General features: G+C 42.8%; 2 protein-coding genes and 1 long non-coding RNA gene across 6 annotated transcripts; 2 read left to right on the top strand and 1 right to left on the bottom strand.

The window, feature by feature from the left end:
• Positions 1-27,774: 27,774 nt before the first annotated feature.
• HSDL2 (hydroxysteroid dehydrogenase like 2) lies at positions 27,775-55,867 on the bottom strand. Of its 2 annotated transcripts, none has more exons than XM_037902141.2 (11): positions 55,506-55,867; positions 52,036-52,199; positions 49,969-50,067; positions 49,662-49,776; positions 45,475-45,578; positions 44,313-44,411; positions 34,142-34,336; positions 33,549-33,620; positions 30,517-30,726; positions 30,055-30,183; positions 27,775-28,771 (listed from the first exon to the last, which is right to left on the bottom strand). In XM_037902141.2, exons 1-11 carry the CDS (start codon positions 55,520-55,522, stop codon positions 28,659-28,661), a joined length of 1,317 nt encoding a protein of 438 aa, XP_037758069.1. In that variant the 5' UTR covers positions 55,523-55,867; the 3' UTR covers positions 27,775-28,658. The 2 variants fall into 2 exon arrangements, with proteins under 2 accessions (XP_037758069.1, XP_037758068.1); XM_037902140.2 differs by having other exon boundaries at positions 30,517-30,747; positions 55,506-55,723.
• A 20,794-nt stretch (positions 55,868-76,661) lies between these two features.
• On the top strand, positions 76,662-78,278 carry LOC122466058. The gene is made up of 2 exons (XR_006291274.1): positions 76,662-76,815; positions 77,692-78,278. It is a non-coding gene; the product is annotated as an uncharacterized LOC122466058 (long non-coding RNA).
• Positions 78,279-121,748: 43,470 nt separating this feature from the next.
• On the top strand, positions 121,749-247,214 carry PTBP3 (polypyrimidine tract binding protein 3). 3 transcript variants are annotated; one of them, XM_037902137.2, is made up of 15 exons: positions 121,749-121,997; positions 129,659-129,692; positions 180,481-180,556; positions 193,544-193,713; positions 195,116-195,262; positions 204,067-204,231; positions 207,570-207,680; positions 216,960-217,134; positions 228,753-228,830; positions 229,980-230,119; positions 236,911-236,944; positions 237,952-238,044; positions 238,963-239,179; positions 240,413-240,490; positions 241,326-247,214. In XM_037902137.2, the coding sequence occupies exons 1-15, from the start codon at positions 121,834-121,836 to the stop codon at positions 241,456-241,458; spliced, it is 1,815 nt and encodes a 604-aa protein (XP_037758065.2). In that variant the 5' UTR covers positions 121,749-121,833; the 3' UTR covers positions 241,459-247,214. The 3 variants fall into 3 exon arrangements, with proteins under 3 accessions (XP_037758065.2, XP_037758066.1, XP_037758067.1); XM_037902138.2 differs by lacking the exon at positions 129,659-129,692 and having other exon boundaries at positions 121,794-121,997; XM_037902139.2 differs by lacking the exons at positions 121,749-121,997; positions 129,659-129,692; positions 180,481-180,556 and adding an exon at positions 191,130-191,148.
• Positions 247,215-248,695: the final 1,481 nt, after the last annotated feature.

Raw genomic sequence — 248,695 nt, 5'->3', positions numbered from 1 at the left:
GGAACTTAAAGTGCTACTTAAAATGGGCTCCAAACAGCTAATTCCACCCCTCACCCAGGAAAACAACCCCCCCAACCCCCTCGGATGTATTATTTGTAGACTGGGAGGAGGGACAAAGTTACAGAGATGAAAGCAGCTCGCATTTGGCGCTGGCTGTGATTGCTTTGTGCAGAAACTCCCCCTCCCCTGTGCCAGCCAGAGGGCTGTGGTGGTTAATATCTCATCCAGGAGGGAGAAAGATGGAGGAGCTGGAGGGAGAGGGAGGGAGCCTGTTATTCAATGGCGAGGCAATAAACAGCACTTTAAACACAATGTCAAGCAAATACCCGCCTTAGGACAGCTGTGAAACCTCTTCCCTTCCTCTGGGTCCAAGGAGAAGCAGCTGGGAACGCACGCGGGAGACACATCTGTGCCTCGCTCTTATTAAATTAAAGCAGCTCTGGCCATATTCTTTGCGGTTTTTATTTTGGGAGATTGGAGCGGCTGGGGGGGGGGGGGGGTTTAAACAGGGATTAATTAAAGTGCTGGGCTAGTTCTCTCTCCCCAGTTGTGTTTGATGAGGCGGTGCTGCTGCTTGGTGGAGCTGCTGGAAATTGCACAGGAATCCTATCCTGTACTTTCCTGGCTTTGGCCATGGGAGGGTAAACGCTGTTGTTAAACCAAAGGAAAGAGTGAAGAAGAAAAAAATGGAGAGGGGTGTGTGTGTGTAATCCTTTAAAAAAACAACAGTAGTTTTGACACGTGTTAGCTTCCAAGGGCTAACCTTAACATTTACCTTGACCAAATAGCATATGTTAAAACTAAAGTTGCCTTGGCTACTCTAACCTGTTAAAAATACACCTTTTTCCTAGTGAAGACCAGGCCCCTGTGTGTGTGTAAGAGAAGCAGCATTTACTATAGCAGCCAAAGATGCAAACATGTATTTAACCAACATTTCTCAGCCTTCTTTGAATCCCTCTGCTAGATGACTGTACTCTGACCTCAGACATAGCAAGGCAGGCCTGGTCCTAACTTGGGTGTGCACATGCTTAACTTCAAGCAAGTGAGTAGAGCCACTGAAGTCATTTGGACTACTCATGTGCTTAAAGTTAAGCGTGTGCTTAAGTGCTATGCTGAATCAGAACCAGGATGACGGAGGAAACTGTAAGTGGATACTGAAGGGAATTCTAAACCCTGCTCTGGAAAACCAACACAGGGTAGCATATGGCCCTGTCCAGTTCTATATTTGAAAATCATGTACAGCTACAAGGAGTATCATTCAAACATAGGGCTTTAATACAACCACATAAGTATAGTTTTTTTAAAAAAAGAAAATATAAAAAAAAACCTAAAAAAACCCAAAGAAGGAATGAAATAAAAAAGCAAGATTATTGCTGAAATTTTAAATGTATAAAAGTCAAGAGTGCCAAAGTTAAGGAGCCAGATTCTCAGCTGATGTAAATTGCAATTGTTTCAATTGTTGATTTACACCAGCTCAGGTTCTGGCCCATAGTTCCCGCAGCAGCTGCTACTTGGCCATTGTATGCGTATATAAATATATATTATTATTTAACATTTGTATATATGTGTGTGTGTGAGTGAAAAGATGTGTGTGTGAGTGTATGACATGTATGCACATATATATGCATACATATACATAACACTATATATCGTAAAAAAATACTCCGTATATGCAAGAAGCCAAATTATATTTGCTGTGGAAACCAAATAATTGAATTTCCTGACTTGTGTGCATCACAGTTTCAGGGTAACTGCACCTGTGTTTCCCTTGCCATGGTCCCTTGAGGACACCCACTGCAAGGTTTCTGGCTTCCAGCCATCACCTTGTCTTTGGTGGAGACCTGTGTCTCACTCCCTCCTGACCAGGGTTTTAAGGCTGCACAGCTCCCGGTGATGGTGATATCTCTAGCAAGTCCATCTGCCTAAAAGTCCAGCACCTGCACTTCACTTTCTTTCTGAGGGCTATGACCAGAGTATTGCCAGCAGTTATAAGTTACTACCACACAGCTTCTTCTAAGCAAGCAAATTTATTCTTAACATAGATGGTTTACAGAGAAAAACATATAAAAACAATACAATAATTTACACGCATACTTCCAGTGGTTACCCCTAACTCCAACATAGGGCTTTGGTAGGTGTCAGTCTTTCAAACCCCACAACTGGGTTTTCCCCCTGGTTACAAGTTCATAACTGTCCGAGATTCAGAACCAGAACAATCACGAATCGCCCAGTCTTTCTTTTATATGGCCTGGGCCCTTGATCTTGGACTCATGTAACAGGTAATCAGCAGACAATGGCTTGCTCCTCAGGGAATAGCTTCCAGTGTTTAATTTGTAATGAGAGAGATGCCGGGGCTCAAGCTGGGCGGCCAGAGAGTGGCAGCTGCTGGTGGGTGCCCAGCTCCGAAAGCAGTGCCACCACCTCAGCAAGGCAGAAGTAGGGGTGGCAAGGTATGGGGTATTGCCACCCTTACCCCTGTGCTGCTGCTGGCAGTGAGCTGGTCAGCCAGAGAATGGCAGCTGCTGGCTGGGAGCCCAGAGATGCCCAGGCCATGAACTGCCAAGGCTAGAGGTGCCAGGGTTCAGCCCTGACAAGCTCTGGCACAAATTAAGCATTGATAGCTTCAAAAAGCTGGATTTTTGCATAATCGGAGATAGAGAATTTGCATTCACCTCCCCCTAGATATTCCCCAGAAAAGCTACTTAACATGTTTTGTTCCAAGAGTTTATTCTTGTCTGGCACATTGTTCAGTATGGCCCTTTGGACGCCCAGGTCTCACATCTGCCACACCAAGTTCATATCAGTGTTTAGATCAGGAACGAGAATGAAGGTCCCAAGACAGTTTAAGCGTGAGTTATTTATCCAAAAGTCCCTTCTTTGTCTGCTGGCCTCTGGAGAACACAGTTTGAACCAGAATATGCAAGCTTCCCCAGGAGGTGTAGTAGCTCTCTGGAGGTCTAAAAACCTGCGTGCTTAGCCTTAATCATCCCCAGCTGTTTTCCTTCCCTGGCAGAGCTGTGGTAACCCTCCCCACATGCAGTGCATACAGTCCATGACCCGCAATGATACATAAACCATTTATATACTTAATACAGTATGATCTCCCAAAGATATGGCAGGAAGTTGCTTTATCTGTCGCAGTGTGTAACGAAAAATCTCACATGTAACATTACACTGATAGGTTTTTTGCATTTAATTATAAATAACCGAACATGCACTTTGCATTATTATCTCTCTGTGTTTGGTTTCTCCTGCAATGAACAGGACTCTTGCCAAACTGAATTCTCTTTACTGTTCCACTCTTGAGTTGGGATTTCCTCCCTTCTTCATTGTGTCACTCTGGAGGGAGAAAGTGACAGGTGCTGCTGGAAAAAGAACTGGCTGCTCTGAACCCAGTGGTTTCTTCTTCTTGTCTTCCTTGTGCCAACTTTCAGGAAATTTGAATGGGCTAACACGTTACTATCTTCAATGGCAATATTGCTTAAACAACAGTGTAATAGATGCAATCTGGTAGCATACTAATGCCAAAACAATGCTTTTTCCAGGCTTGCCTTTGATGTAGTAGTGCTAATTGGATCATAAAGTTAATCTTGTTAATGTCTCTTATTATTATTTACAGTAAGAAGTTACTGTCCTGTTACTACAATTCTACAGAATTCTTTAATACTTTAAAAGTCAAAGTCACAATCCTGCAACCCTTACACATGGAAGAAGTCCTTATTGAAGGGAATAATGAGCAATCATGTAAGGGCTGCAGGATTGGGTCCCAAAGGATCTCTCTTCTGTCATAATCTCTTATTTTTAATGCCTCGACCTGCCACTTCTCCTCAATATCAGAATTATCCAGGGCTTGCAATCTGGAGTAAATGTTTTTGTGATATGTGGGGTGAAATCCAAGCCGCACTGAAGTCGATGGGAGTGTTGCCATTTACTTTAAAGGGGCCAGGATTTCACCTGTGGAACAGAACTTTTTAAAATACACACCTCATGTATCTAATTACACACTCAGCAGTGAAATGAAAGAGAAATTCCCAAGGCCATTAACAGCAACCTGATAGCAGCCCCCCCTCCCCTCCCTCTTCTCTGCCTCCTAACATGTGGAGCTGTGAGACATCTAAATATTATCTTCTGGAGCAATACAATTTAGGAAGTAATATATGCCAATACAATCAAAGTGACTAACATTTAGCAGGTTTCAGAGTAGCAGCCGTGTTAGTCTGTATCCGCAAAAAGAAAAGGAGTACTTGTGGCACCTTAGAAACCAACAAATTTATTTGAGCATAAGCTTTCGTGAGCTACAGCTCACTTCATCGGATGCATGCAGTAGAAAATACAGTGGGGAGATTTTATATACACAGAGAACATGAAACAATGGGTGTTACCATACACACTGTAACGAGAGTGATCAGGTAAGGTGAGCTATTACCAGCAGGAGAGAAAAAAAACCTTTTGTAGTGATAATCAAGGTAGGCCATTTCCAGCAGTTGACAAGAACATGTGAGGAACCGTGGGGGGAGGGGGAAATAAACAAATGGGGAAATCCCCCCCCCCCCCCCCACTGTTCATCACATGTTCCTGTCAACTGCTGGAAATGGCCCACCTTGATTATCACTACAAAAGGTTTTTTTTCTCTCCTGCTGGTAATAGCTCACCTTACCTGATCACTCTCGTTACAGTGTGTATGGTAACACCCATTGTTTCATGTTCTCTGTATATATAACATTTAGCACTATCCTATTTCTTTTGCCTTTTCTTTCCCATTTCTATTGCCTGCTTTTTCTCCCTCTTCCTTTCTATTTTTTTTCCCTGTTTATCCTCTTTCTCCTCTTTTTCATTGCTCAGTTTTATTTGGTCATAAGCCAAAACAGCACCCATCCCCCACCTGGTTTTTCTTTCAGCCCCTTCTTGATAATTGGTGGCGGCCACAGGCAAAAACTGTGTGCATACTCATTAATTAAGGAGAATTTTGAAAACGCTTCTCAAAGCTCTGACGTAGTTGCTTCCATCCTATTATCAGCATGTTGTACATAGGCCTGTAATTGTATCAGAGGCTTCTGGTTCACATCATACACACTACAGAAGAGCCCAACTAGCTTAATAATGTCACCATCAGGTCAGCACTGTATTACAATTTCAGATGAAGAGTATTCGTGAGCTGCTTATATTAATAACTACTCTTGAAGCATGATTGCACAGTGTGCTTTTCTTTCCACTCCAGTAGAACCCGGCCCTCGATGAAGGATAATTGCATACTGCTGCTACCAGGTAATGGAGTTACTTCTTTAGCTCAAGTGGTAGAGGTCAGTGCTTGGTGTTGAAGGTCCTGTGTTTAACCCTACTGATGAGCTGTGCTATGAGTTATGTTCTTACTAGTAATTTTTCTCCTCACATCCTTTTTTCAGTTTAAAATGCATCCACCCAGAGCTCTGGGAGCACATAAAAACAGTGAGCCCAATTCTGTCAGATGCTAAGCACCTCTTAGTGGGTAGTGAGTGCCCTGGAGGGAGGAGGCATGGTCTTATAGTTAAGGCAGTAGACAGGGAAGGAAGAGGGCTGAGTTCTATTCCAACCTCTACCACAAACTTTCTTGTGTAACCTCAGACAAGTCATTTAACCTCTCAGTTTCCCCATCTGTAATAATCATACTTGCCAGTCTCACACGAGAAGGGTGTTGTGAGGATGAATGTTTTATTAGAAGTGAGACGCTCAAGATCCTGTGGATAAGAGTACCACAGAACACCTACTAATAGCTCTCACTATAGTCAGTTGGAGCTCCATACTGTGACATACCAGGGTGCAAGCCAGACCAGTAGGGGGCTGTGTCACCCCTGCTCTGTAACCTAGCGTGCCTTGCAATGTCTTGCTGCTTAGGCTCCAACCTGGACTGGTCACAAACAGCCACCGGCATGCAGGCTATTCCCATATGTTTGTGTAAATACAGCCTCCCAGTCACACCCTGGCTTTCAACCACCCTTGGTTATATACTGCAGGATGACCCCAACACACCCCCAGTCCTGGATTTCCCCCCAGAAATGTGTGTCCTGGACCATACGAACATATTAAGTCCATTATTCCTCTGAGGGACTAATATACACACAAATTGCCACCCTAAATGGAGTTACCCAGACACTTGAACTTGAACACACTGGATTACATAAAACAATAAAATAAGTTTATTAACTACAAAGAGAGATTTTAAGGGAGTACAAGTAATGAGGCATAAAAGTCAGAAATAGTTACAAGAAAAAAAAAGATAAAATGCTTTATATTGACTAACTTAACAAAGTATATTAGATTCAAAGCAAAGTTTCCCACCTCATGTTTCCAGCAGTATTACTGACCAAACTCTTTAGGTCAGGATCCTTTCCCCAAAACTCCAACAGCTGTTTTCCTTTGTCTTCTTAGATGCAATGCCAAGGAGAGAGGGGGCGTGTCTTGCGGCATTTGTCCCTCCTTTTATAGTTTTCTTATTTCCTCTTTGAAAAACATTTCTAGTTGAGAACCAGGATACAGTCTGCTGGGGTACAGAGACTCCGTGCTGTTTCTTTGCTAAGATGCAGCTCTCTTTGTCCCTGCCCCCCTTCCTTGCCAAAGAATGGCCACTTCGAAGGTAATGGGCCTGGCCCATCAGCTTCACTGACACCTGGCTGGGGCGTCAGCTTGCACTTTGTCTTTGAGAAACTGATATAGCCACTCCCAGATGTATCTGGGAAACACACTTCAGTCATGATTTCAACATATGTTCATAACTTTATAATGTAGCTATGTGCACTTTATCACGATATTACTAATCAGCAAGTTACGAGTTTTCAAATGATACTTTGCAAGGCATACGTCATAAAAAGGTTACAATCGTGTGGAAGGTGTGAACACAAGGGTGTGTTCCATCACACATACCTCTGCAGGATCAGACCCTATATCAATAAAAACAAAATAACTTAAAACAATGTATAAATTCAAAGCCCTCCAATGTCCCACAGAAAAAGCTGGGAGAACAGATAGGCCAGGAGGGTCAACAAATGTGAGCTGTTGTGGACTAATAGGGAAAGTCAAGAAACATTCTTGCCTTCTGAGTAAAAATGGGGGACTGTGTGCTGAAGTGACCTCAACTGCTGTGGTATGACATGAGGAGAGTGGGATCCAGAGGCTTTAGACCATTCAAATGTGTTATAAACACTTTCCATTGTTCCTAGCAGCAGGCTGGAAGCTGGCACAGAGCACTGGCTTGATGAACTCCTTGCACAGAATAGCACCCAACAAGCCAGCAACCTCATCTGCATCACCTGAACTTTCTGAGCGGTCTGCAGGTATAGCTTCATTGGACAAAGGCACAAATCACCCTGGCAAACTTCGCATGCACTAGGACCTAGCCTCCTGGGCAAACGTAGGTGATGGAAAGTAACCTTGGCAGCTGCTGACACCCACACACAGAGAAGCAGCTGAGGATCCAGTAAAAGCTCCCCCTTGCAAACCTGAGCCACAAAGTGGGGGCAGGTTTTCACAGCCAAGGGAGCTGATATCAGTGCCATTTCTTTTGATGAAGAGCAGAGGCTGCCAGTTCCAACCAGAATCCTGAGGGGAGAGGTCTTGGATTCTGGAGGGAGTTCTGGATTTTGTCTAGAGCTTTGCTTCCTCCCTCTGATCCTGTCACCTCTCCCTTGATTCCTGCTGCCGGTGTGGAGGAGCTGCTGGATCATGGTCTATTCTCCTGCCCCAGTTCCTGGCGAGCAGCACTTCCTACTACACTTGGCACAAACAGCCAGCACAGCTAGCAGAGGAAAGGGAGGGGGATAGCTCAGTGGTTTGAGCATTGGCCTGCTAAACCCAGGGTTGTGAGTTCAATCCTTGAGGGGGCCATTTAGAGATCGGGGCAAAAATTGGAGATTGGTCCTGCTTTGAGCAGGGGGTTGGACTAGATGACCTCCTGAGCTCCCTTTCAACCATGATAGTCTACGATTCTATGAAAGAAGTGGTTCTGTCTGTTGAGACAGCGGTTCTGTCTCCTTGACCCAGCCATGCTCTTCAAGGAGACTGTGAATGCTGAGGAATGGTGGGAGAGACCATGGTGTATTGCACCTCAAGACCACCAGCAGTGTCAGCGAGGTGGCAGGCAGCAACCTCCCTGTTATTGTGTCTCTTACTCTTCTTTATCTCTGCGATGCCCTTCCTTCTTCCTCTTCTCTCCCCAGATTCCTACTTCCATTCCACCCATCCACCCACACCTCTCTTCTCTCCTACCCCATCCCCCATCTCTGGCCTTTTCTCACCCGAGTCCAGGCTGCTCCGAAGCCCCCTGTACTTTTCACAGAGCAGGGCTTTAAAGTGAATACATGAAGGCTCGGCACCCGTGGCACAGCAGATGTAACAGCCATGCTCTGCTCTGCACCCCTGGAAGTCCCCCAGCTCTGTCTGCAGGAGAGGAGCCGCATGAAAGTTGCTGAGCTGGGTGAATGGGCGATAAGGAGAGACATGGGAAGAATAACACAAATGGTGTGGTCCCTGCTTCTGACAAGAGGTTGGACATATGTTAAGGAGCCATCACAGGAGCAGTTGGGATGAGACCAAAAAGAACGGAGAGGGAAAGAATTAGTCTCCCAACCATAATTAGATTTTAATCAGGACGGCTGCCTTTTGCTATTTTTAGAGCGAGCAGGACCTAATTTAGCCACACTGTGCTAGCGCATTTGGAATTCAGCTCCACTGAAATCCATGGAGCTGACACAGAGCTTCACAGAGATGCTTCAGTGGCTTAATTGGAGCTAATCTCCAAGTGCAGTAAAGCATCAATGCCAGAGAAGTCATCATGAAATCAATGGAGCCAGCACTGACTTAGGGATCTGATTCTGATCTGACTTACACAAGGATTACATCAGTATACCTCCTCCAGCTTCAGAGGATGGACTCCTGTCTGACACCAGTAAAACGTTATCACAGTCAGGGCCCCAGATTTGATGTAAATATTCCACTTTCTTCATTGGAACATTCATCAGGCTCGTGATCCTTTTAAAATACTGATCTCATCACTCCTCACCCACTCCCCTTGCCTCCCCACCCCACCCCACCCAAAGCCACTCGGATACACACACAAAACTGGCTCCTCAGTTCCTAAGTGCAAAGCGTTGAACTGGGACGTCATTTTATTTGGAAATTGTCTTTCCACAAGCTGCAGTCTCTTGCAGGATGCAGACCCTGTGAAAGTGAATTGAACCAAAAGCAGTCACAAGAATCATCCTCTTCCATGTCTCGTTTTCTGTGTCGGGCTCAGATGGGGTTACATCATAATCAGCTAGTTTATGTATGGCAGGAGGGCCATTTTGGCATCAAAGTTATCAAACAAGTGTTAGTCAGCCACAGGCAGATAAACTGGCTTCAGTTTTCATCTGGAAACTCACAGAATGCTGCACGCATCTCACACATCATGATGGGTACCATTCTGATCTCAGGCACCCAAATGTACCTCCATCAGACTTCTGTCACAGGATGGGCTGGCTCTTTAAGAGGGCTGGAGCTCAGCTGTACCTGTGCCAGACTTCACTCACCTTCCCAGATAGGGGAGGTGAGTGACAAATAGGTGACTCAGAGCAGGTCTGTGGGTCAGCCTACACAGCTGAACAAAGGGGGACTGCAGGGAGAGGAAACAGGAGCAGACTTGGAAGTCAGTGCTCGCTAAAGTGTGGGAGGGCAGCCAGGAGGAATCGGAGCATACGAAGCGGCCTTGGGAAGAAAATAGGGCAGCTTTCAGCGATGAGGGAAGAGCAGATAGCCTGGTTGGTGAGGTTTCTCAGAGCTGGAAACTCATAGTAGAGGGTGGGTGTAGGTTCCCCCTCTGCTGCCACTTTTTCTTGGGGTGCAGCAACCCCTGCTAATAACTGGAGGAATGGTGGGAGGGTGAATAGTATGACTAGAGCCCAGGAGAAGGACAGTGTTTCATTTGGACTCTGGTTCACCAGGATGGGGTGGACTTTTTGGATTTAGCTGGAGGGCTAGGCTATTGCAGAATCTGTCGTTGCTGGGAGCCAGTGAATGACTGACAGTAAGGGGAAACTGAGGCAGAGGAAAGGCCCAACACTCGGTGCGGAGGGGCTCTTGGTAAACCAGCATCTTCAGTAGCATTTCTCTGGATTTACACTGGTGTAGCTGAAATCAGAATCTGAGCCAAGGTTTCTAGACCCAGTCTAATTGCATTAACCTCACTGTGCAGGTCAGGAAAAAGTCTGACCAGTAAATGGGAACACATGCAGCCAAAATAAGCACCCTGATTTTAGTGAATGAGTAGTGGACTCTTTACAGATCAGGAGTTGTTGTATTCAGATATTTTCCATGGAACTGCCCATGGAACTGTAAGGCGAAGAAGAAAACAGCAACAATTCACATAACAAAATATAGGAAATGAGGGTTTTGATAATATTACAACAAACAAAACAAAACTTGGAAACTCCAAATTTGAAAGTTCAGCCTCTGTATCTAGTCACAGTAAAGCACCATTCATAACATGATCCATATTCACTGAGTATGGGAGACTGGTCCTTACAGGTGAAAAATCAAACAAATAAAAAGTTTGTATTATTATGTAAAGAAAGTTATTTAAGCACTAAAATCACTGACGGTCAGGTCCTGGTCCACTGAATTTAATAGCAGGAACAGAATATGTATTGTTCAAAATTACCAAAATAATACATTTTTATCAATTATTTTGTCCTTCACTTACCTGGCACGTGCTGAGGCATGTTTCTCCTGAGGCCATCCGAGGGCAATGCAGACACACCCAAAGGATTGTGGGAGATGCAGCTGATATTTATCACCACATAAAGAAAAGCCAAGAGCTTGAGACTTAGACCTTGGCAAGATCAGTGACAACTCTGCCTTCAGTGGCGAATGTTCATTCTATTGTCTTAGGTACTTGCATGGCCTCCATTACGGTAGGATCTGAACACCCTGTAACCTGCAATGTATTTAAACTCACAACACCTCTGTGAGGTAGAGAAGTATTATCACCCCTGCTTTACAGATGGGGAACTGAGGCACAGAAAGACCAAGTGACATGTGCACAGTCACACAGGAACTCTATAACACAGCAAGGATTGGCGTACTGCTCTAACCACTGGACCACCCTTCCTCTGTTTTAACATGCCGCTGATAGGCTCTGCACAAGTACTAGGTAGTCCCTGGCCTGAGAAGATTGCACTCAGAGTGGAGAGGCGGCATTGGGAAGCTCAGTGGAGAAATAACTTTTTTATTTTAAGCTAATGACTCATTTCTCGTGAGCAACACAAAAGAAGCAAAAGCTAGATCAATATGCCCTTGGAATGTGTGCACGGAGGGGTCACTGACTGAGGCTCTTCCCTCTGCAGCCAGAATGAGGGAACCAGTCACCTTATAGCACCATCTCTCCCATCTGCTAGACCCCCTGAAGGGCTCTGTAAGGGTCTAGAAGCAGACTGAAGATTGGGGCATGGTGCAGCTACAAGACTGAACATTCCAAAGATAAAGGTTAGGCAAAGGTCCTAAACTGTTCTCAAGGTTTACGGTGTCATCCAAGTGCCTCAAATAAAATGCAGCATTTGATTCACTTCTGCAGCCATCTGTTATCCAGTGTGGTTTGGGGCTATTGGACAGGTGTCCTTTTCAGCGCTGCTTATGGTTTTTAAGGCCTCAAGAAAGCAGCTGGAAACTTACCCGTGAACATATAAATGGAATTCATATTGTAATCTCTGAATAAACCATGTAATATGGATTAAAGGGACTGCTGATATCTTTGAACATTTGCTTCCAAGACAAAGCACTTAGGAACTCCCCCTCCTCCCCCCAAAAAACCCGTATTAAGGATAAATCTCTTTCAGCGTTAGCGATTCATTCTATTTTAAATAAAAATTCCAGATGCTGGCGAAATACTGGAAAAAAGTGTGGAAGTCAAACCAAAAAGACACAGGAACAAGGGATAAAGAAGTGTTACAAAATGCACAGAGTCCTCATCATTAAAAAGTCACCATTTGCCAAACCACCACATAATTGGGGTTAAACTGAGGGGGAGAAGGCAGGCGTACAGCTCTCATGCCTTTGCTAAAAGCAGAGGAAGACCTTCCCTGGCTCTCCCTACCTTAATATGAGCTCCCTATTTTAACTACCACTGCACATATTGGTATCTCAGATGCCAGTTTCCCCTTATCCTTATGGAGTAGGAAATAACGGTGCTAACCGTGCGGACATATCAGCAGTTACATAACACAGAAATGTACAGGTAGAGCAGAGTGATTTAAACTAGGGCTGTTGATTAATCACAGTTAACTCAAACGATTAACTCAAAAAAATTAATCACGATTAAAAAAATTAATCACAATTAATCACAGTTTAATCGCACTGTTAAACAATAGAATACCAATTGAAATTTATTAAATATTTTGGATGTTTTTCTACATTTTCATATGCGTTCTAGTCTGTGTTGTAATTGAAATCAAAGTGTATATTATTTTTATCATAAATATTTGCATTGTAAAAATGATAAAAGAAATAGTATTTTTCAATTTACCTCATACAAGGACTGTAATGCAATCGCTTTGTCGTGAAAGTGCAACTTACAAATGTAGATTTTTTTTTTGTTACATAACTGCACTCAAAAATAAAACAATGGAAAATTTTAGAGCCTGCAAGTCCACTTGGTCCTATTTCTTGTTCAGCCAATTGCTCAGACAAACAAGTTTGTTTACATTTGCAGAAGATAATGCTTCTTGTTTACAATGTCACCTGAAAGTGAGAACAGGCGTTCTCATGGCACTGGTGTAGCTGGCGTCACAAGATATTTACTTGCCAGATGTGTTAAAGATTCATATGTCCCTTCATGCTTCAGTCACCATTCCAGAGGACATGCTTTCATGCTGATGACGCTCATTAAAAAAATAATGCGTAAATTCAATTTGTGACTCAACTCCTTGGAGGAAAATTGTATGTCCCCTGTTCTATTTTACCTTCGTTCTGCCACATATTTCATGTTATAGCAGTCTTGAATGATGACCCAGCACATGTTGTTAATTTTAAAAACACTTTCACTGCAGATTTGACAAAACGCAAAGAAGGTACCAATGTGAGATTTCTAAAGATAGCTACAGCACTCAACCCAAGGTTTAAGAATCTGAAGTGCCTTCCAAAATCTGAGAGCAGCAAGATGTGGCACATGCTTTCAGAAGTCTTAAAAGAGCAACACTACGATGTGGAAACTACAGAACCCGAACCACCAAAAAAGAAAATCAACCTTCTGCTGATGGCATCTGACTCAGATAATGAAAATGAACATGCATCGGTCCACACAGCTTTGGATTGTTATCGAGCAGAACCCGTCATCAGCATGGATGCATGTCCCCTGGAATGGTGACTGAAGCATGAAGGGATATATGAATCTTTAACACATCTGGCAAGTAAATATCTTGTGACGCCAGCTACAACAGTGCCATGAGAACGCCTGTTCTCACTTTCCGGTGACATTGTAAACAAGAGTATTATCTTCTGCAAATGTAAACAAACTTGTTTGTCTGAGCGATTGGCTGAACAAGAAGTAGGACTGAGTGGACTTGCAGGCTCTAAAATTTTCCATTGTTTTATTTTTGAATGCAGGGTTTTTTTGTACATCATTCTACATTTGTAAGTTCAACTTTCATGATAAAGAGATTGCAGTACAGTACTTGTGTTAGGTGAATTGAAAAATACTATTTCTTTTGGTTTTTTTACAGTGCAAATACTTGTAATCAAAAATAAATATAAAGTGAGCACTGTACACTTTGTATTCTGTGTTGTAATTGAAATCAATATATTTGAAAATGTAGAAAAGATCCAAAAATATTTAAATAAATGGTATTTTATTGTTAACAGTGCGATTAATCGCCCAATTAATTTTTTTAATCGCTTGACAGCCCTAATTTAAACTAAAGCCGGAATAATTGGTATGGGAAGCATGTGTAATAATCATTGAATATGAAACCCATTTGAAACAAAAGTAGGTTATCTGGCAGTACAAACGCATGGTAATTACAGGATAGATGTTTGGATGAAGTCTTGACAATGTACAGTAAGTCTGTTTTTTATTGGCTAAGGATAATGGACTATATGTTTTCAATATTTAAGGAATGATGACACTTCATGGTCTCTAGCCATTGCCCTGGCATTATTTTCTAATGTACTTTACAGCACACAGTACATCTAATGATGCATCTTTTATCTGATGTGGCCATTTAGACAAGTGTGTCAGAGCAGGGGCTGTCTCTTACTATGCGCATCTATGGCACCAAGCGCAGCAGGGTCATGACCTAATTTGGGGCCCCTCAGCGTTACTGTAATAGAAATAATCATCATCTACAAGAAAAACATGAAGGCTGGTGCCACCGTGCCTGATATGGATCACAACAGAGAGGGCCAATCTCAGGTCAGAGTGTCCAAAAATCTGGGCAGACACTCTCACACTGGTGGCATATTTTATAATTAAATTTAACCAAACCAGCAACAAATGTGTGCTCCTGGATCGCTATACTAGCTTAACAGGGAGCCACGTCCAGCCCCATTAGACACTCCAGCCTATATTACCAACCAGACAAACTAGACTTCTGTGATGAGGTCTCAAACTAGACTACACTTAGGAAGGAACAATCAGTTGCACACATACAAAATGGGAAATGACTGCTTAAGAAGGAGTATGGCGGAAAGGGATCTCGGCGTCATAGTGGATCACAAGCTAAATATAAGTCAACAGTGTAACGCTGTTGCAAAAAAAGCAAACATAATTCTGGGATGTATTAGCAGGAGTATTGTAAGCAAGACACGAGAAGTAATTCTTCCGCTCCACTCCACACTGATTAGGCCTCAGCTGAAGTATTGTGTCCAGTTCTGGGAGCCACATTTCAGGAAAGATGTGGACAAATTGGAGAAAGTCCAGAGAAGAGCAACAAAAATGATTAAAGGTCTAGAAAACATGATCTATGAGGGAAGACTGAAAAAACTGAGTTTGTTTAATCTGGAAAAGAGAAGACTGAGGGGGGACATGATAACAGTTTTCAAGTACATAAAATGTTGTTATAAGGAGGAGGGAGAAAAATTGTTCTTCTTAACCTCTGAGGATAGGACAAGAAGCAATGGGCTTAAATTGCAGCAAGGGCAGTTTAGGTTGGACATTAGGAAAAATTTCCTAACTGTCAGAGTGGTTAAGCACTGGAATAAATTGCCGAGGGAGGTCGTGGAATCTCCAGCATTGGGGATTTTTAAGAGCAGGTTGGACAAACACCTGTCAGGGATGGTCTAGATAATACTTCGTCCTGCCTTGAGTGCAGAGAACTGGACTAGATAACCCCTCGAGGTTCGTTACAGTTCTATGATTCTGTGACAGGTTATTAAAACCAAAATCATCATACACTAGGACTTCCAGCCCCAGGGGATGGTCACTTACCCAGGTCAATGAATGCTCAGGACCTTACACAAAAGACAATGTTGCAGCCAATCCTTTACTAAACTAACTAAAGATTTATTAACTAAGAAAAAGAAATGAGAGTTATTAAAAGATTAAAGCAAACAAAATACACTACAGTTGAATCAAAGTATGTATTCCAAAATGATAGCAGTGATGTTAAAACTGTTAGTTTTCTATATGTCTCTCTGGGTTAGCCAAATAGTCTTTGGGGACTACAGTTTTTTTGTTTAAAATTTCCTGTCAGAATTCACCAGTTCAGGGATGGGGTAAAATAAAGGTGGCCAGGGGCCTTTTTTCCTCCCTTTTTAGATCTTGACACTTTTTGCTGGAAAAATTCTGGCTGTGTCATGGGGTCAGGCAGTTACATAGTGTATGTGCTTTGCCATCAGTCCTCCATATGAATTGCAAATTTTTGCTTGCACCTTCTGTGTACCTGCCATTTGAGGTACTTCAGAAATGGCATGAGAGGCGCTTGTTTACAATTCCTTTGTTATTCCTGAAGAGCCAACCTGTGGGTGTTTCTCAGGCTCAAAAGTTTGAGTTACAAACATATGGCAAAATTTCACAACTCCACACACAATGTCGATACACACATTGTACCAAGATAATACTCAGCAGATTATAACTTTTCCAACAATACCTCAACAAGGCATACTTTGTACAAGATTTAACACAATTTTTGTGTACACTTGTGAACATTTGTGTAACACATATTAGTGTGAACAGTCACCCTCCCCTTTCGATAGCATCACCACTGGATGTTATTTCTGTAGGATATTTTCTATTGTACATATCATAGCCCCTCCCATAAAGAAAATAAACCCAACCAGGCAGTGGGCTACTTTCCTCCCTACTTCACCTAAGGCAATCAGATGATTATTTTTTCCTCCCTTTTCCATGGGAGACTCAAGAGGATATAATTGAAAGGATTTGGTTTGGTTTAGTTATCATGATCTCAGGCTCTTCACTCCCAATGCGATGCTGGGATGGGAGCATAAGATGTCCCCACCTAGATCCCATTTGTCTGGCAAAAATATTCTGGGAGCTATTAGATAGTCTGAACTTGAGAAGAAACTCTTGGATCATATAGGAATAGCTGAGAAAAAAACATGTGTGTAATTCATCTACTCATTCATTTAAAGTAAGAAAAAACCCACAGCACCTTTCACACAGGGGTTAAGTTGTGGTGACTACTCTCTTCCCGCCCCTCCCAAGCACCAGTTACTACCCTCACAATCTCAGACCAGTTGCTACCCACTTGCTCCATTCACCCTCCTGTCTCATGGCATAGATTTGATCTAAAGCCCAGAGAAGTCAATGGGGAGTCTTTTCCATTGACTTCAATGAGTTCTGGATCAGGCCTCGAGAGGGCTGGGGTCCTCTCTCTCCCTCTGGTTTCTGTAACCCAGCAATGGGTTTCTCTCTCTTCTCTTAGCTGCTGGCAGGGTTAGGGGTTCTTACTCTCTGCCTGTGGATGTCCAGTTTTCCCTTCTCCTACCTGCTCTGTGGAAGAGAGCTCTCCACTCACCGGCTAGAAGGTCTATTATCTCTTTCCCCTATTCCCCATCCAGCCGCTGACAGGGAGAAGACATTGCTGCTGGGTAATGGGGAGCATACAGAAGGCACTGTGGAAAAGGCATCAAACATCCAAGATGATGCTAAAGCAGCAATCCTCTCCCTGCAGAACTCTGTGCCATTGATCAAGAGGGAAATATTCCTCTTTGGGATAAGCCATCTGTTTGCTGTTACTTGAAAAAGTTAGACTCTGTGTCTGAAGTTTTAGACAGCCTATTGCTATCTTGTAGCCAAAGATTTGTTTAGATATTAGATTACTTACAACTCAGCTATGCCGAGGGGAACTGCAACCATGTGCATTGCAAAAAACTATTTTATTTACTGTGTAATATCCTTAGATGGGAAGTGTTTATTGGATGGGCTCTAACTTCGATCTCATGAGCACAGTTTAGTAGTTTTGCTAAATCCTGAGTCTCGTAGGAGACCTAAAGGAGTGATCATAGGACATACTTATTATTCTCTGATCCTCCACTCTTATTGCATGCAAAACTCTCACTTACTTTCATATATTTTTATATAACCCAATTAGAAAGCCTCCACTCAGGGCTCTGGGTACTTTTCCAACCATAAAAAAATCAGAATAATTACATACAAAACTTATAATAAAATGCAATGAAATCTGCTTACATTGCTTTGTGCACTACCTGCCAATCAAAACTAACCAAACCTCCTATCCCACAGTCTGCCTTATAGAACAGATAGGGTTTGCTCTGTGCCCAGATTAACCAGTCTGGGCTCTGGCAGACCAGTGTGGGAATCAAATTCCTAGAGTCCAGGGGCTTTCACAGGGAAGGAATGTCACAGGAGTTACTGGGGCTTGTGGCAGGCCAAGAGGAATCCATAATATTTAGAACAAGGGATTATTTGTTAGAACATGGATAATTTATTAGTAAAAAGAAAAGGAGTACTTGTGGCACCTTAGAGACTAACCAGTTTATTTGAGCATGAGCTTTCGTGAGCTACAGCTCACTTCATCGGATGCATAGCATATCGTGGAAACTGCCTCCGATGAAGTGAGCTGTAGCTCACGAAAGCTCATGCTCAAATAAACTGGTTAGTCTCTAAGGTGCCACAAGTACTCCTTTTCTTTTTACGAATACAGACTAACACGGCTGTTACTCTGAAATTTATTAGTAATAGTCCCAGCTGTTTCTGGGGCAGGGGCAACGTGAGGGAGAGAGCCAGGCTGGGTCTGCCCTTCTCAGTCCCCTTTGGAGTCTGGACTAAGCCCCCACGACTTCCCACAAACATACACATAGCTTCCATAGGGCTGGAGGCCCCATCACCTGCTGAGCAGCAGAGCCAGAATGGCCTGAGAGGCCAGAGACAGTGTAAAATGCCAGTTTGGCCCACAGGGAATGGCCCCTTTAAATGAAAACATAGCTGCTCAGGAAAACTCCTGCTGTTTGAAAAGACCTAACTGGCACTTGCACTGGGGAAGGTTCAGTGTGTTAATGAGCTGAGCTCTGGGCCAACTCTACAGATACTTTTCTAGCGAGAGGCTCTATGCTTTTGTTCACTTTCCTACTCTGTACTCCTGTTTCTACTTTTGATCTACTTGGGGAGGGTGGAGGAGTAAATGCAGTAAACATTACTGCGTTTACTTGGAACAGCTCCTGTAACAAGTGTGACAATAACGCTACACATTTCTAACACTGACAACCACTATCTACCAAGTTGCATGTGTAAATTCATTCTAGCCAGTGAAGTTGCCCAGTAACCTTGTCAATCAGTAACTTTAAAAGCAGGGAAGGTTTAGTAGAAGAGTGCATTCTCCTCATACCTTGTAACCAAGGTATAAAAACAGGTTTCAGAGTAACAGCCATGTTAGTCTGTATTCGCAAAAAGAAAAGGAGGACTTGTGGCACCTTAGAGACTAACCAATTTATTTGAGCATAAGCTTTCGTGAGCTACAGCTCACTTCATTGGATGCATACTGTGGAAAATACAGAAGATGTTCTTATACATACAAACCATGAAAAAATGGGTGTTTACCACTACAAAAGGTTTTCTCTCCCCCCACCTCACTCTCCTGCTGGTAATAGCTTATCTAAAGTGATCACTCTCCTTACAATGTGTATGATAATCAAAGTGGGCCATTTCCAGCACAAATCCAGAGTTTAACAAGAACCTCTGAGGAACCGGGGGTGGGGTGGGGGTGGGGGTGGGGGTTAGGAAAAAACAAGGGGAAATAGGTTACCTTGCATAATGACTTAGCCACTCCCAGTCTCTATTCAAGCCTAAGTTAATTGTATCCAATTTGCAAATGAATTCCAATTCAACAGTTTCTCGCTGGAGTCTGGTTTTGAAGTTTTTCTGTTGTAATATCGCAACTTTCATGTCTGTAATCGTTCATAAACCAGTCGGAGAACACTTCAATCTCTCTGGTCTCGCGATTACAGACATGAAAGTTGCAATATTACAACAGAAAAACTTCAAAACCAGACTCCAGCGAGAGACTGTTGAATTGGAATTCATTTGCAAATTGGATACAATTAACTTAGGCTTGAATAGAGACTGGGAGTGGCTAAGTCATTATGCAAGGTAACCTATTTCCCCTTGTTTCTTCCTAACCCCCCCTCCACCCCCCCCCCCCCGCATTCCTCAGACGTGCTTGTTAAACCCTGGATTTGTGCTGGAAATGGCCCACCTTGATTATCATACATATTGTAAGGAGAGTGATCACTTTAGATAAGCTATTACCAGCAGGAGAGTGGGGTGGGGGGAGAGAAAACCTTCTGTAGTGGTAAACACCCATTTATTCATGGTTTGTATGTATAAGAACATCTTCTGTATTTTCCACAGTATGCATCTGAGGAAGTGAGCTGTAGCTCACGAAAGCTTATGCTCAAATAAATTGGTTAGTCTCTAAGGTGCCACAAGTACTCCTTTTCTTTTTTCAAGGTATAAAATGCTCCCTAGAAGTGCCAAAAAATCAGAGGATAAATAAGCCACCCATGTACAATAGTTGTAATTAGCTAGCAGTGGTACACCTGCTGTTAACAAGCAGCCAAAGCAAGCCAACTGAAGATCAACGCGCTTCAAGAATTCTTATATGTAGGTTTTTACAGTAAACATCACCATACTGGGAGCACCTGATAAATATACATCAGAATGACATTAATGGTATTATTTTTCCCCCTCCATCCCAGATTCTGATTTAGTTAAATCACTTATTTTAGGTATGCTTGCCATGTGAAAAAGTCACGCTGAAGAGGTGAGAGATACCTGAGTGGAAAATAGCAGAGGGCATAGTCAAGGTGGTTGAAAATTTAGTAGATTTTTTAAAATGTACTAATCAGAGATAGAAATGTTGTTGAAAATAGTGACTAGCTCTCATTTGGGAGCAGTCCCCAGGCCACAAGGGAGAGAGCTCCATAGCCATGATTCAAAAGAGTCTTCTGCACCTATGAACTTCCACTGTTCCTGGGGAGTAGAGTTTCTTAGTCAATATACCATACCATGATGACAGTCTGAAGATTAATGTCTCTTGAACAAGTGCGCTTTGCCACGTGCTTTTCATTTTATAACCTGATAATCAGGCTTTTATGCTGCAGGAAAAGAAAAATCCTGTTGAAAAGGTAAAACAAACTAAAACGATGTATTTAATCCTGCACTAAGGACATCATGACATTTGCTGGACTAACTGAAATGCACAACATCACGCTGGGAATCTGTACATGTACGTCTATCCAGTTGTAGTACATCTCAAAAGGTCAAAGCTATTCCGTCTGAAACAAACATAAAAGGTCAGAACACACAAACACCACATGCATAAGAAAGTTACAAAAAGCTTTCATGAAAATCTATCACTGCTCACAGCAGAGATAATCTCTCTGAAGAGGTTTATTTCACAGCTTATTTGAAAATAAATGTATTTCCTTTTTTAAAAAAGGCTTAAAGAGGTCTGCTCTAAATGTATTAAAAATGTGAAACCATAGGAAAGTAGAACATCTAAGGGCTCTCTGCAGGCACTGAACAAAGAACAAATAGGTCTGGATTTTTTTGTTACCATACAAAAAGAAAAAAAATTGATTGTTTTTTGTACTTAAGTTAATTTTATAAAATATTACCATTTTATTCTGCAGAGCTGGTAACACCACCTTTACTTTACATTGCCCAACATTTTGCATTATAAAATCCTGTTCTCGGGTGCTTCTAAGCTTTGACAAACTTTAGCCATTTGGGCTGAAATTTTCCATGCCAGGTGTCTGACTTAGGCTGAATTGTTTTCAAAAGCTTCAGCACAAATGGTTCAGTCATTTCTGAGGATGAGAAGAGGGCAAAACATATTTTGTCCATATTTTAAAAAATCCTTACAACCATCTCATTGAGAAGCTCTAGTACCTTCATGCTTCGGAGCAGGGACCTGAAATTTGTGACAGGGATGCGCCTTTGGCTGCTCCCATGAAAAGGCACCCAAATCTGGCCAACTCATTAATCTAAAAAAAAAAAAAATCATGGTTTACAAATGCTCAGTGAAGACTTGTTAGGGTTTGGTAGTTAGCTTCTCCAAAGATTCCTTTTGTACTGAGCTTGCTCCAATTCCCTGGAAAATCCTGCTCCCGGATTGTGGTGCCAGGCAGTGGAACTGAGAACAGGGACGCTGTATCTCCTTTGCTCCCCCTGCTGGGCTCAGGCACTATGGAGGAGAAAACAGTCTGATGCAGTTGCAGAGGACACAAGGGCCAACATGGGGGGCAAGGCAGAGGGAGTAGACTGGGACAAGGAGCCTGGCAGGGAGACTGAGAATGAATGAGGAGGCAGGGGACGTACAACAGGACAGGCTCAGATGGGTCTGAAACCACTAGAGAACACTCCCCTCAAGCCTAGGATAGAACCTGTGATTTCTCTGAAACCTAAAAATATTCCTTTGCTGTCAGCAAACAACTGAAACCCACTAGCAAAGGGTGTGTCTCATTCCCCTTCTGCCTCTAGTGGCTGGTCCAGATACAGGACAATCTACTACGGCTTTTGGGTGCTCTACTAACTCAAGTGGCAGAGGTCTGGACTGAGGATAGGAAGCTCCAGCCCTGCTGATGATCCATATGGGCGTCAGTATGATCCCATATGATGGAATTACTGTTTTTTCACTTTGCTTTTTAAAAAACCTAGAAAATTACACACACACACCATTAAAAGAGCATTAAAGATGAAAAAAATAAGAAAATCAAGCATTCAAAGAGTAGGAAGTGCCAGAATTATGATCGCCTGTTCAACCTTAATTCAGTGCCTGTGCATTATGACAATCTATATAATCGGTTAATATTTTTCCACAGGACTCCTACCTCATTTAGTGCACAGGATGGCCAATGCTCACTTCAGCAGCTATTTAATATATGTTTTCTCTTCATTGCTCAGTGGGTGGCCCTAAGAGTATCTAAGTGCTTTACACACATTATTTTCACAATACCCTGTGAAGTGAGGTAGTATTAACCCAGTTTTATGGATGGGAGCTGAGCCACAAAGAATAAAACACACACTAATTTGGGGGATACAATTTGCGATGCCTCGGGTGTGATTTTTCAGAGTACTTAGCATTATATAGCACGTCTTATGTTCAAAGCACAGCTCCCATTGATTTCAGCTGCAGCTGCACAAGTGCTTAACACTCACAAATGAGACCACAGGGTCTGACATTGGGCATCCAGAAAATGAGGGACACACAAGCAGTAGCCACCTGTTAAAAGTCTGGTTTAAAGTGACTTGCCTAACACCACACAGCAACTCGGTGGCACAGGCAGAATCCAATTTCTCCAGGGTTTCATTCAACTTTCTTAAGCACATAAGCATCCTTTATCTTCCTGCAAACATTCACTACACAACTTCCAGCATCTGCAACAAATGAGGCAGGGGTCCTACTGACAACAGCTCCCTTCATTACACAGCCCTGATTCATCCCCAACACACTGTCCATCCTATGCACTGAATGAGGCAGGGGTCCTGTATAAAAAATAGTTTGTGATCACGTAATTTTACTATATCATAATAATGCATACACACAAGAGGACCCAATTGAGGTTGCATCAGCAAGTAATTATGGCATTTCCTGAGTATTTGACTCTGCATCCACAATATTCTTTTAACATAATTTGTGTAATGCAGAATAATAGAAATGTAGGGGAGAAAGGGACCTCCAGCCCCCTACCTAAACCATCTCTGACAGTTATTTCTCTAACCTGTCCTTAAAGACCTCAATCAGTAGGGATTCCATCAACTCCCTTTGAAGCCTATTCTAGTACTTAACTAGTCTTATAGTTAGAAAGTTTTTCTTAATATTTAACCTAAATCTCCCTTGCTGCAGATTCAGCCCATTACTTCTCATCCTTCCTTCAACGGACATGGAGAAAAACTGATCACCATCTTTTTTACAACAGCCCTTAGTCTTCTGTTCTCAAGACTAAACATGCCCCATTTATTTAACCTTCCGTCAGAGGTCAGGTTTTCTAGACCTTTTTATCATTTTTGTTGCTGTCCTCTGGACTCTCTCCAATTTGTCCGTATCTTTCCTAAAGTGTGGCAGCCAGAACTGGACACACTACTCCAGATGAGACCTCAACAGTGCAAAGTAGAGTGGGATAATTACCTCTTGTCGCCCAGCGCGGTTGGGGCGGGGCTGCTGGCTCTCCCCACTTGGTGGGAGTCTGGGGTCAGAGGCTCCTGTCGAGCCCTGCATGGTGGGGTCCGGGGCTGCCGGCCATCCCCGCAAGCTCTGGGGCAGCCGTGTGGCAGGGGGCCAGGGCAGCCAGCCCACCCAACATGGCAGGGTCTGGGGCTGCTTCTGCCCAGCCACACAAGCTCTGGGACAGCTGGCTCATCCCACAAACTCTGGAGTCCGGGGTAGCCGCATGGCTGCCCACTCCATGTGGTGAGGGTCTGGGCAGCCAGCCCACCACCTGGAGTCCAGGGTGGAGAGCCAGCCCTGCAAGGTCCAGGGCAGCTGCAAGGTAGGGGTCCGGGGCAGGCAGCTGGATGGCCCACAATGTGTAATAAGTTGAGAACCACTGCTTTATTGAATTTTCTCCTGAATTCAGACCAATTCTCCAGGTTTCTCGCGGTCATTTTTAATTCTAATACTGTCTTCCAAAGTGCTTGCAACCCCTCCCAGTTTGATGTCATCTGCAAATTTTATAAGCATATTCTCCACTCCATTATCCAAGTCATTTTGGAAAATATTGAATACTGGACCCAGGACTAGGACCAGTATTAGATACACCCTCCTATTTTGACAGCAAACCATTGGTAACTTCTCTGAGTACAGTCTTTCAAGCAGTTGTGCACCTACCTTATAGTAATTTCATCTAGATCACATTTCCCTATTTGCTTATGATACCACAGAATCATAGGCCTGGAAGGGACCCTGAGAGGTCGTCTAGTACAGTCCACCGCACACTTGGCAAGACTAAGTATTATCTAGACTATCCCTGACAGGGGGGAGGGGTAGCTCAGTGGTTTGAGCATTGACCTGCTAAACCCAGGGTTGTGAGTTCAATCCTTGAGGGGGCCATTTAGGGATCTGGGGCAAAAATTTGGGATTGTTCCTGCTTTGAGCAGGGGGTTAGACTAGATGATCTTCTGAGGTCCCTTCCAATGATTCTATGAGAGGTGTTTGTCTAACCTGCTCTTAAAAATCTCCAATGATGCAGATTCCACAACCTCCCTCGGCAATTTGTTCCAATGCTTAACCACCCCGAAAGGAAGTTTTTTCTAATGTCCAACCTAAACCCCCTTTGCTGCAATTTAAGTCCATTGCTTCTTCTCCTATCCTCAGAGGTTAAAGAGAACAATTTTCCTCTCTCCTCCTGGTAACAACCCTTTATGTACTTGAAAATTGTTATGTCCCCCTCACACTTCTCTTCTCCAGACTAAACAAACCCAGTTTTTTCAATCTTCCCTCATAGGTCAGGTTTTCTAGACCTTTAATCATTTCTGTTGCTCTCCTCTGGACTATCTCCAATTTGTCCACATTTTTCCTAAACATGGCTCCCAGAACTAGACACAATACTCCAATTGAGGCCTAATCAGCGAAGAATTACTTTTCATGTCTTGCTTACAACACTCCTGTTAAAATACCCCAGAATGAGGTTTCCTTTTTTTGCAACACTTTTTTCCTTTTCCTTTTTTTGGCCACTAGGAAATTTAGATTAAAAATTAGACGAAGGTTTCTAACCATCAGAGGAGTGAAGTTTTGGAATAGCCTTCCGAGGGAAGTAGTGGGGGCAAAAGATCTATCTTGCTTTAAGATTAAACTCGATAAGTTTATGGAGGAGATGGTATGATGGGATAACATGGTTTTGGTAATTAAATATTCATGGTAAATAGGCCCAATGGCCTGTGATGGGTTATTAGATGGGGTAAGATCCAAGTTACCCGGGAAAGAATTTTCTGTAGTATCTGGCTGATGAATCTTGCCCATATGCTCAGGGTTTAGCTGATCGCCATATTTGGGGTCGGGAAGGAATTTTCCTCCAGGGCAGATTGGAAGGCCCTGGAGGTTTTTCGCCTTCCTCTGTAGCATGGGGCACGGGTCACTTGCTGGAAGATTCTCTGCTCCTTGAAGTCTTTGAACTACGATTTGAGGACTTCAATAGCACAGATATAGGTGTGAGGTTTTTTTGTAGGAGTGGTGGGTGAAATTCTGTGGCCTGCGTTGTGCAGGAGGTCAGACTAGATGATCATAATGGTCCCTTCTGACCTAAATATCTATGAATCTATGAACGTTACACTGTTGACTCATATTTAGCTTGTGATCCACTATGACCCCCAGATCCCTTTCTATAGTATCCTTCTTAGGCAGTCATTCCCCATTTTATGTGTGCGCAACTGATTGTTCCTTCCTAAGTGGAGCACTTTGCATTTGTCCTTATTGAATTTCATCCCATTTACTTCAGACCATTTCTCCAGTTTGTCCAGATCATTTTGAATTTTAATCCTATCCTCCAAAGCACTTGCAACCCCTCCCAGCTTATTATCATCCGCAAACTTTGTAAGTGTACACTCTATGCCATTATCTAAATCATTGATGAAGATAGTGAACAGAACTGATCCCTGCAGGACCCCACGCGATATGCTCTTCCAGCTTGACTGTGATCCACCGATAACTAGTCTCTGGGAATGGTTATGCACCCACCTTATAGTAGCTCCATTTAGGTTGCATTTCCCTAGTTCGTTTAGGAGGTCATGCAAGACAGTATCAAAAGCTTTACTAAAATCAAGATATACCACATCTACCACTTCCCCCCATCCACAAGGCTTATTGCCCTGTCAAAGAAAGCTATTATGTTAGTTTGACACAATTTGTTCTTGACAAATCCATGCTCACTGTTATCACCTTATTATCGTCTAGGTGTTTGCAAATTGACTGTTTAATTATTTGCTCTATTATCGTTCTGGTACTGAAGTTAAGCTGACTGGTCTGTAATTCCCCAGGCTGTTCATATTTCCCTTTTGATAGATAGGCACTATGTTTGCCCTTTTCCAGTCCTCTGGAATATCCCCCATCTTCCATGACTTTTCCAAGATAATCTCTAATGGCTCAGATATCCCCTCAGTCAGTTCCTTGAGTATGCTAGAGTGTATTTCCATCAGGTCCTGGTGACCTGAAGACCTCTAGCTTGTCTAAGTAATTTTTAACTTGGTCTTTGCCTATTTTAGGCTCTGATCCCACCTCATTTTCACTGGCATTCACTATGGTAGACATCCAATCGCTACTAACCTTTTTGGTGAAAACCAAAACAAAAAAAGTCTCTCTGGCACCAACATGATTACAGTAATAGTGCATCTCACAATACATGGCAGTTATCCCACAACAGACAGCAAACATTTCTCATAAAGCAGTGAGCCTGCAGGCAGCGTGGATGACACTGGGTTATCTACCTATACTGTATACATTTTTTAGTAATTCAGCTGCACTTTGTCCACAAATCTTATAGTGGTTCAATTTGTGTTCAGACTCACCTTTAGACACAAGAGCCTGTGAACTTTATTTTTCTTTGTTATTTATAGATTATGTGCCCACGTGGCAGATATCAAACAAGGACGGAAGCATGGGTCACCAATGCGATCATGATATTTCAAAGGAGCAGTCTATGCACAATGTTATATAGACACCATAGCCCATCACCACTTGCCCTTTATTAGCCACTAGCTGTTTTTGTCCAAGACCTGCATTACTGAATACACAAGCAAGCAACATACCAACTATTAGCATAAAACTTATTTATAAACTGGAGACGCAGCCAAGAAAGACTTTCTCTTTCACTAACTTTGGGTAACATGCATGTGTTTAGGAAGGCATATGACCTCCAGTTCAACACTCCTATAGAAATCTTGAAAAATAAGAGCTTCTGCATGTAGGGTTATGGCCTGGTAAGGTAGAAATGTTAAGGACATGGGGTTGATGATAGAGAAGAAATACAAGTAAGTAATCTTGCTCCCATAGCTTGGACTCATTGCTCTGTTCAACTTTCTGCAAGGTTTTATGAAAGGGTTTAGAAACATGCTCCATGAGCATGTGTGTTCATTTGAGATTTGTGAAATATTTTCTGCTATCAGGAAATTTCAGAATGCACTTAATATTTTTATTGTTACAAAGCGTTCTTTGTTAATAAGTTCTTTCATGAAGACAATTTTTCCTTGAAGATCAGAATTCTCTCAATATCTTTATTTCTTTTAATTATAATATCAAGATATTCAAAATTAACAAAATTGCTCCTTATTTGGCACTTCTAGATACGTTTGCTCATGCACTCTGATAGAAAATACTGCTCTTTATTTATTTAATTTGAGTACAGCTTGGCAGGAATAGTTTCCCGCAACAAATCAATTATGTTTAAAATATTCTCTGTAAAAAACATTGTTATTTGATTGAACTATTTAGGCACCTAGCCACAAAGGCTTATAGTTTGTTTTTTATTAGTATACTTTTACCAAGAGTTCCTGAGTTTGGCTTAGAAGTTTTAGAACTCTTTAGCAGAAATCAGTTTCCACAGTAAAAGGTTTAGTATAGAAAATTTCTTTAAAACATAAAAAGGTACACAAACCCTCAAAACATCAATTCAAATTTTTATGTTGAGAGCACAAGAAAAAGAAAAGTAAATAATTTTAAATTGTTAGACTACTAATCATATAGCCACGCAAGGCTATTATGGTAAACTGATTCAAATCTCTCAACAGCTCTGAAGCTCTTTCAGCATAGGGGACAGAGAGCGTATAGCCCTTGAAGAAAAGAAACACCTGCGGTCACCTTCATTTTATTTTACTGCTCCTCAGTGCAACTGAGTAGCTTGAAGAAAATCCAATATAAACCTCCTTCATTAGAAAAATGATGATTGGGACAAGGAAGTCTCAAAGCCAAGGATGAGCCTAAAGAAGAAATGGAAATACCCTCCAGCCCCACAAAGAGTGCAAGACACCAGTGGAGAGGAGGAAGAGACCTGGAATGTGATGCCATATGATGGATCTGTTGTCCTAATTAGAATAATGTCAAGTTATTCTTCCTCTAGCAATTCCACATTTCATCAGGTCAATTCCATATTTTTCATAATACATCCAAAAAAAAGCAAGGATTAGTGTTTTAAACAACAAACAGTGTTACATTTTTATTAAAGGACAATGTTCCAAACAATAAGCCTTCCCGTCACAGTTTGGAGCTGAACTGAGTCATCATTTTTTCCAACTTCATTGCTAAGGCCATGTTACCTTTAATTTTCAGTTTTCCTGACATGAAGGCCATGGTTGGCTTTAGTTTGCCTAAAAAGAGGGAATAAACATGTTATCAGGAAAAAGAAAAGTAGTACAGATGTGCACCGGGGACAACACATCACTAAAAGACTACTAATTCTCAGATGCTATAAAAAACTTCTCTTCAATATAATTTTTTGGTGCTTTTTGATTAGTGTTAAGAATGCCAAATTGCACTTCTCTTTGATTAAATATTTTTTCCCTAAGGTTCCAGTTTAGCAAAGCTCTTCAGCACATACCTGAAGTTAAGTATGTGCTGAAGTGTTTTGCTGAACAGGAATGGACTGATGAATCAGGGCGTAAGAGATATTCCCTTTTCTGAGCCAACAATTCTATGGTGACTTTTTGTGGACTTTATCATAATGACTAATATACAGTTTTGTATGTGATGAATTTATGATTTTGGCTATGTCTCTTCTGAATATCTATGAGTGTTAATAGTTATTTCAACTGGAAAAAGTATCAGATAACACAGCATCCAAATACAATTTTTAAAAACGGTGGAGAAATTTTTCCTTTCCAAAAGTATTTTCAATTCCTTCTCACCAATACACTTCCTGTTAGCCCTATTCTGGGCCTGCTAATAATGCCAGAGTGCAGCAGAATATTGTGACTTTGTTATATGACCAAACAAGGACTAGATTAAGAACAGCAGTCTTACTTGAGCTGAGTATTTTGAACTCAAGTCTCCAGGGGTCAGAGAGACAAATGAACTAACTTATTTTGCTACCAAGATCTGTAGTTAAAATTGATCTCAATTATTCAGTGTTAGCAAAAGTTTAAGTGTTTGTAGTCTGAAACGAACAAAAACTACTTTTTTACTCACTGAATACCACTTATAAACAAGCGCTGGAGTGTGCATTTGATATCAGTACATTGGAACAAAACTAATTTTGTGCACTCTGTGGATGCATTATACTCACACACTGTAAGTGTGAAAAATTTTAGAGAGGTGATTTGGGCCTGGACCTAGTAGAAAGATCAGTGGACCTATTGAGTCCTTTCTTAAACATCTTAAAAGTTGGGACGGAAAGTGAGAGTGTCTTAACTAGCTGTTAAGATTTCAGTGACATGAAGATAGCACCACGGTTCATATTCTCAGACCAGAACAAGTGAAGAGATGGAGAGAGATCAGGGAATAATATTTTTTCACTAGAGCCACCAAAAGCCTAAGATTCATCTGGTTATGAGAACATATAATGAGAGAAATATCTAATTATCAATTAGTCATTTGAATAATTCTAAACACTAATAAACCTGGCTCAACTTTGGTAAAACCTTTTGTTACTCACCTGAAAACATTTTCACAAAGTCATTGCTAGACATGCTCATAACCACATCTACTTTCACAGGTGGCTCTCCAATTCCTGAGCTCCCAGCTTTGTTCTTAAGATCAATGTACCAAGTCCCTCCTTCATCACCTACAAACAAGAACAATGGAAATAGTTTACAGCGCATCAAATACAAGTTTGTGCCTAACTCCTGATGATCTAGGAGGTAACTTTTCTTGCTGTCAATTGTGTAATAAGACATTAATTATGATAATAGTGTTATGTTAATTTAAATGGTTTAGTGTTTCACGAATGGAAGGGAAGAGGTCTTGTGTCCACATTCTTCAAGGTTTCAAACAAAAAACCTCTTCACTTGCTGTATCTCTGGACGAACTAAGAATGAAGTATTTCTCTGTGCAAATGCTGAATGTATTTCACTGTAAATTTGTAGGTGAAGATTTAACAGAAGAAAGTCTTCCTTACCAGATAGTTCAAACAGATAAACACCTTGGGTAGACCTTACAACATCTTCACTGATTGCTCCCTGAATAATTTTAAATGTTTCTGCAACAGGTCCCAAAGGCTTAGCAGCAGCAGACTCAGCTCCATCGGGGCCTTCATGCTTGGCTCCATCGGGGCCTTCATGCTTGGCTGATTCTATTTTCTTCCCCTCTCTGAACACTGGTGAAGCACCTAGAAGATGGGTTTTTTCCACTGAATAAAGTAGATACTTTTTTACACCATTGCGCTAGAAAAATCTATTTAAAAGTACATACTGCATTTTAAAACTTCAACAGCATTCTAGATCTTAAGACTGAGGAAGTATATTTTATCAACTGCCAAACAAAAGAAAGAATTAGCAAATTTAGAATGAAAAGTGCATTTTTAGTCAATGTGGATATTAAAAAGAAAGAGGATGAAGAACTGAAGCTTACTCTGTAATAACCCACACTCCACTGAGGGACGGCGTAGCTATATTGGTCCTGCCTCAGAATAGGGGATGGACTACAGCGTGCGTGTGTGTGTGTGCGTGTGCGTCTCTCTCTCTCTCTGTAGGCTCCAGCGGTGGGGCTTCAAGCTCTAGCCCCCCTATCCCATCGTCCAGGGCTTATTCAGCCCTGCCAAGCATGGGGACAAATTAAGTCTATTGTGAACAGTGATATTTGTATGTGAATATCACTTTTCACAACACTTACTAGCTAGCAATAAATAAATTACAATGATTTGGACGTGTATATGTGCATATTTATTTGTTTTTCTTAAAGCTAATTAAATATTTTAGGGGAAGTGTGAAAGCGGCTGCACTCTGAGGCCACCAAAAAGTCTGTCATGAGAACCCCTTCTCTGAGGTCCCAGTGCCACTCAGGTTTGGCCCAGCCATCATAATGATGGAAGTCCGGGTAGGCCAAATTTGAGAGAGTGGCACTGCAACCCTATGAGCCAGGTCACAACTCCACTCACACAAATTTTGTCCAGTCCAAGGACAGGGCCAAACCTGAGCGGCACTGCAACATTAGACGTTGCAACGCCTGGACCAGAGAGCCAAGCCCAGCTAGCCCCACAGCAGAGGAGCTGTCGGAGCTGCCACTGTGGGGTAAGTGCCAGGCAGGACCCAACCCTCCCCCTTGGTGGGGGGGGAGAGGGAGGGGGGCCAGGACCCGACTGAAACCACCCAAGAGCCTCCACCCCCAGACTATTTTCTGGGTTGCAATGGGCCATAAACATTTACAAATGGGTCCTGAGCCCAAAAAGGTTAAGAACCACTGGCCTAGATGACTTCTCAAGGACTCTGCCAGCCCTACATTTCCATGATTCATATTTCGCCTCCCATACACGCACACAGAAAACCCCCCAGTAACAAATTGAATTAAATCTTAATTCTGACCTTTTCACAATTTATTTACAACAAACTCTATGTAAAGAGTGTAACATTATACTAAAATTATTTTCTAGGCTTTCTTTTAAATGGTTATGTACGTATTGAATAAGGTCAATTATTGCAACAGGCAAAACAGTCACATATTTTGCGTAAAGAATGTGTATGCGCAGTCAGTTTCAGCAGTTAGTTATCTAGAAGGCTTGAAAGGAGTAAACTGATCCATCCTCCTACCATACTGATGGTCAGAATTTTGATTAGTAGATACATATACATTAAGCATAATATAAGTGTTTAACTATGAGGATTTTATTTGTAATTTACACTTAATATTAGATTGCGTAGCGTTTTTAAAAAATATATTTTAGAAAATTAATTCTATATTAAGTTAACTGAGTGATAAAATAGTGCTGAATATTCTATGAAGTGATTTGTTCTTGCTCATTGTTTTCTTATGTAAACTTTGCTTTTTTAAAAAGCACATTACAACATTTTAATCATTTTCAGATTACAGGTTACAAAAACAACTAAAGACTAACAAATAATATTGCCTCTGAAAACTGTGGCTTAAATGACTACCATCATCTAAGATGTCTGTGGCAGAGCTGGGGGAAAGGAAAACAAACAACAAAAAAACAAACCACACAATTATCTTGCATCCCACTCTGGTGCCTTAACCGTAAGACCATCCTGCGGAACAGCATGTAATCATACTTTTATAGACTCTCCTGTTGGTAATAGTTTATGTAAAGTGATCACTCTCCTTACAATGTGTATGATAATCAAGGTGGACCATTTCCAGCACAAATCCAGGGTTTAACAAGAACGTCGGGGGTGGGGGGGCCCCACAGGCGAGTGGGTTTGTGTGTGTGTGTGGGGGGGGGGAACCTGGATTTGTGCTGGAAATGGCCCACCTTGATTATCATACACATTGTAAGGAGAGTGATCACTTTACATAAGCTATTACCAGGAGGAGAGTGGGGTGGGGGAAGAGAAAACCTTTTGTAGTGATAAACACCCATTTTTTCATGATTTGTGTGTATAAAAACAAACATCTTCTGTATTTTCCACAGTATGCATCCGATGAAGTGCGCTGTAGCTCATGAAAGCTTATGCTCAAATAAATTGGTTAGTCTCTAAGGTGCCACAAGTACTCCAGTTCCAATCAGGGTGATGTTTACATCTGTGTGAATGTGGAAGTTAGCTATAATTATTATATAGAAGGGTATACAATTAGGCGAGGCAGATCACAAAAGATTTCTGAGAAGTATGCTTTTGACTGTTTATTTCTTTTTCCAGGAAGCACTGATGACCCCGATTCCCCCAAAAACTCAGACCTATGAAGAGTGCTTCCCGCTTTTAATTTTTAAAGTAAGGCAAAACTCTCTGAATCAGAAACAGTGAAGGTCCTATCAAAGGCAAAATGTTTTTGACCCCACCTTAACTAGGGAGCCATTGCCAGTGCCTCCAAAAACACACACACACACACACACACACACACCCCCCATTTTTGCCCCCAAGTATCTTACATGAGACCAAGTTCTTGGAAGGAAATGTATTGAACAACGTTTATGTTTCAGCTTCAACACTGGAAATTAGGTTCAGTGAATGAATTTCATGTAAGTACTTAATTTCTTACCATGTGCTTCCATTTTCATAGCTAGAGTATTAGGGTCTACATCTAGAAAGAAGTCTGGTAGCAATGGATGACCTAAAATAAAATAATGTGAGGAAGGTGAAGATAAACAGCAAAAATAATAATCTATTTTTGTATCAGTATTAAACAAGTCTAGGCTTCTAAATAGGTATTGTACAGCTTCTGGAAAGCAAAAGTCAGTAGCAAGGGAAAGCCAGGTACCTAGTATTTTGTTTTAGAGACAGATTTTACTTATGACTTTGGTCTGTTCTCCAAGAAGTATAAAACAGAACTAGAAGTCTTGTGGAGTTGCAATGGAAAACCTTTCATTGAAAAGAAAAAGCAGAGGGTGCCTGAGGAGGGGAGAGAGAAATCACAGGCTGAGGAATAACAGGTTGCGTAAATCAGTGACATGGAAACATTTTCCTTTCGTTAACTGAGATTTAGTTAGTGGAAGCTCTGAAAGATTGGGCCAACTGTTTCTGGGAATGCAGAAGGGTACCATGGGACTGAACATCCACAGGTCTTTAGCAGAAGACCAGATTATAAACTTACTTGTAGCTTATTTCCTTTCTTAACATTATGTCCTTTCTTACCTGGTGCAACTGCATATACATCAAAATTCTTAACTCCTTCTTCTCTCAGCAGATTTTCATCAATAACAAAGTTTCCTGTGAAACTTTTTGGTTTTGATAAAATGCAATATGCAGCATCTGCAAGGATATCAGTTTTTCTGCATTGCTGTTCCACACCGGCTCCTCCCAGCATATCCATAGCAGACGTATGTATAGCTAAAAAGTTCATGGAGAAAAAAGAAAATTTGATGGTCAGCACTGATGTTTTAAAGTTCTTCTCCTTTCTCCGACTGCACACAGACACAAAGTACATAGTTTTATTTTCATGCAAAGAGAAGAACTGTAGCACTAATTAACACAGAATACTGAAAAAACTCACTAAGTTATTACTAATAAAGAATAAAGAATGAAGATGGAATAGAATTGTCCAAGGACCGTCGAATCATGGAAGTCAACGAATGGCTACACAGGTGGCGTCGGAGAGGCGGCTTTGGATTCTTTGACCATGGGATGGTGTTCAAGAAGGACTGCTAGGCAGAGAGGGGCTCCACCTAACGAAGAGAGGGAATAGCATCTTTGCAAGCAGGCTGGCTAACATAGTGAGGAAGGCTTTAAACTAGGTTCACCGGGGGAAGGAGACCAAAGCCCTAAAGTAAGTGGGGAAGTGGGATACCAGGAGGAAGCACAAGCAGGAGAGCAAAAGAGGGGAGGACTCCTTCCTCATACTGAGAAAGCAGGATGATCAGTAAGTTATCTTAAGTGCCTATACACAAATTGAAGAATCCTGGGAAACAAGCAGGGAAAAGCAGAAGTCCTGGCACAGTTAAGGAATTATGATGTGATTGGAACAACAGATTTGGTGGGATAACTCATATGACTGGAGTACTGTCATGGATGGATATAAACTGTTCAGGAAGTACAGACAGGGCAGAAAAGGTGGGGGAGTTGCATTGTATGTAAGAGAGCAGTATGACTGCTCAGAGCTCCAGTATGAAACTGCAGAAAAACCTGAGAGTCTCTGGATTAAGTTTAGAAGTGTGAGCAACAAGGGTGATGTCGTGGTGAGAGTCTGCTATAGACCACCAGACCAGGTGGATGACGTGGACAAGGCTTTCTTCAGGCAACTAACAGAAGTTATTAGATCACAGGCCCTGGTTCTTTTGGGGGACTTCAATCACCCTGATATCTGCTGGGAGAGCAATACAGCAGCGCACAGACAATCAAGGAAGTTTTTGGAAAGTGTAGGGGACAATTTCCTGGTGCAAGTGAGGGAGGAACCAACTAGGGGCAGAGCTCTTCTTGACCTGCTGCTCACAAACTGGAAGAATTAGTAGGGGAAGCAAAAGTGGATGGGAACCTGGGAGGCAGTGAACATGAGATAATTGAGTTCAGGATCCTGACAAAAGGAAGAAAGGAGTGCAGCAGAATATGGACCCTGGACTTCAGAAAAACAGACTTTGACTCCCTCAGGGGAACTGATGGGCAGTATCCCCTGGGAGAATAACATGAGGGGGAAAGGAGTCCAGGAGAGCTGGCTGTATTTTAAAGAATCCTTATTGAGGCTGCAGGAACAAACCATCCCGATGTGTAGAAAGAATAGTAAATATGGCAGGCAACCAGCTTGGCTTAACAGTGAAATCCTTGCTGATCTTGAACACAAAAAAGAAGCTTACAAGTGGAAGTTTGGACAAATGACCAGGGAGGAGTATAAAAATATTGCTCCGGCATGCAGGAGTGATATCAGGAAGGCCAAATCACACCTGGAGTTGCAGCTAGCAAGGGATGTGAAGGGCAACAAGAAGGGTTTCTACAGGTATGTTAGCAACAAGAAGGTGGTCAGGGAAAGCATGGGACCCTTACTGAATGGGGGAGGCAACCTAGTGACAGAGGATGTGGAAAAAGCTAATGTACTCAATGCTTTTTTTGCCTCTGTCTTCACGAACAAGGTCAGCTCCCAGACTACTACACTGGGCAGCACAGTATGGGAAGATGACCAGCCCTCTGTGGAGAAAGAAGTGGTTCGGGACTATTTAGAAAAGCTGGACGAGCATAAGTCCATAGGGCCGGATGCACTGCATCCGAGGATGCTAAAGGAGTTGGCAGATGTGACTGCAGAGCCATTGGCCATTATCTTTGAAAACTCATGGCAATCGGGGGAGGTCCTGGATGACTAGAAAAAGGCTAATGTAGTGCCCATCTTTAAAAAAGGGAAGGAGGAGGATCTGGGGAACTACAGGCCACTCAGCCTCACCTCAGTCCCTGGAAAAATCATGGAGCACGTCCTCAAGGAATAATTTTGAAGCACTTCGAGGAGAGGAAAGTGATCAGGAACAGTCAGCATGGATTCACCAAGGGCAAGTCATGCCTGACTAACCTAATTGCCTTCTATGATGAGACAATTGGCTCTGTGGATGAGGGGAAAGCAGTGGACGTGTTGTTCCTTGACTTTAGCAAAGCTTTTGATACTGTCTCCCACAGTATTCTTGCCAGCAAGTTAAACAAGTATGGACTGGATGAATCGACTATAAGGTGGATAGAAAGCTGGCTAGATCATTGGGCTCAACAGGTAGTGATCAATGGCTCCATGTCTAGTTGGCAGCCGGTATCGAGCAGAGTGCCCCAAGGGTTGGTCCTGGGGCCGGTTTTGTTCAATATCTTCATTAACGATCTGGAGGATGGCATGGATTGCACCCTCAGCAAGTTTCCAGATGATACTAAACTGGGAGAACTGGTAGATACCCTGTAGGGTAGGGATAGGATACAGAGGGACCTAGACAAATTAGAGGAATGTGCCAAAAGAAATCTGATGACGTTCAACAAGGACAAGTGCAGAGTCCTGCACTTACGACGAAAGAATCCCATGCACTGCTACAGACTAGGGATCTAGGGGCTAGGCAGCAGTTCTGCAAAAAAGGACCTAGGGGTTACAGTGGACGACAAGTTGGATATGAGTCAACAGTATGCCCTTGTTGCCAAGAAGGTTAACAGCATTTTGGGGTGTATAAGTAGGAGCATTGCCAGCAGATCGACAGACGTGATCATTCCCGTCTATTCGGAATTGGTGAGGCCTCATCTGGAGTACTGTGTCCAGTTTTGAGCCCCACACTGTAAGAAGGATGTGGAAAAATTGGAAAGAGTCCAACGGACAGCAACAAAAATGATTAGGAGGCTGGAGCACATGATTTATGAGGAGAGGCTGAGGGAACTGAGATTATTTAGTCTGCAGAAGAGAAGAATGAGGGGGGATTTGATAGCTGCTTTCAACTACCTGAAAGGGGGTTCCAACAAGGATGGATCTAAACTGTTCTCAGTGGTACCAGATGACAGAACAAGGAGTAATGGTCTCAAGTTGCAGTGGGGGAGGTTTAGGTTGGATATTAGGAAAAACTTTTTCACTAGGAGTTTTTCCTAGTTTCACTAGGAGGGTGGTGAAGCACTGGAATGGGTTACCTAGGGAAGTGGTGGAATCTCCTTCCTTAGAGGTTTTTACGATCAGTCTTGTCAAAGCCCTGGCTGGGATGATTTAATTGGGGATTGGTCCTGCTTTGAGCAGGGGGTTGGACTAGATGACTTCCTGAGGTCCCTTCCAACCCTGATATTCTATGATTCTATGACAATAGGCTTTTCCCCTACTCTTCAGAAAAGTCCACGGAATCTTTATGATCCTCACAGAGCAGGCAGGGCTTCACTCAAATACATTTATTCTTTTGGTTTCAGACAAGCTTGATTTTCTCCATGAGTAGAAGACCAGACATCTGCTTAAACCAAAATCAAGCGTTAATAAGAAATAATTTACATCCATTTTAGCAAAGTGATAAGCTACAGGGAACATAGTTAATCAAATAGATTCACATTAAATTTCAGTGGATTCATTAAAAAGATAATGGTTCACAGTATTTTAGATGCCACACAACTACTTCATTCTTCTCTCTTAGGACGTGATAAGAATTTTCAGGTAATCTTTCTTTTTCATGTATTTTGAAGATAAACATTTTGAGACTACTTTTGTACATTCAAAAGATTTTAAGCTATTATTCCTCCTTCTTAATTTAGGATACTGTGATCATGGAGGCAGACATTGAATTACAGATACTTTGAAAGCCTTACCTTACGTTTCTAATGCTCTTAAAGTGAATTAGGGAAGACAGATATTCACTACTATAAAGTTTAGTCTGCATATAGAATATTTGATTTTACAGAAAGTTTTTAATTAGCTTATAAATTACTGTGCAGACTCGCACAGAGGGCACTTTATAAACAAAAGAAATTTATTAGAATATGTTGTTGTTGCTTGAAGAGTGGCTCTTCAGTGCATCAGGTTTTGAAGGCTCCTGTGATGAGCCTCACTCAAAATAGAGAGAGCTTCTAGTGTGTCCAATAGTATTTTTAAATACTTAATTTGTAAGATACAAGTGCTTTAAAAAAAAAGATAGGGTGATATATGTTCAAAAACACCTCTACCCTGATATAACGCTATCCTTGGGAGCCAAAAAAATCTTACCGCATTATAGGTGAAACCGCGTTATATCGAACTTGCTTTGATCCACTGGAGTGCACAGCCCCGCCCCCCCAGACCGCTGCTTTACCGCGTTATATCCGAATTCGTATTATATCAGGTCACATTATATCAGGGTAGAGGTGTATAATTAGAAGTAGTAACTTTCCACACAAAAAATATCAAGTTTGAACATGTTTACTTAGCCAGGACTGAGAGCGCCTGTTATGTGTGACTGCACAGGTGCTATTAGTTCTATCACCCTTTTGGAATTACACAGGTTTAGAGGCCGATTTCATAGGAATGGAGTATGGCGTGGGGAGACAAAAGAACCATTTCCTCTCCCACCCCACCTCTTAGACTGCTGACTCTATGGTGGGAGATGGTGGACAGCCTCCATAAGGATAAACTGAAGTTAGCCCATGAAGGCCAAAGCGGGGCTTGAAACCCCAACGGGGAGGGGTTGTACTGAAGTACTGAAAGTAGAACCAAGGAATGCCTAGTATGAGGTGTAGGGAAACAAGGGCCTCCAAAACAGCGAGCCTTGCGCTTTATTCCAGACAGCAGCAAGGCAGACTGTGGAAATCCTTGGCACTCTCCTCAGTGATGAAGTATTTAGAAATGGGCTTCTACTCAACTAAAATGAAGGTTAGAGTCTAGGGCAGGGGAGAGTGGATAGCCTCTCTCCTGAATCTCCTACAGAGCCAAGAGGGGCTGAGACCAGAAGAAGGGAGTGCAACCTCTTTGGGGGAAGTTGATCCTTCATTCAGCAGCAGGGAAGGCAACATAGGCCCTAGAATTGTGGATGAAGACTTCTCCCTCAGTACTCCAAGAATTAAAAGTTCCTCTTTTGGAACTGGACAATTTCCCTGCTGAATGCACCACACTTAGATCTCTTGCAACAGAACTGGAACTCAGAGGGAGTGAAGGTTCCATCCAGAGTGGATTTAAAAAACAAAGTGATGAATGGTCAAAAAACTGGTTTGATATAAATACATTTTTCTTTTTAAAAATAAAAATACTTAAAATTAAATTTGAAATTCTGGCAACTTATGTTAAGTCCTAAACTTGCTATATTACTTATTATATAAAAATAATTTAAATTGAAAAATATTCAAGCAGTACACATTTGATGAAGAAGTTTTTGTTTTGTTTTTTTAAATCAAACTACTGAGCTGGTAAAAGTCACTGACTAAGCATCTGGACCCACAGTTTGTGAAGCACAGAGAGAATATCTTAATTTCAGTTTACTCAACTAGTTTAGTTCACTGACTAGTTCGTTTAAATTTAAGACTCCAACTTAGAGTTGAAAAAGCAGGCAAGCCTCTTTTCCTCTTCCAGTGTCTAAATAAAAACTGGTGAGTGGATGCGATCCATGAGTTCTAAAGTCCTGAAGAATAGCGTAACCATAAAAACAGTTCACTCTGCTAACTACAAATAATCATAGAAATGTAGAGCTGGAAGGGACCTCATGAGGTAATCTAGTGCATCCCTCCATCCAATGAAGTATACCTTTATAATACTTTTTTTTTTAAATCACTTTTAAATGCAAGACATATTTGATAAAAACTACTTTTTTCTCTTATGTATCCAGCACATTTAAGGTAGTTTTATTTAATCTAATAAAAAAAATCCTTAAATGATGCGTTTTTAAATTGAATTTCACTTTCCAGCCAAGTAGAGCTTCACATAAAACATGAGTAAAAAGATTAATCCTCTAGTAAATAAGAAATGTGTCAATCACCATTTTCTAACATAATAAAAATGGAAAAGTTAGGAATCTGAATAAATAGATGTTAAACTATATAACTGCTTAAATAAATATACACAAATACTTCTTGCCAACCAGGAGCACACACTGTAACACCAAATTTTGGGTAAATGGTACATTTAGTTGCAAATCAACATGTTTTAATGGTTACCAACCAATAAGCATCAACCTTTCTTTACGAAAAGGACTAAGAAGTACAAATGCAAAACAAGATTAAAATCAAGTAGGTAAACCAAGGTTTACTACTTGTTGATTTAAATCAATCCATTTTGGTGCCCTCTCCTTTGCTTCTTCTCCTTGTTACTTGATAATGAGAAAGACAACTCTAGTGACAAAACCCAAGCTGTTTTTGGCTTCCAAGGCCCTCTCAGAATAGAGCATCTCTCTGACCTGAACTTGGACAGCCACAGGGATTAGGGTTTTGAAGGAGCAGAGACTGTGAACCTGGAGAGCTACAGGAGCTTCTTCCATCTGCATGCACTGAAGCCAGTACTCAAGATCCTTGTGGGCCAGAGTAGCAAACAAATATCTGTTGGGCAAAAGCCCTTCTACCCAAGCCACAAGAACATCAGATATACAGGAGTCTGTCACAGACATTTTGCTTCTGCAAGGGACACAGCCTTTAAGCTTGGACTCTCCTACAGGATCCAGCGTCAGGGCAGGAAAAAAAGAAGACCACAGAATAACTCAGTTGGGTTAGGAGAGGCAGTTTCTATGGAATCAGAGCTATTTAAATCCTAAAAAACTTACCTTCTTTTAGAGAAGAAACACAGAGGGTTCTGCGTGAGGGAGAGGGTACGGGGGTCTCTGCAGGGAACTGTGATTCTCCGTCACCATGAAGCGGGCCGGGCGTCTCCATATCCTTTGCTGCCCTCCCCCACCCTGGGGCTGCAAGCCCGGGCTGCCATCAGGCATAGAGGCACCAGTTTAATAATACTGCGTAGGGCCCCATAAATCCTAAGGACGGCCCTGGTTTTAACTACAAGTGGCTTACCCTAACTTGCCCTTTTCTCTACTTGTCATAAAGTTGTGGTTAGCACCAGGTCAGCTAACTTAGCTATTATGAACTCTGTTTAACTAGGAAAGTCTCCTAGTATAGACAAATGCTAGAGGTGATCTCCCCAAGTCGGGGCTGAAGCATATTGGCAGGGCAGCATGCAGAAGCTTCATTTTTGCCATCTGTTCTACCTGTTCTTTTGTTCAAATAAAGGACTTCAATCTCGGAGAGTGTCAATTCACCACCTGTTGTAAGTACTAAATTCACATAAAAAACTGAATTAAATTTTGTAACTTTGTTTGATAGTTTAACTTATGATAATAGCAGTAGGTCAAAATGACCATAAAGCTTTTGGAGCAAAGGAGGGAGGGAAAGGAAGGAAGAGAATTCCAGCTACTTCTCAGACACAGATTCACAAAGATGTAATTGATAGAAACATCTGATTTCTTTTTTAGGACATTTTAATCAACAGCAACAAGTCCCTTTTTATTGGAGTGCCACTAGAGTTTGCAATTTTCTAGTTCCACAGTTGTTTCACACTTTCCTTTGAAGCACATAAGTTGAATCATTTAAGAATACAATTAAAGTACAATTTTGAAATATATTAGTGGTGCAAAGGTGCAAACCTTATTACTCAGTGTATGTGCCCAATATGCTAGAATTCTAAGCATGCATGTACTCTTCATATTCGAATGAGTATAAGCAGCATATGAAAGCTGTCCCTATGATCCTGTATAGCACTTTTCCTTTTTTCAAATCACATCTGTAAGTGGCTATGCCTTATAATATATCCTAAATTAAAAAGACATTTAAGCCATATTGACCTACGTGCAGAGAGGGTAAGCCTTAGAAGATGGATAAAATACTGAGAAGAGTTATGTTCTATTTTTCAAGCTGTTCCCCGCAACTTTAAATCTGGTTACCTCCAGTCAAAGCATTACAAACTGAACACTTAAACAATTAACAAACATCCAAAAAAATCAAAACCTTTAAAATATAAACTCGACAGATTTACTTTGCTGCTCAAGGGGTCATAAGAGATTTTTAGTTAAGTTATTTATGTCTAAAGTAATGAGCAGCTCTGGACAGACTAATGAGAAATAAGAACAAATGTTAAGAAACATTTGGACCTTCCTACATTCATTTGCTTTAAATCACTAATGTGTAGATCTGTCTGTTTTTACAGGGATAGTGTAACTTATTGTGCAGGTGGAAGAGAAGGAAAATATCTAAATTTTGCAAAGGAAAACACTAGAATAAAGTATAATGTAGCCCATACCTTTGATTCTCAAAATAATCTTACTTGGTTCAATTATTGTTTTCTTCAAAATGAGAGACTAAGGCCCCGTCTACATACAGTTTTTGTACCAGTATAATTATTTCAATTAGACATGTGACTTTTTTTAAACCAAAGTTGTTGTGCCAGTACAATCTCATCTAATCGATCACCCCATGCTGAGGCTGGACCAAGTATATCTAGACTATCCCTGACAGGTGTTTTTCTAACCTGTTCTTAAAAGCTTCCAGTGACGGGGATTCCACAAACTCTCTAGGTACCCTGTGTTCCAGTGCTTAATTATGCTTACTTTTCCTAACATCCAACCTAAATCTCCCTTGGTGCAAAATAAGCCAATCACTTCTTGTCCCAACTTCGGCAGACATGAAGACCAATTGATCGTAGTCCTCTTTATAACAACCTTTTATGAGCACTTTGGAGGGCAGGATTAGAATTCAAAATTCTTGACCAATTGGAGAATTGGTCTGAAATCAACAAGATGAAATTCAACAACGGGCACAGTACTTCACTTACAATGGAAAAAAAAAATCAAATGCACACCTACAAAATGGGGAATAACTGACTAGGTGACAGTACCACTGAAAAGGATCTGGGGCTTATAGTGGGTCACAAATTGAATATGAGTGAACAACATGATGCAGCTTCAAAAAAGGCTAGTATTCTGGGGTGTAGTAACAGGAGCGTTGTATGTAAGACTTGGGAGGTAACTGTCCCACTCTACTCGGCACCGGTGGGGCCTGAGTTGTAGTACTGTGTCCAGTTTTGGACACCACACTATAAGAAAGATGTGAACAAACTAGACAGAGTCCAGAGGAAAGCAACAAAAAATAAAAGGTTTAGAAAACATGACCTAAAAGGAAAAGTTTATATAACTGGGCACATTTATTCTAGAGAAGAGAAGAGAAGGCTGAGAGGAATCTGATAAGTATTTAAATATCATAGAATCATAAAAACGTAGGACTGGAAGGGATCTCAAAGAGTCATCAAGCCCAGCCCCCTGCGCTGAGGCAGGACAAAGTAGTCAGGCATTCCAAACACTATCAGAACTTGCTTCTTGTCAAATATCTTCTCAGAGGCACAGATGCACAGCACATATTAAAGATAACATAACAAATGATAATCCCTTTGTGATGCTGTTCACATCAGAGTCCTGTGCACGTTAAAAAGGGAACAGAGTAAATGAACTTCAGAAAAGCAATGGGCAAATGAAACCTTTAAAAATATTTTTTTTTAAAGTGGGTCAAGTGAGCCAAACACTCCACAGGTTGCTTCAGTCAAATGTAAGGCATAAATAAGCTGCTAGTAAGCAGCCACTCACTATTTGCAGAGCATGCGGTCAGCCATTTGATTACAGTCAGTGGCCTAACAACTATGAAAGAGTGGTGCATCTACCAGACACCAGTATTTTGTAGGAAAAACACTGAATCTGAGCAATGAAAAACAACAAAAAACAAAGAAAAAAAACCCCACCCCTCAGAACAGTGAACTCATTTTCAAATACCTGCTCTGAACAATCTTAAGAAAGCCTATTCAAAGTGACATACATGAGGTCTGCAAGATGGAAGGTTGAGCAGAGAAGAAATACAACTACTAACATCAAAGAGAACATTATAGTATCTTAAAACAAGTCACCTGTTTGAGGCCATAAAGCATTGACTGCAACTTCTCCTCTAAATTCTTCTGCCATCCCCAGCACGCACATAGACATGCCATATTTAGAAATGGTATAAGCTAAGACAAAGTAAGAATTTTATTTAGTCAGGTAAAAATGTAATGTCTGTGACAAAATTTTAAGATTCACTGATTTAATTCTTTACTCCTTGATGTAGTGTAATTATTTATTAAAAAGAAGTTCCTTAGCATGGAACAATCTGCATAAAGTAAGAACTGGGAAGAGAATGGGTCTGCATTGAACTTTTTAATTAACTAAAAGTTTTGAATCTAGAATCATACAAGATTAGAGTTGGAAGAGACCTCAGGAGGTCATCTAGTCCAACCCCCTGCTCAAAGCAGGACCAACACCAACTAAACCATCCCAGCCAGGGCTTTGTCAAGCTGGGCCTTAAAAACCTCTGAGGATGGATATTCCACCACCTCCCTAGGTAACCCATTCCAGTGCTTCACCACCCTCCTAGTGAAATAGTGTGTCCTAATAGCCAACCTAGACCTCCCCCACTGCAACTTGAGACCATTGCTTCTTGTTCTGTCAAGATTAACTTCTTTATGTTGCCATTTATTATTGTTTCAACTGTACTAAAATGGCAACTACAGAAACTTTTAACAGGCAAAGAAGGTGATCTAGTTTCACTGTAGGTTTGAAAAATTAAGTTTTTGCCATCCTTTGGCACAAAACACTTTGAAGAGCACAGAGACAGCAGAATTGTCATCAAGCTGTTCCGTACACATAGGGTCTATGACTTGCTTCTGGCCCACATGACTAGAAAATTGTATTTCATTATTCTTATAAAAGAATGACAAATCGGGGGTAATTTTGTCTGTTTTTTAGGTAAGGAAATGATTAGGACAACTATTACCATCTACCATGGTGTTTCATGGAATTATGTCAATGGTATTCTTTATATGGGAAAGGACTGACAGGGCCATGGAGAGTGAATTACCCTCTCACCCCTGAAATAGTCATGAGGCATGTTGTTTAGGCTTCCCCAGAAACAACAGGTACAGTACAGGCTATGGTAAAGCAAGGGCTTCAGTATCCAGGCCTGTCACTCTTGTGCATTTCATAATTACTCATTTTAAAAACATTTTAAAAACAAGTAAATATAACACCACCTACCACAATGATTTTTGAACCATATGGGATTCAGGTTAAGTGGTGGGCTAATGTTAAGGATATGAGCAATGTTACTCCTTCTTAAGTGAGGAAGGCATATTTTAGACCTGAAAATGAAACAAAAATTAGACATGTTAGTAGTTGTCAGGTGCATCTCTTTTAAACAAAAATTTTATAATTTTGGCAATGCCACTATCTTTTAAAGATGCCAGTGGACACACAGCATCTTTTAAAATAAAAGATCTCAAAGTAATCTACTCCAATTTTTTTTTTTTAATTATAAAAAAATATATATCAGGGTTGGAAGGGATCTCAGGAGGACATCTAGTCCAACTCCCTGCTCAAAGCAGGACCAAATCCCAATTTTTGCCACAGATCCCTAAATGGTCCCCTTAAGGATTGAACTCACAACCCTGGGTTTAGCAGGCCAATGCTCAAACCAGAGCTATCCCTGTCCCCCTCCCCCCCCCGCCACTTTGCACCTGCCCTCATATCAATATTCTGCTTAATCTAAACAGAGAACCAAGATAATAATGTCATCTTATCTAAATGAAAAGTCCTTCCTAATATTTATGCATGCACACTGGGCCAGATTTTCCAAAACAACTTAAAACCCACAAATGGAGGCAGATTTTCAGAAGTGCTCAGCACTCAGGAGCTCTAATTGTGACACTTTTAGCTAGATATTTTCAGACTGTTAAACCATTTATCCAATGTATTAAGCAGAGAGGTTTTTCTTCCACATTAGCCATGCATGTCATCCTTTAAGTATTTTCCCTTTCACAAAAACATACTATAGGGAAAATCCCATTCTCCGTTAAAAAGAAAACTGCACCCATTTTCTTCAGTATAAGGCACTTGTTACTATAAATAAGATGCAAACTGTTTTTTATAAAAGTTGGTCAATACAATTGCCATCTCTAAACCTAGTGCTACAAATGGATATCTGTTGGAAAGTGATGTAATTTACGATTGTTAGTTAGTAGCGAGAAACTGATATAAGCTTTTAGACCCCTATCCCACAACTGACTACATGCAGTTATGTGCTGTCAATTACAGGGGTGCGGCTTCAGACTGTCAACAATTTGGGGAGTAGAGATTGTCATTTACTGTAAGTCTGAACAGTGCACAGCACACCGGGGCCTGAATCTAATTAAGATCTCTAGGTTATGCCACCATAAAGTATTAAAATAGTAAGTAGGATTAAACACATTTCCAGTCTACTTTAATAATTGTTTCATAGTCAACCAGAACTCAAATATTTAAACAAAATGTTTAATTTTTATGTTATCAGACATTAAATTACTTCTCATCTGAAGAAAAACAATGTTTGCCTTCAATTCCAAAGGCTACAGCCATGACTATGAAATCTGCTTCTTCCTTTGGTCCAACAAGCCCAAGTCCATTCACCTTCTGGGCACTTTGTAAGGCACGTGCAGCCATTATATTTCTCAGTGGGAGGGTTGGGCAAGGATGGTTTTGGTTGAGATGGAGAGTGCCTTTCAATGCAATTTTTTTGATACTGTATAACTCAAATTAATGTATGCTTTAATTTTCTGCAAGTGTGTGAACCAAGACCATGTTGATAAGAACATGTATAAAATAGAAAATTTAAAAACCACACACAACCATGCTACTAATCTTAATAAATGTAGTATCCTGCACGTGGAATTTACCACAAATCTCATTAAAGAACTGACTTTTCACACATTTATTAATAGAACCTGGCTACACAAGCAGCAAGGGAAGAAAAAAAAGGGGATGAAGTGTGTGGATAGATTATGCCTAGGTCTTCTGAACTAATAGTTACAGTGGTAGTAACAAAGACCCTTCCCTGGTGTAGGAGACAGAGAGAGCCTGGAGCAGTGGGCCTGGTATAAGATCTGAGGCCTGAACCATAATCAAAGTTAGGCCATGTCAGGAACCCAAGTCAGGCCATGTATTAAAGCTGATGCTTATAAATTTACTGTCTGACACATGATCTTGGCAAAGGTATTGCTAGTGTTGCTAGGACACAGGCGCTCCTAAGCGGCAACAGACACTGGGTATGTCTGTGAACACTCTCCAAAAGATTAGCCCAGGTACATCCTGACCTAACACCAGATAGAGGGTTGACAGCAGAAATGCCTGGAGCAAGATACTAGGGGAGGTAACAAGCAAATGTCATGAAACACGTATGGTGATATGTAAGTTGTTCGTCTCAGTCTATAAATATCGGGATACATCACCTTAACCATTTGTGAGGCTGAGGGGACAACAGAAATTCCTCGTGCTGACTGAGCTGTTCCTTGCCAGTGGGCACTCGTGTGTTAGTGCACCTGTAACCACAGAGCCAGGGCACCAATACCATGCCTTGAGGGCAATAAACCTGGCCGAGTGCCTTTGTCACTGAACCATGCCGGTGATCTTTCTTTTTGGGTAGTACTATCGAGGTCTGCTGAACCAACTATCTGTGCATGCCTGGGACAGCATTACGGAGAGAGCATACACACACACCAACTGACAACACCTGGTAAATATTTTTCTTTGGGTGTCATTTATCTTCCATATTTGTCAATGGGTAACAACATAAAACTAAAGCTATTTTCCCCTTTTAATGTGCTGTAGCAAACAAAGAAGAGATAGCAATGTCAGCACTCCTTACAGATATTAATCAGAGTTAATGTCACCACCGAGGAAATGTGGTTGCCATTATTGAGAAAAATACTACTGTAATATTGTAAATGAGAAAAGAGTACTTATTCAGAGATGTGGCAATGTGGCAACAGACATTCATAGGGTGTTTTTCAATATTTTCTTGAAATGTTTTCCTGCCTGTTATTCTAAAGGATGATTTTCCCTAATGAACTGTGGCACTTTACCCATAGTTAAGTAACACGTTACAACTACGTTAGGAAAAAACTAAAACAAAGACCACTTCCTTAAGTATAGCTTCTTTAGTACAACATATAATATAAGAAACAGAAAAGTGTTTTTGTTGTTTACCATTTTTAAACTACTTTTATAGCAACCTCCTTCTCCCTCCCCACCCCCACAGGTTTTATACTATTTTTAAAAGATCAGAATCATTTCAAACAAATATGCAATTCCTTTTCACTAGGTTAGGTTCATTACTCATTTAATATGATTTTAAAAACAAATTAATCTTTATAATGTAGCACTACGGATGTCGTGCTAAGAATAGAATTCAAAAGATCAAAGAGCTCCTTGATCACCACAAGCATTAATTGAATGAAAGCCTCAAAATTAAGGTTTCCCCAATTCTGAACAATTTTTAAAAAATGATACACTAAGTGTCTAGAAAATATGAGATTTCATTTTAGTGTATTACCAATTTGGAAAGATGAACAAAATATAAAAAGAGCCATACAATTGTGGAGTCAACTCTCAGTGATATTTGATGAAGTAATGAAAGCAATATTGTTATGATGGAATTGTAGACCACATTTTCTTTCACTGAAAATTGATTTCCTTCTTAATTATTCTGATTTGTTTACTGTAAATCATTTGACAGGCATTTTTCCTTCATAGGGCTGAAAAGGAACACTTGTAAGAAGGCAATTTACAATTAAGATACACCCATCACAAAAATATACAAAGTGATTTAACATTTATAATGATTTCATTTAGAACAAGAGAACAGGAAAGTTTTAGCAAAACCTGGGGTCTTACGATCTGAAGTTCATTTGCCAGAACTGCATTAACTTAGCTGTTTGTTTCCTGTATGGAGAGCCTGAATACTTCTGTGTCACAAAGTCACCAGTCACCAGCATTCAAAATCAGACATTAAGGACCAGATCCACAAAGGTATTTATGCTCCTTACTTCCATTACTTTCAAAGTATGTTAGGGGCCTAAATATCTTTGTAGATCTGGGCCCTAGATCTTACTGCAAACCTAGGAGAAAACCTTTCCAATGACACCTTTAGTCTTTCAACCCAAAATAGAGTTGCAAGAGTTAATCTTCAACCATTCATTCAGAATCTCTCAATTATTCATTCATGTATGTACGTGTGTGTACACGCACACACACCTTACACCTTAAACTTTCACCTCAAATTAAAAAGTTAGCATAATAAGATAACTATAAAAGTTACTGCATGAAGTGATATTGTTAACTAGGTTGAAAATTATGTAATTAAATCTACTGATGTATTTAAACAATTTAGTTTCCCCCCATATAGTACTTACGCAAGATAGGTTCCTCTTGCGTTAGCACTCATCATAAGATCCACTTTCTTTGTAGGAGTTTCCAAGGTGCCAGTCAAGGAGATAGCACTCGCATTGTTCACCAAAATGTCTATTCCTGATTTTAAAATAATTCATTTTGTGTTAATATTTTAAACTCTACCATTTAAAACAAAAAGCAGAGAAAAACAAAGTGTACTATCCAAGTTTATTCAATTTTTTTAAGCTAACCTTTTGACTATTTTGACAGAAAATTTAGAAGGCTTTTCATTAACACACACAGAACACCCTCCATGATCACTCATTATACCTCCAAATTTCTGTACAGCTTTCTCCACTGCGTCAACTATTTGCTGTTCTTCCCTCACATTGACGATGCATGGTAAAGCCTTTCCTCCAGCAGCTTCAACTGTATAGTGGAAAAAGAAAAAAAAGAAAAAAAAAAAAAAAGAGACATTTCATTTTGAACTTGCTCTTACACTGAACAAAGGGATAAAATATTCTCTGAGCATTGGTAATGATTATCAAACAGACTTCAGAAACATATGATGCAATCTTTACAGCTACAGAGCACCATCAACTTCCACTGGCTTCAATAAGAGTCAAAGCTGCTCAGCACCTCACAGGAATGAGAGTTAATAACCGTGGCAAACCAGAAAATTTAAGAGCTGCAAAGGATCACAAGCCCACACAGTGGCATTAGGGGGTCAGTACACACAGACACATTCATTCCTAAGAGAAAACTAACTTTCCTATACAGCAACATCTTCTACTGTTTGACGATGAAAGGTAAAGGGGAATCTGCAATTATGCATTCTTCAGAGAGACTTCCTTGGAGAAAGGGGGAATACTTCAAGTTATTGGGAAAAAGCTAAAAGTTAAAATATGGCCTGTTCTTCAATCACTATAAATTTCTAGTGTTCCAAATGTGCCTTTAAAAAAATAAAATATTTGTTTTAAATTAACCAACGTCATACTGCTTAAACTGATTGGAAAAGGGCCAGTCACAGGTCCAGGAGTAAATATTGCTCATCCTGACCTTCATGCCAGGATAATTTGTGGGAATAGAGGGAGGAATTCTACACTTTGGAGGCAGGAAAAATAAGAAGGAAGTGTTTCTCTAGCAAGCCGATTTATTTATTTAAAGAACAGAGTAAGCCCTAGTGAGCAGAGGTCTCTTTGTTCCCAGCCCTGTGCACCATTCCCTAGGCCAAAGGGTACTTTGAGGGGGGAATGGATGGAGAATTTACTTTGTCTGTGTCCTGTCCAGATGTGTTTTGTGAGAGGCATGATGGGGCACTGCATGCGCAAACTTGGGGCGGGGGACGGTTGGTAACAAGTTAAGAGCAGGATGCGGTGAATAAAACTGACATGAGGTGGCTCATAAGCCTACCAAACCTGCCTGGAATTACATGGCTCCCGACCTCAGACCTATTCCCCTGACAAATTGTGAAGAGCTGCTGCAAACCATAGAAGTACTAGAGCACTTTAAAATGGTCTGAAAAATTTTTATATAGAAAAATACTATGCAACCTAAATAAGGATTGCTGCTTCTCGCTCTATCATACTGCTTCCCCCCAAATAAATTATGGAGACTACAGCATACCACTATTAAGAAACATACAGGAGTAATTTAACTCATGCTCTTCCTTTTGTGAAAATTCTTGAAATAACCAAACTAAATACTGCTTTAGGGCTAGATCCTACAGATGTATGTGCGTAAACATAGGTGTGCACCTGGGTTGACTGTTCTAATGCTGTAAATTTGCACGTGTTATTTTGGCAACAAATAGTAGCTTGGCTTAAAGTAAGGAAACAATTGTAGTGGCGCTACTTCTTTAAAATAAAATACTTTTAACATGTTTGTTAGGTGAGGCACATGTTAAATTAATGGTTCAGTAGATATTTTTAATTGTAAAAAATTTGGAATTAAAGAAACTCAAGTCATATCTAACCAACTATTATTTCATTACCACAATAACCAAATTCTAGGAAGTTTTTTTTTTTCAACTGGAATATCACATCACACTTTATTCTATGACTACCATTTAATAAACACTGAAAAGAAACTTTAAAATAATGAATAGTAGTGCCAATACCATAAACTCTCTATCCACATATCTATATCTATGCACATACACTTTATACAGATACACAGTCTCCATCACCATAGTCTCTTCACACCTCACACACATTAATACATTTCCCTTGACAACACCCCTGTGAGAGAGAGCAAGTATTATCCCTAGTTTACATTTGGGCAACTGGGGCTAAGTGATTTGCCCAAGGTGTCACAGTCTGTGGCAGAGCCAGGAAATGAATTCCAGAGTCCCAGTCAAACACATTAACAAGACCATCCTCTCTCTTTAAAACTTACTCTCTTCTGCAGCAGTGTAGATCGTTCCTGGGAGAGTGCGATGAGGTTCGCCTGTCTTAGCAGCTATCACAATGTTTGCACCGTCCTTTGCAGCCTTCAAAGCAATTGCTTTGCCAATGCCACGGCTTGCACCCGTGATGAAGAGAGTACATCCTGCTAACTTCCTAGAAACCGGGGGGGGGGGTCATTTATTCCAGTGTGAAAACAATAAATTAAGTGACTTCTAAGTTATCTTTAAGAGGAAAAATAATTACAATTAGTGCTAAAATTTTTGACTATTTCTTATATATAAAAGTTTTAATGTAGGTATACCAGAAACTTATTAAGCTGCAGTACAACATTATATGACAGAGTCAGTGCAGGTGGATAATTTAATATGTTTATAGACAGTAGGGCCAAAAAGACCACTTGAGCCACACAAATGGATCCTCTCCATTTTGCAAGAATACTCAATACATGATTTCAAACAATAACTTTTATAAGTGCTGCAGTCTGATAATAGAGTAAGAGTGCAGTGTCTGAACTGAAATCTCAACAATATCTCAAACTTCTTCTGCATAGCATAATCCACTTACACAGCTTGCAAAGTGTTTTATAAATTACAGAATTCTAAACATAAAAACAGCAGTGTTCTAACTTAAACATGATCTGATGTTTCAGTTCATAATCACAACACTAACATAATGTGCCAGGGGCTGCAGGGAGGTGTCGAAGCCCCCCAAAAATAAGTGTTCTGGTTTTCAGAGTTGGTGAGCTCCTATTGATGTCAAGTTTAAAAATTATGCCCTTTATACCCTCCCTGTACCTTGATTTAAACTAACTTTAAAATGAGTGCAATAAACTATCTTATCTTTGTAAACATATTACAGCCTGAGGTCAAAATTTGGTATATAAGCAAAGTATTACTGAATTTAAAAGAAGTATTTGACAATCCTCTCTCTTAAGTGATAGGTTTTCCAAAAAAGGGAAGTGTATTTTGTTGTTCTGCACAAAATCTGTAACTGTCAATTATTTTCCATTATTTAGTGAAAAACCAAAGATCTAAATTTTCAAACGTGCACAAATCCATGCAAGAGCAACCCCAATTTGCATACACACACACACACACACAGAGTGCTGTGCACACATGCACTTCAGCATACATACTGTTGAAAATCTGGGGCAGTCTTTATTCATAACTTTTCTCTGGGTCTCAGCTAGCTTTCTGCAAACTCTGAGCACACTCCTATTCCCAATACACTCAAAAGAGAAAATTCTCTGGCCTTGAAAGAGCAAGACGGGGACCCAGTCACCTGTTCTAGCAACTGGATCCACTAGCACAAATCCGTATACCCCAGCAGAGTTCCACTGAAGTCAACAGAGCCCTGCAGGGGCCTGGACTAGCAGATCCCACTGCAGGATTGAGGTCAATTGGTGAACATGCAGCTGTAAGATCAAGAGAACCCTAATAAAGCTCAAAAGTTACTTGACTAGATTCTAATTTCTGCAGAGCCAGCACGGCCAACAAAAGGAAAAAGCAGTAGTTGTCCCTAAATTCAAAAGATATAAACACATGAAGTTGATCCACTTTTTAGAGCAAGGGCTACACTAAATAATTTGGACTAATCATTTACATTGCAAAATCTTCTAGTCTTAAATATATTGCTCGGCAAGTCATACAAAACTCTCCATAGCTCTCTCATTGCCCATATCTCTGCATTCAATTCCTCCCACCAACGGCCTCATGCCCTTTGCCCTGCTGAAACTTCTCTCCTGGCAGCTCCCTTTGATCCCATCTAATCTGCAGTTACAAAATCAGGATCCCAGTTACAACATGGATGTTATAACATAGTTTTGTACTTTGGTTTGTTCGACACAAGGAAAACCAACCTATTAAGAGGAAAATGGCTATTATGGAAAAGGGAAAAAAGATCCTTTTAGGTCTATAATATAGGCTACGTTTTTATTATATAAAGATTATATGTGGGGTTGGTAGTACTGCTCATTATTAAGGATACCTGACACATCTCATTATAACATCTTGTTTTCAGTTGCTTACAACTTTGCCAAACTTTAACTGTTTGGGCAAAAAAATGTCCATGCTAGGCTTCTACCTCAGGTTGCTTTCTGGAAAATTTCAGACAAAATGGTTTAGCAGTTTCTGAAAACAAGACTATGGAAAAGTGCAATGTTTGGCTCCTATTAAAACAATTCTGGCAACCTTTTCTTTGAAGAGCTTTACCTCTCCCAGACTTTAGAGCCTGGCCTTGAAAACTCATGGGGGCAAGGGGAGCATCACTATGAGTGTATGCTCACATACCTCTATTCTTTTTCAACAAGCCTTTTTGGGGGTTAACCAGTCACTAAGACACTTACTTGTATGTTATACTCCTTTCTCGTTCCCTCCATCTTTCACATCTATTTAGATTAAAAGGTCTTCAAGACAGGGACTGTCAACTACTCTATATTTGTACAGTGCCTGACATAACAGGATCCCACTCATGGTTGGTCCTTAGGCAATACAGTAATAAATATGATTGATAATGAATCACTTAAACCTAGCTAATCCACTCTGCACTGCTATTCTGTCCAATTGTGTAGGAGCCTATATATTACAAGTCCTTTGGGGCAGTTACTTAGTACATTCACACTGCTATGTTAATAACAACCAGGCAAATTACTGTGAGAAATAAGGAGCACTCACATTAACTCTACTAAAAAAAAAATAAATGTAAAACCCTCAAGAATATTTTATGTGACTGGTTGCTTTGTCCAGAGTACACCATGGATGAACATAGCACCCACAAAGCTGAGTCCAGAAAGCACAAAATACACCACAAGGGAGATGATCCCATTTCGCAGCACCCTGGACACGCTGGACACACGCACCCTGGCTCACAGCTGGACACACGCACGCTGGACACACGCACCCTGGCTCACAGCTTGAGACACATGAATGCAGGCGGGGGCATAAGCTGGCATGCGGAGGGGTCCCCAAAGCTTAAACTGGAGAAGGGGGAATCGAAAAGGGGAAAAATGGAATGGGGACACGGTCACTGAGCTTTACTCTCCCATCTTACCAAAGCTGCTGCTGCTTCCATATTATGATGCCCCCCCCCCAACCACTTTTTTCAGACCACTTTAAGCGGGGGGGGGGCGGAGTGGGGCGCATATGACAGGTGCAGACAGACTGACGGCGGGGGGGGGAGCAGACACACAAGCACAAGGAGGGATGGATATGGACGTAGGACAGGTGGGATGGGAATGGGCACAGACCCTGGGGGGCACGGGGCTGGACCCATGGCAGACAGAAAAGGGCAAGGGCGGGGAAGCAGGTGGGAAGGGTGCAGGCAGACAGGCGGGGCTCGGGGGGGGGGGGGGCGCAGGCAGACAGGCGGGGCTCGGCGCAGGCAGACAGGGCGGGGGGCGCAGGCAGACGGGGGGAGGGGTGCACGGGCGGACGCTCGCAGGGACAGAGCGGTCCCGCTTACCCGGTGTTGGGCAGCATGGCCGACAGCCGCGTGCGCCGCGAGGAGGCCGAGCCCCCCGGACGGAGAGAGGGACAGCGGCGGGGGGGGGGGCGGTGGAAGGCGAGCCCCAAGGCCGGCGCGCGGCGCGTCTCTCGCAGGCTCGGGCCTGGCGCGCCGGATTCCAACGGCCGAGCGGCACTGGGGGAAAGGGCACAACAATGGGGGCGACACGTCACCGCCCGTCCCGCCCCAGCCACCGCACCTCACTCGCCCCGCCCACCGACCGCCTCCTGGTTACCTAGCCCCACCCCCATGGCAACCAGAGGCCGAGGCACTGTTCTCGCAGCAACGCATCCTCGTGATGGGCGGGGCCGACGGCAGGAGGGGGCGGGGCGACACTCCAGGGCCTTATAGGAAACGAGGCTAGGGGGCGGGGCCGGGCTGAAGATTGGGCAACGGCGGGGCGGGAGGAGAGCGAGAAGCAGTGGGAGGTGACTGAGGGGCAGAAGGGGAGGAGCAGGGAAGTGTGAGGAGCGGTGGGGGTAGGGGGGTGTGTCTGGGAGTCCGGGTAGGAGCAGGGAAGTGTGAGGAGCAGTGGGGGGAGGGTGTGTGTCTGGGAGTTGGGGTAGGAGCAGGGAAGTGTGAGGAGCAGTGGGGGGAGGGGTGTGTGTCTGGGAGTTGGGGTAGGAGCAGGGAAGTGTGAGGAGCAGTGGGGGGAGGGTGTGTGTCTGGGAGTCGGGGTAGGAGCAGGGGAAGTGTGAGGAGCAGTGGGGGGAGGGGTGTGTGTCTGGGAGTCAGGGTAGGAGCAGGGAAGTGTGAGGAGCAGCGGGGGGAGGGGGTGTGTGTCTGGGAGTCGGGGTAGGAGCAGGGAAGTGTGAGGAGCAGCGGGGGGAGGGGTGTGTGTCTGGGAGTCAGGGTAGGAGCAGGGAAGTGTGAGGAGCAGTGGGGGGAGGGTGTGTGTCTGGGAGTCAGGGTAGGAGCAGGGGAAGTGTGAGGAGCAGTGGGGGGAGGGTGGGTGTGTCTGGGAGTTGGGGTAGGAGCAGGGAAGTGTGAGGAGCAGCGGGGGGAGGGGGTGTGTGTGTCTGGGAGTCAGGGTAGGAGCAGGGGAAGTGTGAGGAGCAGTGGGGGGAGGGGGTGTGTCTGGGAGTTGGGGTAGGAGTAGGGGAAGTGTGAGGAGCAGTGGGGGGAGGGTGGGTGTGTCTGGGAGTCCGGGTAGGAGCAGGGAAGCGTGAGGAGCAGTGGGGGGAGGGGGTGTGTCTGGGAGTCCGGGTAGGAGCAGGGGAAGTGTGAGGAGCAGTGGGGGGAAGGGGTGTGTCTGGGAGTCCGGGTAGGAGCAGGGGAAGTGTGAGGAGCAGTGGGGGGAAGGGGTGTGTGTCTGGGAGTCGGGGTAGGAGCAGGGGAAGTGTGAGGAGCAGTGGGGGGAGGGGTGTGTCTGGGAGTTGGGGTAGGAGCAGGGAAGTGTGAGGAGCAGTGGGGGGAGGGGGTGTGTCTGGGAGTCCGGGTAGGAGCAGGGAAGTGTGAGGAGCAGTGGGGGGAGGGGATGTGTGTCTGGGAGTTGGGGTAGGAGCAGGGAAGTGTGAGGAGCAGTGGGGGGAGGGGTGTGTGTCTGGGAGTCCGGGTAGGAGCAGGGAAGTGTGAGGAGCAGCGGGGGGAAGGGGTGGGTGTGTCTGGACGTCAGGGTAGGAGCAGGGAAGTGTGAGGAGCAGTGGGGGGAGGGGGTGTGTGTCTGGGAATTGGGGTAGGAGCAGGGAAGTGTGAGGAGCAGTGGGGGGAGGGGGTGTGTCTGGGAATTGGGGTAGGAGCAGGGAAGTGTGAGGAGCAGTGGGGGGAGGGGGTGTGTGTCTGGGAATCCGGGTAGGAGCAGGGGAAGTGTGAGGAGCAGTGGGGGGAGGGGGTGTGTCTGGGAGTTGGGGTGGGAGCAGGGGAAGTGTGAGGAGCAGTGGGGGAAGGGGATGTGTGTCTGGGAGTCCGGGTAGGAGCAGGGGAAGTGTGAGGAGCAGCGGGGGGAGGGTGGGTGTGTCTGGGAGTTGGGGTAGGAGCAGGGAAGTGTGAGGAGCAGTGGGGGGAGGGGGTGTGTCTGGGAGTCCGGGTAGGAGCAGGGGAAGTGTGAGGAGCAGTGGGGGGAGGGTGGGTGTGTCTGGGAGTTGGGGTAAGAGTAGGGGAAGTGTGAGGAGCAGCGGGGGAAGGGGTGTGTGTCTGGGAGTCGGGGTAGGAGCAGGGAAGTGTGAGGAGCAGTGGGGGGAGGGGGTGTGTGTCTGGGAGTCCGGGTAGGAGCAGGGGAAGTGTGAGGAGCAGTGGGGGGAGGGGGTGTGTGTCTGGGAGTTGGGGTAGGAGTAGGGGAAGTGTGAGGAGCAGTGGGGGGAGGGTGGGTGTGTCTGGGAGTCCGGGTAGGAGCAGGGGAAGTGTGAGGAGCAGCGGGGGGAGGGTGGGTGTGTCTGGGAGTTGGGGTAGGAGCAGGGAAGTGTGAGGAGCAGTGGGGGGAGGGGGGGTGTCTGGGAGTCCGGGTAGGAGCAGGGGAAGTGTGAGGAGCAGTGGGGGGAGGGTGGGTGTGTCTGGGAGTTGGGGTAAGAGTAGGGGAAGTGTGAGGAGCAGTGGGGGGAGGGGGTGTGTGTCTGGGAGTTGGGGTAGGAGTAGGGGAAGTGTGAGGAGCAGTGGGGGGAGGGTGTGTGTGTCTGGGAGTCCGGGTAGGAGCAGGGAAGTGTGAGGAGCAGTGGGGGGAGGGGTGTGTGTCTGGGAGTTGGGGTAGGAGCAGGGAAGTGTGAGGAGCAGCGGGGGGAGGGGGGGTGTGTCTGGGGGTCAGGGTAGGAGCAGGGAAGTGTGAGGAGCAGTGGCCGGTATCTGGGTGGAGGAGGGAGTGGGGGGGAATGATCGGTGAGGTGAGTATTAGTTCTGTGGTGTGACTAAGGAGTCACGGGCCTGTGTAGATAAGCAGAGAGGAAGGCTGGGGAGTCTTTACTTTTTGGTGCTGTGGGAAATAGTCACTTCTTGCTTCTAAGGCCATAGGGCACAAAGCTGACAGGAGTTGGGCATCTTCCATGACACTCTGGTGTTTACCAGCCTTTTCAAACTTATGCTTAGGGCCCTACCAAATTCAAGGCTGTGAAAAACGTGTCACGGACTGTGAAATCTGGTCTTTTTTGTACTTTTACCCTATACTATACAGATTTCATGGGGGAGACCAGACCAGTGTTTCTCAAACTGGGGGTTCTGACCCAAAAGGGGTTTGTGGGGGGGTTGTTACAAGGTGTAGGGGGGTCAGGGTACTGTCACCCTTACTTCTGCGCTGCCTTCAGAGCTGGGTGGCCAGAGGGCAGTGGCTGCTGCCCAGGAACCCAGGTCTGAAGGCAGCGCCCCGCCAACAGCAGCACAGAAGTTAGGGTGGCAATACCATGCCACCTTTACTTCTGCGCTGCTGCCTTCAGAGCTGGGCAGCTGGATAGTGGCGGCTGCTAGCCTTGGGTCCACCCCGAAGGCAGAAGTAAGGGTAGCAACAACATACCATGGCATTCTTACTTTTGCACCACTGCTGGTGGTGGTGCTGTCTTCAGAGCTGGGCTCCTGGCCAGCAGCCGCTGCTCTTCGGCCACCCAGCTCGCAAGGCAGTGTTTCCACCAGCAGCAGTACTAAGTAAGGATGGGGGTGGCAATACCGAGATTCCTCCCCTACAATAACCTTGTGACCATCCTACAACCCCCTTTTGGGTCAGGGCCTCTACAGTTATAACACTGTGAAATTTCAGATTTAAATAGCTAAAATAATGAAATTTACAAATCCTATGACCGTGAAATTGACCAAAATGGACCCTGAATTTGGTAGGGCTCTACCTATGCTATATAGCCTTTCAGGATCATTATGCATTCAGCCAGGTTTCAGGTATACTCCTGAAGCTTCCCCTGCTGACCATCAGGGGAATCTCTGTGTTGCAGAGGCATTGTAGGCAGATTATGTACTTTATTCTTCTGCCTTCTCTGTTTCCCTTGGTGAATCTGTCACTCCTCTACTATGTCAGTAGCATGCTCTGCCAGCAAAGAAAGTGACTGGGTAGGGAAAATTGTGGGGGAACAGAGGCTGAAAAAAGGACACAGAAAACAATGGGAGATGGAAAGGAGACCGAATCAGCCTGCTTACATTTTGTAGATAACTTAGCTATTGCTTGAAGTTTCCCTTGTTCTATTGTACTGAAAAGATGACAGGGAGCCTCTGTTGAGGGCAGGTGTTACGCTCCAGCATAATTATTTGGCTACTTGGAGCCTTTGTGGATGTAAAGCTATGTTCCTCTGCCCTCCCACCAACCAGTCTTGCTATCTAGGCATCTTGTCCCAAACTTGCTACGGTTTGTTCTGTGACCAGTGCTGCCTCCTCCCTGACTGCATGGTGCTTCAGTGATGACTACTACCAGATACCATTTTACTGTCACTTTTCAGAGCAGAAGAAAACCTTATACTAATATAACTGAATTTTAGATAGCTGAAAATCTAGCTTGGCATAGTCCCTCTCATACTAAAAGGCTGTATCTTGCCACAAATTCAGGTTGTGCCCCAAGGAAATACCTCACGTTCCAGAAGATCTCTTCAAAAAATGTTTCAGGTGAATTTTTTTTTTTACAGTAAACATTATAGGTGGGGCTGCCAGCCCCATTACTTAAGGTTGCCTGATACATCCCATAATAAGACTTTTTTTTTTAAGTTGCTTATAACTTTGCCAGACTTTAACTGTTTGGACTGATTATTTTCCATGCCAGCTGTTTGCTTCAGACTGACTTTTTTTTTAAATTTCAGCCAAAACGCTTGACATTTTTGAGACTTGGGAAAGAATACATTGTTCTGTCAATGTGAAAAATTTCTTGTGATGTTTTCTTCAACATCTCTAGTGCCACCCTTTCTTTAGAACAGAGACTTGAAATTCAGCAGGGGGCCTTTTTATCAAGGATGTGCCTTTTGTCATCCCTGTGAAAAACTGTTGAAATTTGTTACTAGCGTTTGAAAATTTGCAGTTTGCACATGCTCAATAGAAACTTCTTAGGTTTTAGCAGTTAAATTCCAAATATTATTTCCGCACTAGGCATGCTCCATGCTTTCAATGCAGTTGCAGCTGTGGGCTGCTGCAGGTTGGGACCCAGCCAGGCACTACAATGGAGAGTAGGCAGCCGCCTTTTCCTGTGGTTTCAATGACCATCATCCAAGGAAGAGGAGAGTGCCTGGTCCGAATGCAGAGAGGATAAGAGCCAGACTGAATCAAAATCTGAGGATGGTGGGGCAGCTTTCTGATAGGCCCATTAGCCATATTCTGGGGTTGGGAGATTGGATTGGAGGAGTAAAACATGTAATTGGTATAGTAACTACCTACTTAAAACAAGTTAGAAAAAAATGCAGCTAAATTATTTTTTTCTTTTTAAAATCTCACTTCTGTATAACAGCAAGGACACCTGAAAGCATCTTCTGTTGTGCAGTTCATGCCTACTCCCCTCTTAATATTGCCTCTAAACACAGTGTCTTATGAAAGTTTTTTCATCCTAGCTATAGTACAATGGTTTCCAGCACTCTCCCATCCTGAGATGGGACACGAGACATTTCATCTCTTAAACAGAACTTTGATTACATTTCATCTCAGTTACTGCAGCCTCCCTGCATTTCACCTTTTGCTTCTACAGTTAATCCAAAATGTTTGTGGTAGGATCATCTTTCTTCTGCTACTCCTACCATATCTGTCCCCTCATTGATCCTCTTTGTAATGGCATACTGTATTATACTGTTTGGCCAATAGGTGGAGATGTGTGTAAAATACCTTATTTAAAGGAACCTCACTCATAGCTGACAGAGCATTGAAAGATCTTATGGTATATATAAGCAAGTCGATATCTGGCACAGGAACATGACATTGTGTAAAGAGTAAACTAAGGCCACGTCTACACTACCTGCCGGATCGGCGGGTAGTGATCGATCTATTGGGGATCGATGTATCGTGTCTAGTGTAGACGCGATACATCAATCCCTGATCGCTCTGCTGTCGACTCCGGAACTCCACCAGGGTGAGAGGCGGAAGCGGAGTCAACAGGGGAGTCGGGGGACGGGGGATTCTAAGTCGATCTAAGATACATCGACTTCACCTACGCTATTCTTGTAGCTGAAGTTGCGTATCTTAGATCGATTTCCCCCTGTTTCTCCCCCCCCCCCCCCCGGTGTAGACCAGGCCTAAGAATAGAAACTAAAGGAATAAAGCAACAAAGGTTGCAGGATCTCATCAATATGCCACTCTTCAATGCTCCCAGAGAACTTCAACTTTGACAAACCTTCAGAATGAACTGACTAGAAACAATATTTGCAAGATCTTGCATTGCTACCAGGCACCACAAGGAAACTGATGATATACAGGTATCTTCTTTAATTTATGCTATGGGGAAGCCAGCAGAACATATCTTTAAATCCTTTGACTTTACTGAAGACAGTCACAAAGATGACTTTGAAAGTTCTGACTATGTGATGCATGCTTTATACCTCAGAGAAATGTGGTTTATGAAAGAGCATATTTTCACCAGAGAATTCAAGAACCAGGGGAAAATGTTGAATGTTTTATAAGAGCGCTGCATACATTGGCTGGAAACTGATTTTTGAGAATGCAAAATATTAAAATATCAGAGAGGTTGGTTACTGAGTTGACACACACAAACTTTTCACAGAAAGAACGAGCAGCACCTTAGAGACTAACAAATTTATTTGAGCATAAGCTTTCGTGGGCTAAAGCCCACTTCATCAGATGCATGCAGTGGAAAATATAGTAGGAAGATAGATAGATACAGAGAACATGAAAAAATGGGAGTTGCCATACCAACTCTTAAGGAGACCAATCGATTAAAGTGGGCTATTATCAGCAGGAGGAAAAAAAAAAAACTTTTGTAGTGATAATCACAGTAGCTACAATTGAAAAGAGATTTAACTCTATCTACAGCTAGACAGAGAGCAAAGCATTCTGAGCTGGTGAAATAGCAAACCCTAGAGCAACTTGACAAACTTGAAAAACTAGCCAAGAACTTTTAACACAAGTGTCTGTTTACAGTTTATCATAAAACCCTTCAGGCAAGGAGAGAGAGAACTCCCAGGATAAGAGGGACAAATTCCAGCCTACGTGCACAAGATGTGGAAAAAGTCAGATCCCAAGAGATGATGCATGTCAGCCAGAAGCACATGGTGGTAATAACTGCATGAAATATGATCATTTTGTAGCTGTTAGCCATACCAAAGAAGTCAGGGAGTTGACTCATATTACAAACAATCAAGAGCCATTGTTTCTGGGATCTATCGCTTGTGATAACATGGAGACTGTCTGGAGAGTGAAATTGAATATTGATTGCAAGACTATTGACTTTAAAATTGGCTTAGGAGTTTATGGCACAGTCCTCTCAGAAGGGAGTTACAATCACCTTCAACCCCTCCCAGAGCTGAAGTTACCTCTCACAGTTCTAACTAGCAGTTCTGAACTGTATGCGCCAGTTCATCACAGAAGCAACCTACATTCCAAATGCCTAGCTTTTGTCTTTGTATGTGATCAAAGAATCAAAGATTAACAGCTTTCTCAGCCACAGTGTGACAGCCATGATTGGCATAGTGAGAAGGATGGAAGAATTTGTGGAGGATTTTGGACTCTTGAAAAAACATCCAGTACAAATCTACAATGTACAAGTGCTCTTAACCAGAGAGACCTTGGAAGAAAGAAACTAACCGCAGATTTATGTGATTCAGAGGACATCATTATCTGGTCGTAGTGGGCTATTTTTCCAGGTATATAGAAATAATGTACATGAAAGACATAACATTGCAGGGTTATCAAGAAACTAAAGTGCACTTTTGTTCATTTTGATATTCCAGAACAACTAGCGATGGATAATGAATTACAATTCACGGCAGCAGAATTTAATTCCAAATGAAATATGATTGTGATCATATTATTACAGCCCACGTTACTCACGAGTGAATGGAGAGGCTGAGAGAGCTATATAGACAGCCAAGAAAATCTTGCATCAGGAAGATCCATTCCTTGCTCTTCTGAGTTACAGATCAACACCAGTAGCAGCTACTGGATATAAACCAGCACAACTCCTCATGGGAAGACCACTCAGTTTCTGTTCCAATTTTGGCTTATTAATACTTTTACAACAGATGTCATTCAGTTAAAGAAACGCTGGGTCTATAACCTGGTGACCATATTCATGTCAAATTGGCTGGAGAAAAAAAGATGGACAACTCCAGTGGTGGTAAAGAAAAAGAATTCAGCACTATGACCACATGTGATCAACACTGACAGTGGAGAATTCAGCAAAAACTATTGACAGCTACAGTTCCTCAGAAAGAACAATAAACAGAGCAAACTTTACAGAGGCAGATGCAGCACAAGAAGACGACAACTCCAAATTGACCACATTCAGTCTTTGCAACTAATAGATAACCAGATGACCAAGCTGTTACACATTCAGGACATGTAATTGGAAAACCAGTACTATTCAGAGACACTTAAGAGATTGATATGTACAGAACTTCAAAGATAGCATGAGTGTAAATGGCAAGAATGTAGAACTTAAAGAGGGAGATGTAATGGAATGCTAAACTGTCTTATTCTGTTCGGTCACTAGGTGATGCTGTGTGTAAAACACCTTATTTAAACGAACCAAAGCCATACCTGACAGAGCAGTAAAGGATCCTCTGAGGAACACGTGGTGTGTATAAGCAAGCTCTGTAGCCAGTCCATGTTCCTTTACCAGATATGACACCCTTCACTGGCTTCCTCTATTATTTTACATACAATTCAAGTTGTGTTCTTGCTTCAAGATTCTGCACCAATCTCTTCTTTCGTTTCTTCCTCCTTCCCCATTGCTTTTTATGTCTGTCTCAATCCTGTCTCCTAATTGTACCTTTGGTTTCCTCCCACTCTTGATTTTATGGTTACTTTCCACCTACCTGCTATGCTTGGAGAAGCTTCTACCTTCGTTTTAGTGCCAGGGACCTCCTCTTGCATTCCTATAAATCATGCCTTAAAACCAAGACCCTATCTAGTTTGCACAAAATGGGCCTAAATACTGCAGCATGGCCCTTCTGAAGAGCTCAAGTGCAGTAAGCAGGAAATTCTGCAATAGACTCAGCTTCATTAAAAATGGAGGGATTTATTGAACTAAAAGTAAATGAAAATGAATAATAAAATTGGTATAGTAGTCCTTTTTATTTTGCTATTGAATTCAATTTATTTTAACTGTTGCTGCATTTTTCAATTTTAGAGTATGGCAGAGTCTTGTAGGGACAAACACCAGGACTGGATTACCCAATAGGCAGACTAAGCACGTGCTTAGGGCACCAGCAAAGCGGAACGCTCTTTTTCTCAGCTGAAAAGAATAAAAAACCCTTAGAAAACAACAATGTGTCAGGACAGACTTGATTCACTTTCCCTATTGTGTATGGAAGCGGACATGCTTCATCGAGTCAGCTTAGATGAACTTTGCAAAATTCTGGATATCAGAAAATCTAGAAAGAAGCTATTTTAATTTCAGCATACATGTTTTGTGTCATTTCAAAAAATAAAATTTTATTTTACAGTATAGTATTGTTTTTATTTTTAATTACATATGTGGGGGCACCATAATCTTTTCAGTGCTTAGCATCTCTAAAGGTCTTAATCCGGCCCTGGACAACACATGACTGCATTAGAAATTGTCAGCAGGAATGTGGGGGGTTTTGACAGTTGGGTAGGGGACAATTTTGAGATCTCTGAAAGCAAAGGAGTTTGGGATTGCTGATTACATTAGGTAGATGTTTTTGCTAAAATGAACAATGAAATAGTTAAGAATGATGACATTTTAACTTATCTTTAGGTTTCAGAGTTACCACCCCAATAAGATTAATAATACATCTCTCTCTGAACTTTTGTTTGAGGCTGTTCACAGATTTTACTGCATTGGTTTCATCACGTTTCATAGTTTTTCTCCAACCATAAAGTCTAGAAACCAATTGTTTTAAATAAGAGTTTAGATTCTACAGCAAGGGGTAGACCCTATAGCTAATTCCAGATAAGGGCTGTAGAATTTCAGAATACACAGGCTCCCTGCTTAATACATGTTTCTCCTGTGAATATTTCCATTGCCCGTATCCTACAGATAGTGTCTCTACACATCCTTGTTCTTGTATGGTTATCCTGTACATGGGTGACCTATTTGTAAAGTACCATATATATAGTATAGTGCTGTATAAATAATAATGAATTACTTGTATGCAGTGTTGTTGTAGCCGTGTCGGTCCCAGGATATTAGAAAGAAGGTGGATGAAGAAATATCTTTTATTGGACCAACTTCTGTTGGTGAGAAAGACCAGAAGTTGGTCCAGTAAAAGATACTACCTCACCCACTTTGTCTCTCTAATGAACTACTTCTGAATTTATTATTTATTATTAATTATTTGTATTGCAGTAGTGTCTAAAAGCCCTGTTCATGGACCAGGACTATGCTAGGCACTGTTGAAACACATTACAGAAAGATGATGTCTGCCCTAACAAGCTTACAAACTAAAGTATAAGCCAAGAGACAACAGGTGGATACAGACAAATGGGGGAGCACAGGGACATAATGAGACAGTACTGGTTAGCACAACAGGGAGAGGTCTCAACATACTAGCTGCCTAGCTGTTGCCAAGCTTTTTGTAGCCATCACAGCAAAGGAGGAGAAATTTGATGGAGAACAATGAGATGGCTTTGTGGATGTTTATGGGAGCTCCTCCCATTTGTGAGGGGCAGCATGGTAGAAATCACAAAGATACTTGTTTGAAAATTTTACAAATGAATGATGAAGGCTGGTATCGCTGAGAGTGGAGGCTGGAAATAACATCCTAACAGAAATGAGAAATGATGATGGTTAGGGTAAAGCTGTACCTCAAAGTGCCTTGAAAGTGAAAATTACTGGTTTGATGCAATGAAGAAAGGGAGCCAGCTGAGGGCTGCAAGAGAGCTGCGACATGGCAAGAGCAACGAGCTAGGAACATGATCTTTGTAGCAGTGGTTTGAATTGATGTAAATAGGGCAAGAGTGCACTTGTAAAGGCCAGAAGATGATGATGCAGTAGGTTGGGACAGGATATGATGAAGGACTGGATTAGAGTTTTAGCGGAATGGATGGATAGGAAAGGCTGTATCTTAGGCCTGGTCTACCCTACGGGGTTAGGTCGAATTTAGCCGCGTTAGGTCAATTTAAAAATGACTGCGTCCACACAACCAACCCTGTTCCGTCTACCTAAAGGGCTCTTAAAATCGACTTCTGTACTCCTCCCCGACGAGGGGAGTAGCGCTAAAATCAACCATGCTGGGTCGAATTTGGGGTAGTGTGGACGCAAATTGACGGTATTGGCCTCCGGAAGCTATCCCAGAGTGCTTCATTGTGACCGCTCTGGACAGCACTTGGAACTCCAATGCATTAGCCAGGTACACAGGAAAAGCCTCTTTCTGTAGGAATAGAGAGCACCTTTTGATGACTTACAAGAAACCTCTTCAGCCATTTTGGGAATGGCATTAATAAAAGCCAGAATTTCCTTCCTTTATCTTCAATCTGTGGCAGCACATATACATGGTGATAAGCCAAATTCAGGCTGGTGTAAGTGGGTGTTTGGAAGGGTCTCTTATGTGTAAGGAATTGCAGGCTGAGGCTGCTCCCAAAAGGTGATGGGGTACATGAGAACCAGGGCCGGCTAGACAGTTTTTTCCACCCCAAGCAGTGAAAAAAACTGCCGCCGCAGACGGCAAAAGGAAGTTGCCACCCATTTGCCGCCGCGGCCAGCAAAGGGGAGAAGCTGCCGCCAAATTGCCGCCCCTTTCTAACTGCTGCCCCAAGCACCTGCTTGGAACGCTGGTGCCTGGAGCTGGCCCTGATGAGAACCCATAGTATTATGGGGTGTAATGTTTTTAATCTTATAAGTGGCAATAGGAGTCTAGAGATCATTCATTGTGTATCAATATATTTTTCCTATTGGCTGTTCAACTTTCCCTTCCCTTTTCATTTTGTATGGTGAATGAGTAGGATTTTACTGTAGTATATGCAGGAGTCAAGAGCTCACAGTGGAAATACAACAGGGTAACTTTATAGAAGCTCGGCCTTGTGGGATCCCTGTTGTGGAGTAAGGCCACTTGCTCTCTTTATGTAGGCTAGTTAGGTGATGGCTGTTGATACGAGAGAAGTTCAAGTAATCCTGTTATACCAATAAAATAAAAACCAGCAGGATCTTATTAAAGAGGAAAAGGCAAAATGCCACATTTATTGTGAATGCAGAAAGAATCATAGTAAGCAGTTAGTTATAGCTATAACATTCCATTCAATTTCATATTTATACACACACACACACACACAGGTTCTGCAAGGTTGTTATCATAGTTATCAGCCTTAGAGTTGCTCATGCCAAGCCACTGGCCAGGTGACCTGGACATGAGGAGGGAGCAGGGCCTTGTCAGATACACATCTGATGCTCCTGGAAGTTGGTTTGCAGAATCAGACCCCAAAGTTATCACTTTCTAGAGTCCATTTTTATAGGAATTTCTTCCTATGCCAGTCTGTGGGAATTGCTTCATCATGCTGTTGCTGAATCAATCAGCAGATGGCACATTCCTGATGGCTCCGTGCTGCCAGATGTTATCTTGTTCTTTGGTTCTCCCATTCTTGAGGCTGTTGGGTGGATTCCAGTCTGCCCTCCGGGGGTCCTCTCGTTGTTTCCACTTGACGCCTTCTTCAGCCAATGGACACTGGATTCTTAGGCTGGCACCTCCCTGATCATTCAGTTATTATCCACACCAAGCATCCATCCACATACATCCTCTATCTCTATTTTAATCACAATTGTTAACAAAGCAAGATGAATACAACAAAAGGGCGGGGAGTCTCTGGGTGCTGTTTCTGTTGTTACAGAGTATTGCTTTGAGTCTCTCTCTGTGTGAATAGTTGTTACAAAGAATTGCTTTGAGAACAGACTCTGTCTTAGAATGTACTAGGGCTTGCAAGTTTCACACAGAGAGGGAGAGAACCAGTACCAAAAACCAAGAGACCTCTTAATTAGTAATACCCTGGAATTTAAACTATGGGGAATCAAACTCATTTGTGATTTTAATACAGAACTTCTTTAATATGATCCAACAATCCAACCAGCTTTAAGGCTGTGAGGTGTAATGATGCAGGGTCCAGGTATAGAATCTTGCCTTGATGCTGGCAGGGAGGGAAGCAGGAGTGTGATTTGCAGATCTGTTGGGCTGGAGAACCAAAACTGCCTGGTCCATACTGAGTTTATCATGATCAGAAGACAGATGCCCTGCTTCAGTTTTCTGAGAACGCTGGTATCACTGGAATTAGTGGGAAGACATAGAACAGTCCTGGTACCAGAAAAAGGAGAACATCCACTGGAGCAAAACATCCAGTATTTGTTGTTTTTGAGACATATAGCAAATAGAATCACTGTTAGGAAACCTCCTCTCCTTCCTGATTGCCCCCCTGGGACCTCTGCCCCATCCAATCCCCCTGTTCCCCGCCCTCTGATCGCCTCGACCCCTATCCACACCCCAGCCCCCTGACCACCACCCCCACTCCCCTACCCTCTATCCACCACCCCCTGTTCCCTGCCCCCTTACCACACTGCCTGGAGCACCAGGTCAGGCTGTGGCTATGTAACTGCACTGCCCGGCCACCCAGAGCGTTGCATTGGCGGCGCGGCGTGCTGAGGCTGCAGGAGAGGGGGAATGGCAGGGGAGGGGTCGGAGGCTAGCCTCCCGGGCCAGGAGCTCAGGGGCTGGGCAGGAGGGTCCCGCTGGCCGGACGTGACCCACGGGCCGTAGTTTGCCCACCTCTGATCTAGACCATCCCTGACAGGTGTTTGTCTAAACTGCTCTTAAAAAATCTCCAATGACGGAGGTTCCACAACATTCCCTAGGCAGTTTATTCTAGTGCTTAACCACCCTGACAGGAAGTTTTTCCTAATGTCCAACCTAAACTGCCGTGGCTGCAATTTAAGCCCATTGCTTCTTGTCCTATCCTCAGAGGTTAAAGAGAACAATTTTTCTCCCTCCTCCTTACAACAACCTTTTATGTACTTGAAAACTGTTATGTCCCCCCCAAGTCTTCTCTTCTCCAGACTAAACAAACCCAGTTTTTTCAGTCTTCATTCATATGTCGTGTTTTCTAGACTTTAAATCATTTTTCTTGCTCGTCTCTGGACTTTCTCCAATTTGTCCACATATCCAGTTGAGGCCTAATCAGTGCAGAGTAGAGTGGAAGAATTACTTCAGGTGTCTTGCTTACAACACCCTGCTAATACATCCCAGAATGATGTTTGCTTTTTTTTACAACAGTGTTACACTGTTGACTCATATTCAGCTTGTGATCCACTATGACTGCCCCCCAAAATCCCTTTCCAAAGTACTCTTTCCTAGGTAGTCATTTCACATTTTGTATGCATGCAACTGATTGTTCCTTCTTAAGTGGAGTACTTTGCATTTGTCCCAATTGAATTTCATCCCATTTACTCCAGACCATTTCTTCAGTTTGTCCAGCTCATTTTGAATTTTAATTCTATGCTCCAAGCACTTGCAACCCCTCCCAGTTTAGTATCATCCACAAATTTTATAAGTGTACTCTCTATGCCGCTATCTAAATCATTGATGAAGATATTGAACAGAAGCAGACCCAGAACTGATCCCTGCGGGGCCCCACTTGATATTCCCCTTCCAGCTTGATTGTGAACTGTTGATACCTGTACCATTCCCAGAGAGTAGTTATGTGCTGTTCAAGAAAGTTGCAGAAGTTGTCTGAAGCCTGCATCCCAAGCACGGGGAAAATATTTGTAGGGAAGGGTTGCAGACCAAGCTGGATGAACAAGCATCTCAAACAGGTGACTAAGAGAAAGCAGAAGCCCTACAAGGAATGGAAGGTGGGAGGAGATCAGCAAGGAAAGCTACCTCTTGGAGGTCAGAAAGTGTAGGGTTGAAGTGAGAGCTACCAAAAGCCAAGTAGAGTTGGACCTTGCAAAGGGAATTAAAACCAGTAGTCAAAAGTTCTGTAGCCATATAAATAAGAAGAAAACATGGAAAGAAGAAGTGGGACCACTAAGCACTGAAGATGGGGTGGAGATTAAAGATTATCTAGGCATGGCCCTGTCCAACACCTAAATAAACACTTTGCCTCAGTTTCTAATGAGGCTAAGGAAGAGCTTAAGGGTAGTCGCAGGGTGGCTAATGGCAATGAGGATATGGAGGTAGAAATTACCACATCCGAGGTGGAAATCAATTTTAACAGTTTAATGGGACTAAACTGGGGGCCAGGATAATCTCCATCCAAGAATATTAAAGGAACTGGCACATGAAATTGCAAGCCCGGTAGCAAGGATTTTTAATGAATCTGTAAACTTGGGTGTTATACCTTTTATGACTGTAGAATTGCTAACATTGGTCCTATTTTTAAGAAAGGGGTGAAAAAAGTGATCCAGGAAACTACAGGCGTGTTAGTTTGACCTCAATTGTGTGTAAGGTCTTGGAACAAATTTTGAAAGAGAAAGTAGTTAAGGACATAGAGGTGAACAGTAACTGAGATAAAATACAACATGGTTTTACAAAAGGTAGACCAATGTTGTCTCCTTCTTTGAGAAGATAACTGATTTTTTAGACAAAAGAAATGCAGTAGATCTAATCTATCTAGATTACAGTTAGGCATTTGATACAGTTCCACATGGGAAATTATTAGTTAAATTAGAGAAGATGGGGATTAATATGAGAATTGAAAAGTGGATAAGGAACTGGTTAAAGGGGAGACTACAACGGCTCTTACTGAAAGGTCAACTGTCAGGCTGGAGGGAGGTTACTAGTGGAGTTCCTCAGGGATCAGTTTTGGGACCAATCTTATTTAACAGTTTTATTACTGATCTTGGCACAAAAAGCATGGGTGTGCTAATAAAATTTGCAGATGACACAAAGTTGGGAGGTATTGTCATACGGAGGAGAACTGGAATATTATACAAGACGATTTGGATGACCTTGTAAACTGGAGTAATAGAAATGGGCTGAAATTTAATAGTGCAAAGTGCAAGGTCATGCGTTTAGAGACTAACAAGAATTTTTGCTATAAACTGGGAACTTATCAGTTGGAAGCAACAGAGGAAAGACCTGGATATATTGGTTGATCAGAGGATAACTATGAGCAGTCTATGTGATGTGGCCGTGAAAAGCTAATGCACTACTAGGGTACATCAAGCGAGGTATTTCCAGTAGAGACGGGGCAGGGTTAGTACCATTATACAAGGCACTGGTGAGACCGTGTGCAGTTCTGGTCTTGCATTTTTAAGAAAGATGAATTCAAACTGGAACAGGTGCAGAGAAGAGCTACAAGGATGATCTGAGAAATGGAAAACCTACCTTATGAGTGGAGATTCAAAGAGCTTGGCTTGTTTAGTCTAACCAAAAAGAGGCTGACAGGATTGCTCTCTATAAATATATCAGAGGGATAAATACTAGGGAGGGAGAGTAGTTATTTAAGTTAAGCTCCAATGTGGACCCCAGAACAAATTAATATAAACTGGCCATCAATAAGTTTAGGCTTGAAATTAGACAAAGGTTTCTAATCATCAGAGGAGTGAAGTTCTGGAATAGCCTTCCACGGGGAGCAGTGGGGGCAAAAAACCTAACTGGCTTCAAGACTGAGCTTGATAAGTTTATGGGGGGGATGGTAAGATGGGACTGCCTACAATGGCATGTGGCCCATCGGTGACTGCCAGTAGCAAAAATCCCCAGTGGCTGGAGCCAGGACACTAGACAGGGAGGCTCTGAGTTACTACAGATAATTCTTTCCCAGGTATCTGCCTAGTGGGTCTTGCCCACATGCTCAGGGTATCACTGATTGCCATATTTGGGGCCAGGAAGGAATTTTCCCCCAGGTTAGATTGGCAGAGTCCCTGGAGGTTTTTCACCTTTCTCTGCAGCATGGGTCATTTGCAAGTTGAAACGAGTGTAAATGGTGAATTCTCCATAACGTCAAGTCTTTAAGCCATGATTTGAGGACTTTAGTAACTCAGCCAGAGGTTAGGGGTCTATTTCAGGAGTGGGTGGGTGAGGTTCTGTGGCCTGCATTGTGCAGGAGGTCAGACTAGATGATCATGATGGTCCTTTTTGACCTTGGAATCTATGAGTAATGGGAAGTGGCTGTGCAAATGGCAGACAAGCTGAGAAAATAAATATTTCCACCACCCCCAACAGCAGAAGGATGGAGGAAGGGAGAGGCTCTAACAGAGACCCTCTCCTCCTCCTCTCCCCCACCCCCAAGGGCTGTAGGTTCGGGTATGGATAAAAAGAGTCAACCTCTCCCAGGAGTAGGTTTGGGTGGGAGTTAGTCCCCGCCCCTAACCATAATGGACAAAAACAACAAGGAGTCTGGTGGTACCTTGAAGACTAACAGATTTATTTGGTCATAAGCTTTTGTGGGTAAAAACCCCACTTCTTCAGATGCATGGAGTGAAAATTACAGATACAAGCATAAATATACTGGCACATGAAGAGAAGGGAGTTGCCTTACAAGTGGAGAACCAGTGCTGACAAGGCCAATTCAGTCAGGGTGGATGTGGTCCACTCCCAGTAAGTGATGAGGAGGTGTCAATACCAAGAAAGGGAAAATTGCTTTTGTAGTGAGCCAGCCACTCCCAGTCCCTATTCGAGCCCAAATTAATGGTGTTAAGTTTTCAAATGAATTGTAGCTCTGCAGTGTCTCTTTGAAGTCTGTTTTTGAAGTTTTTTTGGTGAAGGATGGCTGCTTTTCAATCTGTTATTGAATATCCAGGGAGATTCAAGTGTTCTCCTACTGGCTTTTGTATGTTACCATTCCTGATGACTGATTTGTGTCCATTTATTCTTTTATGTAGAGACTGCCCAGTTTGGCCACTGTACATGGCAGAGGGGCATTGCTGGCACATGATGGCATATATCACATTGGTAGATGTGCAGGTGAATGAGCCCCTGATGGTGTGGCTGTTGTGGTTGGGTCCTCTGATGGTGTCTCTAGAGTAGATATGGGGACAGTGGGGAGCGGGGGAGGTGCTGAGAACAGCCCCCAGCCCATGCGGCTCTTCCTGACCCAACTCTGGTTGGGGAGACCTCGGAGCTGCAGCCTGGCCATGATAAGAGCCATGTGGGCAGCTGTGGGGACCCTCCACCTGCCCTGGGTGGGAGGCCCAGGGGGCAGGCACACGGGCTGCTCTCCTCAGGCCCCCTGCACCACGGGCAGGTGGAGGGTCCGTCATGGCTCCCCATAGCTGCCCGCGCACCTCTTACCATGGCCAGGCTGTGGCTCCGAGATCCCCCCACACCTGGCTGGAGCCGGGTCAGGGAGAGCTGAGTGGGCAGCTGTGGGGAGCTGGCGTGGACCCTCCACCTTCACCTCCCCTGGGCCAGGGGGGACAACATAGGCAGGCGGCTGTTTTCGGCTTCGGTCCCACCCCCACCCTTTCCAGCCCCCGCTCCCCAACTTTTGGGAAGGCTCTTACGCCCTTAGTCAGATCTGGTTCTAAGCAGACACTGAACTCAAGTGGTCCCTGGGATGGGAGGAATCCCCTGGAAAGCTACAATAATAAGGAAATGCAACCTCATATATAGTATGAGAGTGTTCAGGCTGTGTCAGAACTTGCTGTGAAGTTTTTACTAGTGTATATTATTGGCCTTTTAAAATCAATTAATGTTTGTACAAGTGCATTGAATAGATAAAGTGCTACATGGAATTACTATCATAACAGCCTGAATGCCAGCAACAGTTCTAGTTAAGGTTAATTCAGTTTCCATCCTAAAGCCATGTTTTCAGTCACTCATAATTTTCTGATACTGATATATACCACAATGAAACTTTACAGGACTCTCTTTGTCTTAAGGTGAATCATTTTTTGAAAGGCTAGCACATTTTTGGATATGATGAGTGGAAAAAGATACTTTCTGTCAAAACAATTTTTTTCAGAGTTGTTTTTAACAGCTCTAGCATGAGGATAGAATGTTTAAAAATGGCAGGGAAAAGGCAAAGTGCTTTTCAGTAATGAAAAATATTCTCTGACTAGAGAAATAACTTTATAATTCAGAATTCTTTGTGCCTGACCCTTGCTTGTTCTGTTGATGCCTCTTGGGATACTTACTATTCCACCTTTTAATTACACAATACTAATCACAGCTGTCACCTGAGATGTAGCCAACTGTTGCTGAGACAGAGAAAATAGATGACCTTGACAGCAGTCACTCCAGAGTGACAGAGGACATAAATCCACCTAACACTGCTGAGTAGGACTGGGGCCATGGTGGGTCCACACCGATAGGTCTGTGACTTTTGGTTTAGAGGGTGCTATGGACAAATCACAATTCCAGCTGGAAAAGGTAGGGCAGTAGGCAGTTTAGATACTTTCCAGAATAATACAACTAATTCTGCAGAGTATAAAGAACGTTACACTTAACTGGTCATTGGGCTCATGTCTTGCCTGTAAGACTGGAAAATACTGAAGAGTGCTCCTCTTAGATAATCTGAATACATCTGAAACCCAAGTTACTGAAGACAGTTACCAGCTGGGATGGGACCCCACCACCAGATCACTTCCAGTGACAGTAAGACAATTAAAGCTTCTATATTAGCAAAACTTGATTTTGAGGTAAGAGAGAAAGAGTCTTGTGTAGAAGCTACAGTTGTTGGAATGAAGCAGCATCTTAATGGGCTTGAACCAAACCCCATAGAAGACAATGAAAAGACTCCCACAAACTTCATTAGGCATTGGATCAGACCCTAGGTTCAGATGAGCATAAAACAGATGCAATTACATAAGCTAAAATAATTCACTAAAATTTGAGACATCATAAACATTTGAGACAGCAGCTGCTTTGATTGTACTAACAGGATGGTAAAATAAAAATATGACCGTGCAAGACGAGAATAAAACAAGCACGAAAAGATGGATTACTTTAAAGCTAATTAAACCATATAATCATTTTGCATTGCAATAGTGCCTAGAAGCCCTAATTCAGGACTGGGACCCAGTTGTGCCAGGTGCTGAACATATGTGTACACAAATTCACAATCCATTTTGGTGAATTTCACACTCCTAGGATTTTAAAAACCATTAATTTCCTGATTTCAAATATTTAAATGTGAAATTTCACGGCGTTGTAACTGCAGGGGTCCTGACCCAACAAGGAGTTGCGGGTGGAGGGGGGTCGCACGGTTATTGTAGGGGCGGGTTGTACTGCTACCTTTACTTCTGCAGTGCTGCTGGTGGCGGCGCTGGCATCAAAGCTGGGTGGCTGGAGAGCAGCAGCTGCTGCTGTGAAGGCCCAGCCGCCGCCAGCAGCAGCGCAGAAGTAAAGGTGGCATGGCATGGTGTTGCCACCCTTACTTCTGCGCGGCTGCTTGTGGGGCGCCGCCTTCAGAGCTGGGCACCCAGCCAACAGCCACCGCTCTCTGGCCACCCAGCTCTGAAGGCAAGCGTGCAACCTCCTTAAAATAATCTTGCTACACACCCGCCCCCCCAGCAACTCCCTGTTGGGGCAGGACTCCCAATCTGAGAAACGCTGGGCTCCCCGGTGAAATCTGTATAGTATGTGGTAAAAGCACACAAAAGACCAGATTTCACCGGTGGAAGACCAGATTTCGTGGTCCGTGACACGTTTTTCATGGCCATGAATTTGGTAGGGCCCTGCATATGAATAATGCTCTAAAGTGTTTATAATCTAAGAGAATATCAACTGCAGAAATACCCAGACAGGTAACAGGGCTTGTGTTAACAGTAAATGCAACTAGAAGAGCACAGTTCTGAGGGAATGCTACGCAATAATTAACCCACAGCTGACATTCTCCCTGCTCCGTTAAAAGAAAACAATTTAAAATGTATATTGCAACTTATAAAAACTGGGCAAATGGATCACTGGCAGTGAAAAGCAGACTGAGAAAACTCCAAACAATCAGGGAATGAAAGCTGCTCAGGAACCAGAGAATTATATGAAAATACTTGTTGCAACTAACCTAATCACTGACACATGGAACAGCTTGAAAAGTAGGTAAGGTCAAGGAGCTTTAAAATTGTGGAAGCGCTTGTATTGCTCAAGCCTACTGTGCTGGAGTGCATTGTTCAAATTACAAGACAAAAATTAACTGTTACGTTGGGGCCAGGCTACAAAGTCCTCTCAAGGAATCTAACAGAATTACTGGTGCACTGTCTTCAACTGTCCTCCAAGAGAAGAAAAGAATCTGAAAGAAAGCTAGCAACAACAGAGAATTGTTTCTTGAATATGGGAAAATTTTAATTCTCCCTGACCTGAGCCTTCACAGTCAGGTAAGGAGACATGAGATAAATGTTAAAACAATTCCAAGAAGAGGGCATCAAAGCTTCTTTCCCTGTTCCCTGCAACTATGCATGTGCATTACAAAGAGAAACCTTCCATTATTTCTGGATTTCCTCTTTTTTTCTTTTTCTTTTAAACTTAACCTGGAGGAGTGTGGTACATTTAAAAGAAACTGAATAAAACTCTAAGTGACCCAGGACTGAGTATGTGAGCCACAGGCTTTTTATCTTGTATATACATCTTTGGTAAACAATTTAGCAATTATTCACAGTGACTCATGAGACAGGAGGAAATTTAATTAAGCAAAGAATCTTGGTGGGCTTTTGGACTTATTTTCATCTTTTTAAAATTTGTTTTAATACACTAAGTGTAAAACCACCATTAGGAAGAAAATTATAGAAGGACTATTTCAGATTAGAAGAGTTATAAATACATATTCTCTGATTTGGCACTACGGGTGGAGAAAGGAAGGTATCATCCCCCAGTTTAACAGTTTTAAAGGTTCTAAAACTGTTTTAAAACCTCAATCCTGCAAACAATTAAGCAGAGCTTACCTTTCAATGCTTCAGATAGTCCCACTGTAGTCAATCGGACTATTCACAGGCTTAAAGTTAAGTGTTTGCAGAACTGGATCATAACTCTTTAAAATGTTTCCCTATTGACATCAGTAATTATAAGAAAATATGTGAGAGTCCCTTGTAATTTTATAAGAATGAAACCAATAGGGGTCTACAGAAATTACTCGTTCAACCTATACAATATGACAATTATATCCCCTATATGAATTCATATAAAATCAGGGAGTCTCTTCTCTATTAAGTTTACAAAATGCATACAAGGTTACCATTTTCTATTATGTTCTATAGGGCATTTTCATAAGGGCATAGAAGATCAATTTTAAAATAAGGTAATTTTGTTATTTTATCTCTTCCTAAACAGAAGTCAGACAAAAATTATAATGTTGAGAAACAAAGATCTTTGTTTCATGTACTTAAAATAGATAAATAAATACTTATTAAAATTCTGAAAATATCTGAATATTTAGCACTGGTTAGACGCTTAATTCTGTTTGTCATTTTGGCTGTAAATCAAAATTGATAAAGAATTTTGAAGTGTGATGTTGGCTGTATTTATCACAGAAGTTTAATATACCTGCAATAGTATTTGTAAAAATAATGGTTTCAGGTATCTAAGGAGTAATTCTGTGTTCTTGTTTCTTGCTGTAGGGCTGAGCTGTCCATCTTTTCCTCAGCAGAAGGTTAGGATGTACATGAGGTCCTGATCCTGCAAACATTTAAACATGCTTAACTTCATGGATTGTCCCACTGAAATCAATGGGACTGCTTGTGATAGTGAAGTTAAGCATGTGTATAAGTGTTTGAAGGATTGGGGCTTTACCAATCCCAACAGAGTATTCTCAGTGTACATGCTGCTACTGAACATTGCAGGGAAATGGTTTTAAAAAGAAGTGCCATTACAAACATTTTGTTTAGGTAGAACTTGCTATCGCTACATCAGAAATGTTTCAGAGTAGCAGGCTTATGCTCAAAAAAATTTGTTAGTCTCTAAGGTGCCACAAGTACTCCTTTTCTTTTTACATCAGAAATGAAACTTGCATGTGCCCATAATTGACTGTGTGAGGGTTGCTGTAACTTGCACCCTCTCCTATGGGCTACTGCATTAGCAAGAATAGTCAGAGTGTAGGCTACATTGGTCATCACACCCTCTCCTACTCCTGAATGCCACCTGTGCAGGCAAAGGGGCATAGATGTAAGCAGTGTCAGGATGAGCTCCACCCTGACATCTGGTGGTGAGGTGTGGCAAGTTGTGGGAAAAAAAACTTCAGGAGCCGATCTCATTTGCATAGGCACACCCACCCCGCCTAGACTGAGGCAATAGCTGCCCAAATGGTCACTTCGGCTGCTGTGGGATCCCCAGTGTCTCTGTTATTGGGGCAGGAAGAATAAATTGTTATTACCCTGATTATAGGAACTGTGCTTGGAATTGTACTTGGCCTTTTGCTATGATGGAGGGACTCACCATCAACTAAGTAGCACTCGCTAGGCAAGGGTCATGGGTTCCAAAACTGTGTGAATTGAGAGAGACTTGAGACAGGTATTAGTACCTGGTGGTGTGGGCCCCTTTGTGAGGGCCTGAAGCACCAATTGCACCTCTGTCTCTCTCCACTGTGGAATGTCAGAGCTAATTTTGGGTCTATTAAGAGTCTTGCTGCAGGTACTGTGCTGCATTCACTTTGGCCTCATGGTGCACCAGCACTAAGGCTTCCCCTACTATGAGCTGAAATCACTGAGCACTGAAATCACTGAGCACTGTGTCAAGTAGTGGGGAGCCGGAAGATCTAGAGTGCAGTGGTGCTGTTCGTGAGACGGCGAGCTGTGCAGAGCAGAGCCGTTCGTGAGACGGCGAGCTGTGCAGAGCGGAGCTGTTTGTGGGACGGCGAGCTGTGCAGAGTGGAGCCGGTCGTGGTGGAGCGGAGCCGTTCGTGAGACGGCGAGCTGAGCTGAGCAGAGCAGTTTGTGAGACGGCGAGCTGTGCAGAGCGGAGCCGTTCGTGAGACGGCGAGCTGTGCAGAGTGGAGCTGGTCGTGGTGGAGCGGAGCCGTTCGTGAGACGGCGAGCTGAGCAGAGCTGTTCGTGAGACGGCGAGCTGAGCAGAGCTGTTCGTGAGACGGCGAGCTGTGCAGAGTGGAGCTGGTCGTGGTGGAGCGGAGCCGTTCGTGAGACGGCGAGCTGAGCAGAGCTGTTCGTGAGACGGCGAGCTGAGCAGAGCTGTTCGTGAGACGGCGAGCTGAGCGGAGCCGGTCATGGTGGAGCGGAGCCGTTTGTGAGACGGCGGTGTGTTCGTGAGACGGCGAGCTGAGCAGAGCTGTTCGTGAGACGGCGAGCTGTGCAGAGTGGAGCTGGTCGTGGTGGAGCGGAGCCGTTCGTGAGACGGCGAGCTGAGCAGAGCTGTTCGTGAGACGGCGAGCTGTGCAGAGCGGAGCCGGTCGTGGTGGAGCGGAGCCGTTCGTGAGACGGCGGTGTGTTCGTGAGACGGCGAGCTGAGCAGAGCTGTTCGTGAGACGGCGAGCTGTGCAGAGTGGAGCTGGTCGTGGTGGAGCGGAGCCGTTCGTGAGACGGCGAGCTGAGCAGAGCTGTTCGTGAGACGGCGAGCTGTGCAGAGCGGAGCCGGTCGTGGTGGAGCGGAGCCGTTCGTGAGACGGCGGTGTGTTCGTGAGACGGCGAGCTGAGCAGAGCTGTTCGTGAGACGGCGAGCTGTGCAGAGTGGAGCTGGTCGTGGTGGAGCGGAGCTGTTCGTGAGACGGCGAGCTGAGCAGAGCTGTTCGTGAGACGGCGAGCTGTGCAGAGCGGAGCCGGTCGTGGTGGAGCGGAGCCGTTCGTGAGACGGCGGTGTGTTCGTGAGACGGCGAGCTGAGCAGAGCTGTTCGTGAGACGGCGAGCTGTGCAGAGTGGAGCTGGTCGTGGTGGAGCGGAGCTGTTCGTGAGACGGCGAGCTGAGCAGAGCTGTTCGTGAGACGGCGAGCTGTGCAGAGCGGAGCCGGTCGTGGTGGAGCGGAGCCGTTCGTGAGACGGCGGTGTGTTCGTGAGACGGCGAGCTGAGCAGAGCTGTTCGTGAGACGGCGAGCTGTGCAGAGTGGAGCTGGTCGTGGTGGAGCGGAGCCGTTCGTGAGACGGCGAGCTGAGCAGAGCTGTTCGTGAGACGGCGAGCTGTGCAGAGCGGAGCCGGTCGTGGTGGAGCGGAGCCGTTCGTGAGACGGCGGTGTGTTCGTGAGACGGCGAGCTGAGCAGAGCTGTTCGTGAAACGGCGAGCTGTGCAGAGCGGAGCTGGTCGTGGTGGAGCAGAGCCCGTCGTGAGACAGCGTAGCAGAGCAGAGCCCTGGGGGGCAGTCAGCTTCAGGACACGTAAGGTACCCCTTACCTCTTTCCCCCACACACAGGCACATTTTAGCCAGACTGGGGAGTAACACTCTGCAGATGAACTTTTGAACTCTGGGGCTGGACTTTTTGGACTTTGGGTGATTTGTGGATTGCTGGACTCAAGAGACGTTTGGGTGCTGGGACTCAAGAACCCGAGGGAAAGGGGCATGCCCCAATTTGCTTGGCGTGGTTTTTTTTTTTTTTTTTTTTGCTCATGGGTTGTGTTATGAATCCTGTTGGTGGTGTTTCCCCCAACATAATGCCACATTGTTTCTCTCTGTTATTAAAAGGCTTTTTGCTACACTCAGACTATGTGCTTGCGAGAGGGGAAGTATTGCCTCTTGGAGGCGCCCAGCGGGGGTGGTATATATTTGTCCCAGGTCACTGGGTGGGGGCTCGAGCCGGTTTGCATTGTGTTATTGGAATGGATCCCCTAGATATTGAACCTGGCCCTTGTTGCTGCCAACTCTGATGGGCAGAAGGGTTACATAAAGCTAACACTATGGCTCATATACAGAGTTTCTTGTGTCTACCCTGGAGAGCATGATCCTTACGGCTCCTGTGCACCAGCAAATTCCCCTGATGCTTGGATGCAGCGTTTCAGTTTCCTCCTTTAACGGTTATGCCCTCGGATCTACATATGAAAGGGAAGTTCTCAGATGAGTTACTGACAAAGGAATCAATGTAAATACTCAAGGCTTGTCTTCACTGCTAAAAAAGCTACAACTTTTACCTCAGGGTACCTAACACACAGGAGCTATCTTGAGGTTAAAAAAGCAGTGAAGACAAGGCACTTCAGTTTTACTGCAAAATTAACTCACCAACGTAATCCCAGGTGGGGATATAGAGATGACCTCAGCCAGTTTACCTTCTGATAAATCTGAAGTGACTTGTCCTCACTGGTATTTACCTTGGGATAGCTCAATCTTGGTAATTACTGAGATGAAAAATTTACCTGTTTTTAGCATGGAAGACAAAGTACCAAGCTGAGGGAATGTGAGTGATGAAGTGATGTGATGAAATGATGAAGTGAGTGAAGACTCACATCATTGTAGATATAAAATGCTGCTTTTGTTCAAAGCATTGCAAAAGCTCATTAAAATAAAGTATCTTTAAAAAAACCCCACAAACTTTTTCTTTTTTGGACGTATAGTCTTGCTATTAACTTGCAGTGTGACACAACCAGGGCCACTCCATCTCTGGTCCTTATGCAGGTATGCAGGGAGGAGGACACACAGAGCCATCCCCCCTACCTCCCACTCCACACAAGGGTTAGAGATAGTCCTGTGCTTGGGAGAGGAATCAGAGGAACCATGTCTCTCAAAGTGTATGATGATGTCCCTTCAATGCAGGTCCTAATCACCAATTTCAAATAAGTATTTAACTGGCAATCAACGAATAGTGTGCTTTTCTCATTCCTTAATAAAAGTCAACATGAGAATTAGAAAGATGAAAGAAAAATTTGGATACTAAATTAGGCCTGGTCTACATTACCAAGTTTTGTCGCCCAAAACTGCTTTTTGTTGACCAAACAGTGCGGGAGTACACACTGCGATGCAATTTTTGTTGGGAAAAATGTCCAGTATTGATGATTAAATGCATCTACCCCGATGAGCGACTTACGTCTTTTTCCTCTACTTTTTTTTCAACAGAGTGTCAGTGTAGACACCACGCTTGATTTCATCGCTTTTATTGGCCTCCAGGAGGTGTCCCACAATGCCCATCATGACCACTCTGGTCAGTGGTTTGAACTCCACTGCCCTGCAGCCAGATAAATGACCATCCACCCCTCCCACTTAGAAGCCCTGGGAATTTTTGAAATTCCATTTCCTGCTGGCTCCCTGTGGAGAGGTCTCCTCGCATCTTCCCAGGTTACCATGGCAGGTTATCACACCAAACACTATCCCGCTTGGACCACTGCGGAGCTGTTGGATCTGCTCAGTATATGGGGAGAAGAGGCTGTGCAGTCCCAGCTGTGCTTGAGCCGTAGGAAATGGGATACCTACAGGCACATTTCTCGAAGCTTGTGCAAAAAGGGCTATGATCAGGACACACTGCAGTGCAGAGCGAAGATAAAGGAGCTGAGGCAGACGTACCATAAGGCGACGGAGGCAAACCGATGCTCTGGTGCTTCACCTAAGACCTGCCAGTTCTATAAGGAGCTGAACACTATCCTCAGTGGTGACCCCACCTCCACTGCCAAGAGATCCGTGGATACTTTGGGGGGAATGGATGCGGCGAAGAGAGGACCTAACCCAGAGGACGAAGTTATTGATGAAGAGGTGGAGTTAGACGAGGATGTGTAGCTCCCGGTGGGGTTGCCCAGTGGGGCAGGCAGCCAGGAACTGTTCTCCACTCCAGAAGTGTCTGGCCAGTCGCAGCAGTCACTGTCCGGGGAGCAAGAAGCAGATGAGATGCCTGGCAAGTGGCTGTGGTTTGTGTAGTGCGGAGATGGGTTCAGGGTATAGAAATGTGGGAGTCTGGTGGTGTTTCTGTGAGCTGGACATTTCCCTGTGTAGCTAATCAGTACAGCGGAACAGGGTGTTGATGCAGCCAAAATCTCCCACCAGGAATCCTCCAGAGAGATCTCCAGGAAAGTTTCCTGGAGGTACTCAGTAATCCTCTGCGGCAGCTTGCGTGGCAGAGAAGCTTTGTTCCATCCCCCATGGTAGGAAACTTTCCCACACCATTCAGCAATCACTTGTGCGGGGACCAAAGCGGCACATAGGTGAGCAGCATAGGGAGCAGGGTGGAAGCCACAAGCCTGGAGTAGATGTACCCTCGCTTCCCTGCTTACCCTTAGCCGTGAGATGTCTGCTAGAATGACCCCTGCCTGTGGAAAAGTGTGGGAGAATTTTAGAATTTATTCCTTAGAATGCTGCACGAGCCTTGCAGACACTGTGCTCTCTTTTCCCCATGTGGAGCAACCCCCCCTCTCCCACCAACACTCACCATGCTTTAGCTGTTCACAGAGATGTGTGCCTGGCTAGGGTCAGTGAGACAGTGATTACAATGTTGCAAAGGGTGAATTTAACTGAAATGTTACTATGCTGTGCATGAATTTAACAATCCTGCTTCTGTGCATTGTCCCCTGTGCTTCCCCAGATGTGGACTTCAGGAGCATCCCATGCACCCCTGCCGAGCATCTCCACCAGATAAGAAAGCGCCCAAGACACAGCAAAGAAGACATGTTCCAGGAGGTACTGCAGTGTTCCAATGCAGAAAAAAGGGAACATAAGGAGTGCTGGGAAGCCAAATGGCAGGAGAGAAAAGAGAATCAAGTGTTTGTTAAAGACGCAACTGAGAGGATGATTAAAGTAATGGAGGAGCAAACGCAGACGCTGCTGTCCTTAATAGAGCTGCAGACTGAGCAGATCCATGCTCATCCTGCCCAGCAACCCATTCAGAACACTTTTCCATGCCCCCATCCAACTCCACCTGCACGTTCCTTTGTGCTTTCTGGGAGTTCTCGGTTTCCCCTTCACTCCACCCCCGCGGAGAACTTTAACAATGATAGCTGGACCTACATACAGGTGTGAAGGTCTGTCCTTCCCTGGTTCCTCCTTTCCCATCAGGCGTTTATGTGTGCTCTTTCTTGTTCAATAAAATCAAGGAGTTCTTTAATGGTGAATCACCCTTTATATTTTTTCTACAAATTGAGATTGCAGGCACTACCAGTACATGCACAGGCATTGTCATCATTTTCTTACAGGCATGTAAGGCCAAAAATGACACCATTGCATCCTAGGAAAACTAGCCCCAGTGACAGAGATATACATTATTGCTGCTCATTGTCAAAGTGCTGACTCAAAGCCTCCCTGATTCGAACTGCCCCCCTTTGGGCTCCTCTGACAGCCCTGGTATCTGGCTGTTCAAAATCAGCGGCCAAGCGGTCTGCCTCAGCGCTCACAGAGATTATATGTAATGTACGGCACGCGGCTATGACCATGGGAATATTATCCTCATTAAGGTCTAGCCTGCCATAAAGGCATCACCAGTGTGCCTTTAATCTGCCAAAGGCACATTCAGCTGTCATCTGGAGCCTACTCCACCTGTTGAACTGCTCCTTACTACTGTCCAGGTGTCCTGTGTAAGGTTTCATGAGCCATGACTGTAAGGGGTACGCCAGGTCTCCCAGGATTTGTGACTGACCGGTAGCCCCCAGCTTCCACACAGCGATTGCCACACACTTCTCTACCGAGAGGGCAGCTCTCATTCTGGTGTCCTTGCACTGCAGGTCTGGGGCGAGCTCTGCACAAAGTTCCAGGAAGGTGGCTTTCCGCATCTGAAAGTTCTGTAGCCACTGATCTTCATCCCACAGCTGCATGACAATACAATCCCACTATTCAGTGCTTGTTTCCCAAGCCCCAAAGCAATGGTCTATCCTATGCAGCTGCTCTGTGAATGTCAAAAGCAATCTAAAGTTGCTCCTATTCATATCACGCAAAATGTTGGGCACCTGCAAGTCTCCTTCAGTTAGGAACTTGACAATTAACTGCATTGCCATCCACTATGTCTTCATGACAGTTAACAGAGCATAGGAGAGCAGTGCAGAATCCATCCCTTCCCACAAAGATGCCGGAGTGCAGAGCAGAAAATAGCCGTTGCAAAAATGATGCGAAAGAAAGTCGGAAGCCCATGGATTGCTGGGACATAAAGCATTGCATCACAGGACATTTAGCCTGGTCCCAAGATGTGCCGCAACCCTCTCCGCTTTCCCACAAGACCTAGCGACAGAAGGTGTCAAGCTGGACTGTGGGATAGGTACCCACAATGCAATGTTCACACTGTCAATGATGGTGCCCTCACTGTGGATGCAAGAAGGAGCAAGTGTAAACATGAGATTCCGATTTTTATTATGTCGACTTTTGGGTGTCGCCATCACTTTTGCCAACAAAAATGGGTAGTGTAGATATTTGCTTAGTAACCATTGAGGTCAAGACATTTGTAAGACCTGAGGCAAAATTATGTATTATCCTTGAAGGGTGTTAATATTTTCAATACGAGCAGATTGTAATCCCGTTACCTAGAAAAACAAGGGTAAGAGAACACTAAAAACATTGAGGAAAACTCTATAGACTGTTAGTGCTAGGATATAAGAGGGAAATGTAATATTTTACCCACCAGTCCATAGCTAGCAGGGTATCTTTGTCAGCAGTAACACTAAAGTAAGTTACAAGCTGTCAGTCATGGATATTAGAAGGGGAATCCAGTCAATGTTATGTTTCCAAAGACTTAAAAGAAAAAGAAAACAAATTGCTGCCCTCAAGCTTTAATTCACTTAGTTGGAAACCTTAACATTGTTTTGGACTATGTACCAAACAATTAGTAACTAAAATAATTTAGTGCAACTTCAAGAAGGTTGCAGTAGCCTCTCCACCATATAGGGACTTTTGAAAATGTCTTTGACAGATAGTTTCCCCTAGATTAAATACAGTCTTATAAAAACTATGCATTTAGGGTCTGATCCTTCAATCCTTACTCATAAACTCAGCACCATTAACTTAAATGGGACTATCCACATGAATTACCATATGTCATCACTGCAGAGTTAACTCAAGCTCTCATTCAAGTGTTGCCCCAATCTCCCTCTCATCCACACACAAACCCTCTCTCCTAAGTTTAGTGGTGCTTTTAACCCTGGCTAGCTGACTCATCTGGGATTGTAGGCTAACGCTTGAAAGAGGCTTTCACTCAGATTGGTAACCCACCCACTTTGCAGTGAGGATGCAGACTAAATCACTTGAGTGCTGATAGTCCTCCTCCACTGCCTTTTCACAATTGCCCTCCCATCCTTTTCCAGAAGGTCAGATACGTTCTCCCACAATTCACTGGAAAGCATCATTGAGTAGCTCAGTTTACTGAATCACAAAGAACCTTCGGATATGGCTCCAGAAGTCCTAGTGCCATACATGGGTGAGTGCAGCACCAGTGAGGACACAGTAACTCGGGTATGGCTTTGCAGTGTTTCTGCTCACTCCCCTGAGACCCAGGTGCCAATCACCAGAGTTAACTCTGCAGGGAAGACATACTCATAGGGCTAAACAGTGCCCATGGGCAGCAATGGGCTGAAAGTTTTTAATACGCTACTTAAACCTTTGAGTAGTAGAATAAAGACTAAGACTAAGTCTGACTAAAAAGTTAGGTCAACCCAACTATGTCACTCAGCAATATGAAAAATCCACTCTCTGAGCAACATACTTAAGCTGACCTAGCTCCCGGTGCAGAGAAAGCTAGGCTGACAGAAGTATTCTTCCATTGACTTAACTACCTCCTGCAATAATATTACTGAATTACTAGATTATCTAGCAAGACAAGGTGGGTGAGGTAATATCTTTTATTGGATCGACTTCTGTTGGGGAAAGAGACAAGCTTTTGAGCTCTTCTTCAGGTTGTCTTTCACCTACACAAGTTAGTCCAATGAAAGATATTACCTCACCCACTTGGTCTCTCTAATATCCTGGGACCAACACAGCTACAGCAACACTGCAAACAGCAATAGATTATCTAGCAGCATATAACTAATATGATAAAGTAAATCATGATACTCTAAAATAATGTTGATTGCAGTAAAAATAAAGAGTGTAAAATTCCATACAAATTCTTATTATTGACACCCCGGTTTTAACTATGATGGACAATAAATTAAACCAATCCTAAGAACTTTTTAAACAGTTGGGACCAAATTCCATGCTGATGTAACATCTCAATCAATCCCATTACTGTGTAAATCAATCGGTAACTACATCCTACAGAGTGTAAATTGGCGTGGATTTATCCCAATATTTGTTACAGTAATTACACTATACCCAGAAGCAGGGTGGATAAAATTCATTGTTTAAAAAATAATAAAAATAAAACACATTTAATTTAAAAAATAAACCTATTTAAAATTAAATTTGAAATTGACAGCTTATGTTAAGGCCTAAACTTATTACACTCTGATAAAATAATTTAAAATAAATAAAAAAATTTTAAATGATACATGTTTCCTGCCAAGTTTTAAAGAAAGTCAAACTACTGAATTAGCAGAAGTTACTGGGTCAGGATCCAGAATTAGAGTTTGTTAAATTCTAAACCAGCTGTTGACAGGAGTAGCCTCTTCTGCAGCTGCAGAGAGAATATTGTCTTCATTTCAGTTTATTCAGCTAATTCATTCAAAGTTAAGACAACAACTGAGAGTTGAAAAAGCAGAAAAGCTTGTTTTCCTCTTCCAATCTATGAATAAAAACTACGTTTGAGAGGATGAGATCTACTAGTTCTAAAATTTTGAAGCACCTGGTGACCAGAAATCATCAGTTAAAGTCACTAACTGCAGATAGTGCTTCCTTTGTTTAATATATCAGTTAGTTTCAAATGCAAAACACATTTAGATAAACTTTTTTCCTTCGTATCCAGCACTTTTAAGGTAGTTTAATTTAAAAAATAAAGTAAAATGATTTTGTGCATTTTATTTGAATTTGAATTTCCATCCAAATAGAGCTTGACACAAATCACAAATAAAACATTAATCATCATCTAGTAAATAAGAAAGGTATCCTTCACCATTTTCTAACATAATAAAAATGGAAAATTAAGAATCTGAATAAATTGATATTTAAGATATACAATTGCTTAAATGTGTATAGATATAGTATATCCTCCTGGTTATCAAGAATATTCAGATATTCATGCATCAGATGGATAGCCATGTTAGTCTGTATCTGTTGCATCGGAAGAAGTGGGGTTTTTATGCACGAAAGCTTATGCCCAAATAAATCTGTTAGTCTTTAAGGTGCCACCGGACTCCTCATTATATTCATGCATATACACAAGGAGATACCTGTAGTTTACTTAAGTACTAGACAAATTATGAACTTTTGATATTTTAATATCTTGCTTAAATCAGCAAAAATAAATAATACTGCAGTTACTACATCAGTTTGCCAGATTTGCGTTCAGTATACAGCATTATTTTTACTTACCTCAGCATAATTAACTCTAGGTGAATTGAAACCTGGTGAAATAATGAGATTATAAGGAGGTATCCAATCATATTGTGGGAGATTTGAATGCACACATAAAATGATAGCAACAACAAAAACAGTGTGGCAATGACAGTTGCTACAAAAAAGGAAGAATAGAAAAATGTCATCTTTTTATCTTTAATCATAAAATAGGGGAGGAAAAAAATCTTCCAAAAAATTTGAATGATGATGCAGATGTGATGCCACTGTTTGGGCTGCTATGGGTAAGGGTTTGTTAGCATTTCTTTTATAAACATATCTGTTTTCTTACTTAACCATATAAAATTACTCTAGGGATGAGAACTGATCTATAAGATTTCCACCTAGTAGCAAATTGTGTGCGGCAGAGGAGGAAGGGTCTTGAAACTGAAAAACAATTAATTGGTTGGATATTTTGTTATAAATTTATAACAGTCCACAAAAAAAGTGCAGATGTGGTCGCCCCATCTCAAAAAAAGATATATTGGAATTGGAAAAGGTTCAGAAAAAGGCAACAAAAATGATTAGAGGTATGGAACTGTTGCCATTTGAGGAGAGATTAATAAAACTGTGATTTTTCAGCTTGGAAAAGAGACAACCAAGGAGGGATATCATAGAGGTCTATAAAATCATGACTGGCATGGAGAAAGTAGATAAGGAAGTATTATTTACTCCTCGTAACACAAGAACGAGGGGCCACCAAATGAAATTAGTAGGCAGCAGGTTTAAAACAAACAAAAGGAAGTATTTTTTCACACAACGGACAGTCAACCTGTGGAACTCTTTGCCAGAGGTTGTTGTGAAGGCCAAGAATATAACGGGATTCAAAAAGAACTAGATAAGTTCATGGTGGATAGGTCCATCAATGGCCATTAGCCAGGATGGGTAGGGATGGTGTCCCTAGCCTCTGTTTGCCAGAAGCTGGGAATGAGAGACAGGGGATGGATCACTTGATGATTACCTGTTCTGTTCATTCCCTCTGAGGCACCTGGCATTACTGACTGTCAGAAGACAGGATACTGGGCTAGATGGACCTTTGGTCTGACCCAGTATGGCCATTCTCATGTGAGAAGAAGCACCACCTTTACTGTAAAGTGTATTTAGTTGCAAACCAACATGTTTAATGATTACCAACCCATAAGAATCAACCTTTCTTTAGGAAAATAATCTAAAAGCACAAATGCAAAACACAATTCCATTAATTAAATCAAGGTTTCCTGCTCGCTGATTTAAATCAATCCACCCTGCGCAGAAGGAAATTTGGAGCAAATGAACCCACCCAAATATCAGTTCAGAAGGGAACTTGGCAGAGAAGTGGAGGCAGTGATTGCAGTGTTTCCAAGTTTTCCTGGAAGCAAGGAGTAAGAACAAATTGAAGAGGGTAAAATCCTCCACACTGTGACAATTAATGTTATATAACAGACCTACATTGCTAAGTCAATGGAAACTGAATAGCTAACAACTATTTGCAATATAATTGATAACCAGGTCAAATCAAGATTGTGAGAAAAAGGACTTGCCATTGAAACAGTGGGTATTTGCAGGGCTATTAAAAATGATGCTTCCCAAATGAAAGTCTAAGCAAAGCAGTAAAAGAACTGAAGTGTACTACTTAGAAATTCAGAAAAACAGAATACAAGGGAAAACAAGTGGTAGAGACTAGATTTGTTTGCAATAAATGTAAGGGCAATCATAAAACAATGCAAGGATGTCTAACATAAGTGGGCCAGGATCACACATGCAACAAAAATAATTATTTTGCAAAAGCGTATTGCACTCACCAAAAATTGCAAAGAAATTCAAATGCAAAAGACATCATGAACACACAGCTAGATGGCAAAGCTCTTATAATACAGAAACAGTTGTTTGAGTCATTCAATACATTTTACAAAGGAAGTTTTTACAACATTGGTTTGTGTGACATTGGAAATAACAGGGTTGCCAACCCTCCAGGATTGACTGGGAGTCTCCAGGAAAAATTAATCTTTAATTAAAGATTGTCATGTGATTAAATCTCCAGGAATACATCCAACCAAAACTGGCAACTCTAGAAATAAGTGAATTTCAAAATAGACATTGGTGTGGAATGCAGAATAATCACAAAAAAACTAAGTTGAAACATGTAGCAGGTAAATCAGTCAGATTTTGAAGGAGTGGAACAAAAGCCCTGTGTGCTTGGGTTGAAGAGCAGCCTGCAAACGCAGATGATGAAATGGGTGTTTAACTTGTTTACCAAAAAGCCTGTGCTCTTAAGAGAGTGTTCTTTGCTTCCTGGCCCTTTAACAGATGATATGCTTCAGGATTATAAAAGGTCACACAGCAGGGGCCAACACCCACTGACTCCCGTAGCTATTGTTACAGTTACTATAGCATAAGCCAATGTTTTTCAAAGTTTGGGTTGTGACCCAGGACTGGGTCGTGGCATGTAAAGCACTGGGTCGCCTTGCTCAGCACCCAGGGACCCTAGCGGCTCTGGTCTGCACCGCTGACAGGGACATCAAGAGTCCCATCGGCAGTGCTGCCCAGCTAAGGCAGGCTTGTGCCTACCTGTTCCAACACTGCGCTGCGCCCCAGAAGCAGCCAGCAGTGGGTCCAGGGGTTCTAAGCAGGGGGGACCACTGGGCTCCATGCGCTGCCTCCACCCTGAGCACCAGCTCTGCACTCCCAACTGGGGGCAAGAGCCGCATGGAGTCGCACTTGCTGCTGGCCACTTCCAGGGTGCAGCGTGGTCCACATCCAGGGAAGCCTGCCTCTGCACCCCGGCTGTGCCGCTGACCAGAAACCGCCGGAGGTAAGTCCGTGCCCCAGCCCCGCGCCCCAATCCCCTGCCCCAGCCGAGCATCTCCCAAACTCGGAACCACTTCCTGCACCCAAAACCCCTCATCCCCGGCCCCACCCAAGCCTGCACCCCCAGCCCAGAGCCCTGACCCCCTCCTGCACCCAGCCCCCCTGCCCCAGCCCTGGGCCCCCCCCCAACCCAGAGCTCCTCCTGCACCTCAAACCCTTCATCCCTGGCCCCACCCCAGAGCCTGCACCCCCAACCCAGAGCCCTGACCCACTCCCATATCCCAACCCCCCTGCCCCAGCCCTGAGCCTTCCACAGCTTGAACCCCTCATTCCTGGCCCCATCCTGCACCCCAACCCTCTGCCCCAGTCATGAGCCCCTCCCACACCCCAAACCCCTCATCCCCAGCTCCGTTGGGTCACAGGCATCAACAATTTGCTTCAACTGGGTCCCCAGAAAAAAAGTTTGAAAACCACTGGCATAAGCGACTTCTAGCTATGCAATGACTTTAATGGAGCAGCTGCACACAGGGGCAAGAGGCTGCCAGGCAGATCTGACTGCTTGTTTAAATTCGGATTCTTCTTCCATTGGAAGTCAGTAATGAAGGAGGCGGCCTTACTTGCAGATGCAAACAATCAAAGCATGGAACTGGAACCTGCATTCCCAAATGAATTTTGTTAATTCATTTTGGCAATGACAGTTTAATTTTAACTGATAGTATTTCACACTGCACTATGAAATGTTTTGTCGCTTGTCTTGTAAAAGTAATGCTGTGTTAGTAGGAGGAGGGTGGGACCATTACAACGCTGTTCCTGCTATTACATTAAATCCGTGCTGAGGGGAGAGATCATGCAGGGTGCAGATGAGCACATTTATATTGTAAAGAAAAGAATAAGCGAAAAAAGGACAAAAATATCTAACATATAACCTTCATTGTACCAGAGGCTATATAAGTAGAGATGAGTAAGAGATAGTGTCCTCTTGTGGCATACAAAGTTGCTTATGGCATACAAAAACTGAATGGCTCGGCAAAGTGTAAAGGGCAATCTGTCACTTCTGTTTGATGCCTCACTTTCAGAAGTTTTTAGTTTTTATTTTAAAAACCCCCTCTTGGTAGCCATTATCTTATTCTTCAAGGTTAGTTGCTTAATAACAGGGCAATAAATCATCAGTCAATACAACCACCATAAAAGCTAAGCTAACAAGAAAAGCACAACTTCAGAAAATCACACATTAACCAAGGTGGCAGCCCCCCTCTCCTTCCCACACACGAACAAAGAACCAGATCACCAATGTAAACACGTAGACTAATTAAAAAGACTCCTGTTGCTGCATTCTTTACTCATTTGATGTGATAAAGCTAACTACAGATAGTCGAAACCATTTCTCCCAAGATAACAGACCTCACTTTAAACCCAAATTTGCTGTTCACAACACTGGGCTTCTCACATTCTTATTAAAAATTATTTAAAGCAGAAATGCGAAATCTGGAAAATGAAATTACAGGTGGCTTTATTTATGTCAAGTAAATTAAACATACATTGTTTAAAACATCTTGTATTTCCCCCTCGTTTTCAGTCTTAATACCACTCTATCCTTCAGAAGGCTCACAGACAAGGGGTATGTACAATGCACATTTTGCAGTTCGAATGATTTACCAGTGAGATACATAGAAGCAGATTTTAAAATTTCATACACCTGCTGTACTATTAAACATGGTGCCTATTTGTTACATACTGGGTGAGGAATTAGACATAGAAGGCATTTTCAGAAAGAGTGAAAAAATTGCACAGGCAACGGTGACAGTGTCTGTTAAGCCTCTCAGTTCTGGGCAGAAGACGGGCAAAGACATCACATGCATTACAATTTTGATGAATAACATGTCAAAGGGACACACAACCCTGCAAACACTTCAGCATGTTTGTAACTTTACTTACATTCAGTGGGACTTCCTCATGTGGGTAAAGTTAAGGAGGCAGTGTAGTCTAGTGGAAGGGCATTAGACTGGGACTCAGGAGGGTTCAAGTCTCAGCTCACTGGCTGACCTGCTGTGGGACCGTGGGCAACTCACTTTACCTCTGTGCTTGTTTCCCCTCCGTCCTTTTGTCTGCCTTGCTCGCTTAGAGTGTAAACTCTTTAGGACAGAGACTTTCTCCAAATGTGTTCGTAAACAGTGATTAGCGCAATGGGGCCCCGATCTTAGTTGGGGCCTATTGTGTAATAAATTGGTTAGTCTCTAAGGTGCCACAAGTACTCCTTTTCTTTTTAATAATAAAATAATAATACACACCTGTTTAGGCGTTTACAGGATCAGGGCCTAAGTTTGGAGAATAGAACAGATATTCGTGTACTAGATAAAGGACAGTTTGATGCTGTTTTGAGTAACAGGAAATTTAGGAAAACTAGTAATCGTACTTTTACACGCTTTAAAAGAAGGTGTGTAACTTCAAACTAAAATGCATAATTTAGAAAAATACTGAATAAACGCCAGCAAGGATGCCATTACTTTCTCATACCTGCTGCTACATACAATTGATTACAGCAGAAAGCCCCAGCAGGATATGCATTAGTTGGCTTCTGGTGCACACCTCAGGTGCATTGTTAGGAAGCAGGCTGGAGACTGACTGAATAGGTCTTCAACCCTCTGAGAAGTGCTCCAGCAGTCTAACAATACATCCCCTGCTGGGACTTACTGCTACAAGACAAAGGCACCTTCTTTCATTCTCAATAACCTTTTTATAATTCACAGATTTATTAAGGGGGAAAAGGCAGTTTTTATAACATACCCTTCCACCATAAAGTATAGTGCCTGATATTAAGTACATGCCCCTTTCTCCACTATGAAGAAAAACTTTTGTTGTTAAATAATATCAAACACTTTCTTTACATTGCCTGATCTATTCAGACCCTTCCTCCTTCCATAAGCTCCTTAGCACTTTCAGCAACAGCTTTTGTTCCAACATCTACTTTTAGTTCTTCTTTTGTACTTCAAAAAAAAAAAAAAAAATCAGTTAGGAACCCAGTTTAGGTCTTGATTCTGCAAAGGGATCCATCCATCTATCCATCTAGGCAGACCCTTACACCCACACTGTATATAATCAATTTGTAGTAAAAGTGACTCCAAGCAGGTGTTTGCAGGACTGAGGTCTTCATTTGTATGTTAGAATTTAGAAAGTGAGTGGGACTGGCCATAAGGCTATATACTACTGCCTGAAGAGCAGCTGGGCTCATGGGAGATGGAGGTCTCCCCCACTCCACCCTTTTCAATCTTCCATTCCCTTGTCCCCTAGTAAATTCTAGCTGCAGATCTAAATTGGTAGGATTGGTGTTCTGCCTGGCACCATACAGTAGTATGCAATCCAGTGTTAAAGATAGAACACAGGGAGGCACGTTTTAGTGGCCCAATTCACACCCTGCAAGTAACTGCTGACGTGAGCAACATGCTGTTAGATCTTTAGGGTTGCTCATGGAAATAGCTGAACTCTGTGGGTTCTATCCTTGTTTCTCTGGGTTGGCATAGCTCCCATTAACTTTACGATACTTAGGCTTGGCAGAATTCAATTTTTATATATATATATAATTTAGATGGATAATGTTGATATTTTTAAGCATTTTTAATTTTTTTCCTATTTAAATCGTGGGGGGTCACACAATTATTTAATTATAGTAGATGCTATGATTGAAAAAGTTACATCTTTATAATGGTTAAAACACAAATTGCCAGCATCACATGTCAAATATCCAAAGTAAATACCCTTCAATCAAATGAGTTCTCAAGAAGCATTTTTCTTACTTTGCCTAGCTGTATATTTCGATTATTATTGATGGAAATATTTTTTCATTGGTTTCGTGAAATCGGCATTTAGGGATCAGATGGTCATCAGTAATTATTATAGGTGTCTCCGTAAAGGGACAACCAAAGGCCAAATCCTACTCACCTAACTTCTATGAGTGGTCTCAGTGTGAGTAAAAAAAAAGCATGGTTCGGTCCCAAGAAGATACTGTGAAAAACAAAACAGACTCTAAAATATGTATTCTGTACGGGATAAATGTGCATTTGAGGCCTGAGGGATAGCAGAAAATAAGTGACTCAGGCTATGGCTACACTAGAGAGCTTACAGAGGCGTACCTGCATCAATACAGCTGCACTGCTGTAAGCTTTCTAATGTACGGTTTCAGAGTAGCAGCCGTGTTAGTCTGTATTCGCAAAAAGAAAAGGAGGACTTGTGGCACCACTGTATGCATCCAATGAAGTGAGCTGTAGCTCACGAAAGCTCATGCTCAAATAAATTTGTTAGTCTCTAAGGTGCCGCAAGTACTCCTTTTCTTTCTAATGTAGCCACTCTAAGCCAACGGGAAAGAGCTTTCCCGTCGGCTTAATTACTCCAGCCCCTGTGAGTGGTGGTAGATATGTCGGCAGGAGAAGCTCTCCCGCCGACATAGCACTATCCATACCGGCGCTTAAATCAGCATAAATTATGTCGCTCGGGGGGCGGGGGGGGGCTAATTCACACCCCTGAGCAACATAATTTAGGTCAATTTAAGCTGTAGTGTAGCCATAGCCTCAGACTCTGGCTAAACAGAAGATCTGCTGTAGAAACCGTTGCTCTGCTTGTAAATTCCTTTTACTATTTCCCCCTCCATTCTCCTATTTCTGAGTATGTGATTTACTGAATTGTAACATCAGAAAACAGTCCTAGGAGATAGCAGAACGAGGGAGGTGCCAGCAGGGATTCTTTCAAAAACATTCATTTATAGATAATATTCTACTTCAAAACCGATTATTTCCATTTATGACAGGTTGCTATAGTTCCACCCAACTACTTCTGGTAGGCATTCTTCAAAGACTTTTCTTCACATTATCCTTTTGAAAACTGGCATTTTTATGTCTGTTTCAAATTATTAAAACAGATACAAATTAGCCTTCATCATAGCAGATGGATCTAATCAAATACTATAATCCTGTGTAGCACTATCAGAGTGAGAATGGTATAAGATTTGTTTTCCCTGCAATCTAAAAGGCATATTAGCAGGACTTATTCTGCTGAAACTGGTACAGTCAGTATGGTGGAGAAAAACACTTTGAATGAAATGATTATTGGTAGGGTCTAGGGCTTTCTTTCCTCTTCATTCAGATTTTACAGCATTAGGTATGTAGCAGATAAATCACAGAAGTACTGTTCATATTGACAGTAAAAGATCAGATACTTGGGTAACCAGCTGAAATAATATCAAATGTCTGCCATATGTTCCCTTTCCTGCACACTAAAATTAAGGTAGCCCATCTGTCATATCCATCTCCCCTTCATGAATACAATCACGGGGCTCTTTTGTTTACAGATGTTTTCAAAACATGCCAAACATTTCCTGGTCACATTTACAATAATCAAATACAGGGCAATTCCCTTACAGTGGAGTTGGTTATCATGAAAATCCACTTCAGCCTTGTCTACATTAGACAATGTTCACTGTTGCAGTGTTGGGAGTCCTAATGTAGGATGGTCATGCACAGTGTCATTTAGACCTGCCCTGAGAAGGGCTCCTAGATGACACAGTCCCCAATCCTGCAATGTAGGTAGACTCCAGCACCGAAGGACTGAAATCAATGGGGCTCTACAGAGAGCTCACATGGCTGGGGACCTGGTGCATAAAACTCCAGTGGCTGGAATAATAATTGTATTAAGATAATGTTGAAATAAAAAGAAAACGGTACAGAGTTTAGGCATAGAAGTTTCTGGTTATCAGGGAATAAGGTACAGATTATCAAGGGGTGCGAAATTCGGTTTAGGAGCTGGTGGCGTAAGGAATACATAATCTGCAATGTTTCAGATTAACAGCCGTGTTAGTCTGTATTCGCAAAAAGAAAAGGAGTACTTGTGGCACCTTAGAGACTAACCAATTTATTTGAGCATAAGCTTTCGTGAGCTACAGCTCACTTCATCGGATGCATACTGTGGAAACTGCAGAAGACATTATATACACACAGAGACCATGAAACAATACCTCCTCCCACCCCACTCTCCTGCTGGTAATCTCTTGCAATCTCCCCGATTGGGGGTAAAAGTTTAACGGGTCAAAGTACAGACATTGAGCTATGGGGGTATGTTGTTCATATGATGGCTATGTTCAGGTGTGGAGTATAATGAGCGGATACGATGATGAGGATGGATCTACCCTCATTTGGTGGGATTTAATGTTCAGTGAGTTTATGGTTCCAGTTCATATGCTCCAATGGAAAAAGTCTAGGGCACACACTGTTGCTAATGCTGGTGGAATTGAGCTGGTCTCTTAGCAACTGCGGGAAACCTCTGCAAATTTCCCCTTGTGCAGAGAAGGTTTAAGTGGATCCCACTATGCTAATCCCTTTGGAATGCAGCAATTATCACTTTTCGGAGGGGTTAAGTGCTGCATTCCAAGCCAATTATCTCCCCCTCCTATTCTCTGGCTTTGCAGAGGAGATGGGAGTAAAGAAAATAGAAGATGCTATTGCCACAAAGTTAAGGAAAAATCCTTGGCTCCCTGTCCGGCAGTAATAGCTCCAGGCTTGGAGGCAATGTCTGGCTCTCCAGACTCATTACCCTCCCCATTCCCACTGTCCCAAAAACAAACAAAAAAGACACCAGCTGCAGTTAACAGTGGATGAGGAGCAGACAATTTTCCGGGTAGGCCATCTCTTGTTATAGTGAAGCTCTGCTATAGTGATCTTTTTCCTCTGTGAAATAAAACACTCTTGAGGCAAAACCAGCCTCTGCAGCAGTGTCCCTGGCAAAAGAACCTGGTGCAGTTCCACTGTGCAATGTGATTGGGCTGGATTTGGGGGGCTGCTTTACAACCACTGGCTTTGCAGAGGTTCTCTATGCATGAGCATATAAAGGATGGGGTCAGAGGATCTATTGCTGCATGAATCTGTATTCATTTTTGCCGGTGCGCTGCCAGTACTGATGACAAAAAGAAAAGGAGGACTTGTGGCACCTTAGAGCCTAACACATTTAATTGAGCATAAGCTTTCGTGAGCTACAGCTCACTTCATCGGATGCATTCAGTGGAAAATACAGTGGGGAGATTTATATACACAGAGAACATGAAACAATGGGTGTTACTGTACACACTGTAACCAGAGTGATCACTTAAGGTGAGCTATTACCAGCAGGAGAGCGGGGGGGGGGGGGGGGGGGGGAGGGAGGGACCGGACCTTTTGTAGTGATAATCAAGGTGGGCCATTTCCAGCAGTTGACAAGAACCTCTGAGGAACAGTGGAGGGGGGGGGGAATAAACATGGGGAAATAGTTTTACTTTGTGTAATGACCCACCCACTCCCAGTCTCTATTCAAGCCTAAGTTAATTGTATCCAGTTTGCAAATTAATTCCAATTCAGACGTCTCTCGTTGGAGTCTGTTTTTGAAGTTTTTTTGTTGAAGTATCACCACTTTTAGGTCTGTAATCAAGTGACCAGAGAGATTGAAGTGTTCTCCGACTGGCTTATGAATGTTATAATTCTTGACATCTGATTTGTGTCCATTTATTCTTTTACGTAGAGACTGTCCAGTTTGACCAATGTGCATGGCAGAGGGGCATTGCTGGCACATGATGGCATATATCACATTGGCAGATGTGCAGGTGAACGAGCCTCTGATAGTGTGGCTGATGTGATTAGGCCCTGTGATGGTGTCCCCTGAATAGATATGTGGACACAGTTGGCAACGGGGTTTGTTGCAAGGATAGGTTCCTGGGTTAGTGGTTCTGTTGTGTGGTGTGTGGTTGCTGATGAGTATTTGCTTCAGGTTGGGGGCTGTCTGTAGGCAAGGACTGGCCTGTCTCCCAAGATCTGTGAGAGTGATGGGTCGTCCTTCAGGATAGGTTGTAGATCCTTGATGATGCGTTGGAGAGATTTTAGTTGGGGGCTGAAGGTGATGGCTAGTGGTGTTCTGTTATTTTCTTTGTTGGGCCTGTCCTGTAGTAGGTGACTACTGGGTACTCTTCTGGCTCTGTCAATCTGTTTCTTCACTTCAGCAGGTGGGTATTGTAGTTGTAAGAATGCTTGATAGAGATCTTGTAGGTGTTTGTCTCTGTCTGAGGGGTTGGAGCAAATGCGGTTGTATCGTAGAGCTTGGCTGTAGATAATGGATCGTGTGGTGTGGTCTGGATGAAAGCTGGAGGCATGTAGGTAGGAATAGCGGTCAGTAGGGTTCTGGTATAGGGTGGTGTTTATGTGACCATCACTTATTAGCACTGTAGTGTCCAGGAAGTGAATCTCTTGTGTGGACTGGTCCAGGCTGAGGTTGATGGTGGGATGGAAATTGTTGAAATCATGGTGGAATTCCTCAAGGGCTTCTTTTCCATGGGTCCAGATGATGAAGATGTTATCAATATAGTGCAAGTAGAGTAGGGGCATTAGGGGAGGAGAGCTGAGGAAGCGTTGTGCTAAGTCAGCCATAAAAATGTTGGCATACTGAGGGGCCATGCGGGTACCCATAGCAGTGCCGCTGATTTGAAGGTATACATTATCCCCAAATGTGAAATAGTTATGGGTGAGGACAAAGTCACAAAGTTCAGCCACCAGGTTTGCCGTGACATTATCGGGGATACTGTTCCTGACGGCTTGTAGTCCATCTTTGTGTGGAATGTTGGTGTAGAGGGCTTCTACATCCATAGTGGCCAGGAGGGTGTTTTCAGGAAGATCACTGATGGATTGTAGTTTCCTCAGGAAGTCAGTGGTGTCTCGAAGGTAGCTGGGAGTGCTGGTAGCGTAGGGCCTGAGGAGGGAGTCTACATAGCCAGACAATCCTGCTGTCAGGGTGCCAATGCCTGTGATGATGGGGCGTCCAGGATTTCCAGGTTTATGGATCTTGGGTAGCAGATAGAATACCCCAGGTCGGGGTTCCAGCATAGTCACAACACCAGTACAACTGGCCTGCCCAGTGCAATCCCAGAATGCATCTCTGCACCCTTCTTCAGTGACGGCTCTGACAATAATGAGCATTCCTCAGCTCTCCCCAGCCCCCAGGAAAGGAAGGGCACAAGTAGAAGACCTAAAATACAGCTTGGTTCATATTTATAAAACAGGGAGCTATTTTCTTTATTTATTCCCAGGAGGTTTCTCATTCAAAAAAGAAAAAAAAACAAAACAAGACTTTTTAGTCAGTGGCCTGCAGGCCCGCGCGCACACAGAGCGTACGTTCCGTACTCTGCTGAGATTGCCTCCACAGCATTTCTTACACTCCTGAGGCCTGAAAAAGAGAACATGGAGAAAGGGACGTTAGTTCAAAGTTACACATTCTCCCACCAAAATCCACGTACCTCCATCACCAGCAGTTGTTCAGTGCCCCTCCAGCACTGACACGACACCCCAGAGGAGCTGCACTGCAGTAGGTAGGGGAGTGGAGCATAGGCGCCGACTTCTTCTGGCGCCGGTGGGTGCTCGACCCACCTCTGCCCCCGGCCCCGCCCCGACTCCACCCGTGCCCCGCCCCCATTCCAATCCCTTCCCCAAAGTCCACACCCCAACTCTGCCCCCTCCCTGCCCCTATTCGACTCCTTCCCCAAATCCCCGCCCTGGCCCCACCTCTTCCCTGCCTCCTCCCCTGAGTGCGCCATGCTCCCACTCCTCCCCCGGAGCTTGCTACAGCTGGAGGTGAGGTGGGGGGGGCGGGGAGCTTAGCTCCCAGTGGGTGCAGAGCACCCACACATTTTTCCCTGTGGGTGCTCGAGCCTTGGAGCACCCACGGAGTCGGCGCCTATGGAGTGGAGGACAGATGAGATGGGGATGAGGGAGCCCTGAGGAATCGCCACTCTTTGGTCAGCAGCTCCTGCATCTACTCCAGTCTGTGCTGATGGCGCTCTGGCCTGGCATCTATAATGGGCAAGTGAGGGAGCAGAACAACAAAGCTTGTTATTACTAGCCTCAAGAGTTCAGAACTCCTAAGTGAGGCCTCAGAAAATAAGATTTTTAAAAAAACTAATAAATTTTAGATGCTTTAGATTTGCTTACTGGTTTCTGAACCTTTAGGGTGCACTTGTGTCATGTTTTCAAACCTTCCTCTGTAACCATGGAGATTAGAAAGTTAATTTCCTTATAAATGAAAGCTGAGATTCTCACCTAATCACATGCCTTTAGGAGCTGGGCCTTTGCAAACCCCCCACCAAATACCATGAGACTTATTATAAAATCGCAAAAGTTGGCAATGCTGAGAACCATTCAAAGGCAATGGAACGAACCCAAAAAGAATGCACGAGTGCAAAGAGATTTTATAGAGCATAGACATTATGCACCAGCTCCGGGGATTTTAAGAGAGGTGCACAATCACAGGCCCTGAAACTCTTTCAAAGAGTTGTGTGTGAGAACACAATGCACTGTGTGCACCCGAAACAGACTGCATATTGTGGGCACACTGCACCGTTGGAACTTGCAGTTACAATTACACTGGCATGTTACCATAATAGTACGTCTTTAGGTTTGATGAAGTCAGAGAGCATTCCACTGCACAGGAAGTACCGACAAATGTCAGCAGTAGGTAGACTCCCTCAAAAGAAATCAAACACAATCCTATATACACCCTTTAACAGAGGAAAAAAGACTGATAACTGAGGAGAACAGAGGCTGATGACTGCAACTCTCCATTTAAAAAGACTGCTACTGAACACGCACAGTTTGAAATGAACTCCAATTATATGTATAGCAAAATATATCAAGTCACTGCTTTTATTCTATACATTTTCCTCTTTCAGATAACTAACAAAGGACGCGTCGGTCCTGTGAAATCTGTGTCTCAGACATTATATCTTTTTTTCATAAATTGCAACCTATGGTCAGTCTCTCACTACGAGACTTTGAATCAGTGTTTCAACATCTTCAGCCAATCCTCTGGACTAAGCATAAATATAAATCTTTGTACAATGACAGGATCTTCTGTTGACTCATCTTATTAGGTTTTGTTGTTATTATCAATTTGCATTACCCTAGTGCTTACAGACTCCCAGCCAAGAGTCACTCACTGGTCCCACTGTGCCAGGCGCTGTACAAACACAGAGTGACCGACTCTGCCCCGAACAGCTTATAATCTAAATAGACAAGACAAACAAAGGGATGGGGAGAATGGGGGAGAAAAGATAGAACTTATAAGTGAGGAACAATGCAATGGTTTACAAATGTCTTGTAAGTTTCACAATTGTTTTGTTTGTAGTTTTAAAAAATGTTTTATAGAGCCCTGCATGGACATACTGCTTCTTGCTGTGGCTGATGTGGTTTGTTAACTCCAGCCTGGGTATGAGTGAGGTGGTTGTGACTTTCTGGGCAGAAGGGAAAAGGGTCTAGGACAGTGCTCTCCAACCTTTTTACACCCAAGATCACTTTTTGAATCTAAGGGCAACCCAGGATCTACCCCGCCCCTCCCCCAAAGCCCCGCCCACTCCATCCCCCCCCCCTGTTGCTCACTATCCCCCACCCTCACTCACTTTCACCAGGCTGGGGTAGGGGGTCAGGGTTCAGGAGGGGGTGCAGTCTCTGGGCTGGGGCCAAGGGGTTTGCAGTGTGGGAGGTGGCTCTGGGCTGAGCCTGGGGCAGGGGGTTGGGGTGCAGGAGGGGGTGAGGGGTGCAAGCTCTAGGAGGGAGTTTGGGAGCAGGAGGGGGCTCCGGGCTGGGGCAGAGCGTTGGGGTGCAGGACGGGGTATGAGGTGCTGGCTCTGGGAGGGGGGGCAGCACTGGGGCTTGGGTTGCAGGAGCGGGTTCAGAGTGCAGAAGGGGGTTTGGGGTGCTGGCTCTGGGTGAGGGCTCAGGGTGGGGTTTGGGGTGCAGAAGGGGGTTGGGGTGCTGGCTCTGGGTGAGGGCTCAGGGTGGGGTTCATGGTGCAGGAGGGGGTTTGGGGTGCTGCCTCTGGGAGGGGACTCAGGGTGGGGTTTGGGGTGCAGGAGAGGGCATGGGGTGCTGGCTCTGGCTGAGGGCTCATGGTGGGGTTCAGGGTGCAGAAGGGGGTTTGGGGTGCTGGCTCTGGGAGGGGGCTCAGGGTGGGGTTTGGAGTGCAGGAGGGGGTATGCGGCGCTGGCTCTGGGAGGGGGGGCAGCACTGGGGCTTGGGTTGCAGGAGGGGGTTTGGGGTGCTGGCTCTGGGTGAGGGCTCAGGGTGGGGTCCAGGGTGCAGAAGGGGGTTGGGGTGCTGGCTCTGGGAGGGGGCTCAGGGTGGGGTTCATGGTGCAGAAGGTGTTTGGGGTGCTGGCTCTGGGAGGGGGCTCAGGGTGGGGTTTGGAGTGCAGGGGGGGTTTGGGGTGCTGGCTCTGGGTGAGAGCTCAGGGTGGGGTTCAGGGTGCAGAAGGGGGTTGGGGTGCTGGCTCTGGGAGCGGCTCAGGGTGGGGTTTGGGGTGCAGGAGAGGGCATGGGGTGCTGGCTCTGGCTGAGGGCTCATGGTGGGGTTCAGGGTGCAGAAGGGGGTTTGGGGTGCTGGCTCTGGGAGGGGGCTCAGGGTGGGGTTTGGAGTGCAGGAGGGGGTATGCGGCGCTGGCTCTGGGAGCGGGGGCAGCACTGGGGCTTGGGTTGCAGGAGGGGGTTTGGGGTGCTGGCTCTGGGTGAGGGCTCAGGGTGGGGTCCAGGGTGCAGAAGGGGGTTGGGGTGCTGGCTCTGGGTGAGGGCTCAGGGTGGGGTTCATGGTGCAGAAGGGGGTTTGGGGTGCTGGCTCTGGGAGCGGCTCAGGGTGGGGTTTGGGGTGCAGGAGAGGGCATGGGGTGCTGGCTCTGGCTGAGGGCTCATGGTGGGGTTCAGGGTGCAGAAGGGGGTTTGGGGTGCTGGCTCTGGGAGGGGGCTCAGGGTGGGGTTTGGAGTGCAGGAGGGGGTATGCGGCGCTGGCTCTGGGAGCGGGGGCAGCACTGGGGCTTGGGTTGCAGGAGGGGGTTTGGGGTGCTGGCTCTGGGTGAGGGCTCAGGGTGGGGTCCAGGGTGCAGAAGGGGGTTGGGGTGCTGGCTCTGGGAGGGGGCTCAGGGTGGGGTTCATGGTGCAGAAGGTGTTTGGGGTGCTGGCTCTGGGAGGGGGCTCAGGGTGGGGTTTGGAGTGCAGGGGGGGTTTGGGGTGCTGGCTCTGGGTGAGGGCTCAGGGTGGGGTTCAGGGTGCAGAAGGGGGTTGGGGTGCTGGCTCTGGGAGCGGCTCAGGGTGGGGTTTGGGGTGCAGGAGGGGGTATGGGGCGCTGGCTCTGGGAGGGGGCTCAGGGTGGGGTTTGGGGTGCAGGAGGGGGTTTGGGGTGCTGGCTCTGGGTGAGGGCTCAGGGTGGGGTTCAGGGTGCATAAGGGGGTTGGGGTGCTGGCTCTGGGAGGGGGCTCAGGGTGGGGTTTGGGGTGCAGGAGGGGGTAGGGGGGATTGGCTCTGGGAGGGAGGTTGGGGATGGGGGGCAGCCTCCCACCAGGCAGCACTTACCTCCGGCGGCTCCTGGTCGGCGGCGGATGCAGCGAGGCTAAGCAGGCTCCCTGCCTACCCCAGCCCCACACCGCTCCCAGAAGGGGTCAACGTGCCCCTGCAGAGGGGTGAGGGGCACATGGCTCCACATACTGCCCCTTTCTGCAAGCACCACCCCTGCAGCTCTCCCAGTCAATGAGAGCTGTGGGGGCGGTGCTTGCAGGCAGGAGCAGTGCACGGAGGGAGACCCCCGACCCCCGGGACCATGCTGGCCACTTCCAGGAGCAGCGTGGGCCCAGGGTAGGCAGGGAGTCTGCCTTAGTGGCAGCCACAGTGCACCGCCGGAGACCACGATCGACTGGGAGATCTCTAGGATAGACCAGTCAATCGCGATCTACTGGTTGGTGACCACTGGTCTAGGACAAGAGGACATCCTTTGGAGAAACTCTAAAAACATCCTCGCTTAGGGGGAAGAAAACATACCCTAAAGCTCAGCCTAGAGTGACCAGGTGTCCGGTTTTTGAACACCCGGTCGAAAAGGGATCCTGGTGGCTCCAGTCAGCACCGCTGATAGGGCCATTTACTCTCCAGTTGGCGGTGCCGTGAGAGAGAGAGAGAGAGAGGCTTTTGAGCCACACAGAAAGCATACCTCCCTCACCAACAGAAGTTGGTCCAATAAAAAATATTACCTCACCCACCTTGTCTCTATTTAGAAAGTTGAAATTTGACAGGGAAATAGCCTTCACTAAGGGGGAGGGTTTTTAAGCATTTCAGTGGAAATTTAATTCCGTTTTTGTGGAATTGTTAGGGTTTAGAAAAATCACAGCTTGCACGTGCAGAGCACTTTGGGTATCCCTGATTGATTTAGGCACTGATCCAGCAAAGCACTATCACATATGTGCAATTTTAAGCATGCGAATATCCCACTGACACCAATGCTCATCTCCCTGAAGCCAGCGGAACTATACATATGCTTCACTTTAACCATGTGCTTAAGTGCTTTGCTGGATTGAGGCCTGAGTTACTTTACCAAGATTCTAAACGAAGGAAGGCTCCATTGTACATGTATGTGTTTTCATTTAGATGTACAGTGAATACACATATCTTCTAAGGTGCACATGGAATGAGGCAATGACCTGCAGGATCCTGATTTAGAATCATAGAAGATTAGGGTTGGAAGAGACCTCAGGAGGTCATCTAGTCCAACTCCCTGCTCAAAGCAGGACCAACCCCAGCTAAATCATTTGGTTAAAGTAATGTGATTTAAAACTATCTGGACAGCCAATCACATGAAAGATGACACATCTTCTTCATTTTTCTAGACATACATAGTTAACAGTAGAGAGCAATGTTTTAAGTATGGGGTATAATGGTAGTCCTAACGAAAAACTTACTGGGCTTGCTGCTGGTTGAACAAGATGAACATAAAGTACAGTGAAAATGGACTAGACTTGGTCTTTCTACTTCTTGGTCTAAGCTAATCAATGAGAACTCCGCAATAGTCACCAAACTGTCCACAGATTGCTTCCAGATATCCGTAGATTGTGCTGTTAAGTGTTGTCAAAGATGACACATAGATCTTTCAGATAAGAAAAAGCAAATGTACTCTTGGTGATACTTATTCCAGGCATCCAGAAATGACAAATGACAAAAGCTTCTGCCACTAAGACTACTGACAGGTTTCAGAGTAACAGCCGTGTTAGTCTGTATTCGCAAAAAGAAAAGGAGTACTTGTGGCACCTTAGCGACTAACCAATTTATTTGAGCATAAGCTTTCGTGAGCTACAGCTCACTTCATCGGATGCATACTGTGGAAATTGCAGAAGACATTATTATATACACAGACACCATGAAACAATACCTCCTCCCACCCCACTCTCCTGCTGGTAATAGCTTATCTAAAGTGATCATCAAGTTGGGCCATTTCCAGCACAAATCCAGGTTTTCTCACCCTCCGCCCTCCCACAAACAAACTCACTCTCTTGCTGGTAATAGCCCATCCAAAGTGACCACTCTCTTCACAATGCGTATGATAATCAAGGTGGGCCATTTCCTGCAGGAATCCAGGTTCTCTCACCCCCTCACCCCCCTCCAAAAACCACACACACAAACTCACTCTCCTGCTGGTAATAGCCTATCCAAAGTGACCACTCTCCTACAACGTGCATGAAAATCAAGGTGGGCCATTTCCAGCACAAATCCAGGTTTTCTCACCCCCTCCCCCCCAAAACACACACACACAAACTCACTCTCCTGCTGGTAATAGCCTATCCAAAGTGACCACTCTCCTTACAACGTGCATGAAAATCAAGGTGGGCCATTTCCAGCACAAATCCAGGTTTTTTAACCCCCCCTCCTCCCCCACACACACAAACTCACTCTCCTGCTGGCAATAGCTCATCCAAACTGACCACTCTCCCCACAATGTGCATGACAATCAAGGTGGGCCACTTCCAGCATAAATCCAAGTTTAACCAGAAGGCCGGGGGAGGGGGGTAGGAAAAAACAAGGGGAAATAGGCTACCTTGCATAATGACTTAGCCACTCCCAGTCTCTATTTAAGCCTAAATTAATAGTATCCAATTTGCAAATGAATTCCAATTCAGCAGTTTCTCGCTGGACTCTGGATTTGAAGTTTTTTTGTTGTAAGATAGCGACCTTCACGTCTCTGATTGTGTGACCAGAGAGATTGAAGTGTTCTCCGACTGGCTTATGAATGTTATAATTCTTGACATCTGATTTGTGTCCATTTATTCTTTTACGTAGAGACTGTCCAGTTTGACCAATGTACATGGCAGAGGGGCATTGCTGGCACATGATGGCATATATCACATTGGTGGATGTGCAGGTGAACGAGCCTCTGATAGTGTGGCTGATGTTATTAGGCCCTGTGATGGTGTCCCCTGAATAGACATGTGGGCACAGTTGGCAACGGGCTTTGTTGCAAGGATAGGTTCCTGGGTTAGTGGTTCTGTTGTGTGGTATGTGGTTGTTGGCGAGTATTCGCTTCAGGTTGGGGGGCTGTCTGTAGGCAAGGACTGGCCTGTCTCCCAAGACTACTGAGACATTGAGGAGGATGTTGCTAGATATTACTTAAAAATGTCACTTCATATAATGTTTCTGAATGTGTTTTAAGGAATATCAGTTTTTTTCCCCCTCAGGAGACATTTTATAAGTAATCTATACCAGATCTGGTGCTACTAATTATGAAGTACTTGAATCTTCACCAGACTAAGGACTGAAGACACTGCAGTATAATCGCATTAGGTTACAGGAAAATAAATTTTGAGAAATTAGGAATATTAGTGTGTATGGAGCAGCAATGGGAGAAAGCATTACAATCCATGAGTATGGGCAAAAAGCTGGAGTATCCTGAAAGACACCATAATTTAGAGACAACAGACAAATTAAATTGAAAAAGAAAAATACAAGGACAAAAAGTCAATATGACATCACACAGGGTTAATCAAATATCTTTGGGTATAAAAGAACTTTATAAGGGGAATGGTGACATGGAAGGTAAGTTGAGTGTGTGTGTGTGTGTGTATGTGTATTATATATTATATACATACACACAGTGAAAAGAAAAAGTTAGGTAACATAACAAGCAAAATTAGTTAATGTTATCTAAAGTGTAGATAAGAAAGATCAGTTTAAATTTAATCAGAAGGATAAGAAAATACCAGAGGGAAAGCTGGCCCACTACTAAATTATGGTCTGGGTGCAATATTATTCAACACTGGAGCTATGCTTAGAATATACTCATCAAATTTACGGACTATAAGAGGCTATGCAGAAATATTATTGAGGATAGAAATAAAACACAACATGAGCTTGATAAATGAGAAAAATGGTCTGAAATTAAATTAAAATCAATTAAGAAAAATGTAAAGTAGTTCAAGAAAGAAAGAATGATTAAATGTAGAAATATAAAATAAGGGAAGGAGTACTTGTGGCACCTTAGAGACTAACCAATTTATTTGAGCATAAGATTTCGTGAGCTACAGCTCACTTCATCAAGTGAGCTGTAGCTCACAAAATCTTATGCTCAAATAAATTGGTTAGTCTCTAAGGTGCCACAAGTACTCCTTTTCTTTTTGCGAATACAGACTAACACAGCTGTTACTCTGAAACCTATAAAATAAGGGAACTCCAGCTAAGCAGCAGTCCCACAGAACTGCAATGGTGTAGACTGGCAGAGTACGAAACGGACAAGAATCAGGAAATAAGTTCAGCAGTATATTTCAATACAACGAACTGTTGCCTAACTAAGTGGCCATCTTGAAAATTCTACTCCTTCTCTCATACTCCCATCCATATAAAAATCCAGAAATGACCACTAGATGGTACTATAATTTCAAACTGTAATAGAAATAAATATAAGGTACATCGGGAGGGTTGTAGTGGATAACAAACTGATAACAATGAGGCACCGTTGCAAAAGAAAAACAAGTGAGATAATTATTCCATGTTACTCAGCACTGGCTAGACCTCTGCCTTATTTTCTAAGTACTCCATTGCTTGTGTGCAGAATACCGAAAAGCTCCAGGGTGAGACCATAGTCAACAACTATGCTCCTTTGGCACAACAGATAAGAGTAAAGCACATTTGTGCGGGAGGCAGAACTTTTTCTGGGGGTGGTTGGAAACAGTGGGGCGGACCCCTCCATGAACAAAGAACCATCACAAACCTCACCACCTTTCGCTCCAAGTGCAAGGCAGGTTTCTCTGGCCTTGCCTTCTCTAATAATAAACACATAGCAACAGGTATATTTATTTAATAAATACAAATAACAATACTAAAAAACAGCTTAGCAAAACAAAACAAAAAAACAGAAAGTTCAGTTCTTTGCACCATATTTACGAAGAAAAGAAAAAATGGAGAGACTGCATAAAATGGCAAAATGAAAGACCTGGAAAATTAGACATATGAGGAAAGGTTGAAAGAACTGGGGATGTTCATTCCAAAGAAAAGACTCAGGGGAAAATGCTAACTGTCTTCAGATTGGTAAATGGATTACATGAAGAAGAGACAGTTTTATAATTTGTATTACTCATGTAGAGGTTCTAATGGAGATCAAGGACCCATTGTGCTACATATAGTAAGAGTCAGTCCCTGCCCGTTAGAACTTACAGTATAAATAATAAGAAAGACAAAGGAAGTATTTTTCATCAGTCAATCAGGATAAAAAATGAAGTTATGGAGTTAAGTTATATCGGGAAAAATGTAGATTAAGTATTGCTGCCCCTTTTAGGCCCAAAGGTTAGCCAATACTGAGGGCTTCCTGAGTTGTTTCTGTTAGGAGAAATTAAGGACACCAGTCAGGTATTTCTTTGATACAATCCCATTTATTTACAAGGAATATACACAAAGTCCTCATTCCATAAACACAGTAGAAACAAACACCAGCAGGGAGTTTCCTTGTTCAGAAATCCAAGTTTGCCTTTCCAGTAAGTACCCTCTGCCCAAAAGGAGCTCTGATTCTCAGCTCCCAGCCAGGGCCATGCTTACAACTGCTTCTCTCGGTTTTCCTGCTTTCTGTTCCCTTTCTGCCTCTGAAACGTGTGTACCCACACAGCTGCAAGCAATCAAGCCCCCACCTCTGCATCGGCAATCAATCCTAGAAAAACCTATCAGCCCACACAGCTCAGCTTCTGATCGGCCTTGTATGGAACCTACTGCCTTGGGTGGTGACTTTCATTGTTGCCAGCTATCTTACTCCATAAAGCAGTTTAATTGCTTCTTCTATTTATCCTGAATGATTGGTGATTAGCAGGTCCATCAACTTTAACTAGCTCTATGATTGATCTATAGATCAGTCATTTGATAGTAGCCATTAATACTTCCAACACAACAGTATTATGGAAAACTTGATATGAGAAAGATGTATTACAAATGGGACTGAGACCATTCAGGAATTTCAAAGATACCACCAAACAGCCATCAGATAATAATGATTTCCATTACTGACCTGCCAGATTCAAGCCACGTTATTCAGAGGAGGAAGACATCACAGGTCAAATCTTGCTTGCATACTCATGTGATTAATCCCAATAAAGTCTTATTTTATGCTTTCATTCAATGATTTCAAAATGCTGTACCTGTACATATATTGCTGAACAGACCTTCACAACACTCATGTGAGATAGGGGAGTATTTGACTCTATTTTACTGATGAGGAAAGTGACTGCTCACACAATGAATTTGTGAACTGAAAATAGAACCAGATCTCCTGTCTCTCAGCCTTGTGATTCACTAAGACTACCTGTATGAATAAAGTTGGATTTTGACCTATATGCCATGAGTATCTGCTGATCCATCCAGTGGGCCCCATGGTCCTTTTTTTTATAAAAAGAAATAATTTTGACTTCAGTGGGAGATGGGGTTGCTCAGCACCGCTGATTATCAGGCCACATCTATTTAAGTGCATAAATACAGACTTAGAAACCTAATTTTACGTATCCAATATAAATTGGAGGTTTATAAATTTTGACCTTGGAGATTAAAATTAAATGTTGCCAACAGTAGGCACAAATCAAAGTCATCCCTGCCTCTGTCAGCCTCAACCACTGATGGGATAAATACTGTCTGACTGTGGTTCCAAATTAAGAATGAGAGAGTAAACAAATAGCTTGCACTGTACCCTAAAAATTATTACATTTGGACTCTGCTGGAATACTGGAGATAGAAATTTACCATCTTTGCCTGGCCAGGACAATACAACTTTCCTCTCTGATACAAATCTCTGAACAGGTATAAATATCTTTGTCAGCCCTGCATAAAGATATTGTAATGCTTTCTATTTCACAGCTAACTGTCTAGTTATATTATTCCATCACCATAGTATCTGAGTGCCTCACAAACATTAATGAATTTACTCTTACAACAACCCTGTGAGGTAGAGCAGTATTATACCATTGTAGCAGAACCTCAGAGTTATGGACACCAGAGTTCCAAACTGACTGGTGAACCACAGACCTTATCTGGAACCGGAAGTATGCAATCAGACAGCAGCAGAGACAAAAAAAAAAAAAGGAAAAGACAAAAAATAAAAAATCAAATACAATACAGTACTGTGTTAAATGTAAACTACTACAAATAATAAAGGGAAAGTTTTAAAAAAAAGATTTGACAAGGTTAGGAAACTGTTTCTGTGCTTGTTTTATTTAAATTAAGATGGTTAAAAGCAGCATTTTTCTTCTACATACTAAAGTTTCAAAGCTGTATTAAGTCAAGGTTCAGTTGTAAACCTTTGAAAGAACAACCATAAGGTTTTGTTCAGAGTTACGAACAACTTCCATTCCCAAAGTGTTCGTAACTCTGAGGTTCTACTGTATCCTCATTGTACGAATGGGGCACGGCCTTCACAAGACAACTGTGGCAGTCAGGATTTGAACCCAGATAACTGGAATGCCAGTCCAGTGTTTTAACTACAAGGGCATTTCTCCCATAGGATGACCACTCAGATACTACAGTTAGTACAGATTTCTGCCACCTAACTCTTCAGGGCACATGTAGAGGTAACTGCTGTGCGCTCGAATATATTTTTACTTATATTCTCCACATACAAAAGTCTGAACCAAAGTTTTTTAAAATGTATATGCAAAAATTGCTTTTGGACTGTGTTCAAGCACGGATATCACGATTGCTGGGAAAGTGGTCGTCGTGGCAGGCTACGGTGATGTCGGCAAAGGTTGTGCTCAAGCCTTGAGAAACTTTGGAGCCAGAGTCATCATCACGTAAATTGATCCAATCAGCCTGATCTAATCTCATCAATATAATGAACAGGGCTTTTAACAGTCCAACAAACACATGGAGGTTACATACAAACTTCTTCCTCCTTTTCTTCACTTAGGCTGAAATTTTCCCCTGTTCCAGTGCAAGGCCCACTGAAACCCCATATGGAGCTGTGTAGAGGAACTGCAGGGGAAGTGCCATGCAGGGATAATAATAGTAATAATACATACGTAGTGTTTTTCATCCTTAGAGTTCAAAACACTTACAACACAAGTATCATTATCCCCACTTTACAAATGGAGAAACTGGGGCACAGAGAAGGAAGCGACTTGCCCAAGGTCACATAGCAGGCCAGTGGCAGAGCTGGGAACAGAATGTAAGTCTATTGAGTCACACACCAGTGCTTTATCTACTGGGATGCCCCAGTGCACTTCCTACAAACTGCAGAAAGTGCGTCTATGCTACCGCTACACAAGCGGTCATGGAAGCCCACAATCAGGACAGGCCAGAGGAAGTCACTGGCTCCCAACATTGCTAACATCAGTTTAGCTGAACTAATATTTACAATGGTAGGGAACTTTTCAAACATTTCCCTACTGTAAACAAGGCTAGAGAAGTAAAGTTTGCAAGAAGTGCTGAGCACTAGAGCCCTGCACGGATACAAAATTTGTATTCGCCTCCAATCCGTGATCCACAAACATAGTCCACGGATATAAAGCAGATATCCGCAGGTTTGCAGGGCTCTACTGAGTACCCAAAACTGAAGGCAATGAGAATTCTAGGTGTACAGCATATCTGAAAGTCTGATGCTAAGTGACTGTCCCAAGGTCACACTGCAACTCATGTCTTATGCTCTAATCACTTGCCAATTTTCAACTGAACAGATGAAAAAATTATCTCCAGGAGTTATAAACGCAAAGGTTACATGAATATTCCTGAAGAAAATGGTATGAATAATTGACTTAATTTTTTTAACTATTTATTTAGGAAATTTTAACAATTTTACAAATCCTTGCCAGGTAAATATCATAAACAAAACAATCATTACTACAGTTCGGTTTTGTTTAAAGAGACATTATTCAGGAAGGTAGTAATCAGAGCTTTCTATTTAACAGGGTTAAATATTACATATTACACATTAACAGGGTTAAATATTACATATTACCGAGTCAGCATCACTCCAACACCTGTGTCATTTCTAGTGATTTTATTAAACTGAGTAAATGCTCTATGCACATATTTAACAGACCAGGTATGTCTATCAAATGTTAATATTCAAAAACATTGGACAGGTGTGCTGTTTTTTGTTTGTTTTTACAGGTGAATGTATTTTGACTACTGAATAAAAGGTAACCAAATATCTAACTCTCCATCTGTCCTCTTTCTATTTTCCTGGGTATATAATTGGTGTATTCATTTTTCCATAATGACAATCTCCCATATTTTTTTGTACCGTTCCTCAATGGTTGGGCTTTTTTTCTTTCTTCCAATGTCAGGTTACCACTAGCCAAGCAGCTACCAGCAGACAAGAGATTAATTCTTTTCTTTTTGGGTGACCGTTTCCAGTAAGAAATCCCAAGAGGATTACCAAACCATCTCTATTTGGTAATAAATATCCAACAATTTGTTATATTTGGTTATGGATTAATTGCCTTAATTTTAACAATAATGTTCTTAAGAGGACTGAAAAATTCAATTGGAGAGTTTAATCTTCTGGGACAGATTTAGATAAGATGTGGTGTTACTTATTCAGCCATATAAAAGATAACAGTATATCACATTTTCTGGAATTAAGTAAAATGACATACAGCGAACAGAAGTTATTCCCATTAAATGGAAAGCAACTTTGATGGATCTTTGGCTGCCAACAATTACAAGATGGTAACAATTTTTACTTAGCACCAAGCCGTACTGGATTTGAAGCAATGATTTTTACATTTTTAAAATCTAGTCATTTAGAAAATGCAGAGAAGGAGCCTTAAAATAAATGGGTGGCACTGTGGAGGTTACTAGAGGAGTTCCTCAAGGACTGGTCTCGGGACCAATCTTATTCAATATTTTCAATAATGATCTTGGCACAAAAAGTAGGAGCGTGACAATGAAATTTGCTGATGATACAAAGTTAGGAAGCATAGTCAATAAAGATGAGAATTGGAACGTTACACAGGAACATCTGGATGACCTTGAAGACTGGAGACAGAAATGGGATGAAATTCAATAGCACAAAGTGCAAGGTCACCAACTTGTGGTCTAACAATAAGAATTTCTACTACCAGCTTGGGGCTCAACAGTTGGAAGTGATAGAGGAGGAGAGAGAGCTAGGTGTATGGGCCAATCACAGATGTGATAAAAACAAATGTGACCCTAGGATATATCAGGAGAGGCATTTCCCGTAGAGATATTGAAGAATTAATGCCATTGTACATGGCACTAGTAAGACCCCATTTGAAATACTGGGTACAATTTTTGTCACCTATGCTCAAAAAAGATGAATTCAGACTGGAATAGGTACAGAGAAGAGCCACTAGGCTGATCAGAGGAATGGAGGACTTGTCTTATGAGAGGAGCCTGGAAGAGCTTGGCTAGTTTAATATCACAAAAAGAAGGCGGAGAGGTGATCTGGTAAACTGACCATAAATAAATTCAGACTGGAAATTAGAAGATGAGTTCTAACCATCAGAAGGATGAGGTTCTGGAATAGCTTTCAAATAGGAGTTGCGTGGGGCCAGACAACTTAAGAGAGCGGGACAAATTTATGAATGGGATTGCATGACGGGATTGCATGACAGGATTGCTTATGATGGTGGGGGGTTGGGATCAGCAGCCCTGGGTTCAGTTTCAGTGTATGTCTTTTGTTCCTGAAGGTCATGCTTCAGGATTTCAGCCAGCCATCTGCAGCAGTCAGGAAGTGATTCCTCTCTCCGCTTACCCTCTCCCCTATGTATTGTGTGGGTTTTTTGTTTTTAAATCTTCTTCCTCTGAAGGATTACGGATGTCAACAGCTGGAGATGGGACACTGGATGGAGTGCACCAGGGCTCTGAGGTGGCACCAGTCATTTTCTCTCTCAAGAGCTTGGCTGACTGGTTCTTGCTTACATGCTTATGAGTCTAATTGATCACCATCTGTGGGGTCCAGCAGGAATTTTCCCCCAGGTCAGATTGGAAGTAACCTTGGGGATTTCTTGACTTCCTCTGCAGCATGGGATGCGGGTCACTTAGCAGGATTATCTGGGTATCTCTCACTTAATCATTTCCCTGCCATTAAAGGGATTTCAGTCCCTCCTATTCTCTGCCTGTAGCAAATAATAGTCTACTCTCCTGCTGGCTGCAATACTTTGGTCTTATTTTGGTTGTTGGGTTTAGTGTGCAGTTGCTGGGAGATGTTGGTGGCCTTTGCTATACAGGAGATCAGACTAGAACAGCGGTTCTCAACCTGTGGCCCATGGGCTGCATGCAGCCCAATTAGCACACAGCTGCAGCCCAGCTGTGTGCTAAAGGCCGCGGGCCCTGGGGGTCCAGGTTACTGGCTGCCTGGCCACCCAGCGTCTCAGGGTCCGGGCTGCCCGGCTGGGCAGGGTGTGGCATGGCACAGTAAGATCAGGGTCACCGGCTGGCCACGCATGGTGGGGTCCGGCACTGCTGCCCAGCTAGCTCCGCATGGTGGGGTCCGGGGCTGCCAGCCTTGCCAGCTCCACAGATTCCGGTGGGTTCTTGGGCTGCCAGCCTGGCCGGCCACGCAGAGGGTCTGGGATTGGTATCAGGGCTGCGAGACGGCCCCGGGGTTGGGTTCAGGGCTGCTGCCTGGCTACCCTGCCACCCGGCCCGAGTGGCCGGGTCCAGTGTCAGGACTGCCACCAGGCTCCCAGCCCAGGGCTCCACTCCTGGCCCCACTTTGTGGAGGGCTCTCTGGGTGGAAGGCGCTGCGTATAGGGGTTGAGGGGGTGGGCGGGGGCAGGGCGCTGTGGTTCTCAACCTGCAGCCCAGGTAACACATTGTGGGTCGCATAGAACCACTGGATTAGGTGATCTGGTGGTCCCTTCTGGCCTCAAATTGACAGTGACTCTGTGATTACATATGATACGCCAATCCTGCACATCATCTAGTCACCAAGAGCGAGAAACAAATGCATCATACCTACAGCTCTTAATCATTCACTAGGTTGTCAGTGTAATTTGGATGAGGAGTTGAAATTTGGGACTTGACAGTAATTAGGCAGTTTGAACTGGACTCTTTAATGCCGAAAGAACATTTCATTACCTTGCCAACTCTTCAGATCTCATTAGATAAAAATGACTAGAAAAGAACAAAGATGATGTTAAATTGAATATTGATGGAAGAGATTAAATAACTTCTTTCATCTTAAAAGAAATCCTCACAACACCCATGTGAATTGAATAAGGAATATCATCTCCATTTTACAGATGGGCAAACTAAAACACCGAGGCCCAGATCCACAAAGGAACTTTAGGGGTGTAATTGCGGGGTTTAGTTTGGGTCTAAGTCTATATCCCAGTTCTAGGCTCCACTGTGGTCTACAAAACTCCCATTGAATCCTGTCGATGCCTAAACTCACCTGGCACCTAAATTTTCAGGTTAAAAGTTCCCTCAGCAACTAAGTTTCTCCCTCTGAGTACGCATGCTGGGCGTCCAGACACTTATCTCCTACCTAAGCCCCAGAGAGATCCACAAATAGAGGGAAGACAGGCATTTGTCCGCCTATCTCATGTGTGGGACCAGATGTGGTAGATGTGCTTAGAGGCCACATACCAGATTGGGCCCCATTCAACTTCATAACTTTTAGCCAAGTGATTTGTACTCACCTGGAATGTGGGAGATGCAGGTTCAACTTCCTTCAAGCAGAGGGGAAGAAAGGACTTTAACAAGCATCTCCCACCTCTCACGGGTGCTCTAACTACTGAGCTATAAAATATTCTGATTGGGGTTTCCTCAGTTTCTCCTGTTGAACCTGTTCCTCTGTATATAAATATTTAGTCATTGGAGCAGGGGGATGGAACCCTGAGTCTCCCACCTCCCAGGTGGGTACCCTACCCACAAGACTATACAATAAGTTTCTCTCTCTCTCTCTCTAGCCCAGTGACTCTTTTAAGTATTTATACACAGTGGAAAAGCTTCAACAGGAGAAACTGAGGGACCCCTAGAGCAGATGATCCTGTAGCTCAGTGGTTAAAGCTCTCTCCTGGAGATCCCTGTTCAAATCCCTTCTTGGCCTGATGGGTCGGTTGAACCTGGGTCTCCCACGACCCAGATGAGTGCTTTAACCAGTGGGCTAAAAGTTATACAATAAGATAATCCTCTGGCCATTTTGTGCAGTGAGGCAGGAGCCTAATTACTTCTCATAAGAAACAACTTAGGCGCCTAAACCACTGGACTCCAGGAGAGGGGATTCCTAACTCAAGCTTTGTGGATCACAGTGTTGTTCCTGTCATTTTCTAGGTGCCTAAAAGTTAGGTGTTGCAACATTAAGCATTGCAACACCCTAGAGAGATTAGTCATTTCTACAAGGCCACTTTGAGTCAATTAAAACAGCCAGATTAGGAATACGAGGATTCCTGAGTCCCAGCTCTATATGCAACCAATGGACTCTGTTGCTTTTCTAAATCTACACAGAATGTTATTTTCTTGGGAATTATTTGTGACTACAATTTGACTTGAAAAGAACATATTAATTACATGTCAAACAAATACACAACTGATCTCCTAAAATGTATATCTTGAAATTGTTGAAGAACAGATTTTAAAAATTCCAAACATTATGGATGATCCATACGGACTTTAATCAGAACAATGCTAGATTATTCTTTTAAAAAAAATTTAATATCCATACAGTCTGCAACATAACATGACAACTGTTTGCTTAGGAAAAGAGGACAGCTTTACGGTGATGAGAAACTGGAAAGAACTTTGTGATAACACGACTGCTACAGGTTCTTTAATGACCTTATCCCTATGTGTGGCAAGTGAATATGGTGGGATCAAAAGCAAAATAAGATAGGACAGATATTTATAGTGTAAAGGAGTATATTAGTGTATAGACTACTAGCATATGGACTATATATCTGATGAGAATATTTGAATTGTTCATTTAAACAATGTAAGTAAGCTAAACAGAAGTCCTTTACTGTAAACTTCTCCTTTCTCATAACTAAATTACAAAGAAAATATTGGACTTTTGAAACAAGGAAACAATAGTTTGTCTATAACAGAGCATGTTGACTAATCATGACTGTTTAACTATCCTTTGCTTGTTGAATAGGCTAATTATTATACACATGATCATGTAATTAGATCTGTGCACAAAGACCTTTGGGCTTCCTGGAAGCCCCATTTAAGTATATACCATATACCACTTTTAAACAACTATATAATCTTCCAATAACTTTCTAAAAGAGTTGAGTGGAATACTATATATATATATATATATAAAATTTATACCTCACTGACCTCAAAGGAGTTACACCAGGGATTAACATGCCACCCAACTTCTACAGAAATGCCTTGTTGCCTTCTACAGAATTTGCCTTGTTGGAGTTGGAAGGGCAGACAAAGGTCAAAAGAGGCAACCAACCAGAGAAAGAGAGAAAAATAGAGATGATAAGCAGCTACTGAAAGAGAAACAATGAAAACATGGCATAGAGATTGGGAAATCTACTCTAAAAGCACAAGTTTGCTTCCTATCAAAATTAAGGAGAGAGGGAAAATAAAAATACCTTCCTCTTCTCTCTTTTAATTCTTCTAACCCTGAGAGAGCCTTCTCCTAAACTGTGTCTTCTTTCTACTATTCTCCACCGATGTAATAGGCAGGGTCACCAGACCTATCACAATAAGTTTGCTTTCCTCTTCCGTTGCACCAATAAAACAAGGTAATTAATGTTTGTTCCAAATCTCTACTGGCCTTGGGTCCCATCAGCGAATGGAAGTGAATTTAGGATTTTTGTATGGTAGTGAAGTCTATTGTTGATGAGACTGACCATCTTCTATTTTTGTACCAATTATAAGAATATCCTCCACAGTATTTTAAAATCAGACTTCAAATTTAGCTTGTAATTAGAAACATCTGTATTCTGCCATAAAAACAGTGGGGCTTTTTTCTTAGCATAACCTCTAAGGAAAAGACTTTTTTTAAGGACTCTGAAACGAGTTATTAATATTTCCCTCTCTCTAGTGATGGTGTTTTCATTATCACACATTTTGAGTGAGAGGACCTGATTAAGGTTCAGGAGGAGATGTACTTTCAAATTCATGTTTTCTGCCAAGTATCTGTGGATTCTACTTCAATGGCCCATAATGTGGCTTCTTGATCAGGCAAGTTTGTTTTGCTTCTGTATTTGGCGGGAACAATATAAAATTAATCTTACAAATTGAGCCCTTACCTGTCTTCTTCATTTTGAAGGGTGACCCTCGTATTTTAAACCCATATTTTTCTCTGATCTGCATGAACCTGCTGTCATTTCACTTCCAACTACTTTAGAATACATGAATTAAAAAAACCCTGAACTTACAGGAAGTATTTGTAATTCTGATCTCAGCTCATTTTAATCTTCCTACAGTAAAAATGTTATCATGTCTTCTATTTAGAGTCTAGACAGCAGGGCGAGATCAGAGTACTGGGAAGCTTGTTGGTTTTGGTTTGCATGGGATTCAACCTAATGTCTTTTTGTTCCATTGTATGCTTTACCCACCCTCAATTTTGCTTTCATTCTGAAGCATCTAACCATAACCTGGTCTAGGGTGGAAACCATCTGAAACCACAGACTTTCACATGTTTTTCATGTGAGACCTGAACTCAGCACAAGTTTGGGAATGCAGACTGACTTTAAAAGGCTTGCTCAGCTTTAAAAGACTTGAGAAGGTACCATCACCCTTTGAGTCAGCATGTGGTGACTCCAGCTGTCCTCTGCAACAGCCACCATTATTATTTGTACTGTGGTAGCTCCCAGATGACTCAATCAGGGTTGGGGTGCCACTACGCTACATGTTGTACAAATACAGATGGGGCCATTGTCCTTTATGCCAAGAACTTATGTTCTGAGACCCCCAATCTGCAGCTGAATCCACATGGATAGCTCTTTGCCCCAGAGCGGTGATGCAGTAGGATTCTCATCAGTGTAAGGGATTGGTGTCTCTGATTCTTAAGAGGAGTGAGACAGAAGGAAACACTGAAATACACCTTTATATAGCTACAGTTCACGCTGGTATTTTGTTACTTTTCTTATTTATAAACTTTTCACTTGAGCCAACCCACAGTGCGATCCATGAAAGCGGTGGGGCCAGTAACACACCTGGCCATACCCAAGGAGGCAGAGAAATCCCCCCAGCTCATCTGAATCTGATGCAGCCACGGCACAAGGGCTCAGGCATGCATCGCAGAACAGGTGGCAGCTTCACCGCAGGGCACCTCTGCGAGCAACAAAGGCAGAGCCCGGTCCTGAGCGGGGTGAGGACCCTCCCCGTCTCTCTGCCCCTGAAACGCAGGGGCATCACCCTGCCTGGCCCAGGGCGGAGTTGGGTGCATGATGCCCCAGAGAGCTACAGACAGCGCTCGGGGAGGAGGAGGGGGGGCAATTGCAGGCCTGGAGCTCAGGGGGCGCCACCAAAAGGTGGCCTGTGTAAGTAAAGTAAAATGGGCGGGAGATTTCGATTTCTCCACAGGGGCCTGGCAGCCAGGCGGTGACACCCCCAGCCCTAGGGCCCCCCCAGCCCGTCTCCAGGGCCCCGCGACCCCTCACGGAGGTGGGGGGGGGTGTCACACCCTCTTTCCCGGGCCAGGTGCCCGGCCCCTCGCTCTGCATGAGGCTGTTCCTCAGGCCCCGGTCGGCTACGCGCCAGCCCGGGACAGAAACGAGCCGCCGGCCGCGACGGGAGCAGAGCGCGCCCCAGCTACCGGGAGCGCGCCCCGCGCGAGGAGCCTGGGGGCGGGGAAAGGGCAAGGAGAGGGCGGCTTGGCGCACACTTACGCGGAGGGTTACCAGAGTGTGTGTGTGTGTGGCGCGCGCTGAACGGCTCCGCTCGGAACGGCGGGGCGGGGCGAGGCAGGCGCGCGCCTGAGCGCCCGCCTTGCGCCGGCGACGTCGGGCGCTTGGTCCCGACGCGCGCGCGCTACCTCGCCGTGAGGTTGGGCCTGGGTGTGTCGTCTGCGGAGGGGGGGGGGCAACCCCGGTCTCACCGCGGCGCATGCGCAGAAGGGGCAGCCCCGCCTTCAGCTCTCACTCCGTCCCTCCCTACCCCGGCTCCTCTCCCATCCTTCTCGCGTTCCCCTCCTGTGGCACCCACCGCCGCGCCGCTCTCTCCCCCTCCCCCGGTCCCTCGCCGCTTCTTCCTGTCTGTGCCATGGATGGGTGAGTACGCGCCTGGGCCCCCGGGGGCGCGCCCCGCTCCTCCCTGCGCCCACCCGGTCCTGGCGGCCGCTTTCTGCCCGTGGAGCTGGGGGGGATGTGGCCGGGTAGCGGAGGGTTCCCCGTAGGGGCGGGGCTGATCCTGTGTCTGAGGTGACTCGCCTCCCTCGGGCCGGTGGGGCCGCTCCCGCTGTCTGAGGAGGGTCCGGGGGGGGGGGGGCGAACAAGGCCCTCGAGCGGGGCCGGGGGGGGAGGGGGGTTCAACTTTTCTGTTTGCTGCCAGCGGGTGAGGCTCAAACTTGGTGCGGGGCCGGGGCGAGGGCGACGCCGCGGTGAGCCGCGAGGCCCCTGCCAGAGCGGCCGCTCGCCCCGGTGCCTCCCTCTTAGGTAACGCCGGTGCGCGGCCGTGTCACCCGGCCGCCGCGGCCCCTCCTGCCCCGGGCGGCGGGTCCGGGCGGGGGGGGGGAGGTTTCGGTTTGCAGCGGGAGCTGCCGCTGCTGTCGTCGGCAAGGGGAAGTGCCGTGCAGGAGCCGCGCCCGGGAAGCTCTGGCGCGGTTTGGTTGTTGGTCCCCCTCGGTCAGCAGAGGGGCGAAAAACAAGGCGGACTGGAAGGCAGCGTGCGCCGTGCTGGAGAAGCCAGGGACAGGCTCAACCGGCTGCTGGGAGGGAGGGGCGGTGTGCGGACCTGCTAACATCAAGGAGCGGAGCCTCCCAGGCTGCGGGTTGTGGTCGGAGCACATGATCGTTTCACGGAGTACTTGGATCAGGCAGCGTCCCTGCCTGGCCTTAGGTGAAAGGGTTGGATGTACTACAGCAATACTCTGATTTGTAAGGGACTCTTTGTGATGTCGAGTTTTCTCTGTTGGAGGAGACTGCACGTTATATTGATGTAAACAACGGTTGGGGATACCTAAATCTGTCAAAGCCAAAGTCTTGATTGTATGCTGGTGTACTTCCATTGACTTGAACATAGTTACTCCTGTTTTGCAGTGGTGAGCGGAGTGACTTCATATAATGTCAAATAAGATTTCATGGTAGATTATATGAATGTTTTACATGTTCTCAACAATTAACCTGGACTCTTGCTAGGTGTATCACAGAGATACACCTCTAAGTACCTTCTTGCCACTTTAGGGTAAACATAATTAAACAGACACATGCTGTTTTGAATTCACAATTCTGAATTGTAAAGTGACAATTTAATAAGATTTTTGAAGACTGTAATTCAAAGCTGCAATTTAAGTCCATACCTTCATGTTAGCTATGTTTTTTGTATGAAGCATGAAACTTCTGGGTTCTGGTATGTTGAACTACAATCACTATATTACTGGAGCACAATAGGAGTATTGATGTGGAAACAGAGTTCTGTGTTTGAATGAAGCATAACTGCTTCACCATATTATTACATAAGGTTAGACAGCAATTTGGATCTTTAGCTATATACTTTAAATACCATTTTATAAGATAACTTTAAGGCCTTGCTCCTGCAAACACTTAACACTTTATGCAGTGAGTAGTCCTTTTTGACTTCAGTTGGACTACTCACCTGTCTAGTTAAACACATGCATATATGTTTACAGAATTGGAGTATTAATCTGTACACTTTTACAACAAATTTTAAAGGGGAGGCTATTAATTCAAAACCTAGCTGGTTTAAAAAATAAAATTAAAATTACTTGTGAGTTTCCTTGACAATATTGGTTTTTAAACAAAAAAGAAAATATGAAGACAAACTGGAGAAATATTTTGTATGATTACACTGAGTTTCCGTAATCATATATATGTTGTAACAACAGTAGGAAGAAAAGTGCTGTGGACGTCTGACTTTTAGTACATGGTGATACTTCAAAGCCAGTCCCATTCCTCTGTTAAATAAATAAATCAGATGTGATTTTAAATTATTTATTTATTTATTTATTTTACTTAGAGTACTTACAGGTAACACCTAAGAATACTGAAACAAATTATGGAAATTCTATATTTGTACAGCACCTAACACAGTGAAGCCCAAATTGATCATAGTCTTCTAGTGCTACATAAATGTTAATAATAAAGTTGGCAGTCTTCCAACATAATGTTCTTTTGGAAAATGCTGATTCATCTAAAGCTACATGTTTTGCAGAATGTGTGGGTTTTGACAACATATTGTTAAATGGAGCTGAAGGTTTTGACCTTATTGGTATGGAAGTTATGATTTTCTTTTTTGAAAAAACAAATTTTAAAAATTGAAACAAATTTATATTCTCTAATATTATAAAAATTTGAAAAGTAAAACAAATATTTTGTTCTGATCAGAATGATTTTTTTTCTAATGGATTTTGTTTTAAAAGGAAACTTAAGGTTGTGGGGGTTTTTTTGGTTCTGTTCCAAAACAGATTACCGCTCCACCCGCTGTCCCCCCATCACAGAATTTCATATTAAACAAAAATTCTGGGTTCCCACCTAGGTCTAGGCATTTTCTGTCTTTTCCACTTTGTATAGTTAGTTTCTTTCTCTATTTAATCATTTCTTCCTGTTAATGTAGGTTTTAAGGCTGCAACAGGAAGCAGGATGGGGGAGTGGAAGTGGTACTAGGTGGTAGATGTATAATATCTGAAAATACTTTTAATTCAATTTTTAAGTGACTAGATTTCAAGTTGAACAGCATCCTTTTCTGTGTATAAATAGTGAACAGTATACAAATTGTATAGGTTTGAATAAGTTTTAATTGTATTTATGTAACTGTATGTGAAGCCTCTAATAAAGTGGACAGATTTTGTTTTGCAGATGATAGTCTTTTATTACAGCCTTTAGAATAGTGTGTGACGCACAACATAGTTTCAGTAGCTGAGTACAGTTGGGCTAGTTAAAGGTGAATTACTTTTTTTGCACATCCAATTCCTGCTTTTGACAACCTCATTTGTCTTTGGTAAAGGATCTTAGCGTTGTTGATATCTGCTTAGATGTTCAAAGCTGAGATGACTTTGTTTCCAATTTTTGGTGCCCATTTGAGACTTGAAGGAAGTTTTATATTTGGTGGGCACCTACAAGCACTCTGAAAATTGGGCCCCTTGTGGGTTTCTCAGATTGAAACACCAAAATTGGTAGTCACTTTTGAAAACTTAAGCCTTCAAGAAAGGCATAATAACTTAAAATTTAGGATTGGATTCAGTTTAACCTGGTTTTATTCTTAAATTCTTAAGAACTTATTTCATAACAGAAAATCTTAATTATATAAATCTTCAAAATGATTAAAATATTTTATAGCACTGTTTGTTCAGAAAGAAGTTGCATTTTATGTATTGAAGCTGTTATGCAAACTATACATACAGGAGGAACTTCATTTTTATGGCACACTAAGGTTAATTTATACCTAAAATCAATGCTTAGAATGCAAGATTATACTAAATCAGGGAGGATTCATGTGTTCCTCTATGAAGTTTGGAACTTGATCTTTGCAACATTGTTCTAATGCATGACAACCAGAAGGAGGAACAGATTCCCTCTTTCATTGTCCCAGTGGAATGTAGTAAAGGGGAAATTGCATTTTAATTACTTTAGATCCAGTAGCAAGATTAAAGGAAAAGTATAAATCACTTCATCTGTGATTGTGATTTTGGGGAGGGGGTCGGGTCTACCAAAAACAAAAGGAAAATGTGTTTTCAAATAAGCTCAGTTTGCAATTGTTGCAACTAAAGTAACTGAGCTTATTTAAAAATGTTGGAACAATACTGGAACAAGAAATACTGAAACAATAAAAATGAATTGAGTAAGCACAGTTATTAGGTATTCATTTACAAGATACATCCAGCCAGTTTGTTACTGGGTTCAGTCTCTAGCTGCAACTGCTTCCAGCTGACAAGGAATTCCACACACAATGTTCTAGCCTTAAAGCTGCAGTAATCTCTTGCTCACTATAATTCTTAAGGCTTCATAGGCCACAACTTTTGTTTAGATTTATAATGCACTTCAGCTTTATTTAAACACTTTTGGCACCAATTTAACTGCCTTTCTAAACCAGTATACTTAAATAGTGCAAAAACAGTGTGTAAACAAGACCTACTATGTAAAAAGAGCACCTATCCCAAGCTCTGGATGTTCTTGACAAACTTAAATATTTTTAATACATGAAGTCTGTCACTTACTAACAACACACCAGCAACAACATGCATACAACAAAAAATTAATAATCCACCACCAGTATTTCCTCAGCCATATTCCAGCTCCTGATGGGCCACAGAACATTCCCTAAAGGTTAACAAACTCTGGCTGTTATGAACCTGTGTGGGATGGACCCTAACACATTGCTGTGCCAACAGTCTCCCTCGATCTCTTACACCGTTTGAGCTGTAGCTCAGGCACCTCCTGTGATCACAAATTATGATAACCATATAAAATAATGTAGTGGTCTTCTGTGTGTTCGTTTTTTTAAAAGCAAATCTATGCCATAATTACATCAGGAAATGATAGAGTTGGATTTAATTGTGTAATGAAAATATGGTTAGAGCACAGTACTTGTAATTTTCTTACAGTGTACTCTGGATGATTCAACAGTTGCACAATATCTGTATCCTTGATGTCGTTTTGTCTGTGACTGAAGTGAAACATTGATAATTTTTTCTCGTAAATTCATGACAAGAGATCAGGCATTTGAACACAGTTGTTGGTGCATGATTGAGTGTACTGGAATTTAAAACTTTTAAGGGATAGCTTGTTAATTGCAGGTGAATAGTCTCCTAGAGCTTTCAGCTTGTACTGAGGAGGAAAGAAGCTAATAGCTTAACTCTTGAGTATTTGAAAAATATAGCTCAGGAAATTGATTCTGTACAATATAATGGTCTCTTTCAATCTTAAAAGGTGTGGCTGTAGATGCAGAAGTATCCCTCAAGATTCTTTCCTCACGCTCTGAAAGGTCGCCTCTGACACACATCACATCTAAATGTTTTAGAGCATGAGCCATTGAGAACTAATAAAACTTTGCTTAAATGTTCATTATTCTGTTTTGGGTAGTCTTGTGTTCCACAAGCTTAATTTTTCACAACACCTGAAGAAAATGGTTATTTTTTAAAATCTTGAACGTGTGAAAATAAGAGTCTGTGTTTTAATGAGCGTGCAAATAAAACTATTTTCAACAGAAGTGGTATAGTAACCAGGAGAGCAGGATGAAGGGGAAAAGAACACTTTCCTTGGTTTCTACTGTTAATCCAGTTTTCCCCAAACCTCTGTCCCAAAAGCTGGTGAATGAACATTCATCCATAAGTCAGTGGTGTAACCATTGATCTGACTGCTCTGAGATGAATTTTCTTAGTCATAGCACTTAGTCAGTTCAACTTTCTGCCATGCTTATTCATTAAAAGAAATGATGCATGCACAATGGAATTTAAACCGGTTAGGGAGGACACAGATCATCATGGCTCAGTAGCAAATTCTAGGAGCAACTGGATCAAAAGAACACAGCTTTAGTGTATTTAAAAAAAAAAAAGTGTTCACTAGGACCTCACAATTTAACCAAAGCATTACTAACTTTTTTATATGTGCAGTGTACACAGTCACAAGAGTGATGATCCAAAACTAGTATAACATTCAGATAGGAGCAGCAAAGTTGTTGGACTTTCTGGTCTATTCCCAAAGCAGGATCCTTTCTAAGGGATCATTGATTGGTAACCCCTTCGTTGTCTTTATATGGCAAATGTGCATATCGTTGGTGGTCACTTGCAGGATGATCTTGTGCGGGTCATGAAATACAGCTCTTCCCCATAGGCTGCAGGAGAGAGCTATACAGAGCTGTTCTTCCGCTTTTCATAAGGATCTGGGGCAGACTTTCCCTCTAAACCCTTAGCACCACCCAGGATGTGGGAGATCTTGGTTCAGTTCACTCTTCTCCCTGATATTTGGACATGTATTTCTCACCTGAGGTGTGTCTGCCCTGCCCATGGAACTAAAGAGTCAGTCTCTTTCTCTGGCACAATTCACTGATATAATTATTTATACAAACTGGAACAGCTTCAACAAGAGAGATTGAGAGACCCACATTAGAAACCTTCTCAAATATAAACAGAGTATGATTCACTATTGTCTTCTTGAGACGCCAAGTAGCTTGAAACAATGAATTTTAGAGGTTTGCCCTTTGCCCTTCATTCATTTCATTGGGGTGTTGAGAACTCTAAAGCTTAGAGATGGTACTAATACCATTATTAAGGCCTGGCTTACATCTAAAACATAGGTTGACCTACCTACATAGCAAAGGGGGTAAAAAATTTACCCTACAGTGTTACAGTAGGAAAGCTGCAGTGGTGTTGCTGAGCTGCTCTAGTGTAGACATATCCATAAGTACTGTATTTTATTGCTGTTCAGTTAAATGGATGGTATGGGGTAGGGTATGGAAGTGTTTCCCACTGGGAATGGGAATTGGAAGTTGCTGCGGGGAAGGAAATGCAGGAGAAAGAACAGAGGGACAGTCAGGGAAGTGGTTGAAAAATGGAGAAAGGAGAATAGAAAGGGAAGACAAGACAAGAATAGTTGGTGTCATAAATGTAAGCATATTTTCCCCACTGAGTGAAGCTGGATATCAGATAGCACTGAAGAAATAGTAACTGAACTTTTAGCTAATATATAAAGGTCATATATTCTACCATCCATCTTTATGCAAATTTTTCATTGACATTAGTGGGACTGAGAATAGCACGTAGTCCTAAATTTATACCCCAGTCCAGTGTTGTGAACTCTCATGATTTTATTGCCACTCTTGCCACATTTGGTATATTCGTAAAAGCCTCAGGTTCTGGAGTCATGTGGTTAGGTGAGAATCTCAGCTTTCATTTATAAAATTTCATTCCTGGCCCTCATGGTTGCAGAGAGAAGCTTAAAAATGTAATTTCTAAAGACTCAAAATCAGAAGGCAAATACTAGGCAAAAACAGAAGGCAAAAACCTTCTCTCTCCCCCCCCCCCTTTTTTTTTTTTAAATCTTCATGATTTTGTGGGCCTGATTTAACATTTTTGGCCACTTAGTTTCAGCATTGCCAACCCCATAGTTTAAAAAGTTGAATTCTTTCTACAGAATGAGTTTGATACCCCTAACTTAGTTTCTGGTGAAGCAGTTGAGGGTAGGAAAGGACAGATTTAATTGAGATCCTCTTGATTGACATATTTTCATGACATTTTCCTGATCTGCGGGAGGAAATGATTTTTTAAAATGTAACTTTCTCACTTCTGTAAAATCCATACGTACAAGCTCAGTTTTGAAGAACAGTGGAAATTTGGGCTACAAAAATAGGATTGATACATACTTGTAATTCCAGGGGCAGGGGAGAAATAAATGTTACAGTCCAGTGTTCCTTTTACTTTTACTTTTTTGGGGGTGTGTGTGGAGGAATTATGTCAAAATGAAAAATTACATAATTGTATATGCCCTTTTTACAGGGACTGAGCGGAATTGCTATCACTTGTTGTTGCTCCCACCAACTAAAACTTTGCTTTATTTCATACCGTGCATTACTAGATTATCCAGTTTCCTTTGTGAAAAACAAAATAAAACAAACAAAAAAATTCCACAACTCATCACATTCTTTCCTTTATAATTTATAACAATGTTTTTCTTTCTTTCTTTAACCTTATTTATCACTGCCTTTGCAATAACTTGCTCTCTAACTTTTTCCATTTTCTCTCTTCATTTTTTTCATACAGTGTTGTTACAGATCTTATAGCAGTCGGTTTAAAGGTAGGAATCTTTTTCTGTCCTTCCATATGCACTTGTTACCCTCTTTATTTATAGCACTTCTGTTTCTTGTTGATACCATATTGATGTTCATATCAATCATGTGTTATTGTGCTATTTATGTCTTAGCAATGTTCCTGTACCTTTATTTCAGCCTTCAACATTTTTTAAAAAACTGAGCGTTCAGCAGTCAATCTCCTGTCCTTTATGAGTCCATATGAGTTTTTCTGACCAAACTTTAAAATGTTTATTCACTGGAAATTGAATTTAGTGTTACAAATAGATATTGTTTATGAAGAGCAGTAATAGCTTGTATTCTGCACTCAGGACCAGGGACATAGAAGACTGGGACAGGGACATTTGGTGTCAGGTTTTTTTTTTTGCTTCTGTTTAAGGCCCATTACGTATGTTTTCTGTCTGAGACTCTAGTTCTCAAGCCCACTTTACATTCAGATTTTGTGCATGATGTGTTAAGAAACTGGAGTCTTACAATTGTGTCTAAAAATGCCAAATTACAAATATTTGCACTGTAAAAAGATAAACAAAAGAAATAGTATTTTTCAATTCATCTCATACAAGTACTGTAGTGCAATCTCTTTGTCGTGAAAGTGTAACTTCCAAATGTAGGTTTTTTTGTTGTTGCATAACTGCACTCAAAAAGAAAACAGTGTAAAACTGTAGAGCCTACAGGTCCACTCAGTCTTACTTCTTGTTCAGCCAGTCACGAAGACAGACAAGTTTGTTTACATTTAAGGGAGATAATGCTGCCTGCTTTTTATTTACAATGTCACCTGAACGTAAGAACAGGCGTTTGCATGGCACTTTTGTAGCCGGCATTGCAGGGTATTTATAGATATGCTAAACATTTGTATGCCCCTTCATTTTTCAGCCGCCATTCCAGAAGACATGCTTCCATGCTGCTGCTGATCATTTAGAAAAAAAAATGCATTAATTAAATTTGTGACTAAACTCCCTTGGGGGAGAATTGTATGTCTGTTTTACCTGTGTTCTGCCATATATTTCATGTTATAGCAGTCTCGGATGATGACCCAGCACGTGTTCATTTTAAGAACGCTTTCACAGCAGAATTGACAAAACACAAAGAAGGTACCAATGTGAGATTTCTAAAAATAGCTACAGCACTCAGTCCAAGGTTTAAGAATCTGAAGTGCCTTCCAAAATCTTGAGGGATGAAGTGTGGAGCATGGTTTTCAGAAGTCTTAAAAGAGTAACACTCAGATGCAGAAACTGCAGAATGCAAACGATCCCCCCCCCCCCCCCAAAAAAAAAAAAAAAAATCAGCCTTCTGCTGGTGGCATCTGACTCAGATGATGAATATGAGCATGTGTCAATCTGCTCTGCTTTGGATCTTTATCGAGCAAAACCCATCATCAGCATGGACCCATGTTCTCTGGAATGGTGGTTGAAGCATGAAGGGACATATGAATCTTCAGCGCATGTGGCATGTAAATATCTTGCAATGCTGGCTACACTGTTGCCATGCGAGTGCCTGTTCTCACTTTCAGGTGACATTGTAAACGAGAGCGGGCAGAATTATCTTCTGCAAATTTTAACAACACTTGTTTGTCTGAGCGATTGGCTGAAGTAGGATTGAGTGAGCTTTTAGGCTCTGAAGTTTTACATTTCATTTTTGAATGCAGTTATTTTTTTGTACATAATTCTACATTTGTAAGTTCAACTTTCATGATAGAGATTGTACTACAGTACTTGTATTAGGTGAATTGAAAAATGCTGTTTCTTTTGTTTTTAAAAGGTGCAAATATTTGTAATCAAAATAAATATATAGTGAGCACTGTACACTTTGTATCCTGTGTTGTAATTGAAATCAATATATTTGAAAATGTAGAAAACATCCAGAATATTTAAATAAATGGTATTCTATTATTGTTTAACAGTGCGATTAATCGAAATAATTTTTTTAATTGCTTGACAGTCCTAATTCATAGGTAGACAGATTTGTGATTAAAATTAAGATTGCCTCACAGACTCTAAACATTTAAAGTCATATTTGTGTACGTAGGACTTGACATTTTGGCATGTAAGTATTTTTAGGCTTATGCACAATGATTTTCAAAGATCAAAGATTGGGCGTGCAGTACCATACCATCAGATCACACAAAAAAGTGAGGGAGGTGGGATAGGAATCTGGTAATTAGATAAAGTTTTTAAGTTTGGTGAGGGTGAGTACCATTCTGGTTGATCAGCTCTAGAATGAAATCCCATGACTAAAAACTAGATAGGTGGGTGGGGAAATAAATTAGATTAGATAATATCTCCCCTACAGTTTTGGCAGAAAACGCTCTTGAGCACTGAGATCAATGTTCTATGGACAGAAGGGGGACTCTTTCTCAGGAGTATATTCTAGTCGACTTTCTTCCTTCTAAAGTAATTCCTCCCTAGTAAAAGCATGAGGAAAAGACTGAATTTGATTTTTAGTAAGCAGATTTGATGGGTTAAACTAGAGGTATAATTCATCTTTTTATGTAAAAAAAAAAAAAAATTCATAATTCATGATGCAACAGGCTCATTGAACACAGCATAAATTCAGAGAACATTCATAAAGAGAAACTATCACCATATTTTTATCCTTTGAGATCGAGCTTCAAATAGAATCCTTGCCTATAGGTCTTGACATCTTCCGAGTTTCAGGAGCTGTAGAGGGAATCCATATAGATAAGTGTTTCAGCCTTTAAGCCAAACACAATAGGCTATGATTATCTTTTCATTATTTAAAAATTAAAAGTAACTTTTTTTTAGTATCATGCCTTGGGTGCATGTATAATACTTGCAGTCTCAGTTATCCACATTAATTGTATATATCTTGATTCTGTAATATAGCTACACATAGGCAGAGAACCACAAAAAAGAGTTTTGCTGGACTATGTAGAGTTTCTTATATTGTGATACCTACAGAGCATTAGTTGCTGTACAAAATTGAAAGATACAGTCTTGTATCTTGCTTATTTCATATTCATGGTTTGTACTTACCATCTTAAGCACTTTGAGGAAGAGTGAACACAATAGAAAAAATCTTAAATGTGTTAAATTTACTATATAAGAGTCATATAACTGCGAGCAAAGGATATGACTAAATTACTCTAGAAATTTTTGAAAATTGTTCACAAAATTAGTTCTACCAGCTATATCTAGCTTGTGGTGTTCTTGCTTGCACAGATTAGTGTGATCATATAGGTGAGGTTTTCAACATTGTCTTACTATTTTTGTGCCCCTTAAATCCATTAATGACAACTTCTGTTTTTGAAGTTGGGAGGAAGCATGTTCTAGTGGTAAAAGCACTATTCTTCAAGTGATTGTACGCACATACATTCCAGTGTAGGTGTTGTATGTATGCCCACTGCATGCAAGTTGGAGACTTTTACCAGCAGTACCACTCAGAAGCACATGTCCCTTCTCCCCTTGTGTTCTTGGGTCAGCAGGGAAAATGAACATGACCGCCTCCCCCTCAGTTCCTTTTAACTGCCTGGCAACAGTGGAGTTCCCCGTTGCTTTTCTTCAGTTAGCAAGCTTTCATAGTTGTGCATGTAGCTAGCTAATGGTTAATAGTTTTAATTAGTCATTTTACTAATTCCTGGGAGCTTTATTAAAAAGTCCCTGGGATTTAAACTGTGTGGAAAATGCAGGGCTCTTTTCCCTGTCTTGGAAAAATTGTCTGACCTGTTTGAGGGACAGATTTGTTCCATTTCCACCTCCTTCCCCACCAGGACTAAAAAAACAGAGACAGTCGTTTGAAGATTCACCTCATGAAAGAGGCAATGCAGCCCGCATCTGAACTGGGCTGTGACAATGACACATGGACTCTGATTCATTCTGTAGACCTTCTCCAGCCACTTCTCACCCAAAGCACAAGTCAAGCGAGAAATATCACACTTCATCATCATTATCAAATTCAAAGCATTCCAGACACTGTGACTTTGATTTTTTTTTTTTTTTTAAGTCCTCTGGTACTGGTTCCAGACCACACAAATCTAATTGTTCTGTGGTATCGTCTGAGGTGGCACCATAAACTCAGTCTCCATCAGAGCCTCTGTCGGGGCTGTCAAAACCACTATCTTTATCTGTGCTGGATCCTTCTTCCTCTCCTCGATCTGTTTTGGCACTGTTGGCACAGATACTCTTAGCTGAGAGGCTTCGGCTGTGCAGGCTTTTTTGTTAAAAAGAATCTCCTTTGTTTTCCTTACCTGACTTTCCCTGGTGTAGTTGACTCCTCTGCTTGCCCCATCAACACAACCAGTCCCATTGACACTCTGTGGCCGTTGTGGCTCCATCAATACACTCTGTAGTAATACCAGCACTGCCAGCTCTGCCAACACACTCACCGATTATGCTAGAATTAACCTGAGGCCAGCACTTTTCACATGCTCTGCAGCTATCCCGACTCTTCCAGCACCAACAATGCATATGGCGCTGTTGATACAGTTCGTGGGTTTACTCATACCACTAGTGCTGATGATTTTGTCCGCCTTTTGACTGTCCCAACCATTGCCTGCTTTGAACCTTGTCCATGTCTCTTGTGCAAACATCCTTGAACCCCAGTGGGAACTGCTCCTCTCTATTCTGAGGATGTGTGTTTTTTTTTTTCCTGGGGGGGGGAGCCTGTTTCTCCTTCCAGATCCTTTAGATCACCGTACAGGGCTTCTTCAAATACCAAACCTAAAGACCAAGATTGGGTTCCCTACAGGCACTTGCAACTTGCGTCGCCCACCATTGATGTCTCAGATTCTTTTTTCCTCAATGGCCTTATTGGTCTTGGGCTGCCCCGAGAGATTCTAGACTTAACTCCTGAACTACAGAAGTTTCTCAGCATCTTCCTGCTATCCTGCAACCTGATGTCATGGATTCCATGGAGGAAGGACGTTCCTCCTCACATCTCTTCCACTTTGCTGGACAAAGTGGTAACTCCAGAGTAGGCTGCCTCCCAGAGGACTACAGAGTTTTTTCAGGTCCTCATGAAGAGGGTGGTTATCTCTTTTTAGGTGTCTAGGTGGAGATTGTGCAGGAGAACCTGCACGCTTTCCTGGACGTCTTACAGATACCTGTTCCAGGAAGGGGTTGCCCTTCCTATCAGCGAAGCTTTACTAGTACTGGTGAAGGCTCTGGCAGACTTTGGCCTCTCTACCTCCTATGGCTAGGGTAGACAGAAGATACCAAGTCCTTCAACAAGACTTTGGTTATTTCTTTGCTCTCCCAGCTCTTGAATCCTTGGTGGTTGCAACCACTAACAAATGATTTTGCCAGTCCCAATCTAAGACCACCCCAAGGATAAGTAATTAGAGAGACTTTATCTGTATGGTTGTAAGGCTTATTCCACTGCCACACTTAAAATGAGAGTTTCCAATTATCAGGTTCTTTTATCTAAATATAGTTTTGTTAACTTCTTGGCCAGGTCCAAGATGGTGTTTTTGGTGGCAATTACTTATGCAAGGAGGGTTTCAGAACTTCAGGCTCTCCTACCCTTTCATGGCCTTTCATAAGGACAGGGTGTTCCCTAGGCCAGTGGCTCTCAACCCTTCCAGACGACTGTATCCCTCTCAGGAGTCTGATTTGTCTTGCATACCCCAAGTTTCTCCTCACTTAAAAACTGCTTGCTTACAAAATCAGACACAAAAATACTATAGCGTGTCATAGCACACTATTACTGAAAAATTGCTTACTTTCTCATTTTTACCATATAATTATAAAATAAATCAATTATAAAATAAAAAACAATTCAGTGTATACTATATAAAGCAGTATAAATAAGTCATTGTGTGACATTTTAATTTGTACTGACTTCACTACTGCTTTTTATGTGGCCTGTTATAAAACTAAGCAAATATCTAGAAGAGTTGATGTACCACTTGGAAGACCTCTGGGTATGCGTATCCCTGGTTGAGAAGCACTGCCCTAGGCAACATCCTAAGTTTATGCCTAAAGTAGTGTCAGCCTTTCTTCTAAACCAAACCATTAACTTTCTGGTGTTTCCCCCCAAAGCCCCATTTGTGTAAGGCTAAAGAAGCACCTCCATATCTTGGATGTTCGTAGAGCCCTGGTGTTTTACTTGGACCATACAAGACCCTTTAGATCTTTCCTCAGACCTTGTGGCTTATGCTGAAAGAGCTAAGGATCAACCAGTGTCATCTCGGCAAATCTCGCTGGGCTTCTGACTCTGTCAAATTCTGGTATGAGCTTGCTGAATTGTCTCCTCCATCAAGAAAAACAGCTCACTCCATCAGAACTTAGTGCACCACTTCAGCTTTCCTGAGCAGTGTTCCAATAGTGGATATATGCAAGGGAGCAACAGAGTCATCTGTGTATACCTTTCTGTTCATTATACCATCACTCAGTCCTCTCTTGATGATGCCAGCTTTGGCAAGTCAGTGTGGCGGTCTCTCCTCAGATGATCTGAAGTCTCCCCACCTGTAAATGAGCTGCTGACGTCACCTACAGTGGAGTGAGGGTGCGTGTGTGCGCACAATCTACCTTCAGTGGACATGGAGAACAGTTTTTTTTTTTGGTCTGATTCATTTGGAAGCTAAAAAATACGTATCAGGTTTATGTTCAATTATTTAATCAGTGTAAAAAAATTTAGTTTCAAAAGTGCTTTGTAGTCACGTAATAGGAATCCTATCTAGTATTTTGCCTGGAAGGAGGATGTGTGGAAAAAGAGTTTAGTTCACTTTAATTAACTGCAGGGAGTTATGGACCTTCATTTATTTGTAATTACAATCTGTGAATGGTATACGAAGACCTAATGAAGGCATGCAGCCTGAAACAGGCTGCTGGATGAGCAAACCACTGAGCCTCACCACTAGAGCTCAGGTCTACTTACAAACCCAACCCCTTCAACATATAGGAAAGAGTATTACTCAACATAACATCTGCAGGTTCAGGAGGCCAAACAGCCACTTTCCAATAAATATAACAGCTATCATGATAGTGAAATAAGAAAAGGTCTGGTTCTTTGCCTTTGACTTGTTTTTCTGTTGGTGGCATCCCACCGTCTGCCAACCAGTAAGTTCTGACACAGACTTTGTTCAAGTTCCATTTTTTCCTAGCTATGCAGGTTTCTCTTGTTCAGATTAGCTGCTCAGAATATTTTCTATTTTTGTATTGTTTGATATTGGCTTCCTATTTTCAAGTAGAGGTAGTTTGAATATCTTGTCAAGATTCTTAAATGAATTATGAAATGTCTTACCAATCTGTTCATGAATCACCATACGATTGTAGACTTAGTTATCATTTGAGCCTTTAAGAGAATGATCACTGTAACTCCAGCTGCTTAAATATTATCTCTTAAAAATGTATTGTTGGTCATCATTTTGAATATGAAGAACTAAAGATTCAGGCCCTGTTGGCTACTTTTCTCCTAAGCCACATTTCCTACCGTGGGAAGCTAGGTTGTGTGGATTGAGGACTCTTAATTACTGCCTCTCGTTATAGTGTGTATAGCAACACTCATATTTTCATGTTCTGTGTGTGTATTTTCCTACTGTATTTGCCACTGCATGCATACAGTGAAGTGGATTTTAGCCCACGAAAGCTTATGCTCAAATTTTAGTCTCTAAGGTGCCACAAGTACTCCTCATTCTTTTTCCTGATACAGATTAACACGGCTACCACTCTGAAACCTGCCTCTAGACTGTAGTTTATAAAAATAAGTTCATAAAAATAAGTTCAGATAAATTCTGCTCATCTTGTGTAAGGGGATACAACCTTATATACAAACATTATGACCTTGTGGGTGTCTCTTATCTCATAGTCCTGAAACTTGTTCCATCAGGCCAAAAACAATATGTTTGAGGAATGTGTCTATCTCAGAGGTATGCAAGGTTGCAACTTGGAGTCAGTTTGAGCATTTATGCAGCATTATTCTCTAGACTTGGCAACTAGATATGCTGTCCAATTTGGGAGAATAGTCCATCAGTTTTCAACTAGCTCTTTACAGGCCGACGTTATTGGAGGTTAATCTCCCCAAAGTGGGAAGCATCTTTGACATCTCCAAAGAACTAGATACAGAAGATAACTCTTGTACTCCCGCAACTTTAATTTTGCCTCTGTAGTAGTGAGTGGGGGACTTTTACTGAAAAGAATGTGGGGCTGTTCTCTCAAATAAAATATTTCTTTCAATTTTTGTCCCAGTTTTGGTCGGACCAGTTCAGTCTTAGATAAACTGTTTCATTTCCTTACTACATTAAAGAAACAATTGCAGAATCCAGGCCTTTCTGCTTTTGTTTTCTCCCAGTATGCTAATCTCAGACTATATTGCAGAAGGTCATGTGGGGAGAAGAGAGGAAAATGTGGCTTTTTACAGATGACACCTTTTTTTGTTTTTTTGTTTAACATGTGAGTATTCCTTGTATCATATACAGCAGGGTAATGAATTTATGTGAATTTGCTAGGAAAAAAGCCAGCACTGGAGATTGGCAAACAATTGGAAATTTGCAAAATATCCAGAAAATCTGTTTAGTTTGTGGAGAGAGAGGAACTAACTGCTGAAATGTAGGTTTCCATGGTTTTTGGAACCAAAAACAACCAAATAAATGCAGTGAGTTTTTGATTCACCATAATAAAATATAAGAAATATCTAGTGTTTTTCCCCTTTAAAATTGTATAATACTTCCATCAATCTTGCAAAACTGTCAAAAGAGCATATCAGCATGGGGAGAAATCTAATTCACCTTTATTTGCATATGAGAATGACAATCCCTACTCAGTAAAATCATGCACATATTAAATGTGCAAATATTCATCCAGACACACACTATATGCCTATTTCTTATCCTCTTCACTCTGATCAAGTAAGTCACACTCTGACAAGCCCCATTTGTATTGTTGATACAGATACTCCATCCATTTACTCACTCACCTTTCATGTCTGAGACATCAGTTATCTTCCCTTTCCCACCAAATCCATTACATCTCGGCAGAAGCACTTCAAAACCACAGTCACTCATCTGTTCCCCTATTGCCAGGTGCCTGACCTAGCTTCTTGAATGCTCCCTTTTAGAATCACACTCTGCACCCTCCAGAGGGACTGGGGGTTCTGCCTTATTCCCTGCATTTTTATGGAGAAGGATACTAGAGCTTTTGGGCTCTTTGACCCTTCCCTGGATGGGGAACTAAGGGCTTGGCTACACTTGCGAGATAGAGCGCAATAAAGGAGCCCTGGGTTCACTAGCTCACTACCTGTCCACACTGGCAAGACACGCAGAGCGCTCTGACTCTACGGCTACAGCGCTGTTGGTACTCCACCTCAGCGAGTGGAATAATGTTTGCTGCGCCCTCGCTGGAGCACCACAGCGCCAGTGTAAACGAGGTGTTGCTTTACTGCACTCTGATCAGCCTCTGGAAACGTCCCATAATCTCCTTAAGTCAAGTGGCCACTCTTGTCATTGTTTGGAATCGGCTGTAGGAATGCGGAAATGCCCTTTGAAAGCTCCATTTCTGACAGCCGGCTGCTTATCTGCTCCGAGACAAAGCAACCATTAGTGTGGAATGCTGTGTGAGAGAGAGAGAGGCGACGGGGGCGGGTCTGTTGCTTTCTGAACTTACAAGACAGCATGCTGACATGCTCTCAGCCCCCCCAAAACCCACTCTTTCTCCCCCGACATATACACAACAGACTCAATCACACCCCACCCCACCCATTTGAAAAGCATGTTGCAGCCACTTGCATGCTGGGATAGCTGCCCATAATGCACCACTCCCAGTGCCGCTGCAAGTGCCGCAAATGTGGCCACGCCAGTGCGCTTGAAGCTGTCAGTGTGAACAGACTGCAGCGGTTTCCCTACTGTGCTCTACGAAGGCTGGTTTAACTCAAAGCGCTCTACATCTGCCCTAAGGCTATAGCTACACTAGAGAGCTTACAGCTGCACTGCTGTAAGCTCTCTAGTGTAGCCAATCTAAGATGACAGAAGAGAGCTCTCCTGTCGATGTAATTAATCCACCTCCAACGGTCAGCGGTAGTTATGCTGATGGGAGAAACTCTCCCACCGACATAATGCTGTCCACAGTGGCTCTTAGGTCAGTGGCTCTTATGTCGCTCAGGGGAGTGGCTTATTCAGACCCTTGAGCAACATAAGTTAGATCAGTATAAATAGTAGTGTAGACATAGCCTGAGTCTTAAGTCTGCCTCCAGAGGCATAGGGAATTAGAAACTAGGGTCAGTTGTGGGATAAATGCTGCAAGGCAACAGAATGGGAGGAGTCCCTTAGATTTATTAATCTCAGCTAGCAGAAAGGTGAGGCTAGAATAGCCCTGGCCTAGGAGAAGGGAAGTGTGAAAGAACTAGGATTGTGGGGAATGTAGGAGTGTGGGGAAAGGCTCATCCCAGCCGAACAGCAGAGCACGTGGATGAACAGTTGTAAAGTCTACAGTCCAAGCAGTGCAATAGCAGAAGCTGTTCTCTTATTAACTAAGAAAACAATCAGCAGTTCCCACTGCCTGGCAGATGCAGTATCAGTTATACGTGGTACACATTTTTTAAGGTTTTCTCAACCATGAGGGCTTGAAACTCGACCGGTTCTGTACGTGAAATTTGAGATTCTGTACAAGCTGATGGCGATGATTCAACTTGTATTGGACAACATTGTATTTGCCATGGATGAGCATGACTTCTTTTTAGTGGCTGGTTTGTATATAATTAACAGTAGAATTCCAGACAGCTCATTGCATAGACTAACATTTTGAATGGCTTTTCCTGGCTCAGTAGAAATTTTCTGTTCCTTTCCAGAAATGTCGTTATATCTTAAGTGTGTGTAGCAAGTGTGTCAAATATTCCAAAAGAAAAGTGACAAAGGTCAGCATGATCCACACAATTCAGAAATTGCCATGTCTTTTTTTTAAAAAACACTATCATTTGTTTAATATGTTTCTCAGCAGTAGAGCAGAATAGTAGTGTATAAATTAGGGCTTGTAATAGGGAGTATCACAGTTTGTCATCTGTTGAACCATCAAATGAGATTTTGCATTCATAGAATCATAGAATATCAGGTTTGGAAGGGACCTCAGGAGGTCATCTAGTCCAACCCCCTGCTCAAAGCAGGACCGATCCCCAACTAAATCATCCCAGCCAGGGCTTTGTCAAGCCTGACCTTAAAAATATCTAAGGAAGGAGATTCCACCACCTCCCTAGGTAACGCATTCCAGAGTTTCACCACCCTCCTAGTGAAAAAGTTTTTCCTAATATCCAACCTAAATCTCCCCCACTGCAACTTGAGACCATTACTCCTTGTTCTGTCATCAGCTACCACTGAGACCAGTCTAGATCCATCCTCTTTGGAACCCCCTTTCAGGTCGTTGAAAGCAGCTATCAAATCCCCCCTCATTCTTCTCTTCCGCAGACTAAACAATCCCAGTTCCCTCAGCCTCTCCTCATAAGTCATGTGTTCCAGTCCCCTAATCATTTTTGTTGCCCTCCGCTTGACTCTCTCCAATTTTTCCACATCCTTCTTGTAGTGTGGGGCCCAAAACTGAACACAGTACTCCAGATGAGGCCTCACCAATGTCGAATAGAGGGGAACAATCACGTCCCTCGATCTGCTGGCAGTGCCCCTACATATACATCCCAAAATGCCATTGGCTTTCTTGGCAACAAGGGCACTCTGTTAACTCCTATCCAGCTTCTCGTCCACTGTAACCCCTAGGTCCTTTTCTGCAGAACTGCTGCCAAGCCATTCGGTCCCTAGTCTGTAGCGGTGCATGGGATTCTTCCGTCCTAAGTGCAGGACTCTGCGCTTGTTAAACGTCATCAGATTTCTTTTGGCCCAATCCTCTAATTTGTCTAGGTCCCTCTGTATTCTATACCTACCCTCCAGCGTATCTACCTCTCCTCCCAGTTTAGTGTCATCTTCAAACTTGCTGAAGGTGCAATCCACACCATCCTCCAGATCATTTATGAAGATATTGAACAAAACCGGCCCGAGGAGCAACCCTTGGGGCACTCCACTTGATACCGGCTGCCAACTAGACATGGAGCCATTGATCACTACCCATTGAGCCCGACGATCTAGCCAACTTTCTATGTACCTTACAGTCCATTCATCCAGCCCATACTTCTTTAACTTGCTGGCAAGAATACTGTGGGAGACCGTGTCAAAAGCTTTGCTAAAGTCAAGGAACAACACATCCACTGCTTTCCCCTCATCCACAGAGCCAGTTATCTCGTCATAGAAGGCAATTAGATTAGTCAGGCGTGACTTGCCCTTGGTGAATCCATGCTGACTGTTCCTGATCACTTTCCTCTCATGTAAGTGCTTCAGAATTGATTCCTTGAGGACCTGCTCCATGATTTTTCCAGGGACTGAGGTGAGGCTGACTGGCCTATAGTTCCCAGGATCCTCCTTCTTCCCTTTTTTAAAGATGGGCACTACATTAGCCTTTTTCCAGTCATCCGGGACTTCCCCGGATCGCCATGAGTGTTCAAAGATAATGGCCAATGGCTCGGCAATCACATCCGCAAACTCCTTTAGCACTTTTGGACGCAACGCATCTGGCCCCATGAACTTGTGCTCGTCCAGCTTTTCTAAATAGTCCTGAACCACTTCTTTCTCCACAGAGGGCTGGTCACCTCCTCCCCATGCTGTGCTTCCCAGTGCAGTAGTCTGGGAGTTGACCTTGTTTGTGAAGACAGAGGCAAAAAAAAGCATTGAGTACATTAGCTTTCTCCACATCCTCTGTCACTAGGTTGCCTCCCTCATTCAGTAAGGGGCCCACACTTTCCTTGACTTTCTTCTTGTTGCTAACATACCTGAAGAAACCCTTCTTGTTACTCTTAACATCTCTTGCTGGCTGCAACTCCAGGTATGATTTGGCCTTCCTGATTTCACTCCTGCATCCCCGAGCAATATTTTTATACTCATCCCTGGTCATTTGTCCAATCTTCCACTTCTTGTAAACTTCTTTTTTGTGTTCAAGATCAGCAAGGATTTCACTGTTAAGCCAAGCTGGTCGCCTGTCGTATTTACTATTCTTTCTACACATCGGGATGGTTTGTCCCTGTAACCTCAATAAAGATTCTTTAAAATACAGCCAGCTCTCCTGGACTCCTTTCCCCCTCATGTTATTCTCCCAGGGGATCCTGCCCATCAGTTCCCTGAGGGAGTCAAAGTCTGCTTTTCTGAAGTCCAGGGTCCGTATTCTGCTGCTCTCCTTTCTTCCCTGTGTCAGGATCCTGAACTCAACCATCTCATGGTCACTACCTCCCAGGTTCCCATCCACTTTAGCTTTTCCTACTAATTCTTCCCGGTTTGTGAGCAGCAGGTCAAGAAGAGCTCTGCCCTTAGTTGGTTCCTCCAGCACTTGCACCAGGAAATTGTCCCCTACCCTTTCCAAAAACTTCTTGGATTGTCTGTGCACCGCTGTATTGCTCTCCCAGCAGATATCAGGGTGATTGAAGTCTCCCATGAGAACCAGGGCCTGCGATCTAGTAACTTCCACGAGTTGCTGGAAGAAAGCCTCGTGCACTTCATCCCCCTGGTCCGGTGGTCTATAGCAGACTCCCACCATGACATCACCCTTGTTGCTCACACTTCTAAACTTCCTAAATGTATATGACAGAAGGGGGAGTCCATGCAGTCCTCTATCAGTGATGCAGCAACCCAATTTCTGATAAATGCAATTAATATTTCTAGCTAATTGAGTTCATTTTATTATTCTTACTGTCATTGCAGAATGAGAGAAACTATTTTCCTTACTCAACTGAAAAGATTAAAATTCTGAGATTTGGTGGCTTCAGAAGCAAAAGTTTATTTAAAATTAATTTGTAAGAATCTATTAAATTATATAGAAGTTTTTGGGGAGTAGGATCATATTTGAGCTTGATCTATATTAAAATGATATAATTTATAAACGTCATCTTAAAATGTATTGAAACTTTGTCAGAACTATAGTACGTAGTGATACATGTAAGGATCTATGACAGAGTGCTGAGAACCAGCACTCTGCTCACTGTAAGTCCAGTTAATTTCTGGAGAAGGACCTGATTGAGGGAGGGTGAGGCTAATTACTAGATCTGTGTGAGCTGGGTGAGCTAATGATCTAGTTAACCCATTAACCGAAAGAGTAGAAAGGTGCAGAGGAAGGGAGTGCATAAGGGGCAATGAGAGAGAGGGAGTGGCTAGACAGGATGAAGCAGTGGTTTTCAAACTTTTTTTTTCTGGCGACCCAGTTGAGGAAAATTATTGATGCCTTTCACCCAGCGGAGCTGGGGATGAGCGGTTTGGGGTGTGGGAGGGGTTCAGGGCTGAAGCAGAGGGTTGGGATGAGGCTATGGGGTGTGGCCAGGAATGAGGGGTTCAGGGAGGGGGCTCTGTGCTGGGACAGGGGGTTGGGGTGCAGGAGGGAGTCAGGGCTCTGGGCTGGGGGTTCAGGCTCTGGGCTGGGGATGAGGGGTTTGGGGTGCAGGAAGGGGCTGTGGGTTGGTGGGGGCTGAGGGCTTGGGCAGGGGATTGGGGCAAGGGGTTGGGGCAGGCTTACCTCAAGTGGCTCCCGGTCAGCGGTGCAGCCAGGGTGCTAAGGCAGGCTTCCTGCCTGTCCTGGCACCGTGGACTGCGCTGTGCCCCGGAAGTGGCCAGCAGTAGGTCCGGCTCCTAGGCGGAGGCACGCAAGTGGCTCTGTGTGTCTCTCACTTGGAGACACCACTCCCCCCTGCCAACCCCACAGCTCCCATTGGTCGGTTCCTGGCCAATGAGAGTGCGGAGCCAATGCTCAGGGCAGGGGCAGCGTGTGGAGCCCCATGGCCCTCCTGACTAGGAGCCGGACCTGTTGCTGGACGCTTCTGGGGCGCAGCGTGGTGTCAGAACGAGTAGGGATTAGCCTGCCTTAGCCGGGCAGCACCACCGATGGGACTTTTAACGGCCCAGTCTGCGGTGCTGACCAGAGCTGTCGCGACCCAGTGCCTTACATTCCGCAGTCCAGTACTGGGTCACAACCCGCAGTTTGAAAACCACTGGGATAAAGGGAGATCTGTGTGGAGAGATCTCTTCCCTCTGGCAAAAGGGGATGATGTTTATATATCACTGTCAGTGGAGTTTCTCCACAGTACTGGAAAGGGGTGATGGTTGAGATAACACAAGTAAACTATACATTGGTCACAAATTAACTGTGTTTGTGTCTACAAACTGGTCTTGTTAGAGGCATTTGTACAAGACGATAGGAGGAGAGGGCTGCGCTTTGTCACAGGATTATTAGATACATTGCGAAGATATTAAAGTAAAACTTTATTTTCTTTGAGTTAGAAATTGTGTCCCTATTAACCTTTTCAGTATAATCAATTTGTCACTGATTTTTCCCAGGTTTAAAAAAAAAAATCAGAGTTGCAAATAAATGCAAGTTTATAGTGCAAATGACATCAACTGTTCAAACTAGTTCTAATTTTTTCCGCTCCAAATTTTTTTCCTTGGTTTGGTAAAAGAAATTTTGCTATATTTAAGCAGCATGTTTTTTACCTGTTACAACTTAGTACATTTCATCCATGAACAAAAGTTCTCATGCAACTTGTTGAACACTTGTCTCACTTGTGTGGTCTATAATACTAATTTTTAAATTGACATTATTAAACAAGTGAGTGGCTATAGAACAATTAAGGCCATTGCAGCTGGAAAATTTGAACAAAATAAATTCTTTACTGAAAAGACTCTAAAAATGAATTTGCATTAGATTAGAACTTTCAGAGTTGATCGCATCAAACATACACAATCAAGCAAATTCACTATCATGTGCTTCCCCTAGTTCAGGGGTTTTCAACCTATTTCTTGCTGAGGCCCATCTCAATATGCTATAAAACCTCCATGGCCCACCAGTGCCACAACTACTGGTTTTCTGCATATAAAAGCCAGGGCTGTCATTAAGGAATAGCAAGCAGGGCAATTGCCCCATGCCACAGGGGCCCCCATGCCACAGGGGCCCCCATGAAGCTACATTGCTCAGGCTTTGGCTTCAGCCCTGTGTGGCAGGGCTCAGGGCCCTGGGCTCCAACCCCATGTGATGGGGCTTTGGCTTTCTGCCCTGAGCCCCAGCGTCTAACGCTGGCCAAGCTTGGCGGAGCCCCTGAAACCTGCTTGGGGCCCCGGACTCCAGGTTGAAAGCCACTGCCATAGTTATGCTCTGGCCCTTATCAGTCATTCTTAGTGCTCTCCATTTTTGTTATGCCATAGAATCAAGTATCAACTTGTGGTTGGCGCTCTGGGTGCTTTGACCAACTTCAACCACGCACCTTTAAGAAAAGTTAAAGAAGCTTGATATTTGCTTTCTTTGTGTACATAACAATACGTCTTACCATATTTAAAAAGTGCAAATAATATATAAAGATAATTTTACTTAACTGCATATTTTGAGTCTGACCCAATGGATTAAATTGTGAAATGGCTTTTATTTAAAAACTTTTTAAAATACTGAATCTCTTTCAAATAATTAAACTGTATTAAGGCTTATTGGAAACTGGTTCTCCTTTACAATGCCTATTGACCTACCCGGCAACTGGTAGAGATGGTACATATTGGAAATGTGTTAAAGCACCTTTACACAAAGGGAACGCAGTGGATCTAATTTACCTCGATTTCAGTAAGGCATTTGATACGGTTCCACATAGAGAATTATTAGCTAAATTGGAAAAGATGGGGATCAATATGAAAATTGAAAGGTGGATAAGGAACTAGTCAAAGGGGAGACTACAGCGGGTCACACTGAAAGGTGAACTGTCAGGCTGGAAGGAGGTTATTAGTGGAGTTCGTCAAGGATCGGTTTTGGGACCAATCTCATTTAATCTTTCTATTACTGACCTTGGCACAAAAAGTAGGAATGTGCTAATAAAGTTTTCAGATGACACAAAGCTGGGAGATATTGCCAATACAGAGAAGGACCAGGATATCATGCAGGAAGATCTGGATGACCTTGTAAACTGGAGTAATAGTAATAGGATGAAATTTAATAGTGAAAAGTGCAAGGTCGTGCATTTAGGGATTAATAACAAGAATTTCTGTTACAAATTGGGGATGCATCACTTGGATGTAACAGAGGAGGAGAAGGACCTCTGAGTATTGCTTGATCACAGGATGACTATGAGCCGCCAATATAATATGGCTGTGAAAAAAGCTAATGCGGTCTTGGGAATGCATCAAGCGAGGTATTTCCAGTAGAGATAAGGAGGTGTTAGTACCATTATACAAGGCACTGGTGAGACCTCATCTGGAATATCCATGTTTAAGAAGGATGAATTCAAACTGGAACAGGTACAGCGAAGGGCTACTAGGATGATCTGAGGAATGGAAAACCTGTCTTATGAAAGGAGACTCAAACAGCTTGGCTTGTTTAGCCTAACCAAAAGAAGGCTGAGGGGAGATATGATTGCTCTGTATGAATTTATCAGAGGGATAAATACCATGGAGGGAGAAGAATTATTTAAGCTCAGTACCAATGTGGACAGAAGAACAAATGGATATAAACTGGCCATCAGAAAGATTAGAGTTGAAATTAGACGAAGGTGTCTAACCATCAGAGGAGTGAAGTTCTGGAACAGCCTTCCAAGTGAAGCAGTGGGGGCAAAAGACATATCTGGCTTCAAGACTAAGTTTGATAAGTTTATGGAGGAGATATGATGGGATGGCCTAATTTTGGCAATTAATTGATCTTTGACTATTAGCGGTAGATATGCCCAATGGCCTCTGATGGGATGTTAGATGGGGTGGGATCTGAGTTACTACAGATAATTCTTTCTTGGGTGTCTGGCTGGTGAGTCTTGCCCACATGCTCAGGGTTTAGCTAATCGCCACATTTGGGGTCAGGAAGGAATTTTCCTCCGGGGCAGATTGGCTGAGGCCCTGGGGGTTTTCGCCTTCCTCTGCAGCGTGGGGCACTTGTCACTTGCTGGAGGATTCTCTGCACCTTGAAGTCTTTAAACCACGATCTGAGGACTTCAATAGCTCAGACATAAGTTAGGGGTTTGTTACAGGAGTGGGTGGGAGAGATTATGTGGCCTGCGTTGTGCAGGAGGTCAGACTAGATGATCATAATGGTACCTTCTGACCTTAAAGTCTATGATTCTATGATTGTTTACTCAACCAGATTGCATATTTTCATACTTTTAAAAAAGCATCTCTTGCAGTGCAGTTTTTATCAGACTACTATGTTGTCACTGGATGGGGGAAAGGACTCCTTAAAGAATTACCAGCTATTGAGTCTGTTTTATTCCATATTCCTACTTGGGGACCCCAAACATAAAAGGAGGCAGCGTACTGGTACATTTTAACAGAAACATGAAATGGAGAACCCATATAAATGTATTGTAAACTGATATTGTTGTGCACACAAGTTGGTTATCAATAAGAATATAGTTTCTAACTTAGGCCTGGTCTACACTACAAAGTTAGGCCTTTGTAAATCGCTCTGCATCAACCTGTTCATTCATGTGTCCACGCTCAAATATGTATCTGGTTAACGTAAGCGCCCTATGGCAACATAGTAAAACCATCTCATTGAACGGCGTGGAGCCATGGTTGACCTACTAGGGTAAATGTAATATATGTGTAGCCACTGTGTGACCTGTATTGACTCCAGCAGCTGCTCTAGAATGCTTTAAATCCCACTCCCCAGGGGTCACAGACCAGAAGCCAGTCTTCCCTTTCAGTCCCTCTGTGTTTTTTTAAATGTCTGTTCCACGCTTAAGACCTAGCCCTTTTGTGCAGCTGCCCAGATATCCATGCTGGCTCCACACACTGGATGAACTCCTGCCTGGAGGAGACACTAGGTATTGGATCTCCTGGGCCTATGGGGAGAAGAGGCTGTGCAAGCACAGCTGTAGAACCTTGGACATCTATGGGCAGATTGCATTGGGGATGCACGCAAAGGGGTATAAAAAGGATCAGCAGCAGTGCCATGTGAAAGCCAAGGAACTTCGCCAGGCATATCATTAGGCCAGAGACATCAACAATCAATCTGGTGTTGAGCCACATGCCTGCTGCTTTTACAAAGAGCTGCATGCCATACTTGGCGAAGGCCCCCTCTGATCCCCACAAATCACCCTGAATACCTTGGACGAGCCTGAAACAGAGATCCCTGCCATGAACATTGCAGAGAATGAACTTTGGGGGCGGGGGAAAGACATGACAGGAAGCACAGAACACTGCTGAGCCTATACATTAAGGGCTTTTTCAAAGTCTCCCTCCCTCCTAGCTCTACATTGGACTCTTGTAATAGCTTTTGTGTTTGGCTGTTCATAGCAGACAGCTGCTCCTCCTCCCTCCACCCTGACAGCAGTTTTGCCCCCTTTGCCTCACAGATGATATACAGGACACAACAGACAGCTGTAACCACTGGGATATTTTTCTCATTGAGCTCCAATCTAGTGAGTAAACTCGCCAGCATCCCTTCAGTCTACCAAAAGCATATTCAACAGTAGTTCTACATCTGCTGAGCCGGTAGTTGACTCTTTCCTTAGTGATTTGTAGGTGGCCAGTGTATGGCTTCATGAGCCGGGAAAGCAAGTGGTAGGCTGGGTCCCCAGAATCACTTTTGACATTTCAGTATCACCAATGGTAATCTGCTGGTCAGGAAAGAATGTCCCTGATTGCAGCTTTTTAAGCAGTCTTATGTTTTTAAAGATGTGAACGTCCTGCACTTTCCCTCAGTAACCCACATGGATATCAATGAAGCATCCCCCATGTTCCACCAGTGCTTCATAACTGTAGAAAAGTAGCCCTTTCTGTTGATGTAATCTCTGGCAAGGCATGCTTGTGCCAAGATAAGAATATGTGTGGCCTGTATCACCCCACCACAGTTTAGGAACCCCATTGCTGCAGATCCATCCACTGTGTCCTGCACGTTGCTGAGAGTTAGTCCTGGGTAGGAGGAGAAAATTAGTGGCCATACATACTTGTATGACACTGGCTCCCACTGTGGATTTTCCAATTCCAAAGTGATTTCCCATTAGCCAGTGCCATTTTTGTGTTGCAAGTTTCCAGAGTGTGATTGTTTCTCTGCTTCAATGCAGCTTCCATTCTGATATCCCTGCGCTGGAGGGCTGGGGTGAGCCCAGCACACACATCCAGGAATGTGGCCTTTCACTTATGCAAGTTCTGCAGCCACTGCTAATCATCCCACAGCTGTATTACGGTGCAGTCCCACCAGTCAGTATTCATTTCTTTGGCCCAGAAGGGGCTCTCCATCAACTGCTACTGCTTTATGAATGCCGCCAACAACCTTGAATTGTTTTTTCACTATATATATATATATATATATATATATATATATATATATTTATTTATTTATTTATTTATTTTAAAGTAAACTATCCTTAAAGAAATCCTAATGTCCCCTATTGTTGCTGTACTTTGGTGGGCCTTTTAATACAGGAGAATCATGTTCTGTATTTGCAACTTTCATCGGACTAGCACAGAGGTCTGTGGGGGTCTGTGCATCTGTCAGAGAGTGGAGACCATAATGTGCCATGTGGGTTTGTGGGATTTTAAAAAATGTGAAAATTTATGGATATGGATGGCATTATGGGATGGAGAAAGCTGCATGCTGTGAAGTTGACCCATAGCTCCCAGAGGTTGCTGCACAAGTAATTTCTACCCCACATCACGTTGCGAAAATGTCTGAAAAGTCATTGCACTGGACAGCAGTGCATGGCACACTGGAATACCTACTCATGGTGCACTGCACTTTGCATCAACAGAGGCACTCCTGGTGAGTACCTGCAGTTCCAACGCAAGCAGCTAGGTATGCATGTACCTGGACGACTTACAAAGTATGGCTATACTCTGCTATAACTTGCTTCAACCAAAGTTAGTAGTGTAGATATGGCCTTACTCTTATTTCATTGGTTCCTAGGATAATGCTGGTTAGAGCTTTTGTGATGGTAAAGTATTCAGTTAGCAGGAGAAATGACATTTGCACCATTCTTTAGTTGCTTGCTTATTCAGAACTGCTACTAGCTTTTGATTGGTATACGTCTAATTGCCTTTTTCTCTATATCGTAAAATGAATGCATCACATTTGTGTATTAAAATGAAAATCTCTTTCCAGAATGGGGAAGGAATGTTCAGATTACATTTTAAACATGAAACAGATGTCTTCCAGAAGATCCCTTCAATTTTCTCTTGTAGTAGTTGATTACCCTGAATGTAAAGTGGCATTGTCAACTTGGATTTTTAAAAACTGAGTAACTTAAATTATTTTTATAGGGAATCCTTCTAATAGTATGCTCTGAATTTTTTAAAGAAAAATACTCTTCTGTGTGGGTAAAAGGATCTGTTCACCGGGAAGAAGTTGCTTCAGGGGAAACAACTAAAGTGACTATACACAAAGTGCTGTCAAATACATGAAGAATTTTTTTCAGTAGATCTGGTTCTAGTCCCATCTCTTTTTACTGGCCTGTTAGGTGACCTTGGGCGAGTCACATCACCACTCACCACTTCACCAGGTTTCAGGCATTTGTGATGATCAATTTGATGTCCCTTTATAATTGCTTTTTATTTCCTTAATCTAAAGAAATAAAACACAGCCCAGTCTTAAGTGTTTTTGCTTTTCTGATCTTATTAATAGGACATTCTATGGCAAATCAAATACACTGCATTGATTAAATTGTGTGTCGTGGTATTTTTCAAGTCCTGCTAGGTGCGCATTCCTTAAATATATTTTCCACACAGTTTAAAATCGGAATATCAAGACCTACTTTGATAGGTAATTATGGAGAGAGGTTTATTGGAATGAATGTTGTCATGCTACTTTTAAGTCTTCTCGTAATCCTCATCTATTTTCAGGGTAATCAAGTAGTCTTAGAATGAGTAGGTACTTAAGATCTTGTGAAATTAGTCAGAATAGCAGCCAGTCCTCTTCTCCACCTTCTTGCCCCTTCAGGTTCTCTTTGGTGTTGGATAATTTGATGTAGCTACTGGTTCACCAATGCATGCTCTGATTTATTTGCATTTTTGGTTCGTGTGATTAACTCTCGAGGAAAGTTTGTTAGGAAAGAATAGCGTTGATTTTGCTAGGAGCCACATTCAAGCCAGACGTACAGAATATTATAGCGCTTGGTTTTTCTGATTCTGTTATGTAGGTAAATCTGTGCTATTTAAACCTGATGATTTTTAGGCTTGGACATAAAGCCCTTTTGGTTTAGGCTTGACTCGTAGTAGTCTTTCTTCCTATGTGGTTGCTAAAATAAGGGAAATTTCTGTATGCTTTTAAAAAGTGTTGAAAGAAGTGTTCACCTGTAGCTTTGTGTTTGAAAAGCTGTTCTTAAACCAGTGGTCTGAAAACCTTGGGATAAGTGACTGCTTTTATTCACGAACAGGTTTGAAGGAATATCCATTCCTTTCTATGCTGTTGAGTATGAGGCACAGGAATAAAGTAGAAAATAATTTCCTGTAAGAGAGAGAAGCACCTATATGTTGACCATTTAAGAATGTTGATGAAGTGGGATTACGGTTTATCCTGTCTGGAAGTGGATCCAGAGCTTCATAGGGATGAAAAAGTAGTTGAGTGGAAGACAGACTGTTAACCATATTTGATTGACTTCAACGTTGCTGAGTCCAGTGTGGACAGTTAGGGTACCCCCTTATGTTTTATCTATGTCTAAAATCTTAAAAGGTGGCATTTGTATTGTAGTAGTGCCTTGAGGCTGTAAACAGATCTGGACTCCATTATGTTGGATGCTGCACGCACACATAATCACAGTCCCTGTCCCCTAACAGCCTAGTTTACAAGACCAGCTGAACCATGTCAAACCAGCAAGTAGTGGGGGAGAAGGGTAAAGCAGCAAACTTGATTTAGTGTGGAATGACTGAAGGTTTCTTGGATGTGATAAGACAATTAGTAGAATCAGTTACAACTCCCCACTTACATAACTGTTATCGGAAGTAATGTTCTGTAGGCATTACAGCAGAGGTGAGTATTAAAGAAGGTTCTAAAGGAGAATAAGATGGTGATTTTAAAATTCTGTTGGACATTTTTCCATGTGTATGGGCCAGTCTGAAGATGAGTGATAGAAATACTAAAAAGCTTATGGCCTAATTCTGCACAGCTACAGTGAGTTCAACATAAAATATTTCTGTAGAGTCAGGCTCTGATTTAGACCATTTAGCATGATCTATGAAAAATCCCATCTTCTTCCAGAGTTCTTACATTTAGTCATTGATTCAAATCACCAATCAGAAATGCTTCATTTTGTCTTTCATTTATCAGCCATATACACCTTTTTATACAGTCATTCCAGCAACAAAAGAAAATGCAGAATTGACATTAGATCACTTTATTTTCCAATTCAGAAAAGATGTTGGTGCAGCGTGCCCTCTTCTCTTGCTTAATGCTTCATGAGCATATGTCTTAAGTTTGAGTTCATCTGTGCAGTAGACAGAGTTTCCTTGGAGGCTGGTCAGAGAGACTGGAATGAATTCTGTGGGAACTAAGGACTGTCACAAACCTCACTATCTTCTGCTCCAAGTCCAAGGCATGCTGCTTCAGCATGTTATCTCAAATATAAACAGGTAACAATGTGTACATTTTAAAACAAAAACAAAACCCTTCCAAAAGATGCCGCAATGCATGCACAATTCTCCTGGGCAGGGGATGAAGGAGTTAATGAAACATACTTGACTGTTAATTACATTACTTAATGCACTGTTAAAAGATAGTAAGAAGCGATGATAACGGATATAAGAAGATAAATTAGAAGAATAAAATGTGATTGCAGTGAGATCTGTAGAAATTACAAATATAATAAGGCCTGAACCTAGTTAATAGCTTCTTCCCACATTTTATACAAATGTCTCTCCAGACCGTTTTTAACGAAAAAGAATAAGTTTATGAAGTTTCCAGTTTATTGGTTGTTTTAGTTTATATTAAATTGTCCAGAGGACAAGTGAGCTTGTGAAGCATAATCTGAATGAATAAATCTAACTGAGGAGGTAAACTATAGTTATGATCTGTTAACTGCTCAAGTTATTTACAAACATATTACACACACAATGCCATTAAAAGAATAAGATTAGAAAATCAAATCCTCAAAAGTTAGGAAATGCCTGAATTAAGATTGCCATGCAACTTTAATTCGGCCCCTTGTTGTATATGCATTGTGATTGTCCTTTTATTGTATGATCACATACTACTTTGTTCCACAGGACCACTGCCTCATTTAGTGCACAGGATGCTCTGGGGATGGATCAGATTGTGTAGTGAAAGAGGCTGTTGTCTGTAACGGTGGTTCTGAACCTGGGGTTCGGGGTCCCCTGAGGGGCTGTCAGTAGGTTTCAGGGAGTCTGTCAAGCAGTGCCAGCATTAGAATTGCTGAGGCCCAGGGCAGAAAGCTAAAGCCCTCTCCCCTCCGCAGATGGGGCTGAAGCCCAGAGCTCTCTCACCCGGGGCTGAATCTGAATCTGAATAACTTAGCTTCATGGGGCCCACTGGGCAATTGTCCTGCTTGCTACCCCCAATGTCAGCTCTGGCTTTTATATGCAGAAAAAGCTGCTGTTGTGGCACAAGTGGTCCATAGAGTTTTTGTAGCCTGTTGTGGGGAAGAGGGGCTTAGAAAGAAAAAGGTTGAGAACCCCTGGTCTGTAAGACCCCAGTGTCATTTTTTGTAGAAGTTGGAAGGTGTGTAGTGAATAAGGCAGGGGATAACAGGAAGACAAAGCCAGTCTCATAGTTAAGGCTGCGAGTTTGTCACGGAGGTCACGGGTCCTTTTTGGGGCTCCCCATCTGAATCCCAGTCCCACTCCACCACCAGCCTATTTGATCCCAGTCTGCTTGCCTAGCCAGTCCCAGTTCCTCCTGCCCTGGGCTTCTCATCCAATGTGTCTCTTCCCCTTTCCACCCTGGCTTCATGTCCCAGTTCTCCCCCACCAAGCTCCTTGTCAGATCTCCCCCTGCCCCCAGTGCCTCCCTTATTGGCTCCCAGTCAGTTTCTCCTCTGTCTGTCACAGCTCCTTGTCCCAATTCCCCTTCCCTGCCCCCGGTCCAGCTCTTTTCCCTTCTGTCTTTGTCAGGCAGCATTATCCTTCAGCACTGCCTGGGTGCTGATGGGGGGTTGTCAGGCATCCTGTTCTCAGTTATGGTGCTGAGCTCTGTTCCACCCCACTCCAGAACAGCTGGGAGCAGGAGTCACAGGGAAAGTCCAATTTTGCCTCTGGGATGGAGTATGCTCATCTGTTTTGTGGAGTGGCGCATGCAGAATCTGGTTACACGTAGGAGGTGTGAGTTGCTAGAACGTGGTCAGTAATGACAGAATCTTTAGAGATATTAGCTGCTAAACTTTAAGAAGTCTCTACTGAGCATGGAGAAACAAGATTTTTTTTAAAGGTTTATAACTTGGACATATTTTCACAGGAACAACAAAAAGGCACATCCTTAACAAAGGCCACCCCCTGCCAAATTTCAATTCCTCACGGTAAAGCATTGTGGTGCTAGAGCTTCTCAAACAAACAAAAAGTCACCCGAAAATTTGTAAGTGGCAAAACTTTATTTTTGCTCTCTCTGTATCCTCACTTTCAGAAGCTGAAACTTTCAAAACAAAACAGGATGAGACAGACAAATGGCATGGGAAATTTCACCCCAGACAGTTAAGTTTGGCAAAGTTATAAGCAACTGAAAGCAGTTTTATAATAGGAAGTGTTGGCCAACCTTAATATATTAGGTGGTGCTGCTAGTTCCACCTATTTTATTAATATATAACTTACATTAAAGGACAACAGAATCCACACTATTTTATTGGATCTGAGGTGTATTGCATGAGTAGTTTACTGTAGTCTTCTGAAGACAGGTTTGCTTAAATTTAAATGCTAGAGTATTGTAATCTAAAAGAAATAAAGGAGCTCTAGATCACTTATTTTTCAGTCACTGATATGATGAAGATATGTGGATGTTTGAAATTAGGATTGTCTCCTGCTATTCAATTCTGTAAAAATGATACAACAGTAGAGTTAACCTTCGACAACCTTAAGTGTGCATTTGTGTTTTTTTCTCAAATGTAACCTTAACTTTTGCAGTTTTAGGCCTTCAAATGTTTGAGGGAACTGTAACGTTTTCAGTAGTGTAAAACACTAACCGTTATCTCAGCCGATGAGGATATTGTGGAAACACATTTGATATAGAAATCCTTGACACAAATGTCAGTAGTTTGAGGAAAATATTTTTTCTCAATTTTTTCATCAAAGTGATTGCTTTCTTCTGTACTAGTAGTGACTAAGGCTACAATTTTATCATGGAGGCCGCGGAATCCATGACTTCTGAAGACCTCCGTGACCCTAGCCTGCAGGTGACTGGGAGCTGCAGGGTCCTGCTGCTGTTTGGGGCGGCCAGGAGCTGCAGGGTCTCTAAGCTCTGAAGCGGCAGGGGTACCCCGCAGCTACTGGCCGTCATGGGCGGCAGGGGGACCCCACAGCTCCTAGCCAGTCCCTGCAGCTCCTGGCTTCTGGCAGTGGGGGACCCCACAGCTCAGAGCTGGGGGGGGGGCAGGAGGAGACCATGGGGCTCTGAGCCCTCATGGGTGGTGGGGCCCCTGGAGATCCCAGGTATCTTCCCCCCCCACCCAGCTGCCTAGCAGCTCTCCATTTTGTGATGGATATTTTTAATAAAAGTCAGGGACAGGTCATGGGCTTCCGTGAATTTTTCTTTATTGCCTGTAATCTGTCTGTGACCTTTACTAAAAATATCTGTGAAAAAAATCTTAGCCTTAGTAGTGATGCACAAAGTTTCTTCAGATCAATTAAACCTTTACTCAGTGGAGTTGTACAGGTGGATCTGTTCAGAATTTAGCAATCAAGTTTGCACAAGAAGGATCAGAATCCAGTTCCCTCTTACATGTGTTGGCTCTGAAGAGACCATAGGAATTAAAAGAAAAAGGCAGAAAAACATCTACTAAAGTCAGTATGTATGACCTGGGATACACATGTGGAAAAGATCTGGTGTGTGTGTGTGTGTTATATATTATATATATAATTTTTCAGAGTAAAACCACATTTTGAAATCATAGTTATGTTCAGTTTTTGCTAGAAGGAACATTTTTTTTAAGAATTGTTCTGGGAAAGGAGTACTTGTGGAGCTTGCAGAGTGCAAGTGATGTAAGAATAATACTCCTTGTTCCTAATGGTCTCACCTTGTGACTTCCTCCCCATTTCCTAGATTGCCACTTGCCATCTGCCTCCTTGCTTTCCTACTAGAATGGATTCCTGTAAAGTGTTGAGGGAACAGTTCCTGAACTACTGGAGAGGCTTCTTTCTGCCTTGGCATACCTTTTATCATGTAGCTTGCTTCATCTCCGGAGAAACTTCCCATACCCAAATAGCTCTGTGCTATTCCTTCTCTCTCTTCCCCGAGTAGACCTGTCTTGCCATTTGGCTGCTTATTATTTTACCCTTGCAATTCCTCCTCTAATGGGCATGCAACTTTCATATATTACATGGAGCCAACAAGGAAACTTTCTAGAAAATTCCTACTTGGGTACAAGAGCACATAAGTGAAATGTCAGGCAGTTTGGCAAAATTGGAATGGGGTGGTGGTTATACATGGAAGAATGGTTTCCTTCTCAGTTATAATAAAACTCATAGAGCTACAAAGAGATTAGAACTGAAAGAGGATCTCCATGGCAAAAATTCTCCATTTCATAAAGTTATGTGAAAAATGCCGAATTCCATAATTGCTGAATTGCAGAGTCCCACAGGACCTCGATTGAGATGAATGTTGTGGTTCATACCTTTTAGATTTATTGTTTTCAGGCTGTCCTACAGATTTCATCTGGGCATTACTGCATCTGTTTATACTGCTTCACTGTTTTAAAGTTATCTGTCTCTGCTGCCGAAAAGGATAGAAACGCTGTTTTTAAATGAAAAGGAGAAAAGTGGAGTGTTGTTGCAGTCTGTTGCTGAAACCTGTTTATGACCTGTATAAGTAAATAAACAAGAAAAGGAGTACTTGTGGCACCTTAGAGACTAACCAATTTATTTGAGCATGAGCTTTCGTGAGCTACCGCTCACTTCATCGGATGCATCTATAAGGTGCCACAAGTACTCCTTTTCTTTTTGCGAGTACAGACTAACACAGCTGTTACTCTGAAACCTGTCATTAAATAAACAAGTGTATCCAAGATCTGGGTCTGAGTAATGTAGTGGTTTGAAAGTTGTAGGTAAGTGCAGTATAGCCAACCCCAAGCTATGAAAAATCATAAATTAGCTAGCTCACCAAAATAAAAAACCAAACATCAAGAGACTTGTGATGTAAATTGAGTTGGCAATAATCTAATATATAGATGGATTTGTAGCATTTCAGAAAAATGTTTTGCTACATCAATCTCTTTAACTTTTTTTTTTGTAAATATCAAATCTGTTTTAAGGCTTCAATTTAAAAATATCTGGGAATTCCTTGTTGTATAATAAAACATGCAAAGCAGATTAGAAGAAAGTAAAAGCTGGCTACCAGGTGAAATCATGATGCAGGGTACCTGCTTCATCTGAGAAAAGGATTAGTTTTCCTCTCTCCTGAATAGTTTTAAGATGTACATTTACAGTCACTTTATACTTAAGACTATTCAAGCAAGGAACTGCTTGTTGATGACTGCAAAAGTGTTCTACATTTTAATTCTGCTTATTTTTTTTATAGTCACAAATGGAAGGGACATCATTTAAACAAATATATTAAGATATATAAGCTTAATTCAAAGTACAGCAATCTTTTTAGTTTCTTGATTTCAATGGCATTTGTACAAAATCCCTAGGGAAGTCCAGAATACCACTGAGGACCTCCCCTTCGATGAATCAGACTCTTCAACCAGAAGACACGAGTCCCTCCACACTCAGAAGAACTCCAGGGCTATCCTCTGCTTGTTGGGGACCTACACATCTGCTCCTAAAAAGAAGTTTCACTGCCCATTGGGCAGATCTAGACAAATGGCTCAGCAGTTTTTTGTTTTTTGTTTTTTCATTATGGGCCCTATGGACCACCACGTAAGAGACAGGGTTGAAAACTCCCACATCCCCACACCCTCTGCAACAGGCTCTGCATCCCAGTTTCAGCCTCTATTTTTTTTTCAGCGTTATTTTTGATGGGAGCTTGAGAACTACAAAACACTCTGCCCAATGCCTGCCAACCCCCACATGCCATTTGGGGGTCGCCTAACAACAAACAAGTGGGTTCTGAATGTCATCCACTCTGGCTATATGATAGTTTGCAACCCTGCATTCTCCAGAACCCCTCCTCCCTGCAGTCTTTCAGGGGCCACTGTCAAGAGAGCATTCTCAGATATGAGGTGAACTCCTTACTGCAGCAAGGAGCGATAGAACATATCCTTCCAACCATACAAAGGGGAAGAGGGTTTTACTCAACTTACTTCCTGGTACCCAAAAAGAAGGGTGGTTGGAGACCAGTTTTCAACCTGAACCATCTCAACTGCTTCATTAGCAAGCTCAGATTTCTCATGGTTGCATTGGCAGCAATAATCCCAGCTTTAGAAAAGGACACATGCTTTATTACTCATGACATGAAGGACGCCTGCTTACACAAAGGCATTCATCCCTCCCACAGACACTTCTTCAGATTCATGGTGGGCTCTGACCGTTTTCAATATTGAGTATTCCCTTTCGGAATAGCAACCGCCCTCAGTCTTTACCAAGATATGCTTGGTAGTAGCAGCCCACGTCAGACACCATGGTCTCATCGTCTTCCAATCTGTCACTACAGTTACTTCAGCTATACGTATGCTATTTGTGTGAACCACCTCTTGCTTCTGGTGCTGAAACTGTTTGGGTTCTTTCCACATCGTTGACCTGAATTTGATGGGTTAGTTATGGCTTGCCACTGATCGCATCTGACCAGAAGATTTACAGGTTCTTGTCCAATTCAGACTACAGGGTTCAAGAACTCAGAGTTCTGTATTGGGAGAGGACTCTCGCGGTGCTTGGCAAAAACACTTACACTGAGGACAATACCAAATTGATAAAAACTTTATTGAGATTAACAAAAGAATAATAAATGCCATGAAATTTATAACTGCAAAACAGTAAAAGAATTCCAAAACTCCTAGTGCTAACATATCTATTCTAACCTAACATACGCAACCTTTCCTTGAGGACCCGGTAATAGGAGGTGAAGGACCAAACTTACTCCTGGCATGCCTGATAACACGATGGCATTGGTTTCCACAATACATCCTAATTTCAAAGGAATTACTACTGATAAAATATAAGAATGAAATGGATTAATTCAGAAAAGTCATCCAACATATCAAATAGCAAAAAATCTTTTTGTCCAGTGTCCCAGAAAATGTAGCAGCCAACCTGTTTCTGCCCAGTAATTTCCCGAAGAGAAGATGATTTACAGCATCCCACTGTTGATTGCCTCATTCAGTCTTGGTGATGTGAATCCTAAACGTTGTTTGACATAGCTAAGAAGATCAGTATTTGAGTTCAGTAGTGTCAGGAAGAACTAGTGTTGGAAATCAGATTCTGGGGTCCTGTGGGGGAAAAAAAAAGCTATCCTGTCCGTCAACTGTATCATAATGTATATGCACATGGGCTGAACTAAGGCAGCACTGGAAATCTTAATTCTGGCATTTCCTAATTTAAGTGATTGACTTTGTAAACTTAAGTTTTTTTTCTTCCTTAATTTATATATACAGTGTTAGTTTTAAATCTAAAGTATTTTACAGTTTGACTTAAGGCTAAATAGTTTTTTTGCTTCTATTATAATAAATGCTTGCAGTAACAGCATCCATAGGGAAAAGAGAACTTTTCTCCAAAATCTTCTAAATTAGGTAATGGGGAGTTATGCATCTGTCAAAAGGGTTTTTACCCTTTTAAAATTTGACGACTTCCACCTCATTTAAATTCTGGCCTCCCTAACCATAAGGCCGCAATTCAGCACTACTCATGCACTTAAAGTTAGGCATGTGTTTACCATAAGGAATCACTCCCTTTTCCAAGCTTCCAGCCACTAGAAAGCAATACGATTGCAGTAGAAAATCAAGCTTATTCAATGCCTGGAAACAAAACTTACTTTCTTGATCTCCCCCGTTAGCAATGTCATAAGTTTACGATCATTACTGTAAATATTTTATGGAAGGCAAAGTTTTTCTTCTTTTAAAAACAGCATATTCTCCTAATTATTTCCAATAGTGGGCTAAATTAAAGCTTTGCCATGAGTCTAAAGTAAAGGCACACTGTTGCTGTGCTGCCCTGGGAGTAGCATTGGAGAACCTGTGAATCCCCCACTACTCTGCAGAGGAAGTAAACAGTATCAAGTCTACATCCAATGTAGCATATATTCCCTTGCATATCTGCACTGAGTGCCATTTCTCTGTACAGTCCCTGTCCTGTTTGTCCTCTTCTATCCATGTGAGTGAGGGGGAAACATGGGCTTTGCAGAGCTGTTACCTTCCCTCCACATCTACTCATGTACTTTGCAGAGCTGCTACCTTCCCTCCCTACTCATGAAACGGGCAGCAAAGGATGGGCTAAAGGGGGCACTTTGTGTCTCCTTACGTCTCTGTGACACTAGCTGGGCAACAGTTTGGCCCAATGTGAGTAATATGTGACATTGTAAGAATGGCTCTTGGACTATATGATTACTCCTTTAAGATGGATATAGTTAATTTAGGGCAGCGGGGGAAATAAAAATTCAGACAGAAGTGTAAACTTCTTTCTTTTACAGGTTACACCTAATACTATTTCAGTTTCAACAATGTTGGGGAAAATGTTTTCCTATTTTGTTTTTTACCTTGTGCCTTGGATAATACTCTAGATAGTCAGTTTTACCTTTTCCCTTATTACATAGAAAAAAGTGAGAATGTATCAATTAAAAAATTGTAAAACCAAATAAATTGACAGAGGGGACTGAGTAAGGGGAGTATCTGAAACTACTTTGAACTCATTGAAATTGACTGGATTTCAGACTGATGCTGGTTTTTAGAGCCCCTATCAAGCAATTCATATTTCTTGTTTCAGTATGGAACTGTACACAGTTACAAAACATATTTAAAGTTCTTTTGGATTTACAGAGGCTTTATTTTTGAGAACAGTCCATTCTTTTCCCCCTGAATGAGAGTGAAAAGATGCCGTAATTCATGTACAGGTATCTTTTCTTCAACTTAATGAAAAGATGCTATTTAAAGGCATTGTCTTGAAAAAGTCTGATGTAATGTGGCTGAGGGTTTTAAGCTCGTCAGTTCCATTTGTTTCTAATTTTTGCATAGATGCTAAATTTTAAAAAAAATTTCAATATAAAAATCCCTTCCCTTCCCTTTTCTATGGTTCTTTAATTACAGTGTTGTGTGGCTTTTGTTAGGCCTACAGTATCTTGTTACTGATCTAGCAGAGAGCTTCAATAATTGATACATGAGACAATAGAGCTGCCTGCATGCGAACTGAACCAATGAGCAAGCAGGCTTACTGGACAGCCGCTCTCTGTTAAACCAACAGGCGTGTTTCTAGGGAGATTGCTGATCAACCTGTTAAGCTGCTGTGTGTGTTTTCTTTGCTTGTTTATGATGCTTGCCTCCAATTCATTTGGGTGGTTTGGTGGCATGTTGACATGACAGCCTTCTTTGTGTAAGGTTAATTTTGTTTATCTACAATGCCAGACTTTTATGGATTCATCTTGTCTGTTTTACCTCCAGCCTTTTTGAAGATTTCTTTCATTTTGTTCTAAATGGCTCATTCTCTATTATGTATATAATTCTCATTTATGGAAATAGGATTTGCATCTCCGCATTTGTAGATGTGCTTGCTGCAGAAGAGAGTAAAGTGTAACAGGTATTTAGTGTTAGTTGTTTCAGAGAAGAAAAGTATGCTAACAAACTGACTCCTCACCTTCTACTCTGTTCCCATTCTTATTTCCTGAGTGAAATACTGAGAATTACTGAGTCTGTCTTTTTTTCCCAGTTTGTATTTTGTGAATATTTAATAGTAATGTTTTCAGTATTCCTTAAAAGGAAAAAAAATTGTAAACAATGTACTTTTTGTTATAGTAGTTATATTTTTGGATAAAAACCTTATAGAACAATTATCCGAAATTTAGATGAACTATCTGGGAAAGAAACACTTTATAAAAGGAGGGAACTTCCCTTCCTCAAAACCAGGCCATTTTTTAATTATACTCACTATTGAAAACAAAAATGTTACAATTTTTTCTTTGCTGTTTAACTTCTGAAGAATGTTAACCCTGAGAGAACAGTCTCCTGGTTTCCATTTTAAAAACTCTTACTTCCTATTTATCTGTATAGCTTTTAGATGCCTAGTTTCTTCTCCAAGTATTGTAGATGGCTCAGCAATGGAGGAATTTGCAGGCTATTCAAAAATACCAGCATATCCTCCTGTCCTTTAGGAAGGAACTTAATTGTGCATATCTAATTTGTACTATTTTAGTTTCCTCTTTTTTTGTTCCTGGAGTTCCATTGCTTGATCATGTTTGTATCGAGGGTGGTAAGTTGGCTTGATTCCAGTAGCATCCTAGAACAAAAAGTTTGTTCCTCCTCCACCTCCTTTTAATATTTGAGGAAGTTCAACCCCTTTGCAGTGGGGCAGTTCTGTTCTTCCTACTTCATGTTCCTGTAAGTTGAGTCCTTCCTCTGTTTATCACTTATGTTTCAGGCACTCAACATTCAATTTTTTTCATTGCAAATTCTGTAATTCTGTTATGGGCATCATATTCATGTTCAATATATTATGGTGTAAAGCAAGAGATTCTCCTCTCTTGGTGTATGTAGAGACTCTTCAATACATCTGTATTATAACACTAGGAAATCTGGCACAAAGGGCTGCACTCATTCTCAGGGAAAGTTCTGGATGCTTTTGTATAACTTTCTTCACATTCCAGGATTTTGGGCACGATCACTAAAAACAGTTTTATAAACAGGATTTTCTTGGGGATATGTTTAGCTGTCTTGCTTATATCTTGATTTTCTAGGGAAAAGATTCATTAGATAGGTTCTCCCTGCCGCAACCTTATTCAGCACAATTTAGGTTTCCTTTATTATCCCCATAGTTTAGATCCAGATGGAGTTCTTTTTCAGATCTATTAGCAACTAATTTACTGGACCGTGTTACCAGGCTACATTTTTCCAGTAGCTTTCCATTTTCAGAATTAAGTAGTTAGTAGGCTTGGGATCTTCTTGATTAGGCTTGGTCTACATGGGAGAAGCTGTGAAGAATCCACACTCCTGAGCAACATAGTTATACCAACCTTAAACCCCCCTGTAGACAGCACTATGTTGGCAAGAGAGCTTCTCCCGTCGACATAGCTATTGCCTCTCATGGAGGTGGACTTAATAAGCCAACGGGAGAGCTCTTTCCCGTCGGCTTAGAGTATCTTCACTAGACGCGCTCCAGTAACACAGCTGCATTGGTGCTGATGTAGCTTAAGGGCAGGTCTACACTACAAATTTACATCTAGTTAATCTAATTAATACAGTTATTGATAGTTTTTACTGCTGGCTAAAAGAAAAACTAGTCACCATAGTGTACTGTTACTCTAAGAATATGGATATCTGATTTAATATTGCTATAAAAGTTACAAAATAGGATCAGCAGAACATAAAAGTATTTACAAGCACTATAATAAAGGCCTGTGTTGTCTGCGGGAAGCTGGACTTAAATACTGCAGTAAGGTCCCTAGACACACTTAATTCTGTGGCAGTTTTAATTTCCTGTAAAAATATTTTTATATATGAATATCTGTCTATATACTGTCTCCTGTTTATTTTATATTAAACAGTGCATTTTACTTTGTCCTTATATCTTCAGCTTTTGATATGCTGCAAAGTTCTATACTAACAATGCATACCTGCATTGTAGAAGTTCTATGGGAAAGCTGGAAACTTTGGCAGTTGCATAGCCGACACTTGGGGAACTGTAGGAAGTAGTTTAGGACAGTGGGAAATATTAGATCAGGGGTCGGCAACCTATGGCACGTGTGCCAATTTTTAATGGCACGCTCAGCCCGCGGCCTTACCGAGGCTGGCAGCAGGCTGAGCAGGCCTGTGGGCCAGGACGCCAGCAGGCAGCAGCGTGCCATTAAAAGTCCTGCCCGCCCCAGCCTGCTCTTCTCTGTGCCCCCCCTCCGCGGGGGCAAGGTGAAGAAGCTTGGTCCTGCCGGCTGCTGCTTGCAGGGCAGGCAAGCTCCCTCTTCCCCCAGCGTGCTAGGTTCCTGCCGCTGATTAGCTGATGGCACTTGTGAGGGAGGGGGAGCGCGCTCCAGAGAGGAGGTGGAGAAGAGGTGGGGACAGGGTCTTGGGGAAGGGGGGTGGAATCAGGGCATATCCCCTCCAGCCCCCTGCCATGAGCTGCTCTGGGCAGGGAGCTGGGAGCACCCCCACGACCCTATCCCACACACCCAGCCCCCTGCCCTGACCCCTGCACAACCCCAGCCCTGACTCCAGCACCCCATGCCCTGACTGCTGGAACCCCTCACATGCCCCCAGCCCTCTGCTCTGACTCCTGCACCCCCCACACGTACCCAGCCGCGGTACACCCCACGGCCTGATTCTTGTACCCTCCACATCCCCATCCCCACCCCCACCCTGAGCACCAAACGGGAGCTCCTGCACACACACAGCCCCACATTCCCATCTGCACCCCTCGCACCAAATGGGAGCTGCCCAGGTAAGCACTCCAAACCCAAACTTCCTGCCCCAAACCTGAGCCCCCTCCCTCATTCTAGCTCCTGGTCAGACCATACACCCCAACCCCCAGCCTGCTTCTTCACCCCCAGCCCTGTGTTCAGTGAACTTCCACCCTCAGCTTAGTGCAGAGAGAGAGGAAGAGAATGGGATAGAGCCAAGGAGAAGGTAGGAACCCACTCTGTGTCGGCAGGGCCAGGATCCCAGACCGGCAGCGGGCTGGGCAGGGCCGGCAGCTGGGACCCTGGCTGGCAGGAGCCAGCAAACTGAACGCCAGACCAGCAGCGGGCTGAGACACTCAGTCCACTGCCGGTCTGGGGTCCTGGCCGCCAGCCCTGCTCAGCCCGCTGCTGGTCTGGGGTTCTGGCTGCTGGCCCCTTGCCAGCCGGGGTCCCAGCCACAGGCCCCGCTCAGCCTGCTGCCGGCCTAGGTGAACGGAACCCCAGGCTGGCAGTGGGCTGAGCGGGCCGGCGGTGTAAGATCAGCATTTTAATTTAATTTTAAATGAAGCTTTTTAAACATTTTGAAAACCTTGTTTACTTTACATACAACAATAGTTTAGTTATACAATATAAAGACTTATAGAGAGAGACCTTCTAAAACGCGTTAAAATGTATTACTGGCACGTGAAACCTTAAAGTGAATAATGAAGACTTGGCACACCACTTCTGAAAGGTTGCTGACCCCTGTATTAGATGGATGTTTTAGTCAACCTCATTGAGAAGATTTAGGTGGTTTCCATTTCAAGCTGTTTTCGGACTCATTAAGACAGCACTGCTTCAGTTATGATTGGTTCATATTTTTGAAATCTGTCTCCATCTATGAAGCAGCAGGTGCACCAAACCTGAGCAGATGCGTGACCAAGTGGACCCAGGTCACAACACATGGAGTGGGGAGCCAGGCCAAGGCCCATGGGACAAGAGCCATTGTTGTGGGATAATTAACCTTATTCAAATTTACAATTACTGTGAATGAAATTGTAGCCTTACCAATAAGAGACTGCTCAGCACTCTTGATATGCAAGTTCTTGGCTGGCCTATTTATTTTTTAAGATTTGGGACCACACTTGTTGGGAGCTACTCCTTTCTTAAATATTTTTTGGCTGAAATATTATTTGGCATTAAGTGCCTTCTGCAAAATGTTCTTGCTCTGGATGTTTCAGGGAGAAATATTGTCTCAAAGGAAGCCTGATTTGCGGGCCAGTGGATATGTAGCTTTCTGAAGATAAGGCAAAACTTCTACACTGTGTACTTCGGGTTTCATTCTGCGTTAGGCTTTTGATTTGAAGCAGTACAAAGTGGTGAGCATCGCTAATTTATAGGGCTGTCGATTAATCGCAGTTAACTTACGCAGTTAACTTACTCGGTTAACTTACAGTTAACTTATTGATTAAAAAAATTAATCACGATCAATCACAGTTTCAATTGCACTGTTAAGCAATAGAATACCAATTGAAATTTACTAAATATTTTGGATGTTTTCTACATTCATATATATAACATTTTGTGTTGTAATTGAAATCAAGCATATATTTTTATTATAAATATTTGCACTGTAAAAATGATGAACAAAGAAATAGTATTTTTCAGTTCACCTTATAGAAGTACTGTAGTGCAATCGCTTTGTCGTGAAAGTGCAATTTACAAATGTAGATTTTTTTTGTTACATAACTGCACTCAAAAACAAAACAATGTAAAACTTCAGAGCTTACAAGTCCACTCAGTCTTACTTCTTGTACAGCCAATAGCTAAGACAAACAAGTTTGTTTACATTTACAGGAGATAATGCTGCCCTCTTCTTATTTACAATGTCCCCAGAAAGTGAGAACAGGCATTTGCATGGCACTTTTGTAGCTAGCATTACAAGGTATTCATGTGCCAGATATGCTAAACATTCGTATGCCCCACCATTCCAGAAGACATGCTTCCATGCTGATGACGCTCATTTAAAAAAAAAAAAGTGTTAATTAAATTTGTGACTGAACTGCCTGGGGGAGAATTGTATGTCCCTTGGTCTGTTTTACCCACATTCCGCCATATATTTCATGTTATAGCAATTTCAGATGATGACCCATCACATGTTCATTTTAAGAATACTTTCACAGCAGATTTGACAAAATGTAGAGAAGGTACCAATGTGAGATTTCTAAAGATAGTTACAGCACTCAATCCAAGATGTAAGAATCTGAAGTGCCTTCCAAAATCTGAGAGGGACGAGGTGTAGAGCATGCTTTCAGGATTCTTAAAAGAGCAACACTCTGATGCGGAAACTACAGAACCCGAACCACCAAAAAAAAAAATTAACCTTCTGCTGGTGGCATCTGACTCAGATAACGAAAATGAACATGCGTCGGTCTGCACTGCTTTGGAACGTTATCGAGCAGAACCCGTCATCAGCATGGACGAATGTCCTCTGGGCTGGTGGTTGAAACATGAAGGGACATATGAATCTTTAGTGCATCTGGCACGTAAAATCTGCGACTGCAGCTGCAACAATGCCATGAGAACACCTGTTCTTACTTTCAGGTGACATTGTAAACAAGAAGCCGGCAGCATTATCTCTTGCAAATGTAAACAAACTTGTTTGAGTGATTGGCTGAACAAGATGTAGGACTTAGTGGACTTGCAGGCTCTAAAATTTTACATTTGTTTTATTCTTGAATGCAGGTTTTTGTACATAATTCTACATTTGTAAGTTCAACTTTCATGATTGCACTACAGTACTTGTATTAGGTGAACTGAAAAATACTATTTCTTTTGTTTTTTTACAGTGCAAATACTTATAATCAAAAATAAATATAAAGCGAGCACTGTACACTTTGTATTTTGTGTTGTATTTGAAACCAGTATCTTTGAAAATGTAGAAAATATCCAAAATATTTAAATAAATGGTATTCTGTTATTATTTAACATTGCAATTAATCACAATTTTTTTAATCACTTGACAGCCCTGCTAATTTAGTATGTGAAGCTGTGGTGATTCTTTCAGTGATGGTCCCTGTGTGTATTCCACACGTGGGTATGCATGCGTGCCACGAGCCCAAGTCCAGAAATTCTTCAAAGCTGTGTTTTGTGACCTGTAGCTCCCTTCCTGCTCCAACCCAGGGCATAAAAAGCAGTGCGGGTCGACGCCTCTCCAGTTCCTTCTTACCGCCTCGTGGCCAGAGTTGTAATTGTGTCCTCCTTCATTCACTAAAAGCCTCAAGATCTACTCTGCAGTCCTTGGGAATTTATACTCCAGCCCCCAGAAGCAAACACCAGACCAAGACCACCCCCTCCACATGCTCCCTGTTACCAGCATCCAGGGAGTCTCTGTGCAGAAGCCTGAGGATTTAGAAGTTCTGATTCACAGCTCCCTCTACTACCACAGCCTCCACTTATTCCCAACAGCAGCCCAAAGGCTGTTTTTTGACATACAAGTTGAGACCTGTGTACCACCACTGATGCCACCCGCTTCTTCTCCTGTTACCTTTGGAAGCCGTCTTACTTTCTTTGCCCACAGCTGGAATAAGATGAAGATGGACTGTTGGGTCCTGGAGATTATCAATCAGGAATACTCCATAGAGTTTCTGTCCTTCCCTCCTCACAAATTCCCTTCCCAATCCCTCTTCAGGAACCACTCCCACCAACTGATGCTTCAGCAAGAAGTGGAATCTTTTTTACATTGAGGGGGGTGGCAGCGGCAATAGAAAGTGTCCTGCCACTTTCACAGAACACTCTGTGGTCGCTGGGGACTCTTCCTCCAATGCCATATTCGGCTCCACAGTGCTGTCTTCTGTAACTGACCCATCTTCAAAGTCCCAGCCCTCCAGAAGGGGTACTGCTCAGAAGTCACCTGCAGTGGTGCACTCATAGGGACACTACTCTAGGAAGAAGCTACTTACCTTGTGCAGTAACAATGGTTCTTTGAGACGTGACTCCCTATGGGTGCCCCACAATGCCCCCTCTACTTCGGAGTTCTTGTCTATGACTCTGTGGTAGAGAAGGAACTCTGGGGGTTAGTCTGTGCACGCTGACTAGCCTCATGGTGTAGCATGAGGAGAGACCACCCATGCGTGGTCATGGACACTGCTATGAATGTCCTCTGATCAGCAGCGCAGGCACACGTACAGTGGCGCACACATTGGGGGACACATCTCAAAGAACCAGCGTTACTGCGCAAAGTGAATAACTTCTTCTGCATCACCTGCAAACCGCAAACTGTGGTGCACCAGTGTGTCTCGCTGTTAGGCCACATGGCCATAAGCACCTATGTGATGCCATTCACCAGAGTCCACTTGCAGTATCTGCAAGCTTGGTTCCACTCAACTTACTGGCCAAACAGGGACTGCATGACTGTGTACTTCCCTGGCAAACAGATTAAGCAGAAGCTTTTCTGCAGACCATAAATGGGAGATTCACGACATAATCCTAACCAAGATATTTTTGCATGAGGTACTCTGTTATGGGACCTCTTTACATCCCAAGTGAACAGAAAACGTCCCCTGTGTTGTTCCAGGGGAGCCATGGGTCACGATTCCCAGGGTGATGCTCTCCTGTTGGCCTTGATATATAATATCAGATACACCTTTCCTCCCTACTACCAAAAATTATAGGGAAGATCTGTCACAACAGAGCCACCATCCTCCTCCTAGCACTCTACCAGTGCCCAGCCAGTTCTGGCTCATGGAACTTTTAATGATGTCCATACACCCATTATTCAGGACCGGCCCATTTCCGGATCTCCTAATCCAGGACCGGAGGAAAATCAAGCACCCCAACCCGGTCTCACTCCATCTCACGGTATAGTGTTTATATGGGCATTGGAAATAGAGCGCTCGTGCTCTGCCTCTGTTCAGGAGATCCTTAACCAAAGTAGAAAGGATTCTGCTAGAGCCTGCTACCTAGCTAAATGGAGGTGCTTTTTTGATCTGGGCATGTCTCCACTGACATTCACTAGAGCATTCCAGTTATCCTAAACTGTTTTCTCTCCTTAAAGACTTCTGGCCCTCAGTTTGCTATGGGTACACTTAACAGCGACTAGTGCCTTCCTCCGTCTAGTAGAAAGATGTTCTATCTTTACTCACCCAGCTTCTGTACAATTTATGAAGGGCTTAATCAGGACCTTCCCTTCGACTATTAGACCTACATCTCTGTGAGAGTGTAACATTGTCCTGTTGCCACTCCTGGGTGTGCTCTCCAAGATGGGTAATCGGGGTGGGGGAGAGAAGCATTTCAAAAATACACAGTAGGTTTTTAAAAGGTGGGTGGCTTCTGGTTTCCATTACCCTGGGCAGTGGAGTTTACTATTGTGACCAGAGGGAATAAGGCATTATGAGAGCGCTGCTGGGGGATTGCTAGGATCGACATAGGTCTACACTTGCACCACGTCAACCTTGGTATGTCAACCATGGATCAACGCTATTCGGAGAAGTGGTTTTAGTGTGTCACCTTAACAGGGCACTCCTGATAACCAGAGACACATTTGAGTGTGGATGCATGCACAGATAGGTAAACGTAAGGTAACTTATGTCGATCTAGTTTTGTGGTAGAGTCCAGGCCTCAGCGTGAAAGCTGAAAGAGCACTAAAGATGTGGAGAGAGCAGTCCAAATGTCCAGGCATTGGCTTGTGACTCATTCTTTTGGAAAGTAACTTTCCAGAAAGTATTTCCCCTGAAAGTACAGATATTTTTCAGAGTAGCAGCTGTGTTAGTCTGTATCTGCAAAAAGAAAAGAATTACTTGTGGTACCTTAGAGACTAACAAATTTATTTGAGCATAAGCTTTCGTGAGCTACAGCTCACTTCATCGGAGCTGTAGCTCACGAAAGCTTATGCTCAAATTTGTTAGTCTCTGAGGTGCCACAAGTACTCCTTTTCTTAGTACAGATACTGATATCTAGTTCTATAATGGCAGTTTTGGGGAATGACAATAAATTGAGAGCTCTTCAGGGTGGGGCTTATGTACAATTTCAGTTCTGTGAGATGTCTAGCATGCTTCTGAGTGCTGTAAAATTACACTTTTTTTCCCACTAATCTTGAAAAGTAGTACTTCGTCAGTATGACATTAAGAATATCTTGGCCCTCTGAGTTGGCAACTAAGTCATCTGTTCATCTTTACTGACTGAATTTTAGTATTGTCTGTGTAGTGGTATAGCTATTAAAATGTACTGCAGTCTGACTTCTGAAGTATTAAGAAGAATTTAGGTTTTGCAGATGTTCTTAATGTTTTTATTTATGCAATACTTTCTTATATCAGATAATGTCTTTATTCCTGGCGGCATTCTGCTCCAAAAAATTAAAAGTTCTGCATACAATATTTTAAAATTCTGCAGAATTCTGCAAAATTTGTCAGTGAAATAAATGTGGAGGCTCCAGCATGGCACTGGGGAGTACAGGCCACTGGCTGCACAGAGGTGGGAGATCACTGTGCCGCTCCCTCCACTCCAGACACGGACTCAGTGGTGAGGCTGCACCCAACCCTGACATGGCACAAGGACTTGGCCTGCCCCAGAAGCACCCGCCGCCCCGTGTCAGGTGCAGCAGGTGTGGGCAGGCAGGCTCAGCAAGGTAGGATCCAAGTGTGAAGGGGCCTAGTGTAGGGAGAGCCAGATGTGGGTTGAGAGGGCTCTGTGTGGGGCAGTCTGGGTGCGGGTGGCTCAGTGGGGGATCCAGGTGCAGGAGGGATCTGAATACACACGGGCTTGTTGGGGGGCTCTGGGTGCAACAGTAATGGGACTCTGTAGGGGGATCCAGGTGAAGGTGGTTTGGGCTCTGTGGGGGTCTGGATATGGGGGGGTAGAGCTTGGCAGGGGCGTCTAGGTGTGGGAATCCAGATGTTGGACAAGTGAGGCTCAGTGGGGATCCGGGTGCAGCTGACTGGGGCTCGGTGGGGTGGGATCTGGGTGTGTGTGGCTCATCGGGGTGGTCCAGGTGCACAGGAGTGGGGCTCATCGGAGCGGGGAGGTCTGAGCGCAGATTAGCGAGGTTTGGTGGGAGGGTCTGGGAATGAGGGGGTCTGGATGCATGGGGGTTGGGTGGATGTGGAAGCAGCTCCCTGTACAGGGACCCCTCCCCCTGCAGCTGAAGAGTGATGGGCTCAGGAAGCGGGGTCAGTGGTGGTGGAAGGAGTTTGCGCAGCTTCCTGCAGCTGGGGGAGAAATCTGGGCGTGGGTTTGACCCAGCCTTGGATGCCGTGCAGGGGAAGAGGAAGTCCTGTCCTCCCCAGCCTAGCCAGGACAAACAGCTGAGCTCAGTGCACGGTAGGGAGTCTGGCCTCCCCCAGTCCCGCCCCCTGCTCCACAGTAATTTACGTCTCTGCCGGCTACCCTGGGCACCCGAAACACTGCTGGGGAGGGTCACATGACTGCTCTTGAGGCTTCCCTTTGCTTTGCTGTCAGTCATTTTTTTGCGGGGAAGTAAAGAAATTTGTGGGGCCATAAATCTTGCACATGTGCGGTGGTGCAGAATTCCACCAGGAGTAATATGCCAGCCTATAGAATAAGCATACCCTGATATTATGTCAGTGATTAAATTAAATTTGGACATGGAAGGTTGGGAATGTGGTGCTCAGGCTCTAGAAGAGAGGCAACCACCAATTTTTATTAGTTTAGTTATTTTGGAGGGGCGGGGGGGGGGTCTTTCTTGGCTTTGTTTCTGGCCTTGCTAGCTTCTCCTAAATTTTCATCTTCCATTTGAGTAGTGAGGAACCATCAGACTCTTGTTTGGCATGCCAGAGATGAGGCTGGTCCTTTGTCCCTTACCACCAGGTTCTCAAGGAAAAGTGAGAGTATGTTTATCTAGGAAGTTTTATAGCTAATGATACCACATGAACCTCTAGAATAGTACTATTTCCTTTTTAGTTCTGGTGGATTACTTTTTCATTTGATTACTATTCCATTTATATCAATAAAAGTCTTTAAGGCTGTATTTTGCTCTCAGCATGTGTCCTTGTACATCCCCAGGGACCTTGCAAGACTCTGTGTAGCGTGATTCTGGGACACGAACCTTATTATCTTCTGATCAGATCAATTGGCTAGCCTATAACTTTTATTATATAAACAATAATATTAATCCCCTTAAAATCAGGCAACAATGTTCTGCCATGACGTGTACGTGAATAATTCATTAATGCAGACATTTAGTTTTTTCATGTCAAGATTTACACCAGAACGACATCTTATGTGAATTTTCAAGATCCTGCTAGTACAAGTTTTCATAACCTCCTAATGAAGCTGCAGATGTTGTACCAATAAAATAAAAACCAGCAGGATCTTATTAAAGGGAAAAAGGCAAAATACCACATTTATTGTGAATACAGAAAGAATCATAGTAAGCAGTTAGTTACAGCTGTAACATTCCATTCAATCTCATCTTTATTCACACATTCATTCATACACACACACACACACAGATTCTGCAAGGTTGTTATCATAGTAAGCAGTTAGTTATAGCTATAACATTCCATTCAATCTCATCTTTATTCACACATTCATTCACACACACACACACACAGGTTCTGCAAAGTTGTTATCATAGTTACCAGCCTTAGAGTTGCTCATGCCAAGCCACTGGCCAGGTGGCCTGGACATGAGGAGGGAGCAGGGCCTTGTCAGATGCTCATCTGATGCTCCTGGAAGTTGGTTTGCAGAATCAGACCCCAAAGTTCTCACTTTTTAGAGTCTATTTTTATAGGAATTTCTTCCTATGCCAGTCTATGGGAATTGCTGCATCATGCTGTTGCTGAATCAATCAGCAGATGGCACATTCCTGACGGCTCCAAGATGTTATCTTGTTCTTTGGTTCTCCCATTCTTGAGGCTGTTGGGTGGATTCCAGTCTGCCCTCCGGGGGTCCTATGGTTATTTCCACTTGACGCCTTCTTCAGCCGATGGACACTGGATTCTTAGGCTGGCACCTCCCTGATCATTCAGTTATTATCCACACCAAGCATCCATCCACATACATCCTCTATCTCTATTTCAATCACAATTGTTAATACAACAAAAGGGCGGGGAGTTTCTGGGTGCTGTTTCTGTTGTTAGAGTATTGCTTTGAGTCTCTCTCTCTCTCTGTGAATTGCTTTGAGAACAGACTCTGTCTTAGAATGTACTAACACAATTAGCAGCTTGCAAGTTTCACACAGAGAGGGAGAGAACCAGTACCAAAAACCAAGAGACCTCTTAATTAGTAATACCCTGGAATTTAAACTATGGGGAATCAAACTCATTTGTGATTTTAATACAGAACTTCTTTAATATGATCCAACACAGATACATATGTTAGCAAAACTGTCACTACTGGTCTCTCTCCTGAGTAGCTGGCCTTAATCTATTTTTAAAGAACAGCCAGTTTTTCAGTTGGTATAAAATGTATTTGAGTAATGTTCCCTTATTGTAATGGTGACCTCTCAATCGGTTATAGATGAGACAACATTGAAACTTACCTTTGAACCTTGTCATATCAGTTCTTTGCCAGGAGCAGTTCTTCTGCTTGGAGATATCTGTTGTAAGCTTGTGCAAGGCTTTGTTTTATATCCTTTCTATTCATTGTGTGTTAGCCTCTAGGGAGATGAGACAGTTTAGTCTGTGGTACTGGTATTCAAACGACATACAGCACTATCAGGCCCAGAGGACACAGTGTCTGTACTATTCCCAGTGCCTAGCCAAGAATGGGACTAGGGTGACAGTGAACTGGCTGATACTCATTCTGGTTGAGACAGAGTTGATAGGGAGGGAGGAGGAATTCTGGGGGGTAAGGTAGAAATGGCTTTCGCCATAAGGAGACTTATTCATATCACCCAAAGGTTTGCAGTTTGGGGCATTTCCATGTATTTGTAGTTGCCCTTAAAAGTCTCAGATAGGGTGATCAGATGTCCCGATTTTATAGGGACAGTCCCGATTTTTGGGGCCTTTCTCATATAGGCTCCTATTACGCCCCATCCCCTGTCCCAATTTTTCACATTTGCTGTCTGATCACCCTAGTCTCAGGTGACAGTGGTTACCCACCTTGACTCATTTATATCTGGCTGGGTGATGGTAACCTTTTCTTTTGGAACTGACTCTCTCTCCATAGTAATCCATACCTTTGTGTCTTCTGTACCAGGGGTTCTCAACCTTTTCTTTCTGAGCCCCCCGCAATATGTTATAAAAACTTCATGGCCTACCTGTGCCGCAGTAACTGGTTTTCTGCGTACAAAAGCCAGGGCCGGTGTTAGGGGAGCAAGTAGGGTAATTGCCTGGGGCCGCGGGCCACAGGAGCCCCCTCAAAGTTACATTGCTCAGGCTTTGGCTTCGGCCCCAGGTGGTGGGTCTCAGGGCCCTGGGCTTCAGCGTGGTGGATCTTTGGCTTTCTACCCTGGGCCCCACCAAGTCTAATGCTGGCCCTGCGTGGAGGACCCCCTGAAACCTGCTCACAGATCCCAAGGGGGCTGCAGACCCCGGGTTGAGAAAGAAGGTTCAACTGGTTCAGAATGATTTAGCCTGTTGAAGAGTATTTGTTTTATGAAATCCTTTACCTGCTCTTTAGAAACTGCACTGGCCTATTTTTCTCTTTCAGACATAGTTCAAAGTGTCGTCTTTGATCTACATGGCTTTTTCTTGGCTAGTTGGGAGACTGCCTTTTCTAGCATATGCTATGGCAGCAACTGAGATCAGCTGGGATGAATAAAATGATATTCTGGCCTACACTTAAATATCAGAGGGTTTGTGGCAGAGCACTTTTGATGAGGGGTCCTTGTCTGTTGAACGCATTTCCCATAATGTTCCAGACCTTAGTTCAGCGAGATATACGTAATATTAATTGTGTGTTTAAAGGTTCATCCTAATTCAGAGACACTGTTCTCCATAAGATTCTGGAAGCTTTGCGGAGCAGGAATTGATTCCGAAAATGTGAAGAATAATGCGTTTAAGTCCCATTGACTTGAAAGGAATTTAAATGTGTGCTTAAAGTGAAATAGGTACTTAAGTGCTTTACTGAATCAGATGCCCAGGATCCATCTGCTGTCCCATCTCTTTTCTTAAACATTTCTTAGAGGAAGAAGTTTTATAATGTGAAACTTTTTTTTTTGAGAAATTACCTCTTTTTCAAAAATGCCATTGCAAAATCATTTCAATTTATAAACTGAAAAAATTACCTTTTAAGGTGGCTATTGTATTTAATATATTTATAAATGTTATAAATATATTTGGGGGGTAGATACTGGGAAAGGTGAATATCTTTTAAGATAAATGGCAATATTGGCACCAAAAAAAATGGATATAAACTGGCAATGAACAAATTCAGGCTGGAAATTAAAAGGGTTCTGACCATCGGGGTGAATTTCTTTAACAGCCTCCCAATGGGAGTTAATTAATAGCAACTTAATTAGTTCTAATAACTGGACAAATTGAGGAATGTGATTGTATGATGGGTTTGCTTGTGAGGGTAAGGGGCAGGGTTCATCCGCCTTGGTGCTCACTTCCTATTTGTCTTATGACCTTAAAAGCTCATATTTCAGGATTTCAGCTGGCCACCTGTAGGGGCCAGGAGGGTATTCTCCCTCTCGCCCCTAAGTGTATTCTGTTTTTGTTTGTTTGTTTGTTTTTTTTAAATCATCTTCTGAACCACCAGGGATGGCCACAACTGGAGATAGGACTTTGGATGGAGAGGGATGGGGCTCTGGGTAGCACCAAACATTCTCGCTCCGAAGTGCTTGGCTGGTTGGTTTTTGCTCATATACTCAAGGTCTAATTGATCACCATATGTAGGGTTGGGAAGAAATTTTCCTCAGATCAGATTGGCAGTGAACTGGAGGGGGAGAGAGGGAATGTTTACATTTTTTTTGCAGGTGTGGGTGCAGGTCACTTGTCAGTATTATCTGGGTATATCTTATGTAATCATTCCCCTGCCATTGCAGAAGCCTTGGGCAGCGGTGCCCCATCGGTCCCTCCTATTCTCTGCATGTGGAACATAATAGTTTAGTCTCCTGTGGACTGTAATACTTTGGTCTATTTTCGGTTGTTGGATTTAGTGTGCAAGTGCTCAGAAAGTGTTGGTGTCTGGTGACATACAGGAGGTCAGACAAGATGATTTGATGTCTCTTTGGCCTTAAACTCTGATTTAGAAGCATCCCTTTTAAAAAGTGTCTTGGCTGACTTTGGATTTAAATTTTCAACTAAAACATTCCTTGGTCTATATTCTTCCTTTAACTGAATTCTCTCCCTGCTAAGGCGCCACCTCACTGTTATGTGGATTAGCTCCTTTCCAGTCTGACGCCCCCCTTCTGTTGCTCATTCGCACCTGGCCACCTCTCCCTCTGTGACTCAAGGTGCTCTCTTCGTGGCTTTGCCCTCCGGCCAGGTCACTGTGCTTTTCCCCCTTCCGGGAGTTATCAAAGTCTCTCTATCCAAAATGGCCATTTTCTCTCTCTCTGCCCTGACTCTGCCACTTCCCCAATGGCTGGTTGGGAAACCTGGGCCTGCCCTCTACTCCGGATTCCAGCTCAGGGACCTTCTAATCCACAGTCAAGGTCTGTGAGGTACCACTTTGCTGCCCTTTCCCTGAGACTTTTGCTGCTCCGCCAGTCTTAGGCTTCCACTCTTTAAACCCTTCTTTTAGGAGTCCCTAGGGTTCTGCTCACCACCTGGGTTTCCTTCCTGCCCTCTCTAAAGCAGGAGTCAGAGTAGCAGCTGTGTTAGTCTGAATCTGCAAAAAGAAAAGGAGCTTATGCTCAAATAAATCTGTTAGTCTCTAAGGTGCCACAAGTATTCCTTTTCTTAAAGCAGGAGTGTGGCTACAGGCTCCCTCCCTGCAGTCCTTTTCTGCTGCCAACCTCCTGGCTTTATACTAGCCCTGCCTGTTCCTTCTCAGCTGGGCTCCTTCATCAGTCTGTGGTTACTTAGGCTACCTCAGGGGTCGGCAACCTTTCAGAAGTGGTGTGCCGAGTCTTCATTTATTCACTTTTTAATTTAAGGTTTCGCGTGCCAACAATACATTTTAACATTTTTTAGAAGGTCTCTCTCTATAAGTCTATATATTATATAACTAAACTATTGTCGTATATGAACAAGGTTTTCAAAATGTTTAAGAAGCTTCATTTAAAATTAAATTAAAATGCTGATCTTACACCGCTGGCCAGCTCAGCCCGCTGCCGGCCTGGGGTTCCATTCACCTAGGCCAGCAGCGGGCTGAGCGGGGCCTGCGGCCGGGACCACGGCTGGCAAGAAGGGGCCAGCAGCCAGAACCCCAGACCGGCAGTGGGCTGAGTGGGGCCAGTGGCCGGGACCCTAGACTGGCAGTGCGCTGAGTGTCTCAGCCCGCTGCTGGTCATGGGGTCCATCCGCCGGCTCCTGCCAGCCAGAGTCCCAGCTGCTGGCCCTGCTCAGCCCCACTGCCAGTCTGGGGTCCCGGCCCTGTCCACGTAGAGTAGGTACCTACCTTCTCCCTGGTTCTAGCCATTCTCTTCCTCTCTCTGCACTGAGATGAGGGTGGGAGTGCGCTGAGAACAGGGCTGGGGGTGAAGGAGCAGGCTGGGGGTTGGGGTGCAAGGTCTGGCCAGGAGCTAGAATGAGGGAGGGGGCTCAGGGTTGGGGCAGGAGGTTTGGGTGTGGAGTGCTTAGCTGGGCAGCTCCCATTTGGTGCAAGGGGTGCAGGTGGGAATGTGGGGGTGTGTATATGTGCAGGAGCTCCCGTTTGGTGCTCAGGGTGGGGGTGGGGATGTGGGGGGTGCAAGAGTCAGGGCATGGGATGTGGGGGGGCTGGGTATGTGTGGGGGGGTGCAGGACTCAGGGCAGGGGGCTGGGTGTGTGTGAGGAGAGTGCAGGAGTCAGGGTGGGGGGTGGGGATGTGTGTGGGGTGCCGGAGTCAGGGCTGGGGTTGTGGGGGGTTGCAGGGGTCACGGCACGGGGCTAGGGTATGTGGGGGGTGCAGGGGTGAGGGCAGAGGGCTGGGTGTGTGTGCGGAGGGGTCAGGGCAGAGGGGTGTGGGGGAGTGCAGGAGTTAAGGCAGAGGGCTGGGGGTATGGGGGTGCTCCCAGCCCCCTACCCTGAGCGGTTCATGGCAGGGGGCTGGAGGGGATATGTCCTGATTCCACCCCCCCTTCCCCAAGGTCCCCGGAGCAGAGAGCGCAAGCATGCTGCGGCTCCTCTTTTCCCTCTTCCCCTCCGTAGCAAGAGCTGCCAGCTGATCGGCTGCAGGGAGGGAGAGAAGGAGGGGCAGGAACCCAGCACGCTGGGGGAAGAGGCGGGGGGAGGGGGAAGCTTGCCTGCCCTGCGAGGAGAGAGCAGGGGGGGCGGGGGGGGGCAGAGAAGAGCGGGCCGGGCCAGGCAGGATTTTTAATGTTCCCGGCAGACAGCAGCGTGCCATTAAAAATTGGCTCTCGTGCTGTCTTTGGCACGTGTGCCATAGATTGCTGACCCCTCGGCTACCTACTTCTCATCAGCTATGACCTGTCCGCTTAATTGGCCCCTTGTTGGCCTCATTAACCTTTCCAGTTTAGTGTGGGGTTTCCCTCCAAAAAAATCTTTAAAAAAACAAACAACTTTTGCATGTCTTTGTCAGAAAATGGACTAAACCCAGATATGTCATCCGCTAATGTTAACAGTTTGAGTCAACTTTTTAAAGTGACTATTGGAAATAGAGTAACATTTTTCATAATGAACTTTTTCACATACTATATTGCTGTTGTAATGTATAACAGACATGATGACTTGTATGACTAGTGACATGTTTACAACTAAATATTGTATCATTTCAAAATTGTTCATTTTTGTGTTGCTTAAATTGATATTTAGTTGAGTCCTTGGATATCTCTAGACTTGTTTTTATGGTAGGTCTGATCAAACAAATCTGCACATGGTTAAAAGCTGCTTATCTTGAGATATTAAATATAAACTGTATTATAGTAGAATAAGCAATAGATTAGTCAGTGTTCAGTTTAATATAGCTAAGCTCATTTTCAGGAAACTTTAACACCTTGAAATATAATGGCCAACTCGAGTGACGTGGCTGGCTGACAATATTTGCATTTGTTCTCTTCGTTGTTGAAATGTTAGTGCACGTTCTTCAATATCTCACAAAAATGTGTGGTGGGCAGTGTTTAAAAACAATTGTGAAATGTAAAAATCAAAGTCAGTGATTAAAGTCATTCATTAGTTCTGTTAAAACGTGGGCTGTTGCCCAGAAGTGCCTTTGCTGATGATCTTGCATTTTTATCTTTCAGCGTGGATCTGACGAGCTTCTTTCTTCTGGTATCACTAACGGGCCTTTTACCATGAGCAATTCTACTCCAGCTACAGGTATATTTAAGAAAATAATTGTAAAGTTTACCATGGTTTTACAGCTTATCAATGTTAGCACAGTTTCAGGAAATCTGATTTTCTTTTTTTCCTTCATACTCTCGTGTAACCTTTTTGTGAGCAGCCCCCCAGAGTCTTGGACTCTTGCAGAGACAGCAAATTCAGGCCCTTGGGGAGCAAAAGTGCCTAGTTTCACTCTGTAGTGGACCCTTCTGGCGTTTTAATGATTCTAGAACTAATCTACATACCCCCCGCCCCCATTAGAACCTGAGGAACCCATTCTGATTGGTGGACATCTTTCCTGCTTCCTTGAAACCTGGACAAAGATTAACTACAGAGAAGTGGGACCTACAAATAAAAAAAAAAGATACAGAACTGAATTTAAAAACACGAGAAATTGTTTTGTTCATTACTGGTGAAGTCACTCCATTCTTTGATATAATGGACCATGGATTACCTCCTCTGAGGAGGCATGATCAAACCAGTAATCTCTGTAGAAATTCTCAGGGGCCCCTTCTTTATGCTTTCCTCCCATTCCATTGTTAAAAGAGATTCAGAGGATTGAGAGAGATGAAAACCAGAACCATTCTGATGAGACAATGCTAGCCGCCGAGGCCTGGTTCTTTTGAGACCACCTGCTTCACTGTACATTCATCTCTTCACCTTTTGCTTCAAAATGTGGTTGTACGGGCTCATTGACATACACATCTGAAAAACCTGAGCTTAGCAACAAGTGGGTATTTTCTGTTTAGTGGAGGGGTTCGAGGTAGAAGGGTGAGAGGAATGACAAGGTGTACTTACAGGAGTAAGAATAGGGAAAAGGACCAAAACAGGAGAAAAGATGGGTTTGATTTCTTTTGGTCATGAGGCAGTGAACTCCTGCATTGGTTCCGGTCTTTTTGGGGAGACTGTGCTAGGGATAAAGCTTTACTTTGGCAGAGATAAGGGGATTACAGTGGTAACTGTGAAGAAAGGAAGTCTGGGGATAAAAGTGGGCAAGATTGTATTGTGACAAATATACTGCATGCAGTTGCAATATATTTGGGGACCATTGTATTAACTTTATGAATGTTGTCTCTATTTTGATGCTATTAACTCCCCTTTATAAATGGTATTTATACATGTTATATGTATCTTTGTGAACTAGGTATATTCTACTCTGTGAGGGAGGGTTATCTCCTTTCCTCCAGGAACTAAACCAGTGGGGGCAATTCTGGGACAGGTAAACAACTCCAGAAAAGTTCTACCCCTATGGAGAATTGCATAAACTGGTTCAGACCACGTCCCAGAAGCCCAAGAGAACAAAAAGATTTGTGTGATATAAAAGTCTGTGTTTAAACTGACTGTAGGGCCTTCATTTTTTGATCCAATAAATGGACATGACCCTTTGACCAAGGGGAGCAATCCCTGCTCAAGGGCTGGAAAGATTTTGACCTACCACATTCTATATGTGGCAGGTGAGTGACTTCTGCTACATTTCGTATGCATGTAAGCCTTTTATTGTTTTCTCTGTATGGCTTTTACCTTAAAATAAGTGAACTTTACTTTGTGAAAGCTGTCTAATCACTTTTAAACCACTGTCTTAGACCCTGAGGGAAACAAGTAAAACTGTGGGTGCTGAACTAACTCAGACCTGCTAGGGTACTCACAGAAAATTGCAGGGGTGCTGCAAGACTGAAATACCGGTCTGGAGGAAGGAGGACATGAGTCTATGCCCAGACCGGTGACAGAGGTCTGAGACTTAAGAGGAGTGTTCCTTGAGCAGGCCACAGAGATGGTTAGAGGTGCAGTTGTCCCAAAACTGTATGTAGATATGTAGATTCTACAATAAGGCATAGCTAGCTCACCATGTCAAGATACTTCTCAGACTTAATAGCTGAAAAAAGTGACAATTTCCGGTAACTTAGATCTTCGTATTAATGATGGAATAGATGATAATTTTGTGGTTTAATACTTTTATGGTTGACTCTGACTTTTTAATCTGAAGTACTGCAAAACTCAGCTCTTAACTTGAGGAGGAAAATAATAGTTAAACAGTACATTAGCTTTTAGATCAATTTGAGGTCTGTGTTTAGATACGTAATCTCTTTAAGCAGGAAAGAAAAGATAATTTAGCCATTTTAGTCACAATTTTACCCTGAATGAATGTTTTCTAATAGTTTTATTTGGTAAAGGCTTTTCTTTGAGTCTTTGTCTACACAGATTAAGCTGTAGATGTATGCATTTTGTGCACGTATGCCCAAAATCTTTTACTCAGCAGTGTCTGAGGCTGTGTATGTACCTTGTACATCCTTGTACTTCATAGAATCATAGAAGATTAGAATCAGAAGAGACCTCGGGAGGTCATCTTGTCCAACCCCCTGCTCAAAGCAGGACCAACCCCAACTAACTCATCCCAGCCAGGGCTTTGTCAAGTCAGGTCTTAAAAACCTCTACGGATAGAGATGCCACCACCTTCCTAGGTAACCCATTCCAGTGCTCCACCACCCTCCTAGTGAAATAGTTTTTCCTAATATCCAGTCTAGACCTCCCCCATTGCAACTTAAGACCATTGCTCCTTGTTCTGTCATCTGCCACCACTGAGAACAGCCTAGCCTCATCCTCTTGGGAACCCCCCTTCAGGTAGTTGAAGGCTGCTATCAAATCCTCCCTCACTCTTTTCTTCTGTAGACTAAATAAGCGCAGTTCCCTCAGCCTCTCTTCATAAGTCCTGTGCTCCAGCCCCCTAACCATTTTCATTACCCTCCGCTGGACTCTCTCCAGTTTGTCCACATCCTTTCTGTAGCGGGGGACCCAAAACTGGACGCAGTACTCCAAATGTGGCCTCACTAGTGCCGAATAGAGGGGAATAATAGCATCCCTCGATCTAGTGGTAATGGTCCTATTAATGCAGCCCAATATGCCACTAGCCTTCTTGGTGACAAGGGCACACTGTTGACTCGTATCCCACTTCTCATCCCTTGGAGTCCCCAGGTCCTTTTCTGCAGAACTGACGCTTATCCAGTCGGTTCCCAGCTTGTAGCAGTGCATGGGATTCGTCCATCCTAAGTGCAGGACTCCGCACTTGTCCTTGTTGAATCTCATCAGATTTCTTTTGGCCTAATCCTCCAATTTGTCTAGGTCACTCTGGACCCTATCCCGACCATCCAGTGTATCTGCCTCTCTCCCCGTCTTAGTGTCATCCGCAAACTTGCTGAGAGTGCAGTCCATCCCATCATCCAGATTATTAATGAAGATGTTGAACAAAAGCAGCCCCAGGACCAACCCCTGGGGCACTCCGCTTGATACTAGACTGCCAGCAGTCTAGACTAGACACTGAGCTGTTGATCGCTACCCATTGAGCCTGACGTCGTATCCAGCTTTCTGTCCATCTTATAGTCCATTCATCCAATTCATACTACTTTAACTTGCTGAAAAGAATACTGTGGGAGACAGTATCAAAAGCTTTGCTAAAGTCAAGGTATATCATGTCCACCGCTTTCCCCATATCCACAGAAGGATAGAAGTCAATCAGGTTGGTCAGGCATGACTAGCTCTTGGTGAAATCATGATCACCTTCCTCTCCTCCAAGTGCTTCAAAATGGATTCCTTGAGGACCTGCTCCATGATTTTTCCAGGGACTGAGATGAGGCTGATTGGTCTGAAGTTCCCCCGATTCTCCTTCTTCCCTTTTTAAAAGATGGGCACTATATTTGTCTTTTTTACAGTCCTCCGGGACCTCCCCCAATCACCATGAGTTTTCAAAGATAATGGCCAATGGCTCTGCAATCACGTCAGCCAACTCCCTCAGCACCCTCGGATGCGTTGCGTCCGGCCCCATGGACTTGTGCATATCCAGCTTTTATAAATAATTCTTAACCTGTTCCTTCACCACTGAGGGCTGCTCATATCCTCCCCATAATGTGCTGTCCAGTGCAGCACTCTGGGAGCTCACCTTGTCTGTGAAGACCAAGGCCAAAAAGCATTGAGTACTTCAGCTTTTTCCACATCATCTGTCACTAGGTTGCCTCCCACATTCAGTAAGGGTCCCACACTTTCCCTGACCATCTTCTTGTTGCTAACATATCTGTAGAAACCTTTCTTGTTACCCTTCACATCCCTTGCTACTTGCAACTCCAGTTGTGCTTTGGCCTTCCTGTTTACATCCCTGTATGCTCAAGCAATATTTTTATTCTTCTCCCTAGTCATCAATCCAAGTTTCCGCTTCTTGTAAGCTTCCTTTTTGTGTTTTTAAGCTCATTAAAGATTTTTCTCTTAAGCCAAGCTGGTCGCCTGCCATATTTGCTATTCTTTCTGCACATTGGGATGGTTTGTTCCTCTGCCCTCAATCAGGCTTCTTTAAAATAACGGCCAGTTCTCCTGGGCTCCTTTCCCCCTCATATTAGCCTCCCAGGGAATCCTGCCCATCTTTTCCCTGAGGGAGTCAGTCTCCTTTTCTGAAGTCCAGGGTCCGTATTCTGCTGCTCTCCTTTCTTCCTTTTGTCAGGATCCTGAACTCTACCATCTCACGGTCACTGCTGCTCAGGTTGCCACCCACTTCTACTTCCCCTACCAATTCTTCCCTGTTTGTGAGCAGTAATTCAAGAGGAGCATGGCCCCTAGTTGGTTCTTCCAGCACTTACCCCAGTAAGTTGTCCCCAACACTCTCCAGAAACTTCTGGGATTGTCTGTGCCCTGCTGTATTGCTCTCCCAGCAGATGTCAGGGTGATTGAATTCCCCCATGAGAACCAGGGCCTGTGATGTGGAAACTGCTGTTATCCAAAGAAAGCTTAGTCTACCTCCACCTCCTGGTCTGGTGGCCTATAACAGATGCCCACCACATCACCCTTGTTGCTCTCACCTCTAAACGTAACGCAAAGACTCTCAACAGGCTTTTCTCCAGTTTCATATTGGAGCTCTGAGCAATCATACCGCTCTCTTACATACAGTGCAACTACTCCACCTTTTCTCCCCAGCCTGTCCTTCCTGAACAGTTTATACCCGTCCATGACAGTGCTCCAGTCATGTGAGTTACTCCACCAAGTCTCTGTTATTCCAATCACATATAGTTCCTTGACTGTGTCAGGACTTCCAGTTCTTCCTGCTTGTTTCACAGGTTTGTTGTTGTTGTACAGACACCTAAGATAACTAGCCGTTTGCCCTACTTTCTCACTATGAATCAGGAGGCCTCCCCGTTGCACCCTCCTCCTTGTGTTTCCTCCCAGTAGCCCACTTCCCCATTTATCTCAGGGCTTAGGTCTCCATCCCCCAGCGAAACTAGTTTAAAGCCGTCCTCACTAGGTTAGCAAGCCTGCCTGCAAAGACACTGTCAAGGCTGATTTCCCACTCTGGCACTTTAAGTGCAGAAGGTGGGGGCCCGCAAGGATTCTAAAAATTAATACTGGCCACTCCAGGCTGGTACTAAACTCCCAAGGTTACAGCTTTTCTCTGACCTTGGATGGGTAGATGCTGCCACCACCCAAATGCAAAAAAACCCTTTTTATCCAGGAAGGCGCACTTGGGAATTCCTCCTTGTGGGGTACCCTCAGGCCCTTTCACCCCCACTCTGGGAAAGAGCTGAGAAAGGAAAAAAGAAAAAAGGGAAATGAGCTGTTTCCATCAGCTAATTAAACAACATGTGCACAAACCTCTTAGGACACAAAAACCCAATCCTTTTCTTAAAAAAGGTAAACTGTATTAAAAACAAAGAGTAAATACTTCTGGAACTTAGGCTATTGCTAGATTTAAAAAGAGCAAATATAATAATTAAGCATCAAGAATGGTTTTCTCGAGGTTCGGTTTAAAGGTTACAAACAAAACAAAAGCATTTGGGGTTAGCACAGAGGAGTCCGCAAGCCTTACAGAAATAAAAGAAATAAACCTAAACGCATCTTTCTAGACATTCCCTGAACTATTTACATATCTGGGGTTCCAGATAAATAGGTTCAAGGTATGATTTGATGATTTTTCATACCTGTTTTTTAAAGCTTGTTACAGCATTGCTGCTCTGTCTCTCCTCTCTGGAGAACAACAACAGACAGAGAAAGGGAAAGTATTTTCCCAGTTTTAAAAAGTTCTAGCCCTCCCATTGGCTCTTTTGGTCAGGTTCCCACTCCCTTTCTTTTACCTATGGGCTTTTTTAACTCTTTACAGATAAAGCATGTAGAGAACAGCTCCTAACAGGGATTTTGTAGCTACTGGCTGGCTGGGTGTCCATAAAAGGGAGCTCTTCTCCTCCCTCTCCCCTCTCCCCCCCTCCCCCCCCCCCCCCAATTTATCATAGATGCTCTTCCCTCTCTTTTTTAAGTGGATCCCATCTCCTCCTAGCAATCCTTCTTCCTGGAACAACATCCCATGGTCAAAGAATCCAAAGCTCTCTCTGACACCACCAGCACAACCCCGCATTTACTTCCACAATTCGATGGTCCATACCTGGGCCTTTTCCTTCAACAGGGAGGATGGACGAGACACAACTTGCGCCTCAAACTCCTTTATCCCTCTTCCCAGAGCCACGTAGTCTGCAGTGACCTGCTCAAGGTCACTTCCTACAGTGAGGACACAGAGCAGTCCCATCTGCCACTCAGTTCCTTCTCATTACCTGTGGTAGCAAATAAGAGCACACCATCTCCCCTGATTCCCCATAGTTATTACTTAGAGTTTATAGTTTGTTTTTTGTTAGTTTGTTAGTTTATAGTGTAGTTTTTGAAGTTTTACTTAAATCTGTTCCCTTTATTTAAAAAAAAAAAATAATAATAAAAAAGTCTTTTCTTTCTTTGGGTCTTTCCTCAGTACCAAGGAATGAGGTCCAGAGGTGCTGAGCAGGTTTCCGAGCTTTAAAATCTGCCCTTTTTGAAGAGATAGCTCTGCCTGCCAATGTTGCACATACAAAATGTTTATTTTGTTTAGGGAAGTCTCATATACCTGCTAAGTGCCATTTGTGATTCTTTTTGTAAGCACAGTGCACACACAGGGTTCGTGATGTCCCTTTGAAGTAATATTTGATGTAAAAGACAATGCATATTGTCTCTGAATCTGAGAATCCCCCTCAGAAGCAGTCTATTCCTGCTTCAAAACTAATTCCATTGCTCCAGCTATTAGACACATCACTCTGGGGCTCTAAGAAATTGTCTGACTCTGTGATCGCATGCTTCTAGCAAGCATTCTGAGCTTTCCATCAGTCTTCCTTAGGTCGGTCAGTCAGTCTGGCTCCTGCTGCCCGAGGCAGGAAGGAGCAAAGATCTGCAGATGGGGCTTAGCACTGGCTACCATTGCTGATAATCACCTGAGAAGACTAAAAGTGCTGACTTGTCTAAGCAGGCTCCTTTGAAATCACATTAGTACCGGGAGTCTTGATAGACTCCAGAATCACATTCTTCAGCCGCAGTGCTGCATCCTCTGTCTTTGGTAACCAACATCACTTCATCTGCACAATTAGCATGAGTGCCATATACCAGAGATTCATCAGTACTGCACCCTGATAAGACCTCTAAGACTTTTAGTTAATATACCAACGCCAATTGTTTGACTCCATTTGACACTCGTTCTTAAACATGTTCAAGAGATCAAATAACCAGACTTAACCCAATATTTTGGCTAAAGACAAATCAGTACAATATGAAAAGGAGACATACATAACCATCTTCAGTGAAGGGAATTCTTGCAGTGTATTCTCCTTTCACAGAAGGTATGCATTTCAGTAGTATTTATAGTATGATTTGTACAAGTTACAAAACCGCTTAACCCACTAGTTTGCACCAGTTTAGTCCTGGCTTTGTCCTGTTCTTTCCCATATCTTGTTCTGAGTACTACATTTGAAGTGCTGATGACCCATGAAAGTACTCCCTAACTGTACTTTGTACAATGTTTTCATGAGTCTTTGCTTTGGCAAATTTCCTATTTTCTAATGCCAAAGCTGACTTCATCTTTCAAAGTGTTGTGGGACACTTGACGTGGATAAACAGAATTGTGGGACGGGCATAATACATTCAGTGAACATAACTTCCCAACGCTTATTATGCACATAATGCCTATTGGTGTGGTGTGTATTAAACCTAACATATTGGATAACCGGTACCATTGGTCATAATACAGTTGATGAAGTATTATCTATAGTTAGTGAACTGATTGTTTCTCGTCACTCTCCTTCAAGATGTTAGAACTAGTAGTTTTTCTTCGATTGCTTGCTCATGTCCATTCAGCTCGAGGTGTGTTTGCTCACCACATGCACTGGTGCTGGAAGTTTTTCCATCAGCAGTATCCGTAGGGGACTGGCTCCAGCACCCACTTGAGGGGCGCACACACCCTGTGGTATGTAGGGCGCCGCTGGTTCCGCCTCCTCTTTCCCCCTCCCCCCCATTCCTTCTTGCCGCCAGTGACAGTGCTGGAACTGTTGCCGCTCATTTGTATGAGCTAGGTTCATTTATCCATGCCTGTTGAGGGCATTCTTGAGCCTGTCGTGGTCCTGTGGCAGACCACTGCATCTGTCTCCAACATCTATGTGGGCAAATTGCAGGTATTGAGTAAACCCCCACCCAACCCCAAGAGGTTGAGTACTTTTTTTTTTTTTTTTTTTTTTACCCATCTGGTCTTTAGATCTTTTGATTGTGACTGCAACTCACAAAGTCTAAGATGCCACACTCCCTGAATCTACACCCATGCATAAGGAGTCGAAGAAGGTAGATCTTCTACGAAGGAAAGTTTACTTCTCTGCTCGTTTGCAGATTCATATTGCCGTCTATCAATCCTTGTTGGCTTGCAATGGGTCAAGCTTCTGCAGGAGACCAAAAGTGAATTTAAGGTAGTGGCTATAGACGGCCAGTTGGTGGTGGACCCTATTCTGAGGGTCTGTACACCAAAGCGGAGAGAACAGCATTCTCTGAAGAACTTCTACCAGTATGTTCAGACTATATTTGGTTGATAAACCTACCTGCCCTAAAGGAGACAGATGTAATCTTGCATATGTCCTGTAACTACAAGCTGCCCAATGTACTGAGCCAAACTCTCAGTTAGATTTTTGGATGAGTTTACATGTGAGAAATTGCTGAGAATTTTTCTTGTAGTATATGGAGTCCAATATTGCCCCTTTACATTGTATGGAGTGAGTAGAGGTGAGAATGCTTTGCCTCAGTTGATCCTGAGGTCATCTATATTTTTCCACACAACAGTATTTAGATTTTTAAAGGGCCATGATTCATACATTTCCACTATTTAGAGCCATTCTCTGCCTGGGACTTGATTGCTGTACTCCTATCTTTAATGGACCCTCTGTTTGAACCCATGATATGTTCACTATATCACCCCTTTGTTAAAATAGCACTTTTGGTAGCTATTACCTTGGCTCACAGGATTAGCAAAATTCAGGCTTTGATGGCAAGCCTTCTGTATTATGTTTTTCAGAAGGACAGGGTTGCATTCAAGCCACATCCAAAATTTTTACCAAAAATGGTTTTGTATTTTCACATCAATCAATTTATATACTTACTGTCCCATCCCCCCCAAAGCTTTTAAATCTCCTGTGGAGGCTAAACTCCACACTCTAGACTTTCTTAAGGCTATGTCCTTTTATCTTGATAGAGCAAAGCCATTTAACCAATCATCCAAATTTTGTGGTTTTGGATAAGTCTAAGGAGCAGGCTGTTTCCTCAGACTCTAAATGAGTTAAACTACATTAAGATATCCTGCTCATTAAATAACTCTCTTCCCCCCTCAAGTTAGGGTGTGCTCTGCTAGGGCTCTGACATCTGTAGCTTGCTTTTGGGGGAAATCCCTATTTCTGAGTTCTGTAGTATGGCCACTTGAAGTTTAGTTCGTATATTTACCAATCACTACTCCATTGTGTCAGTTTCTAGGTCAGAATCCCAGTTTGGAACGACTGTCCTACAGTAGTTATTTAGATAGGAATCCTATCACCCACCTACTTGAGAGTTAATTGCTAGTTACACACCTACCATGGGATCCCTCTGGATGACTCCTCATTTACAGTAACCAGTTTTTCTTGATGCCTTTGTTCATGTGGATCCCATAACTCTCCTTTCTTCTTCATTGATATGGAGTTCTTACCTGGATTTCTGTTTTGGTGAAAGAACTGAATGGTAAAGAGTGCTGTGGCACCTTATAGACTAACAGACATATTGGAGCATAAGCTTTCGAGGGTGAATACCCACTTCGTCAGATGCATGGAGTGGAAATTTCCAGAGGCAGGTATAAATATGCAAGCAAGAATCAGGCTAGGGATAACGAGGTTAGTTCAATCAGGGAGGATGAGGCCCTCTTCTAGCAGTTGAGGTGTGAACACCAAGGGAGGAGAAACTGCTTTTTGTAGTTGGCTAGCCATTCACAGTCTTTGTTTAATCCTGAGCTGATGGTGTCAAATTTGCAAATGAATGGAAGCTCAGCAGTTTCTCTTTGAAGTCTGGTCCTGAAGTTGTTTTGCTGCAGGATGGCTACCTTTTAGATCTGCCGTCCAGTGAGGTTGAAGTGTTCTCCTGCATTCCTAATATCTGATTTGTGTTCATTTATCCTTTTATCTAGGGACTGTCCAATTTGGCCGATGTACATAGCAGAGGGGCATTGCTGGCACATGATGGCGTATATTACATTGGTGGACATGCAGGTGAATGAAGCGGTGATGGTGTGGCTGATCTGGTTAGGTCCTGTGATGGTGTCGCTGGTGTAGATATGTGGGCAGAGTTGGCATTGAGGTTTGTTGCATGGATTGGTTCTTGAGTTAGAGTTACTATGGTGCGGTGTGTAGTTGCTAGTAAGAATAGGCTTCAGGTTGGCAGGTTGTCTGTAGGCGAGGACTGGCCTGCCTCCCAAGGCCTGTGAAAGTGAGGGATTGTTGTCCAGGATAGGTTGTAGATCACTGATGTTGCGTTGGAGAGGTTTTAGCTGAGGACTGTATGTGATGGCCAGTGGAGTTCTGTTGGTTTCTTTCTTGGGCTTGTTTTGCAGCAGGAGGCTTCTGGGTACACGTCTGGCTCTGTTGATCTGTTTCCTTATTTCCTCCTGTGGGTATCGTAGTTTTGAGAATGCTTAGTGAAGATCTTGTAGGTGTTGGTCTCTGTCTGAGGGGTTGGAGAAAATGCTGTTGTACCTCAGCGCTTGGCTGTAGACAATGGATTGTGTGGTGTGTCTGCGATGGAAGCTGGAGGCATGAAGGTAGGCATAGCGGTTGATGGGTTTTCGGTATAGGGTGGTGGTAACGTGACGGTCACTTATTTGCACCGTGGTGTCTAGGAAGTGGACCTCCCATGTAGATTGGTCCAGGCTTAGGTTGATGGTGGGGTGGAAGCCATTGAAATTGTGGTGGAATTCTTCCAGGGTTTCCTTCCCATGGGTCCAGATGATGAAGATGTCATCAATGTAGTGTAGGTAGAGAAGGGGCGTGAGTAGACGAGAGCTGAGGAAGCGTTGTTCCAGGTCAGCCATAAAAATGTTAGCATATTGTGGGGCCATGCGGGTGCCCATAGCGGTGCAACTGGTCTGGAGGTATATATTGTCACCAAATTTGAAATAATTGTGCCTGAGGATAAAGTCACAGAACTCGGCAACCAGTTGTGCTGTGGCATTATCAGGGATACTGTTCCTGACAGCTTGTATTCCATCTGTGTGTGGGATGTTTGTGTAGAGAGCCTCTACATCCATGGTGGCTAGGATGGTGTTTTCTGGAAGATCACTGAATGGTGTTTGCTTCGCCCTTAATACCCTTGATGAGGGGGAGGGGGCGGAGATGTGCAAGGTGCATACGCAGCCCCAGCAGATACTGGTGGCTAAAATATTTCAGGCTTGTGCACACCTGCAGTGGGATCCTTGTGGACAAAACATCTTGAACTCCAGTTATTGTAACCTTGAAAAACTTTATTGAATGAAATTTAAATATTTTTGGAGTCCGTTGTACTAAATGCTAAGGTTATGTATTACTGTGGGCTGTGATTGAATGTAACCTCTCTAGGGAGGATATATGATGTGAACCCTGGGAATTGTTATGAACTTCAGAGGGACTGATTTGAGCAATGCGCCAAACAAGAATGAATTTTTGGGACAACCTGTGTCAAGTGATTTGTCTGGAGAATCTCTGCTCAAGAGAGGGGACAGCTGGGAACCAGAAACCTAAAAGTAGGTGCCTTTGGTAGACCATGGAGGGGGAATATAGGTACAGTTGCCCTCAACTGTGAGTGACAATATGGGAAAAAAAGTTTTATAGTTACAGCTTCTTCCTTCAGATTACAATGTGGTAGAGTCTGGTTCCTTATTATGCAACAGGATATAATTAAAAGCACAAAAAATATACTTTGCCTGCTATTCATAAGACATCCGGAGGTTTCTGATAAGAACTTTCTAACCTATGTGTCACTTAGATGGAAACTGTTAACTTAAAAATTACTCTTCTGAAATTTTATCTAGTTGTAACACAAGATTCGAGAATAAAATGTTTCTCATTTATAGGTGCATTTGACCACACTTTCTGTATAGTCAGTTTCCTGTTTTTTTAACTCATGAATATGGGGGAGAATTTTTTAAAAGTTTATTTATATTCGTACCCACAGTTTAACTAGTTGCTTTAGTCACACTGGACCCTCCCTACCACAATGATTTTACAATCAAGGAATATGAGCAACAGAAAAAGGGTGATGGAGAAGAATAGAACACAGAGTACATTTTTATTTTATCACCTATCTCCAACTGCCTTTCAATGTATGATTAGTTGGTTAACTTCTTGTACATGACATGGTACACATGGACCTTGAAGAGGGACTTGGAGGAGAGGGTCACGGTCTGGTGGCTCTAAAACCACACAGGTTTGCAGAGGAAATCGTGAGCAGATGTTGTATTTTTTTAAACTACTTTTGATGGTCTTAATTGAGTAGATTATAGATTGTCTCTCTCTCTTTTAATATTTGATAACTACAGATAGTGATCACCTTTAATACTAGTAAAGGAAATAATCCGACTACTTTTTCAGAATTATACATTTTGTAGTAATTGTTCTTTCTCTGATATTCTAGCTAATGGGAATGACAATAAGAAATTTAAAGGAGATAGATCTCCCTGCTCCCCTTCTCGTGTCCTTCATCTTCGTAAAATTCCAAATGATGTCACTGAAGCAGAGGTCATTTCATTAGGTCTCCCTTTTGGCAAAGTAACCAATCTCTTGATGTTGAAAGGAAAAAGCCAGGTATGTAGTTATTTGCATGAGTAAAATACAAGAGAATGCTACTTATATTCAAGTTAACCTCTTTGATATTGCATTTGGCTGAAATTTTGTAGGGCCAATTATTATTTTATAGATTATTCAGGACTTTAGCACATCAGTTTTAAAACATTTTTAAATGATGTGATGATATTGGTCATAAAATCTGTGTAAATGCCCAACATAATAAAATGCCATTCTTTATATTATTGGAAGAGATGAAATAGAATAGTCCTGTTACTTAATGTTCAGCCTGCTGAGTAATGCTTTTTATTATCTGTCTTGTACAAAAGTACTTGTACAGAGGTAAAGAACTACATAGATGCTGACAGCTGTTCTCAAACTTCCTGCTGAGGGTAGAGAATATGGTTACCTACATTTTATTTTTTATTTAAAGAAAAACGTAACTGTTTTTTGCTTAACTAAGTAAACATAAGCTTTACCCTGAATAAACTGTGAAATCTTTATTTTTTAAATAAAGCCTAGTGTTTTAGGCATTTCTTTTGGTGATGTCATTGGACACTAACCAGCTTCCAGTTTGTGCCCCATCATACTGCTTAACTGAGTACATATATTCTCATGTTTGGGTGATTGGGTAGTTGGGGACAGCACGGTTCCAGGAAGGTATCAAACTCATTACCAGGGTGCTGTAGTCACTAAAGTTCAGTATAACTATCCCTGCCGCATGTTTGTGCTTGCAAGACAGTGGGAATATAAGTGTCCCCAACCATCAGTATGTTACTCTTTTGGTTGATGTGATGCATTCATTTTATGTCACAACCACCATGATGTGGCGTAAAGTAAGACTGTTTTTTCAACATGCTTGATTTTGCAAAGTTTAATATTATATACAAAATAACAAATTCTTGCAAAGTAGTGATACAAAAATGTACTTGTCCTTGTGCCTTTTGGCATTCTACAGGCCCTAATGAAGTTCTGTGGTTGTTATGATGACATCACATAGTAAATATTGAGCATTGTGTAAAAAACCAACAACCCGTTAATGTGAAATGAGTAGCAATTCTGAATTTGGGACCTAAAAAGCGATAGAGGAAACTTTACGTCTTCCATTGGGTGTTGAGAGCATTCCATACATCATATGTTTAGTGCCTCTGTGGAAACCTGATCTGGTTGTGGGCTCTTTTACCGTAATAGAAATTTTAAAAGGATTTGCAGGTTAACTCTAAAGTAATTGCAAGTCTCAAAAGTATTTTGAAAAATATAAATCATAAATAGTATTTTGTTTCTAAATACTGAGCAAATCACACGTGTACTTTTAGTTCATATGAGTTTTTCAGATGAGGTGGATTTGGTGGATAAATGATTCTTCAGTACGTTATGCAAACAAAAAAACATTGAAAATTGCAATATTTCTGTTGATTTTTAGGCTTTCTTGGAAATGGCTTCCGAAGAAGCTGCCGTTACTATGGTGAACTACTACACTCCCGTTACGCCTCACCTCCGCAGTCAGCCTGTTTATATTCAGTATTCCAATCACAGAGAACTGAAGACTGACAATCTGCCAAATCAGGCTGTAAGTATAATACATGTATTTTAAAAAATGAATACAGTTGTACATTAGTGAACATTAAATTAATGAACTGCTATCTGTTGATGTAAAATGAGTAGTCAGCTTTGACAGAATATTGCTCCATTCAATCATAAATTAGATTGTAAGCTCTCTTAGGCAGGGACTTGTCATCTTCCATGTCTGTAAATTGCTGTTGCACATTAAAAGCTCTTTATATAAAAAAGGCAGTTACAGGTCAGAGAGCTTAACTTCAGGACCAAGCAAAATGGGTGAAACTGTAGTAAAGAACAAGAAGTATGTGGACAAGATATTCCTCGGGGGGATTCTGTGCCAAACAGTTAAAAATTCTGCGCCAAAATTTTAAAAATTCTGCAAATAGTGTGTCTCAAAATAATGCATTATAATCATACCAGTTTCAATTGTTTTGGTAAGTTATTTTAAACTGCAATACAAAAGAAAGTTACAATAACTATTCAGCATTTCCTAAACACATGAAAGTTAAGTTACAAATACTTGGTAACTAAAACCCTGCATTCCAGTTATAATTCTATATTTTCATTTAAATTACATTACAGAACACCAAACAGCACCAAATTTTTTTTTAAAAAAATGGAATTTCACACACAAAAGTCATAGAGTTTTGCTAATCATTGTCCTAGACCTGGCTGGGTACTTTGATAAGTGCTTGGTTCTGATTGTCCTGACATTTTATTGACTGCTTGATAATTTTGTTTTATTTGCCAACAAAGCCTTTTTTTTTCTTTTTTTTTAATGGATAAGTAAAAATCTAACCCCATTGTGCAACTTTGGCACAGGGATAAAGTGAGAAAGCACATAGATCTTCCTAGTGGATTCCATTACTGTCATTTATAAGGCTTTACATCACTCTGGCAATGTAGGGGCCTTAAAACTTTACAGCTTTTATGTTCCTGGGGGAATTGACTGAGAATGGGAGTAGTTAACTAGCAATAGGATCATTAACAATGTTACTGTGCAGACAAGCTGCTACATTTCTGTCTCCAGAGAGTGAGATCAATTAACCAGCAGCATTTACTTAGCTTTTGTAAAAAAAAAAAAAAAAAAAAAACCCAAAAAAACCCATTATTTTAGTTGATTTAAAAACAATTTTCAGTAACATGATACTAATTTAATTAACTGTTTTTTTCAATTATCAGGAAGTTACAGACATTTTACTAGGCAGGCAGGCTGTTACATTTCTGCCTCAGGGACAGAGCCTTCCTCCTGCAAAAAGACCTACGCTCCTCCACATCCCTCAAGCTGTGAAGCGAGAGGGAAGGATTCTCTCTCGCTTGTTGGCCGGCCCCACGCCCTGACGTCTTCCCCGCAGGCACTCAGGCCCAGTCCCCGTTCCCCCCCGCCCCCCAACGCACACACCCAGTGATTTGCGTCTTTGAGGCTGCTCCAGACAGGCTGGAACAGACGTGCTGCCAGGGAAGAGACGCATGTCCCTCCACGCAGATTTCTTTTGTTTTTTTTCTGTGTGGGGGGCACAGAAATATGCAGGCCATATGAATTCTGCTTCCCTGCAGGGGTGCAGAATTCTTTCAGGAGTAACAAGAGTAATCTAATGGGTATAGTGAACTTGGACTTTCAGAAATCCTTTGACAGGGTCCCTCACCAAAGGCTTTTAAGCAAACTAAGCAATCATGGGATAAGAGGGAAGGTCCTCTCCTGAATCAGTAACTGTGTAAAAGATAGGAAACAAAACATAGGAATAAATGGTCAGTGTTCACAATCAAGAGAGTTAAGTAGCAGGGTCCCCCAAGGAGCTGTACTGAGACCAGTGCTGTTCATCATATTCATAAATTATTTGGAAAAAGAGATGTTCAGTGAGGTGGCAAAATTTGCAGATGATACAAAATTACTCAAACATTAAGTCCAGAGCTGACTTTGAAAAGTTACAAAGAGATCTAATTAAGCTGGATGACTGGCAACAAAATGGCAGATGAAATTCAGTGTTAAGTGCAAAGGAGTGTACATTGGAAAAAGTGATCCCAACTATATATACAAAATTATGGGGTCTAAATGAGCTGCTTGGAGTCTTTGTGGATAGTTCCCTGAAAACATCCACTCAGTGTGCAGCAGTAGTCAAAAAAAGATGATAAAGTTAGGAACCATTAGGAAAGAGATAATAAAATAGAAAATATAATGCTACTATATAAATCCGCGATGTTCCCACACCTTGAAGACGGTATGGAGTTCTGGTCACCCCATCTCAAAAAAGGTTTGTTAGAATTAGAAAAGGTACAGAGAAGGCCAACAAAAATGATTAGGGTATAGAACAGCTTCCATATGAGGAAAGATTAAAAAGACTGGGTTTATTCAGCTTGGAAAAGAGACGACTAAGGGAAGATATGATAGAGGTCTATAAAATCATGGATGGGATGGAGAAAGTGAATAGGGAAATTTTATTTACCCCCTTCATGTAACACAAGAACTAGGGGTCACTTGATGAAATTAATAGGCAGCAGGTTTAAAACAAACAAAAGGAAGTACTTCACACAACACACAGTCAACCTGTGGAATTCGTTGTCATGGGATGTTGTGAAGGCGAAAAGTAGAACTGGGTTCAAAAAAGAATTAGATAAGTTCGTGGAAGATAGGTTCATCAATGGCTGGATCACTTGAAATTTCCCTGTTCAGTTCATTCTCTCTTAAACATCTGACACTGGCCACTGTTAGAAGGTAGGTTAATGGTTTACTATGGGGCTGACAAATTCTGCAGTGGTTTCTCATTCTGAGTTGGATAGTGTAAGAGGCTGCTGTAACAGCAGTTTACCCTGCTTATATAGAGGAGCCAGCAGAAAAGGCGATGACTAGCTCTATCAGCTAATTGTGTGCTAGTTTTTCCCAGTCTGAGAAAAGGAGGAGTAAACTGTACGTGGGAACCCTTGAAATATTTCAGGGCAGGCTGCTTCTGTTCTCTTCTTTTACAGCTCCTCAGTGAACAATTCTTTAACTCTAGCATTTTTTCAAAGGATCTCATGAAGCTCCCCAGTGTAGAGATAGGAATAGAGTCTCTTGCCAAGACATTCATTCACCTTGAACTTATCTTTTTACATAAAGACCAGATAAACTCTGACTGCTCTTTGAAAGAATGTAGTATGGCCTTTCAGATTCCTGTCTCCTCTTTCCACTTGCCTGGATAGGCTATCATAGTGAGTCAATTTAGAATGAAGGGGTCAAATCAATCCCATGTAAATGCTCCCATGCAGCTTTCTGTATTTGGTACGTTAATGTGTGTCATGAACTTCACCACCAAACTGGTGTCTGTAGATCAGGTAGCAACTCTGTTTAAAAACCTGGAAAGATGACTAGATAAAAACTCCCCTCTAATTTTCTCATGTTCATTTTGGAAGAACCTGTGATACAGCAGCTTTTGGGGGGAAAGGAGGACAAAATATTTCTCCAGGAGGGAGGTTTCTAGAGACTTCATTAGATGTTTGGCAATGTGACTGGAGAATAGATTTCTGCTCTGGAACATGGTAAGGGATAGGCCAGTTAGGAGACTCATCTTCTCTCTGAGCCTCCCTCTGACTACCAGCTTAATCATCTCGATGATGGACTTTCAGATCAGTATTAGGGATTAGTATCTTTATTTCTGGGACCTTTGTGCTCATATGGTGGCAGAGAAGCATTCTGGAGACTTTCAGGGACTGATGCTCTCGCACACATTAAACCTCACAAAGGGAGAAGGTTCCACCTTTGCCTGTGTCCTCCAGCTCCCTTAATCGCCAAGGCATGCCTTGAGATCATTTGCCTGTCTAGTATATTGGGGTTGTCTAGCAATTTACAGCATGAAATACAATTCTGCAAGAGGGGCATTGCTGGCACATATCACATTGGCAATGCCCCTCTGCCATGTACATTGGCCAAATCAGACAGTCTCTATGCAAAAGAATAAATGGACACAAATCAGACATCAAGAATTGTAACATTCAAAAACCAGTAGGAGAACACTTCAATCTTCCTGGACACTCAATAGCAGACATAAAAGTGGCGATTCTTCAACAAAAAAAACTTCAAAAACAGACTCCAACGAGAAACTGCAGAACTGGAATTAATTTGCAAACTGGACACCATCAAATTAGGCCTGAATAAAGACTGGGAGTGGACGGGTCACTACAAAAAGTAATTTTCCCTTCTGCTGATACTCACACCTTCTTGTCAACTGTTGGAAATTTAGCATCCACCTTGATTGCATTGGCCTCATTAGCACTACACAAATAATTTTCCTCCTCCTCTCTTCTTGTGAACTGTTGAGAATAGGCCACTTCCACCTTAATTGAGTTAGCCTCATTAGCACTGACCCCTACTTGGTAAGGCAACTCCCATCTTTTCACGTGCTGTAGTATTTATACTGTTTTCTGTATTTTCCACTCCATGCATCTGATGAAGTGGGTTTTAGCCCACGAAAGCTTATGCCCGAATAAATTTGTTAGTCTCTAAGATGCCACAAGGACTCCTCACTGTTTTTGCTGATGCAGACTAACACGGCTACCACTCTGAAACCTGTCACTTACAGTTCAGTATCAGAATTAAAAATTTTCATTTACAACAGTGGTTCTCTCATTGTCATACTGGGGATTGCTTCTTTGGCACAGTTTTTTATGGACCACGTTTTGTTTTATGGACAGAGTCTCTCTGTCCCAATTCCACCCTTTTTCTGTAGCAAATATATAATGCCTGGTCAGATGGCGGTAATATTTACAACAGAATTAGGAGATGAGATGAAAATGAACTCACTTCAGTGTGGTGGATAAGACACTTAGTTTATTCTCTTCTTCTCACCTCTTGTCAATACCATCTCATTTTGCATTTGTATTGGTTTTTAACCTGTTCAGGGATGTAGGTCTAGGCATTTTAGTTCAGATTCTCTCTTCACTGCCTGTAACTGTCATATAGCCTTGGTAAAGCTCCCTCTGCTGGAGAGTCACCAGGCTGCTATGTTTGTGACCACCACACTGGGGCACTTTAAACTGTGTGCTCTTAAGCTTCCTTTGGTCTGAGTCGGTTGCAGTACTCTCTCTTTCCTTGGCGTGCTTTCTAGGCACAGGCTTTCTTGTTATCCTTCACAGAAATGGGACCTGACAGACAGCTGCTCTCTAGGCCTACCAGGATTAGTGGAGACCCCCCAGTACTTTAAGCACACCCTTTCCCAACATTCAGACCTTTTGAGAGCTCTAGGTTTGCAGTTCTCTTCTTCAGGGACACACAGACCAATTACACTTTACTTTAGTTACTTTCTCAGCTGGTCCTGCAGTTCAAAAGACCCTTTTCTATGAAAGCATGCCCCTCTCTCTCTTCTGCCCAAGCTTGTGTGTGGGAGCAGTAAAAGTGGCTGTTAAATTTTGAGTTCTCCCTGAGCCTCTCAAGATCTGTGGCTTTTAAGACTCAATATTAACACCTCGCTTCTTTGTTCCCCTATTTGGGGATTTTCCACTTTCCAGGCCAAGCTTTAATGGTGAAGTGTAATCACATCAACTACAGCAAATGTAATTTATTGACTCTCTCTCCACTTGCAACATCAAGAACCAACCGGTGGAAGGCGATCATCACTAAGGTTCAGCTCCCAACAAGGACCTTGTTACAGGCCTCGCTGGATGTGGCTGATATTGCAGTCTGCTCTGTTTCTACAGTGATTGTCATGCATCAAGGGTCGTGGCTACAAATGTGAGGGTTCCCTCTCCTCTCTCCTCTTCCCCTCCTGCCCCCCCCCCCCCCCCCGTGGGGGTGTGTGTTCAAACCACTGTAGAGGACCTTCCTTTTGACATACGTAAGCTCTTCAATGAGTCTACTGATTAGTCCTTGCCACACCCTCAAGGGTTCAAGGTTCAAACTGCTCACTTGGGATCTGCACACGTGCACAAAAGAGTTTAGCGGGTCACAGATGGCTCAGAGATCCTGCCCAGTCTAATTCCGTACCTTCCATTGGTCTACTGAGCCACCCAAGAAGAGATCTAGGTATCGGAAAAGTAATCCATCTTCTGTATTGATCGCTACTACCCAGCCTTCCTTTACTGATCATCAATTTTGATGTTTTCGGTCGAGGATCTGGAACAGCCCCAACTTCAGATTCTTTCAGATCTCAAGCTACTTTCATGGCACTGTTTAAAAACATGTACCAGTTGCAGAAATTTGCAGAGCTGCCATTTAGGCTTCCATTCATACTGTCTCCAAACATTATACTTCAGTGTATGCCTCTAGAGCAGATGTGCTTCACAGCACTAGAGTTCTGACATCAGTCTTAGAATCTTCTCCAAAGCTTCTGCTTTCTTCAGGAAATACTGCTTGGGAGTCACCTGAAGTGGCACACCCAAAGGGATGTTGTGTGAAAAAGGAGAGGTTGCTTATCTTGTATAGTAACGGGAGTTCTTTGAGATATTTGACCCTATGGGTGCTGCTCCACTATCTAACCTCCATCCCCACTGCTTCGGAGTCTTGTCTTGTGAGAGTTTGTGGAGGAGAAGGAACTGAGGGGTGGTTCATCCACATGGCTCTATATCTTCTCGGTATGGGGTATGAGGATGCCTAGAACACATGCACAGGCCAAACAGGCACTGCTGCCAAAATTCTGCAATCAAAGGTGCATGGGGTACATGTGCACCTGAAGTGAAGTGCCCACAGGGACAAACATCTTGAACTCCAATTACTGTATGACGTAGGTAACCTCTCCTTTCCCATATCACTATTAAATCCACAGACTGCTTTCATATCCCACCTCAGTACTGACAGTACCCATGGCAAGAAGACCCCAGTGTCCTACTATGACACAACATACCCAGTTCTGTGTTGAAATGCACCTGTAGGTACAGATGCACCTCTTTCCTTTGACAACCAACATGGGGGGACTCAGACCCAGATTTCTTCATAGCACAGTCACAGCTCCGTAATGTGCTTTAGACAAATTCCCATATCTCTTCATATCACAATCACAGCTCTTCCAAGCTGTTCCAGCTTATTCCTCCACCATTTAATATGCTCACCTAACACCGAGAATGCAGCTGGAGTACATGCAGATAATTCCCAGTAGCTGTTCCCAGCTTTTAAGATTATTAAAATTGTGTGGACATTTACCTTAATTCTGTATTTCCTGGTTTTCAGAAGTTTGAATTTTGCCAAACTTGCTGTTCTGGAAGGGCCCACGCTATAACTGGGCATCTTTAACTCTGCATTAATGAACCTTTTTGCCATTTAATTTTCCTGAACTCATGTTTCTTATCTCTTGCCTTTGAATCTCAATGTAGAGGATCTGGTAGAGGGGTTTGGAGTAACTAGTTCCGCTTATGCCTGCATTCACAGTTCATAGTATCATTGTCCCAGGATGAGTCTTTTGGGGGAATTGGGGCTCAGCTTCACCCTGTGCTGGGATTAGCTCACCTTTCCAGGTGAGAGGAATAAGTGCTAGAAGTCACATGGTAGAAAGCTGAGAGGAGGCCTGGTGGGATATAAAGAGCAAAATGAGATTAGGAAGCAGTGGGGCTCTCCTTAGCTTCCAGGTAGATAGCCTGAGTATGCAACCCTGCAGGGAGCAGGCTGAGAAGGCTGGAAGTCAGTATGGTGGAGGAAGGCTTCAGCAAAAGGGAGTAAAAAAGCAGGTGACCTGGGGAGCCAAGAGGGAGTAGATACACTCCTGTAGGAGACCCCAGGTCAGGAGAAAGGGCATGATTTATAGTTTGAACTTTTTGAAGAATAAAACTCGATTCCTGAAGAATAGGGATTGAAATCCTGACTCTGTTGGAAATGGTTTTGATGCACTGGCTGGTGAGTTGGTCCACTGGCTTGCAGTTTACTTAAGGTTGCTTCGGAGAGTGAGTTGCAGCATACCTCAGGAATGTGAAAGGGTACAGAATAGCAGGCTGAGGCCAGGTATATCCAAAGTACACGTGATTGTGGATAAATAGAACTCGTGTTCCTAATCAAACCTACAGCAATCTGGCTAACAGTTCTGTCTTCAGAAGACTGACTTCCTCTCCATATGTGTGAAGTTAGTAAAGAGAAAAGCAAACACCACATCAAGTAAGCATTTTAATTAACAATCAAAATGCATAATCTTATACAGTTTTAGATGTGTTCGTGTGATGCATGATTTTTGCAAAATGCACCATTATAGTAAAATGGACCAGGGGAGTCCCACTGCTCAACAGTAGACCAGTTCTGTCCTTTATTAGGTCTACATGGTAGTGGTAACACAGTAGTATCATAATAAGCTTTTATATAATGCTTCTCATCCATAGATCTCAAATAGCTTTACAAAGGAAGGTAGGTATCTTATTACCATTTTACAGATAGTGGAACTAAGGCAGAGGGGTGAAATGAGTTGGTGATACAGCAGGTTGGTGGCAGTGCAGTGAGTCCCAGTCCAGTGCACTATTGGCTTGTTGGAACAGGACCAACACAGCTTGGCTTCTGTTGTGTGTTGAAAGTCTCATCCTAGGTCTTTGGGGCTTTCAGCTCATTTAAAAATAGAGTTGTAAAAATGAGGCTTTATTAGTCCAACGCATTGTCATAAATAAAGTGAGGAACACGATGAATATTGAAGGTAGTCTGCCATTTTTTTTGTTGCTGCATATTGTGTGTGCAAGTACTGTACGGAATTCTTCCTCCAAATAACTTGACTGTACTCCTTACCTAAAGTTATCCATTGGAGTCTTGTGTGAATATTTTCTAAATATAAGTACAATATAAGTCTGTATAACTTAAACTGATAAACAACATTTTTACATATTTTATTTGCATGATAATTGTTTATGTAAGTTAACTCTTGTCTTCCTCCTCTTTCTCAGAGAACCCAAGCTGCATTGCAAGCAGTGAATGCTGTGCAGTCTGGAGCCCTAGCTCTTACAGGCGCTCCTGCTACTGAGGGTGGACTCCTTCCAGGTCAAAGTTCTGTTCTCCGAATTATTGTTGAAAACCTTTTCTACCCTGTCACTTTGGAAGTGCTGTATCAGGTAACGAGGTGTGGGGAGAGGAAACAAATGGTTATTAAATACTATCTATAATGCTAGTGTAAATCCAGTACCTCTTTGTCTAGAAATTGTACTTCGGATGTTCAATGTGTGTGAGGATTGCCACTTCAAGATGAACTGTAGTCAATTATTGTAGTACCATGTTTGAGTGGATTTAATTCAAAATGACAAATGTATTCTTTGTTCTTACTAGTGACACTCACTCTTCCATGCCTTCTTTTGATCCTCCTGCTTCTTTGAGTAAGGACTTTTAAACAGCATGTTGAGGAAGAAACATCAAAACTGTCATGCTTTATTGTTACCTTTTCTGCCAATTTTTTTGGTAGCTCATTCCTGGGCATACAGTTGCTCCTAAGAATTTGTTATGTAAATATTCTGTTTCATTATCATTTTTTGGACGGTCAGACTGACATAATTTTATTTTAGTTGTAATATTTACCTATAAATAACCTAATTTATATGGATTTGAAGGAAGTGTGTGTTCTAGAGACTGTATACTTAGCTCCTGGGCAAGGGGAAGTGCTTTATCACCAGCAACCCCCTGATTAATTTTAAGATGCATGATGAAAAGACTGTAATAGAGATTGCTGTTCTGTCCTTTACCAGAAAGATGATCACTGTAGTGTAGGAACCATAAGCTTGGGATGCCTAAAAACTAGGCAAGTAGTTAGGGTTATCAGTCATAGATAAGGCTACGTGTTAGTCACAAGTATTTTTAGTAAAAGTCACGGACAGGCCATGGGCCCTAAACAAAAATTCACAGTCCGTGACCTGTCCATGACTTGTACTAAAAATTCCCACCCTGACTAAAACTTGGGCGGGGGGCTGTGGGTGCTTGGGGGTGTGTATGTCCAGGGGCAGTGTGTGCGCTGGAGGAGGTGGCCCGTGACCCCTGCTGGTACTGGAGGAGTGGCGGGGGGAGGGTTTGGCAGGGCTGGCAGGGGCTTCCTACCCGGTTCTGTGTCATTGCAGCTTCTAGGCAGCCGGGGCAGGGGCTGCACTTCTCCTGCCACAAGCACCAGCTGCTGCAGCTCCCATTGGCAGGGAACTGCAGCCAATGGGAGCTGCAGGGCCAGGGCTGCAGGCAGCGCAGAGACCTTCTGCTGCTTAGGAGCTGCTGGGGTGCCATGCCAGTGGGAGCTGGGGAGTCGTCCCCCCCCTCCCAAGTTAAGCACCCGCAGCACTCCACAGCCCCCTTTCCCTTGGCCTGAGCCCCTCCCACACACCCAAACTGCTGCTGCTGTCTCAGGGGCTAACTGGCTCGGGCAGTCAGGGGGTTGGACTAGATGACCTCCTAAGGTCCCTTCCAACCCTGATATTCCATGAAGGCCCTGCATAACTCTGCTCACACTTGGATCTAGTGTTTTGTTGCATTCCTCCTTGCTGTTCATGTTCTTCCAACAACATTCCCTTTCCTTCTTCCACTCCTCTTTCTGCTGTCTCGCATTCAGTGTCGTATGCATGGATATTCTCCAATTCCAGTGTGCTCCCTACATTCTTCTTCAGATCCTTTTTTATTTTATTTTTTTTGTTACTGTAGCACTGAGAAGCACCAGTCAGCAACCAGGACCCCATTACACTAAGCTCTGTACAAACAGAACAAAAAGATGGTCCCTGTCCCAAGGAGCTTACAACATAAGTATAAGACAAGAGACAACAAATTAAAGAGTGAAGTGGAGGGGGGGGAGCTTGTGTTCAATTTCTCCTTTTACTGAGTCTTATAGTGGATCTTCTGTCTTTCTGTGTCTTCTATGTAAGCTATCAGAGGCAGGGATATCGTCTTGAACACAGTGATTACTCTTAGCAAATGAAAAATTATATAGCATTTTGAGCTTCAAATCTCATGGACAATGATTTTTGTGGTTTCAAAAATAAAACATGAGCTGTTGTGGATACATGAGCTGTTTAGAAGAGATCTTCAGTTACTGAACCTGTAGGATTCATCCAGCTTTGTACCTAGTACTTCGAGCTGTCATAGAATCGTAGGAATTTAGGGTTGGAAGAGACCTTGGGAGGTCATCTAGTCCAACCCCATGCTCAAAGCAGGACCAACCGCAACTAAATCATCCAAGCCAGGGCTTTGTCAAGCCAGGCCTTAGAGGTTTTTAAGGATGGAGATTCTACCACCTCCCTAAGTAACCCATTCCAGTGCGTTATCACCCTCCTAGTGAAAGTGTTTCCTAATATCCAACTGAGACCTCCCCCACTGCAACTTGAGACCATTGCTCCTTGTTCTGTCATCTGCCACCACTGAGAACAGCCTAGCTCCATCCTCTTTGGAACCCCCCTTCATGAGTTGAAGGCTGCTATCAAATCCCCCCTCATTCTTCTCTTCTGCAGACTAAACAATCCCAGTTCCTCAGCCTCTCTTCATAAGTCTTGTGCCCCAGCCCCCTGATTATTTTTGTTGCCCTCCGCTGGACTCTCTCCAGTTTGTCCACATCCTTTCTGTAGTGGGGGGCCCAAAACTGGACGCAGTACTCCAAATGTGGCCTCACTAGTGCCAAATAGAGGGGAATAATAGCTTCCCTCAATCTGCTGGCAGCGCTCCTACTAATGCTGTCCAATATGTCCGTTAGCCTTCTTGTCAACAAGGGCACACTGCTGACTTATATCCAGCTTCTTATCCACTGTAATCCCCAGGTTGTTTTCTGCAGAATTGCTGCTTAGCCAGTCGGTCCCCAGCCTGTAGCGGTGCATGGGATTCTTCCTTCCTAAGTGCAGAACTCTGCACTTGTCCTTGTTGAACCTCATCAAATTTCTTTTGGCCCAATCCTCCAATTTGTCTAGGTCGCTCTGGACCCTATCCCTACCCTCCAGCATATCTGCCTCTCCCCCCAACTTAGTGTGATATGCGAACTTGCTGAGGGTGCAGTCCATTCCATCATCCTCAAAGACAGCTGGTGAATCCCTGCTCTCAACTGCTTTGTGAAACCCCACTTCTCAAACCATTACTCCAATGTATTCCAGCATCTCTGGAGGTCTAGAACAAAGGCCCTCTCTTTTTATGCCAGTTCTGAGCAAGTTCTGTGGCATGTAACTTGAGAGACAGTGACTCTTGCTCTTGGAGAGAATTACCTTTTTATTTTTTTATTTTTTTTTGCCGGACATGGAGGAAGTTAGTGGCTAGTAGAAAATATTATGAACTTGCCTCCAAAACATGGATTCTGATAGAACTGAGAATTATTTTGTTCATTTCTAATATAAAATTATTCCTGAAAAACAGTATCTCAAGAGCTAAAATTGTGTACTGTAGCTTTAAAAGTGTACAGATACAGTTTTAAAAGTCCAAATTATTTATTTCTTGATTTATTTTTTAGATTTTCTCCAAGTTTGGAACTGTCTTGAAGATTATCACCTTCACAAAGAACAATCAGTTTCAGGCCTTGCTTCAGTATGCTGATCCAATGAATGCACATTATGCCAAAATGGTAAGCATAAAGATATACATCTGACCTATTTAGTAAACATAAAATAAATTACAAAAACATTCTTTACATGTACATGGTTTTGCTAGGAGCTGCACAAGTGTTAGGGTTTCTTGACACTCTAGTAATATTTAAATTCTCTTGCTGCTCAAAGTAGCTTTGGGGTTTTGTAATTACGTTATAGAGAATGATTTGCTGAACTTTAGTACTTTTACTACTAATTATGCATTAGTGGTCTTGAATAAGTCCACCTGTGTACCTGGTCACAGGTTAAGGCTAGTACACTGCTAGTATTCCTTCTACTTACAGGAAAGAGATGCTGGTGGTGGGGGAATTTAAACTTTTCACTTGCTATCTCAGGTTCAAAAAGGAAGACAAATATCTGTGTACTGTAGGTATATATTTTTTTCCAAAAACCTTTAAAACCCATCGTCCTTGTAATTACAAATCAGTACTGCTCTTCTGCAAAAATAAATAATTTCAGTGAAATTTTGTGTTCTTTATAAATGTTGGCTCAAAGACCTGTAAATCTGGCTCTTAATTCCTTTTAGTAGAATATAATACAGGCAAAAATGACCAGCTAATAAACTGCATGTGGTTCAAGCACAGGTTTTTTGAGGGGGCCTGTGACAATGCTTTAATAATTAATTAATTAATTAATCTGGCATCCTAGGTGAAGAACTTGTGGATTGCCTTCCCCAATATTTCATCAGTTTGACAGGCACCTGCAACCTAACAATGAGTGTCAAAGACCTGCATTCATTTTTTTGATACAAAAAGAAATAATTTACAATTACTTGAATATTTTAAAATTTTTTATAACTAATCCCCAGTCCATATACTGCCAGCTGATTCCAAAATCTGTCAATTTCTCTCCCCCCACCCCCCCACCCCCGACTTCGAGAGCACCAAGCCCTCCTTAAAAGGGTGGTGGCCAACCTGAACTTGGAGGTCAAGGAGCTAGCTGAGGAACCTGATGACCTCTTCAGTGCCATTCCCTCCTCTGCCCCAGCGTGGGTTGCATTGCTCGTTCACCCAGGGGTCCTGAAGATCGCCAAGTCGATGTGGCAGACCTCCTCTTCCATTCCGCCCACATCCAAGAAGTTGGAAAAGAAGTACTATGCCCCCACCAAGGTGTTTTAATACCTTTACACGTACCCTTATGCAGGGTCCTTGGTCGTATCTGCTGTCAACGAAAGGGCCAGGCAGGGCCAGGCAAGTGGCACCCCCAAAAAATATAGACTCCAAGAGACTAGACTTGTTTGGCAGAAAGATTTATTCCACCGCGAGCCTCCAGTTTAGGGTCTCTAACCATCAGGCCCTACTTGGCAGGTACAATTTCAACGTGTGGAAATCCGTCGGCAAGTTGAAAGAGAGCCTCGCACAGGATCAGGCGCAGGAGTTCGCCACTCTCATAGATGAGGGCGTGGCAGTAGCCCGGGGTGTCCTCCAGATGGCCTGGGACACCACAGACTCAGCGTCCAGGGTGCTTACCTCTGCAATAGCCATGAGGCATAACTCCTGGTTACAGACCTCTGGGCTGTCCCAGGAGATGCGATCCACCCTCCAGGACCTCCAGTTTGAGGGAACTAACTAATGCTAGGATCCATGGCCTTAAAGACTCCGGTGCCACCCTCTGCTCCTTAGGCCTTCATAATCCTCAGCAGGCCAGGAAACCGTTGCACCTCCACCATCATCGAGGTTTTAGGGAACCCCTCGTTCTGGCTCCTACAAAAAGACGGGTTTTAAGCAACTCCACCAGTCATCGTCTCATCCACCTGCTCAGCCCGGTCCTTTCAGTGATCAAGGCAGCCAGAAACAATCATTTTGAGGGTACGCTTAAGGACGATGCCCCAGTCACTGCACTGGATCCACTCCCCGTCTTCCTCAAACACCTCCACCCTTTCCAGCCAGCCTGGTCCCATATCACTTCGGACTGCTGGTGCTCAACACAGTCTCATTGGGCTATACCCTGCAGTTTGTAGCCGACTAACCCTTCCATCTCCCTTCCCCGTCCCTCTTCAGGGACCCTTCTCATGAACAACTCCTCACTCAGGAAGTCGAAAACCTCATGAGCTTAAGGGCGGTGGAAGAGGTTCCACAAAACATGGAAGAAAAAGGGTTTTACCCCTGTTACTTCCTCATTCTGAAGGCAAAAGGGGGCTTCAGACTTATCCTACACCTGTGCCGCCTCAACAGGTCTCTCAAAAAGTTGAAATTTCACATGGTCTCCCTGGATCCAGGAGACTGATACACCACTCCCGATCTAAAGGACACGTACTTCTATATTTACACATTCCCAGGGCACTGGCGTTTCCTCCTTTTCATGTTGGGCCAGCGCCATTTCCAGTTTATGGCAATGCCCTTTGGTCTCTTGTCGGCCCCGAGAGTGTTCACAAAGTGTATAGCACCAGTGGCTGCTTACCTGAGATGTCGGGGAGTCCAGATCTACCTGTACCTCGACAACTGGTGGATAAGGGGCCAGTCCTCGGATCAGGTTGACAAAAAGTCAACCTTCACCCCACTACAATGTATAGAATTCATTGGGGCAGTACTTGACTCCACTCAAGCCAGAGCCTTCCTCCCCGAGACTCTGTTCCAAAACCATGGTGGACCTCATCTCACCTCTGCGTGTCCAGCCACTCATCACCACCACCCACACATTCCTGAGACTGCTGGGTCACATGGCAGCATGCACTTACGTAGTTAGGCATGCGCAACTCCACATGGCTGGCATTGGTCTGTCCTCAACCAGCACAGAATGGACTGGGTGATCAGGGTTCCGGACAGCGTACTGTCGTTCCTTAGCTGGTGGCAAGATCCCGCATCGGTGCGGGAGGGAGTCCCTTTCGCAACCCCGGTTTCGTTGGTGATTCTGGTTTCCGATGCTTCAGACCTGGGTTGGGGAGGCCACCTGAGCGATCTCTGTACTCAAGGCTGTTGGTCCAGTCACAGTCAGTCACTGCACATCAATGTCAGGGAGCTTAGGGCGGTTCACCTAGCCTGCCAAGCCTTTTGGCCTCCCATACAAGGCAAGATGGTTCAGGTCCTCACGGACAACATGGCCACGGTCTTCTGTATCAACAAGCAGGGGGGAGCCAGGTTGTCTGCCCTATGTTAGGAATAGCTCCAGCTCTGGGATTTCTGCCTGCAGAACAATATCCACCTTGTGGCCATCCCAGGGGCCAGGAACACTTGGGCAGATCACCTCAGGAGGACATTCTTGTCTTGCCACGAGTGGTCTCTTTACCCGGAGGTGGTCAGTTCTGTGTTCCGCAGATGGGGAACTCCCCAGGGGGACCTATTTGCATCCAGACAGAACAGTAAATGCCACGATTTCTGCTCGTTCCAAGGCAGGGACAAGGGATCCCTGTTGGCCACCTTTCTGCTCCCGTGATCGGGGGCTCTGATGTATGCCTTCCCTCCAGTGCCGTTGTAGCCCAAGGTTCTCATGGAAAATTAAGCAGGACAGGGTGAAGATCATCCTCATAGTGCTGGCTTGCCCACGCCAACACTGGTTCAGCACGCTGCTGGATGTCTTGGTGGCGACCCTGTTCCGGATGCTGCTCAGGGCGGACCTTTTGTCCCAGAACCACATCAGTCTCCTGCACCTGAACCTGGTGGCACTTCATCTGATGGCTTGGCTGCTGCGTGGCTAAATGCGCAGGAACAGCACTGCTCATCTGAGATCCAGCAAGTCCTGTTGGGCAATAGAAAGCCCTCCACCAGGGCCACCTACTTGGCCAAATGGAAGTGCATCACCTGCTGGATGGCGTATAAGGGGGCTTGTCCTGAGCAAGCTCCATTGTAGATCATTCTAGACTACCTCCTGCACCTCAAGCTTCAGGGCTTTTCACTCTCCTCCATCAAGGTCCATGTAGCGGCCGTCTTTGCCTTCCACCCACCGATTGAAGGCAGGTCAGTTTTCTCTCAAGACATCAGTCAGATTCCTCAAAGGCCAGCAGTGCCTCTACCCACACGTCAGGAATCCTGTTCCTCTGTGGGACTTGAAACTGGTGCTGTCACGGCTCATGGGTCCCCCCTTCAAGCCTTTGCTTCCTGTTTGCTGCTGCTTCTCTCCTGGAAGGTCGCGTTTCTGGTCGCAGTCATGTTGGCCCTCCTGGTATCTGAAATTCGGGCATTTACCTCATAGCCCCCTCACACTGTCTTCTACGAGGACAAAGTCCAGCTAAGACTGCACTCGGCCTTCCTTCCTAAGGTGGTCTCTCAGTTTCAATTGAGCCAAGATATTTACTTACCGGTCTTCTTTCCAAAGCCGCATAAGTTGGAGGAGGAGTGCAGTCTACATACCCTGGACGTCAGGAGGGCTCTGGCCTTCTACATTGAAAGAAGCAAGCCTTTTCACAAGACAACACAATTATTCGTTGCTGTGGCCGACAGGCTGAAAGGTCATCCTGTTTCTGTACAGAGGATTTCCTCCTGGATCACGGCCTGCATTCGCTTTTGTTATGATCAAGCAAAGGTCCTGCCCCCGCCAATCATCACCACCCACTTGACCAGGGCGCAGGCCTCTTCGGAAGACTTTTTGGCCCAAGTGCCTATCCAGTACATCTGTAGGCGGCCACCTGGTTGTCAGTCCATACCCTCACATCCCACCATGTGGTGATGCGGGCTTCCATAGAGCAGTACTGTAAGCCTCCAAGCTGTGAACTGCGAGCCCACCTCCATAGATACTGCTTGTGATTCACCTAGACTGGAATCCACACGAGCAAATGGTTACCTACCTTTCATAACTGTCTTCAAGATGTGTTGCTCATGTCCATTCCATTAACCGCCCTCCTGTCCCTCTGTTGGAGTTGCTGGCAAGAAGGAACTGAGAGGGCGTAGGTTTGCTGGCACCTGATATACCACCACATGAGTGCCACTCCAGAGGGGGTCACAGCCACCCCTACAGATACCGCTAAGCCAAAAGTCTCCGACAACCGTGCACATGTGCATGCAGACACCTAGAATGTAATGGACATGAGCAACACATCTCAAAGAACAACAGTTACGAAAGGTAGGTAGCCGTTTTTTCCTGAAGCAAATACAGAAAATATATCCAAAATTATTTAAATTTCTAAGTTTTTTGCCTTCTTTCAGAATGGGCTTGATAAAGTCCTGAGGGTCTGCAACCTCATAGTCATAGTGATAAAGATTTAAAGAGTAGAACATTTTTAGATGTGAGTTCTTTTCCACCTCTATAAGCCGCCTTCTCCATTTCTCTGCCAACACACAGATATGTGGACTCCTCTCTGGGTGTGGTGGGATCTTTGTTCAGAGGTGCTGACAAGTTTTTATGCACTCCTTTAATTATGTGAGATCTTAGGTTAAATGCACTTTCCGGTATCTCTTAACACCTAAGAAAAACCTTAGTCCTTACCCTTAAAATTGTCTTTGGGGCTATGTAAGCAAGGAAAGACAGAGAACTTCATGCTCCTTAAAGCAGGGATCCCTACCTGTGTGTTACTCAGGAGAAAATTCTCATTCTTTTTCCTGGTTTCAGAGTAACAGCCGTGTTAGTCTGTATTCGCAAAAAGAAAAGGAGTACTTGTGGCACCTTAGAGACTAACCAGTTTATTTGAGCATAAGCTTTCGTGAGCTACAGCTCACTTCATCGGATGCATACTATGGAAAATACAGAAGATGTTTGTTTTATACACACAAATCATGAAAAAATGGGTGTTTATCGCTACAAAAAGGTTTTCTTTCCCCCCACCCCACTCTTCTGCTGGTCAGAGTAACAGCCATGGGGGGAGAGAGAACCTTTTGTAGTGATAAACACCCATTTTTTCATGATTTGTGTGTATAAAAACAAACATCTTCTGTATTTTCCACAGTATGCATCCGATGAAGTGAGCTGTAGCTCACGAAAGCTTATGCTCAAATAAACTGGTTAGTCTCTAAGGTGCCACAAGTACTCCTATTCTTTTTCCTCTTACGTTCTACTTACTCAGGAAGTATTTTACCTTGTTCTGTTTCCATAAAACTCACTCTTTGGGACATTGTAGAAAAGTAACTTTTCTGTTAATTGGTTTTTCCAGAGTCTATCATAGATGGCTCACCTGGGGTTTTTTTGTTTGTTTGTTTTGTTTTTTTTTGTTTTGTTTTGTTTTGTGGGAGTGGAACTAGGGCTATGTTTTCCTGGACTATTTTCTATGCAGCTCTTAGAATAAATAGAACTGTTGGTGCTTAGGAACTGTAGCTGAGTTGTGTCAGCCAGTCCATCTCCATTACACCCAGCATGCAGCAGCACATCTCCTCAGCAGCACAGTTTACTGCAAGCACATCAAACCTACCCTCTGGTCCCTGTGGTGGCTTCATATAGAATACCATGTCAAATTCAAGGCCTTATTCCTTACCTTTAGGACACTTAGTGGTCTGGACCCATGATACCTAAAAGAGTACCTAAAGCTCTGAGATCAGGACTTCAGTCAATAACTCTGCTCCTCAGGCACAATGGAACTGTCTGCCTCCAACACTGATGAGCTTTACACTTGTGGTAGAGCTTTGTCCATGCTGGCTCAAGACCAGAACAAACTTCCACAGGAATTAAGAACCACCAGAGAACTTTCGTTCCAAGTGCAAGGCACAGATCTTCAACCTTACCCTTTGCTAATATAAACATACAGCTCAGCATACTTATATTATATTTAAAGTTTTCAAAGTTCCATCCAGTTTACCCCAGGTGGGGGGAGAAAGGGAGCAAGAACTACATGAGAGATGCAACTAATGTTGCTTAAATGCACTTCTAGAAGGTGCCCTTGTGCTACGGTGATGAGGGCTGAATAAGACCTTGACTAGAATAGGGAAGTGACATCTTGAGTTTTGCTTTATTTTCTGTCTCCTCCTGATGTCAAAAGGAGCTGCCTATGTTATCTGGGCTAATATTAGAGTGACATGAAGGAATTCAAATTAACAGAAATTGTCTCTCTCTCAGCTCGGTTTCTCTCTGATCCTGCAGTGAATTTATATTTCTGTGCTGCTGACACTAGTCTAAGAAACTGTCAAACCAGAATTATGACTTTACTGCAAAATCAGGTAGCTGGATAATATGGATTGCACAGAGACAGGAGGCACGAATTTGAAATATTTTAATTAACTAATGTAGTAAATTCAGAATCATGAAGACAGTCTCATATGTTGTTCTAAAGTGACCATTACTATGGTATATTGGAACTACAAAATTAACAGGAAGTCCTGTTCAAAGTAGGAGTAAGATCCACTCTTTCCCTTTTTTGGAGTCTTTCTGTTTTGTGTTGATATGCGTTTTTCCTGGACAAGGTGAGGTTTGCAGAATGCCCTAAAGCTGGAAAGACTCATCTTGGATCTCCTTCTGGTTTGCAGTTCCATAGATTAGGAACTGTCTGCTGAGAAGCCCCTACCTTTTCAATAAAATGGCTGAGAAACCTACCTTGAATTTATTACTCACTAGTGGTGAACTTAATTTATTAAAATTGCATAGTAGCCTATACCCTACAAAGTTTGTTTAGTTTAACTGTTCTTAGATAAAAGATCTTAATGATATAGTCACTCTTTTAAAAAGCTTTTAAAAATAATATTTTACTTGTTTTGACTTTGGGCTAACAATATTGCATAACATGTATCGCTTATCTGTAAATAATTTTGAAGTTTTTGGATAGTTTATCTTTTACTTTCAACAATTGTCTTTTTTTTTTCTTTTGTCGGCCTGGCTCATTTACGCTAAGCCCATGTGTACATACAAAAGTTGTACAGCTTTAATATATCAGTATACTACAAGTCATACTAGTTAGGCGATACAACTCTCCTTGTGCTGTACTGGACAAGGAATAAGCTGTACTGGTGTATAAGCAATGCATTGTACTTGTATACTTTAAATAAAAAGAAATTCACACCCTTAATCAGATGTTATACCATTACAAAATTTTTGTGGCCCAGGCCTTACTATGTATCAGGTAACGGATTCTTGAAAATGGACCTCAGGCATGCCACTTCCGCATATCTTTCTTTGGTTTCTTAGAATGTGAGCACTGATATAGGTGAGAGATGCTTGCTACAAAATTTTTGTTATTGTAGCTTTCCTTATGCAGAGCATATTACTTTTGTGGTTGTTCATGTTAATTTTTTCAGGTAATTGCATAGCTGAAAGAGAAAAAAGTCCGAAATGAACAACTAAATGTGTAGACTTATTTTCAGGCAAACTTACAAACAAACTGAATCATGTTCTTATGTTTATTTTGAGACCAGAGTTCAGGCATTGCGCATGCATTTTATTTTTCGGTAATGTGATAAAGCTTCACATTCTGTACTAAGTCTGATATTTATTTACGTTAAGGCCACTTTGCACTGCTCTGCCGGCATAAAGGGACCTTACACTCACTGTAAGACCTCTTTACATTGCTTTGGCAGTGCCAAATGGCCACACTTTAAATGAGAGTCCTACCCAAGGGATTAATGATCACCTGATCATTTCATGTTCTAGCCTGGTAGCCATTTTGTGGTGGCCTTTCTGCGGTCTTCATATAACTTGTAAACTATTGAGTAAAAGAAGTTTTCAATACCAAGAGAATGTTTCATCTGGAGTTAAGGTGGCTGACTGGTAAAGACATTTAATTCAATTTTCTAGGGATTTGTGGATCATTATTTTTATTTCAGTATAACAGAATCTGAAATCATAACTGGTAATCTGTGGAAAATATGTAGCCTCTGATTTTTTTTTCCTTTGTTTTTTATGATGAGGTCCTAGGAGAGCACTCAAGTGTGCTTGTGCAGAAAAGATTTTGATGCTTCAAAAGAGCATAATCAAGACACATTCAGTTAATTTATCCTTTCCTAGTGGTGTGAGGGTAGTTCTATAAAGAGTAATTCTAATTTACTGCTCTTGAGCCAACATCCACAAATTCCAGTGGTATGTTGTTCCAAAACCCCCCCAAACAAATATCACCGCCACTATTTTATAGTGCAGTTTAAATGTGGAAGATGTTTAAGGCTTAAAAGCATGAATCTGTAGCATCATATAAGGAGACCAGGCTCTGTAGCTGGGGGCCATACAAGGCCCAATTAGCTGTGGATTGGCAGAGAGAGAGAGATACGTAACAGATACTGACCCAGTAGGTTACACTAATATTCTAGAAAGTAAGGATCTGTGGCTGAAGGTGGTGCAATGGCTAGTCTGGAATGGTCCAACAACTTCTTAAAGGTTGCTGTTAGTGTGGATTTGAATTTGAGTAAATATAGATAGATATGTGAATGGTAAACATGTTTTGCCTTTTTAAACTTTACAACCACTTTTTTCTGTAGGCTCTGGATGGCCAGAATATCTACAATGCATGCTGCACTCTGCGTATTGATTTCTCCAAGTTAACAAGCCTTAATGTAAAATACAACAATGACAAAAGCAGAGACTTCACTCGCCTTGACCTTCCTTCTGGCGATGGCCAGCCCTCCCTTGACCCCAACATGGCTGCCACTTTTGGTAAGGAAACCCCCCCTTCTAAGTAAATATAATGGAGGAAGTACCTCTCTGCTTTTTATGTTGTATTGCCCTTTAGGAATTTCCACTCTCATTTTCCCAGGTTCCTAAAGGAGAGTGACACTAGTGAATCTAAAGTACACGATGCCAATAAAGTGTTAAAGAAAAAAATCTACTCCTGGAAAATAAGTGAATATCTTTAACTGAATTTACCCAACCATTCTTCAGACTTTTAATGCCAAAAGCATTCTGTGAACATTATTTACTCACCACCGGGCAAAATTTCCTTAGTAGTATTCCGAACTATTCTCTCCCCCCACCCCCGTCTGGATCCTCCACTGTGCCTCCCACACCCAGACCCCCCTGCCAAACTCTGTCCCCCCCCCGACATCCAGACACACACACACACACACACACACACCCCCCCCCGCTGAGCCCCAACTACCATCACCTGGACCCTCCTGCAGAGTCCCATTACCGTTGCACCCAGAACCCCCAACAAGCTCCTGTGCATCCACATCCCTCCCGCACTCAGATCCCCCACTGAGCCGCCTGCACCCAGATTGTCCCACACAGAGCCCTCTCAACCCATACCTGGATCCCCCCACTCTAAGCCCCTTCATACTTGCATCCTGCCTTGCTGAGCCGCAGGAGCCTGCCTGCCCACACCTGGTGCGCCTGGCATGGACGGTGGGTGCTTCTGGGGCAGGCCAAGTCCTTGTGCTGTGTCAGGGTTGGGTGCAGCTTCACTGCTGAGTCTGTGTCAGGGGTGGTGGGAGCTGCACAGTGATCTCCCACCTCAGTACAGCCAGTGGCGTGTGCTCTCCAGTACCGTGCGGGAGCCTCCACATTTATTTGAGAAATAAAATTTGCAGAATTTTAAAATATTGTGCTCAGAATTTTTAATTTTTTGGTTCAAAATTCCCTCAGGAATATAGTTATGATGCCCCTTTACCACAAATTAAGTGTAGTCTTGCCTCTCACTGTTCCTTGTGTATCTACACCGGGGTGGGCAAACTTTTTGGCCTGAGGGCCACATCTGGGTATGGAAATTGTATGGCTGGCCATGAATGCTCACAAAATTGGGGGTTGGAGTGCAGGAGGGAGTGAGGGCTCTGGGGTTGGGCCAGAAATGAGGAGTTCAGGGTGTGGGAGTGGGCTCCGGACTGGGGTGGGGGGTTGGAGGGCAGGGGGAGTGAGGGCTCCAGCTGGGGGTGCGGGCTCTGGGGTGGGGCTGGAAATGAGGGCCGTAATTTGCCCACCCCAGTCTATACTATACTGTGTGTTTTTAATTGAACTTCACTTCTTCTTCATGGTTTTTGGCTTTTTAAAGAGTTTTTTGCTTTTTATCACTAAGTAGGGGGTTTGCATCTCTCCTTAGTAGAATTTCTTTTGTTGGTTTTGGGAATGTAGAAATTGCCATAGTGAATCAGACTGAAAATTCATCCACTCATTATCTTCTCTCCAACTGTGGTCAGTGCCGGATGCTGTAGAGGGAGGTGTAAGAACCCCATGTTAGGTATATGTGGTATTTTCTGCCCCCCCCACAAGAACTTATCCTGATCTCTTAGTTAAAGATTGCCTTGAGAGCATGAGGTTTAATATTCCTCCTACATTTATCATTAATTTTAAAATTTTTAAATTTTAAATCGATATTTTTGGTATCTATAAATGTGGTAGTGTTTGGAACTTGGTATGTTCTCAGCCTCAACAACTTCTGGTGGCAATGAGTTCCACAGTTTAACTATGCATTGTGCAAAAAAGTATTTCCTTTTGTTGGTTTTAAATTTGCCATCTTTTAATTTCATTAAACGTTCCCTCAGGAATGAGGTATGGAAGTAAAAATTTCTAAGTAGGTATGATTTTGGGGGAGGGATTGTGTTTGTGGAAGACTAGTTTAAGTGAAATATTGGAATATGAGCTGCTTTGCTTACTGATCAGCTTTTGTAAAATTTAAAAACTGGAGATGTATTATAAGTAGTTTTAACAATTTATTGTGGGTAAAGGTATTAATTGAGTGATACTAAGGATTTAAAGGGAGATGCATTGACCATATTTGAGACGTGTTGTAGCCATATACACTTGTATTCCACAAGGCTGCTTAACAGTTAATGCACTGCAGTTATGACAGCAGAAGAGACCAAAAATTCCAATATATTGGCTGTCATGTTGGTATTCTGGCTTTGGCAATTTTATTTAAACAACCTTAATGGTAATGGAAATTATGAAAAAGAGGCATTTGACTAGCTGAAGGAGATGTAGCCATCTGCGCTATTTTGACAACTATTTCCAGCTTTCTTGGCAGACAGCAACTACAGCTGACAAGTGAGATTTCTAGCTCTTGGCTGTTGGATGGGTCTTCATTAAGGGCCAAATGCTTCCCTTGTTGTGTACAAAAATAAAATATATTTCTATAGTGCAGTCCAACTGGTCAAAGTGCTACAAACATGGGTAAGAAAATCTTATTTTCCTCTAGCACAGTATAACTTTTCAATGTAGTCCTGAGAGATGATGCTCTTTGCTGTTTGCTTGTAGGGGTTTTGTTAGGAAGTATGCACATAATCATAGACTCATAGAATATCAGGGTTGGAAGGGACCTTAGGAGGTCATCTAGTCCAACCCCCTGCTCAAAGCAGGACCAATCCCCAACTAAATCATCCCAGCCAGGGCTTTGTCAAGCCTGACCTTAAAAACTTCTAAGGAAGGAGATTCCACCACCTCCCTAGGTAACGCATTCCAGTGTTCCACCACCCTCCTAGTGAAAAAGTTTTTCCTAATATCCAACCTAAACCTCCCCCACTGCAACTTGAGACCATTACTCCTTGTTCTGTCATCTGCTACCACTGAGAACAGTCTAGAGCCATCCTCTTTGGAACCCCCTTTCAGGTAGTTGAAAGCAGCTATCAAATCCCCCCTCATTCTTCTCTTCCGCAGACTAAACAATCCCAGTTCCCTCAGCCTCTCCTCGTAACTCATGTGCTCCAGTCCCCTAATCATTTTTGTTGCCCTCCTCTGGACTCTTTCCAATTTTTCCACATCCTTCTTGTAGTGTGGGGCCCAAAACTGAACACAGTACTCCAGATGAGGCCTCACCAATGTCGAATAGAGGAGAACGATCACGTCCCTCGACCTGCTGGCAATGCCCCTACATATACATCCCAAAATGCCATTGGCCTTCTTGGCAACAAGGGCACACTGTTGACTCCTATCCAGCTTCTCGTCCACTGTAACCCCTAGGTCCTTTTCTGCAGAACTGCTGCCGAGCCATTCGGTCCCTAGTCTGTAGCGGTGCATGGGATTCTTCCGTCCTAAGTGCAGGACTCTGTACTTGTCCTTGTTAAACGTCATCAGATTTCTTTTGGCCCAATCCTCTAATTTGTCTAGGTCCCTCTGTATCCTATCCCTACCCTCCAGCGTATCTACCTTTCCTCCCAGCTTAGTGTCATCTGCAAACTTGCTGAAGGTGCAATGCACACCATCCTCCAGATCATTTATGAAGATATTGAACAAAACCGGCCCCAGGACCGACCCTTGGGGCACTCCGCTTGATACCGGCTGCCAACTAGACATGGAGCCATTGATCACTACCCGTTGAGCCCGACGATCTAGCCAACTTTCTATGCACCTTATAGTCCATTCATCCAGCCCATACTTCTTTAACTTGCTGGCAAGAATACTGTGGGAGACCGTGTCAAAAGCTTTGCTAAAGTCAAGGAACGACACGTCCACCGCTTTCCCCTCATCCACAGAGCCAGTTATCTCTTCATAGAAGGCAATTAGATTAGTCAGGCATGACTTGCCCTTGGTGAATCCATGCTGACTGTTCCTGATCACTTTCCTCTCCTCTAAGTGCTTCAGAATTGATTCCTTGAGGACCTGCTCCATGATTTTTCCAGGGACTGAGGTGAGGCTGACTGGCCTGTAGTTCCTAGGATCCCCCTTCTTCCCTTTTTTAAAGATGGGCACTACATTAGCCTTTTTCCAGTCATCTGGGACTTCCCCCGATCGCCATGAGTTTTCAAAGATAATGGTCAATGGCTCTGCAATCACTCCGCCAACTCCTTTAGCACTCTCAGATGCAGCGCATCTGGCCCCATGGACTTGTGCTCGTCCAGCTTTTCTAAATAGTCCTGAACCACTTCTCTCTCCACAAAGGGCTGATCACCTCCTCCCCGTGCTGTGCTGCCCAGTGCAGTAGTTTGGGAGCTGACCTTGTTCGTGAAGACAGAGGCAAAAAAAGCATTGAGTACATTTGCTTTTTCCACATCCTCTGTCACTAGGTTGCCTCCCTCATTCAGCAAGGGGCCCACACTTTCCTTGACTTTCTTCTTGTTGCTAACATACCTGAAGAAATCCTTCTTGTTACTTTTAACATCTCTTGCAAGCTGCAACTCCAGGTGTGATTTGGCCCTCCTGATTTCACTCCTGCATCCCCGAGCAATATTTTTATACTCTTCCCTGGTCATTTGTCCAATCTTCCACTTCTTGTAAGCTTCTTTTTTGTGTTCAAGATCCGCTAGGATTTCACTGTTAAGCCAAGCTGGTTGCCTGCCATATTTACTATTCTTTCTACACATCGGGATGGTTTGTCCCTGTAAGCTCAATAAGGATTCTTTAAAATACAGCCAGCTCTCCTGGACTCCTTTCCCCCTCATGTTATTCTCCCAGGGGATCCTGCCCATCAGTTCCCTGAGGGAGTCAAAGTCTGCTTTTCTGAAGTCCAGGGTCCGTATTCTGCTGCTCTCCTTTCTTCCCTGTGTCAGGATCCTGAACTCGACCATCTCATAGTCACTGCCTCCCATGTTCCCATCCACTTTAGCTTCCCCTACTAATTCTTCCCAGTTTGTGAGCAGCAGGTCAAGAAGAGCTCTGCCCCTAGTTGGTTCCTCCAGCACTTGCACCAGGAAATTGTCACCTACCCTTTCCAAAAACTTCCTGGATTGTCTGTGCACCGCTGTATTGCTCTCCCAGCAGATATCAGGGTGATTGAAGTCTCCCATGAGAACCAGGGTTTGCGATCTAGTAACTTCCGTGAGTTGCCGGAAGAAAGCCTCGTCCACCTCATCCCCCTGGTCCGGTGGTCTATAGCAGACTCCCACCACAACATCACCCTTGTTGCTCACACTTCTAAACTTAATCCAGAGACACTCAGGTTTTTCTGCAGTTTCATACTTGAGCTCTGAGCAGTCATACTGGTCCCTTACATACAGTGCAACTCCCCCACCTTTTCTGCCCTGCTTGTCCTTCCTGAACAGTTTATATCCATCCATGACAGTACTCCAGTCATGTGAGTTATCCCACCACGTCTCTGTTATTCCAATCACATCATAATTCCTTGACTGTGCCAGGACTTCCAGTTCTCCCTGCTTGTTTCTCAGGCTTCTTGCATTTGTATACAGGCACATGAGATAACTCGCTGATAGTTCCTCTTTCTCAGTATGAGGCAGGACCCCTGCCCTCTCGCGCCCTCCGGCTCGTGCTTCCTCCCGGTATCCCACTTACCTCAGGGCTTTGGTCTCCTTCCCCCGGTGAACCTAGTTTAAAGCCCTCCTCACTAGGTTAGCCAGACTGCTTGCGAAGATGCTCTTCCCTCTCTTTGTTAGGTGGAGCCCGTCTCTGCCTAGCACTCCTCCTTCTTGGAATACCATCCCATGGTTAAAGAATCCAAAGCCTTCTCTCCAACACCACCTGCGTAGCCATTCATTGACTTCCACGATTCGACGGTCCCTACCCAGGCCTTTTCCTTCCACGGGGAGGATGGATGAGAAGACCACTTGCGTCTCAAACTCCTTTATCCTTCTTTCCAGAGCCACATAGTCCGCAGTGATCCACTCAAGGTCATTCTTGGCGGTATAATTGGTGTCAACGTGGAGAAGCAGGAAGGGGTAGCGATCCGAGGGCTTGATGAGTCTCGGCAGTCTCTCTGTCACATTGTGAATCCTAGCTCCTGGCAAGCAGCAGACTTCTCGGTTTTCCCGGTGGGGGCGGCAGATAGATGACTCAGTCCCCCTGAGGAGAGAGTCCCCGACCACCACTAATGAAGTTAGCTGTGCTTGTTTGGCAGTCGCACTGTTTTAAAAGTAAACAAAAATGAAGCCATTGAATATTTCTGCGTAATAAAATAAGAACTATTTCTATTTAAAAACAAAATTATTGTAAGTCATCAGTACGGTATCATGGAAGCATTGGGGTCTCTCTATGCTTAAGATTGTGACGGTTACAAACCTGGTAAGTTCTGTTGAATCACGCTTAACTAATTTGCCTGAAACTTCAGCGAGAGGGGAAGAGTGATTATGGTACCATAGATTAAGAAAAGACTTGGATATGATGCAGGGTTTACGTTACACATTTGTGTGCTGAGACTGGTACAAGCACCACCTACCTACTCCACCAGGTCCTTTCTACTTTAACAAATAACTCATAATTCTCCACCAGTGCAGCTGCACCAAAAAGTGTGGAACTGCTGGTATAGAGAGCATTCAGGCATCTTTACCATTGTCATCTAACCCTAAGGGTTTAAGATGTCTGCAATCACAAGAAGACTTAACGCTGCGGGCAGTAAAAGATTAAAAATATCAGATTTCTAGCATCTGGCACAGAGACCTTTATTTGAAAAGAATGGTGAGAATTAGATAGTTGCACATATGAAGTGTAAGAGGTAAGGTGTTCCTGTCTGGAGAAATAGGGATCCAGATTTTCCAGCAGTGGTAGCATGAGTGAAAGTGGTAGTACAGACAGGGCTCAAGTGTCTGAAGATAAAATGTCCTGATAGTGAAGAAGCTGAAACCCTGGGCTGCTTCTTTGTTATAGCAAGTGGAGGCTGCAATGATAGAGAATTCAGATAAAGCAAGCAACAGTGGTGGATAATTATCAATATGTATGTTTAGCGATTTTAGCCCTTATTTTAGGATTTGGATATTGCAGTTTTTTTAAATAATTACTAAAAAACACTGCTGTATTTAAAATCATTTGAATGTTAAACATTTTTGTAGATATCTCATGTTAAAAAACTTCTGATGCATTTTGGAATAAGTTTGATTTGAAAAAGCTTTTTTCCCCATAAGGCATAATAGATTTTCTGAGCGTTTGCTTAAAATCTGCAGTCAACTAGATAGCAGAGGATTTTGTACATATGCTAGAATTCCTGATCTTCCTATTTTAGCTGTATTCTATTCTTACGTGTCTGTTTGGTATCGGTGTCCAACATACAGGTCCCATCTGGCAGAATAAAAGCCCTTTGTCATTGCTTCTTCAGTAATAAATGATAATGGAAACCAGGACTGTGAATGAATGATTAATACCCATATTCCCAAAACTTGTCAGTATAATGCACCAGTGCATGTATTACAAGCATAAAATGTGATGTGATTAATGCTTTGCATTGTTTGTATAAGGGACGCTTTGTGACTACAGATAAGAGGGGTAGTAGGCTGCCAAAATAATTTATCAGAGCTTAGGTGTCTGCTTCAGTTGTTAATGTGGTCATTCCTACAGTATTGCACTATACCCACTAATATCCATGTTATTTTAGGAAATGTATCTAATTCAATTTATCATTTCTTCCTTTGGGACTTAAGTAGTCAAAAAATGAACATACCATGATCATGTTACTTATTTACATTATGTGTAGATGACCCCCTTTGTTTTCAGTTTAAACTGAGTTTTACTGAAAAAATCGTGGGTTTTACAAAAAGTATTCATTTTTTCCCGAATTTTCACCCTACTTTTGTATCATTCAAATATATAAAAATAACTTGTTTTATTAAGGAAATACAATATGTTGCATGAGATATATGTATTACTATAATACACTAGTCTGTGTGTATATGCAAAGCTGCCTGTTGAAGTGAGGCTGTGTATTCGTATAGAAGATACACACAATAAACAGGCACGCGCACAAGTTCTGAAGTGCATGCACTTCAGAACGTACTGATGAATTTCACGTCCATCACATACATATTTCAAGCTGTTAACAGATAATTTAAAGATCTGACACTCTAAAATGGAAAGAATACAAAAATCTGTATCAGAATACATTTCACAACACAAGGAGGTATTTCAACGTTTTAAAAAAACAAAAACAGGAGAAAAGGATGAAGTTGAGTGTATGCAGTGCAAATGGTGTGGCCCAATTATTAAATGTAAATATTTATAGGCTAATAGTTCTAAGTCTACAACAGTAAGCTGTTGGTTCAAATGAAAAGTTTTATTTGGGGATTAGAGATATATTGTTAAACTCAGAGGTAGCATTTGTTTTGAGTTCTGTTTTAGTTCTGTATCATACCACATTGAATTCCATTCATCAAAGCATTACTCTACTGAATACTTTTTTCTTCTGTCCACCAAAATAAAGCCTAATATTTACCCAGAAAAATATTAATATTAACTGATTTTCACCAGTTTTTTTTTTTGTTGTAGTTGTAGTAATAAACACTGATAAATTCCTGGGGTAAATGAAATAAAATAAAAACTGAAAACGAAGGACCCTATGTGTAGAATGCATTTCTCAGAAGTAGGGGACTAAAATGTAGTTGTGTGTGTAAACAGATTCTTTTGTTTGCTTAACATTTCATTTTGAAAGGGAGGAGTGGTTGTGTGTGTATGTACACAACACCAACCTATGTGCTGCTCAGGGTAATTGAGTGATTTTAAAACTCACTTAAAATGAAAGCAGTTAAGAAAGCAATCTTTGTTGTATTTAGGGCTCCACGTGTTTCCTGATTCCCAGTTTGTGGCCTTCATCTTTGCAAAGAGAAGCTTTGCGGGTGGGGATTTGAGCACTTGGGAAAGCCTGTTTGTGATTGTAGAATAAGCGCATTTGCTAGATAGTTCTTCTAAACTCGTTTTGTTGTATATTGTTTCAGGCTGTATCAGTTTGTTCAATTAATGTTTCCCCCTGAAAACTTCTAGAATACAGTTACATTTTGTAAGTAAAAGATGGGTGGCATATTGAAAACTAAAAATTTGGGAAGTGTGTAAAATGAATTCAATTGAATAGCAGAGCAGGTGACTGTACTCTGTCATCTTGATTTTATTTCTTAATTCTTTGTTCCCTGAAGTCTTCCCAAAATGTGACTTCAAGTGGTCATATGTGAGGGCAATGTTTGAGATCCTGTCCTTGAAGCCTACTTTTGAACATATCCAGATTGTTCCCATAAGTGTTTAATCAGAATCTTAAGGGCTGTCTATGCGAACATTTGTTTGTGGCAAGGTGGGGTGTGACTCTACCCCACACTAGCCTGCTGTAGACTAACTGACCTTGTGAGCCCTGCTGATGCATTTAAACAGTTTGTTAATGTGCTTTGATCTAGTCCTGTTTCAAAGAGGACATTAACGGAGTCCAGAAGAACACTTAGTCTGCAGTAAGCTAGTGCAGGGTAGATTTACACCGCAGCTTGCCATAAACTAAAGGTTCACGTAGACATGTCATTAGACGTTAGAAATTAAAAAGATCCAATAAAATATCTAGTCCATCTATTTGCCTTCACATTTGTTTTGTGAGGTTTTCTAATCTTGTATGTTTCATGACTGGGCATTCATTGCTTTCCTTGGGGACAGCGTTCTATGGTTTAATACTGTACTTTGCTGCCAGGAATTTTCACGTGTTCATCTTAAATCTTAACCTTTTAATTTTATTTGGTTATTTATAGTTATATCCCCTTTTGTTAACATACGTTCCTTTCCTTCCTAAGTGATTACAACCTTCACAAATAAGTGAACAATTACCACATTTCTTATTTCTCCTTTCTCAAATAGCTGTCTGAGGCTGTACATATTAACATCCTCATAGTAGCCTGTAACCTTCAATTTATCAGAATATGTGAGGGCATTGATGGGGACATCTGTCACATGTGCTTATGGAGAATAGGAAAGCATTTTGACACAGTCAGAGGAAGGAGCCAGCTCCCGGCAAATCTTGTTGATACCTGGTATCACATAGGATTCAAAATCCCCTGTCCACAGCCTCACTCTTTGCAAAAGCACTCAAGTTAGCGTGGCTCAGTCTTCTCTTCTTAACCTTATGCCCCCTCCCCTCCAGTTGAATTCTTAAACACAGAGGAGAAACTTTTGACCTGGTACAGTGTCTGAAGTTAGCTGGACAATGCTCTACCAATCTGCTTTTTGCTGCCGTATCTTGCCAGCAGAGTAGCCTTTGTCCCAACCTAATTAAGGAGGAGACATCAAAGCTGATGGAGAAAAAATTATTTAAAATAAATTTTAAATTTTAAAGGTAACTAAAGAAACTCCAACTAGAGATTTAACCCAAATGTAAGTGTATTGAATGGGGGTTGGTGTGGGAGGGTACAATCCATTCACTATTTACTTTGTTTCACTATGCTAGCATTTTATCTCTTTTGATATTTAGTGTTCACATCTTCAGATTTTTATTGCAGACAAAGGAGTGAAAATTCTGATTGTATCTTCTAACCTTGTAAATAATTTTTTTCAGACATCAACTTTGGTTGTTGAACCTGAGTTCTATAATCCTAGAATACCAGGGTTGGAAGGGACCTCAGGAGGACATCTAGTCCAACCCCGTGCTCAAAGCAGGACCAATCCCCAATTTTTGCCCCAGATCCCAAATGGCCCCCTCAAGGATTGAACTCACAACCCTGGGTTTAGCAGGCCAATGCTCAAACCACTGAGCTATCCCTCCCCCCAGTGAATTTCCCATCCTGACTCAGGAAACGTATTAGGTTCCTAATCTCCATGTCTACTTAGTGAATGTAGTTTTACGTGTATTTTAATGGCTTTTTTTTTTTTGCAAGTATACTTGCATGTAGAAACTTCACTTAATTGTGCTATATTTCCCACATATTAGCAATCTGCAGTTACCTAAATAGCAATATATTACAAAAACACATTCTGTATAAATCAGACAGCTGCAGGAACAAACATTAGACTTGCATTTAATTTATACCATTTTTCAGCTTTTTCCACCCCACACTCCTAAAATGCATAGAACTAGTCATGTGAAAACTAAATTGCCATATGAGGTATATTTTTAAGCCTCATCTAAACAATAAAGCTCGTGTGACAACATGAGAGCAAAGAATGTCCAAATATGGCTGACAGTTAAGTACCCTGAGAATTAAGTGCTCTTAAATTCACTGGAGTTTATAAATCTGCATTAACCAAATATCTGAAAACAGAAATAAAGGAAAGAGAAAGTGATTCAACTCATTTTCCAGTACCATTCTCTACAGATGTTGTGTTATAAACATCCTCAATATCTTGGATGCTGGAGGCATCTGTTGAATCTTGATCGCTAGCTATAATCCCTACTGAAGAAAGGCTAGAAATGAAGGAGTTCATCCTTTTTGCATAAATATCCCTAATGTTAAAATAAGGTAGCTCATTACATTTCTCTTTGTGATCACTGTTGGACTGGTCTACGTCAATATCCTTTTGCTTTTGATAGTATTTAGAAAACTTGTTGAAAATTATAGTGACTGGAAGAGCCACCACTAATATTCCACAGAGAACACAAAATACAGTAAAACTTTTGGAAGAGTGTTATTCTGAAATTTCAGTGATAGGAAATGTGTCTCTATACTGACAATCTTTCTATTTGCTAAATATGTTGGAACAGATTTTAATTATATGTGTCTGAATTCTAGGCACCCCAGGAATAATCTCTTCACCATATGCTGGGGCTGCTGGATTTGCCCCAGCCATTGGTTTTCATCAAGCGGCAGGTAAGTCTTTATTTTTTGAATAAATTTTAAATTTGAAGACTACCTTAAATTGTTGAAATCCATATAGTTAAACAGAATGATAATGTAGCAATATCAAGATCTATAAGTATTCATAAAAAGCAGTCAGTCTACCTGTATTTGCATAGCGTATACCCAAAGTATTACTATTTAAATAAACGGTAGGAATTACATGTACTGTTGGTTGTTATGATTAAGGCTATGATTTTTTTCACGGAGGGCGCGGAAGTTACAGATTCTGTGACTTCCACAACCTCCGTGAATTCAGCCCTGTCGGCCGGGAGCTGCGGGGTCCCGTCTACACCCCCCCCCCTCGCCCCCGAGTTTCCGGGCGGTGGGGCCGTAGCTCCCAGCGGACGCAGGCACCGGGGCACCCAGAGCTGCCCGAGGCTACGGCTCCCAGCCGCCTTGGGCAATGAGGGCTCCCCCACAGTTCCATGCCAGGGGACCCTGGAGCTCCGAGCCCTCACAGGCGGTGGGGGGCCCCAAAGCTGGGAGCAGCCCCCAGAGCTGCCCAACTTCTGCAGGCAGTGTGGGGACCCTGAAGCTGGGCTCCCCATTTTGTGGGATGTTTCACAACCCCGGGTTTAGCAGGCCTATGCTCAAACCACTGAGCTATCCCTCCCACCCTTACTACTTTATTACTCAAGATCTCCTTGCAATGTCACTGTTGTTTTATTTTGAGGTAGTGGGTTTGTATTTTGGAGTGACCATCATGAGAAGTGCAAGACCCCAAAACCTATAATTAAAAAGCAAGCTCCAGTAGCGCTCATTCAACTCCCAAAATAGCCCACCTGCCCATGGATGTCCCCCTCACCTCCAACCCAGATATCTCTGTGTCTGTTTTTGCCAGACATAATTGTATGACAGAAGGGACTGAGCCAAGAATGTGTGGATGGATTTTTGTTGGGCTTGGAGCTTTTGTCACAGGAAAAGAGCTGGAAACCACTGGTCTATATCGTAGATAATCTTTTGGGAGAACCAACTAAAATATGCTTTTGGAGCCTTTTATTATTGGGTGTTGAATTTATTTTTAAATAAATCAATTGTCACATAATTTGAAATTTTTTTTTGTCTTCTGAAATAGTTTTCCCACTTCCTTTGCTCCATAAATTGAGTATCATTTTTCAGGTCTTTCAGTCCCATCTCTTCCTGGAGCACTTGGTCCTCTCGCAATCACCACCTCTGCAGTGACTGGACGGATGGCTATCCCTGGAGTTGCTGGTGTTCCAGGAAATTCTGTTTTGCTTGTCAGCAACCTCAATCCTGATGTAAGCTTGAATAGGTGGAATCAAACAATGCAAGTGGTTGGTAGTTTGATATTGGTATAGAATATTTGTTAAAATATTTGTCCTAAAATCTAAATTGGAAATCAGACAAAGGAGGATAACAAATATTTTTTTACTTTGTTCATGTCAGAAATGGCACCGCAGGCACATCACTTGCTTTAAGGAATTTGAAATATTGGCAAAGGTTAGAACCATACGCTAGCTTCATAGAATCTCAGAAGAACATGGACATCCTTATTAGAAACAAATATAACATGGGGGTATAACAATGGACATACTAATTGGAAGAAGCAGTCTATTGAGAGTCTGCGGCTCTTGCAGTCAGTAGACCTTTAAAGTGAGGAGAATACACATCTATACGTGATCAAATACACTGAAACACAAAGCAAAACATTTTAAAAGGCAGGCAGCTGTTGAATAACTGTGGACTGTAGTTCACAAAAGCTTATGCTCGAATAAATTTGATAGTCTCTAAGGTGCCACAAGTACTCCTTTTCTTTTTGTAAAACAGGTATGGTCCCTTTAGGGAATGAGGATCCTCCTTGTGCCAATCTCACCCTTACAGAGGGCAGAGTATTCTGCACAAAGAAGAGATGGGTGGGAGCAGGTAGTTAAGGATGAGATAGAAGGGTGAGTGCACCATGAGTGCCCTCCTAAACTCTTATGGGTTCTTTTCAAGCTTTGCCATCTTTCCTGGAAAAAAATCATAGGTGGTTTAGAGTCCAAAAGTAACATACAGGCTTGTGAGTGTCCTTTGACATACTGACATTTCCAGAAACCACTTTTTTTAAACGAATTGATAAATGGGAACATGTAGATTTGTTGTGTATTTTTAAATATACCTACCTTATGATTATTGTTTAGTTTTATAAATTTGCAGTAAAATTATCTGACCAAAATATTATATAGCTATAGTATTTCAGTATTTGTTTTATCTGAAGGTGGCATAGGCAGAGTTTCTCATTAACTTATCCCCAGTTCTTTGGAAACTTAGCATAAATATAAAAAGTGTAAAATATGTATTAAAAAGATGAGTCAATCTTATTTACAAGTTTCTTCGTTGAGTCTTAGTTTTTATATACAGTACACTTGTCTGTTCATAGACTAATTGTATCATAGAAATGTAAAATAGCTGCTTGCTATTTCATACAGTTCTTTCAGGTTCACCTAACTTGTATCTCCAGAATTCTCTGATAGATGTCACTGAAATAGAAGCACTCTTCTTCACATTACCAATATTTAAAAATCTTTATTGGCAAAATTCTGATTGTACACATGCCTTTTAAGTACCTAAAATGACACACTGCTGCAAATGTGACAAAGCAAAGAAAAACCAGTATATATTCTCGTCATAATATCCAGCTAGTTACTTTGTCTTAGTGCAAAGCATTGGGGGAAACAGACTGTGAGCAATGTTGCAGTAGTTAAAAATTCAAACTGAGGTGTGTTTTTTTTATTTTGTGCTGTAGTGTATCGAGAATAAATTTATACACAAGCCTTTGTGGGCTGGCCAAGGCTTGGCTGGCTACAAATACTGGCTTCAAAGTGGATAATCTTATTCTTGGAAAAAATCAGTCTGTTTAAACATGGCCAAACAAAATTCCCCCTACCAGAATTTCCACAGAGGAGCTTGCAGAGTTCTTTGGGTAGGGAAGGGGCAAGGTTATGAAAATGAGCTTTCTTTTCTCACACATTTAAACTTTCTGCATGGTTTAGTCCTACACTAATTCTCCTTGCATGTGGAAACCACAGAAGTTACTACATCCATTGTACACAACCCCACTGATTGGGAACAGGAAAGAAAGGAGATAGAAAGATAACCTAAGACATAACATTTTAAAACAAATGTTGGGTTGTACCCTGATTACTGTAGTAGAAGGCTGGGAGTGCCTCCTGCTGTTGACAACCAAAGATGATGATAGGTTTCAGAGTAACAGCTGTGTTAGTCTGTATTCGCAAAAAGAAAAGGAGTATTTGTGGCACCTTAGAGACTAACCAATTTATTTGAGCATAAGCTTTCGTGAGCTACAGCTCACTTCATCGGATGCATACTGTGGAAAGTGTGGAAGATCTTTTTATATACAGAAAGCATGAAAAAATACCTCCTCCCACCCCACTCTCCTGCTGGTAATAGCTTATCTAAAGTGATCACTCTCCTTACAATGTGTATGATAATCAAGTTGGGCCATTTCCAGCACAAATCCAGGTTTGGGCCACTTCAAATCAAGTTGGGCCATTTCAAATCAAGTTTGAAATGGGTTTGGGCCATTTCAAATCAAGTTGGGCCATTTCCCCTCTAAATCCAGGTTTGTGCTGGAAATGGCCCAACTTGATTATCATACACATTGTAAGGAGAGTGATCACTTTAGATAAGCTATTACCAGCAGGAGAGTGGGGTGGGAGGAGGTATTTTTTCATGCTTTCTGTGTATAAAAAGATCTTCTACACTTTCCACAGTATGCATCCGATGAAGTGAGCTGTAGCTCACGAAAGCTTATGCTCAAATAGATTGGTTAGTCTCTAAGGTGCCACAAGTACTCCTTTTCTTTTTAAAGATGATGATGACTCTCATTCCTAAGAGAGCATATACTGCTAAACTATATGCACCTGTGAAACATCGATCAAAGCTATTCATAGCATTGCTGTTTTGTTTACTATTCATTGCAATTCTAAAAAGGCAATGCAAAGAACTTTGAATGCATTCTACAGTGTAAGCTAACCAGATAATTCCAAACCTTTTGAAAAGGTAATCTAAAACTCAGAACCCTGGACATGTGCTACGTGGAGAGTACCCCTGTTGGTGACTTTGTTATAAGGGTACCATTTGTGCTTCAGTAGTTACTATGTTTGGGACAAATTCTTCTCCTAGCTGCATGCATACGATACAACTTCATCCCCTTCCTGCATGTAGCCCCTAGCTATGCTGTTGACCCTGCAGCAGGAGCTCCAGCAACAGAAGCAACTCCTGCATGATGCCTGAATTTAGGATGCTCACCTTGCCCTCTCCCACTAAATGTGTATTTATTTTTTACTCACAAATGGCAAGCTGGTGTAGCTGAACTTGGAGCTGGCTTCCAGATATTTTTAAGGAAAAGGACTTCATTTCCTAAGGCGGTCTGTTATTACTGTTCATTGTTTCTAAAACTGACATATTTGGAATATTAAATGTGTTTTCTGGTTTAAAAAGAGGTTTATTCTTTTAAAAATTAGAGGAACCATTGTTCAAGTGCTTGCTCATGTCAATTCCAATTTGGTGTGTGCATGCTGTGTACACAGTAGCCGGAAGGTTTTTCCCCTACCCGTTGGTTCAGCTTAGGCGCCCCCTGGAGTCGTGCCTCCATGGCGCCGTATATAGGACCCTGCTGACCTGCTGCCACTTCAGTTCCTTCTTACCTCCTGTGCCGGTTAGCCAGAATGCTTGTTCAGTTAGATCAGTAATTAGCAGTTGTACTTAGTTTAGTCATTATATAGTTAGAATTATGGTAGGGAATTGTTCTAGGGTACCCCCCATTTTTCCCCTCCCTCCCAACCCCCCAATACTGGGGCATGCCTCAGTCCCCGGAGTTTAAACACTGCACAGCTTGTAATAAGCCTATGCCCAGGATCGACCCTCATACTTCCTGCTTGAAGTGTTTGGGGGAATTGCACCAGAAGGATCGTTGCAAGATCAGTAGGTGATTCCGTCCCAGGACTCAAAAAGAGAAGTGCCAACGGTTGACGAGCCTTCTGAGGGAGGCCGTCCTCCGTCCTCACTCGGAGCCGGGTTCGGCTAAACCAACACCTAGCGCCTCAGCATTGGTTCACAGTGCTCTGGCGTCGATGCGGGAAACTTTGGCACCAAAAAAGGACTCTGATAGAGATGCTCGGCACCAGCAGAGCTCCCTGCACAGGGACTCCGCACAGAGCAGCGGGCGGCACTGTTCCCAGTCCCTGGTGTCCCTCAAGAAGCCAGATGGGGCACTCACCCATACCGAGACCAGGGCAGAAGGACTCAGGTGCAGTGAGATCCACGTTGGGCCACATAAGCCTGGCATTGCCTAGCCTGTCACCGTTGACTCTTGCTCCGAGTTGCTCCAGCACTCATTAAAATCATACCAGATACCACGAAAATGCCGCCTCCCTGCCCCCAATGGTGAAAAGGACAGAGAGGAAGTATTTTGTTTCCCCTCTAAAGCGTTGGAACACTTTTATTCACACCCACCACCAGACTCCTTAGTGATGGCGGCGGCAAATGAACAGGAACGTCAAGGGCATCAAGGTCCATCACCTAAAGCCCGAGATGCGAAGAAGCTGGATCTTTTCAGGAGGAAAGTGTATTCTACCAGGGGGCTTCAGCTTCGGATTTCCAACCACCAGGTGATCTTTAGCAGATATAGCTTCAGTTTCTGTAGGGCTATGTCAAAATTCACGGAGCTTCTGCCAGAAGAGTTGAGGGCAGAGTTTTCCGCCTTTATCCCTCCTATGCACTCGACAGTACCTTTTATCTTGGACTACCTTCTGCACCCGAAGCAGCAGGGCCTTTCTATGTCGTCAATACATGCTCACTTGGTTGCCATTTCTGGCTTTCACCCAGACGTGGCGGGCCAGTCGGTCTTCACCAACCCAATAGTTGGATGCTTTCTTAAAGGACTTGACAGGCTATAGCCTCAAGCACGGCAGCCGATACAAGCCTGGCACCTTAACCTGGTTCTTTCCAAATTAATGCCCCCCCCTTGAACCACTCACGACATGCTCTTTGCTTGCTCTCTCTCTCTCATGTAAGGTAGCATTCCTAGTGGCAATAATAATCTGCCAAGAGGGTATCTAAGTTGAAGGCCCTAATGTCTGAGCCGTAAGGACAAGGTTCAGCTTCGGCTGCGCCCAGCCTTCCTCCCGAAGGTCATCTCCCAGTTTCATGTTAATCAGGATATTTTTCTCCCAGTTTTTTATCCCAAGCCGCACGCAAACAGCTTGGCACAAAAACTCTACTCTTTGGATGTCTGCCAGGCATTAGCCTGCTGTATCAAATGGATGAAGCTGCTTCGAAAATCCACTCAACTGTTCATCGCAGTAGCAGACAGAATGAAAGGGCTTCCAGTTCTTCTCAAAGGATTTCATCATAGATTACATCATGAATCCGGGTGTGCTACGATCTGGTGAAAGTACCTGCCCCCATGCTGACTGCGCCCTTCATGAGGGCACAGGCATCTTCAGCGGCATTCCTGGCCCAGGTTCCAACCCAGGAAATTTGCAGGGCTGCGACATGGTCCTCAATCCACACCCTTACCTCACATTTCCTCAGCAGACTAGAGATGATGCAGCCTTCGGCAGAGCAGTGCTTCAATCAGTGAATTCAAGAGCTCCGACCCCGCCTTCGAGTTCCTGCTTGAGAGTCACCTAATTGAAATCGATATGAGCAAGCACTTGAAGAAAAAACAGTTACCCCCAATGTTGTACATGAGCCTTATTTTTATGATCAGGCACCATTTATAAATTGACACTAATCATTTTATAAGTCTAATAGTGGGCATGTAACTTACTGGATATTTGGTCCTGCATGGACTTCGTATACTCTTCGTCTAAATACCTCACTAGAACAGGCATCACTTTTTTGAGGATAGCATTAGGCTGAGATGGGGAATGGTTGAGAGAAAGCAAATCTGAACCCCAAATGGCCATTTGTAATTTTACAGTTATTATTTTTCTGGTCTGTAGGAAATAATGCCCATAATTATGTCCCTTATGCTTTATGTTCCTCTATCAAGGGGTAGCCGTGTTAGTCTGTATCCACAAAAACAATGAGGAGTCCGGTGGCACCTTAAAGACTAACAGATTTATTTGGGCATAAGCTTTCATGGGTAAAAAACCTACTGCCCAAATAAATCTGTTAGTCTTTAAGGTGCTACCAGACTCCTTGTTTTCATGTTCTCCAGATTCTGATTCAACAAACCACCCCTGTTCATAAAACACTGAAGCATGTGCTTTACATTAAAGCATAAGCTTGAGTGCTTTAGTGAATGAGAACTTGTTTGAAAACAAGAATTGGTTCATGCAGATTTTCATTTAGCAGCTACTTACACTGAGTTTAAAGTAATTGCATACTCTATAGCAGGGATTCTCAAACTTCACTGCACCGTGACCTCCTTCTGACAACAAAAATTACTATAAGACCCCAGAAAGAGGGGACCGAAGCCTGAACCTGCCCAAGCTGGATGCCCCGAGCCAGGGGGCCAAAGCTGAACCCCAAGGTCTTCCGCCAAGGGAAAGGGCCTATAATCTGAGCCCTGCTTCCCAGAGCTGAAGCCGAAGCGTGAATCCTGCCATGCAGGGCTGAAGCCCTTGAGCTTTGGTCCCAGGCGGTGGGGCTTGGGCTTTGGCCCCGGGCCTTAGCAAGTCTCACACCAGCCCTGGCAACCCCATTAACCACGTTGGGGTCATGACCTACAGTTTGAGAACCACTGCTCTATAGTAGGCAAGTTCTTACTGTTGCAAAAGATGAAGAATGGAGCATATAGGGTTCTGAACTATTGCAAATTTTATAACTGCCTATTGAAAACATTTTGCGTGTTAAAACAGACATTATGCTGCATCCATTGGTGCAAGCGGATGAAATTATTGGGGAAAATATGAAAAGAATTAGTCTTAAAAAAAACCAAAAAACCAAAGCATGATGTTTTTACTAGTTTGCAGTAGTACTTAGTAACCAAAATAGTTGGCTATAATTACTTCTGGCATGGATTCCTTTTATATATTCAAATGGTGTTAAAATTTGTTTTGTCTTGTCATTTATACAGGCTATCACACCTCATGGGCTCTTTATCCTATTTGGTAAGGTTTTTATTGCCTCTACTGTTACAGAACATTATTTGAAATGTACTGTGAGAAATCACAGAATCAGCATTATTGTTCATCTGATAAACTGATTGAATTAAAATTTCATTTTTATTCCTTATCCAGAAAAACATAGTTACCCCATCCTGTCAAATCACTTACATACAAGGCAGGCTTGCATGTTTTCAATCCCAAGGAAACCCCAAGAGAACATGCTGGGTTTAATATGACAATAACTGTGATCAGTAGTCACGGGAGAACAAGAGGGGGAAAAAAATTTCAAAGCAGGAAAAAATACAAAATGGTGGATTGGCCTAGGAGGACCAACCTAGATATGATGCCTTAGTAGATTGAGTATGTGCTCCCTTTCATGTTTGCCTCCCCGTCCTTTGTGTCACCAGAGCTGGGTGGGGAGACAACGCCAGAGGAAATAAAGTGAGGGCTTCATACGTGCACAGATTCTTTGTTCATGTTTTGTTGGTATTTTGAATGATAAGATCCTGTCTTTTATATTGTTAAATTTAGCCGTTAAAAATAACTGTCTATGGTGGTAGTGTAACCCACATATCTCCTGGTTGTGGAGTTCTGTCCCCTCTAGTGGCACCAAAACCACTTAGAGATTAATGAGCCTGCTACAGCTTTAGCTAAGGGTCATGTGTCTTTTAGCTCATTCAGTAGAGGCTCATGCATTTAGCTCCAGAAGTCCCAGGTTCGATCCTGCCTGCGGACGATCCGGGGTCTGTCGGTGTTACATTAGCACTGAAAGAGATGCCACATTTATTCACAATTCCTCGCTTCTTCAGAAAAATGCAGACAGAGACATAACCTTGAAAGCTCTTCATACAAAGATCCTTGCCCAACTATTTTAAATTGATTGATTATTCTCCATTTTTGCTGATGAACTTCAGTGATATCAACTTGATACTTGAGTGTTTTGCACTATAGATAACCAGATGCTCCAGACAAGTTAATACATTGAAAGCACCTCCTTTGCATTTCCACAGGTGTCTATGGTGATGTACATCGAGTGAAGATCATGTTTAACAAAAAAGAAAATGCTTTGGTTCAGATGGCAGATGCAACCCAGGCTCAACTAGGTACTAATAAACAGATTTTCATTGGCGTGTTTGTTGTACTGATATCTGCAGTTTCCATGACAGCAGTTAATTTTGTTAACAGCTGATTTGGAGTTTCAGAAGAGCTCTAGGTGTCTGCCACTCCACAATTTGCTATTCAGAATTACTGTTCAGTTACTGGCTTAGACATACTAAATGGCTACAGATCATAACTTTTTTCAATAAAATGTTCTGTTACTTCAGGCACTTCTGACATAACTTAAACAAACCAAAACAGTAGTAAAACCCACTAGCAAAATCCAGCCTCCCATCAGTACAAAAATGAGTTTAAAACTCATTTGTTTGCTCAGGATTTTGCCAAAGTGATGAGAATGCAGAGTTATCTACAGTATAGCTTAATAATGGGATGAGTACATTTGAATTTCTGTTGACAATATTAAGTTGTAGACATTAGTAATTTTAGTGCATGCACTGTCACAATGACTGGCACAGGAATATCAAAATACCTGATTTAACATGTTACTAAACTGTTTGTTCTAAAGTAATAAGAAGTGAGTCTCTGCTGTAATACTCGGAGGAAAAGCTACTTTCGTGTGATACTAGGAATATTGTGCCAAAATAAGTTAAAGATTTTGAAAGTATTTTTTCTTTATTTTAAATATTCAAATGTTCAATCAAAAATAACTGAAAAATTGGATTAGAAGATTTTTTGTATTATCATTAAATTAAGATTAGAGGTTGTATTGCATCCATTATGGTTATCTTTAGAATTTTTTGCTTTATTTAATGTTAGTAGTTGCTATTAAACTTGAGAAGCTGATGTCCAGCTGTAAATGGCACCATGGGATAAGCTTGAAATTTTAGTCATTCAAACAGTGTGGGGATTTTTTCTTAGTCTGTTTTCCTATTCAGATATTACTATCAACATTTATGTTCTAGCCATGAGCCACTTAAATGGGCAGAGACTTTATGGAAAGGTGCTCCGTGCAACTCTTTCAAAGCATCAGACTGTTCAGCTTCCTCGTGAGGGACAAGAGGACCAAGGTCTGACTAAGGACTATAGCAATAGCCCTTTACATCGCTTTAAAAAGCCTGGATCTAAGAACTTCCTAAATATCTTCCCTCCATCTGCTACTCTGCATCTCTCCAACATTCCGTAAGTATCCAAACATGCACAGCTCAGCTGGGAAAGAAACTTGTCTGTTAAAAAATGAGATTTTTTTTAAACATCTGTAGCTTGGCACAGGTCTGAATATTTTCCCTTTGCCTTTTTCTGTTTGCTAAGATTTAGTGATTCTTTGCCGCATGTTCAAAAATCATAAGAATGGATTGCAGTGTCTGTATTGCTTTTTAACCAAAGAATTTTCAGTGCATTCATTTCCAAATATAGCTTTAACAGTGACCAAGTCCTGTGACAGTTAGTTCTGTTACTCCTGAAAGGGACAAATTCAGTTTTAAGAAGATCGAGTCCTTATATACACTCAGCAATAGCTATGTGTTTTCTCTGTTAATTTTTGCACACGGTATCCAACATTGTAGATCTGTGCTGAAGGCAAAGTTCTCGAACACCCTGTTACTAGACTTTGCTAAATAGAATACTACAGTCATATTGTACAATGAACATTATTTCTGTGTATAATGACTGCATGTAGGAATAGTGTAATACACATAATTTTTTTTAAGCCACTGTTTCGTTTCTTCTCTCTCTCTCTACCATTTTAAAGGGAATTTGACAGAATTTAGATTTAACATTAGGAGATGGAATCCAAACTACCTTATTATCTTTCTGGAGAATTAGCAACCTCTAATATTGTAGCGTTGTGTTAGAACATCAGACCAGAAAGTGAGCAAGAAAAAGAAAAACTGAGCTAGTTAATTTTACTGTCCAAGATGAAATGGCAAAAATAAAATGCCATCATTCTCAGACAAGTTTCCTTAACACTGCAGCTATGGTTGTACATAACAATACCTTAAAGGAACATTGTTTGTTTCAAAAAGGTGGGTGGGAGAAGCCTTACCAAAACTATATTCACAGGACCACATTTTAAATAAAACAACGTACTTTGAAAAGTAAAAATGTCCAAATCAGCTTAAGTATAATTCTAAAATAGATTTTTCTTGGATTAGAAATTAGTTCTGAATGAATTCCGTGCAGTAATGAGTAGGGAAAGCCAGAGTGTTGTCTTGGGAATTTGTAGAATACTGAAATGTTAAGTCACAATATAAAAGTCTAGACGCATGGGGACAGAGTTGTACTGACTTAAGTTGATCAAAGTAAAATTTGGACCTCAGACTTTACATAGGAAGCCTGAAATTAAAGTTCAAAAGAACAGAGAGTATAAAATCTATAACAGGATTATAATTAATTTGAGCATTTTTTTTGTTTTAGACCTTCAGTTACTGTTGATGACCTGAAGAACCTTTTTGCAGATACTGGATGTACTGTGAAAGCCTTCAAATTCTTCCAGTAAGTTCTCAGAACAGATTAGAGCATGTAATAATTGTATTATAGAAACTTTAATCCTGAAGGATAGTGAACTGTTTTCACATACACGGTTTCTATACATAAAGAAATTTTATGGACAAAGATATAACTACCTTTGCAGGGAGTTTTAGCAAACTGTTAAATCATAGATGATTAGGGTTGGAAGAGACCTCAGGAGGTCATCTAGTCCAACCCTTGCTCAAAGCAGGACCAACCCCAGCTAAATCATCCCAGCCAGGGCTTTGTTAAACTGTGGATACTAACACTGTACAGTACTGACAGGAAACAAAGTATAATATAGTATCCAATTAGTATTGCATGGGACTTTTTCATGACAGGATGTAGATGCCCAAATTGAAATTTAAACAGAGCACTAGAAATAACTCTCCTGTTCATTTTAAAGAGCTATCGGGTCTAAAATCTCATCTGAAAGATGTCAGTTGCAGCAGTACAGTGTCCTGTAGCACTATTTTTGGGCATTGGTTGAATACCGAGTCATAGGCAAGAATGATTCCTTTTGAATGGCCAACACTTAAACTCTCCTTAGAGCCATATATATTTATCCTTTTTAGCTTTTGATATGCAGCAGGATCCTGGAACGAAGTGTGACCACAGCAGGCCATCTGCTTGAAGATTTATATATTTCTGTCTGCTTCTGTTTTTGTTTTAGTAGATACATCTCTTGTTCTGATTCTTTTATTATACAAAAATCTCAGCAGATAATACAGTGCCTGAAAAACTCTGTCATAATTTTTGGGAGGTATTGGTGTAGTCGGGAATTGGTTAGAATTAATTTTGTTCTTCTGTTGAACTTCAGGAAAGATCGCAAAATGGCTCTCATCCAGTTGGGCACGGTGGAAGAAGCAATCCAGGCTCTCATTGAGCTTCATAATCATGACCTTGGGGAAAACCATCACCTCAGAGTTTCTTTCTCCAAATCTACAATCTGACTTTTCTGTGAACTTTCCTATTAAGACTGCACCACAGTTTCAGTAAAACCTTCAGACAGAGACTGAAACAGCTAAGACCAACTCTTGCCTCTTAAAAAATGAAACTCATGCTGAGTTTGATGTTCCTGTGTATTCGTGTACACAGTAAAGAATCAAGGGATGATCTTTCCATTTGTTTTCTGCCAGTAATGTGGTCATAGGTTTAATATTCCTCCAGAAACAGTTTCTTCTATGGAATTAATCTTTAACAACAATATTTATAGTCAAATTCCCTCCTTTTGAATTATATTTCAGGAACACCCTTTTAGTTTTTGTTCCAAATTAGCCTTACACAACATTTCCAAACCTCTTTAAAATTCAAAGAATGCTTCAGATTAAATACTAAATCTACACCTCTACGGATTAAACACTAATTTGAATGAGAAAGGGTGCTTGAGTTTCTCATTGAAAAGCAAGCTTATACAATGAATATCTATTGAACAATATTTATTTTTATTGAATGGTATATCCATATTTTGGCTGATATTTCTGAATAGCTTATGCATTTTTTTAAAATCTGCGATTGTTTGTGGGGGTGAAATTATTGGAGGAAAGGCAGTGCCTTGTCTCTCCCTGGAGTAAAGTAAAATCAAAATAAGTGAGATCTTTTGAAATGTGGTATCATTGACACTTGTAGCTAGGAATAGAATTATGGAATGAAAGCTTCAGATTTTGGGATTTTTTACTATGAAATGATGTTGTGTAATATGACTTTGGAGCAATTGAAAGGAGAAAATAGTCCTGATTTCACACAGTTTTTAACATTTCTTTTCAGAAAAAAATGTTTACAGTCTTAAGGAAAATATTCAGGTCTATCATATGGTTTGACAAATTTTTAAAGAGTTATTTTTGGTAAGGTCGTCTTTAGAAAATAAAATAAATTAACCTCAAGGGTTTTTTGTACCACTATAATCTCTAATACTTAAATCAGAATTACTGTGTATTTACTTAATTTCTTATTACGTGCCTTATTATGTGCTTATGATACAATAGCTTAGAGTTTTATCTAAAGTATCTTGAAAACTGTATTGTGGGCTTGGTGAGAGATTTTTTTTCTTGGTCTATTAGTTTTTAAGTGTTTTCATTGTGATTTTTAAAATGTTTTTTCAATAAGTAATAGTCTGAATTCAAATTTTTGGTGCTTTGGCGTAGAGATGGGGAGGTGGGAAGGAGGATCACTCAGTGCACATCCTGTAGGCCTCTTCAAATTTACCTGGTTACAGTTGGCTGACACCAATATTTGGCTGTAAAAAATTAATTCCAGTTTCTGGATCTTATCTAATGTTTCATAATATTTCGTCTCAGGATTCCTTTTTTCCCCTCAGTACTGAGTTTACAGTACTAAAAGGTTGACTTGCTTTCCTTCATAAATATCATTACTTCAATACTGAATGTCCACTTCTGTTTGGAGAGCAAGTTGAGATGCAATTCTTATTATTTTTGTTGAATGTAGGTATAAATTTTAAAGTTATTTCTGTGATTGTATTACACAATGTTAAGTTTTTTATAAAAAGAACTTCTGAAAAGGATATTTATGTCCGCAGAAATTTGATCGAGTTTTTAAAGAGAGATTTCTCTCAAACATAAATGGTTGTTTATTTCTGCTTTTGTAACTGCTATGAAAGTAGAAAAGATGTAAAGTTTTTCTGCTGTAATGGTCTGTGGCACTCATTCATCTTGGTTTTTCATTAAATCTATATTTTCTTTCCCTAACCCAGTTGAGGATTGTCAGACAGGGACAATTCTGAAAATTTATAGATCCACACTTATAGGACGGGGGTGGTCTCCATAGCAAAAACTGAGTAACCATCCTGACACAGAAGTTAGATACATTATGTTTCAAAAATTTCTGTTGAATGATAGGATAAGGAACAGGATATTGACTTGGCTTCCTAAGTTATATAGCTTTTTATGTAGTACAGTAGACTGATCAGAATGATGAAGTTGGCAAAACTCTATACATTTTATTGTAATATATAAACATTCTTTGACAGCAGGTATGTCTATCTAGATAGATGTGTATATTGCGTAGGAGGTGTGCACAATATGAGTAAATATCGTCAAATATATTTATTACTGAAAGATTTAAAGAGACGAGGGAGAAGTATGAAGGGTAATTTTTGGCATTTGTGATCATCTCTCTTGCCACCTTCAAGTAGTTGATCCCACGTGGGAAAACTTCAAGCCAGTTTCTTCATAATTCACAAAAATGTGTGGGATTCCTTTGTTCCACAACATTATCTTAAAATAAAACACTTCATTAGGTTGATTTTTCTAGTAGAATCTAGCACCCTTCATTTGCCGATAGGCCCTTCTTCAGCAAGGTATTTAACACATCTTACATCACAAGTAGTTTCACTGATGTCAGTGGGACTATTCATAGGGCTTTCAGGCACGTGCACCTTGCTGATTTGGGGCCATAATGAATATGCCTCCTTACTGCATTTGTTGATGACATCTACATAATTTATTAAAACATTGCCCATGTAACTTGGCCAACACTGGGGGTCTTTTTGTTTTTGTTTTTTATAAAGAATTGCTGCTACAAGGGAAAGGAATTATACTGGAGATGAATGTAATTGAAGCCAGGAAAAGCAACCTTTTAAGTTTGAGTATTAGTATTGGCATGTATAATATTGAGTGGCGTGCGTGAGTATACTGTGTGTATAATATGCTATGTGTGTATACAAATACGCACATGACATGCATGTTAATTTATTGACCCTATAACAGAAGGTGGGAATGCTTGAACTAATCTGAAAAGATGAGGGATTTTTGGTGTGGTATTAAAAATGGAAGAACATGTTTGATTTGTTAACTTTAAAAATGTAGCTATGCTTAGTATATGGCTAAAGTCAGTTCTGGACTATTTGCGGTTTGAATTGTAGAGGCCTACAGCTTATATGTTGGCACAGATTTCTGATGTTTTGTTTGTTTAAAAGAAAAAATCTGGGGGGGGGGGTGGATATTTCTAATCTTCTGTGTGCTTTTGTTTTGTCATACATTTATCCTGTATTTTCAGTAGTTCATTTTTGCTATTGATCTGTAGTGTGTTATCCCTATCAACTTATTTTTAGGTTTGTGTACTTGTTAAGGATTATGTCTCTGTGGGAGGACTCTTTTACATGAGGTGCAGACATATCACAGATTTCAAAAATAGCAGTACATTTTAATTTGTTTGCTTTTAAATTGAGAGTTCTGGTTAAAGCTCTATCAAATAAAATTTGTTTCCTTGTATATTTCAAAACAAACAAAAATAGTCCCTCACTTAGTAAGATATTTCTTTAAGGAGAGATCAGGCCAAAATGGAGAAATTTACCTACACAGCTAAATCCTTAATTTGACAAGGAGCAGCTCTAGGGTTGCCAATTTTGGTTGGACGTATTCCTGGAGGTTTCATCACATGATATACTTTTTAATTAAAGATTAATCTTGAATTCCTGGAGACTCCAGGACAATCCTGAAAGGTTGGCACCTTAAGTAGCTCTGTGTAGGCAGACCGCTTGCATAGAGGCAGAGTTCCTTGCATGATCAAGGCTTATGAGAGATTGTGATCTTTAAAATATAGACTCTTCATTACAAGTTAATTTAAATCCCAAAATTGTAATGCAGAATATTCAAATTTATTTTTATTGGTCAGATCCTGAATACAAGTACCAAAAACGTTCAGATGCAGAATTTTGTTTTTCCATTTTGGCTTAAGCACAAAGAAATTTTAATAAGTGAAGGCCATACTGCAGGGACTAACCAGAACAGAACTTCTCCGCCAGTGGTGTTATGCTCCGAGTGCTGAGAGCATGTTTTCTGCCAGTCCACATATTTTGTAAATTAGCTGAACCTCACAGAAACTTCTGAAACTTTTAAAGTTTTTAAATTTTTATGCTTTTTCTTAATTTGACTTGTACGTTTGCCCCCTCAGTAGCACTATTCCTTGTGCACTGTTACACTGAGACCCATTCTTTGCCTACATGTTGAAAAAGGTCACCTTCTAAGAAGAGTTTCCTACCTGGCATTTCCTGTTCTTCAGATTGAAAACATCTGTTTGTGTGCAGAAGTAAATACTTGCTGCAGCTGGAAAAGGTATACCGCTTTGGAGTTTGTATGATCAGTAAGTCCATTCCCTCTGCTACACATTTAATTAGGCAGAAGGAAGTGTGGACCTTTCTTCTAAGAGTCTCTGAGACTTGCTATTTTATCTTCTAGTATTCCTACTAATATGTACTGCTATTTTTTTAAACTAGAAAAAAAGAAAGTGCAACTGCATTTAAAGCCATTTTTGTTTGCCTTTACCTTTTGTCTTGGTCTGTTGTTAACGAGAGCAAAACTGCCAGACTTAAAATATTTTACTATTGTGCTGAAACAAAGCATTTGAGATTGCACAGGGCTTTTTCTTTAAATGAACTTTAACTCCTATTGTAGTTTAAAGATCTGTGTGTTATATACAAGACTGTTCTCAATCTTTTTTCAGAGCAAATTGTAACCATTAGGAATTGTGAATTATTTCAGAATAATTGAAAATTTCCAAAATTCTTAATTTCAGGTTTTACGGAGGAAAAAACCAAAATGGGACCAAAGTTTATGTGCCTTCAGTAGTCTTAATTGAAGTTTTTTTTTCTTATCTATTTCAGTCTTAAGTGGAATCAATACTCTTGTTTTCAGGAAAATGTGTATTTATATAGTTAAAAATGAATGTTGTCCCACTGATCATCCATACATGCAATTAATTGCAACTGTTTCAATAAGGTTTCAGTTATCCCTCTGCCTTTACCATTGCAATATTTATTGTACTGCAGTATGCAGGAATCCAAAAATCTACTTGTGGTGGTGATGACAGCTTGTACCTGGGGAAGTCCCTGAGGAATGGGGATGCTTGTGTAGCTGAAAGCCCTTGATAATAGCATAGGTGAAGGAAAGTTTGTACCTTAGCAAGCTAATATCAGCACCGCAAACAGTTTTTCAGTTCTTGGATCTCTGCACGGTGTGGTACTAGTGGAAGTCTAATCACCTACATATTTATGATTAGTCTTTTTAACCACATTCAAATTCTTTTTGGCATGTTACTCAGTTTCTGCAGAAGTTCATCCCAGACCCACAGCAGCACAAGTCATAAAAGTTGCTGACCAAGCAAATTCTTGCATCAGAATGTCACCTCATTGCTCTGACCAAAGACTGTCTGTTCTGGTTTTACTGAGACATTTTGTGAAAACTTGTCTTTTCTCTCAAGCTCCTCTCTGAAACAAGACCCAGTGCAAAGTGACCTTTTATTTGAATCTACTATTGGTGAATGGACCACTTAGTGGAAAATGGGATTTTAATGTGAACCAAATGGTGTGGGATAAGGCAAGTGGTTAATGGACTATTTTTAGTACTGTATTCAAGAAAAAATAGCTCGGAGTCACTGACATTCGCTCATTTTACACAATCTGTTCAAAAAGGTCCCTTTTTCAGCTTGTAAGAATGTTCATCTAACACAAGAAAATGCTGTAAATATTTGTAACAACTTTTTTTACCTGGCAAAAAAGGTTTTTGGGAACAAGTTAAAGTATAAAATGGTTTTTATATAAACATCAATTGTCTTGTATATTTTGATATGCAACAGTACCAGCTTTCATTTGTAAAGCAGCTTGTGGCATTGGAGGGAAAGGATTCCATGTCTGTTGAGATGACTTATGTTATAAATGCAAAGAAGATGAAATATTAAAAAACCTATTTTCTAACTGCGTAGTGCATGGTTAATTTGAACTTGTGTACATACAGTATATTCCATTTCTTTTAAGTTTGTGTATTTGCTGATTATTACTTGAGTATCTATACTTAACTCTTTTCCTAACAACTCTAGTTGTTGTAGCATGCCTTTTAATAAATGTCATTACATCTGTGCTCTCTTAAATTTTTCTGCGTTCTTGTCTATTGCTTTGGATTTCCCCTTGTCTTTTAATTGTAAAGCTAATGTCTTATTTTCATTTTTTTTTCTTTTTTTCCATAGCCTATTTTGGCCATCTAAACTTAACCTGTTTATTTAAAAAGTATTTAATGGGATCAGTGCGTGTTTTCAAAGAGAGCATACTTATTCTATAGGAACATTGTGACATTTACACAGAAGAGGGGTGGAAAGCACCCTGTTTCCAATAGACTGGAAAAGCACGTTGTAACTCAGAATGGGTGCTGTATTTGGGGGCTGCTTCATTACATGAGAGAGAGAGGGAGAGAAAATCAACCCTAAGGGCACCTTGAGGGAAATGCTTGGTGGTGTCTTGGGCCATGTCTAAGCAATAGGCACGAAGTGGCAAAGGTACGGTGCCATATGCTGCTGTAGCAGCATAGTGTAGATGTTTCCTACACCAACAGAAGGGGTTTTTTCGTCGTTGATCTTGACATCTGCCAGTGGTGGTAGCCGCATCAGTGGAAGCATTCTTCCATTGACCTAGCCATATCTTTACCTGGGGTTAGGTCAGCATAGCAACAGCCCTGAGGGGTGTGAATTTTTTACACCCTTAGGGGCTGTAGCTATGCCGACCTAACTGTTAAGGGTAGACCAGGCCTTGGACTCCCTTATACCTACTTTCACGCACTTAGTGATAAGAGTGACCATGTTGGTGTAACTTACATGGCAAGGTTCCAAATTGTGTAACTTTAGGTATTGTATTAGGTGGCCTGCTTTAACTTATTCCTTTCTAAATCCTCCTGTTAGTTCCTTTTCTCACTGTGCTTCTCCCTGCTAGCCCCTCAGTGTGTGTTACGCTTGCATTAGACTCACTCTGACACAGGCTGAATTCAGAGATGATGTGTAAGGGTTTGTCTACACAGGGAAGTTAGTGTAGAAGAGGTAGGGTGTGAACTCAAAGCACAAAAGCTATTGTGAAATAACGTCCCACATGGACACTCTTATTGCACACTAAAAGGGGCTTTGTGCAGTTTGTTAATCCTTAACCATTAAAAAACCCACTCTTAGTGCAGAATAAGTGTCTAAACAGGGTATTAGTGCAAAATAGCTATTCAGCAATTGCTATTCCAAGCTAGCTATTCTGGACTTTTTCCCTATGTGGACAAGCCCTAAATTACACATTGGTAATTGGGCGTGAGTTTAAGTAGACACCAAAGTAAGGGGAAGTCTAGGGCAGTGCATTTCCCTTTTCTGTACTAAAAGGAATACTTGTCTAGTCTGGTGAGTGCTCAGCCTGTTTGTCTATTTTAACCA

The sequence above is a fragment of the Chelonia mydas genome, chromosome 5 (genome assembly GCF_015237465.2).
Source record: "Chelonia mydas isolate rCheMyd1 chromosome 5, rCheMyd1.pri.v2, whole genome shotgun sequence".
Lineage (NCBI taxonomy): Eukaryota > Metazoa > Chordata > Testudines > Cheloniidae > Chelonia > Chelonia mydas.
Note: the sequence above shows the minus strand (reverse complement) of the source record. Positions and strands in the feature narration are given on the sequence as shown.

Bases quoted from the DNA above. Each gene is read 5' to 3' on its own strand.
- HSDL2 (XM_037902140.2), bottom strand. The intron at 49,777-49,968 runs GTATAATGAGTG...TTTTAAAATCAG, and splicing joins AGCTGTACAGAAATTTGGAG to GAATAGACATTTTGGTGAAC. The intron at 44,412-45,474 runs GTAGGTGGTGTT...ACTTTGTCTTAG, and splicing joins ATGGTTCAAAAATCATTGTG to CTTATACCATTTCTAAATAT.
- PTBP3 (XM_037902137.2), top strand. From the start codon at position 121,834: ATGCGCAGAAGGGGCAGCCCCGCCTTCAGCTCTCACTCCGTCCCTCCC. The intron at 217,135-228,752 runs GTAAGGAAACCC...TCTGAATTCTAG, and splicing joins CAACATGGCTGCCACTTTTG to GCACCCCAGGAATAATCTCT. The intron at 238,045-238,962 runs GTACTAATAAAC...TTTATGTTCTAG, and splicing joins TGCAACCCAGGCTCAACTAG to CCATGAGCCACTTAAATGGG.